Source organism: Girardinichthys multiradiatus, chromosome 19, assembly GCF_021462225.1.
Source record: "Girardinichthys multiradiatus isolate DD_20200921_A chromosome 19, DD_fGirMul_XY1, whole genome shotgun sequence".
Taxonomy (NCBI): Eukaryota; Metazoa; Chordata; class Actinopteri; order Cyprinodontiformes; family Goodeidae; genus Girardinichthys; species Girardinichthys multiradiatus.
The window spans coordinates 27,302,655-27,591,012 of NC_061811.1; the positions used below are offsets into that span (position 1 = coordinate 27,302,655).

Consider the following 288,358-nt stretch of genomic DNA (forward strand, 5'->3'; position numbering starts at 1 on the left):
AGTAAGATGAAGAAGTCCATTCTCTGAGTTTGATTGTGTCTTTTATTTAATGTTTAAAAGGAAACGGAAAAGGAAACGACAGTCATGCTCAAAAGAAGTTATCTCAAAGCTCTAGACAGGAGCAAAAGAGTATACTAAGTAGACATCACAAACTGAAATCAGATGTGCATGACACAAACCAGAAGGGATCCAAGGTAGGCAATTAAAACTGTGCAGAACATCTTCAGTGCCCATCTACAAAGCAACATATCTGTGTGGTGAGGAGTCTGTGGAGCCCAAAGGATACTGGAGGAGAGAAACAGCTTGAATCGGTTCATCATGCTGCTGTCTGACAACTAAAACATCTGCTGCCATACCAGCATACATTGCGAAGGTTTTCTTAACTCAGGTAGAAGAATTTATCATTTACACTTAAAAACTGAGAAGTATTAAGTTTGGTTTGGGGTTATATATTTATTGTTTATGTTTGTTTGTTTATTTATCTAAGAAGCCATGTTACACAAAAAATAATTCAACTAAATGTAGCTTAGTGCAGAACTTACACCGAGACTTAAATAACCATTTAGCTGGATGCGTATCTGTGGTAACCTGACGGGACAACCAGTCAGCTAGCATGTTAATGTATCTGTACTGATAGCTAACAACACAATTACATCCAAACAGACAAATGTAAAGTTTATCTGATTTAAACAAATTTCGTTCAAACAGACATTTAAATATAAACTGTTTTGCTCACCCTTGATGATCATTGAAAAAATCCATTCTTTTCATTTGAGTGAAATTGCCCTAAAAATAAGAATTAAATGCTCATATGGTAATTTAGGCAATAAGGGTTAGACGGTATTCTTGCAAGAACCACCACTGAAGATCTTTTCCGACCTCTCTCATACGATTATCAGCACCATATATGTACATTCCCCACAAAAATGGTCACTAGATCAGCAAACAAATAACCTAATTAATAAAGAAAACAGCCAATCGATGCACATCAAAATATTAGCAGATTACCAAATTTTCTTTACGAACTTACACTATTTTTAGTTTGATGTTATGAGTATTCCAGTAAAAAGGTAGAATACTGGGGGCTGAGGAGGTGGCAAGTGGGCCTTGAGACAGCACAGAAAGAAAGAAAAATGTCTTATTGGCAAAGGTTTTTCCTGATAAAACTACTCTGGCTCTTAAAAGGGAACCACATAATCAAGCTTGTTTTAAAAGCCATCTTTTAATTTTCTCAATTTCTTAATATAATTTTTTTACTTCCTTTTTATTTCCAGTTCTAAACACATTTTTTTATAAACACATACATGCTTTTATTACCTCTAGACTGGCCCACTGCAACTCTCTTTATGCTGGGTTGGACAACGCTACTGTAAGTCATCTGCAGTTGGTTCAAAATGCTGCTGCCCATCTGCTCACGGGCAACAAGCACCGTGAGTACATTATCCACATATTGTCCTCCCTGCACTGGTCTCCTGTATGTTTTAGGATTAATTTTAAAATTTAAATTTTGGTTTTCAAATGTTTTAACGATCTGGCAAGCATGTTCCTAGAAGAAGTTTTAGGTCAGAACTCATGTTGCTTTTAGATCTTACTAGGACTTGTCTTGAGATCTGAGGAGAAAGAACTTTTTCTGTTGCTCCAAAAAACTCTCCTCAAACAATCTTCATCTCTCTGTGAGGTTAGTCAATACAATGAATTATTTTAAGTCTCTTTTAAAAACGTTTTAAGCTGGCATTGAATTCCAATTGAGTACAAATATCATGCTTTTTAATTAACAGTCTCTTAATTTTCTTTTACTTACTGTTTTTAGTTGTTATTTTCTTTTTGTCTGTGTTTTATTATAGGGTTTTGGTTCTCATTGGTCATATTTATGTTTTTTGTTTTATTTTTATTTATGTACAACACTTTGGTCACTTTGGGTGTGTAAAGTTCTCTATAAATAAAGGTTGACTGATTGATTATCAAATGCTTACACCACCTCAGGTGATGTTTTGACGCAGAGGTGCCACAGACCTACTTCAAGCTTTCAGGATGAAAGAGCTCCTCACCCTATCTCAAAGACTGTCCAGCCACCTTATGGAGGAAACTCATTTTATCACTTGTATCCTGGATGTGATACCTTCAGTAATGATCCCTATCTCATGCATAGGTGAAGATTGAAACATATACTAACTAGTAAATTGAGAGCTTTGCTTGCTGGCTGACCTCTTCAGAGGAGACCCCAAACATTTTGTGATCCTTCTTGTGTACAAGACACCAGGATTCTTAAAACTTCCACTTCAGGCAACCTAGTGCCCCTGAAAGTGAAAATGCCAACAAAATCACATAATTTGCAAAAAGCAAATATGACACCCTCAAGTTGCCTTTCACGCTCATCTTCATGACCATGTTAAGATCCTTTGAATGAAAATCACACATGAAATTGATGACAAGCAGCAGCCCCGTTGGAGACCACCTTGCGATAAGGACAAGCTCAACATTTTGCCAAGAATACTTTCACAGCTCATGCTTTGGGTATGTAAAGACAGAATAGCCCTTAAAGCAATCATCCACATCCCATATTATCACAGCAGGTCATATCTTTACCCTCGTTTAGTTGCTGAAGGGGTCATGGGATGTTTGCTGTTGACATCTGTCTTACAGTATCTGATAACAAAAATGCTGTGATAGTTTAGCTTTTAAGCAACACAACTCTTTTCTTTTCTTGTACAGTTGTTTCATTCGGGGATGAGAATAATTCTACTTTTCGATCAAACCAGTAAACTGTAATCTTGCCAAGTCCATCTGCTCTTGAAGGCTCATTTTTTTAACAAATGTTTTTCCTGCACATTATAGATTTTCTAAGCTTCTTTCACTCACAGATTATTGAAATTATATTCATTTACATATTTTCCTGTTCTATTTTTCTGTCTGAGAAAATGATAAAGTAAACTACAAAGCTGTGCAGGAGCTGGCCGACCACCAAGCTATATCTACTCTGTCTTTTTGCTTCCACTGGCAACAGACATACTACTACACCTGAGATTTGTTTTTGATCAAATCAAAATAAGAATCTCAAACAATGTCTCAATGGTTCATTGTTTTATTTAGCCTGGAAAATGCAAGAGATCCTTTTCTGGATACACTGTTGTAATCACATATCAAGAAAAAACACAAAAGAAGACTAAAAGCTAACTCAAACTTCCACCTTGGGAAAGATTAAATGATTAACAAGCTCCTCGTATCCCTTCTTCCACAATCCTGCTGCTCATTATGCATCGTGTCCTAGTATTGGACCTCATCATTTTCTATAATTGCCTCCTCTGGCTGGATTCCCATTTGGCCTATTTTGTACCATTCTGCTGAGAAATTAAGGCATTCCTCTTGCAACCCTGACCTGTCCCAGGACTTGTCACTTGACTGACAGCCCATTAGCAGCCCATTGATTGGTCTAATCTCAAATTGTGTGAGCCAACCTAATTAGGACCAAGTCCCTCCTCTCTGAATGTCAATTGAAACCCTCTGTGGGAACAAAAGTAAGGGGAAATTAGGCCTTTCTAATCCTCTGTTGTTTTCACACATGCAGATTGGTGTAATTTTCAGACACAATATTGAAGAATCTCTGTGGAAGGCTTGTATAATATGCACATATTGATCAGTCATGTCCAAGAGTGGAAATGCAAAAAATCTCACTTGAGTATTATATGTATATTCTGTGTCTTATACTGATTTTTATTCATTAACATCTCCCCTAAGGACTTGATTAAGACTTCACCTCACTCATCTGCAACAAACCACATTGTCTCCTAGGGAGTTGATTGAGCGGACTGACGCCCAAAAAAACAATTAGACACAACTTTGTAATGACACTATTGTTTGTATTGGCCCCTTTCTCTTGAATACACTCTGACTCAGTTTTGTTGTTTATAAGTTTACTTTCTCATACTTTAACCCATACACACAAATGCTAAAGCATACACTGTGATTAGATATGTGCGTGCCCGATTTCCAGGCAATGCCATATGCCTACAGCACTTTTGGAGAGTGTTTAGGCTAATCAGTGCAGCTCTCCACCACAGATGTTCCCTGACTAAAGCTGCTGCTATTAGTCATCTTGCATTCTCCTTGCTATTCATGAAACACAACAATGTATTTCTCCAAAAATGTATCTTGACAGTTTGGACTTTAATGGGTTTGTGAATTTAATCCTGAAAATGGGTCCACTTTTGTGGTCACGGTAGGGGGCTTAGTCTTTCTTTCTCTTTTTTTAGTATCTTGTGTCAAATGCTAATGAAATGTATAACAACCGTTTTTTTTATTGTTATAAAAACTGGTGGGAGTAGAGATATCAGACTCATCCTGATATATTTGCTTTAAAGCAGTGGGAATCAGTACAATTGTATTTTATATGAAAAGTGTGTTCATCCCTGATAAAATGTTAAAAAAGTTTGGATATTCTAGTGGGATTTTCCCAATATGTTCTTAATCGCATATAGCAGGAAAAACAATAGTTGGCACACAGTCTCCGAAAGGTATCAGTCAGGAGAAGACTATAGAAGAAATGATATTCAATAGATCATGAAGAACATGGAGACACTAATCATAAAGTGGAAAAAACAATAGCACAATAGCAACATTGCTAAGGCTTATGAACAGACAAGAAGAATACTGGTCAGGGAGCCTGCAATGAGGTCTACACTAACATAAAAAGAGCAATAGTGCCCTATATTCTTCAATGGAGCTATTTGGGTGTTAACAAAGGAAAACATCCAGGTCTATCTAAATTTTGCAAAAAAGTTTTAAGAAAAACTTGAAGTCCTCTGAAAGCATGTGTGAACATCTGCTATTAAACCAGGCTTGAACTTTTTTTTGGTCATAATTCCAGAAGGTGTGCTTAGTGCAAAAACTACATGGCAAATCATCCAAGGAATGAAGCATAGTGGTGGCAATATCATGGTTTGAGGCTATTTTTTCTTCTCCTGGAACTGAGGCCTTCGTCAAAGTGGAGGGATTAATGAACAGCCCCAAATACAAGAGACTGCTGGCACTAACCCTGCAGAATTCTGCAAGAAAGCTGAAGATGAAGAACAACTTTTTCTTTCATATGATGACTCAAAGCATACATCTAAGACAACAAAAGAATGGCATCACTTGAAGCTAGCCTGCATCCTTCTAAAACTTTGCAAGGAGATCTGAAGAAGGCTTTGCATAGCAGAATATCCTCACAGCCCAATCGATTTGGAGAGTATTTACTAAAAAGGTTCAACAAATCCTGCTAGGTTCCATGCTGATAGACTAAATTAGGTAATATAAACAAATATGCTTGAGAAAAGCTTTAGTTTAAAGGGCTACTTAGGATTCTCTAAAGTGAGGTTATAATACTTCCTTTACCTGTTGTAGGAAGATTTCATATGTTGAAAAATAAATAAATCCTCAGAGTGGTGGAAAGCTGCCAAGGTAGTCAGACGTCCACAGTCTGTTTAAGCTTAACTTGCGCATTTGAAGAAACTCAAGATTAAAATTATTATTTGAACAGGACATCATGATAGCAGATATTAACATTTTACAATTTTCACAAGAGACCTTTGTTAAGTAATGGTGCTGTTTTGTTAAGCCAAAAAACGTCCATGTTTGTATGTGGAGTCAATACAAGTTGAGTCTGCAGCCTGTATCACTCCACCAGATCTGCTCTGACTCATTAGTCTGCTTTAGCTCAGCCAAATATGGAGTAAACTTTTTATTTATTTATTTATTTTTTTTGTCAGATTGCAGTGGTACAACAGCCTCAAAGATGATCTGTTCCTGTGGTTTTCAGGTCCTTCAGTTGTTTCAAAATGATCCTGGAGTACTCACAATCAGCTGATGAGGCTGATTGAGACATTTTACATCTGGATAGCTTTTTTAGCTCTTCACCAGCCTGACAATGTATTTCCTTTTTCAACAAGTTCACAGCATTGTGACATTATACTACAGGTTGAGAAACTATTAGTAAATTCTAAAAGTTTTACAGAACATTACTTCAGAAAATCCAAACTAACCCCATGTGGATGTGCACGCTAATGCAGCCACAACATTTTAACTTTTTATTTTTTCCCCTAAAACAGATTTTTTCATTTGAATTGCGGAGGTTATCTGCCACACTAAAGTAGGAAAAAGATCGGAAATATTTTATCTGAGTCTTGTTTTTTCAAAACCAAATAACTGGCATTTTGAAGGGGCTTGTAGATTTTTTATAACCACTGTACCAGCACTGTCTGTTGGTTTCTGCATATAGAACAAGACTAAGCTTTTTGCATGTGTGCGTGTCTGTGTTTAGAAATGTTTACCCCATCCCCCTGCTCAGTTAGTTTTCAATCGCAAAGTGACATTAAACATTCACCTCCCATGTAAAAAATACATAAAACAAACACAAAAGTGGCCAACACGGCTGCTCATACTGTATTCTCAACCTGAATTGTTAAAAAGCTTTAGTGTGAAATAATTTACCTCATAATTGCATTTCTTTGTTATGCAGTTTGTTCCTGTGTTGCATTATAACCTAGGGTTACATTAATCTATGCTGGTCAAGGTTTTGCAGCTTGAGTGCTGTAAAAATGTCAGCATGAAAACATGGGAGTGTTAACAGCCCAAATTATTACAACAATGCATCAAAGAAAATATGGATTCGCCAACAGGAATACTGAATATATTGATTTCTAATCTTTTTTGTGCTGAGGGACAACAAATAATTCATTGTTGCTCTACCGTTACATTTACAAGGCAAAAAAAAAAAAAAAAAAAGTTTACAATAGAAGCTGCAAAGTTGATGTCCTAATCACGGGTTGGTTGTTGTTTTCTGTGTGGTCTCTGTCCTACTCCTGTCCATCTTGATTGTGGTAATTCACCCTTCCCAGTTTTGTTTTAGAAAAACTTACTAATTGTCTCCTTGTGTCTTAAAACTACCTGACTTACAACTTAACTTCAGCCCCTATTGGAACTTCCTGTTCTTCTGGCTACTTGTTCTGAGAACCAATTAAGTACTTTATTTTATGTTTATTGTAGTTTTAGCTTTATTGTAAATAAAACAATCTGTTCTTGAAGTAGGTAGTGGCAGGTCGGGTTGGATGAGAAATTCTGACCTTCCAGTGATTGTTAATAAATGAATAGGCAGCTGAGATCAATGATAGGTACCAGCGGTGACTTCTCTTGGACTGTGATAAGTTATTCAGCTAGGCTTTTCTACTGATATGATACATGATGACCTCAGAATACTTGTATTTACAGTGGAGGTAAAAACCAATAAAACCTGTAAGGTGGTTTGCCACGTTGCAACCTATCTTGATAATCAGGTATTGAGTGAGAGCCATGCTGGTCCTTTTAAGCAGAGAATAAGTTCACTAGACCTGCCTAAGTGAAGAGCACAGCTGAGCTTCCCATCACTCATGATATCACTATCCAGGACAAAGAGAAAAGGGAGAGAAGGAGGAGGCACAGAAAGAAAACAAACCCACAGCAGGATCATGAGAAATACTCACCTGGGGAACGTACCCCTCCAGCTAGCCACGGCTCCTTAATGAGTAGGTAGGTAACCCAGCTACCTACTGAAAATATGTCTTATATTATAGGTTCTTGAAAGTAGCCACCTTTTGCTTAGATTACTGCTCCGCACACTCTTGGCATTCTGTTGATGAGCTTCAAGAGGTAGCCACTTGAAATGGTTTTCCAACAGTCTTGAAGGAGTTCCCAGAGATGCTTAGCACTTGTTGGCCCTTTTGCCTTCACTCTGCGGTCCAGCTCACCCCAAACCATCTCGATTGGGTTCAGGTCCGGTGACTGTGGAGGCCAGGTCATCTGGCGCAGCACCCCATCACTCTCAAATAGCCCTTACACAGCCTGGAGGTGTGTTTGGGGTCATTGTCCTGTTGAAAAATAAATGATGGTCCAACTAAACGCAAACCGGATGGAATAGCATGCCGCTGCAAGATGCTGTGGTAGACATACTGGTTCAGTATGCTTTCAATTTTGAATAAATCCCCAACAGTGTCACCAGCAAAGCACCCCCACACCATCACACATCCTCCTCCATGCTTCACGGTGGGAACCAGGCATGTAGAGTCCATCCGTTCACCTCTTCTGCGCCGCACAAAGACACGGTGGTTGGAACCAAAGATCTCAAACTTTGACTCATCAGACCAAAGCACAGATTTCCACTGGTTTAATGTCCATTCCTTGTGTTCTTTAGCCCAAACAAGTCTCTTCTGCTTGTTGCCTGTCCTCAGCAGTGGTTTTCTAGCAGCTATTTTACCATGAAGGCCTGATTCACACAGTCTCCTCTTAACAGTTGTTCTAGAGATGTGTCTGCTGCTAGAACTCTGTGTGGCATTGACCTGTTCTCTAATCTGAGCTGCTGTTAACCTGCGATTTCTGAGGCTGGTGACTCGGATGAACTTATCGTCCGCAGCAAAGGTGACTCTTGGTCTTCCTTTCCTTGGGCGGTCCTCATGTGAGCCGGTTTCTTTGTAGCGCTTGATGGTTTTTGCGACTGCACTTAGGGACACTTTCAAAGTTTTCCCAATTGTTCGGACTGACTGACCTTCATTTATTAAAGTAATGATGGCCACTTGTTTTTCTTTACTTAGCTGCTTTTTTCTTGCCATAATACAAGTTCTAACAGTCTATTCAGTAGGACTATCAGCTGTGTGCTGTATCCACCTCTGCACAACACAACTGATGGTCCCAATTCCATTTATGAGGCTTGAAATCCAACTTATTAAACCTGACAGGGCACACCTGTGAAGTGAAAACCATTTCAGGTGACTACCTCTTGAAGCTCATCAGCAGAATACCAAGAGTGTGTGGAGCAGTAATCAAAGCAAAGGGTTGCTGCTTTGAAGAACCTAGAATATAAGACATATTTTCAGTTGTTTCACACCTTTTTGTTCAGTATATAATTCCACATGTGTTAATTCATAGTTTTGATGCCTTCAGTGTGAAGCTACAATAGTCATAGTCATGAAAATAAAGACAACTCTTTGAATGAGAAGGTGTGTCCATACTTTTGGTCTGTACTGTATGTCATCACGTAAACCTAAGATGCCCCAGAGTTTTATAGGCAGTGTCTGATCTTTGGTTTCTTATGATACTTAGGTGATTGGGTTTCATTTGGTTCTCTGTTTTCCCCTATTGTTTATGTTCTCTAAGGTGTTGCCATATTAGTTTTCTCCTTTGTGTTTAGTTTCTAAGTTTATTCTTGTGTTCTGTTCTTTGAACATTTGAAATAATTTCTATTAGATCTCAATAGACCTTTCCCCTTGGTTTGATCGTTTCTTTGTAGTTCAGCTCCATCCATGATAATTAGTCTCCCCCTCCTTATCTTCTGCTGTTTGTCTGGTTATTTGAAAATTGACCTATTGTAGTCACTGGCATCTCTAACATTTACCAATATTTTAGAGATAAATAATCTGTTCAGCATGGTTGAGTGAAGGTCTGAAATCTCTTTTCAGCGGAACATTCCATGGGTATGTTCTTAAAGTTGTGATGAGCAGCGCAACTACAGCATTTAGTTATCAGTCATTTCTTTTGTGTAGTTTGTGACTGGTGTACAAATGGAAAAGGTGTATAAAATCAATATACCCATAAAGATTTATTTGAGCTTTTAGTGTTGTTTTTGTATGAACCTTCAAAAATCCATAACAGTACAACCTGTCATGAGGGTTTCCTCTGCACTGACAGGGAGAATGTTGGCAGTAAATGGAGTGCACATACACTTTCATGCTCACAAGGAGTGCTGCCTGCCATAAACATGCCTGTCACCATACATTTGTGCATGTGCTAACACAATACACCAAAATACATTTCAGAAACAAGCACTAGCACATGCTCGGCACACATATATATGCAGGCTGCTGCTGCTTCTAGATAAGTCTCCCTTCATAGACTGCTGTCTTTATTCAACAGTGTGTCTAAGGAACTTCAGCTCTACAAACACAAGACACACAAAGTCCAAATCCTCACAAAACATTCCCTCTTCTCCAGACTTGTTTGTTTTGTCATGCAGCCTACAAACCTTTCCACCCCCCAATTGTCTTTTATCTTTTTATTTATTTCTTCCCTTCCTTTATTCTCTTTTGTCCCCCTTCTCTTGTGTTTCTCTCTTGCTCCTTGTTAGCGAGCATTGTGCTAAAAGGTGATATTATAGTGCCTTTAGTGCTGTGCCAGGAATACTAACTCACAGCACCCTGGCATTTTAAAAAGCCCGTGTACAACCTGGGCTTGTCCTGCCAGATTACTTAGGATTACACACAGACACACACACATGCGACACACACATGCTTAGGAATAAACTATTTGCCCCCCTCACCTCTACTCAAATTGGCAAGTGTTGTTGGCTCACCCCTCAGCTGAACCCCTGTGTTCTTCAGCAGTCTTTTACCTGTGTAATTGCAGTTTTGACTCAGAAATGAATCATTGATGCGATTTAATAGAGTGGGTCGTGTGTTTTGGTATAAACTGCAAAATTGTCGTCTACCTTGAAGTGGCATAAAAAAATATGAAAGGCAGACTTAGACTGTGGGAGGAAAAGATCAGAGGCAAAATGGATGAAGGGAGAGGCAAAGGAAAGGGGATGCGTTGATAAACCAGAACGGATCATGCGAATAAATGATATGCACAGTTTTTAAATGCTTCCATGAAGGATAATACTGTGGAAGGAAGGCCAGAACAAACAGAGGGCAAGAGGTAGTGGAGCAGGGATCTCACACACCGGAAAACAGAGACTTGCCCCCGCTTAGAAAGATGAAGGGCTACTTTAATTGGGTTTCTGATGCCTGCCTAATCCCATTCTCCATATTAATCCCCCACAATGTACATAATAAAAACAAATACACCCAAAGGAGAAGGCTGGTAATAGGGAAACAGTATTACAGATATAGTATGCGTGTGGGACACCTGTATACTACCTTTGGGGACATACTAAGGACTCGTCCCAGTCATCACTCTCTCTGTTAAACCATCTAAGCACTAGAAGGGCTTTACTGCTACACTTGAGACTCCTAAGAAGCTTTGCCCTCCTGGAATGCATTGTGCTGTTGAATTTCAATTGTACCACTATTATATTGTTGAATGCAGCTTTATGTTGATAGAATGCAACAAGTAGAAACAAGTCACAATGGCCAAAAGTAAAATGAAATTGTTGTGTGCCTATTTTGGATCTGTTTGTTCCAGCTTGGTATAAAATATGTTAAATTGTTCCACTTAAGCTGACCTGTACTTTATAATGCATATGATTTATCTCGCCATGAGCCATTCAAATGTTGTTTTCAACAATTCCTTTAATCAGCAATCGGCAAACATATGTTGATTTTACAATGAAGTAATACTGAGGCTATTCTAAGGACTCAGAGGGGCGTACAAAACTCAAAATCCAGCATGTTCCATTGCTTTCTGAAGTTGAATACCTGGGAACTTTCGCTGTAATACATTTAACCTTCCTGTTATTTGCTTGAGACCCACTTCTTTTTACTAAAGAAACAGCTAGAATAAAATATCTTTGTAAAAAATAAAACTCCCTTTCAAATAGCTTCTTGCATATTTTGTGGTTCTTTTAACTTTGCTTTGAAACAAACTCCTCATTCTAAAGAATAGCTGACAATGCATCAGCCTTTTTTAGTAACAACTTCTACACTGAGGAGTGTTGTTAGCATGACCTGTTAGCATTCAGGCATGGTACATTCACTGAGCACTAAAATGTTACCAGTTTTTGACTGCTTGATACAGTACTGTGCTTCTTAACATATTTTTTCTTATCCAAAGCAAGAACCACATCCCAAACAAAAGCACTGGCTCTGCCAAAGCTATGGTGCCAATTTATTTATTTATAATGATTTATGTAAACCCTTTTTTTCCAGAGTGGAATAACCGTACAGAAACAACTTCAAGAAATAAAAAGAGAAGAAAAAAACTGGGAGCACATGTTTGAATTTATGATGGATTTGGTCTATTTCACACATGATTTGACCACAATGACAAGAAGCATGTTTGGAAGAACCAGTTTAAGTTTAAGCACACTGTACTAAAACTGTACTGACAGGCAAGCAAGATGGTGGCAGCATCTTGCTTAGGGAATGTTTTGCTGCCGGAGGCATTCATTGAAATTTCTGGTGAAGTCAGCAAAAAAGCTAATCAATTGCGCTTCCTCTGCAAATTAATTCAATTTGGAGAGTGTAAAAAGATGATGACCATTTTCGGCAATTCTATGTTAGAATCTGCCATTACATTTGCTCATCACTTCAATCGGCAACCGATCAGTAGGAAACAAAAACAGGATGAAACAAAGTGGCTGGCAAAATTATTGGTACCAAAATGCAGCTTTAACACAAACACAAAAGGTGAAATACATTCTCCACTCACCGTATCACATACTTCATACCATATTTAAGCTCCTACCATCTGTAACGAGATTCAGACAGCTTAAAGCCAAGGACCAACAGATGGAAAAATTATTTCATTACTCAGGCAATTATTCAGATAAAATTAAAATGTGATTGGGATGATTGCTTTGTAATTGTAGTCTGATGGTTTTAACTGATACTTGTGTGGATGTTGTTCCTTGAGTTTCTTTACAGTTTTGGCAACTGTTGTAGAGTGATTTTGTTTTTGTTTATTTTTCACCTGGCTGCAAGGCAAATTTCCCAATGGGAGATTTTCCTAAAATGACACTGACACTCGTACATTGCATAAGTATGGTAGGAAACTTGTGCCATCAGAAACTGAATTTGAATTGCTCAGACTGAATCTGTATTTGTGTAATTTGAAATTAAATGTGTTGGTTTGAAAATGAATTTCACTAAACTGAAACTGAATATAATTGTTTAAAACTAAATTTGTTTGCTTTGAATATTGCTTTGCTTTGTATTGAAAATTCAGTTTGATTACTTTCAAGTCTGAAATTCAATTTCAGTTCCAAAATTCTGTTTTTGTGTCCCACATCCGGGTTCTTAAAGCCACAGATTAATCAAACACAGATTTACTGATTCATTACTGATGTCATTCACTATTGCTGTGTCCAAATTCAGGACTGCACCTTTTGAAGGACGCATTTGTAGGCCGATAACGTCCTAGATAAGAAGACGAATGCTGTCCAATCTCCAAGGTTCCAACAAATGCGTCCTTCTTATCCCCAGATTTGAAGGATGGGTCCAGTGTATCCTCCGTGTCCCACCCTATCCCATGATTCTTTGTGGGTTAAAGTAGATTGTTCAAACGGAAGTAGCAAAGGCCGGAGGAGAGAGAAAAGTTGTGAATAAAATTGGATATATTGCGCATTCTGTGAAACAACTGAACTTTTACAATGTTTTTTGACGAGAATGTAGTTGTTTAAACCTAAAATATCTGATCAGTTTATCAAGATATTGCTTAATTGCACAAATGCGCTGATGCGTTCGTCCGCTGCCCCAGCAGCTGCTCGCTCACCAGCTGTCAGCTGACCGGGTGGTTGAGGTCCGCTAAACCCGAGAGAGCAGCTGACTCCCGGCACATCGTTTTCAAAATCCCGCCAGGTGTCCCCAATGGGTGCAAGTTAAACAGATATAATTCATTCAAATGAAATCTAATATTAATGTTTGGTTTATTTACTATAATAATAATAATTATTATTATTATGCTCTACATATAAACTGATATAAACTTTGTTCCTAAAGTTAATATGTTAGTGTTTAAGTTGTTGAAAGGTTTACAAATAAACAATTGTATTTTATCTAGTGTTAGATTTTTATATCTATGAACACCTTGTAGTTTACAGTAGAGACAGCGGTATTAACCTTCAGGCTCCATTTGTTCGGCTTCACAGCTCTGCGCTTCACGCTAACACAGTTACTAGGCAACAGAAGTTACGGTGAGGGCAAGGAAACGCAGACTGACGTAACACCGGCGGCACACTATGCTAATCTGGCATGTTTAGCTAATAGCTACAGGTAGCATAAGTGTTACTGTTTGACCATCATTTGTTTACATGACGCTTCTTGTAGATGTTCATTTGACTTGGCGATTGACATCCGCCAAGCTCATGTATTCTGCACTGCTCCAGCTCAACATGCCGTAAAGGAAGTTTGACCTGATGTGAAACGTAAATCGATGAATCTGTGTTTCCAACAGGAACATTGCTGCAAACACATCTAAATGTTTGGAATAGATGAAGCAGAATAGCATATTCCCCTCCTTGAACCGCCACCTTAACGTGGTGGAGGGGTTTGAGTGCTCAAATGATCCAAGAGGCTATGTTGTCTGGGGCTTAAATGCCCCTGGTAGGGTCTCCAATGGCAAACAGGCTCTAGGTGACGGGTCAGACAAAGAGCGGTTCAAGAATCCTTCATGAGGACTAATATATTGAGGCACGTGAAGTCGCCCGGTACGGCGGAGCCGGGGTCCCACCCTGGAGCCAGGCCTGGGGTCGGGACTCACCGGAGAGCGCCTGGTGGCCAGGTTGCTCCTCGCAGGACCCGGCCGGGCCAAGTCCGAACGAGAGATGCGAGGCCATCCCCCAGTGGGCCCACCACCTGCAAGGGGAACCGTGAGGGACCGGTGCAAAGAGGATTGGGTGGCGGACCAAGGTGGAAACCTCAGCAGCTTGATCCCCGGATGCTTAGGCTGGCTCTAGGGACGTGGAATGTCACCTCGCTGGGGGGGAAGGAGCCTGAGCTTGTGCGGGAGGTCGAGAGATATTGACTAGAAATAATCGGTCTTCACCTCCACGCACAGCGTGGGCTCTGGAACCCATCTCCTTGAGAGGGGTTGGACTCTCTTCTACTCTGGAGTGGCCCACAGGGAGAGGCGACGAGCTGGTGTGGGTTTGCTTGTTGCCCCCCAGCTCCGCCATCTTGTGTTGGGGTTTACCCCAGTGGATGAGAGGGTCGCATCCCTGCGCCTTCGGGTTGGGGATAGGTCTCTGACTGTCGTTTTGGCCTACGGGCCGAGCAGTAGCGCGGAGTACCTGCCCTTCTTGGTGTCCCTGTTGGGGGTGCTGGATAGTGCCCCTCCCGGGGACTCCATTATTCTGCTGGGGAACTTCAACGCCCACGTGGGAAACGACAGTGACACCTGGAGAGGCGTGATCGGGAGGAATGGCCTCCCTGATCTGAATCCGAGTGTTTTGTTATTGGACTTCTGTGCCAGTCACGGATTGTCCATAATGAACACCATGTTCAAACTTAAGGGTGTCCATCAGTGCACTTGGCACCAGGACACCCTAGGCAGGAGGTCAATGATTGACTTTGTTATTGTATCATCAGACCTTCGGCCGCATGTTTTGGACACTCAGGTGAAGAGAGGGGCTGAGCTCTCCACTGATCACCACCTGGTGGTGAGTTGGATCTGCTGGAGGAGGAGAAAGCCGGACAGACTTGGCAGGCCCAAGCACATAGTGAGGGTTTGGTGGAGCCCTTGGCCAGAGATGAGCCCTCGGCCAGGGATGTGAGCTTTGACCAGATTCCGGGGATTGTTGGAGACATAGAATCCAAGTGGACCATGTTCTCCGCATCTATTGTTGATGCCGCTGCCCGTAGCTGCGGCTGTAAGGTCTGCGGTGCCTGTCGCGGCGGCAATCCCAGAACCTGGTAGTGGCAGTAAAGGATGCTGTCAAGCTGAAGAAGGAGCCCTATCGGCTGTGGTTGGCTTGTGGGACTCCTGAGGTGGCTGACGGGTACCGTGAGGCCAAACGTGCTGTGGCCCAGGCGGTGGCAGAAGGAAAAACTCGGGCCTGGGAGGAGTTCGGTGAGGCCATGGAGAAGGACTACCGGTTGGCCTCGAAGCGATTCTGGCAAACCGTCCGGCGCCTCAGGAGGGGGAAGCAGTGCTTTGCCAACACTGTATACAGTGGGGGTGAGAGGCTGCTGACCTCGACTGAGGACATTATCGGGTGGTGGAAGGAGTACTTCGAGGATCTCCTCAATCCTGTCATCACGCATTCCCTGGTGGAAACAGAGGCTGGGGACTCGGGGTTGGACTCTTTCATCACCCAGGCTGAAGTCACCGAGGTGGTTAAAAAGCTTCGCGGTGGCAAGGCTTCGGGGGTGGATGAGATCCGCCCTGAGTACCTCAAATCTCTGGATGTTGTGGGGCTGTCATTGTTGACATGCCTGTTGTGATTATTAATCTGAGAATATTATTTAATATTTAATATTAATATTTTAATATTTAATCAAATAATATTTCGGTCTGTTAAAGGTTGTCCTGTGAATACCAGCCCAGTAAGGTGATGGTATTAGGACAAAATAGAAAGGTGTGAGACGAGCTCTGACATTATTGAACAGCATAAACTCTGCACATATATGGAATGAATTCACACAATTTCTTAAAATACAAGAATTTGTTAACAAAGATAAGTCAACTCAAAGTCAAACATATTTCAATCAACAAACTCTTTACTATGCTAAAACAATCCAACTAAACTACCAAGCAGAATTAAAGAATAACGAAGACTAATGGGCTATGTAAAATATCAACAAGTGGATTAAAGATGATTGAAAACCATGACCAAAAGAGTGATGCAACATTACCATTCAATGTTTATGTTTGAGAACCAAGGATTATCTTGAAGGATCTGGAAGTGAAGTCAAGTTAGCCTTGGAACTAACTTAAGCAATAATCAGCAAACATTTAGACAACCCTTCACAATGCAAGATCAGATAAAATATTATTTTAATAAAATAATGTTTTAAATAATGATCTGCTGAATAAAACCAACCTTCTGGATGACCATTTCTCAATGGTGTCTAATTAGCTGCCTTTATTTATTTAAATAATATTTTAAGAAATATTATTAAGGGAATATTTTGGAAAAGAGCCAAATCTGTCTGGAGAAATGGGGCTTAATGGTGTTTACTTAGTTATCAAATCTAGTAACTGATGTTCAGGGACTATTATTCACTAGCTTGAAACTAACAACCTTTCTGTTAAATACTCTTTAGTAGCAAGCATGTGTTCTTACCGGTTAGCATTTGAGCTAACAAAGAAGCTAATAGCTTAGCACCAGAATCAACACATACCTTTAAAATACCAGGGTTAATATAAGGGTTAAAATGCATAAGCGCGGACGGCGCGTTAGGATCAATGTTCTGTTTAAAAATCACCCTTTAAATAAAGTTTGTCTTAACTTTAAAAACATAAAAAGAACACAAACCGGCACGTGTGCTGCAAATAGCCTGCTAGCACTGAGGTAGCCAAGTTTCACACAAACAAAACTTCATAAAATGAAAAACGTTTAGATCATTTCATTCTAAATCTGTCTCTGCCCAAAACACTCAACCTCATGAACTGTGGTGAGGAAACGTTCTCCAAGGGAGTGCGAAGTTTGAAGAAGGTATCCACAGTGAACAAAGGGTTAGCTTCCCGCTAACCTCCTCAGCTTCTCACGATCAGAAGGTGCGTTCGCTCTCTGAACAAAAGGGTAAGCTCCGGAGCTGTAGCTGGGCAGCCCGTCCTGTCCGCTGCGGTCTCTGCTGTCTTCCTTCCAGACTGGGAAACAGCGTCTTTGCAGGGGGTTTCTCTCGAACACCGGTTGCTCCTACAGGGCTCGGAGAGACAGTCAAGCAATGCTTGTACCTTAATTACCCCCGTTCATGAATGAAAATACCGGATACACAGACAGTATTTCATTCGTACTTAACTTTGCATATGATCGATGATCATATGACATCCTTGGATCCAGTTGAAGAGTTTATGTCTGTTTGCCAGCAAAGAAACATCAGTGCGCTTTTCTCCCCTATCCGGTCCCTTTGGAAGGCTGTGTGGAAGAGGGCGGATGTAGCAACAGCTGTGCTTTTATTTGGGTAGTGGCGTCACAGGAAGTCTGCAGTTATCCCGTTTCCTGGCTGTGCCAGAAGAAGGTTAATGCACTTTATTTTGAAAGCTCCAGAAAGGTCCATACCGGAGTTTAATGTTGAAATCCATGGCTGTGGGTCCCAACATGCCTCTTCAACATTGCGTTAAAGAGGCATGTTGTGCCTCTGGACTGGCAGACTGGGGTATGTTCCAACTACAGGGGGATCACACTCCTCAGCCTCCCTGGTAAGGCCTTCGCCTGGGTATTGGAGAGGAGAGTCCGGCCAATGTTCGAACCTCGGCTTCAGGAGGAGCAGTGTGGTTTTCGTCCTGGCCGTGGAACACTGGACCAGCTCTATACCCTCTACAGGGTACTCGAGGGTTCATGGGAGTTGAGTTTGCCCAATCAGTTCACATGTGTTTTGTGGACGTGAAGAAAGCATTCGACTGTGTCCCTCGTGATGCCCTGTGGGGGTGCTCCAGGAGTATGGAATCGGGGGCCCTTTATTAGGGGCCATCCGGTCCCTGTACGAGCGGAGCAGGAGTTTGGTCCGCATTGCCGGCACTAAGTCGGACCTGTTCCCGGTGCATGTTGGATTCCAGCAGGGCTGCCCTTTGTCACCGGTCCTGTTCATAACTTTTATGGACAGAATTTCTAGACGCAGCCAAGGGCCGGAGGGGGTCTGGTTTGGGGACCAGTGGATTTCGTACCTCTTCTTTTTGCGGATGACGTGGTCCTGCTGGCCCCCTCTAGCCAAGACCTACAGCATGCGCTGTGGCGGTTCGCAGCCAAGTGTGAAGCGGCTGGGATGAAGATCAGCTCCTTCAAGTCAGAGGCCATGGTACTCGACCGGAAAAGGGTGGCTTGTCCTCTTCAGGTTGGAGGGGAGTTCCTACCTCAGGTGGAGGAGTTCAAGTATCTCGGGGTCTTGTTCACGAGTGAGGGAAGAAGGGAGCGAGAGATCGACAGACGGATCGGTGCGGCTTCCGCAGTAATGGGGGCACTGTGCCGGTCTGTTGTGGTGAAGAGAGAGCTGAGCCGAAAAGCGAAGCTCTCAATTTTTCGTCGGTCTACATTCCTACCCTCACCTATGGCCATGAACTTTGGGTCTTGACCAAAAGAACGAGATCCCAGATACAAGCGGCTGAAATGAGCTTCCTCCGTAGGGTGGCCGGGCACTCCATTAGAGGGTGAGGAGCTCGGCCATCCGGGAGGGGCTCGGAGTAGAGCCGCTGCTCCTCCACATCGAGAGGAGCCAGTTGAGGTGGCTCGGGCATCTATACCGGATGCCTTCTGGACGCCTTCCTCGGGAGCTGTTCCAGGCACATCCCACTGGGAGGAGGCCCAGGGGACGGCCCAGGACATGCTGGAGGGACTATGTCTCTCGGCTGGCATGGGAACACCTTGGGCTCCCCCGGGAGGAGCTGGAGGAGGTGTCTGGAGAGAGGGACATCTGGGTGTTTCTGCTGATTTCACTGCCCCTGCCAACCGGTCCCAGATAAGCGGAAGACGACGAGTACGAGTACGAGAATAGCATATTATTTTTGCCAACGAAATTATATATAAAATGAACAGTCTCAATTCTGCCAAGGAGAGAATTAAACTAAGGTTAAATGTCCAGCCAGAAATATGCCAGAATAATGCTGTTGGTAACAAAAAGTATATGGTTGAGGTGCTGAGGGACGTTTGACCGAATATTAGTGTGAGAGATGCCCTTTGAGGATTAAACAAAACCCACAATAAATTAAACTTGTGCACACAAATTATATTTTTCGAAGTTAATTAAAGATGTGTGGTGTATAACTACCTCACCCTGCCAATGGAGCAAACACATCCTTAAAAGCATCCTTAAAAGTATATATGTATATATATATATATATATATATATATATATATATATATATATTTATATATATATATATATATATATATATATATATATATTTCTTAGAAGGATTGTAGTATCATTTGATTTGTTTTTCTGTGTCTGTATATGTGTTTATTTTCTTTGTAATTGTATTGTAATTGTATGTACAGCGCTTTGAGTGTCTCGTTACTGAAAAGCGCTATATAAATAAACTTACCTTACCTTACCTCAGTACATCTGTCACAGTTTGAAGCCTTATTCAAAAAGAATGTACCTTAATAACAATTTGTCAGTGCCACAGAAAAAAGATGCTCAGAATTGTCTCAGGATTTAGTTAAGTAAATTGTGCCACTTACTGTTCCTGTTATCTGATCCATGAAGATTACTGAGATATTAGATTGCTTTTGTAATCCTGTTTGAGATGTTTGATTTTTGCCTGCCGTGCTTAAAGATCACGTTGTTTCTCTTCCTCTGCATCGGCTCAATAAAGCCTGGAGTTTATTTTTCTTGGTAGTGTTGCCCTTTGGCAAACATGAGGAAATGTTCAATAGCACATAAACATTTACCATCTAAAGTTAAAATGGATTTTAAAAATCCGGCAGGTGATGCTTAAAAGTTGAACTTGTTCAAATAATCAACAAGCTCTTAGAATTTAAACCAATCATGACATTTATGAGCTCCTGTTGTGCAAGGAAAGCATTCTAAAGCAGGTAGCAAAAAACCTACTAAAAGCAGGTATCATAACTGTAATTTCTGCAGTATTAATAAAAACAAACCAAAAAAAGCACAACCATACAGATAGAGCTATGGGATTAAAAGGGGTGTTGGTCATTTCCCTTTTTGTATTTTTGGTGTTTTGGTTGTTTAGTGCCTGAATTTCTTGGATATGAAAAGGAGCCATCTCTTACAGTACACTTTATAACAGCCCCCTCTTGGGGAAACTTTGTTGCTGTTCTTAAAATAATAATTTCCTATAAAATAGGCAGTGTTAGGAATGTTAAATTGGTTGATCAAGGGTCATATTGTCATGTTTTATGAAAATCAGTTAGTGCATACTGGCTTATGAACACGATCAACGGAAGTGATGTGTAATGTAAAATCTTCCAATTCACACAGCAGGGACTTGTATCTTTTGAAAGAGTGAGTGTAAGGTTAGACCTAGGACTGGACATAGTTTGAACATCTTCTATTACTTGTAGGTTGATGATTCTAGGTTGGAAATCCTGAAGTGGCTTATGTAAGAACAATTCAAGCTTTTGAGGAGTAATTGGTTTGTTGTTTCCCTCTTTCTGCTGGTTCCATTTCAAACTGTTGATGTAGAAGATCAAAGATCAGCTTAGGAGGTAAGGATGGATAGGGCCAAGAACAAATAGTGCGGGTGGTGGGGGTGTGTGCGGCACAGGCAGGAAGGTATGGTAAGTATTGATTTGTGTACTTCTCTTACTTCAGATGGTTGTTAATTGAACAGGGCAGCAGGTGCAGAGTGTGCACATCAAGTAGGTAGGTTTGGCATCTCCTTTCCATTAAGGACAGAGAACCAGGTGGGTCAAGTAGCTTGCGGGGAAGCCATGGTGGAAACATGCAGAAGTTTCCAAGAGCCCAAGATCTCTTAAAACCAGAAAGGTACAAGGAGTTGGTCATGAGAAATTTTGACAAGGTTAGATTAAGAGTGCAAGTGGTGCAAAGCACTGATCCTAAATAGTTAGGGAGGTGACCCTCAGGTGTAGTTGCAGTAGAGGAATCAGTCCATTATACAAGATAAGCTGCTGCTTTGCCATTTCCTACTTTTGCTGTTTCAATCTTTTTCTACCCAACCTTTTCGGGCAGACAAAGGGACAGTTTGCCACAGGAGGCTTAGTATGATCAATGAGTGGATTTGCATTCACCTTAGGGCAGATTGGTAGCCACTTTGACATCTAATAACTGAAAATAATTTTCCATAATCAACATACAGCCTACTGAAGGGAAATTAGTTCATGTGAGTATACTATCATCTACCAGTCGGAGGTGGTGTTATTGTGGATTGTCCAGTGATCATAATCCCTTTATGTTTCCTAGTCAAAAGGCCCACACAGGGATCAGAATCACAGATTAAATTAAAGTAACAAATAATTTAACCATTTTATGATTATTTATGTCCATGATTTGTTGAAAAACAGTAATAGTTAATAACCAAGAGAATTAAACTGATATACAGTGGTAGGTGGTATGAAAGAGTTTGCTTACAGATACAAAATGGAAGTAGGTTATGATAAAATGACAATGACTTTAAATAGGGCTGGGTTTAAAGGGGGCACAGAAATGAAAAAAATTACTTAAAACCTTTTTCACCCCATTTCCATGATACTGTTAGGGCTTTTTGAGTATTGTAAAATAGGAGATTAAGGACTCTGAAGAAAGCCAAAAATAACTGTAAGCAATCTCCTGCTGGTAGATGTTGTCAAAGTGACACACCCATATATCCTTATATTACAGTAGCCTGGGGAAATTTACCTTCAGTCATTGGTTGTCAAAGAAGGTTAATAATATCAGGGTACGAACTAATGCATGGTTAGCACAAAAGATCCTGAGCATACAGCTCCTTGGTTTGCCTAAAAAATAGGGTTGAGAAAGAACAAAATCACAAGGAAAGGGTTATGGGTTCAGATGATCCACACCTGAACAAAGGTTTATGTAGTCAGAAAGCTCCTATTTTCATTGGCAAAACTAACTGACTGTATTTTCTGAACATACAGCCATGTGAAAAGGTTAGGATCTCTTATGACAGCCTGTGTGTTTTTGTTAGATATTTGAACTTATAACAATTTTTTTAAACAAAAGAGCATTGGTACTCCACATTTTAAGGAGGTTTGCCTTGTGATTCTGACTGTTGAGTGGGAGTGAACAACATGGTGAGATCAAAAGAGTTGTCTAAGGAGGAGGTGAATAATTAACACAGAGAGAACTAAACTAGACACAAAGGAAACTTCAAACCAAAGGGGAAAGGACTAACACTGAACTAAGAGAATAAAATAAAGTACACAGTGAACAGAACCAAAGAAATAAGTAAGAAGCTAAATCTGGAGAAATTAACCGATATGGCAACACCTTTCTAACAATAATCACACAGTGAAATGAATTGAATATGCCAAGACCTTTACAAACCTTCAAAACACAAACACAGCATCAAAATAAAACCAATACACCAAAGGATCATACATGTAGCAGCTAATGAGTCTGTAAAAGATTTAAAGAGGTCTCAAAATAACTTGAAATCAGCCAATCCACATGATAGTCTAGAAGTGGAGGACATTCAAAATAACTCCCAAAATGCCCAGGTTTGGGCAGGTTTATCCATACAGAAGATCGCAAGATGCTATAAGAAGTCTCCAAACACTCTAAAATGTCCACAGAGGACCTACAGCAAGCTCTTGCCTTGGCTGATATCGAAACGTTTGGTTCTAAAATCAGAGATACAAAAAACCTAAAGGCCAGACTGAAGTTTGCCAGAGAGAATGAGGACAAAGACCAAGACTTATAGAACCTTGTTCTTTACAAAGATAAGTCTAAAACTATTATTTGGACACCAGATTAGATAACATGTTTGTCCTCAATACACAATTCCAGGAAAATGACCTCTTACCAACTGTGAATCACGGAGGTGTAAGTGTCATGGTTTGACAGTGCTATGCTGCAGCAGGACCTAGACAGTTCACCATCATGTAAGTAAAGTTTACCTTTAAAGTAAATTTCACAGACACAAAGTCGCAAAGCACTGTGCAGGAAAATCACACTACATAAAAATACAATACAATCATGACATAAAATCCTGACAGAACAGAACAGGTTTCAATTGGTTTTTAAAAATCTCAACAGAGTCAGCAAAGCAAAGCTGGGTGGCAAACTGTTCCACGGTTTCAGAGCCGCAGTCTGAAAAGCCCCGTACCCCTTGGTTTTTAGCCTTATACGAGGGACATCCAAGGGATTTTGGCCTTGTGACCAAAGGCTACAAGGAGCAGAGTGTTTAGGTAAAAGCTGACACCAAGTTAGGAGCCTGGCTATTAAGAGCCCGGTAGATAAGGAGAAGAATTTTAAAACAAATTCTAAACTCAACTGGGAGCCAATGTAAGGAGCATAAGACTGGGGTCATATGAGAAAATGTACTTGTTTTCGTAAGAAGTCTGGCTGCTAAGTTCTTAATGGTTTGGAGGAGGGAAGTTGAAGATCTGTCCAGACTTAAAAACAGAGCGTTACAATAGTCTAGACGGGATGACACAAATGCATGAATAATGTTTTCTAGATCTGCTCAGGAGACTATGGCACATATTTTAGAGATGTTTTTGAAGGAAAGAAACAAGAACGAGAAATAGATTGGCTGTGTGAATCAAAGCCTAATGAAGTGTCAAATGTAACTCCTATCTGTAAAAGAGCTAAACTGAAACATAACCGGACTCTGCAACAAGAGAATGTTCCAAAACATACCAGTAACTCCACCAAGGGCTGGGTGAGAGTCAAGAAATGGAAAGTCCTGGGTCGAGTCAAAATTCAATTTGAATTGGATTAATTGTCTTGATCTCAGCTAAAAAATTATCTTTGTTGATATCTTTTGTTCATTGAATACGATAAGGGAATTGTTGGTGTTTACCTGTATTTGAATCACTTCCTTTTCTAAAGAAAAATAAATAATATTGGACAATGAAATGTTAATGTTTCTTCTGAAAGAACTGAGTATTTAATGGGGAGTATTTAATTAGAAGCGTATTTCTAAAGAATATACAGCATGTAAATAGTGGACTGCAAACAAGACGTATTGTTTTTGCTTATATTTTAATTCTGTATTGTTTTCTTTGTTAATATGTTTGCTGCTATTTGTGAAAACTGTGTTACACTAATCATAAAAACATAAAAAGAAATATGTGTGTATATCATTTTTGACTTAAACTGAATATAATCAAAAACCCATCTCGACTTTAGTTCTGTATTTGACTGTGACTTTTACATGTAGTGCTTTGGATGACCTAGGAGCAGGACACAAGGCATGGGAAGTTGAAGAAAAATGAAAAGAGTTAAATTAAATTTACTAAGAACAACAGATTCTGCAGGTTCAATGGAGATTGAACAAAAAGTCCAAATGAATCCAAGCAAGAATGTAAAGTAACAAATGAAGGGAGATAAACAGGAAGGGGACAGAAGAACAAGACAGCCTGGATAGACAGACACACCAACAAAGGGAAATTGAAGATATGGGACTACAGTATATTTAACACAATGACACAGATGGCAACATTTACTGTTAAGCATAGAGGCAAGCACAGGAAGTTAAACCAGATGTACCACATTTTGGGAGCACACTTTCAAAAGAAAACTGGAAATGAGTGGTACAAAACCTCATTGCAAATGGGGGGCTTTACAAAACCAAAAGAGTAAATTGAAATGAAACCCAGAGAACTAATACGTCTTTGACAAAGCCTGGATACTTGTAAAATGAAAGCTATGTACCACAACAGTAATATAAGTCTGCTTAAAATTCTAAATACAATTATGATAACTGAAAATGAACCCAGATGAAGTGGTTTGGGCTGTTTTAAAGCAATTACCTGTGTTAATGGCAGAAGTTTCTTTTTTGTAAACAAATATGCAATCTGTTTTATGATTTTTGATAACACCAAGAAGTGCATAATTGTGAAGTGAATGGAAACCTTGCTATTTTTCTTACAAATTAAATTAAAAGTGTATTTCTTCGGCCCCAGTCAATACTTTGTAGAACCTTCTTTCTCTGCAATTACAGCTGTAAGTTTTTGGGGTATGTCTCTGCCATCTTGGGCAACTATGGACTGAAATGTCCATTCTTCATTGTAACATAGCTCAAGCTGTATCAGATTGGATGGGAAGCATCTGTGACATCAACTTTACAGTCCTCCTACAGCTCCTTGGTTGGATTTGGGTACGGCCTTTGACTGAGCCATTCTAACACAAAATATGCTTTGATATAAACTATTTAATTGCAGCTATGGCTTTATGTTTAAGGTTGGTGTCCTGCTGGAGGGTGTACCTCCACCTCTACTATGTATCACTATGGGAATTGTGTGTTCTGGGTAATGTACATTATTAGTTTTCCACCACATAGACTGTCTTGCATTATGGCCAAAAAGAACAAATTTAGTCTTATCTGACTAGTGAACCTTCTTAGTGTTTGCTATGTTGATGACATTGCTTTTAGAAAACTGGACGGCTTTCCATCTACAACGGCTTTCTTCATACCTCTCTCCCATAAAGGCCAAACTTTGTGAAGCACTTGAATAAAGTTGCACTGTTTATAAAATGTTTCACCTGATCATGGAGTCTTTGAAGCTCCTGCAGGGCTATAGTGGGTTTCTTAGCTACTCCTGCTCTCCGTGTCTTTCAATTTAGGTGAATTTTCAAGACTTGTGTAGGTTTGCAGTTGTGCCATACCTTGAATTTTTAGATTATTCAATGGTGTTTTTTTCAAATCCCAACCTTGATTTTGAACTTCTCCACAAACTGTATCACTGATTTGTTTCATGAATTTCTTAGTCTACATGGTGCTGTTTGTTCACTAATGTTCACTAACAAACCTCTAAAGTGTTTACAGAATAGATGTTTTATGCTGAGATTAAATTACATTATATAGGATACTGTTTACTATTTAGATGAGTTCTGGAAATTGGCTGGATTGGACTTTATTTAGGTATAACAGACATTTGAGGTTTTAATGTGACAAATGTGGAAAAATTTAAGAGGACCACATACTTTTGCAAGGAACTGCATGTTTGCATTACTTTACATGTATTCAGTTCTACCCAGTTTTAACGGGTGCCAGATGAAATTAATATTTCTGTTTCTGCAATTGAATGAGGCCTACATTGCTGGTTTTGATCTGTTCTCCATATTTAGCTTGTGAAGCATGAGGAGAAGGACCAAGATGGAGGGAAAACACTTATTTTTTGTTTTTTTTTAGATATATCAACAGCTGAACAGTTTTCATTCCATGTCACCCAGCGGGCTGTGAAATGGCATGTTGATCCCATGTGTGTGTGTGTGTGTGTGTGTGTGTGTGTGTGTGTATGTGTGTGTGTGTGTGTGTGTGTGTGTCTGTGTGCAGGGAATGGGAAAGACAGGAATCCCTTTATCAGGTTGGCCAAATAATTTTTTTTCATGTCAGCCATCATGCTGAAAGAGACCCTACGGTGAATGCTAAACTCAGCGAAAGTGAGGAAACTTTTGAGGAAAAAAATACATTTAAAGTATTGTAAATCAGAAATGGGGAGGAGGAAATGACTGCTAAATGAAGGGAAGAAGAACTTAGTGCTGTCCCTTGCTTTAAGCTAAATTACCATGCGCTGTAGATCTTTTTTATGGCACTGGCGCTGTCCATGGTGCTGAAAAGTCGTGATTACACAAGAGGTAATGTTCTAGCTGGACGGCAAGAAGTGGAAATAAATCTCGAGGCAAAACTGAGATTTCAGCGAACTATTAGTTATGTGGTCGCCAGACTGGCAGGAACATCTTGATGTGAGCCCTGAAGGTGCTTGAAAGTGGCCCATTACTAAGGATAACATATTAGGCTCCTTTATTAAAGAATTAAGCTTCAAATCTTTTCATGTTTCTCTTCTTAAAATACAGTTTGTGATCCCAAAACAGTGGATTTAGGTTGTGTTGAAAGATCTTCTAAGAACCTACTGAGAAAAAAAAAATCTAAATACAAATACAGACAATAATGTCTTATTATGAATTCATGTTTTATTGCAGTAGCAATATCTCACATTGAAAAATTATGAAAACAAATCTTTTATCTGAGTACTGGTGTCACAATTAATGTTACCTACACCTTCTTTGCCAGTGAGACAGCACTCAGTCTCCTCCTAAAACATTTTAAGCTTGGAGTCGTACAGAGACAGGATGTTTGACCATTCCTCTTCCAACAATCTCTAAAGATTGTCTAAAGAGCTTGTTTCTGAAACAATGGGGTCAGTGCCACTTGTGCTTCTTTGGCAGCCATTTAGTGATACTCAGAACAAATGTATTAATTCTAATTAAAACATGATCAAAAATAACTGGTATAGAGCTACAAGCACGAGCAGCCAAAAAGAGTAGTTGTTTATTTTTTTGCATACTGAGTTTTGCTTCAAACAGAAATTTCTCCAAAGATAAGAGCAGAGCGCCATAACAAAACTAAAGCAAACCAAACAGAATCAGGAATATGTGCTGAGGCTACTTATGCTGTGTACCATTTATGTCTGAATTCAGAATTTGGATATGTGAATTACACCAATTCTGTAGTGTTTTCCCACACATACATTTGTGACATTTTTCAATTATTACCATCTACTCAGGTCCCACAGACTGTAATTTCCAATTGCATGGTATGTTTGGTTGTACTAGGGGAAACAGCAGAGAGTTTTTGTATTTTCAACAGACAGCCACAGACTGAGTGTTTTTTTCTATTTCTAATTGAGACATTTTAGAATGATTTTGTAGCTGTAATTGGTAGCAGCGATTGTGGCACCATTATGCTCTCCTTGAATGATTATGAATTTGTCATGAAACATGGTTCAAACCCAAATGTATTCACGAGGGCAGGAGCAGCACGATGATTTGAAGAATTTTAATGAGAATAAAGAAGCAAACTTCCAAAAAAAAAAAAAAAAGCGAGGAGAATGAGACATGGATCATGAACAGAAAAATAGGAGCAACAACTACGGACATAGAAAGAACTGAACAGATAATCCGAACAACCAACAGAGAGCTTTTACGGGTCAAGGAACAGGTGCAGACTATGGAGTAAATGAGGTGGAGCAGGTGAACAGACTACTAATTGCATGTGGCTGAGGCTGAAAGTATGAAACTAACAAACAATGAATGGAGCTAAACTGAGATACAGTGAAACTACAAATCATGAGGGGAAGACAAACAGAGATCTAAGAGAAATAAAGCCAGAAGCACAAAAGGACAGGACACAAGAAAAAACAAGAAAGTTAAACACAAAATAATGAACATAGAAAACACCTAACAAAAAGAGCACAGGAAAATAAACTAAACAAGGTAAGATCTAAAGGATATAAAAAGGAGTGTGATCAGAGTACAAACACAAAAGAAAATCAAAGCCTAAACAACTGTGGTCCGTGACATAATTGTTTTTTAAATTGATATGATTGTAAGGAAAACAGAGCGTCTTGCATTACCAATTAGAAGTTATTAAATATTCCGATTCACCTAAAAACGTTTATTTTTCTACTAGATGCTTCAGTTAGATTTCGTTATTAACGTGATTTTGTTTACTGCCCACTGAACAAATATACTGAAATTAAACTATGTCTGTTTTCTATTTGTGTGTGGGATTATGCTATTTTAAGTATAAAAAAAATATGGTTCAACATTGCAAACATTATATTCTATATTATACCATGATCCACAGACCAATTACCAGGAAATACACCCGACTGCTTGTAATAAATTCAGAGTAAAAACCTGAAAAAGCAGAAGGGAATGTTATTCAACGAATTTTCATTAAAATTCAACAAGAGGCAAGCTCCGTGAGAGGTTAGATTATTGGCGGGCAGGCACATGGACACACACACACATACCCACGCACACAAACTTCACAGCTGGTGTGCCTTCCTCTAGCAGAGACCGACAGAAGCAGGTCGTCCGCTCTAAGCTGCAAACGCTCATCTCTCCTTTCCACCACCTCTTTCACTGTTTGTATGAAAACTTTGAAAGGGTGAGGGGTGAAATGTGAAAGAAAAACGTTTAGAATAACGAAGAAGAAGCAGGACAGAAAAGATCAAGTCCGAGAAAAGCAGTGGAGCCGGGAGAAAGAGGGAGCTATGCCATCTCCCGCCGAGCAGAGCCCAGTCCTCCTCAGTTGCGTGTCGGATCTACAGCATGGTGTCTCTTTCTGGACTCTGGAGCCGCTGCCTCGCCCCGGGGAGAAACCCTCTCATTTTCATCTCTGTCAGAGTGCTTCTGCTTCTCCTTCTCCTGCTAACCCCCTTCTCCTCTGCCGAGACCTGTTTCCCTCACCCGGCACCCTGCCACATCCTGGCGCGGATCGGACACACGGTGCGCCTCGGTGCGCTCCTGCCGACCCGCCAGCCGGCACGGATACAGAACGCGCTCAACCGCGCCCTGGCGAGTATCCGGCACCAGAGCGGCGGGACGGACTCCACCACCGCCTCCTCCCAGCCGGCTCCTCTGTTGCCCTACAACCTGACCCTGGAGATGGTGGTGCGGTCGCCCGCGGGATGGGAGCCGGAGTCGCTTTCCCACAGCGCCTGCCAGGACCTGGTGGTCAGGGGTGTGTCAGCCGTGCTCGCTTTTCCACGCTCCAGGGAGGAGCTGATCCAGGTGGAGTTCCTCTCCTCTTTCCTGGAGATTCCTTTCGTTTCCATCCTGGAGGACACAGAACCCCTGGTGACTAAGGTAAGATCAGATCCAGCAGCATTTTAAATACCACATGGTATTCATGGTTTATTTACTCCTCAATAAACGGAAACTCATTCTTAAATATTTTTTCCCCCATTAAACTTGTGGCTTATAACTGGGTTGACACTCACCAAAGAATCTTCCTGATCCTGTAGCTTGTGGCAGGGATTTTGTTATCTACGCTGTTGCAAAACCAGTCAGATATTCAGGCTAGCAACGAGCAAATTAACAGTTTAAGGGATAGTAATTTTAACAAAGATAATGAGGGTAATTATCCCTGTGCCTAATCTAAAGAATGATTAAAACAATTATGTTAGGAAAGAAAAACAATTTAAATTCTGCAAGTAGATATCAGTCTCAGACTCCAATCTCCACTGTTAAATTCCTTGTTTTAGAAAAGTCTGATGTTCAGATTGATTTTGGTTGAGCAGAGTGGTGGACCTGGAGGCCCACAACATGTTTAAGATCTGATAGATCAGAGTTGGTAAGCACTGAACTCTCATAGCAAATATAACATCATTTTCTTTTGTCCTTAAGTCTGATTGTTTTTGTGAGTGTGAATACAAACGCGGTGTGATCCAGAATAGTTGTTTGTGCATGTTTGAAGATGGTTCGAAGCAACTTTCCGAATGAATTCAACCAGCTGCAATGGTGATAGATAGCTGCTTTGGAGAGGTGTTGCTTCTGCAGCTCATGCTGTTTGTGTAATCAAACATTTCTACTCTGTTTAAATGCATGTGTGGCTCTATTTTTCTATTTTTGCAAAAACGAACTGGGCAATAAAAGCGTGTGTGTGTGTTGCTTCAGTACTCCTAGCACAACCAGTGTTTCCAGCGTTTTCCATCTAAATCCTCTAAAGTGAGCAGCCAACTGCTTCTCTCTGTTGCGTACATATTTGACTGTATGCAAAGACAAAATATGTGTAAGATTAAATAACCTCACACCGGTGGCAGAATCTGAATGAAAAGACAGAAGCTGTCCCCTTTGGCCTTTGACACAACAAACCGTTGGAAGAAGATGCTCTGGTCAGATAAGTCTAAAGATGAACTTTTTTTGATACATGAAAGACACTGTATGTGGCAAAAAACATATCACATCACGCATGGCGAAACACCCACCTTGGTGGTAGCATCATGCTGTGGAGATGCTTTTTTAGGACAGAGAAGCTTGTCAGAGTTGATGTAAAGATGGATATGGCTAAATGCAGGGAATACTGGAAGAAATCCTGTTGGAGGCTGCCAAAGCCTTGAGACTGTGGTGACTGTTGTGTTAGTATTCATTAGAGCAGTAAGAGTAACTTGCCTGCCAGTGTTTCCAGCGATATCCGCCTCAATCCAGCCAAGCAGCCAGCTGCATCTCTTCTGCACACATATTTGAATGTATGTACTCTGGCACTTCCAACTTTCACAGAGGTTCATTTAAGACAAACACACCTTCACAAACAGCTCAAGATAATGTGAAAAGTTAGTCAGACAAAAAAAGGAGGGCACAGTCTGCAGTTTGAAGTTGGATGTTTTCTCTGAGCCATACATTCTTGTCAACGTTATGGCTATTTAATCACAATAGAGCTAACATCAGTGAGAAGACAAACCACTTGACGAAAGGCTTGAAAATGCAAAAAGATAAGCACGCAAGAGAAGGAGGAGAGAGCAGATATGATGAGAGGGTTGCTTCTTGAGCTGTGGGAGGCTAGAAGAACAGAACAGTGCCAGCAGGAAGACACAAGGGAGAAAAACTCCCTTGTGTCTTGATTCCTTAACTTTTTAATATTTTAGCTGTTATTTAAAACATTGTGTTGAAATTGATTTCTGTTTTTGGTCTGCTTGTCAGGTTTAGGGGATAAGTCTTTTTGGTTTTCATCAAATTCCTAAATTCTTTTTTTAGTTGAAGTCTTGAGTTTATTGGTTTATTACAGGACTTCTGTTTAACTTTGTCTGATATAAATATTATGTTTGTGTATTATGCTACAAAAATGGTGGTTGGTGTAAAAAGGCTGTTAATAAATGTGTTACACTAAAAATCTCATCCAGTGGTGTACTTTTTGGTTAAGAAAATGCATACTAAAATGCAAAACCGCAGCTGCATAATGAAGCAAGGGTTTCCATTTTATGATTTAACAAAAAAAGGGGCACTAAATAAAATAACTGCAAATCCTGCTTTATGCTTTTTTGAATAGATAACATTACAAACAGCTCAAGAATTGAGCTGACCAGCTGGTATTAGTAAAAGCCATGGCAGACCAGCAATGTTTGACTACTTTGACTAAAGCCAGTATGGGATTTTATCTGTTTGAAACCCTGACAAAAAAGATGGTTTTATCTGTGTCCTGCTTTGATCCAAAAGTTTCTGGGACAACTTCACTGACTCCCAAGGTGCATGGAGAGGGTCAAAGATCGGGTGAGGTAAAGACTCAAGCGACACTGGAAGTACTGGGAAGCAACTTTATTAACAGACCAATATGTTTCACCTCGTGGCCTTCGTCAAGGTCATAAAAAATCACCAAACAGTATGTTTTGAAATACTAAAGTATATAACAGAAAAATTCAAATAAACCAGTCACATATTCACACATGCATAGACTGACCAATCAGCATTCAAGGGAATGGTGGTTGCCAACTGGTTAAACCAGAGCCCAAATAGGTTCTGAACTGCACTACTTCCAATTTAAAGGAGAAATAATTCCCAAAAGTACTCAGGAAAATGCAGAGAAGTTAAAATTACACATATCAATCACAGTCTAAAGCATATGAATTTCATGCTAAAAACTTTAACTAGATAACAGGAATTTACAGCATTTACACCAATAAGACTGGGTGGCACTGAAATGTTATAGCCTCCCAGTTTATTGTTATTAACATAAATCCAAACTCTCATAACAGCATTTGCTTCCCCGCACTAACAATAAACAACAGGATAATTCCTCATCCCTAATAGGCTGTACTGCAGGCGCATGCATGGTAGGGCCGGTTGGTAGGATTGGAATCATCATAAATTTGTCCGCCTTGCAGTTATTTTTGGCAGATGTTGCAGGTAATGCAACACCTATGCAAGAAACAGCTGGAACTTGAAAAATTATTTTAATTAAATGCATTGACCACACTGTGTGATTTTTATAATTACTTGCCTTGAAATGATTGCTGGAGATCTGCCATACTAGAATCTAACCATTTCAGTCTGCCCTGATCTTCTTCACATACTTCTTCCATCAGAGTTTGCTAAACTCCATGCACTGAACACAAATAAGGCTTAAATACTGTGCCACTGCTGTACACAATACAAATAAGCACTGTTAAAGAAGGAATTTAACTAAAAACAAAAAAATACAAATAAACACACTCAATAGAGCTCTGATCTGTAATCCCATGCCTAATGTGTGCTATGAATCAGAAAAAGGCAGACCCAAGATTAAGCCAGACACAGTACTGAAAGTTTAAAAGGTTTATTCAGCCACAGGAAAACGTCACACAGGTAACACTCCTCACAGCTTCCAGGAATCACTGAGGTAGAAAGAGGGATGAGTGACTTGTAGTCTCTCCAGATTTTGCAGGGATCAAATAAGCCACTAACCTGCTTTTGTCTTGAGTGGAACTTGAAACCCAGAGGGGAAACCTCAGTGGGCGGCAGGCAGTGATCTCCACAGCACAGGTAAAAAGTGACTCCAGGCTGAATAATCCGAGGGCTAGGCTGGCTCAATAATCCAAGGACAGAAACAGGGTCAACGATCGGAACAAGAGGCGTCAGGCAAGGGGCAGGCAGAGGCATAAACCAGATGCAGGAAACACGGTCGACAACCAAAATCCAAATAGTCCGACAGGGAGCAGGCAGAGGCATAAATCCAAAAGGCAAGGCAAGGTCAAGAACAATGATCAGACAGGAAGGAACGCTGGATATCTACTCACACAATGGCTTTAAAAAAATCTGGCACCGTCTGCTTGTCAGAGTCAGTATATATCAGGGAAGACACATGTGTATGGCATTCCACAGATTGCACTACACTGCAGAAGCCACCAGGTGCATCTAATCTGCTGATTGCAGCCAGGGAGACAGGGTAGAGCAGACGTGCCAGAATCACAACAGTACCCCCTCTCTAAGGTCTGGCTCCTGACGGACCACAAGGCTGATCAGGATGGAGACGATGAAACTCACGAATTAGGTCCTTATCAATGATGAACCTCGTAGAAATCCAAGTCCGTTCCTCAGGCCCATAGCCCTCCCAGTCAACCAGGTATTTCATTCCACGTCCTCTTCGCCTGGACCTGAGAATGCGCCGGACCGAGAACACTGGACCACCATCAATGACCCGGGTGGGTGGAGGGAGCCCGGAGGTGGGCCCAAGTCGGGGTTCCACGAAGGGCTTGACCTGAGAAACGTGGAACGTGGGGTGAATCCTCATGGAGTTGGGTAATTTCAGTCGTACAGCGACAGGGTTGATGATCTTGGAGATTGGGAAAGGTCCAACAAATCGGGGTGCCAATTTCCGGGATTCTACCCTTAATGGGATGTCCTTGGCGGAGAGCCAAACTTTCTGCCCCACCTGGTACTTAAGGGCAGGGATCCGTCTCCGATTGGCCGTTCTTGACTGAACCAGTGACATTCTGATCATCGATCTCCTGGCCTTTCTCCATATTCTTTTGCACCTTAGGGCAGCCACTTGGGCGGACGGAACATTAGCTTCTCTCTCCTGAACTGAAAACATGGGTGGCTGGAAACCAAACACAACATGAAAAGGGGACAAACCAGTGGCACTTGATTGCATAGAGTTCATGGCATATTCAACCCAGGGCAAATTTTGTGACCACTTGGTCGGGTCAGACTCACATAAGATACAAAGTTTGGTGTCAGCTTCTTGGTTGGCTCTCTTGGTTTGGACATCAGACTGAGGATGAAACCCTGAGGAAAGACTAACAGAAATTCCCAACAAAGAACAAAACTCCTTCCAGAAACGTGACACAAATTGGGGTCCTCTATCGGAAACAATGTCATTTGGATTTCATGGAGCCTGAAAACTTCTCGGGTCAATATCTCACCCATCTCCTTAGCAGATGGAAGCTTCTCCAACGGCACCAGATGAACCATCTTTGAAAATCTGTCAATTATGGTTAGTAGAACAGAGTGACCATTAGAAACCAGTAGACCTGTCACAAAATCCATCGCAATATGTGACCATGGGCGAGGGGGAATTGGCAAAGGGTGCAACAACCCCACAGGGGGGCGACGCGAAGGCTTAGCTGTACAACATTGAGTGCATTCAGCAACAAAGTCTTTGACATCCTTGACCAGCGATGGCCACCAAAACTGAGTTTGAACTGTCTGAATGGTTCTGTTGATTCCTGGATGACAAACTAAACGAGAGCAATGACAAGACTGCAGTACCTTAGGCACAAGGTGTTCAGGGACAAAACAGTGGTCAGGTGGACATGATGGTGGGATAGGCAGATCTCTAATGGCTTCCTGGACCTCCCTTTCCACCTCCACTCGGGACACAGACAACCTGACGGTTTCAGGAAGGATAAACTCCTCTTCACCCGCAGACTGAGATTCTTCAGGCTCTTGAATCCAGGATAGGGCGTCAGGTTTGCCATTTTTACTCCCTGGCATGTAAGATAGGGAGAAATTAAAACGACCAAAAAACAAAGCCCACCCAGTCTGTCTGGGGTTTAGCCGTTTTGCTGATTTCAGGTACTCCAAGTTCTTATGGTCAGTCCACACCATAAATGGCTCCTTAGTCCCCTCCAGCCAATGTCTCCACTCTGTCAATGCCAACTTGACAGCCAATAACTCTCTGTCTCCCACGTCGAAATTCCACTCAGCCTGTGACAGAGTCCTTGAAAAGAAGGCACACGAGTGAACACAATCATCCTCACCTCTTTGGCTTAATACAGCTCCGACCCCAGTGCTTGTGGCATCCACCTCCACAATAAACTGTCTCTCTGGGTCAGGAGACCGTAACACCGGAGCTGACGTGAAGAGTTCCTTTAACCTATTGAAGGCCTTCTCTGCATCCTTATTCCACACAAATTTCACCTTCGAAGAGGTAAGAGCGTTTAGGGGAGTAGCAACCAGGCTGTAATTTCTAATAAACCTCCTATAGAAGTTTGCGAAGCCCAGAAATCTTTGAAGCTGCTTGCCATCAGTTGGAACAGGCCATTCCAACACGGCCTTAACCTTGGAGGGGTCGACAAGCACTTGATCTGGGGAAATGATGAAGCCCAAAAAGGAAGTGGTAGTTATGTGGAACTCACATTTCTCTGCCTTGACAAACAACTGATTTTGGAGAAGACGCAGGAGAACAGCTCTGACATGTTTTCTGTGGGTTTCCAGATCTTGAGAATAAATCAGTATGTCATCAAGATAAACAAATACAAATTCACCCACCATGTCTCTTAGAACATCATTGACCAATGACTGAAAAACTGCAGGAGCATTAGTAAGTCCAAATGGCATGACCTTGTATTCATAATGGCCCGTAGGCGTGTTGAAAGCCATTTTCCACTCATCTCCTTCTCTGATTCGGACCAGATGATATGCATTCCTTAGATCCAGCTTAGAAAATATCTTGGCTCCTTGGATCTGATCAAAAGCTGTGTTCATGAGTGGTAAGGGATATCTATTTTTAACTGTTATCTCATTAAGGCCTCTATAATCAATGCATGGTCTCAATGAACTATCCTTCTTCCCAACAAAAAAGAAACCAGCACCTGCAGGAGAAGAGGGTTAAATGTGCCCTGCCTTTAATGCCTCATCAACATAACTCTTCATGGCCCTGTGCTCTGGACCAGACAATGAATAGGTTCTGCCTTTAGGGGGTGATGTGCCAGGAAGCAAATTAATAGCACAATCATAAGGTCTATGGGGTGGCAGAGCTGTGGCCTTGATTTTATTAAAAACCTCCTTTAAATCATGGTATTCTTGCGGTACCTTGGATAAATCCGGATAGGTCTTTTCAACCTCATTCTCCACACTGACCTCCGTAGCAGCAGACAAAAGACGGTCAGCGGAACATGACTCAGACCAACCCAGAACTTCTTTTTTCTTCCAGTCAATGTGAGGGTTGTGTTTCTGCAACCAGGAGGCCCCTAGGACTACAGGAAGTTCAGGTGAATTAATGATCATGAAAGTTACTTTTTCTTGATGATTACCTCCAACTGTTAAGGTAATCTCCTCCGTCCTGAGATGTGAATTGTTCATGCTGTGACCATCCAAAGCTAGCACGTTTCTTGTGTCAGCTGACAGAATAAGTTTTATGCCGTTCTTATTTGCAAATGTTTTGTCCATGAATTCAGTATCAGCTCCTGAATCAATAAACACAGCCGCCTGGAGAGACAAAGAAGAGGTTTGAAAATGGGCAGGAAACAAGAAGGAGGAGGCAGATAGTTGACTTCGGCTCAGTAGAGACCTCCCTTCCTCTGCTGAGCCTGTCCTTTTAGTGGACACCTGAGTGCTAAATGTCCCTTCTCTCAACAATAAAAACAGAGCTTGAATCTTCTCCGACGATCTTTCTCTTCAGGGGCAATCTTGGTTCTGCCCAATTGCATGGGCTCACAATTATCATTTTCCTCAGTGAGAGGTGACCGACTCCTTCTCTCATACCGGTGTGCAGAAACCTGAGTTAATGATGAGCGACCCTTCTCATGGCGCTTCTCCTTCCTTCTCTCTGCCAGCCGAATATCAATGTGAGCAGCCAAATCCTCGAGTTGTTTCAGGGAAGAAGGATAGTCACGGGTCGCTTGCTCATCCTTGATGTCTTTGTGTAATCCTTTCATGAATGCATCCATTTGTGCTGCCTCATTCCAATGGCTCTCTGCAGCCAACAAATGAAAGTCAATTATATAGGTCGAGACAGGTTGATCACCCTGTTTGAGGGACAATAATCCTCTTGCGGCCTCACGACTTGGAATGACCGGGTCAAAAACCCGAATGAGTTCCTTGGAAAAAGTTTCATAAAGATTACAAGATGCAGACCTGTTATGCCATTCAGCAGTTCCCGACTGTTTTGCCTTTCCTGCCAGCAGAGATATAACAAACGCCACCTTGGAACGTTCAGTGGGAAAGGATGACGGCTGAAGCTCAAAATGAATTTCACACCGAGTTAGAAAAGCTCGACATTGGTCTGAGTCTCCCGAACATCTCAGGCGGAGAGAGGCGTGGCTCCCTTACCTCTGCTGTTGTCCGTGTTACTTGGGCGTGGTTTCTTTGCGATGGTGGCGGCTCGAAGACAAGATTGCCAGAACGTAATGTGGAAATTATTTCCTCCATGCCGGAACCCAACCAGGAAAGGGTCTCATCAACGTGGGTACGCCACTGTTGTGCTGGAGAGGGGTCCATATTTGGCCGGATTTTTCTGCTATGAATCAGAAAAAGGCGGACCCAAGATTCAGCCAGACACAGTACTGAAAGTTTAAAAGGTTTATTCAGCCACAGGAAAGCGTCACACAGGTAACACTCCTCACAGCTTCCAGGAATCACTGAGGCAGAAAGAGGGATTAGTGACTTGTAGACTCCAGATTTTGCAGGGATCAAAAAAGCCACTAACCTGCTTTTGTCTTGAGTGGAACTTGAAACCCAGAGGGGAAACCTCAGTGGGCGGCAGGCAGTGATCTCCACAGCACAGGTAAGAAGTGAATCCAGGCTTAATAATCCAAGGGCTAGGCTGGCTCAATAATCCAAGGACAGAAACGGGGTCAACGATCGGAACAAGAGGCGTCAGGCAAGGGGCAGGCAGAGGCATAAATCCAAAAGGCAAGGCAAGGTCAAGAACAATGATCAGACAGGAAGGAACGCTGGATATCTACTCACACGATGGCTTTCAAAAATCTGGCACCGTCTGCTTGTCAGAGTCAGTATATATCAGGGAAGACACAGGTGCTTGGCATTCCACAGATTGCACTGCACTGCAGCAGCCACCAGGTGCATCTAATCTGCTGATTGCAGCCAGGGAGACAGGGTAGAGCAGACGTGCCAGAATCATAACAATGTGATGTCATCAGAGGCATATGCTTGTGGAAGCCTGTTTTTGAGAGGGTAGATTTGATCCTATCACTGATTAGACAGCAACAAAACAGCGACACAAATGGAAAAACTGGCCACAGCATCTTGTTCTACAGGTGATAATCCATATCTGAAGAGAATTCAATGTTCAATGTTTTAACATAAAAGTCTGTCTTGAACCTTTAATCTCAAAAAGCCTCTGAAAATTGGTTATTTCAATCCCAAACCAATTCATGTTTTTCAGTTCACTACACAAACATCCACATAATGTAGAGACAATAAAAAAGGCATTGTTTTGGGACCTTAAACTATTGTATATGAACTGCAGTAGGATGGTCAGAGCACCTCCATAGAAAGGGTGCAAGGTGCAGACACAGCAAGGAGGTGGAAAAGGTCCTCAGACACACAAACACGCAAAGGGCAGTGATAAGTGGGTTAGGTCAATGGGGAGGCATATTGTTATCCTGCACGAACAGGGAACAGCACACTGGTTTCACAGTGAAACAGGAGGTATGATTTTAATTAAAAATGCAATTTGCATTGTAGCATTGGTCAGAAGGAGTGCTCCCCAGAGACGGGGTATGAGGGCTGGAGAAAACAGAGGTAAAACAAATGGTTCTGCCAGAGAATGTGTTGGAACTGTCACCAATTGATCCAAACGAGGAGGTGTTTCGTGTTGGTTTATGAAAACAAAATCTATCCTCCTGAGTTTTAACAATTAGGGAGTTTTATGTGACAAAGAGAAGAAAAGAAGGAAAAAAGGAAAGTAATATTGGATACATGGACACAGCGCTCCTCGAATGTGTCCAAACAAAAGTTTTCAAAAAATGTTCAGTATATCTTTTTAAGGAGCTTGTTGCAATAATAACAAACTGACAAATGTCACAGACATTTGAGTCGATTCCTGTTGCTGTCACCACAGGTAATTTCACCTTTTCACCAATTCATACCATTTCAGTTTTGGTTTCATGCCCAACTTCTTCCAGGTACGAAATGGTGCCCTCTTTTGAGTTCATACCTGAAAAATTCATACCTGAATTTACGTGAACGTTACGAGGGACGTTTCACTGCTCTTCTTTCTGTCAAATTTAACATTTGGACTTTTCAAAACACAACTGCGAAATGCATGTGAGTTCAGTCGTTGGAGGGGGTGAAAACAAGCATCAGAACATACTTACAAAGTGGAATATGTTAAAACATTGACATAAAAGCTAATCATTTTGTGAAAATTACATTGTTTTAATGATTACCAACATCTACACTGAACAATACATTAAGATTAATTGCACAGCCTTCATGGAGTGCATCAGTTAATCAGTGCCGTACCAAAAATTCCCAAGTGGATTTATATGAGTGATGAATTCTTTCTTTTTACTAAACAGTTGTACAATAACATATAAAACCACAATAAACTGTATGAAAGTTTGTTGTTGTAATGTGACAAACTCTGACAAAGCTCAAGTGGTTCCTCTGCATGTGCAAGCCACTGTAGAGAGTTGCACACTGATAAAATTAGCTTTGAGCTGAAGTCTTGTGGAAAACAATTTTTTCTTTCATTTGGCCCTTTTTTGTGTCTTGACATGCCAAAAGGATACACATCTTAAAATGTAGCTGTTGCATATGAAAATGTTTTAGATGAAGGTGGAAAAAGGTGGATATAAAACGTAACATTGAAATTTCTATTTAAAGACAGATAGAAAGCTCTGTGACCCATTGTTAATGTGGAGAAATGTAAGTTTTTTACTATAAACCTTTTACGGACAAACAGTGAATTCTGCTCAGTTAGTCTGCCATTACTTGAGACTGTTGCTTTACCTGAGGAAGAAATCAAATACCAAAATAAACCAAATATTGGAAAACTACTTCATACACTAAAAAGACTCACACAGACTCTTGTCCTTAGCGGCCCTTTTAAAACTAATAATGAAAAGAGCTTGGAGCTGTTTGCAAAAGCTCAGACAGCCAGAAATGTTTTGTTTTTGTATGCTGGCAATTATGGTTACTAGTGGAAAAGAAAAAAAAAAGAAAAAACATCAGATTTGCTGAGGTTAAAGCCTCACAAAAACAAAACTGAGAATCGGCCCTGAAGACAAATCACTATCGTAGACCTCACTTAACAAAACTTCCAACTAGCTACTGAAGCACTGGCATCCTTTTTGCATTTTTCTCCCATATCACCACATGAAGTTTTGTTTATCATCAAAATGTTCTTGTGTGTCAAAGGAAATCCCTGCACACTGACCAAACTGAAAAAATAAAGGACAAAGGGACAGAAAGGGAGACGGAGACAGGGCCTGGCTGTCCATCTGCATTGTTCTGTCTCCCCATGCTTTATCAGAAATGGCTTTGGGACTATGTGATGCAACTCGGCAAGGAAGTGCTCATTTCTCCCTAACTACTTAGGATAATTAGTACCACAGTGTGACCCCTGACTGTAAATCTCTCTCGTCCATCTATAGCAAGCATGGAAGGGGCGGAAAGGAGAAGAGTAAGGAGAGGAAATTAAAATGGGCTTCAAATTCCCATTAGGTCCATTATGGGCAAATGTGCCAATGATCTGCTGATTGTAAGTTTTGGTACGTGATTTGAGATTAAATACAGATAACAAATAATAATTCCAATAAGCGGTGTATTTGGTTTTTAGGTTGATTTTATTGGTTTGTTAGTGTGTGTTGAAAATTGTTAAGTAATCCTTAATAAACAGACAGGCAACAAAAGTACTTGAAAATGAACCTCCGCCTTTTTGAAGCCCAACCTCACCAGACAATCCGAGCTTTGCTGATAAAAATTGCAGAAATGATTTTGTGGATCATGATTTCTATTTCGGAAATGTATTAGTGGCTCGAACTGAAGGAAATGGTTTCTGCCGATTCCCAAATGTGATTAGGTGAGAGTGATGGGGTGGCGCAAGTTCATTATTTGTTTGTCTGGAAGCTGTGTTCCTGGGGCTCGGTTCTCCCCTCAAGTTGCTTGTCACGCTGCTGAAATGCACCCTGAAATTTCTTCATAGAGTAAAATATACAGGTCTCTTTTTCAGGGTATTATTTGCACAACAAGGAAAAAGGAATGACTGGAGCTTTTTAACACTGCTAAAATTGCAGCTGTATTGAAATGTTGGTGTTTGCATAATATAAGTCTGTAAATTTTAACTGAGCTCCGGAAACTCATTTTTTTCTTGGAGGTTTTTTATCTTTTTGCTGATTCAGACAATGCTGCTTTTACCCATCTATTATAATAAACAGATGTGTGTTTTTTTCTCTCCTTGTAGTTCAGTTACCCCTTCCTTCTCCATATGAAGCTCCAAATTTGAATACCTCCTCTACAAAACAGAGAAGTATTTTATTTCTGTTTCAGAGATTGCCCTTACGGTGCTTTGCAGAACTATTCATACCCTTTTAACTTTTTCACTTTTTGTTGCTTTACAACCACAAACTTCATTGTGTGTCTTTGGCACTAGTGTACTTGGGATATGTAATAAAGAAATGCACATTAATGCACAATTGCAATGTGGAAGGAAAATATGGTTTTCAATTATTTAAGTATAAGTCTGAAAAAAGTACTATGCATTTTTACCTTAATAATCCTAAATAGCACCACAAACTGCCTTAAGAAGTCATTGAATTAGTAAATACTTATTTGATCTGTAAAGGCATCAGAGGTCTATTGGAGAACATTAGTAAACAAATAGCATCATGAAGACCATGGAACATACCAGATAGGTCAGAGAGTTGAGAAGTGTAAAGCACAGTTTATACAACAATATAAACCTTTAAACGTCTCAATAATCAGTTTTCAATCCCCCATCCAACAAATCAAGAGTATGGTACTAAAGCAAACCTACCAAAACATGGTAGTACACTGAAACTGAACATTACTTAGAGAAGCAGCCAAGAGGCCCATGGTAACTCTGGAGGAGGTGAAGAGATCCACAGCTCAAGTGGGAGAATCTGTTCACAAGAAAACTAACAGTTATCCACAAATCTGTCCATTCTGGAACAGTGGCAAGCAGAAAGCTGTAAGAACGTCTCATTAAAATGTGCCACAAGTCATGTAAGGGAGTTTCTCCGCTACATGCAGAACACTGTGTGTGGTGAAAAAACTACAACTGCACACCATTTCAAACAGACAACCCCTACTGTGAAACACAGTAATGGCAGAATGTTACAGTGGGGAGTCTTTTCTTCCACATTTTAGGAAAGCTGGTCAGGGGATGGATGCAGCAACATACAGGGCATTCCTGGCAAAAAAAAAAAAAAAAACTGTTAGAGGCTGCAGAAGACTGACTTGGAACTTCAGCTTTCAGTATGATAGAGAGCCTAACCAGGGATGTCCAAAGTGAGATGTGTTTTTTTGTGTTTTTGATTTTATAAAAGTTGGACTTTATGTGGCCTGGGGATACTGTGAACTTGATGATTTTGGCCCATGTGGCAAAAACATTTATACACCACGGCCCTAGACATGCATCCAGAGCAACAATGTGATAAAAAAAAATTTCCACTATACCCCACTCAAAGTCCAAAGTTAAATCCAGTTGAGAAATCCACTGAATTTCCATCCAGTCTAACTCAGTTTGAACTATTTTGTACAGAAAAAATGGGCAAAGATTTTGGTTGTACAAACCTGGTAAAGACATATCCATAATGACGTGCAGCTGCAGTGAAAAGTGGTTCTATAGTGTATTAACTCAGGAAGGCTGAATACGAATCCACACAACACTTTTCACATTTATATTTTAAAAAATTCTGAAAGAAATATATACCATTTTCCTTACATTTTACAATAATGTGCTACTTTGTGTTGGTCTATCACATAAAATTCATGAGAATACATAGCAGTTTGTGGTTGTAATGTGTGAAAAACATCAAGGGGTGTGAAACCTTGGCGGGTTGCTGCATACCTCATTCACCCTTCAGTACAAAAGCAAGTTTTGCCTAAAATGTTTTGATTTGACTCTGTAATTCAGTTTATTTTGATGCAAAACTTTTAGAATCGCTCCAAATAAAATCAGTTGCTGAATACTAAAATAACAAATGTATTGATGCCATTATCTCTACAATTCACTTGACACTTATATAGCTATGCAGTGCATAATTTATTAGGTTTTTACCATTTAAAATAACCTTTGGCATTCTTCTGGGTAACTATACTCTCCTCTGCAATCTATCCTTCTGCATCCTTTCATTAAGTCACATCTTCCTTTAAATGGCATACCTCATTCTGCTTAGTAAAATGAAGATTAGTATAGTAAAAAAACCAATTTGTGACTTTGAATGAAATTACCTGTTAATCCAGGGACCCTGCTGAATAATACACATTGTGGCTTGAAGCTAGCCCCAGTCCCACAGCACATACACACGGGTTTTCACAGATGTATCCCTGCACTGATTGTCTACTATGTGTTCACTAAAGGTTATTAAGCCTAATGAGGCTTTACAGGGCCTCACTGCCTTTAGTGTTTTCTTAGGGATGAAGGAGGGATTTGTGCCCCAACCATAGTGGAATAAATGAAAGAGAGAGGGACAAAAGTTGCACCAAGCTTCTGTTGTGGGCAAACTGGCAGTTTGAGACAAGCAGGGCCACTTAATGCAAACAGCTCAAAGCTTTTTCTTTATTAGTGTTGTGATGACAGTTGCGGCACAGTCTTGACTGAGGTAGATTAATTGAGCAATGCAGAAAATAGTGGAGTATGTGTTACCTAAACGGGTATGTGAGTCTGTTTAGCATTTTAGTTAGTGTTCCAATATTTGGCTTATGTTTGGTATTTGTTTTTGCCTCGGGTACAGCAATTGTCTCCAGTAATCCCAAACTAATTTTGTGTTTTGCTGTTGAGCTGGAAAAAAAGTAAATTAAGTACACCAGTGATGGAGATAGAGAGGAAAGGTAAAGAAGGCCTTTTTCTATCAGTTAGAAACATAGATCTGGTATTAAGGCTACTAAAATAAGAATTTTATATTAATGAGGGGCTGATAGAGATTTGAAGGGATAAAGAAATTACCCATTGCATAGTAGAAATGAGTATAAAGGTGGGATTAATAGATAAAGTACCCCAGGAATCAGGTGTAAGGAATTATGGAACGATGGAATGGCATTAAATGTTAACAAAAAAATCTATCAATAACATCTGAAGAATGGAAGAAAGTTTTAAATTAAACTAAAACGTAGCATGGACGCAGACCGAGGTAGAAAAAGCCAGGAAGTTGGAGCAAAGAGTGGGATCAAGAAGGAGGAAATAGACGAACTGAGTGGGAGGCAAAATGGATTGGAGGGATCGAGAGAAGGGTCAGAGACAAAAGCAGGGCTGAAGAAAGGCAGTAGGAAGAAAAGGTTAGTGGTATCAATCTGTTTTTATCCAACAGAGCACAGTGCATTGTAAAGCAGTACATTTTAAACACAACCAGTATTGTTTTCTTAAAATTACTTTTATTCAACCTAAAGTTTGTTTCTGATAAAAAAAATAAAAAAATGAAACACAGACATCTCTCAAATATTATAAAACAACATAAAAGGAGTTTTGCTTTCTTTACATTTATTTAAAATGGCATTTAAAAGATTATTCACACTTCTCAATAATCAATGGAGAAACCTTTGATAGTATCACAGGAATCGAACCCTCTTTATTATTACTTACCGGTTTTCAACATGTTTCCACTGGTATTTTGACGATTCATATTTGGTGATGAGCTCCAAGTATTCATGATTAGAAGGCCTTCATGCCATCACCCTAATAATTTTCTCCATCAACAGATTCATTATCAGATCCAAGTTGGGACACTGGTAGGGCTACTCCAAAACTATATCTTGTTTCCAGTCAGAAGAAGCATGTTGATAAAACTGAAAATGCAACTTAACTGTATTGTAAGCATCATTGTAAAGCTTGGAAAATATATTTGGCTGTTAGGGAAAACCCATATTTCAGATCACATCCACATGTACGGACAACTTCCACTTTATTAGGTTTAGCTGTTCAAGATAAATAGCAAATCAGCCAGTTTGCCACTGGATAGAAAGAAAAAAGAAGAAGAAAGGCACATTTACATTTCGAATGTGCCATGTTTTTGTGCCAAACAGGTTGTTCTGATAATATCAGAAATAGTTGATCTACTGGGATTTTCAGTTCAAGGTGATAGAAAGTTAGCAGTAGCTCAAATAATGACCAAGGTATGACCATCTGTGGGCACGCGACACAAACCTTGAAGTAGATGGGCTACAGCAGCCATACCGGGTAATGCTCCTGTCAGCTAAGAACAGGAAACCGAGGTTAAAATTCACACAGCCTCACCAAAAATGGATAATTACATATTGGAAAAACCTTGTCTGGTCCAGTGAGTCTCGATTTCAGGGGCAACATTAAGATGGTAGGGTCATAATTTGTCATAAACAACATGAAAGTGTCGATCCATTCTGCTGTGTTTCAATGGATCAGGCTGGTAGTCGCAGTCTAATGTGTGGGAAATATTTTACCGGTACATCTGGTTTATTCACTAAGGAACCCTGACAGAACAGCAGTATTTTCAGGTTCTGAGGTCAACCAGTTGGTGGTAATTACAGATATGAAGTAATGAATGAGGGTTGACACAGGCAGCCTCTTCTGTTGAGGAGCTTGATAGCGTTATCTCTAATGTTCTCTGGATCATTAGTTAGTGATTAGCTGGTTCTATCCATAACTGTCTACCAAGCAGCACTTACTAAAAATAAGTGAAGCCATGCTCAAATGCACACACACGCTTTAGCACACAATTTGTTTTTACAATGTGAACCAGCTGTAAATAGTTTGCGTTCAGACTTATTATGATCACAAATACTAAACTTTCTTTCTAAACACTTGAAATTCTGCCCAGTTTAGTGCCATTGACAGCTGAAGACCATCAAGGCATCACATTCATTACAGTGTCCTTGAGCTCCCATAAGCATAGGTCAGAGGTGAAAGACAAGCAGATGGACGAGGCAGACCACAGTCAATATCAGGGAGAGAAGATAGAGAGACGTGCTGATGTTAGATGTTGACACATGACTGCGGGACACGCCTCAGAGAATGACAAGGCGACTGGTTATCTGAATGTCTGCAGAGAAGATGAAAAGATGGAGTAACCATCTGGCAATGTGCAGGGAAATGAAAAAAAAAGGAAAACTGTTAGATAACCAAACTGACTGACAAACAAAAGGATTAAGACAGGTTCACAAGGAAAAAATGACAAAGATTGAGAAGAAAATGGTGAAACAGCAAAGCAAAACAAGTCATCAAGTAAAAAAAGGACAAAAATGTGTCTAAGATGAGTGGAGAAAATGGAACTGCTGCAAACCAAAAAGCCATCACAGACAACTCTAGTTTAAAAACAAGGTAGTTATAGACTGAAGACTGAAACACGGAAAATCCCAAGAAAACTTCTGTTAAATGTACATTCTGAGTTGGCAAGAAAACAGCTATGATTTAGATCCCATCTTGCTAATCTGACTATTCTTTGCTGCTAGATTAAGAACAATTATACAGGTTAAATATATGCTCAAAGAGAATTGACAGCGGTTTACATGCTGAAGAGTATATTAGTAAGCTTGAAGTGACGTGTTTAGATAAAACCAGGGATGCATATCTGTAAGATTTGATATCTGATCAATTTTCTGGGATGGAGGAGCACAAGAAAAAATATTGTTTTTAAATCTAGGGTCTTACAAATGATAAACCTCTGATATTTAAATTTCACCTCAAGTAAAGTCAAATACTTAAAAAAAAATCAGTAGCCTACAAATCTCCCTTAGCATCAATAACTCCGAGTTGCCATTTCTGTCTCACTTTATGAGTCTAACATTGTTGTGGATGAATTTTGAGCCACTCCTCTTTGTAACGTTGCTTCAGTTCATTGATGTTTGTGAGCGTTTGTTCACACAAAGCTCTCCTGAGGTCTTGCCACAGCATTTCTGCCACACAGAGGTCCAGACTTAGTGACACGTTGCAGCTCCTTAATTTTTCCTGCCTTTATGTTAGGTGTTCGGTTAGGTGTTGTAGTTGAAAAATAAGCCCAAAGTATCACACCTCCAAGACTATGATTGACAGATGGTATGAGGTGTTTGTGCTGACTTGCTATGTGTGGTTTTCCCCAACTGTGCATTCTGACTAAACATCTCTACTTTGCTTTGGTCTTATCGGTTAAATCGTTTGTTTAAAAACCACTTTGAAAACACAAATCACACTTCAACAATCTGTTTAAGATAAAAGACCTTTCACTGGTTATGCTTCCAAGCAATTCATTCTTGTTCAGTTAGTTCATATTAAAATGTCATAACCTTTAAAATGTAATATGCTGATTCAGGCCTGTATACTCTGACATGTAGGTCTTGGGTATTTGGAATTTCTCTGATCATTGCATAGTTTGACATTGGGATAGATTTTCTGGGACGTCTTCTCCTAGAATTATTTGCCATCATTTGTAATCTTTAAATCTTTCTCACTCTTTGTTTGGAATTGTCCTAATAACCCATGCATAATTAATTGGCTGCAACAAATGATCCCTAAGGTCATTTATGATGTCTCTCCTCTTTGATACTGAGTAACACACCTCTGTACGCTCCATACCAAAACTGTCAAGATTCCTGCTTTCACAGCAGTAGTTCCTTTTACAGATTATTCATTGATCAAGTGCATTTGATTAACAGTAACTGGTTCCTTCCCTTTTAAATTAAACTGAATAAGAAATTATGTTCTTAGTCCATTTTTATTTAATTTTGAATAACAGTGTGGGGGCTCTTTTGCGTTGTAGAACCCTCAGATAGGATGACAGAAATCAGCAGTTAGGAGGAAGACCATAAGATGAAAAAAAAGGCAACAACAGGCTTCATCAGTTTTCCAGAGCTCTGTTTTTTCATTTAATTTCTTTCATAAAAAATGTGCATCATCAGCTCACCCGTGCTGATTCTGGTACAGGTCTCTTGCATCACAGGTCAGGGAGAAAAATAACTTTGGTACAACCCATCTCAACAAAAAAAAAAAAAAAAAACACTCCTACTCTGCGATCCTGTTTAAATATATTGGGATGCTACCACTCTTCAAATTCAAGGGGGATTTCCCTTAAGCAAAACAGCTACAGAAGCTATCAGAATTGCTCAGAAGTCATTTTAAACACATACACACACACACTTGACTAACAACTTATTTAAATATACAAGTCAAAAAAAAAAAAAAAGAGCAAATCAAAACAAATGCTTCAGTCCATTTCAACCCTCAGCTTCACCCAGTGGTCTGCCCCAATGAGATGGATGATTAGGGAAGTCCCTCCAGGTGAAGTCATTAGACTGCCATCATGTGTGCACTCCATGAAGCTAGCCCTCAGGAAGTGGACCTCAAAGAAAAAAAAGTTAATCATCAAAATAAAACATAACAATACCAACATGCTATTAGTGTTTGTGTGTGCTTCACTTAGTGAGGGGGATGCTTCCCAGCACCCTCACAAACAGAAAATCAAAATGTGAAATCATGTCTGTTTTTGTGCACTTAAGGCTAGATAGAAGTAACTTTAAAACCATGTAAGGACCAAATAATTTTCATTATGCACTCATATATAAAAATCTAGAATTGAAAGAGGGTATAACTTCGCTTTACAATGACTGTTTAGTCCTACTACTTCAACTAGAATTTCAGATATTACACTCACATGGGGTAGATTATTATGAAAATGGGGAATATGTACAGCATTAATGTTGGTTTTAAGGCTCTGACCTCATCACTCCCCACAAGGAAACTCTGAGCTCAACTCAGCAGGGACTGGAGGGTTATTAGAGTGTGCAGGCATGCAGCAAAAGAACGAGTTGAGCACTGACGGCTTAAGTACTCCACTATGATTGAAAGGGTTTGTTCGTTGGATATGCGTTGCTTTGTGGAGAGCATGACATGTAAGAAAAGTAGCAGACCCAAACAGGGCTTTCTGGCTTACAGGTTTAGCTTAAATATTGGAAATGATGTCTTATACATATATTTGTGGAAAGATGTTCCTTCTTTTGATCTTATAGGTGTAGCTGAAAGATTATTTGGGACTGTAGGAAAATGCCATCCGAAGAGGAATAACACTCCAATTCTACACCACAGTGTTAACAAGCATGTGGGAAACAGACATCTTGATGTGCTAATCTTTGCACAATGGTGCCTTGAACTTTATTAACTTCAAAAAGCTTAAAATGTTTCTTCCATAGGGCCTGTTCAAAGTATGAACAGAGAAAAAAAACTGTCTTTGGTGTCTCCTAAAAGACAAATTGCACAACATTTTTGTGCTCTTTAAAAACCCTTCCTCATCCACTACCTGTGGCCCTCATTTACTTGCATTGTGCTGTACACAAGTTTAGCTCATCACTTGTCAATATCTTATTAAGAAATCTAATTACATCAATTATATATTGGATGAACACACCCATTAACTTCAGCAGATGTCAATTATTTGCTGTTTGTTTCTGATGCATATCCACAGATTCTCAAATTCTAGGCTGTTGCCTATCTCCACTGGTCGTTGGGCGAGAGGCGAGGTATATCCTGGATTGTTTGCAGGTCCATCACAGGGAAAGACAGAGACTCAAAGGACACGCAGCCATGCACACACACACACACACACACACACACCCTTACTCCCAAAAGTGTGAATAAATGACGGGGGCAACATGCAAACTCCATGCAGAAAGAGCCCAGCAAACATGTAGAAGTAGGTGCTCTGGTCATACAGGTCCTTCTCAAAATATTAGCATATTGTGATAAGTTCATTATTTTCCATAATGTCATGATGAAAATTTAACATTCATATATTTTAGATTCATTGTACACTAACTGAAATATTTCAGGTCTTTTATTGTCTTAATACGGATGATTTTGGCATACAGCTCATGAAAACCCAAAATTCCTATCTCACAAAAGTAGCATATTTCATCCGACCAAAAAAAGAAAAGTGTTTTTAATACAAAAAACGTCAACCTCCAAATAATCATGTACAGTTATGCACTCAATACTTGGTCGGGAATCATTTTGCAGAAATGACTGCTTCAATGCGGCGTGGCATGGAGGCAATCAGCCTGTGGCACTGCTGAGGTCTTATGGAGGCCCAGGATGCTTCGATAGCGGCCTTTAGCTCATCAGAATCAGAATCAGAATCAGAAAAGCTTTATTGCCAAGTACGTTTTTGGACATACAAGGAATTTGTTTTGGCGTAGTCGGTCATCCAGAGTGTTGGGTCTTGAGTCTCTCAACGTTCTCTTCACAATATCCCACAGATTCTCTATGGGGTTCAGGTCAGGAGAGTTGGCAGGCCAATTGAGCACAGTGATACCATGGTCAGTAAACCATTTACCAGTGGTTTTGGCACTGTGAGCAGGTGCCAGGTCGTGCTGAAAAATGAAATCTTCATCTCCATAAAGCTTTTCAGCAGATGGAAGCATGAAGTGCTCCAAAATTTCCTGATAGCTAGCTGCATTGACCCTGCCCTTGATAAAACACAGTGGACCAACACCAGCAGCTGACACCCCAGACCATCACTGACTGTGGGTACTTGACACTGGACTTGTGGCATTTTGGCATTTCCTTCGCCCCAGTCTTCCTCCAGACTCTGGCACCTTGATTTCCGAATGACATGCAGAATTTGCTTTCATCTGAAAAAAGTACTTTGGACCACTGAGCAACAGTCCAGTGCTGCTTCTCTGTAGCCCAGGTCAGGCGCTTCTGCCGCTGTTTCTGGTTCAAAAGTGGCTTGACCTGGGGAATGCGGCACCTGTAGCCCATTTCCTGCACACCCCTGTGCACGGTGGCTCTGGATGTTTCTACTCCAGACTCAATCCACTGCTTTCGCAGGTCCCCCAAGGTCTGGAATCGGCCCTTCTCCACAATCTTCCTCAGGGTCCGGTCACCTCTTCTCGTTGTGCAGCGTTTTCTGCCACACTTTTTCCTTCCCACAGACTTCCCACTGAGGTGCCTTGATACAGCACTCTGGGAACAGCCTATTCGTTCAGAAATTTCTTTCTGTGTCTTACCCTCTTGCTTGAGGGTGTCAATAGTGGCCTTCTGGACAGCAGTCAGGTCAGCAGTCTTACCCATGATTGGGGTTTTGAGTGATGAACCAGGCTGGGAGTTTTAAAGGCCTCAGGAATCATTTGCAGGTGTTTAGAGTTAACTCGTTGATTCAGATGATTAGGTTCATAGCTCGTTTAGAGACCCTTTTAATGATATGCTAATTTTGTGAGATAGGAATTTTGGGTTTTCATGAGCTGTATGCCAAAATCATCCGTATTAAGACAATAAAAGACCTGAAATATTTCAGTTAGTGTGCAATGAATCTAAAATATATGAATGTTAAATTTTCATCATGACATTATGGAAAATAATTAACTTTATCACAATATGCTAATATTTTGAGAAGGACCTGTATAAGACCAAACATAATAATTCTTACCCAAAATGCAAAACACTGTGTGGAGGATAACTAACACATAGACATCAAGTGGAGAGTATGCACAAACATCATCCAAACCACGAAACATGGTGGTGTCAGCATCATGCTGTGGGAATGCTTTTCCACAGCATTGGACAGTAAAACAGGTCAGAGTTGATGGAAAGACTGATGGTGCTAAATAAAAGCCTATTCTGGAAGAAAACCTGTTAGAGGCTGCAAAAGACATGAAATCACTTCAGAATTATGTGCTGCATAAAATTCTAATAAAATACATTGAAGTTTCTGTAAAAATTGGTATGAACATTTTATAATGCACTGTTATAGATAAAACGGTGGACAGGCAGATTATTAGATTTAAAAAATGTTCTTCTGTAATGTTACCAAGAGGCAGTCGGACAAACAGTAACAAAAAGTGAAACGTTTTGTTAGCTAAGCTGAAAATGTAATTCCATGGCAACTGAGCGATACACACATCGGTGTATTACATTGCACGATGCAGGAACACACACAAACACACACTGTAATCTTGTGTAACCTCAATTTACTTTACAGACTCCTAGCTGTTAATGCTGTTATAAGCACTCACTCATTCTCTCACTCACACTAACCACAAAATTATGTGAAAACACACTTTCACTCAGATCTGACAGCCGCAGCTTTGCCTCAAAACACACACACACACACACACACACACACATGAATAGGAACCAGATTATATCTGGGACCATCCATCAAACACAAGAAGTTGTCATTTGTTAGGGGGATTTCGTGTCTCTCTCCACCTCTCTTCCTGTACTGACCTCAGCATTCGAGCTGCCTCCATAAAGTAGAGCAAAGCGTAATGACAGATAAATTCTGAGTGATGACTCTTTATGCAGGGAAATGTCAAAAAGATCTGATACTCACGTGCACTACATCTAACATATAAATGCTGTTTATGGGATGGATGGAGACGTGCAGACGTGCTACAACTGATGCAGAGACCTGATCACAGGGAGACTCGTTTTGTAGGGAGTAGTGAAACAAATGGTGGGGGGAATGAAGCAAGGAGACTATAAATGAGAGCTTATGACATAAAAAAGAGAAGAGATAAAGAAATAGATCGTGGAAAAAGAAAAGAGATCAATTTTTCTTCTTCCGTGCCCTTCAGAACAGAGGACACATTGTCCTCAAGATTGTGCTAAAGCGGCTTCCATGTAGCACTTATCTCATGCCAAGTCACGCCAGAGAACTGGGCAATATTTCACTCTAATTCAGGTCAGTAGCATTCATATATCTTGTAGCAAGCTCCCATTCACTCAGCACCTTCTTAAGGCAGTAATGAACAACACCATGAAATTATGACTATTTATAACACTTTTTGAGATTCATTTGATGACCAAGATCAAGGCTATTTGGAAGAGGAAACACATATTCAGTTAAAATGTCAATTCGTCTTTAGCAGGAAAATAAATCCCTTTTAATCTGCCTGTTTTTTGCTGTAAACAAATTACTAATTTGAATTTGATTGCTGGTAAATATTAGCTTAGAGGAAAAAAAACTCATGTGTCAAAATGCTGTTTTTGCAGAAGCAGCACATATTAGAGCAGAATCCATAAGTTCAGGACCACCTCAGGCAAGGAAACCATAGAGGTGAAGATTTTTTAATTGAGGAAAATGGAATGGACAGGCAAATTTTTTCCAGGTTCCTGGCTCAATATATATTTCTCTTTCTCTCTCTCTCTCTGTTTATTAAGAGTAGACCAACATAAGGTTTTGCCCAAGGCTTGACTCTTTTTTTTCTCTTTCTTTTTTTTTTTATAGTTATGATGCAAGAGCGTCCTGGCCCCTGAAAAGATCCTTTTCAAACTCAAATGCTTAGCTGAGGGGAAATCTCTCGTAGGCAAAGGGAAAAACATAATTTCAGAAGCAATATGTCAATCTTATTGAGATGCTACTGAAGAAAGAGACTATCTCAGTTGATATGGTCACCACACATGCAGTGAATTCATACATCAAAGCTAATAGCCAGACATTTCTGTAAAATCAATCAAACTCACTAGTCGCCTATAGAACATGTCATATATATATTTTCTATTCATGCTGCAGTGAATCTATATTTAATCCGAATAAAAGCTACCCTCCCAAAAGAATCCCGTGTGCACATCGTGACATCACATAAGGCATAAGACAACTAAGAAGGCCCATTTTTATTGTCTTTATTGTTTTATTTCTCTTTATTTACAGGGTTTGTACACTTTTCTTGTTCAAAAGTGTTTAGTTGTGTGCTAAATGGCTGCAGTACAATGTTTGAGGCTTATGTGAGTACACTTTATGGATTTCAGGTAAATTTATTGACAACAAAACGTATGGAAGACATTTTTGAAGAGGAGCAGGGCCAGGTTCATTATCAACCATCTTCAGTGATTATTTCAAGCATTACGAGTTATTATAAGAGACCCATAGGCCTGGCGTTTCATCAAGATGATTTTCAAGTCCTAATTATCTGCAGTTTCCTGCAGAACTGCAGCCTCACCTGCTACTTTCATCCAAAAATCTCAGAGACAAAAATTATTGCTGCAAAGACCAAGTCTTTGCTGAGATAATGTTTGTGTCCGGGAATGCAAGTTAGTTGGACGTTGCAGAGAAACATGGGGGCCTATTCATACAATTTCTGGGTCTGTTGAACCAGCGTTCCACTGGAGATGTAAACTATGGTTTTAGCAACTATCTCATAGGGGGCAATAATGTACGGGTTTGTGCATTGTATACTAGGAGGAGAGGATAAAGAAATAGAAATGACAATAAAGAATAAAATGGTCTACTACCAGGATATCAATGCATTGTCTTTTTTGTGTTCTTGTGGTTTCTGACAGATATTTCTACTTCTGCTCATGATCTGACTCGCCATTTTCTTCAACAGCTGTGCATTTAGTCATTTTTTAAATGCAAATATTATTAGCCCCTTTTAGATTGCCTGTACAAAGCCCCAGGCTTGTGAGAAGCCCCAGGCTTTGTAATGCATTTCGATGCAATTTACAACACGGGTAATTTCACTATCTCGGGGTTTTACTTTCACTGGTAAGTGGTCCTGGTCTGGAGTAGGTCTTTTAAGCTTTCCCCCGGATTTGTTAAAGGGGTGGAGCTGTGTGCAGCGAGTCTTGGCACCACTAGCTTCAGTAATGGCAGAGGTGCTATACAATTTAATCGTTTTTATACCGTTAATTTGTGACCAAAGTAGTTTTAAGATGTTTTTAAGGAAGAAAGTAGACCCCAAAACTTCATCTGTGCAGTCCGTTTATCCAGAATGAGCCTACATTTAAATGTATTCAGAAGTTTTCGAAGCAGCGGAGCTCTGCTTACAGGCTGGTCTGGCTGCTAAGCTAACCGAGCAGCTGGATGGGGACTAACCGCTGTCTGATCTCGGCTGGCACTCTGGGATTTCCCGCTACCTGTTATTCTTGTGGTGGCTGAAAGTGAATATATAGCGTTTAGTAGGTATGTGATGAATAACCGCAAGTACCAGAAAATAAAAACAGAATATTTTCCCCCACATATTTGTGACATTTCAGTTATCATAGCCATTAATTGTAAACTGTTTCGCCACAGTTCTGTAAGACAAAGGTTTTAATGCAGTGCTGATGAGCAGAGCACTTTCAATTTTCCATGTACATAATGTACATGGAAAATGAACACTTTAGATAAATATTTGCTTCTGATTAGACATTCAAGGTATCAATTCCCTGTAAGTTTGGACTGATTATCAGTTTTCATATTCTAATAAATACATTTTTTTTTTTTATCCTTACGTTGGGTGTGAGTGATTTTATATGTATGCATGAGGGTGGGTGATTGTGACTGTGTGTGCCTGTTTCTTTTCTTTTATTTTTTTTGCGACAGGTTGGGTCTTGAACTGCTCCCTCTCCTGGATCAGCTTCCTCCCCGCCACACCGCCTGCTGGTGGTTGGAGTCTCTGCCCGCTGGTGTACTTGGGGTTCTCGGTGTCCGCGGCCGGGTGCTTTGGTGTGTGCTGGCTCACTCCCGGTGGCTGCTTGCCGGGGCCTGGCCCCCTGGGCTCTGTCGGGCCTCTGCTTGGGGGGTGGTGTGTCCCGGGGTCTTGGGCCTCTGGGTCCATGGCTGGATCTGCTCGGGCATGGACGGCTGCCAGCGGGCCCTGTGGACTCGTCGCTGCAGCTCCCTTGGGCTTCTGCACTGTCGCTGCTGGGTGGTTCCCCTGGGACTCTCCACTGCTCTTCTCTGGGGGGGGTTGCGGTAGTCCCGGCAGTGGTTCTCCTGGGTTTCCTGTGCTTTGGGGGGCCTTTACATGTTTGTGACTCGGATCTCCTCAGTGTCCATCCAGGGACCATGGGGCAGGCCTGTGGGTCCTCACACTCGCTATTGCATATTTTTGTGGAGAAACCTTGTATACAAAAGCGCGTCCACACCCATACTCACAGGTGTTAAGCTTCAGGTGTTGACAGATACACAGATGTGCACCTCTCAATAAGTACATTTTACATTCAGAATTACTGTGTACTATTTTGTAAAAAAAAAAAAAAGAAAAAAAAAACAGCTGCAGGTGTATAAGCGAGCAGGGTGTAATCTTATATTCTCTTTATCCTTCTTTCTCTCCTCCACTCTTTCCTCCTTTTCTCCCCTTTTTCCCCATCTCTCTCTTTTTTGAGCTTCTTTTTTCCTTTTCATTTCAGTCTCTGTGTCCGTAACAATTGAAATATTCCCAAAGAAGTTTATAATAAAGTTTCTTTTATAAATATCAAGCAGAGCTTTAAAGCATTAGCTGTGATGCTCTGCTTGTGAAAGTAAATCTGTTGGGCAATTTCTTGGCACTCAGACAACAATTCTGAGCGCTACTCTGCCGGACAGGACACGGTAAAATAAAAATTAAAAATAATAATAAATACATTTTTTACTAAAACATGTTCTGTAGTTGTCTGATATGAGTTTACCTGATATAATAAAAGAAAAAATACGTGTGTTAATCAGTGTTTAGTAGTTATTGTGAATGAATCATGTAGTTTTAAACCAACAACTGGCATGATACAGGTTGATAAAAAGTTTATGTAAAAAAAAAAATATTTAAACTTTTCCTGCTTATGGATACAGTGCAACTTAAAGAATAATGGAAGGAATGAATGAACTGTATAACGCTACAACTGCTCATCGCCTATTATTTATCAGTTGACACAAACAATTATTTATTAGATTTTAAACGGAGTAAATGAGTAATGCCCTCTGCTGGAATAAAGGTGTTTTGCAGTTTTTTTCACAAGTTCACCACGTGCCATTAGGCTGATTTAGATAAATGGTCCGTGGCAATGGAAAAGGAACATACGAGATTCCCTAGGATTCTTATTATCTGGGTGAAACAAATCCTGGGGCTTTCAGTGAAAAAGGAGCTATTGTCACTGTCAGTATACTTAGAATGGCCATAAAAATCAGAGCTGATTGCAAACATCCCAGAATAGTCCTGAAGGACACTAGTGGGCAAGTAGAGATCACAAATTTTACACCACACGCTCTTTGAGTAGAGCAGCCTGGCAGGTATGACTTCGACCCTATAATGAGCCAAATCCTATCAAAGCTCCACTATGTTAGTACCTGCAATACAGCCTATACCATTTAATGTACTCCAGTCAACCTCAGGGGGAAGAAGTGATAAAAAATCCAATCACTCACCCTCAGATTGAGAAAACTTGGTAAGCTTAAATTGCACAAGTTCAGACTGCATTTAGTACCACTGTAGTGGCAGATTATGCAACTAATTAAGGTGATACATTCAAAATGCAACATTACTCATTTTAAAAGTGGAGAGTATGCACAAAAAGCAAACCAAATGGAAAAATTCAAAGTGTTCTTAAGACCGTTATTGTGAACACTGATTGCTTTAGTTTTGCCATCTAGAGCATCAACAGTATCTATTACAGTTTGGGGGGCATCAGTCAACCTGATGGCTTAAATACAACTGGAATGCTTTAAAATCTATGTCAAAATCTGTCTAAGGTAACTTGTCTGCAATAGTGCTGACTAATTCCAGTTGATAATCTCACCTTTTGTACCTCTGGAGAGCTCATCAACCCAAATACAAACAAAATAGTATTGGCATTTTGTTTTCTATTGTGCTCTTTAAAAAACTTTGTGTTTTGTTAAATCCTGCTACAGAAATGTTTTTTACCATCAGTGGAAAAAATACATTTTGGATAGTATCTTCAAACGATGTTTATTGTTACTTTCATCTCAATGCTTTTCATCTAGTCACTTGGATTTTTTTTTTTACCATTAGTCATGATTCTATAATGTCCATTTTATGCTTTTACAACAGAAAAGAGAAGCAATTATGACATTGCTCTTGGAGTATACAAAAATAGTACATAGGTAGGACTTCATATCACTGACATCCGATGGATATGAATCACAACACATATCAGGGTTATATTAAATGGTCATTATGAAACAGCTTAGTCGAGCCAAGATTACGTAACAAGTTTTAAATGTGTTACTTGCATCCCACAATTTACATGACGGCAAAATGAAAAAGATGATGCTTGGAAATTCAAATGTTATGCATACAACATGTTTTTGTTTTAAAAAGATCTGTGTGAGTCTGTGGACTGATTTGAATGCTTTTTCTCTTTTCTTCTTTTTTGGCGTTTGTTTACCTCCTTCTGGTTTGGCAGAACAAATTGAGGTAATATTATGAGTCAGCAAACCAGTTGTATTGGACCATCCAATCGATGCCAACACTTGTTAACAGTGTTAATTTTCAAAATGGGCCTGTAGTACTATTGCAGAATTTATTGGCAGCCTTGTCAGCTCTTGTTAAAGGGAGCTCTGTTAGTTCCCTTTCCGTTTTGTGTCCTGATTGCTGTTGCCAGTGGTGAGGCTGCAGTGGGGTTCACAGGTTGATGTGATGACACCATGTGATAAAAGGTTGTTATATATAAACGCATGTTTCATCATTTTGATCCGGCACATTGCCATTGTGCATTTCATTGTTTTATTTTATCTTACAATCTTTACAGCAGATTTAAAACACCTAGCGGTAAAAAGGTTATGGATGTTGCAATTTCTTTCCTCTGAGTTCTTTCGAGGTCTATTTGTCTATGCTGACTTTATAGCAGAGTTTGACTTTTGCTGCAAAGCCATTTAGTTTAGAGCTATTTCTTCTTCCCACTTAATGAAAATGGAGGAACCCAAAAATACATACCAAAATCTGTTGACTATTTACACCTACTGCAGTCACAGAGGACCATTAGACTTTATCTTATTTTGTTTCCTGGCCTTTGATTGATGAAAGTCCAATAGTCACCCTGATTTTATGGTGAAAGGTCTTTTCAGACACAGAATATGTAACATTAATGACTCCATCAATCTGTTAAGTTGATGGCGTTCAGTCATTCACACAGGGGCCACTTTTTAACTCCTAATGACTTCATTCATACCCATAACCATGATGAGAAAAGTCACATTACTTGGAGAATATTTGCCACTGCTTTGAGACTTGACACCAATAATAAGATGGGAAATAAGATGGGGAAACTCCTTATACCATTCAAATCAGATTTTTACATACACTATATAACAAGATAAGTACTCTTCTCATTAAGTTCTTCTAAGTGTGACATTTAAATACATTTTCTTAGCATTTGATAGAATTGCCTGTAAACTGTATGAATTCACTCAGACATTTATACGTTTAATACAATAGTTTGCTGAAATTTTGACCTAATCCTCCTGATAGAGCTGGTGAAAATGTCCGGTTTGTAGGTTGACTTGGTCACACACACCTTTTTTGCTCTGCCTACAAATTTTCAATGGGAGTGAGATCAGGGCTTTGTATCTTTTTATGTGGTGTGTATAAACATCTGGTTTCAACTGCTGAGTAGAGTTTTCCTTTTCCCATTCCATGTGTCCAAACAGTTAATGACGTATAACTGTGTATAATTAATACCAGCAACAATAATATTGCTTATAGGTTCAAAGAATCCACAAAATTGTGTGCACTAGAGACGATGCTGAACAATGACAGTGGTAAATTGTAAGATTTAAGAGCTACTACATGGGATTAAAAGTTCAGCCCCAAAATATTCCTAATTTAATAGTTTTAGGTTTAAAATAGTCTTAATTTTACCAACATGTTTCTTCTGAATGAAAGAAACATTGACATTTTGAAGTTGCACAGTCCTGAATCTGTGATAAACATTAGGGCAATGGCAAGGACACCTTCCAACTTAATGACTTGGAGCTCATCAATGAAGATAAATTGTGAAAATGTCACATTCAATAAATTAGAATATTAATAAAAAGTTCATTTATTTTTGTAATTCTAAGTGAAACACATGGATTATTAAACACAAATCAATGTTTTAAAGTTTTTGTTTTTGTTAATTATGATGATTATCTGCTTACAGCTGATGAAAGATCCTCAACTGAATGTAAACAGACATGAAATTCAAAATTACTGAAAAAATCATTGCTACTCTTTTTAACCTGTTTTCGCACAGCAGTGATAGCAGCTTGGTTTGGCAATGCTGTCCTGTGGAAATACCTAATATAACATTGGCTCAGACTACTGAGACATTTTGTGATTTGTTTTATTTTAAAATGGAAAATTTGCTTTTACATTCTGAACATCTGGAAAACTGGAAAACTGCTAAATTCTTCAAACTGAGATTGCTCTGACATATTGATGATGTATTCTGGATGCTAGATACTCGCTACTTAAACTTCCCCACACTGTAGAGGACTAAGAACCAGCTATTTCTTTCAATGGGGTTGAGATGAGTTAATCTTTGGATGATTTGTCAGTGACTGTGTGGTGAGAGGATTCAAATGCAGGGTGAAAGGCTGATCAGTGAAGCAAATAAAAATATGAAATGATGAAAACTTAGACATACAAAACTAAGCCCAAAGTCCAAAATGTAAATCAGCAAGAAACAGACAAAAACCAACAGAGAACCATGGAGGGGTAAAAACACCATAATTTTCTTGCACTGATTTCAGATTACTGAGACTGGAACCAGGTGGAACTATTAAAGGGAAAGAAAGAGTAAAGAAAGCTGACAGAGAAACCAGGGGCTGGGTGACACCTAAGGACAACTGAGGGAATCAGTTGAGGGGAGGAGTTGCTGGACAGAAATACACACACTGGAGGCCTAGAAATGGGACCACTAAAAAATAACTAAGCAGAACACAAGAAGGACAGCAAAAAGGTGATTATGACACTCACAAAAGTAACAGGAAAACAGGAAGTAATTGAAACACAATGTACAAAAGATAAGACACTCCCAAACTATACCAGGAGCCAAGGTCTACAAAGAGAAATGGCAAATAAAGAGTACAGGGCTTTAACTTAGAAATAAAAAACTTTATAACAGAATAATCATAAGGTCCATAACACCATGACAGCACCCACCTCTAAGGGGAAAATTCCAGACATCCTCAAAACTGCAACCAATGATGGAATTGTTGGGGAAATCTCAGAAGGAGGTTCCAGGACAAATTAGTTTAGGTGGATGGCTGACAAAGCACAGCATTGTGGAGGTGGGCTCAACAAAGACGAAGCTGACCATTTCATATATAAATCAGTTCAACCTAAGTTTGAATTAAATATATTTTCAAAAGAGTGAGAAATACAGGATTTTTTTTTTTCATCACAATTTACTAGGCTCAGTATCCTGCTTAAATGGAAAACATGCCTATAGAGTAAGGTTGTTATACATCCCTCGTGTCATACGCTGTAAGAAATGCAGGCCAGATGTAATTCCTTGCTGGTACTTAAAGAATGAGATATTGATCGTGGCACACAGCTTATTTTCCTGCATTACGTAAATCAGATCTTGATTGACAGCTTCCATACCTAGATGTGTCTATCTCATCAACTGCTGATTTCATCAGGCATACCTGCCTTCGCTCTCAAGCCAACCACTGGGCGACCCTGCTTTCAAATTAGCATCTGCTGCGTCTCCATTTATTAACAGTGGACACTTTCCAAAACCTAATAATATTGCTGGAATTTTCTCTATAGTATGCCGGGACCACACAAGCCTAAGTGATTAGTTTTGCGGTGGCAGAAAATGCCTGGAGGTAGATTGTCAGCGGAGAGGCCAGGAGGTCCTGCACAGGAAAGCATTCAGTCCTCTAGCTATTTAATTATAAGGGCGAGGGACCCTTGGGTGCATAGCTTTATTCTCCCACCAAAGTGGCTCGCTAACAAACTCAGCTGAGTGCCTTTGATTGATCTGAAGCCATTTAAGGCAGCCATGAAAAGACAAAGGCAGTGGCAAGAGAGGGAGAAACAGTAAGCGGCATAGAAAATGGAAGGTTGTGAGACGAGGAATACTGTGGCGTGAGGATTAAAGGGGGAAAAAGGTAGAAGGGAAAAGAAAGAGAAAGGAGATGTCAGCGGGGAGGGAAGCACAGAGCCAGGGAGATGGAATGAGGGATGAAGGGGAGCAAGGCATGAATGTATGGCTGGATGGATGAGAAGAGAAGAGAAGAGAAGAGAAGAGAAGAGAAGAGAAGAGAAGAGAAGAGAAGAGAAGAGAAGAGAAGAGAAGAGAAGAGAAGAGAAGAGGATATGGGGGGGTTGTCTTTCCTGGCACAGCATTTTCCTGTACCCACAACTACACACAGTCTCATGTGTGCATTTATACACAAGCTTGCACAAAAACACACTTTGTTAAGCCTCTGTTAGCACTTCCACAGCAGCAAGGGAGCAGAGATATTGATATATTTGCATAAAAGGGCATTATGGTCTAAACCAAAGGATAGTGGCGATAGCTGAACCAGATAAGATAAAGTTTTCATTCTTTCTTTCTATCCTGCCCAAAATCCTGTAACCACACACCAACTCTCCTTTTACTGCTCACACACTTTTTTTGACTCTTGGTAGGAAAAGTGCTCTTTTCCTACATTTTTCCTTCTGCTTCCTGCAAAAATCCTCACCAAACAAACTCATCAATTCTATGTATTTGTTGTGCTGCTAACATTTTTGCCTCTCTGCTCCTTCTCCTCTTATCTGCTTAACGTAACTCCCAGAGTGCAAACTTTTTCAATTACCTCTGCCTCTACCTCAGAGGGTTAGGGGCAAAGGCACTGTTTTGGCAGAATGAAGAGTTTGCAGCGGAGAGAGTAGGAGAGGTGTGGGTGGGCAGGTGGGGGGGTGGAATGGGATGGGATGGGGGTCGGATTGGGAAGGAGGGGGAAGAGAAGTTAAAGGAGAGAAGATTCTGCAGTGACTCTGTTCCAACGAGTCATCTTTCATTTTTATGACTTCAATCAAGTGTCCTTGAAGCCTAAATATACTCCGATCATGCACTCTTATACTGGCTGGAAGGCTGGGAAGACTTTAAAGATAATGCACTGGTCCACTGTGTGCACGGATTTTAATGTCTGCCATTTAGCTGCAAACACTCTTCTGCCTCTGCTCTGCTCTGGCACCAGTACAGAAACCTAAACCATGTACAGTTTTTGTTCACTTTATCATCCTCCCCAGGGTATCTCTCTGTCCAATGCTTTTTATTCTTCACATCATTATTATGGGTTTCTTATACCCACCGTATCTGTCCTTTAACATGAAGCTTCACCAGTTTGTCACTCGCACTGCGATAAAGGTTTGGAATCATTAAGTTTATGTTTTTGTTTATGTATGTATAGGAAGCAGGGTCGTAGTTTAACACTCCTCTCTGCAGCTTCTATACTGCTACCCACCCATTACCCTATAAAGACAGTGTCTCGCCCAAGGCCAAAATTGAATAGATCATGAAAATCTCATAAAAATAAACACAACTCAGACAAAAAATAAAAATAAAACAATTAATCAATAGCTACAACTCTTTTGAATATTTAATCCTTAGTTTTCCTCATCCAAATTGCAAAGCACGAAAAACCACTTCTGTTTGTTGTGTTGTACCGTCCACCAGGCCCTTACTCTCAATTTTTAGATCAGTTTTCAAACCTTTTATCTGATTTAGTGTTAAATACAGATAAGGTTATTATAGTAAGGGATTTTAACATTCATGTTGACACTGAAAGTGATAGCCTAAATATAGCCTTTAATGCTATCTTAGACTCAATTGGCTTTGCTCAAAACATTAACAAACCTACCCACCTTTGTCTTCATTCTCTGGACCTTGTGCTGACATAGGGGATTGAGTGTAAAGACATAACAATATTTTCTCAGAACCCTGTCCTGTCTGACCATTTTTTAATAACCTTTGAGTTTAATTTAACCGAGTACTCCACACCTGAAAGAAAATTTAATTATAGTAGATCATTATCAGACAATGCTGTAACAACCTTTAAAGAATCTGTTCCACTTTTGATTTCCTCATTATCACAGAAAAACACAGTGGAGGTCGATAATTTTGTTTCTTCCCCTTCACAAATTGATTCTCTTGTTCATAGTGTTACTTCATCATTGCGTGGTGCATTAGACAATGCAGCCACCTTGAAAAATAAGGTAATTATTCATAGGATGCTGGCTCCCTGGTTTAATTCAGAGCTGCGTACTTTAAAGCAAAATGTTAGAAAATTGGAGAAAACATGTCGCTCTACACACCTAGAGGATTCCTACTTAATTGTATAAAAAGACACTTCGCCAAGCTAGAACAGCTTATTTCTCATCATTAATAGAAGAGAACAAGAATAATCACAGGTTTCTCTTTAGTACAGTTGTTAAACTTACACAGAGTCATAGCTTTGTTGAGCCATCCATTTCCTTAGCTCTCAGCAGTCATGACTTTATGGGATTCTTCTTAAATAAAATTGATTCTATAAAAAAAAAAAATCTTTGACATACTCCCGAAAATGATTACTTCATCCTCAGCAAGTGAGATAACATTGTAAGTAACTGTAGAACCTGATCTGTGTTTGGATTGTTTTGATCCTGTGGAGCTTCCTGAGTTATCAGAAATATGAGCTTCATCTAAACCTTCGACTTGTATGTTAGACCCAATCCCAACCAAATTATTTAAGAAAGTGTTCCCTCTGATTACCAGCTGCATTTTAGATATGATTAATCTATCTTTAGTAAATGAATATGTACCAAAAGCTTTTAAGGTAGCTGTAAATTAAACCTTTACTTAAGAAACCTTCGCTTGATCGAGATGACTTGAAAAATTATAGACTTATATCCAATCTTCCATTCTTATCTAAAATTCTTGAGAAAATAGTTGCTAATCAAATGTGTGAGCATTTATACAGCAATGACCTGTTTGAAGAGTTTCAGTCAGGCTTCAGAGCTCATCATAGCACTGAAACAGCTCTGGTGAAAGTCACTAATGATATTCTTATGGCCTCAGATAATGGACTTGTGTCTGTACTTGTCCTCTTAGATCTCAGTGCTGCATTTGATACAGTCGATCATAATATTCTCTTAGAAAGGCCGGAATATGCTGTAGGGATCACGGGAACAGCGCTAGGCTGGTTTAAATCTTATTTGTCTGACAGACAATGATACTCAGCTTAACGTATCCATACATCCTGATGAGCCCAACCAGTTAGATAGACTACAAGCATGTCTTGAAGATATAAAAACTTGGATGACTTTAAATTTTCTGCTTCTAAATTCAGACAAGACAGAAGTTGTCATCTTTGGACCGGAGTCTTTAAAAAAGAAACTGCTTAGTCAATCACTTAACCTGGGTAGCATTAAATTGACCTCCGGTAATAAAGTAAAAAACCTTGGTGTTATTTTTGACCAGGACATGTCATTTAAATCCTATATTAAAGAGGTTTCTAGGATTTCCTTCTTTCACCTCTGGAACATTGCCAAAATTAGAAATATCCTATCCAGGAGTGACGCTGAAAAACTAGTCCATGCATTTGTTACTTCAAGGCTGGACTATTGTAATTCTTTACTATCAGGATGTCCACAAAATGCATTTAAAAGCCTTCAGCTGATTCAAAACGCTGCAGCAAGAGTTCTGATGAAAATTAAAAAGAGAGATCATTTTCTCCTATTTTAGCTTCCCTTCATTGGCTCCTTGTTAAATCCAGAATAGAATTTAAAATTCTCCCTTAATGATTTAGCGCCATCATACATCAGAGATCTGATTGTTCCATATGTTCCTAACAGAGCACTTCGTTCTCAGACTGCAGGTTTACCGGTGGTTCCTAGAGTCTCTAGAAGTAGAATGGGAGGCAGATCCTTTAGTTATCAGGTTCCTCTCCTGTGAAACCAGCTCCCAATTTTAGTCCGTGAGGCAGACACCCTGTCTAATTTTAAAGCTAGGCTTAAAACTTTCCTTTTTGATAAAGCTTATAGTTAGAGTGGCTTAGGTATCTCTGAGCTATCTCTGTAGTTATGCTGCTATAGGCTTAGGCTGCTGGAGGACATAATGACCACTTTCACTCTCTTCGCTACATTTTCACACTACTCTCCAATTTTGCATTATTTGCTGTTATTTCAGCTTTTAACTTTATGTTCTCTCTATGTTCTCTTTCTAGAAGTTACATCTGACCTGGCTCTGTATCTACCTGTGACACCTTTCTGGAGGGGGGCATTGTCCCAGCTTTTGCTGGCAACAACTTAATGCTCACCTTCTACCGATGATCTACTTGGCCCTGTCTTTCAGTGTTTAACCCTGTTTCTCTCTCCTAGACATAGCTACTGACTGAGCTTTTACTCTGCTCTCTTTCAGACTCTAACCTTGAAAACAGGCTCAGAGTTTATCTGTCCTTTCTTTCTAGTTGAAACAACTAAAGGAGTTACATCCATTGACATTTACTTTTCCTTCCCATAGAAAGGATTCCTGGATCAGTGCTTCTGTGTTCTTTTTGTGTCTCTGCTCTGTTCTCTCGAACCCCCAGTTGGTCGTGGCGGATGGCCGCTCACACTGAGCCTGGTTCTGCTGGAGGTTTCTTCCTGTTAAAAGGGAGTTTTTCCTCTCCACTGTTGCTACATGCATGCTCAGTATGAGGGATTGCTGCAAAGTCAACACCAGTGACTGTCCACTGTCTCTACATGCTCATCCAGGAGGAGTGACTGCTACAAGCCTCTGACTCGATGCAATCTGCTGGGTTTCCTTAGATAGAAAAACGTTTTATCGAATTTTGAATAAATAACTGAATCTGACTGCAATGTTCAATGGTTAGGATTAATTGGAATGTATGTAGCTGACTTCGTGAAGTGCCTTGAGACAACATGTGTTGTGAATTGGCGCTATATAAATAAACTGAATTGAATTGAATTATGTGTTATGGATGTTTTATCACTGACCTTCTTAAAAATGATGTCTCTCTTGAGCTTGAAAGGCAAGTCATACAGAAGGGTTTTCATTCGTTAAGTCCTTATGGCAAAGATCTGAATTACGAACAACTTAAAGCTAGTTTTACCCTTGAATTGCTAATATTTAGACCTTCGGCACACTTTAAAACAGAATAAAAAATACCGCCGTTTTACTGTGTAACAGTATTATAAAATCAGTTTAAAGAAAAATCGTGTAATGATTATCTAATTCCTTTTATTTTACACAGAACATCAACAACAGTTCTTCCTGCTACTAAACTAATATGTTGGATTGACGATTGTAGTTATGGTAATGTTTTCTATAATACTTATTGATTGGAAATATCTCCTTACAGCACAATTTGTGCTTGTTGTTAGCAAGGGAAAAGAAGAGTACTACTCCTTCTTTCAGCAAAGTTATTCTATGCTCTATACAGTCGAAAAAAACTCCAATCACTTGTGCTCTTTCTCTGCCATCTTAGTGAAAGGACTTTAAACCCTTGGAATGGTATGATGGAAAGGTTCAACAATTAAAAAATGCAGCTTTTTAAAACCTCAGTATACCTTGATATCAGTATCATTATCTTTCCCTTGTATTAAATATTAACTATTAAAAATGTTCAGTGTCAGGTATTTTACTTGGAAATATAATGTTTAAAAATAGTTACATTTCAACCACATTAACTTTGTTTGTTTTAAATAACAAATCCTACCTAAACATTTGGTTGTAAAATTAACTAAAGATGTTGGTATTGTCAACTTTTAGCTATAATTTAAGTATGTATAGTTAAGTGGTTAGGCACTGTGCTAATCCTAAGGCCAGAGTTGTTGACAAGCTGACTTTCTTAACCCTTTAGAAGAAGGTTAAGTCAGTTGTTGGCTCTATATTTTAGCTGTGGATGCCAGAAAAAAGAGCAGTATGTCTGATCCTCTTTATCCACGAAACCTGTTTTCTGTGAAACTGTTATTATTTATCAGTTATACTTTAGGATTTATCAACAAAAAAACAAACATAACAAACATAATGTTATGATTCTGGCACGTCTGCTCTACCCTGTCTCCCTGGCTGCAATCAGCAGATTAGATGCACCTGGTGGCTGCTGCTGTGCAGTGCAATCTGTGGCATGCCATACACCTGTGTCTTCCCTGATATATACCGACACTGGCAAGCAGACGGTGCCAGATTTTTGAAAGCCATTGTGTGAGTAGATATCCAGCGTTCCTTCCTGTCTGATCATTGTTCTTGACCTTGTCTTGCCTTTTGGGTGTATGCTTCTGCCTGCTCCCTGTCGGACTATTTGGATTTTGGTTGTCAACTTTGTTTCCTGCATCTGGTTTATGCCTCTGCCTGCCCCTTGCCTGACGCCTCTTGTTCTGATCGTTGACCCTGTTTCTGTCCTTGGATTATTGAGCCAGCCTAGCCCTCGGATTATTCAGCCTGGAGTCACTTTTTACCTGTGCTGTGGAGATCACTGCCTGCCGCCCACTGAGGTTTCCCCTCTGGGTTTCAAGTTCCACTCAAGACAAAAGCAGGTTAGTGGCTTTTCCGATCCCTGCAAAATCTGGAGAGACTACAAGTCACTCATCCCTCTTTCTACCTCAGTGATTCCTGGAAGCTGTGAGGAGTGTTACCTGTGTGACATTTTCCTGTGGCTGAATAAACCTTTTAAACTTTCAGTACTGTGTGTGGCTTAATCTTGGGTCCGCCTTTTTCTGATTCATAGCAGAAAAATCTGGCCAAAAATGTACCCATCGCCAGCACAACAGTGGCGTACCCACGTTGATTAGACCCTTTCCTGGTTGGATTCCGGCATGGAGGAAATAATTTCCACATTACGTTCTGGCAATCTTGTCTCCGAGCCGCCACAGTCACAAAGAAACCACGCCCAAGTAACACGGACAACAGCAGAGGTAAGGGAGCCACGCCTCTCTCCGCCTGAGATGTTCAGGGGAGACTCAGACCAATGTCGAGCTTTTCTAACTCAGTGTGAAATAAATTTTGAGCTTCAGCCGTCATCCTTTCCCACTGAACGTTCCAAGGTGGCGTTTGTTATATCTCTCCTGGCAGGAAAGGCAAAACAGTGGGGAACTGCTGAATGGCATAACAGGTATGTGTCTTGTGATCTTTATGAAACTTTTTCCAAGGAACTCGTTCGAGTTTTTGACCCGGTCATTCCAAGTCGTGAGGCCGCAAGAGGATTATTGTCCCTCAAACAGGGTGATCAGCCTGTCTCGTCCTATATAATTGACTTTAATTTGTTGGCTGCAGAGAACCGTTGGAATGAGGCAGCACAAATGGATGCATTCATGAAAGGATTAAACGAAGACATCAAGGATGAGCTAGCGACTTGTGACTATCCTTCTTCCCTGAGACAACTCGAGGATTTGGCTGCTCGCATTGATATTCGGCTGGCAGAGAGAAGGAAGGAGAAGCGCCATGAGAAGGGTCGCTCATCATTAACTCAGGTTTCTGTACACCGGTATGAGAGAAGGAGTCGGTCACCTCTCACTGAGGAAAATGATAATTGTGAGCCCATGCAATTGGGCAGAACCAACATTACTCCTGAGGAGAAAGATCGTCAGAGAAGATTCAAGCTGTTTTTATTGTTGAGAGAAGGGACATTTAGCACTCAGGTATCCACTAAAAGGACAGGCTCAGCAGAGGAAGGGAGGTCTCTACTGAGCCGAAATCAACTATCTGCCTCCTCCTTCTTGTTTCCTGCCCATTTTCAAACCTCTTCTTTGTCTCTCCAGGCGGCCGTGTTTATTGATTCAGGAGCAGATACTGAATTCATGGACGAAACATTTGCAAATAAGAACGGCATAAAACTTATTCCGTCAGCTGACACAAGAAGTTCTGGGTTGGTCTGAGTCATGTTCCGCTGACTGTCTTTTGTCTGCTGCTACGGAGGTCAGTGTGGAGAATGAGGTTGAGGACACCTATCCGGATTTATCCAAGTTACCGCAAGAATACCATGATTTAAAGGAGGTTTTTAATAAAATCAAGGCCACAGCTCTGCCACCCCATAGACCTTATGATTGTGCTATTGATTTGCTTCCTGGCACATCACCCCCTAAAGGCAGAACCTATTCGTTGTCTGGTCCAGAGCACAGGGCCATGAAGAGTTATGTTGGTGAGGCATTAAAGGCAGGGCACATTCAACCCTCTTCCTCTCCTGCAGGTGGTGGTTTCTTTTTTGTTGGGAAGAAGGATGGTTCATTGAGACCATGCATTGATTATAGAGGCCTTAATGAGATAACAGTTAAAAATAGATATCCCTTAGCACTCATGAACACAGCTTTTGATCAGATCCAAGGAGTCAAGATATTTTCTAAGCTGGATCTAAGGAATGCATATCATCTGGTCCGAATCAGAGAAGGAGATGAGTGGAAAATGGCTTTCAACACGCCTACGGGCCATTATGAATACAAGGTCATGCCATTTGGACTTACTAACGCTCCTGCAGTTTTTCAGTCATTGGTCAATGACGTTCTAAGAGACATGGTGGGTGAATTTGTATTTGTTTATCTTGATGACATACTGATTTTTTCTCAAGATCTGGAAACCCACATAAAACATGTCAGAGCTGTTCTCCTGCGTCTTCTCCAAAACCAGTTGTTTGTCAAGGCAGATAAATGTGAGTTCCACATAACTACCACTTCCTTTTTGGGCTTCATCATTTCCCCAGATCAAGTGCTTGTCGACCCCTCCAAGGTTAAGGCCGTGTTGGAATGGCCTGTTCCAACTGATGGCAAGCAGCTTCAAAGATTTCTGGGCTTCGCAAACTTCTATAGGAGGTTTATTAGAAATTACAGCCTGGTTGCTACTCCCCTAAACGCTCTTACCTCTTCCAAGGTGAAATTTTTGTGGAATAAGGATGCAGAGAAGGCCTTCAATAGGTTAAAGGAACTCTTCACGTCAGCTCCAGTGTTACGTTCTCCTGACCCAGAGAGACAGTTTATCGTGGAGGTGGATGCTTCAAGCACTGGGGTCGGAGCTGTATTAAGCCAAAGAGGTGAGGATGATCGTGTTCACCCATGTGCCTTCTTTTCAAGGACTCTGTCACAGGCTGAGCGGAATTACGATGTGGGAGACAGAGAGTTATTGGCTGTCAAGTTGGCCTTGACAGAGTGGAGACATTGGCTGGAGGGGACTAAGGAGCTGTTTATGGTGTGGACTGACCATAAGAACTTGGAGTACCTGAAATCAGCAAAACGGCTAAACCCCAGACAGACTGGGTGGGCTTTGTTTTTTGGTCGTTTTAATTTCTCCCTGTCTTACAGGCCAGGGAGTAAAAATGGCAAACCTGACGCCCTATCCTGGATTCAAGAGCCTGAAGAATCTCAGTCTGCGGGTGAAGAGGAGTTTATCCTTCCTGAAACCGTCAGATTGTCTGTGTCCCGAGTGGAGGTGGAAAGGGAGGTCCAGGAAGCCATTAGAGATCTGCCTATCCCACCATCATGTCCACCTGACTGCTGTTTTGTCCCTGAACGTCTTGTGCCTAAGGTACTGGAGTCTTGTCATTGCTCTCGTTTAGTTTGTCATCCAGGAATCAGCAGAACCATTCAGACAGTTCGAACTCAGTTTTGTTGGCCATCGCTGGTCAAGGATGTCAAAGACTTTGTTGCTGAATGCACTCAATGTTGTCAAGCCAAGCCTTCTCGTCGCCCCTCTGCAGGGTTGTTGCACCCTTTGCCAATTCCCCCTCGCCCATGGTCACATATTGCGATGGATTTTATGACAGGTCTACTGGTTTCTAATGGTCACTCTGTACTACTAACCATAATTGACAGATTTTCAAAAATGGTTCATCTGGTGCCCTTGGAGAAGCTTCCATCTGCTAAGGAGATGGGTGAGATATTGACCCGAGAAGTTATCAGGCTCCATGGAATTCCAAATGACATTGTTTCCGATAGAGGACCCCAATTTGTGTCACGTTTCTGGAAGGAGTTTTGTTCTTTGTTGGGAATTTCTGTTAGTCTTTCCTCAGGGTTTCATCCTCAGTCTGATGGCCAAACCGAGAGAGCCAACCAAGAAGCTGAGACCAAACTTTGTATCTTATGTGAGTCTGACCCGACCAAGTGGTCACAAAATTTGCCCTGGGTTCAATACGCCATGAACTCTATGCAATCAAGTGTCACTGGTTTGTCCCCTTTTCATGTTGTGTTTGGTTTCCAGCCACCCATGTTTTCAGTTCAGGAGAGAGAAGCTAATGTTCCGTCCGCCCAAGCGGCTGCCCTAAGGTGCCAAAGAATATGGAGAAAGGCCAGGAGATCGATGATCAGAATGTCACTGGTTCAGTCAAGAACAGCCAACTGGAGATGGATCCCTGCCCCTAAGTACCAGGTGGGGCAGAAAGTTTGGCTCTCCGCCAAGGACCTCCTATTAAGGGTAGAATCCCGGAAATTGGCACCACGATTTGTTGGACCTTTCCCAATCTCCAAGATCATCAACCCTGTCGCTGTACGACTGAAATTACCCAACTCCATGAGGATTCACCCCACGTTCCACGTTTCTCAGGTCAAGCCCTTCGTGGAGCCCCGACTTGGGCCGACCTCCGGGCCCCCTCCACCCACCCGGGTGGTCCAGTGTTCTCGGTCCGGCGCATTCTCAGGTCCAGGCGAAGAGGACGTGGAATGCAATACCTGGTTGACTGGGAGGGCTATGGGCCCGGGGAACGGACTTGGATTCCTTCGAGGTTCATCATTGATAAGGACCTAATTCGTGAGTTTCATCGTCTCCATCCTGATCAGCCTTGTGGTCCGTCAGGAGCCGGACATTAGAGGTGGGGTAGTGTTATGATTCTGGCACGTCTGCTCTACCCTGTCTCCCTGGCTGCAATCAGCAGATTAGATGCACCTGGTGGCTGCTGCAGTGCAGTGCAATCTGTGGCATGCCATACACATGTCTTCCCTGATATATACCGACTCCGACAAGCAGACGGTGCCAGATTTTTGAAAGCCATTGTGTGAGTAGATATCCAGCCTTCCTTCCTGTCTGATCATTGTTCTTGACCTTGTCTTGCCTTTTGGGTTTATGCTTCTGCCTGCTCCCTGTCGGACTATTTGGATTTTGGTTGTCGACTTTGTTTCCTGCATCTGGTTTATGCCTCTGCCTGCCCCTTGCCTGACGCCTCTTGTTCTGATCGTTGACCCTGTTTCTGTCCTTGGATTATTGAGCCAGCCTAGCCCTCGGATTATTCAGCCTGGAGTCACTTCTTACCTGTGCTGTGGAGATCACTGCCTGCCGCCCACTGAGGTTTCCCCTCTGGGTTTCAAGTTCCACTCAAGACAAAAGCAGGTTAGTGGCTTTTTTGATCCCTGCAAAATCTGGAGAGACTACAAGTCACTCATCCCTCTTTCTACCTCAGTGATTCCTGGAAGCTGTGAGGAGTGTTACCTGTGTGACGTTTTCCTGTGGCTGAATAAACCTTTTAAACTTTCAGTACTGTGTCTGGCTGAATCTAGGGTCCGCCTTTTTCTGATTCATAGCACATAATTACAGATCAAGAGATTTTAAACAAGCTTCTATCGTGATTATTTCTAGTTTACTGTGCAGGCATTTTTAGAACTAAAATTGAATTAAAAACATAAAAGTAAAGCCTGTGGTATCTAAACACATTAAAAAGGAGCTTAACTAATTTATCTGAGTAAATTTAGCTAAAATGTGTTTAAACTAATTTCATTACTGTTCTGTTGGAATTGACTTAATTTTTTTTAGATGTCTTTTAGCTGTTAAACCTAAATAGTTTCTACTCAGAAATATTGAATAAATTACACCCAAATAAAAAGTGTACAAATTTACGAACAGACAGCGTGTTTTATCAGTGCAGTGTTACCTGTAATGAATAGAATTCAATGAAATGTTGCATTGTGGACAGCTATGGGAGCTTGTGTGTATGAGTGTGAGAGATTGAGATAAGTGAAGTTGCTGAGGAAGTAACTTTGCCCAGAGAAATCTGGCTTCAGAAAGCCAACTGTCTCCTTCATGTACGTTGCAGCACTGTTACGGAGTTATAGGCGTGTGTAATTCCATCTGTCAGAGTCTACCACACTGGGATGAACTCTTTATATATAGGCATGTGTTTTCAGCAGGTGTCCATCCTGGAGTGCATGCAGCAGCATGACACCCTTTCTTGTCCCATTGACATCCTTCACTTTCTTATTAAGTCCTGCCTTTCCTTGCTTTGTTTTTCCATTTCTCTCTTGTACCTCCCTATTGCCTTATTTATTTTGTTGCCTCTTTTTTATACCCTCCCCACCTTTCCCTGTCGACGCACCTACTTCTTCTCGGTCCATCCATCTCCTCCGCTCCCCACTTTTGTTTTACGTCGTGTGTCCTTTCTTTGCCTCTTATCGCCTTTTTCTACCCTCTATTTTCCTCCTACTCATTTCCCACCTGTATGGGATTGCTGCTCAGAGCCACAGAGCCCAGAACGTGTAATACCCTGACCAGAGTTATTTAGCTGCACAATGACAGGTAGGGAAATGAAATCACCACTCCGCCTTGTGTGTTTTTCGTTTCGTTCCCCTTTACTGTTTCTCTTTCCCATTTATGAGACCCTGCTGCAGGGCTATTTTTAGTCAGCTGCCACCTTCTCGCTGGTTTGTAAAATCCATCTGCCAGACGTTCGCTTAGGCTTAAATTCGCTGTCATGATTGCTGAATAATCATATTATCTAGAGCTCTGTTTTGGTATCATAAAAGCGTCACTGTTACTCTTTTATCCTACATGGTCTATTTTTCTGTCATTTTTTTAGAGAGGTATTTTAGATCAGGTAGTTCTGTTGCATATAATGGCATGAAACTAAAATGCTTTTGCTATTACCTAATAATAAAGTGACCATGACATATTTCTGAGTATATTTTAACCCTCCTCTATGTTAGGTCAGTTTCAGGAAACATCCTTCAAATATATTTTCGAAATTCTTAACCAGGAACACTTTTTTTCTTAAATTATTAAAGGACACATGAATTATTACAGTCTGTATTATATTTACTACTGCACCTGCATATGTGATTTTCGAAGGTTCTTCTCATTCTTTTGGCTTTTCCCTTTCAGAGGTCGCCACAGTGAGTCATTCGTCTCCATTTAACCCTATGGTCTGCATTTTCTTCTCTCACACCAACAATATTCAAGTCCTCTTTCACTCCATCCATAAATCTCCTAATTGGTCTTCCTCTAGGCCTCCCGCCTGGCAGTTCCAACCTCAGCATCCTTCTACAAATGTACTCACTATCCCTTCTCTGTACATGTCCAGACCATCTCATTCTGGCCTCTCTGGCTTTTTCTTCAACACATCTAACATAAGGTGTCCCTCTAATGTACTCATTTCTGATCCTATTCATCTTCGTCACTCCCCAAAAATCATCTCTGCTACTTTTTGCTCTGGCTACTGTCTCTTCCTCAGTGCCACTGTCTTTAAACCTTACATCATTGCTGGTCTCACGACAGTCTTGTACAAATTTTCTTTCATTCTCGCTGATACTCTGATTACATAACACCCCTGACACATTTTTCAACCTGTTCCAACCTGCTTAGATACTTTTCCTCACCTCATTATCACACTCACCGTTGCTCTGGACTGTCGACCCTAAGAACTTTAAATCCTGCAACTTCCTCCACTTATTCTGTCTTGCTCCGGCTAACCTTCATTCCTATACTTTCCAGGGCAAACCTCCATCTCTTTAGATTTTCCTTCACCTATTCCCTGTTCTCACCACAGATTACAATGTAATCTGCCAAAATCATAGTCCTTGGAGATTTCTGTCTAACCTTATTGGTCAACCTGTCCATCACCACAGCAAATAAGAAGGGGCTCAGAGCTGATCCACAATGCAGTCCCACTTCCACCTTGAACTTCCCTGTCACACCTACAGCAAACCTCACCACTGTTGCACACCTTTTATGCACCACTCTTACTTCTCTGCTACTCCAGACGTTCTCATACAATACCACAGCTCCTCTCTCAGCAACCTGTCATATGTTTTATCTTGATCTACAAAAAATACAGTGCAGCTCCTTTTGACCTTCTCTGAACATCTCTATCAACATCCTCAAAGCAAATATTGCATCTGTAGTACTTTTTCTTCGCATGAAACCGTACTGCTGGTCACAAATGCTCACTTCTGACCTTAGACTAGCTTTCACTAATATTTCCCTAATTTCATTGTATGAGTCCTCGATGTTATTCATCTGTAGTTGCCACAGCTCTGCACATCTGGTAGCAGCACACTTCTTCCATTCCTCGGGCACCTTCTCACTCTCTAAGATCTCACTGTACAGCCCAGTCAAAATCTCCACTGCTGTCTCTCCTAAGCACTTACGTACTTGGTTCTCTCTCATTTTCCTCATTCATCAATTTTCTAAAGTACTCTTTCCATCTTCCTATCACACTTGCACCTGTCAGTACATTTCCATCTTGATCCTTAATCACCCAAACCTGCAGGACATCCTTCCCATCTCTGTCTCTCTGCCTCAACCAATATGTATAAATCCTTCTCTCCCTCCTTACTGTCCAGCCTATCATACAATTCACTGTATGGCCTTAGCTACCTCCACCTTCACTTTACATTGCAACTCCCTGTATTCCCGTTGACTCTCTTCAGTCATCACATTGTCCAACTTCTTCTGAGCTGATCTCTTTCTCCATACACACCCCTGTACTTCCTCATTCTACCACCAAGTCTCCTTATCAACTGTCTGTCCAGAAGACATCAAGTACTCTCCTACCTGTCTCCCATAGAGCATTAGCTGTAGTTGTCCAGTTATCTGGAAGCACCTCCTGGCCACCCCGAGCCTGTCTAAACTCCTCTCTGAAAGCCATACAATGTTCTTCATTTTTAGCTTCTATCACTTTGTCCCCTGCCTATATCCTCTTCATCTTCCTCACCATCAGTCATTCTGTCTGACAACACTCTCACCTACCACTACTCTACAGTCACTGAGTTCCTTTAGAGCTCCGACTTCCACTCTTTTAAGTCACCCTGTTTTCCTGCCTCTTCTGGAAGGAAGTGTTCACTATAGCCATTTTCATCCTGTTTGCAAAGTCTACCTACATCTGTCGTTCGTCATTCCTGTTCTGGCTACCAAATCTGCCCATCACTTCCTCATCACCTCTGTTCCCTGCTCCAACATGTCTATTGAAATCTGCCCCAATCACCACTCACTCTGCATCACTTCGTCTAACTCACTTCAGAATTACTCCTTCTGCTCTAACTCACACCGAACCTGTGGGGCAAAACCACTAACAGCATTGAACATCCCACGTTCAGTTTCTAACTTCATATTCCTCCCCATATCTGACACTCTTTACATCTCTAGAACATTCTTAACAAACCCTTCCTCCAAGATAACTTCTACACCATTTATCTTCCCATCCACACCAGGGTAGAACAGCTTAAACCCTGCCCCTAAGCTTCTAACCTTGCTACCTTCCCACTTGGTCTCCTGAACACAGTATATTTACCTTCCTTCTCTGCATCATATCAGCCAATTCTCTTGCTTTTCCTGTCAAAGTCCTGACTTTTAAAGTCCCTACTCTCAGTCCGACACTCTTGCCATTTCTCTCCTCTCTCTGCCAATAAAGACATCTTCCTCATCTTCTTCTTTTTTGCTGAAAGACTGCGACCTAATTTCCACCGGTACCCTGCCAGTCACCAGCACCAATGGCAGTCGTCATAAAACTGGGCATTGCCCGATCTGGTACGGAGATCATGTTTTTGCATGTTAGATGTCAATTCTGGCAATCATGTCTTAGTTTGCAGTTATACTATGCTCTATCCATTCTCAGTTGATGGATTGAACAGTGAGATGCCCAAAAGCTAAAATATTGTTTTATAAACTAACCCTATTTTAAATGTCACTACAACGCTAAATCCTGACCTGTCTGCTGTGTCCCTGGGTCTTCATGAGGTGTTTGTTCACTAATATTCTCTTAAGAAACCTTTGAGACCTTCACAGAACAGCTGAATTTATGCTTAGATTAAATTGCACACAGCAGGGCTCTATTTACTAATCAGGGGATTAGTAAAGACAGTTGGTTTCACTGGATTTCAGGGAATGTCATGTGCTGAACACAGAATATAAACATGTAAAGACCATGCGTCCTTTTCCTTCCACTTCATATTTATATAATACTTTGAGTTTGTTTATCATATAAAAGTCAGATAAAATATATTGACATTTGTGGTGGTGATGTGACAAAATGTGAGTAAGTTAAATGGATATGAATACATTTGCGAGACACTGTCCATAAGTAAAAGAAGAAGGGCACTGTATGAATGAAAAAGCTGCTGTCTGGAACCAGTGGCAGGCATGCCCGCATCTCATGATTGAAATAAATGATCTTTAACAGAATTTAAAGGAAACTTCCAGCTGCGATGTACAATTTATCCCTTAACAATAAGACACATATTTGCCTTCTGCATGGCAAAGCTGTGCAGAAGGCAGATGAGGTTTGTACATTATTTAATAAGCTGAAAACATAAGCAAAGTGATGTTTGGATAACGTCAGGTTTGTATTCATATTCTTTCATATTTTAGTACTCAACACAATTTTAACTGTTTTTGACATTTAATGGGCCGAGACCCACAAACTAGAGCTTAACGTGAACTTTTTTTCCTGACTTGGCCATTATGGCAGCATAGCGCTTTAAAAGGCAACAATGGTGCTTATTGTCAGCTGAGTACTGACATCAAATTTATTACAACACAAGCTATCCTTTTCTCAGTTTGTAAGAGCACAACTTCTGTATACCTCAACTGAAATAAACAGGGATTTCTATCAATTTCAAATGCTCCATGTTGAAGACTACAGTAATAGCAGTCATGTTATTTCTCGGGCTAGGACAGCTGATTTGCAGACTAGTACAGTTCTCTTCTCCTAACATCATATTAGATGCCCATCTGTGCACAGTAAAATGACTTAGAATATAGGACCAAAATACTAAAGAGGAACATTCAATTCAATTCAAAAATACTGTATTAATCCCAAAGGGAAATTAAATGTTATTATAGCTCATATTATGAAGGTTTCTTCAAAGAGCCGTTGTAGATGCTGATGGCTGTGGGCAGGAAGGATCTCCTGTAGCGCTCCGTCTTACAGCAGATCTGAAGAAGCCTCTGACTGAAGACACTCTGTTGTTGTAGGACAGTCTGATGAAGAGGATGCTCAGGGTTCTCCATAATGTTCTTCATTTTATGAAGAATCCATCTTTCCACAATGATCTCCAGAGGTTCCAGAGGAGTCCCCAGAACAGAGCCAGCCTTTTTTATCAGCTTGTTGAGCTTGTTTAAGTCCCTGGCTCTGATGCTGCTTCCCCAGCAGACAATGGCAGAAGAGATCACACTTTCCACAACAGACCTATAGAAGATATGCAGCATCTTGCTGCAAACACCAAAGGACCTAAGCTTCCTCAAGAAGTACAGTCTGCCCTGTCCCTTCTTGTAGATGGCTTCACATGGGACTTCATATGGGACTCAAGAACTCTGTACAAAAATGTGAAATTAATGAAAAAGCATTGCAAAAGTATTCATACCTCTTTAGGTTTTTCACTTGTCACATTACCTCAACATACATCAACAAATTTTATCAGGATTTTATGTGATAGTACAACAGTAGTGCATAATGGTGGAATGGAACAAAACAGGATGCAAGGTATTCAAAATTTGTTACAGTTATAAACCCTAAACGTTTGGCATGAATTTGTGTTCATTCCCCCTGAGTCAGAATTTCGCTACAATTACAGCTTACAGCAGGTTTTTGGGGTGTATCTTTCTTTTAGCTTTGCAGATCTAAACACTACAAATTGTGCCATTTCTTCTTTGCCAGATTGCACATGCTCAGTCAGATTGCATGTGTCGATAATCACCAATTTTCAACTCTTGCCACAGAATAAGAGAATATGCATACTTTTGCAAAGCACTGTACTACCCATTAAATTTTGCCAGAATATTTACCTATTATTATACTTCAGCTGTTTCTGCTCCAAACAACCTGCATCAGACTGCAAAACTCTTTGTGCCTGTCAAAAATCCCCTTTCATACAAAGAGTTCTGGTTGAGAAGTCACAGAATATTTCTTGATCTAACAGAGGATTTAACTGCTGACGGTTTTTTGAGCGTAGTCTGGAGAGTACTTTGTCAGGCATGTTGCATGTTTCTCTTGCCAGTCCCTATTTTTATTTGTAGTGTCAGGCACCCAGCGGTGCAAGTGTGAATAACAGGCGAGTTGGTCACTGTAACTCTTAGGCAGCAAATGGTAACATAGTCTTCAATGTTACCTTCGATGCTTTGTGTCAAAACATAGAAGGAAACACATCTCCAATTACCAGTTGTCGTATTCGATTGAGAACATTTTGCACAGAATCCTATTCTATTGCAGGTGCCGTGTCCCTTTGACATGGATCGATTTGTTCTTGCTCTCATGCAGAAGTATGTGTAGATCCTTAAGGGTCATGGGAGGAAGGTTTGGATTGCTGAAAAACTGTGCTGAGACTAGAGAATTTGCTGACTTTTATGAAAACATAACTAATGTTTGGGCCGGTGTGAAAGTGACAAAATGTGAAGCAGAGGGAACAAAATGAACCTTGTTCATGGTCTCTTATCATCTCCTGGGAAAAATGACTATAGAGTCAAAAAACTATTGATGGAGTTTTTTTGAGGATTTTGGCACAGAGTAGCACTACTTTTTTCATGAAAGTATGCTGTTTCCATCTGCCTGTTTTTTTTTTACCAATCATGTGGGCCCGAGCTGAGGCGACAGATTGGTCCCAGGGAAAGGACAAGCTGCCTGATGTTACGGAATGGAAGACGTGTGAAGTTCTGATCCGTAAATGTCATTTTATCTCTTGGCTATCTTTCAAATTTTATTCTCTCCTTGCCTCTCTAAAGGGTGAAGTTTTACACACAGAAACACACACACACATTCCTCTTACATTTATTCTCTCTTTCCCATATCTGTCAGATACATAATCTGATATTAAGCATATTCCCAAACGTGACACTACCCTTCAGAGCTCTCATTTACCTCTGAGACACGTTCAGCCACCAGCCAAAGACACTTGCTGCTCTCCCACCTTTCTCTTGCACAGTGTCCATCTCATATACGGTGCTACACTTGCCAAAGATATTGATTCCTTCCTCACCTTTTCTGTCTCTCCCATAACCTCCCCCCCAAACACACACACACACGCACATGGGTACAGTACATGTGCAGTCTGACCTACCATTGCCACAAAGGATCTTTTCTCTTAAAGCGGACTCCGAACAAATGTCAGGTAGGGTATTGGAAAGGGGAGATGAAGGAAGACTGAGGGTGGCTTTTGGGAGAGGTTTGGGGATTTACTAAGAGACATACACATCAGACATGAGAAGGATTTCATTTTTGAATGAAATCACGTTATCATAGGAGTTCGGGGTATGTCAGCCGGTGGGAGAAAGCGTAGGAGGAGCTTCTGAGTGACAGAAGAGGGAAAAATGCTCTATATCGCAATAGCTTTCATATTCTGGTCACAAACTGAAAGAGACAGATGCAGACAAATTGGTTGGCATATAAAATCAGCTGAATATTTGATCTATCATTTGATTACATGTATTCAGTGGTGAAAAAAAAATCCAGCATTAAGAAATGTTTCTGTGGAATAGTGAACCTTATGGAACTATTCTTATGTGTGTTTGTGGCACAAAATAATGTGCACCTAATGCACATCACGCAGAGATGGTCTCTGTATATTTTCACCTCAAATCTCCAGCTTGCTGGCTGCACAGATCATCTATAATTACTACTTCACACACTGGAGTTGTAACCACGGGTAATGGAGTTTAAACGAAAATTCAACATGGAAGACTCACCACCCTCGCCACGTCCAATCACTCCTCACTGGCTGCTCCAATTAACGGCAGGTCCGCACTCCTCCTCAGCCAATCATCTCCCAGGGCATCACTTTTAAAGACCCTCTGCATGGAAAACACCACTCTCCTGCTGTGCTTCGACCCTCCTCCACCCCTTCTCCACCATGGGCTCCCAACTCCTTCCATACCAAGGCCTACACCACCACCAGGATCGGATCCCAGGGGGGAAGATGTACCTAATCATAATCCTAAGATGTTTATTCAAACCTATTTCATCCTCAGCGTTCACGTCTCTCTCAGGGGTCCGAGCATTAATAAATTCTTTAACCGTCTTCTTGTTGTTTCTCCTTTATGTGAGTCTTTCCAGGTTGAATTACCCTTACATAACGCAGCTAATATATTTCTTGGCAAGTCAGAGGTGTAACAGTGGTGTGTTGACTTCAACACCCCGTCACATTTTGTAATGGTACAATAACTAAATTGTCGAGTTTTCTGCTTTCTCTTACAAAGTCAAAAACATTTTAGATTTACTTAATCTTAATTTGAGTCCCTAAAATATTGTAAATACACCAGGAGGTTTCATTTTACATGTATTTATGTTTTAAATTTGTATTTTCATTTATTTTTTGCTTTTTTAAATCAACTTTTTTTTCTGTAAGTGCTCAGTGATTTTTAGCTTTGACTGATGAAATCCTGGGTTATTGAGCAGTTTTTAGTGTCAGATTAATTATCAGTATACATCAAGTATGTTTGAAGTCAAGCATAATTTTCAGTTTACTATAATCTATTTGTTAATACATTATCAAGATCTAGATACATTAAAGCAGGTTTATTTGTTAAAAGGGCACATTTGACAATTTACTTTTATTTCTTAATTAATCTCATTGTCAATGTCAAATGTATTTATATAGAACATTTAAAAATAACTGCAGTTGACAAAAGTGCTTCACAATTACAGAAAACAATATTATGTAATAAACAGGTACTGAAAACAAATAAAACACAGACACTAGGTCAGGATTTAAACCCAGTACCTTCTTCTTGCAACGCTACAGTGCTACCAACTGCTCCACTGTGCAGCCTTGTGTGCCTTGTGTGTGATAATGCAATAAAAGATGACTTTATTTAATGAAAAATAGATATATTGATGAGCATTTACTAGAAAGGTTCACATTTGGTGCTCATAAATGTTAAAATATTTTATTTGAATGTGGTTTCAATGGATTAAGTGTCAATTTCATGGTTACTTTGTCTTGCACCCCAACCTAAGCTTCAAAGAAAAGACTTAGATAGAAGAAGCGTATAATCGCACACATAATATGCACTCACACATCCTCATGCATAGTGTACACAGTGTTGGCATAATCTCCCCTGCTTTGGGATGCGGTTGCACACTCAAAGTGCACACTTTTATCTCTGAAGTATCACATTAGACGAAGAATATTTTTCCTTGCAGGACACACACATAAAATGAGACATTTTTTCAATGTTAGCCCAAACATACAGAAATTCACTGTAGATACATTTCCAGATGTTTATTATTTTGTTATTTTACATATTGGGGCAGATGACTTTAAACATTCATTACCTGTGAAAGCCCACAAATATCGACCCAAAAGATTAATATAAAATGTATCTGTCCCCATTTCGTTTACGTGCATTTGCATCGTTGGCGCGTACCTGACACTGAGGAAGAAGCCTATTTGCTATGCAGGAGCATCTCTGACAAGCTGAAGACCTAAAGCTCAGTTAATTAAACACTAAGCATTAATCAAAATGAGATCGTTAATCTCAACACGATTATCTGTTATATTTTGTAAATTATGTGCTCCTTCACACGTATACTGAGAGGAAAGAGGACAAGCGCATGGGATGACCCACACACACACACACACACACACACACACACACACACACACACACACACACACAGATGAGATAATTTCTCTGTGCACAAACATGCGCGTTTGTGTATGAGGGCTGACACGCTGGCTCTCTTTGCTCCATCATGCCCTTTAGAGGTTTCAATCAACATCAATCAGCAGGTGAGACTTGGCTCTTAATATTAATTTAGAATGTAAAACGCATCTGCAGAGCGACAGGAGATTTTCTTCAGATCAGTCAACACTGCTCTCTTTTTATTTACATGATAATTGGGTCAAATGTCACCGTGGAGTCTAACTTTGCTGACCTGTGTGCACCGCACACCCGTGCACACACAAATGGAACAGACTCACTTCCGCTCACTGTAACCAAAAAAAAAAAATCACACAGAGCACAAATGTTTTTCAACTAAAGGGATTAAAATTGTTTTTTTAAAGACTCCCTACTTAGAAATATCTGCGTCATCCAATATTTTTAATGAATCTAAATTAGTGGTGACTTTGTAAAGTGTTAAATTCTGAGCTGGCATTTACCGGACGATTATAGCCTTCTCTCTTTTATAATTTCCTTTCTGCTCTTCAGGTTTGAGGAGCAGAGCCAGAGTTATTATTAGGTTTTATCAAGAGATAAAACATCCCAGTTCAAAGATTTATGAATGGCTTTTTATTTCTTTTTTCTTTTAAGCATGCTGACAAGGAAAGCAGAATTTGTTCAAGTTGTGTGGAAATAAGTGTTGAACAATTCAACGTTTTTCTCAGTAAATATATTTCTAATGGGTCTTTAGATTTAGATTAGGTAGAGATTTTAAAATAATTTTCATTCAACTAAGACTTTTGTTTCTAAGAGGAAATGAGATAGGCATCTCCAAAAACCAATAAAAGCATGTAAAAGAAAAACCATGGTCAAAACAAAATATTTATATTCTCGAAATTAAATTTTATTAAAAAAGGCAAGATGAAAATTATTTATACCCCTCTCAATAATCAACAGAAACTTGTTAATCGGCATTACAGCAGTAACCCGTACTATAATTGCTTGCCATATTTTTACATGTTTCCATTGGTATTTAGACAATTTTACTTTTGGCGATGAGCTCATCTTTACCATCATCCTCTGGCTGGACCACACCAAAACATTAAGAGCCAGTCCAAAGAACCTTTATTTGTGAAATGAAAAGTTTACTTTAAACCTAAATCTTCCTGGGGTATAAAATTGTTGGTCTGAACTGTATGCATACTAAAGTGTAATGATAGATAATAAGTACTGAACAAATGATCCAATTAATTTACAAAAGGTAAAAAATAGTTCAGATCTGTCTTTGTTTTTAGATAACAAACATACCCCCTTTCTGTGCAAATTAATATTGACTGGTCTATTAACAGGTCTCTCATTATAAGTGTTAGGTATTAATTAGTCAACTCAGAGGCAAGAACGATATAGAGTCAGATTTACTTGCAGCAAGGGTAGCTCACACTCTGCAGTGCAGACTACAAAGTGTTGGCACCCCTCTCTCTTTATTTATACATGCTGATTCACACACAGTTCAACAAACATTCAGGGTGTGTGTGTGTGGGGGGGTGTCAGAAAGGTTAGGGTTGATTTTAAACAGAGAGAGTAGGCTAGTACGAGCAGCCCCTAGATGTTGCTGATAAAAGCATAACTCACTCCTCTCCCCATCTCCCTTTCTGTGGCATGTAGGAGGGAAAGGCACTTAGAGCAGATTGAGTGATACAAAAGTTTTCAAACCCTGACAATAAGGTTTTGTAAGAAGCAGGTCATGATGGGTAAAACCAAAGGGATCTCTCAAGATCTTTGCAACGTAAATGTCACAAAACATCCAGATGGCATTAGGCATTTTTTATTAAACTTGTGTTTATATGTTCAAGAGTTCAAGAGAGAATTGTTGAAGATTTTTAGTGGAAGTAACATAATTTCACTGGAAACTGACCAAACCTACAGGAGAGTTAAAAGAGTAATCAGAAGACAGGTAGACATTTTCAATCAAAATAATAGCTAATACAACCACCACAACAGTCTACTGCAGACTCTACTGCAGTAGAAAAAAGCAGGCTGGATCTCATACAAATGTTGTTGGAGGATGTTTGGACAACCCAGTAAATTACTAGGAGAATACAGTATTTTCCGGTCAGAGATGAAAATTTAACTCACTGCACATCACTCAGAAAAGCGCCATACCAACAGTGAAGTTTGGAGGTGGAAGCATCATGGTGCAGGGTACAAGACGGTACTTGCTGACTTTATCGTTACTTGAAGAATGAATTTACTGTAACATTCAAAATAAAAAACTGAAGAAAAGATGAATTTCTCGGGTTGACAATGATCACAAAACTTTGAGTTGGTTTCAAAGAAAGAAAAAAAAGAATGATCTAGACTATCACTCAACTTGAATCCAACCCAACTGAAAATTGGATAGAAATAGCTGACAATCACAGGGCATAGATGAGGACCCAAAACTTTCAAGATTTGAAGACAGTTTCTGTGGAAGACGTCTTGAAGCTGTCGATACCAAAAGAGGCTTTTCCACAAAGTCAGTTGGGAAATTTCAGTAAGTTTGCTTAATACTTATTTCCTGTGTCGTTCAACTTTACTCCACAATTTCAAGGACTGACTAAATTGTTTGGATATCTTTGTAAATGTGGACTACTAAGATTGTTACTGAGATATGGTATAAAATTTATGCCAGTAGTACCAAGAGAAATATATTTAGTGAGATAAATGTTGACGTGCTCAGTAGTTAATTTTATAGTAAGTTCTGACCCTTTGATATCATTGAAGACCATTGTTTAGTCTTACATACACACACCCAGGCCTATCAGCTCACACATAGCTTTAAGACAATAATACAAGAGAGTACGCTCTGCTTCTAGCGACACAGAAGTTGCAGGGTAATCCTTTTATTTTTCTCTGATCTGACAATAGCTGCTTTGTACAGTTGGCCACCCTTGCGCCTTTGTTGATGATGAGTTATTTTCCATAAGTATGAACTGCTCCAATTATACCCCCTGGCTGGAAGCACTAATGGCAGATTAGTGATTAGAGCTTAGTGCAGAGATTTGGCCCATTTATTTGATATTGCAATTAATACTCAATCTGAGGTAACAGACAGATTAGTGTGTCAATTTTCCTGTAGCCCAAAGAGTCCAAAAGACTCCCTTGCACAGACATATTGCCACAACTGAACTTTAAAACACTGTTATGAGCATTTTATTGGAAATTATTGCCAATAAAACTAAAATTTTAACATTTTATAGAATGTCAAAGAGCGCTGGCTAATTTGAATTCAGCCCAAGTTTTTCTAGCGTTTGTTCTTGGTCCTGCACTCAAAGCAACCACAAAAAATTCATGAAAATATATTGGATCTTCCCTGCACAAAGTAAAAAAAAAAGACTCATGACGCTTAATTAGCTAAAATCAATAAGTTCATGATCAAGGCTAAACCAAAGAATGCTTCAAAGCTGAGCACAGACATGAATCAAATATAAACTGATACTTAAATATGCTTGAAAATTGGATTAGGAAAGCAAACAAGTAAATAAACACGACATTGTATGCTTGGTAGTTTGCTTTTTTTTTTATGAAGAACACGAGTCAGTTCAGCACCAAGGGGGCATATAAACTTTTGTAGTAGCTTTGTTGATTCAATACTTTCTTGGAGTTAAAGAGCAAGTTAACGGCAGCTCATTAGATTATATACTGAGGTTGTCCATGTTCTTGAGGTTGCAGAACAAGGCAATCATGATTCTGCAAAGCAGGTGTTTCACTTAGCTCTGCATGCTGTTGTTGCAAGGCAGGTCTCTTTTCATAGATTGTTAGTGCATACCCTTTAAGTATGGTAAGCTCACTCCATTGTTCAGTTAATGCATCAAATGTACTACTGTTATCTTTAATTTTGTGGATGCCAGACTTTTTAAATAAATGCCACAGCTCTATTGGTAATATTTGGAAAAATAAAAAATGTAAGATGTTAAAGAATCAATTTTACTAAACTAGACTCATTATGGATAGATCCCAGAACAAAATGCCTTCATAAAACGCTGGTTTAACTCAAAAGGTATTACATAAGAACTTCCTCAGTGGGTACAAAGGGTTAGTATGAAATTATAAAGAATTTTCCAAAAAAAGGAATACATAAAAAAGAATACTTTACAGCTGGTTCCTTAAGTCCCCACTGAATATTATGCACAAGGGCTTCAGGGTTCCTACCCATTTTTTCATGTCAAAAATCTACACTTTTCACAGATTCTAAATTATATTTTCTAAAGTTAAAATACAAACTCTCCCTATGAATTTCTGACAAATTTGTCTGAAGTGGTCAATATATGGTTGGATGGATGGATGGATACAATAGAAATAGAAAACCGACCATGCAGCCTTTGGTCTATGCCAAATACATCATATTACTCCATTTTGATTATTCAATACTTATCCAAACATAATAAATATTCAAATGAAATTTCCAAATTTCCCACACTTCTTCGGACTGTGGGAACCATACAATATTCATGTATCAAAAATATCAAAAAACCTTTAGATTTTCATATTAGAACATAATCTTCGTGATGTGAATTGGTGCTGCTCAAACAATGTCGAGTAACCTTTTTCTTAAAAACATTTTTATAAATTTCAGACATACATAAATTCACAAAACCATTTTATTTTTAAAGGTTTTTGTGACACTACTGACCTTTATTCGTTAGTAGCTGGACAGAAGGGCAGAGAGAAGACGAGCAGCAAATGGCCCAGGGCCAGCGATCGACCAGGAACAACTGCGTTGAGGACTGTAGCCTCTGCATACGATGCTATCTCCAGCAGTGAATGGGTGAGAGGCAGGAGGTGGGGTACACCCTGGACAGGTCACCAGTCCATCGCAGGGCAATTAGATGGCGCATTAGGTCATATTTATAAGGAAACACAACATTTATCAAAAATATTTTTTTTGTGAGGAATGTGTAGATTTGTGAGATTTAGTAACACAATTGAGGGTACCTATTGCTAAATATAGCCTGATATCTACGCTTAATCAAATAACCACAGCTAAGTGGCTGCAATTAAATCATGGCTGGAGTAGATTAGGCATAAGACATCATCTAATGAAGCCAGCGCCTGTCAGTTGCCAAATGTTATTCATAATAATGACAAAATAAATTGATAAAGCTATTTTGCTGTCTTATGACATATGAAAATGTGCCTAACAGTTAGCTATTTTAAAGCTCTACTTAGAGCTACAGGCTAATTCTTGCATTGTTCAATAAGGATTATTGCAGTCAATTATGAGCAGAAAAGAGTTTGACAGCATTTCTCACTGGCTTTAAGTCCACCCACCCCTACCCTCCCAGGCACTTTTCCTTTGGAGGCCTGTGTCCCTTTGCCATGTGTTGTGTACTTCTGGATCAAAATTACCTTAGAGCTCCCCAGTCAGTCAATTAGCTTTGCCCTTGAAATGTGCATTAGTTATCATGACTGAATCAAACATGATTGGATGCATAAACAATACGTAACTGTCGGGATGATGCTGAAATGTTCTCATGCACTCCCACCCGGGGGGCATTTGTTAATCTGGGTGTTCTGCCTACAAATTAAATCATATCATACAAAGCGATTCCTCATTTTTGTCATACAAAACGAGTGCAAATGCTTTTTTAAAGGTTGTTTAATGTCCACCTAATGAGTCATATTGCTGGCAGCAATAATAACTATTACTCATCTAATTGACGAATATAACATTTAAAAAGCAAATGCAAATTAAAACATCTCTTCTATCTTAAGCAAACAATTTTAACGCTAAAAAGACATGTATTAACATTGCTTCCTAAAAGGGATGATTCCGATACATATGTTTCTTCCACAAACTGACAGTCAGCTATAGACTTTGAAAACAACTTGACTTTATTTATATATAATAAATATACGATAAGAAGACTAACTAATGCAAGTAAGCTTATACTGTAACTTCTCAAAATCTCTCAACAGGATCTAATTTTTAAAAACATGAACTAAATTATGGTCACTATAGAACAATAAAAAAAGCTTTGATTTCCACTACACTCAGACTAGTCAATATCATAGTCAATGTAAATTTATTTATATAGCACATTTAAAACAACAGATGTTTTTGTGCCCAGCCATGGCCCAGCCAGGGGATAAAACATTGACTGAATTGTACACAAGCAAAGAGGCTGGTATGAAACTCATTCATTCATCTTCTATACCGCTTATACCATAGTGGGTCACGGCAGAGCTGGTGCCCATCTCCAGCAGTCTGCGGGCAAGAGGCAAGGTACACCCTGGACAGGTCGCCAATCCATCGCAGGGACACAGAAACATACACGACAAAAAACCATGCACACCTAAGGGCAATTTAGAGAGACCAATTAACAGTCATGTTTTTGGACTGTAGGAGGAAGCCGGAGTACCCGGTAAGAACCCACGCATGCATGGGGAGAACATGCAAAGTCCATGCAGAAAGACCCCTGGCTGGGACTCAAACCCAGGACCTTCTTGCTGCACGGCAACAGTGCTACCAACTGCACCACCATGCAGCCTGTAGGCATGAAACTCTACATCTTTAAATACACGCAAATCCCTACTTTTAGTCCAACCCAGGAAGGAAGCGTCACAGCTGGAATCCCTGTGATGTCATGAAGCCACTAACAAACTCTTCTCCCAGCCACAACTCGTCCTTGTTAAATCGTACCACAGCACAGCACAGCTGACACATTGGGGAGGCAGCATGCAAGAAACCTGAATGTCTTTGTAACTCACTGGTGAGTAAGACTCTACTACTTTGAAGAATCCTTAAGTTCTATGATCCGGTGTCTGTGTACCCGCCGTTCGAAGGACAACACAAGTTGAGTAATGATTACTATTACTGATGGTCCAGCACTTCTATACACATTTATTTTTGCATTAATGGTATTTCAAGCAAATGTAAAGCTTAGAGGGTTGCTAAATAAGCTACTTTCTTTTATAGCTGAAACTGATAATGTAAGCGTCAAGAAAGTTGAATATTTTTTCAATCCATTCATCGTCACCTTGTGAGAGTCCATAGACGTTGCTCTCTGCCATTTTTCTAGTCAATTACTTCATGGGATTCCTAGTTAAAAAGCAAACAAACATGAGTATCAATCTTCAGGTTGGAGGGGAGTTCCTGCCTCAAGTGGAGGAGTTCAAGTATCTCGGGGTCTTGTTCACGAGTGAGGGAAGAATGGAGCGGGAGATCGACCGACGGATCGGTGCGGCTGCCCCAGTAATGGTGGCACTGTGCCACTCCGTTGTGGTGAAGAGAGAGCTGAGCCGAAAAGTGAAGCTCTCGATTTACCGGTCGGTCTACGTTCCTACCCTCACCTATGGCCATGAACTTTGGGTCATGACCGAAAGAACGAGATCCCGTATACAAGCGGCTGAAAAGAGCTTCCTCCATAGGGTTGCCGGGCGCTCCCTTAGCGATAGGGTGAGGAACTCGGCCATCTGGGAGGAGCTCGGCGTAGAGCCGCTGCTCCTCCACATCGAGAGGAGCCAGTTGAGGTGGCTCGGGCATCTATATTGGGTGCCTCCTGGACGCCTTCCTCGGGAGCTGTTCCAGGCACGTCCAACTGGGAGGAGGCCCAGAGGACGGCCCAGGACACGCTGGAGGGACTATGTCTCTCGGCTGGCCTGGGAATGCCTTGGGCTCCCCTCGGAGGAGCTGGAGGAGGTGTCTGGGGAGAGGCATGTCTGGGTGTCTCTGCTTAGTCTGCTGAGGGTGTTTGGGTCTTTGTTTGGGTTCAAGATATTCTTATTTCCAGTTTACGTTTTATCTTGTTTCTGTTTATTATTTTCCAGACTGTGCTTTAGTTATTGTGTTCCAGTTCATGTTCTGTACGTTTATGTTTTCCAGATTAGTTTGAATTTCTGTTTTGCTCCTGCCACATTTTGTTCTCTCCTGTCTGTTTAGCAATCAGCTTCATTTGGCCCACCTGCACTATGTTAATCAGTTTTGTTTTTCACCTTTGTCTTGCCATTCATATACACCCTCATCTTGTTCATTCTTTGTGGAAACATTTTGGATTATGTCACCTTGTTTTCAGTCAGTTCGTGCCAAGCCTGTCCATGCCTGTTTTTCTCATCACCTTCTGAAGTGAGTTTCATTTATTAAATCATTCACTCACCACCCATGCTTCCTGCCCATCTGCATTCCAAGGTCCTCTGCTACACCAAACCTGACAGCTAGGTAGTTTAATTGAATTGTTTCTAACCTAGTCGAGAATTTAACTTAAATATGTTTAACTTGTAGTTGAATTGTTTTTGTTAATAAATTCTTATACTTTTGGAGAGAAGTTGTTGTGAATTCTTTCCATATGTGTACATATTTTGCTTATTTTAGGAATGTAAGTGCTTAGATCACTTTTTCATCTATTATTCTAACTCCAACACCATATCAGGCTGGTATTCATAGGACTATATTTAACAGATCGAAAGTTATTTAATTAAATATTGAATGGACAACAAAGTTGACCAAAGTGCTTTACAATTATGTCAAACAGTATAAATGAATAGGCAACGAACAAATAAAGTAAATAAAACACCAAAATAGCTCTTAGAACTATTAGATTTATCTTGGTCTCAAATTCTGCTTCAGTCAAACACCAACAAAAAAAAAAAACATGGGTTTTCAGCATAAATTTAAAAGTTTCAACACTCTCAGCGAACCCGGATATGAGAGGGTAAACTATTCCAATACTTTTGGAGCAGCTACTGCAAAGGCCCAGTCACCTTTACGCTTCACTTTTCATCATGGAGCATGTAAGAGAAGCTAGTTGGTTGAGCGGAGAGCACTCAGTGGGGTCTACTTTTTTAGAAAATCACAAAAATACTATATGACAGGGACACACCATTTAAGACTTTAAAAGTAGTCAGTAGAACTATAAAATCAACTCAAAAATGGACTGGCAGCCATTGGAGAGAAGCCAGATTTGGAGATATGTGTTCATGTTTTTTAGTTACTGTTCAAAGATGAGCTGCTGCATTCAGGACAATGTGTAGGTGATGACTGATTTAAGCTGACATACAAGGCATTACAATAGCCCAAACCAGTTGATGAAAGCATGAATCACCTTTTAACATCTTTGATTGAGAGATATGGTTTTACTTGAAAGGTGGATTTAACAACTGCAGACATCTGTTTTGCTTAGTTTAAAAGCGCTATCAACAATAAAACCCTGATCCCTAACAGCAAAGTGACTGTAAGGAGCCAAGGGGTTTTATTTTCATTGAAGGTACAGAAACTTAATTTTTGCCAGTTGCTCAGATTGAAAAAACAAGTCCAAACATGATGGGGGTGAAGAGGGATCTGTGTTTTGGACTGAAGCCGATCTCAGAGCAGATATTTTCTCCACAAAAAGAACTTAACTAAACATGTTACAGAGTGTAGGGGATTCAACAACTTGACCAGCATCACAGGGATTTATTGAATTAAAAGCATTAAAATTAACCTGAGGTCTGTGACAACCATTCCCTTTAATCATCAGGAAAAAAAAAAAATCTTTATTTATACACAGTAAATATAAGATAAAGAGACGTATCTACTGCAAGTAAGCTATTAAACTTATAACCTACAGCATGCGCCTTTAGAACTTTGGCCTTCAGCAACAACTAATTGTATTTCTAGAAAAAAAGACCATAGGAAAGTTATCCTCTAAAGGTAAGCTATTAACCTTTCATAACATCTCATTAGAATCCCACTTCAAAATATCATAACTAAACTGAGCTTGTTTTACAATGATAAAACAAACGATTTGACCTCAGTCTGGACTTGCTGTTTGCTTTAGCTTTCTGTAACAATAAGTCCGTATGTATACAAAATTGTGTTCTAAAGGAAGTTTGTACTGCTTTAAAGATATGAATTGCTCCCAACCTCTAAAAGGAATGCCGCATCAGAAAATCTGAACCATCTCTTTAAAGACCAGCACATCTTATTGTGCTTTAACATGCCTCAGTTTCAGCAACCGTTTAAGTATGACTTCCGTGCACACCGTTTTTCTCATTTGTTTGTGTCAGGGTATCTGCCAAATAGCCTTTTAGCATTTTTTACAAAATATTTGCTTGATTCTGGACAACAGATGTTTTAAAAAGCACTCTGTATGCAGATGAACCTTATCTACTGAGATTTGACACCGAGATCAACAGAAACCTGTACTATACTCTTCTCTGTTTTTGTAAGTAATCAAGCTGCCTGCAAGAATATTACTGCGGAAAGAAAAAACGTGACACGTTATTTCTTGAGACAATTTTTTGCGTTCTGTTTTGGAGCTGCAGTGTTAGTGTATGTTCATGCTTTGCAGGCTCTGATGAGAAACATAGTGAAGGGGACATGTAATTATAATGCAGCTGCTTTCAGTCCAAACAGCTAGGATTCAAGGTCATCCAAAATACGATGGTGTGAAAGGTAAAATTCCACCATTCTGGCCTATAGATGCCCAGAGTCTTGTTTGTCTTTGATCAAGGCAATATTTTATGTTGTATAGTTAGCTGGTGAAGGTTAGATGGATGTGACAGCTCCCAGAATATGACTGTGTATAAATGTGAGCATCAACAGTACATTTCTGTAAAAAAACCAAAAAAAAAACCTGCAGGCTCAGCATGTGCTGCAAATCATCCCAGGCTCAATAAAGGTTTAAAAATAGATATAACAATTGTAGCTGTTGCAGGAAAAGAAGAAAAAAAAACATGCACATCTGACTTGAGCTACTGCTGCAGCAGCCACTGCAAGTAATCCCCTCTTAAAAGTTATTCATTAGAACAACATTAGCACAGTTTATTCACACTCTGCTGGCAGACTGAACTAATGACAAGCACAGATGCACAAAATGTATGGGGGCCACCGCCTTATGTTCCTAACAGAAAAGAGTAGCAAGCCCGTTAAAGAAAAATCACCTTTAGTCCAACCATAATTGATCATTTTTGTAAGAGAACAAAAAAATAACATTACTCATGCCCAAACATCAGTCATGGTACACATTTAGGGTAGCTGCACTGTGGCAACATTTTATTTTAATATAGGGGATTGCTTATGCTACGGATATATTTTAATATAGGCAGATGTTCCACAATACACCTCTGTGATATTCACGTAACAGGATTTTTGGTGCAGCATTGCTACTTTAATCTTTTTGTATCTGCATTTTATCCACGTCCTTGTCTCCGCTTTTTCTAACACAGAGCTCATGTCTTTTGAAATTACTTTCTCTGAGCCATTTTCTCCAGCTTTTTGCCAAAAACCAAATCTGACACTCAGAACAAATCAGAAGCCTCTCAGTGATATACCCCTGTGGCGTACAGGGGACCACAGATTGGTTTAGATTAGCTGAGGCAATACAACAATTTTCTAAACAAAGGTATGTAGATGAGTCAGTTTATATACTGCAGGCACAGTTAGGGATAAATAGTGTTCTTCAGGATTATTTTTATCACTGAACCAATTACAATGCTCTCAGTTACACCAAAAAGTCGAATAGTTTGAAACATTCTAAACAAAAGCAGTCATTGTTGTTTGTATTGTATTCTGCTGCTGTTTCATTTATTGATTGTGGCGGACTTTTAGTGTAAAAGTACAAACTATTCAGTTTGGTTCACATCGATACCAAACAAATACATACTTATTTTAGGCTGGTACACATACAGAATGCTTATGTGCAGAACAATTTTAATAACGGCACCCTAACAAAGCAAAGTTTGAGGACTGCTAGCCTCTACTAAAATCTGCTGCTTGGGAACAATACGGTTTCTCAGTAAACAGAAGTTTTATATTAGTGATAATTAATAGAAGATGAGGTACGTAGAATCCTGCTTTGAATTTAATTATTTACTTGAAATATCAAGCCAAATGTTAAAATCACTACTATGAAGATGTATCACATTGTGGTTTGTGGGTGGACCGAAGCGCAGGCAAGAGCTTGGCAGCAGCATTTCAAGCAGTCTTCAGCTTTATTCAAAAGGGTCAAAAAACATAACAAAAACACACTGCAGGTACTGACCAGAGTCTGAATCCAAAAAAACTTACAAATCTGTGACACTGCAGGAACATGGCATGACGAGGGTAGCGAGTGTGAACGAGAGGAACCAGCAAAGGAAAACAAAACAAAACCAACTAATATACAGAACAAGAACAAAGAAAGGTGATCAAGGAACTAAGAACAGGTGTAACGAGGAGGCAGGAAGACAGAGGGAACAGGTGAAAACAATACATAGATTAAAACATGACGAAGGGACTAAAACAATACCAAAACAAAGCTATAAACAAATAACCAAATGAAGCATGAGTGTAAAGAATAAACATGAACCGAGAAACTAGAGGGAACATAAGAAACACCATAACCTAAGAACGAACAAGGAACCCATACAGCAAACCTAACACCACACAGACTGAACTGACAGGAAGGGAAGCAGAGAACATGAGGACTAGGATGTAAATAAACAAAAAGTAAACAATAAGTAAACACAACCTAACCAGAGGGGCTGGTGAAATAAGATAGAGTACAAATAATAATAAGCATAATAATAATAATAATAATAATAGCAAAAATGACAAAGAGAAAACCATATTAAGTCAAAACTAAGAAAGCAACCATAACCAAAGGAGCAATGAACGAGGAGGGTGACAACACTAGGGGGGAAACAAACAATCAGGAGTGAGAGGGAGTAACCAAAACAGCACGACTACCAAAATACTAAATATAAACATAAGTGACTAAACACAAACAAAGTCTAAATCCTGACATATATTATGCTAAAAAGCAAACTCAGCTCTCCATTGACCAGTCCTGAATGTCAGGAGACTTTTTACAGCAGCAGACATGAGGCCATACTCCTGTCTAAAACACCTGTACAGATAAAAGGAATCCATCCACCAATGTTATCATGTTACATGTTTCATTATTTGGATTCCCCTGCTGTCTTTGTTCCTTGTTTATGGTCCTGGACAATTTATATAATTCAATATTTACTTTTCTGTGAAATCATGATACATTTTACTCAAGGTTAAACCATGGCAATCTTATACAGACCCATGCTACCAACAAACATTTTTTAAAATACTTTTTATAGGTACTGTGACAAATATTTAACCTAAAATTACAATTAACTCAACATATAATTTGAGGTTAATGTGAAATATTATCCAATACATGTCCACTTCTTGAGGTGTTTCACCAGTTCTTCGATCTCTTCTTAAAGTAACAACGTTAGCCTTTTATATGCTGCTCGAAGAGGTATTTCTTTTTTTATTTTACATAGTGTCATGCTTAAGAGAAGCCAAAAGATTTACAGAATTTAAGCCAAATGAGGACGGGCATTTGGTCATTTTTTAGTCATCTAAGTCCCTTTGACAAACCACACCACTTGGCAAACCAGGTAGGATCCAGCAAAATCTCATGCTTAAATATGAATAGGAGTACAATCAATAGTATAATGCTCACTTCACTGTCCAGTTGTCACACCTTAAAAATCAGTTAGACATTTTTGTGCATGCTAGTGTATTTTAAGTCTGTATGTAATTTGTCACCCAATATGGAAAAATGTGTGAGTTCTTTTTTGTAGTACTCAGACCTGAAATGGGCAGAGAATGAAGGGGGAAGACATGCAGCACATTTCCCAAGGTCAGGACTCAAACCCGGTATGACTGTGTCAAGGGCTAATAACCTCCGTATATATGGCACATACTTTACTTCTATCACACGTCGCCCCAAAATAGTGACTTTTCGCATGGATCAGTACAATAAGACAACCTGTAATACTTTCCATTTGGCATAATGAGTAACATTATGCCAAAACAGGAAACACAGTGAATAAAATCTTTTTTCAAATTCTTTTCAAAAGTAACAAGTGAACAAATCACTGCTCTACCATGCTCTACATTTTGATAAGACTCAGACAGATGGGAGAAATTTATTGTCTGCTGAATCAAAATCATGTGCAAGACATTAGTGGGCAATGAAAGGGTAACTAATTAAATTGAAATATAGACACAGTTTCATTAACCAACCCTATCAAATATAACATCAAACCATCTTTTGAAATTTAACAGTTGAAGAAAGACTTTGTGTGCATAATTAGAATAGCACCAGACATCTTCTAATTTGTATACTTTTTGAACACAGCTTTAATTTTGGTGATTTATGTTGTGCCAAATATTAACATTGTTGCTCTTGGTTATAAAACATTTAAGGTCAATTGTTTTCTCTGTTTCTTAAGCAGTCGTCTCAAATCCAGGATTGCCAACACCACAGCTGATATTCCTATCCTGGCAAACAAACACAGATGTCTATTTTAGTAGTTTCAGATGGTTCAGACTTTGCACTAACCCTAAGAATCTGTCTAATATAAGTTGGAAGTGTTCTATTCTATGTTTAGCTGAAGCTAGTTTTTCTAGAGTAAAACTACCTGGAAAAACATTGCCATCCATAAACAGACATCTTCAATTTCTAGGCGTCTTTACTGGAGACGAAAAGGAGCTGTCTGCCACTCGTCTCCTCATTCAGTAGGTTGAGACGAAAAGGTAATGTCTGGATGCAATGTGGGGAAAGAAATGGAAAATGTGTAAACTGGAGCCATTTTAAATTGAGTATTATGGTGATTTAACCAAGCACATCAAGGAGATTTAATGCTGGAAGTATGAAAAAGCAGAAGTAAAAGATTGATTGTAAACACATTGTGCTGGCTAGTTATATCCCTGAACCTAGCCATCTATGAACAACGTCACAGAGGGTGCAGTGCTGTCAAAAAGTGTTACGCATTTCTTCAGTTTTTTGTTTCTTTTTTCACACTTAAATATTTCAGATCATCAAACAAATTTCAACAACAAAGATAACCTGACTGAAGGCAAAATGGTGTTTTCCGATGACATGATTACATTAATTAAGGGATCTCTCCCCCTTTTTTTAATTCTGAAATAACTTTGCTTACCCACATTTTGTGGTTGGATTTCACTAGTCACATCCAGGCTTGATTACTGCCTGACTTGTCGAATAAAAAAAACACTTAAATAGAACATAGACAAAATAAAGTGGACTAAAGGATCTCAAAAAAGCAAATATAAAGCAGCACATCATGTTGTGATCTAAATAAATTCATGAACACATAAGAAAAGAACAATTTACCTTTCAGTCTGGAAAGGGCTACAGAGCTATAACTCCAGCAAGAAAAGGAAGAGCCATTGTCCACAAAAGGGGAAAACATGGTAAACAGACATGGGGAACCATCCCAGGAAAGGTTGGCCTTTCAAATCTAATCCAAGACTGCTTCCACAACTCATCCAGGAGGTAACAAATAAGGACATGTCAAAGCGCTGCAGGCCTTACCTGCCTCAGTTAAGTACTGGGACAACAATATCCATGGAAGAGTTCCGAGGCCAAAACCACAGCTGGCCAAAACGAACAAAGACCAGTCTCATATTTCCCAAGCAACATCTTGATGATCCCCAAGATTATGGGAAAGATATTCTGTGACAAAGTGGTACATTTTGGAAGGTGTTTATCCCGTTAGATTTGGCTAATACAGCATTTGAACCTGAAAAGACTCACAATAAGAAACACAAAGATGGCGATTAGAGAAGTTTATTGGCAAATGATTATTTCTTTGGCGCTCAGATCCCGGAGGAAGACACAAATGCTGAGAATATCATGAGCTTGAATGGACATTTTAGGCTTAGGATTAGAGATATCTTGACGCTGATTGGATGGAGGGGAGATGCATGGAGGAGTCATTGGATGGAGCAGGTGTTGAGGGTGAGTCTATCAGTCTGAAGTTTTCATCAAAACTCCATTTCAGAAAAAGAGCATTTTACCTATATCTGTAGTGCTTGCAGAAATTGCAGTAAAAGCATGAATTCTGTTCCCTAGCATAAAAGGCTATAAGAGATTGCTGGACATCAGTTTATTAATTAACACTTGGGTTATGCAGTAGGACAATGATCCAAATCACACCTCCATCCTTGATTGGCTAAAAACTACAATAAAAGGTTTGGATTGGTTTAGTCAAAGTTCAGGCCTAAATCCAAGTGAAATGTTGTGACACTATGTGTTCTATGTTCAAATATCCTTCCAATGTGGCTCAATTGAAACAATTCTGAAGATAAGAGTGGGCCAAAATTACTCCAGAGCATAATTGAATTTAATTAAATTCAATTCAATAATACTTTATTAATTCCAAAGTGAAATTAAAAGCTGTTGTAGCTCATATCATGCAAGTTTCCTCAGAGGGCAGTTGCAGAGTTGCACAATGATCTCCAGAGGTTCCAGAGGAGTCCCCAGAACAGAGCCAGTCTTCTTTATTAGCTTGTTGAAGTTTTTAAGTTCCTGGTTCTGATGCTGCTTCCCCAACAGATGATGGCAGAAGAGATCACACTCTCCACTACAGACTTATAGAAGATATGCAGCATCTTGCTGCAAATACTGAAGGTCCTAATCTTCCTCAAGAAGTGCAGTCTGCTTTGTCCCATCTCGTAGATGGCTTCACAGTTGCATCTACACTAAAGTCTGTTGTCCTGGTGAAGACCGAGGTATTTATACTCCACCACATCCACTTCTTCCCCCATGATGGAAATAGTGTTTGACCTATTCCTGTTTCTCTTAAAATCTTCAATCATATCCTCTTTTTTATTCACGTTGAAGATGAGATGATTGTTTCTACATCATGCCACAAAGCGGTCCACCAGCTCCTTGAACTCAGGGATACTTCTTGTCCATCTCTGATACACCCAACAACTGCAGAATCATCTGAAAATAGAAAAGTTATTGCTTGTTATCATAAATACTTGATGGCACATGTTACCTGCAAAGGATGGCACAATTAGTTATTAAGTCTGGGTAATAAATATTGTTTTACATGAGGCCAGGTTGGCTTGGATAGCTTTTTTTTGCCTTAACAAATCAAATCTTTGTCTCATATTAAATTAATTTGATGATGTAGAACATTTAAGTGTGACACACAAAAAACAAAAACAGGAGAAATCTGTAAGGAAGCAAAATACAGAATGGGCCTTTAACCAAACCACCCAATGGTGGAAGAGTAATGTTACCGGTTTTACAAACGAACAGTAGTTGCAGAACTTCAGGATGTCTGATCAAATCTTTAGGTTTGTATTGTAATTGTATGTACAGCGCTTTGAGTGTCTCGTTGCTGAAAAGCGCTATATAAATAAACTTACCTTACCTTACCTTACCTATTGGGCATGTTTTTGGAGCCACTAACAACTGTGTGCAGGTGTCTGCAGCAGTTTTGTGCTGCTGCAGATTTTAAAATATTCTTGTTGCGTTCCCAGCCCTTAGCCCAAACCTATTTCATGGAATCACATTATGAATTTTGACAACAAACTTTTGTGTCTTTTAAAAATGTCTCCACTTTTGTTTTATACATATTACGAATACCTTATGACAAATAAAATGCTAAAAGAAAACAGAATAATCCAGCACTTGAATAAATCAGTTTTGGTTTAGTATGATTAAGTCAACTGAATTATGATCCATTAAGAAGTAGTTTAAAACAAAATATATTCCATTAAACACCAGCCCAGTATCAGAAAAAACAGATAGCAAAATGGCACAGAATTTCTTGGTATAAAAGGGCTATCACTAAAGAGTATGGTTTATTCTGCACTGACATATCCAAGAATAGAGTTGCTTGTGTGATGACTTCACCCAGTAAGAAAATTACCTTAATTAGGTTACCTTTACATAAAAAGGAGCAATCAATGCACAAAAATGTCAATGACAAATTGTTGGGTAGTACTATTGACTCCTCCTACTAGTGTATGCACAGATAAACTAGAAAATCATGATGCAAGCACATAAGTCAAATGTTTTTATTAGTGACAGCAGAAAAATACAAAATATAAGCAAAATAGGACAGACTCTACTACAATAGATGTGGGGGCACAAGAAACACAGCTTGGAAGGACCATATTAAAAGAGATGGAAGAACACTACTTGCATGGAAAGAGATTCTGGAACAAAAAAAAACACACACAACCTCAGTACATGCTTAACATAAAATAGCAACATGAGACAGTGAGAGAACAGTTATGCTAACTAGATATGCTATTCATTGTCTTCATGAAGGAGGCAACAGCTTAACTCTCGAACATGGTAAATTTGCCACCGATGTGTGGACAAACACTCACTATTATGTATAACGGAATCCAGTAACACAGTTGCCGAGTCAAGACCACTCTTCCTCCCATTGCTCACCAGTTGGTGCCCGTAAATATGGTCCATTTGGGTGGACCACATTGTCTTTAAATCGCTTTTCAGCAATTTAAGCTTCTCACAACATTCTTAACTAATGACACCGCCCCCTACACAATCAGTGACTGACAGCCTTCTGACGTCATGTTTCAACCCAACCATGCTCGCTAGGAACCCCAGCCAAGGAATGTACTACAAGAGCAGCCAAGTAATGGAGTTTAGATGAAAATTCAGAATGAAAGACTCACCTTCACTGCCTCCACCTTCCAATGACCCTTCTGTGTGTCTCCTGGCCTTCCAATCAGCATCCTGTCTGCCTGATTCTCCATCCAATCACCTTCCAATGCCTTGCTTTTAAAGGACCTTCAGCTGTGTTCATCCTCGCTTGTCAGCTGAGCTCATCTACGACTCCGACGCCTCCTCGCACTGTTCGTAACGGACTCTCATAATCCTTCCTCCCCTACCGCTCGTAGGAGCGCTCGCCTTGCCTTGATGGCTCATTTCTTCCTTGTCTCAGCTCTGGGCAAGTGGAAAGCGCATTAAGAACTTCTACACTTCTCCTGCTAAGCGTCGCCGAGGTGGCCCTGCCTCCTCACCAATTCCCGCCGCTGCATCACCCAACCTGGTTTCTCCAGCAGTTTCTCCTTCCATCTACATCCCTCAAATTGACCATCCTACATTTTCCCTGCTTCATTCATCTCGTTCATGGATTCTTTCCAGCGCTCCACGTCATCCCTTACTCACCTGCTCTGTGAATTCGCCGCCATCTCTGCCACTCCAGCACTTCCTCTTTCCCACTCCATCGTCGCTACCTGCTCCTCCGCCCCTACCACCGCTATTCGCCCTTGCTAGCGCCCGGCCTAGCTCATCTCTAGGTGAGATGTATCACTCCACTCTCTCTTCTTTGTCTTTTTCATTCATGTGCTCTTCAAGCGTGCGGTGTTCCCCACCCCTCTTTTCATTCAGGTTGATCATTTACTCTCATGTATTCTACCATCTGGTTCAGGCTCAGCTCTAAATTCTGCGGAGGCAACTCATTAATCTGGTTTCTCTCATTTTACCATCTCCTGAGGATGTCTAAATGTATCGCTTCCTCTGATGGCTTTTCTGCTTCATTTAAATCATCTTGTCCCCGGCTTTCTGTCCAAACTACCGCACCCTGCTGCCGGTCAGACATCTCGGAGTTCCTCCGGTCCTTGGTCCCCAGAAGTTATCACATTCTCTATCTAACCCTGACTCTTAAAGGAATTACTCTCAAACAGCTTCTAACTTTCAGCTCTTTTATTCTAAATTAAGCAGAGGAATGATTACAAAGATCAGCTCTGAGGCTCCTGTCTCGGATCACATCTGGCACTCCAAAGCATTAGATGTGCACTCACCTAGTGTTTATCAGTAGATGACGTGTCACCTTTGCAATGTCTGTCTTGGGCCATTTATCCCCGTATGTGTGTCGATGAGTGTTCTTATTTTTATGGTATGAATGGAAAAAAATCAGCTATGCTTAATATTAATAAAGGTTATCCCTAACATTTCTTAGGATCCTCTACTGGCGCTCACGGCCGTCTCTAAGTATTTCAGAGTTGACAGCTGCTTAGTTTCACCCGAGCATAGAATAATTTAATACCTATCCGTCCCTCATCATCATCCTACATTTCTAACATGGCTGCTCGTTTTTTCATCAGTATCTCAAGTCCTTCTCAGCCTTAGCTGCATCCACCCTCGCTCAATCGAGAGCCTGCTTAGACTGGTGTGTTCTTTCCACTGACAATTTATCATGAAAGCCACCTTCTGATTCCTGCGGCTTAGTCGCCCATCAGAGCGCTCTTTGTTCTTCTCTTCCTTTTTCCAGAACTTCTGCTCAGTCACAAACTGCTGGGGTTTTCGCTCCAGTCTCATTTCAAATTGAAACAGTATCTCCTTCTCTTCCAGCATTGTCGTTCATTCGGCTGACTCATTTTAAGTTTTACAGTCTGAAGCGTCCCGGTTTAAAAGAAGGTCTCTCAGCGGATGGTTCACAATCTTTTGCTTGAAAGAGCCTTGCGTGAGATCTAAGAAAATATGTAAGGCCTCCTTCCTTTCCCAATCTGAATCCCCAGCTTTCTATGAGATCATCTCATCACCATAAGCTGCTGCATCTGGGGCATTTCTGGAAGAAGTGCATCGCCGCATTATCGGATAATCCAGCAGTGGTTGATCCTGTTAGTCAAAGCCGCTATTCCTCTAAGGCATTATACCTTACCTCCGGTGCATCCTGGCAAGTCGTAACTCATAACTTCATCATTCCTGCTCATCATGTTTCAGGTTATTCTATTTAGTTCCTAGGTCTTCTGCCGTCTCTGCCCATCAGCCTACTCCAATTACTCCTCTCAAAGTCGTAAGGTTTGATTGAATCCATCTCTTTAGCCTTGCTAATATCAACCCAAATTCTATTATTTATCAGGTTTTGTTATGATTTGGGGTTGTTTGGTTTTTGGTTTCGGGTTTTTTCTTTATATGTTTTTCACAGTTAAGGTTTTGAATCGTTCTTCTGTTTGTTATTATTATTATTATTATTATTATTAGATTTTGAATCATGCTTCTGTTTATTATTTTTCTAATCATGCTTTAGTTTTTGTTTTGTTCATGTCTTATCAAGTTATATTTTTGTATCTTATGCTTTAATTTCATAGTGTACTAGTTTGTATTCAAGGGTCTCTGTTTTGCTCCAGCCACATTTTATTTTCTCCTGTCAATTAACTTTATTCAGTTCACCTACTCCAAACTAATCTGGCTCCTTTCTTCACCTGGTTCATGTTCTTTATATACACCTCCGTTCTGTTTATTCCTTGCGGAAGCATTTTCAAATCATGCTCAAGTCTTGCTTTCTGGATCATGCTCTTGCCCTGCTGTTCACGCCAAGCATGTCTTGCCAGCCTGCCCATATCAGTTTTGCCTGCCTTGCCTGTCAGTTTATTGTTTTGGTTCCTGCCTCCTAGTGAGTGAGTTTTTTGTTATTAAATATTTTTTCACTTACCATCATGCTGCCTGCTAGTCTGCATTTGGGGGTCCTTCGCTACACAAAACTTGACAGGTTTAGCCTTTTCTACTTTCAAATCCTTTTCCTTTGCATTCCCCCATTTCTCATGCCAGAAGTAGCCCCATGTCTGTATCCTCGTTCCTCAAATATTTTAGGCAGGTCCTAGTTCAATGCGTCATGCCCCCAGCCAGTTTTCCGGCCATTCCCTCAGAATAGGAGCAGCCACTACTGCAGCGACCCAAGGTCTCTCCTCAGCCGCTCTCCAGCAATTGGGTTGTTGGTCTTCTTCATCCTTCTCTTCCTATGTTCGCCCGGATTTCCACTCTGTTCTATGTGCTCAATATTTTCTCAGTTCTCAAGTAACAGCTCCCTTCAATTCCTGGTGGTGGTTGGCCTTTATCCATCATTTGCTTTGTTCAATCTTCATGTTTCCGTTTTGCAGGACTCTTCCTTCAGCACCTGTCAGTTGTGACTAATTTTCTCCCTCACTCTAGCTCACAAAAATGTTCTTCGAAAAGTCCTTTTGTCTTTGTTTAGCCCTTCTTTAATCGGAGGCCAATTTTTCCTTGTTGTCTTAAGCTTCTCATTTGATCACGTCTATTCTTCTTCCTTTCTGCCTTCACGTTCGATTTATCTTCCAACTCCTTAGTAATACAACTGAATTATAACTTTATTTCATATCTTCTTCTGCATTTCCTTCATGGCATTTTCAGCACTCCATAGTCTTCCAAAATTTCTTCATCTCACTTTTTTCCCCTTGTTTATCCAATCCTATTTCCCGTTTCATTTAAACTCCTTCTTCCCTTTAATTACCCTCTCATTTTCTGTTTTTATTCCTTCATTACCCGATCTATCTATTTCTTATGCTCAGCTGAACTGTTAATAGCTTTATTCCATATCTTTATCTGTATATCCTCTGCGGAATATACACATCATCATGCAATGCCCTCACGGCATATCTATCACCTTGCACTGCTCTCTAAGCTTATCATCATGCATTGCCTTCCAGGCATATCTATCATCATGCATTGCCATTAGGCATCATCTGCTTTGCTTCCCTATTATTTTCCTTGCATTATACCCTATTTACAAACTTTTCTCTGCTTTAATTCTTCCAGCGGCTTTCGCTTCTCTCTTCCTTTCTTATTTCATTCTATTTCCTTTAGTACTAAATTAGGCCTTGTCTTGGCCTCAGCCCTTATTTTGGGGGGAAGACATCTCTAAATCTAAACCTTACAAATGTTCATCTTAGCTCATGTCATTCTCAGCATTCATGTCTTCCTCCCAGATGTTTTTTGTGTGTTTTGAGGACATTTTTATTTCAGACCATCACTGTGTTATTTTTAATTTATCTCAAACTGTTTCACAGTTTTTAGGTTGCCGTGAGGTTAGCTCTCGCCTTTTAAATTCCTGAACAGCTGACCATTTTGTTGCGGATTTTAATCCCTTCTTATCTTCTTTTAGTGATGTAGTTTCTCTGACTGATCATTTTAATAAACATTGTCTCTCTATTTTAGACAGTATCTGCCCTGTTAAAATTAGATCATGACCTGTTTTAAACTCCACAATATGTAAATGATAATATCTGCTGTTTAAAGTGTACTTGTAGAAAAATGTAACGTTTGTGGGAGAACACTCATTTACAGATGCATCTTCTGTGCTTAAAGGATATTTTAGTTTATTTTAATAATACAATCAAAGAAGCAATGGCAACCTATTTTTCTAATCTGATTCCTAGGAGCAAAGGTAACTCAAACCTTTTTTAACACCTTCAGAGTTATTACCTCACCTGCTCCACTTTCTGCTCCTATTTTTTGAAATGAGGATTGCCAACTTTTTCTTTCCTATTTCATAGATAAGGTCAGTAAGGTGAGAAATAATATTTCTCCACCTACTCATGGGTTGACAATTCCCTTTCCAGCTCGACCTGTTATTTTAGACCGTTTTCAGCTAGTGTCTTTACCTGAGCTGGTAAAGCTTGTTGGCACCATGAAGGCATCTTCCTGCTCTCTTTAAATATTACCAGCAAGCCTGGTTAAGAGTGTTTTTCAGTGCATTGGTCCTACTGTACTTAACATAGTAAATACTTGTAAGGTATCCATTTGTCTGAAGAATGCTGTCATCCACCCACTTTTAAAAAAGGTTAATTCAGATCCTTCTCTGGTTAGCAGTTACTAACCCATCTGAAAGGTCCCTTTCCTGGCTACGTTTTTAGAGAAGGTTGTGGTCAGGCAGGTAACTACTGTGCTTGACCAGTACAGCTTTATGGACAATTTTCAATTAGGTTTTCATAAATCCCACTCAACTGAAACGGCTCTTCTTAGAGTCTGAAATTATATTTTGATGCAGTGATGCAGGTTCTGTGCTGCTTATGTTAGACTTGACTTTTAAAACTGTTGACCCTCTAACCCTGTTATATAGGCTGACATGTGGGGGTATTTTAGGTTCTGCTTTAAAATGGTTGTTTTCGTACTTGACTGATAGATCAACGCTTTTGGCTGCATCTATTTACAGATCACATTCCTGCCCTGTTCAGTTTGGTGTTCCACAGAGCTTTGTTTTAGGGCCACTGTTGGTTTTGCTTTATCTGCTTTGTGTTGGTCCTATTCAGCCATCTTTTAAGAATATTTCCTATCACTGTAATGCAGATATGTAGTTATTTATTTATTTTATTTCAAATCAGGTGTTGACACTGCAGATTTTGTTAAAAAGCCTGGAGTCAATTAAACGCTGGATGATAGAACGTTTTCTTAAATTAAATGGAGAAAAAACCGAAGTAATAATTTTTGCACCAGAAAAAAATAACTGGAAAGATAAAGCAGATCCTTGAGCCTCTTGGGGTTTTTTTGGCTAAATCTTCGGTTAAAAACTTTGGGATTCCATTTGACTCAGGCTTTACGCTTGAAAATCATGTCAAAGCTATGGTTGGATCCTGTTAATACCATTTCAATTCAATTCAAAAATACTTTATTGATCCCCAAGGGGAAATTAGAATATTTCGAAATATTGCCAAACTTAGCCCGTATTGTTTCTCGTCCTGAGATGGAAATCTTAATTCATACTTTCGTTTCATCTAGATTATTGCAATGCGCTCTACACATGTCTTACAAAAACCTCCCTAGACTGGTTGCAGTCTGTGCAGAATGTTGCTAGGCTCCTGAATAGATCCTCTAAATTGTGTCATGTGACCCCACTGTTAATGCAAATTCACTGGGTCCCAGTTCATTACCAAGTGCATTTCAAGATCCTAGTATTGACTTGAAGAGCGCTGCATGGACAGGCACCAGTGTATATCTATGATCTAACTCATCCCTACACCCCTACTTAGGCCCTGACGTCCTGTGATCAGAACTTGCTCATTGCCCCCCATACAAAAAAAAAGAAGAAAACTAAAAGAGACAGAGCATTTTCTTTTGTGGCTCCAAAACTCTGGAACTCCTTTCCTCTGACTCTGAGATCAACAGACTCAGTGGTTTCCATTAAAGGCCACCTAAAACCTTATTTTTTTTAAATCTGCTTTTGTTTAATTTTACCTTATGTATTTCTTTTTTTTTTTTTGAAAGGTACTATGTACATAAAGTTTTACTTACTTATTAACTGGTTATAATGGAAAACCTAAAGCCGAGTAGGGCCAAACAGAGCCGCGCTGAGTAGGTCCCAGTGGAAAAGAGCCGCAAGTGTTAAGGGAAGTGAAAGCTTAAGCCACATAGCCACACATCAAAAGCACACTGTGTCATGAGGGGCCTTTGGTTCAGGTACAGCAAGATGCTTGGACTGTATTTACTCCAAAAACTACAAGCAAAACTTGACTTTTCACAGTGTTTTGGTCACCAGGGCATTCCAGATTCAGCCAATGCTCAGAGTTACTCTATTCCTTTGCCACATTATTGTTCTACACCATGCCCGGGAATTATTATTTCCTCCTAAAATTAATGGGAAATGGCCCCTTTTTATCCTTACAAAAACCAAATCAAACCTGCAAAACGTCCATATAAAGAAGCAGGAAAGTAGTCAGCACTCCTTCCCTCCTCTATCTGCGATGATGGTAAGGTATAGTCAAAGGTAAAACTTATCTTCCTTTGATTGGCTCCAGCTTTGACATTCTTCAGTAGGTATAGGCAGGAAACAAAAGATGCTAAGTTACTTTAAAAAATACATTAAATGTTACATGCAACATTTATAGCAGAGCAAAAAAAAGTTACACTCAAGCGATTTTAAACAACACTGGGGGGCATGGAGGGGTGTACAATTATCGATGCCTCATAATTGTGCACACAGAGTGCACTTTTTCAAATTCCATAATGATGATTTAAGTCTTGACTAAACTATTCAAAGTCTTTGAATTTTTTTGTTTATTATATTTACAACCACACTAGTCCAACTCAATATAGTGAAAAAAGTATACATGGTTTTCAAAATATTCATACAAACACTCTTACATTTATATTTAGTGTCCTCGAGTGAGTACTTTACAGAACCATCTTTCGCTGCAATTGCAGTTGCAGTTGGAAGTCTATTTCTGGTCTGTTTCTACCAGCTTTTTACATCTAGAGATGGACATTTTGCCAATTCTTGTTAGCAAAATAGTTCAAGCTCAGTTACAGGAGAGAGTCAATGAACACCAATTATAAAGTCTTGTCACAGATTTTCATTTTGGTTTTAGCTCTAGACTTTGACTGGGCCACATGAATATGCTTTGATCTAACCCCTTTTGTTTTAGCTCTGGCTGTATGTGCATCTTCCCATCAATTGCACCAGTAAGAGCAGAGTGTGAAGGTTCAATTAGCAGGGTAAGAGCACAGTTTTGCTCAAAATATTGAAATGCACACAATATTATGGGTGACATACCAGAGTTCAAAAGTGGACAAATTGTTGGTGCACGTCTTGCTGGGGCACCTGTGACCAAGACAGGAAGTCTTTGTGATGTATCAAGAGCCACGGTATCCAGGGTAATGTCAGCATACCACCAAGAAGGACGAACCACATCCAACAGTATTAACTGTGGACGCAAGAGGAAGCTGTCTGAAAAGGATGTTCGGGTGCTAACCCGGTTTGTATCCAAAAAACATAAAACAACGGCTGCCCAAATCATGGCAGAATTAAATGTGCAGCTCAACTCTCCTGTTTCCACCAGAACTGTCCGTCAGGAGCTCCACAGGGTCAATATACACGGCCGGGCTGCTATAGCCAAACCTTTGGTCACTCATGCCAATGCCAAACGTCAGTTTCAATGGTGCAAGGAGCGCAAATCTTGGGCTGTGGACAATGTGAAACATGTATTGTTCTCTGATGAGTCCACCTTTACTGTTTTCCCCACATCCGGGAGAGTTACGGTGTGGAGAAGCCCCAAAGAAGCGTACCACCCAGACTGTTGCATGCCCAGAGTGAAGCTTGGGGTGGATTAGTGATGGTTTGGACTGCCATATCATGGCATTCCCTTGGCCCAATACTTGTGCTAGAAGGGCTCGTCACTGCCAAGGACTACCGAACTATTCTTGAGGACCATGTGCATCCAATGGTTCAAAACTGGTGAAAGATTGGTTTGATGAACATGAAAGTGAAGTTGAACATCTCCCATGGCCTGCACAGTCACCAGATCTAAATATTATTGAGCCACTTTGGGGTGTTTTGGAGGAGCGAGTCAGGAAACATTTTCCTCCACCAGTATCACGTAGTGACCTGGCCACTATCCTGCAAGAAGAATGGCTTAAAATCCCTCTGACCACTGTGCAGGACTTGTATATGTCATTCCCAAGACGAATTGACGCTGTATTGGCCGCAAAAGGAGGCCCTACACCATACTAATAAATTATTGTGGTCTAAAACCAGGTGTTTCAGTTTCATTGTCCAACCCCTGTACAATAATGGAAGAACATACAGTATTCGATAACACTGGTAAATGTCATAACAATATGACTTTGAATAAATTAACAAATAATTAAAAATTGTTGATGTGTATTTGATATAATGAGAACGGAAAAGGGTTTACTTACTTATATCATCTTTGAGCCTGATTCATCTCAGCTCATTTGGTTTGCCATTCAACTGTGATTCCCTGTCACAATTTTTAAGCACTTTTGGCTTGTCAAACAAATTAACCCAGATTCGGACTTCCGTCTGATAGTCTATTGTTCCCCTTCTCTGTCCTGGTCTCTCCTGTTTCCAAATTTCTCCCTCTTCTTTAATTAGCTCCTTTATGCCTACTCTTGCACTTGAAATCGTTTGCTGTTCTCTGTGCATATTCATTTTCTCACTCCCTCATCCTCCATTTCTCCATCTCCCCTTCATCTCTCTTATAAAGATGGATGAAAGGGGGATATCAGGCAGTCTTGGTGGAGATCTCAGCTTATAGGGTGAATCAAGGCAGGTCATTCATTCAGCGTGAGCCCATCAATCCTGGGACCCACACATAAACTCACTTCATGCACACTTCCATGACTCACCACGTGCTCTCTGGCAAACAGACTGCCCCTGAATAACTTCTGTCTCTATGGGTGTGTTATTTCTCTCCTGGGAAGTCTGGCCTGGGTGTTACGTATTCAACAAATGGAGCAAAAGGACCCCTCTCTCTCAAGCAAGCACATACACCCTTACAATATATACTGTATATATACAGGTCCTTCTCAAAAAATTAGCATATTGTGATAAAGTTCATTATTTTCCATAATGTCATGATGAAAATTTTACATTCATATATTTTAGATTCATTGCACACTAACTGAAATATTTCAGGTCTTTTATTGTCTTAATACAGATGATTGTGGCATACAGCTCATGAAAACCCAAAATTCCTATCTCACAAAATTAGTATATTTTATCCGACCAATAAAAGAAAAGTGTTTTTAATACAAAAAACGTCAACCTTCAAATAATCATGTACAGTTATGCACTCAATACTTGGTTGGGAATCCTTTTGCAGAAATGACTGCTTCAATGCAGCGTGGCATGGAGGCAATCAGCCTGTGGCACTGCTGAGGTCTTATGGAGGCCCAGGATGCTTCGATAGCGGCCTTTAGCTCATCCAGAGTGTTGGGTCTTGAGTCTCTCAACGTTCTCTTCACAATATCCCACAGATTCTCTATGGGGTTCAGGTCAGGAGAGTTGGCAGGCCAATTGAGCACAGTGATACCATGGTCAGTAAACCATTTACCAGTGGTTTTGGCACTGTGAGCAGGTGCTAGGTCGTGCTGAAAAATGAAATCTTCATCTCCATAAAGCTTTTCAGCAGATGGAAGCATGAAGTGCTCCAAAATCTCCTGATAGCAAGCTGCATTGACCCTGCCCTTGATAAAACACAGTGGACCAACACCAGCAGCTGACACGGCACCCCAGACCATCACTGACTGTGGGTACTTGACACTGGACTTCTGGCATTTTGGCATTTCCTTCTCCCCAGTCTTCCTCCAGACTCTGGCACCTTGATTTCCGAATGACATGCAGAATTTGCTTTCATCCGAAAAAAGTACTTTGGACCACTGAGCAACAGTCCAGTGCTGCTTCTCTGTAGCCCAGGTCAGGCGCTTCTGCCGCTGTTTCTGGTTCAAAAGTGGCTTGATCTGGGGATTGCGGCACCTGTAGCCCATTTCCTGCACACGCCTGTGCACGGTGGCTCTGGATGTTTCTACTCCAGACTCAGTCCACTGCTCCCGCAGGTCCCCCAAGGTCTGGAATCGGCCCTTCTCCACAATCTTCCTCAGGGTCCGGTCACCTCTTCTCGTTGTGCAGCGTTTTCTGCCACACTTTTTCCTTCCCACAGACTTCCCACTGAGGTGCCTTGATACAGCACTCTGGGAACAGCCTATTCGTTCAGAAATGTCTTTCTGTGTCTTACCCTCTTGCTTGAGAGTGTCAATAGTGGCCTTCTGGACAGCAGTCAGGTCGGCAGTCTTACCCATGATTGGGGTTTTGAGTGATGAACCAGGCTGGGACTTTTAAAGGCCTCAGGAATCTTTTGCAGGTGTTTAGAGTTAACTCGTTGATTCAGATGATTAGGTTCATAGCTCGTTTAGAGACCCTTTTAATGATATGCTAATTTTGTGAGATAGGAATTTTGGGTTTTCATGAGCTGTATGCCAAAATCATCTGTATTAAGACAATAAAAGACCTGAAATATTTCAGTTAGTGTGCAATGAATCTAAAATATATGAATGTTAAATTTTCATCATGACATTATGGAAAATAATGAACTTTATCACAATATGCTAATTTTTTGAGAAGGACCTGTATATCACACATACTGAGATACACACACTGTACTCAAAGCTTTTGGCATCTCATTACTTGGATGTTATACCTTCACCGCTGGGGTTTTGTAAATTAATATGTCCCCCTCTAAAGTTTCTACTCCTCACCTCTGCTCCCGTGGGCTGACTGTTAATAAAATCACACCACTATGCGGCTGCAATCACAGGACTGTTAGCAACACTCCTGTAAGTAAATAATGTCGCCATCTCTTCGATCCAGTTCCCTTGCGAGACAATACCCAATCAAGAGGGCAATCATCTCTTTCGTTGCACTGTCAGAAGACCTAAAACAGCTCAGCTTACCCCCAACATGACGGCATTATTACTCCGAACACTCGACGCCACCTCCAGCAGGTTAGCAACCCAGCCAGCGTGGAAGATAAAACCGGGCCGCATGAAGTGAGACTGAGTTATGAGCCAGAAAATCGTGGTGATGGAAAGCCGGGTTGAGGTGTTAGGAGAGAGGAGCAGCAGCACGTCACCAGGATGTAGTCTGTTTGCATTTCTTTACAGCGGATGGACGAGTCAGAGGAGAAAATACGATTACGGTGGCAATCATAACTCAGATGAGCTGTCTTCTGTACCTCTTTTAACCATTCGGCTCGTGAATCAATCACCATTGCATTTGCCACACTGCTTTATATGGCACAGAGGGCAACACCAAAACGGCAAATTCCCCACCCAGCAGAGAAAACAGCACTGTCTATTAAGCATGGATGACAATCGGTCTCTTTAATAAATAACAGCAGCTATTATGATCATAAATAGCAAGCAGGCCAGAGGCGGTTTATAGAGAGGGGGGATGATACATGAATTCATTCAGCATATTTCTACTGTGGGCTTGTAACTCTGCAAACTGACGGGATCAGAGAGGAGCTCCTGACAAAAGAGGCGCAGATGCAGTGTGCTGAGATGACAGCTCTCACCGATGCTGGCAGTGCACTCAGCACTAACACTAGCTGACTGGAGACCTGCCTAACCAGTCCAGAACCTCACATTCTTCCTGTTACTGATGACATCAGGCCGTTTGCAGGTCTGAGGAGGCTCATTAAATCTCAGCTAAATATAAATGAAATTAAACATTCTGCTCAGGATTACTTAATTTACTCAGACTGGCACAGAGGTATTTACATACTGTGATATGCGCAATGCATTTTAGATGTTCCCACTGGATTGCCATTTGATTAAAGTGTGTAATCGTGTTGCAAAAACTTCTTCATGGATATTGCGCAATGCCCCGAGCACTTGTCGGATCAGTCTGCATTGCCTTTTGTGTCATAATGTTTGTGTACAAGCAGCGTTCAACTGTTTCTCTTTTCTGTAGCAGCCTGAGATGCCTGAGGGGGGGAAATGCTGATGTGCTCTGTGTCTTGATCACTCAAATTAATTTGAAGCTATGCTGAGAACAATATTCCATCAAATGGCTTGTAACTCATTCGCATTTTCAGACAGGCACATCTATAGAAAGCAGTTTCTCTCTTCACTCACATACTTATTTACAAATATGACACAGTTCCTTAGAAAAGTATTCACACCCCCTTTCATATTTTGCCTCCATGTATTTTAGTATTATTTTATGATAGACCAACAGTAGTACATTATTGATATTTTAAGTCCCTCTGAGTAAATATTTTGTAGAACCATCTCTTGCAGCAACTACTGTACAGGAGCAGGTATTTTGGTGTCTCTACCTGGTTTTCATACCTGCAGACTGATTATTTTGTCCATGCTTCTTCGCAGAATATCTCAACATCTATAAAATTTGATGGGCGTAAAAATCAATGAGGACATATTCTCACTGATTCTCATTTAAAATTTGATCCTGGACTCAGAGTATAATGCTGCCACCACATTGTGGGAGTGATGTGTTCCAGAGGATTTTCATGGATAATATTTTGCCTGATAGTATTTTGCACGTAGGCCAAAATGTTCAATTCTGGTTTCACCTATCAATAGTTGTCCCATGAAAAGTTCCTCTTTTTGAGTTGTGGATCTCCACAGCTCTTTCAGATTTACCTCTTGGCTTGATGTTCTTTTGCAAGGCACCGTATCTGTGCACACAAATGTAAGTTTTACTTAACACACCTATGCAAACATGTTCAGCCTGCTATCCTCAGTTTAACAAAGGTAAACCAAATGAGAAAATACTATTTTCTTGTAGTTTGCTCTCTCATACAGATTAACATAAACTCACAGCCCGCAGGAAAGGAGAAGACATGGCCTGTCAGGACTTTTATGGGTTTTCTCACAATTGTCCAGGACCGCCATGGTATTTTTATGATGACACTGTAAAGCCCCCATTTTCCCAACCAGCCACACCAACAGCAAACTAACAAGATCCTTATGTTTAATGGACTCAATACACTTTTACCTCCAGCCATCCTCAAATTGTTCCCAGCTACTGTATTAGCAGCTTGAGCAACAGGAATCCATTTCCTTCTAATCAAACCTAATTCCAAGTGTGTTTTACACTTTGTGCCTGCCGTTTCATGGTCCTCCCCCAAGGGCCATAATCTCGTGCCTACTTTTTCCTCTCCATCACTCCAGTGGAAATTATGGACGGAATTGGATCGAGTCACAGCCAGTAGTATTCAGCCACAACAGTCAGACTGATGTGGCGCTATCTCCATCAAGTGTTAACAGTGAGACAAGACTCAGCACAGCCTAATAATGTGTACATGTCTGTTTATCACTCTCCGAACTAACACCCTGTTATGGCTAGATAACCGCAGTCATTCCTTGTGTTAAGTGGCTGAATGCTTAGCAGTCCTATTGTTTGCATGGATAAGTGAGCATGTGGCAAACTTGTGGAGGCACATAAATGTAACTTAATGAATTTGCGTGCATTGCAGCTTTTATGTGTGTGCACGGATTTCCGCTTACTCCACGTCTGCATTTGTGTCTAGCAGCACCAGCTTCTTTCCCCCCACCAAGTTTAGCTTCCACTCCCTGGCAGCATGGCTGAGTGAGATTAAAGTCACCCATATAACTCTATGTATCAGGAGCCTGGAGGAAATTAGGGGAAAATTAAACAATGCTATTTGGATGTACTTAAACAGCCATGTAGCAAGCCATCTGGTTATCCTTCGCCTGGTCAGCGCTAAAAAGTGCCGCTCCAAATTGCTTCATTAAACATGCAAATACCTGTGACTGGCCTTATTGCTTGGATGTTATTCGGACTTTGAGACAGAAAACTAGGAGAAATTACACACATTCAGCTGGTTCAATTATGTATGAGATAACGCAAGCCTCTGCATGTATTGCACATCTTTAAGAAAATGATTGTGCTCAGCGGGTTAAATGGGACGGCATGAGTTGGATTTAGAGGGTTTTTTTTCATGTGTTCGCATTAGGTCCACGCTTGCAAAAAATTGTATTTGATATTCTGATTACAGTACTCTCAGATCTAATCTCTGGTGTTTGAAATCCATGGTTTGCTCCCTGCTGACAAAATTTGAAAGAGGCAAGCACACTACGACTATTTTTTGTTGGGCTTTTTTCTCATCTTACACACATTGAGATGCAAACCACCACCTTTATACCTTTCATCAAAACGGATATTAAACCACATTATCAAGTTTTCTTTCATCTCGAACATATTTTCACATCTACATGCCAGTTTACTCCCTGCTTCTTCTCCAATCTCCCTCTCCCTTTTTCCTCCCTTATGCTCAGACGCTCACCTGATGACAGTTCTTGTGAAATATTAATGCGCTCAGTAAGGTACTGATATTTGGAGAGCTACACTGACCATGGATTCTGTTTCTAGACAGAACAAAACGGCAAGTAGCCGTTCAGAGAACTCAGGCCGAGGTCCATGCTGCTGCATGCAGCAGCAAGAGCAACAGCCGTCATGCCCTTAGTCTCCCCATCGGCTCCTCACTCAGTGCAAATGAGTCACGACAGAAAGTCAAAGCACAAATTAGGCGACAGGGACACTTTGCAATAAGTCAAAGTGATGCAAGTTAAATAGATCCCTTGCTTGAACATGTGGATCAAGGCCAAAAGGAGACACCTGGTTGTGTCAGAGTTCCAGCTTACATTTTAGCCCTCTTGTCTCCCCCAACTACCTAACACATATGCTGTGTTGTCCCACCTCCTTAATAATTTGTCCAACCTGATTTCTCCAAGCTTTGAAACTGCAGGTGCAGCTGTTTCTTCTGTTTCTTTTTTTTCATTCATCTTTTTTGGCACTAAAGAAGTGTGCAACCAAACGAACATCTTCCAAGTGTTAATACGTTTCTTATGGGGGCCTAAATAAGAAATGAGCTCAGTCTTGGTTCAGGCTACCACCCCCCCAAACCAAGATCTGATTCAATAGTAGTACCTATGTGTGGTGGTTTGTGTGTGTGTGTTGTATGTGTGTTCTTGGTGCATGGATTTCTGCAAACGTGGTTTGTTTGTGGAACTGAAAATCATTGGACCAACGAATCAAGCAGCTGTATGGATTTTAAAAATTTTGTTTTAGAAGAGATGAAGGTTCAGTTCAAGGCCTGTAGTTACCAAATGCATGAGATAAACTTTGGATTGTATTAGAGCTGACCGATGTTACTGTTCTGCTAATAAATCGGCCAACATCTGTATTATTTTTAAAGTATTAACTAAATTTGTTTAGGGGTACAATTTGCTGATTTTAAACAGCCATGTCTTTGGGTGGCTAAAGAAACTAAAAGATATAAATAGAGATAAAGAGAGAATAAATAGACAAATAGAGAATCACAAAAACCATATGGGGTGAATAGTAAATTTGGGATTGTGTATTTAGGGTGATGTGCAGTGTTGGATGAAATGTGTTTCTTTGAACAGCAGGTTTTAAGTCTTGCCTCGGATTGTTCACCTTCCCATCAACTTTGAACAACCTCCCATGTCTCGGCTGAAGGAAAGTATCCCCACAGCATGATGCTGCCACTACGGCATTTGTGTGTTCAGGGTGGTGTGCAGTGTTAACTTTGTGAAGCACATTTCTGATTGCATAAAGGGTTAAAATGTTCAGTTTTGGTTTCATCTGACCAGAGCATATTCGTTCACATGTTTGCTGTTACCCCTGCATTGCTTGTGGCAAACTGCGAGTGGGTCTTCATGTGGCTTTCTTTCAACAACAGCTTTTGCCACTTTTCCATAAAGGCCAGATTTGAGAGTCCCTCACCAGAACTGTCAATCTTTGCATCTCCTGCAGAGTTGGGATATTGTTTTCTAACCTACCGAGATTAATAAAGCTTTTTCATGTTTCTGTGAGTGCTCATGTCTGTATTTTTAAATGAACGGCATTTATTAGGTACATCAGCTGCTGCACATGTGGTTTATTTGAGGATCTGAAACTCATTGGACCAGCACCACAAGCAGCATTATAGATTTTTTTAGGGGAGGTACAGGTTCCGTTCAAGGCTTAAAATTTGCAGATGCAGGAGATAAGCTATGGATTTTTTTATTTTATATCAGAATAATGCTGACACTTTTTTTAGTTGTGACTATCTTTCATCCTTTTTCTAGGTCTTTTTACCCTCATACCTGCATGTGAAGCTTTCCCCTGAGAATAGCTCAAGATAAGACCTTAGAAGCAAAAATACACAGGCACATGCACAATGGAGAGTCTTACAAGCTGCTTACCCATTCTGTTACATTTTTAACCATGCCTCATGTCCTTCAAAAAAGATCAACTCGGGTTTGGATTGACCTATGGAGCAGAATTGGATATGACTAGCCAGATCAAGTCTGTCTGTAGTTTTTCCTGCACACAGAGGTAAACCTGCCCCCCTGCCAAAAATCTCAGATATGCCTCTGTGTTTCAGATAAAACCACCAAACAGCCCGCAAACTGCCACAGACTGTACAGTCACCTTTTATCTTGTCTAGACATTGACATCATAACATCGTTTCCCCTCTATATCCCTGGACTGAAGTTTCACAAAAAAAAAAAAACATTATGAATTTAAATATGCAACAGCAACAAAGCTGGCCCTGACCGGGAGCCAAAGCACAGGCTGTCAAAAAACAAACCGAATTCAGTCCAGCAGCCACCATGGACTTGAAGATCTGTTGTCTTTTTATTCATGCTCCAGTTTACACACACAATCATGCACATGCATGAAATCTGCTGCGTCACAGGAGATAAACACTGATGTTTGCCAGCCTTTTAAAACATGCCGGATTAAGCTGGAATGATGTCTGTCAGGGATTTCACTGCTCTGTGTACAACACTATACTTCTAAAAGCTATGTGTAGGGTTCTGCTATTGTTTGGTTGAAAATGCGTGTCAGTAAAAAGCTTGGGGATTATCGTGGTTTGGTATCAATAATACATTTTATTATTTTGTATCATATTGTACCATTGTGGAGAAAAATCATCGGTGAAAATAATCTTTTGACTTGCACATGGCCAGCTTTGCACATCAAGATACTAAAATGTTTGTCTATTCTTGTTTGCAAAATAGCTCAAGCTCACTGGCCCATTGTATTATATATATGCTCTGATTTAAGCCATGGATTTAGCTTTGGCTCTATGTTTGGGGTCCGTGTCTTTCTAGAAGGTGAATTCGTTGAAAGTTTTCTTCCAGGATTGGTGTGTATTTGGTTCCATCTATATTTCCATCAACTCCGAATATATTCTCTGTCCCTGCTGAAGAAGATTCTCACAGCATGATGCTTCCATTACCATTCAGGGTGATGTGCAATGTTTTTTTCACCATTCCAACGTTTAAAATTGCTCTCATCAGACCATAGAAGGTGCTGTGGTCAGATGTCTGCATATTTGTTGTGTCCCCTAATTTTCTTGTGTCAAACTGCAAACAGGACCTTTTATGACTTTCCTTTTTATCTATGGCTCACTTCCAGCCAATCATTCATAAAGGCTGAGGAGTGTCTAATTAATATTTGTCATTTCAGAAGATTTTCCTACCAGAGCTATGGATTTCTGCAGCTCTTCCAAAGTTATAAATTAGATGGCTTCTTTGCTTGAATAACACTCTCCTTGCACCATGTGTGAGTTTAGATGAACAGCCATGTCTTGATAGTTTTGCAGTTGTGTCATTATCTTTCCATTTTCAGATAATAGACCAACCAATACTCAGATGCTCAAAGCTTGATAGTTTGTTTTTATAATTTCACCTTACCTTAGACTTCCCAATAAGTGTGTTCCTTGGTCCACATAATTTCCTCTAACAATCCTCCAAGTCCTTCAAAAAAATAGCTGTATTTCTAATAGGGTTAAATTACACCTTCAGGTAAAAATCCATGTAAACATTCATACTTGGGGCACATTCTCTAAAATAAGGGTAATTGTGATGCCTATCTTCTGAAAGTCTGGTGCCAGTGTGTAAGGAGGTGAATACAAAATGCTGACTTCAGAAACAACACAAGATTTAGGAGAAAACCAATGGGAAACAAACGATGCTCTTATCTTGCCAATATGACATTAATAAAAGGATCATCAGGTAAAGTAGGTGATTTCTGAAGGCTGTTGTTTACACTGGATTTCATTTAGGGTGCATAGAGGGGGCTGAATACAAATGCACAGCATATATTTTTAGATTTAATTTTTTATTTAGAAAATTTACAACAGTGTATAATTTTTGCTTCCTCTATGTTCTGTTGGTCTACCACATAAAATCCCTGTAAAAAACAAAAAAACAACACATTTTGATGGTATCGTGACAGATGGTGAAAAACTTCACTCTTCTTCCAGTAATGTTAAAAACTCTGTTATTACGCCACAGTATATTATTGAATAATTGAGATATATTCTAATAAAGGGAACAAGAGAATGAAAACGACTGCAGTTGTAATAGCCAATCTGATTGTGCTTTTTGTATCTTTCTCAAACTCCATTTTGGAGCTTGTCAAGTTTGATTGCTTGTAGATTAAATTGAAATTGTTCCTCCTCCACTCCAAAAACAGCAGAGTGCTATCTCATCTAATGGACTAGAACCCTTGGCTCAAGATTATAAATCACCTTATCTCTTAAAAGTCACATCATGGTTCCCAAATCTGCCTCCTCCCTGCACTCTTATTTGTTTTCTTTCCATGCAGCATCATCTGACTACTGTAATGCTGCTGTTGCCTCTTGTTATTGTCCTCACATCTTCACGTTTGAAGTAATTCCACTGTTGTGCTCATTCTGAGTCTATCTGGATAAGAGCTCTGGTTTAATACCAGGTATATAATTGAAATATAAAGGAATCTTTCTAAAAGCCAAGCAGGCTGGTTGTAACTTGGCGGGATAAATAATGAAATAACGCTGGCGTGAAACAGCTGACAGCCATGGGATGTTCCACAGACAAACATTATTACGTTTAATTTAACAATGATGTGTGTACAGCAAGAATCTGTCTTTGACATTCTAACAACCTACATGGTCTGGTTGTTCCTAATTAGGAGTTTTTTTTGTCAATTCTTATTGGTTAATGAATTGTCCTAAAATTTTATTTTTATAAGTATTTTGCTGTGAATCATTGATGTATTCTGACAGATTACACGTTAGAAAACTTGGAATACAGACTTCCACCATATTTCCCCCAGCTGCCTCAAGGCACAGTGTTTATCTTTTATCATCACACATTTCTCTGTTTTCCGAGCCTTTTGACAAAATGGGCATTGTGTTGGTTTAAATCCTGGGAGTAATAGACTGAAGACATTCACACCTGTAGCAACTCCCACTGCTGGCTCTCCAATAATCCACATTCATCAATCAGCTCCCAACATCCAATTCAACTGAACAGATCTTCTCGTCTGCTTCCACGGACCTAGCTCGTTCCCAGAGGATGAATACATGGGCCATATTAATTCTCTAGACTTCAAATATATATTTTAAACTGTCTTCAGGGACTTGAGGACATTCAGTGGAGCGTTGCTTTGTTAGCTTTGTACTCCCCTGGTGGGACATTTCCATTTGAATGACTGCGCCTCACTTGCTGTTGCGCTCAGACGTCTCATCTTCAGCCCCACATTCATGTGGATAAATGTGTGCTTCACAAGTGTTATCTAAGCATGCTCTCCACCTGCATTGGATACTTCCAGATTTAATGAGATAACTGTCTGCTCTTTTTGTCTTGCTCTGTTTGTTCACCTGTATTTATGCACATGTTAGGTTTTCTTTTCAGCAGGGCTGTGAAATTAGTTGGATTCTTTATTTTAATTCAGATTTTTGGCCCCATCTGATCACAAAAACACTGTAATGAACAAACCATTACTATTATCTTCATTTATGTGACGTGGTAGGTGAGGTTGTTGTTGGACCAAAGTGCAGGAAAGAACGAGAAGCAGCATGGTAAACAGATGAATGAATTCAGTCAATGAAAAAGGAAAACACAGGCAGGTCAATAGACATGGATCGGGTAGTAGCAAAGTAGTCTCCATGGAAGATTTCAGGAGGAACCAGTGGAGAACAATGACAAAGAGGGAGTATATGTGCTGACGGGGTGTGGAGAATGGACCAATGAACACAAAACGTTATTCAGAGGGGAATCAAGATCAGCTGGTGGAAGAGAGACTGAGGGTAACTGAGGGAGAGTGACTAATTAACATTGATGAGCATGGAGTGCAGGGAGGTAACAAAAAACATCTAAGTGAACTGATAAAAGTAAATACTGCCAAGGAGGAACCAGATCTTTGAGGAAATACAAACTAAACACAAAACATGGGAATCCAGGAAAGTAACAAAAATCTAAACACCAGAATGAATCTAATAAACTTGAATGAACTTAAATAAAGCAAGAAGATGGCAGTGCAGTGGAAGTAAACAGAACACAAACTCAAAACCACAAACAGAGGCAGATTATGACACTTTGACTTTATAACAATGATACAACATAGATGGAGGAATCCCCTTTATCATTTATATCATCGTGGCATTTGGTAATGTGCAGACATGATATGACAAATCTAGATTTTCTCTAACAAACTAAAAGTGTGTTTCCACTGCAGGAACTTTTCCATGAACCAAGTTTCCTTACATAATGTTCCTCCTCTTTTGTTTACAGAGCAGGAACCTGAACCAAATCAGACAAAGTGTCTGATTCTCTACCCAGAAAACAGTCCTGGTAGGCAGGTGGGACTTTTTGGATGGACCCTGAACTAAAGGTTGGGCTTTGAGATGGTAGAATGCTTAACATTTTTCCCATTGGCTGAATATCCCCAACATTTTCTTCCGTCATCCCCCATTTTACACACATATGTTGGTCATATTTTGAGTCAACTTCAAAATACCGGACAGTGTTTGAGCTTGAGTTTGAGTTTTTTGTTTGCAAATACAACATTTAAAACCAGCCACCCATGCTGAATGTGTTTTACAAGAGTTTGCATTGAAATACATTGATAAAACCCAACATTAGTGGAAAGGCTTAATTGAAGGAAGTTGGGACTTCAACTTTCAGCATCTACACGGAGATGAAAGAGTAACGCTCTCACCAAAGGCTTTCTAAGAGATTTTAAATGCTTAAGTCAAGTGGTTATTCTACAAGACACATCTTACAGGCTTCAAGATCTGTGGATTTTTACAAACTTCTTCTGAGTCAAAATTGGTGAACATTTTTATCTTTTGGGGAGTTGAAAAATGAAACTTCAGTGGTATTTAATGGCAGGTTCGAACAATTATTTGCAACACACCGAACCATATTGCACTCAAATTCAATTATCCTTGGCAGGACACATGGAAAATGAAGTATTTTATTTAATACTTAAAATCAAATTAGTAAAATACTTTTTATTTGCAAATTTTACACCAAGCACAATTTTTGATTTTCTTTTAACTGATTTTAGCTTTAACACTTTTAATTTTCCCCAAATATTGTGTGAGGGTGTCGATTGATGTTGCTCCAAAGACTGCCCTTAGTGCCGGCCCAGGTGTATACAGGTGGTTGGCGTTTGTGATCCCTAGGTAGGGTTGTATTTCTCTTTGCTTTGTTGGGATTTTGGGATGACAGTCTGATGAGCGGTAGGTGATATTCCCTGTTTGACTACGGTCAGGGAAGGGGTGTTGCACTGTGTGACAGCTATGGATTTGGGGTGGAAAGGGCCGACCCATGCGGCCCATAAATGTACATGCCCATCCACACAGTAACCTGTAATGTACATACAAGAAAACATAGTGCAAGAAAGTTAGAATTACCGCAGCCACTTCTGTAGCTTACAGTACAGTTAAGGCCAAAATGATTCTTACCCCTGGCAGATTTAGATGCTTTCACTGAACCAAGAAGTTTGTTTCTGATAAAAAAAAAAAAAAAAAAATATATATATATATATATATATATATATATGTATATATATATATACATTTTTTATATATATATATTTTATATATTATTGATTTTTCCATAGCCTGGTGGCTCTACAGTTCTATCATAATAGGTACTCAGGTGGATGCATTTAAGGCAAATCTTAAACCATCTAAGAAACTTTGCCTTATCACCTTATCAATATGGACACAACCCCCCCATCAACCTTGCCTGGAGCAGTGATAGGATGAAAAATGGATAGAACCCCTCAAAGGAAGTGGGGGGTGGGGGGGCATCTGTGAGCTGCATTCAAGGACAACTGTGTTATCCATTTTGGAACAGTATGAAACAGGCCAGTGTTTTCAGTAAGGTTTGGGAATGCGAGTTCCTGGATGAACTGTGGATGCTACTGTTGTCCTGCCAAGCCCACTGTGATGTTGCAGATTAGATGTGAATCATTGACTCCTTGTTTGAAGCAGCACTTCCCTTTTCATTCGGAGTGAGAGATAATGACCAAATATGACTGTGTGATTGTTTCAGATCTGTGTTGTGGTAAATTGTCACAGAGACCGGGATTGTTTTCCAGTCTCTGGTGTTTATAAAAGCTGTTTAATGTTTTTATATGTTATTTAGCCCTAAGGTGTTTTGCGATATCTATTAATCTCTCTTTTGATCTATTTCTCTTTATACCCTAACTCTCTTCTCTGCGTTTTGTGCCCTGCTTTTTTGTCCTGTTATCTTTTACACTTACAATTCCCTATTATGTGTTAATCTTTTCCTGTTTAAATGTTGCTACAATTCTTTTCCTGTTTTACAGAATCGGTATCACCTGCAAATGTCGGCCCGTGTGCCTCCGTCAACCCTGGGAAGCTTGCTGCTGGCAGTCCTGCAGAGTGGAGATGGGGGCAGGGACAGAGGGAATCGAGGAGAAGACAGGTGGGGAGGAGCAGCTGTGATTTGCCCTGGATGGGACGAAGGCGGAGATGGCTTGCTGACTCACCTGCAGAGGCACAGTGGTCCTGCTTGGCATTTGTGGGACATCATCAACCTGACTCGCATCACAGGGGATAGAGATATAAGGGGGGAGGCCGGTGAGGATCGGAGGGAGGATCAAATGGAAGAAGAGGCTTTGAACATCATCTCTTCCAGTTTCCTGCGCTCCCCCTCGCCGATCTCCTCCGTGCTCCTCATGGGATCTGACCCGGAGTGTCTCTCATCTGTCCTGCGGGCCGCTCAGCGTCTTGCACCATCACTTCCAGCACTGCAGTGGATCATGGGATATCCTTTGTCCCCTGATTCACTTCACACTCTGGGAGGTCCCCTCGGACTGTTGGCCTACGGGGAGGTCGGCCGCAAGCCGATAAGCTTCTACATACGGGATGCCTTGCAGCTGATTGGTCGAGCGGTGACTGCAGCCACCATGGTGCAGCCGGAGTTAGCACTAGTTCAGAACTTGGTAAACTGTTACGACAAACCAAACAAGCATGAAATACCATCGTCTGGACAATATCTTTCCAGGTATGAACACATGAGTATGCATACATAATTAAACATGTCGTTCCTACCAAAAGTGTTTAAAGTTGTTGAATTCTTTCAGTTTGTCACATTAAAATCACAAACCTAAATTGTTATTTTATGGGATAGACCAACATGAAGGAGCCAGCATGTGAAATAAATGGGAAAGTACATGTGATTTTCAAAATATTGTACAAATGAAAATCTGATTAGGTTGGTGTGCCTTTAGCCCCCATGGGTCAAAACAATCTCGAACTACCATTCACTCCAGTTACAGCTGCAGGTCTTTTGAGGCATGCCTGATGTGAAACATGTACTATTCTTAATTCTTCTTCTTTACAAACAGCATGGGCAGATTGGATGGAGAATTGTGAACAGTAATCTAAAATTCATAGATTATAAAATGGATTTTAGTTTGGTCTTTTACTGGGCCATTTTAAAACACAAGCATGTTTTAAACCATTCCTTTCTAGCTCTGGTTTTATGTTTAGGGTTATGTTCCTGCTCCACCCCAGTCTCCAGTGTTCAGGATTGCCTTGTATTTACTCCACTCATTGTATTACCAACTCTGTTCAGTTTCCATGTTGTTACTGAAGAAAATCATCCTGACAGCATGAAGCTGCCAACCACAGTTTTTCACATGGAGATGGTGTGTTCAGAGTTAGTTTTCTAACACGCATAGTGTTTTACGTTTAAAAAGTTTACTTTTCAAAAAATAAAATTTTTGTCTGAACTGGCCAAAGCATCTTCTTCCTCATGTTTGCTGTGCCCCCTACATGGCTAATAGCCAACTGCAAGCAACACTTCCACAAAGGCTAGCTTTGTAGAGTGCACAACTAATTGTTGTAGTGTGAAAAGGTTCTTCCAAATGAGTTTTGAATCTCTGCAGCTCCCATGTTCCCTAGTTACTATGATAGTCTTGGCTGTGTCTCTCTTTCCCTGAATTTTAGTTCTGGTAGATTTGAAGTTGTGTTCCACTCTTTCCATTTTTCAGATGAAAATAGAACAGTGCTCTACGAGATCTTTAGACCTTGGGTGCTAAAATTGTTTCTCCTGCATGCTGTTTACTGGGTCCATTTATTTTCAAAGCAGCTCTGATCAACTTCCTGACTTTTTTAAAGAATAGAATCCCCAGAGTATAATGCTGCCACCCCCATGTATTACTGTGGGGATGGGTATATATATATAGGTAAAAAGGTTCAGGTTTGGTCTCAGCTGATCAAATGTTTGTTGTGTTCACTACAGGGCTTGTGGCAAACTGCAAACAGGAGTTTGTATGGCTATTCCCCTTGCTACTCTTCTATAAAGATCAGATTTTTGGAGTGCATGGCTAATAGTTGTCCTGTCAACAGATGCTCCCACCTGAGCTGTGGATTTCTGCAGCTCCTCCATAGTTAACATAGACCTGCTGCAGCTTCTGTGATTAATGCTGGTTTTGCATTTCTTGATAGGTTTGCAATTGAGCCATACTCTTTCCATTTTCAGAAGATGGATTGAGTAGTGCTGTGTGAGATGTTCAAAACTGAAGATGATGCGTTATAACCTAACCTTGATTTAAACATCTCCTCAACTTTTTGTGTGATTGTCTGCAGTGTGTCCACCTTAGGAAAGTGTCCCTTAGATGAGTCACGTGCATTTTATGGTCCTTAGCACACAGACCAAAGTGCATTTTCATCTACAGGTGACAGAATCAGAGGAAGTTTTACAGTTTGCATCCAAATGAGGTTGTTTCCATCATTTTCTGAAGTGTGTCACGTTATTGCACGTAAGGCTAAATGTGATTTTGTTTTATCACTTGGGTTGAAACCATATAAGCTCAAACTCATGAAAAAACATCAGGTGTGATGCTCCATAAATTAAATAAAACTGAATAGAGTTATATTTCAGTGTATTTAGCTGAGTTTTAGTTCTCTGTAGTTTTTTATTTTGATTGAAAAGGTTTTGTGTAGCTACCGTGCATTTTCACGGCAAGTCAAACATTTTCGTGGATTCCTGGACACTTTTACGTAACATTCATTTTTGTACATGCAGAATTGTGTGCGAAACATGGCGCCACAAGGTTTTTGTGCGTAAGTACGCTCCTATGGGGGAAATTTACTGCCAAAAATCAAGAGCACATATTTTCAATTTGAGAGCAGGATTTCATTCAAACTTAGTAATGCTTGCACTCAAAACTTCTGCTTTCTTTCAAATAAACTCTGTTCTCTCTCAAATGTTTGTTTCTGCACTCTGATCTAATGCTTTTTGCATAGATAATTTCTCCTCCTGCTTGTATCATCCTACATGCGCACAAACTGGCTCTCTGCTCAGATCAAAACTGCGTTCTCAAGATTCTTCCCTGCTCACAAATTCTTTTTGCTTGTTTCCTTCTACTGACTGTGCCTGTGTTGCTACAATTGATGACTGAGAACAAATTGCATTTGGATCAGCAATTCCTGCAGAATTTGATGCCTCATCAGAGTCTGTAACAATGGTAGAAAGTATAACATTATAGTTATTTTATTGTGAAGCACTTAAATTATGGAAAATGAAGAATAACCATTTATTTATAAAATGTATAATTCAGATATCATAAATAGCTACCCCAATAAGTAAAAAGAAAGTGTTTAATTTAACCCAACAAGGCCCAAACCCTTAAAATGTAAGGTTAGCTTTGTAAACATTTTACTGAAGATATTATTATAACAGTGATATTGTAAATCATTAACGTTATCTTTGATATATTAGATGAATTAAGTGACATTTACAATGCAATTCTAAAATATTTCTTTCACTGAAAAGATGTGTTTGATTGTCATATTTTATTTTAATGTTTATGTTGATAGAAACGGACGTACATATTTAACTACTGAATGTTTAAAATCACTTACTTCAGGATAGTTTGAATTATTCATTGTCATTGTACTTTGCTGGGTTGAGCTATCCAGTGAAGTAGATTGACCTATTTCACAAAATTGCGACGTGCACCGGATGCATAGAAACACTTACTTCCAGATTTTGCTCCATATGACCTGTGTCAGGGAAGAAGCAACAATGGTACGCTCAGTAGAAGGAAACAAGCGCACCCTAACTAAGCCTGTGACCTAGCAGTTGCACAGTGTCATTCTATTGGCTGCTATGGTTGCTAGGAGATGGTATGACTTGGAAGCTCAGTTTTGATCTGAGCAGAGAGCGAGTTTGCGCACATGGACGATGAAGCAAGCAGGAGGAGAAATTATCTATGCAAGAAGCATTAGATCAGAGTGCAGAAACAAACCTTTGAGACAGAACAGAGTATATTTGAAAGAAAGCAGAAGTTTTGAGTGCAAGCATTACTAGTTTTGAATGCAAGCAGAATGAAATCCTGCTGTCAAATTGAAAATATGTGCTCTTGATTTTAGGGAGTAAATTTCCCTCATACGCGTCGTACACGAGGCCCCAGAACTGCCCGGTTCTGAGGAAGTGAAAAACCACAGAGAAGCTTCATAGATGCAGTGAAGGATGCAGAAGATTTGGTGAGACAGAGAAAGATGCTGAGATGAGGGAGATGATCAGCTGCAGAAAACCCCAAAAGACAGCAGCTCACAGAAGAAATTTGGAAATGCATGTTTATAAATATTACCTCCTGAATATTCATAATTTCATATGTTGACATGTATTCTTTTTCTGTTACATTTTCATTTATAAAGGTGCTCCTTTAATTAAAAACGAGACCAATATCTCCACTTTTTCTTTATGAAATGTAGGAGGGACTTTCTTCTGCTCATACAAAGCAACTAAGTAATTTTTTCTTAAAGTAAAAATTTTAACAAGGTACTTTTTACTTTTATTTGAATAACATTTTACACTGGTAACAGTACTTTTACTTAGTACATTAGTTTTGTACTCTTTCCACCTCTGAAAGCCAGATGTACTAAAGATGCTGGAGAGTAAAATGATTATAGACAGTGTTGCAAAAAAGAGTACGCTGCTGCAGAGGTGATTCATACAGTGAACGATGTATGTGTACAAATACAGCAGCTTTCCAGGTTTTCTATCCTCTATTCTGTCAGGTTTAAGTTGTTAAGTTTGGAAGTTATTTTGTTGAAAGGCAATAAACTATGTGGCTTTGTTATAGTTTACCCCATAGGCTAAATATGAATACATATATTGTTGCTATAAATTCTATAAAAATCATCACATTAGCACTGTAACTATGGGTGTATATATATTTATAGACTTATAAGTTTCATTAAAAATTCAAACCAGCAGTTGAAAGTGGGTCAGTCTGTCAGGAGCTCCCGGGCCCCTTTTTCTCCCCAGTCCGCCCCTGCATGCTACAAGAATGTGAATGTTAAATTAGCATCTTTAAACATTTACAATGATACCTTCTGAAAAATATTATGATATGCATTTTTCAAAAATAGAGCCTGGTAATTATGAACACTATTATTCAACTTATTAAACTTTTTAAACTAAACTGTCATTCATGGATGATTTCTGTTCTGATTAGGAGTTCAGTTTATATAAATGTCACTCTTTTTTATTTAATGGTTCATGTGGGATAACTAAATTACATCCTCATAAATGTGTTTATTTATAAAATTATTCAAAGATTACAGCCCTGGCCCCCAGGAAGGTAAAGGCCAAAATAGGGCTTGCATCAGTCAGAATAAGCCTACATGTAGAAGAGTCATTGGAGAAACAAGGAATCTATATACTATATTTCAAACTGGAGCTCACATTTGCAAATCTGAGAACCCTACAGGTGTTACACCTCTTGCATGTATGTTAAGAAATATGGCTTCAGCTTTTAACAGCAGATGTAAACTTCAGTGACATAGATGGTCAACTCCCAACCTTAACAGGAATTGGTCTCTGGGAGACATTTCTCTTTTAAGTTGATGATTGTAGTGTAAATATAGGTAGTCAGTCAGTTATTTCCTACCACTTCTTCCATAGTGGGTCGCGGAGAAGCTGGTGCCTATCTCCAGCAGTCTATGGGCAAGAGGCAGGGTACACCCTGGACAGGTCGCCAATCCATCGCAGAGCAACACAGAGACATACAGGACAAACAACCAACCACACACTCATTCACACCTAAAGGCAATTTAGAGAGACCAATTAACCTAACCGTCATGTTTTTGGACTGTGGGAGGAAGCTGGAGTACCCGGAGGTAACCCATGCATGCACGGGGAGGACATGCAAACTATGCAGAAAGTCCCCCGGCCGGGAGTCTAACCCAGGACCTTCTCGCTGCAAGGCAACAGTGCTACCAACTGCGCCACCGAGCAGCCACTGTATTAAATAAACAAAGGAAAAATATTGAGTTCAAGAAAAAAATATATGATTTGAAAATTAAATCAAAATTTAAATAAAAATAGAGAATTAGAATAGATATATGTATATATATATATATATATATATATATATATATATATATATATATCTGATAAATTGATTAATGATTGAATATATCACTTATTTTTATTATTGTGTTGCATTTAATGATGCACTAAAGTATATTTCTATCTACTTTTATGCCCAGTGATTATTTTATTGAGTTATTTATTTATGTATTTATTTTTAATTATGGCAGGATTGGTCCTCCATACTTTAGGAGTATCAGAGGAAAGGGGGCTAAATGCAACCCACACATTTCAGATTCACCACACCCTATAATTTGCATACGTTGTTTGTTTCGACTTAAGATGTTGATACTGCTGTGATAAGTAGCATCTGCATAGACAAATACTCTAGTATGCATATTATTTCATATTTGAAAAAAAATAGTATGGTAATTAGTTGTGGCACCTAGTTGGCAATTGTTTCAATAACAGATGTTTTAGGCCGGTACTTTGAAAGTAGAGATTAGTTGAAACAGTCAATTGCCTCAAACGCTCAAAGTCAATTGCTTTTTTATCAAATGAATCATCCTGCTGTGATAGAAAGCATAGCTGAAAAAAAATCTTCTCTCGAGAAAATAGTTTTTACATATTCTTCTAAATTCAGTTTTCTACTAAAGACTAATTCCTGCCACCTGCCATGACCTGCACTTTGTAGTTTTGTTACAGTAAAATTCAGCAGGGTGAAAGATGCATATGTTTCTCCAGCCATTTAATATCTTCCCCTCAGATGATGTAGGACTTGCAGTAGTTCTTGTCATGCCTAGCTTGATCCTTAAATGTGCTTCCTAACTCTTGCAGCCAGCAAGCTACTGTTTCTGGTGTAAAATTATTACTACTGGGAGTCTAAAACTGCGAGACATAGTCCCACAAGTGAGCAGTTATACAATCACCTTACAACACATTGATCACACTGACAAACTACAATTAAATTTAGCTGGTCCAACTACAAGGTGTCTGTGAGCTCATTAGCTTTCTGAGTGACACTTTGGCTTTTTTGTGGTAAATTCCAGGCTCTGTTCATGGGTCTCCACGCTCTGGCTGTTGCCCTTGTCTGTCCTCTGCACAATAGGGCTGCTAATTTCTTACCAGCGCTCTCATACCACAGGTGGGGAGTAGGTCTGTGTGACATATAGATTCACAGACTGATACCAAAGGGTTTTGTGTGTTTGGCCGTGCTGTTACTATCACCTCAATCCCTGCAGCTTTTAAAAACGCCTCTGGCAGCTTTCACAAATCTGTCAAGGTGCTCTCTGTGATATAGGGACACGCAGAGAGCAAAAAAGTCCCCATTAAATAATAATGTTTTCACTTGAAGTAGAAAAATATAATCCCCATATTTGGACACAAACACACTGACACACTTTAGAAACCCAGTTAAGCCCTATGTAGCTGATACTGTGTGAATTGCTGAACTCTTCTTCTGTAAATTTCCCCCAAACTGAAACACTTTTGCCCTGTCAGTTGACACGGATATTCCTCAAATGGCACAATGGATAAAAAAGCAAGTATCCAACATCTGTTGGTCATAAGGTGTCGCTGAGAGAAGGATTTGCGGTAGGAGCTGGGCCTACAAGAGATACTGAGCACATGTGGTGGCTCCCAGCAGAGAGTAATCTACAACAACAGCATTATTACCAACTGGATTCTCTCTGCTCTTTCCCTCTGCAGTGCCAGGGTGCAAAAACTATTGGCCACTCAGTGCCCAAGACAAAAAATTTAAGTTGCACCAAAGGAAGGAATGCAATCATGACTTTTTTGTGTGTCAAAAGAACATGAAGTTTAGAGAGAATCTTTAGCCAGCACCGCTTTAGCAGTGCTATTGATCTTCTTCTTTTGAAATTTGATGTTGTTAATGTTGATGTTATCACCACCTGCTGACACAGCATAGACAGATTTATTCAAAGACAGAAAAAAATATTTTTAAAACATAGCCGGAGTAGTGCTGGAAAGGTCTAAGTCCTGTGTTTTGTCAAACAGGCTTGACTTACAATTGTCAGCATATATTTGTCTAGCTGTTTGCATTTGTCTTTTATTTATCCATAATAGTATACTTATTTTATTTATTTATACATTTCATTTAACACAACCAGCGGTGCAGCTTTCTGACTCTGCATTGTATGGATTATCACTGTGCCTAAGATTTACCTATTTGCAATGAAAGGATAAACAAGATCACTGAGTAAAAATCAAAGTTAACTGGTGTCGTGTTCAGGTTGTGGGGTGGTGTCTTCTAATGGATCTTATGCTTTTAACATTCACCCTATTAATGTCCAATCTAAGGATTAATCTTTAAGCTGTAAAATCTAGTTTAAAAATGGGATTTTGCTTTATAATCCAATTCCCAGGATAAAACTGTTCTAATCAAATCTTAATTCCAACACATTTCAGTTATCATAACAGGCTAAACAATGATTTTTGCCACTGTAAATATTGTACTTGCCAAACCTCAGTGTGCTGTAAACAGATTAGATTGATCATCTACTAAAAGAAATGTTGCCAAGCGAGCACTGCACTTGTCTCATTTGTAGTCTTATTGTTCTTTAAAGAGTAAAGAACTCAGTAATGGTTTAGTCACTTCAAACTTCATCAGGACACTAGGGAAAGTCACAATCATTCTGGTAGGTCAATTAGGACATAGTCTAAAGATTTTCAGATTGGCCTGTTTATAATGGTGCCACATTCAATATAGTGCCAGTGACCTTTATTCTGGCATGAAAGAGACTGCTAAAAGGGATTGTACTATCACACTATGTAAACCCGTGAAGTTACACTCAGTGCTCTCCCTCCACACTGCCTGATTCTTATCCGTCTCCTCCAACAGCCAGACATGGTATTGCTCGGTAGAATGCTAACAAAGCTGGAGGAAGTGAGAGACTTCCACGTGGAAAAGGCAATTAACAGCTCAATGCGTCAAGGGAAGGAGCGGGAAACTCAAGGAGGGAGAGACAGGACGTCTAGAGATATGAACAGGCGAGGAAGGCACGAGGAAAGTTAGGAAAAGCAAATTGTTTTAGTTTCAAACCAAAAACTGTGGTGCAATGAAGATAAAGCCAAAGTATTGATGTTCATTTTGTCTTTTCCAAATCTTCAAACATGAAAGATCTTTAAAAACATTACAGAAAAACAAGAACTTCTTCGAAGACGAGCAGATAGATGAAAGATAAAGGAAGTGGGAAGCAGCTAAAGGTAAAATCGAAATAAAGTCAAAGAAAAGCTTGTGAGGAAAAAGGATGTGGGGGAGGAGAAAAGGGAGGGAAACAGATAGAAGGCTATTGTTATCAGAGTGAGATCTGCCAGTCAGTTCCATCTCACTCAACACAGCTGCCACACTGATTCCATCTCCACAGAGGAGATTAAAACCGTCGAAACAAGCAAGTCTTGTATCATCTCCACTCAGAAAAAGACAGAGAGAGTAAACTTCCCTCCAAACTTAAAGAGATAGAGTGATAAGAGGCCAAGGCACATGCCTGCGACTCTCTTATGGAGTCATCACTTACCGGCTGCTCTGCTGACATTCAGGCTGGCTGGCAAAACTGGGACCAGGTGTTAGTGAGAGCAAGCCATCCCTCTCTGACACTGCGGGCAGACTCATCAAACTGCTTTGACATCCACAATCATTCTTTAAATTCTGCTTCTGGCCTGGTTCAAAGATCCAACCTGCTGAAACCATAACGAAAAGGTAGTATTGCTTGAGAATGTTTCACTGTTCCCTGTCCAGGGTAAACCCCGCCTCTCGCCCGTAGACTGCTGGAGATAGGCACCAGCTCCCCCGTGACCCACTATGGAATAAGCGGTAGAAAATGACTGACTGACTGTTTCACTTTTCACACCTCGACTCTTTGGCCATCTCCGTATTGCTGCACAGTCCTATCCAAACTTGTCACAAAGTGTGAGAAAGTGGGTTTGTAGTGTCCTACCAAGATAAGAGACGTAAAGTTAGGCTTAATTTATTTATTTATTTTTCTATTTTTGGCCTGCAGAACCCATTAGAGTATGAGTCTAGAGTGGGTTGGCTTGATGAATCTGCTGTCTGTTCGATATGATGATTCAGCTGCACTATTACCATGAGCGATTTCATCTTAAGGCAAGGCTAGCTCTTCCACTTTATGGTCAAAGAGGCAGAGAGAGCTGCTGATGAAAAAACACAAGTTAATGTGGAATGGGACGGGGGCATCTTTAATCAGGTTCATTAGATATATGTGGACTCTGACGTAAATTCTAATGTAATGTCGGGCAATGAACAAATTCACGAGCAGGAACACACACAAGCTCTTAAAATTTGGCTTAGAGAAGAGATTAATGACCCACATGATCAGTTTAGTCTAGTCGTTGTCCTTTGCATGCACTGCATTTATGAACCACAACTCAAACACCCATCTCCCATTAGCAGGAAGCAAAACTTACCATTTCAAGACTTGACCATGACATCCACAGCATAGTTCAGTGCACGCACAAAATGCAGTGAACCCTACTTATTTTAACATTTGCACAACCATTCCTTTGATTTGCAATCTCCTTACAATCCCCCACTAATTAGTTTAAACCTTGCATGCATCTCTGAGAATTCACTTGTCAGCAACCTCTTGATCAAATGCTAAGACATGAACTAACAATTACTGTGCAGCTTAAGAGAGGAAAGGGAACATATATGTATGAATGGGATCACTCTCCCCAATATATTGCACAGTAAAGACCAGTGCAGGGCCACCAGACGAGTGAGATGAATATCAATGACTGTTTGGATGGACTGGCAGATAGAAGGAGACCCTCATTTCACTGCATTAACTTTTAATTATGACCGTCTGGGAGATTCAATTACCCATTTGAGACCAGACCTGCTAGGGCTCTGCAACCAGACTGTTCCCATCTGTGCCAGGTTTATAAACTTTAGCTTTTTTATAAAGTGGACTGGTGCTTATTTCAGAGTATATTTCCACATTTTTAAGGTGCAAAATTTCCTTTGCTGTCTCTGGCTAAATATTTTTATTTCCTTCTTTTGAGGTTTCTGTCCAACATTTCCTTCACTGGTTCCACTGGACTGATTCAAGTGGATGCTTATGTTTCTCGAGTCCTCTCCTCACAACTGTTTCACGTATGGAGTCTCAAAAGAGGAGCGCTGGGTCAGCCAGCTTGGGTTACTGTAGGACAGTGGACCCGTGGTCGACTAGAGCTTGAGGGGGGCATTTTGGGACTGTTGGGAGGGCTTGGAAACAGCCAGGGGCAAGGCCTTGGAGCTGGCGTTAGAGGAGGGGATGGCCAGGGGGACAGCTATTTTGGAGGACGCTGGAGGCCAGGACTTTCCGTAGAGGGACACCGCCTACGTGTGGTGACGCTGGTTGAACATCCATTTGTCTTCACACGAGAGGTGGATGAAGACGGTTTGTGTCCAGCTGGTCAGCTCTGTCTGGACCCTAAAACCAACCGGTCCGACATAATCAACGGCCTCTTCAACCAACTTCATAACCCCAACTCTACATTGATGGACTGGGAAGGAATTGGTGGGTTTGTTTTTTATATTACTTACAAATATCAGTGTGTTGCACAATTCCAATGAAACAAATAGTAATAAAGAATAAAATAAATAATATAATTGAACTCAAAGCAAACTGTGGCATTACAGAATAATTAAAAATTTCTCTAAATTTCACAGTTCTCTTCATTAATGCATTTAATCTTTGAGGCTAAAGTAATTTCATGGTGTCATCAAAAACATATCACATCTGATAAAGTTTTAGACTAGTAAGGCAAGCTTCAAAACCCACAGAGTCCACATCATATCTGTAAACAACTATGGATGTCATGCTAAGATCAACATGTAAATACAACTTTTCCAACATTATGCCAAAAATGCCTTTCCACATGATTGTCTTTGGGTTTGGACTCATGGTGACATCTGGGCCCAACCTGAACAAGTTGGCAGTATGCCGTTTTTAATTAACTGAGATTGCAAAAACTCTTTGCCAAAGAAATCAAGATGGCAAAAAGTATAGTTTGCATTGCCAGCTGTCTGTTTTTTATACATATTTTAAGGGGTTTATTATGTTTTAACGTTTTTCTAGCCCTAATTTTAATAAATGCAGCCCCAGCCAGTGTGCCAGTCATTAAAATGTCCAAGCTGAAATCTCCTTTGATGATCCATCAGCAAATTTCTTGAATCAGTGTTGTATATAGTTTCCCAGTGGTGCAACCACTGCACTTACAAAGCATGCATATGAATGTCTGAATGGTTTGACATCATCGTCACTTCTTTCTTTTCTCTTAGACTTACCAGGGGACCTGAGAAAATGCTGCTATGGATACTGCATTGACTTATTGGAGAAACTGGCAGAGGACATGGGATTTACCTTTGACCTTTACATTGTGGGAGATGGAAAGTATGGTGCATTGAGCGGGGCAGGGCGCTGGACCGGCCTTGTGGGGGACCTCCTGAATGGAACAGCTGACATGGCTGTCACCTCTTTCTCCATCAACTCTGCCAGGAGCAGAGTCATAGATTTCACGTCTCCCTTTTACTCCACCAGTCTGGGCATTCTGGTATCATTGCTTAAAATCGCCACTATTTTGTTAATTTTAAGTTAATTTTCATTTATTGGCACCCCTGGTGAAGATTTGTCTAAAGTCTTAACATAAATTCACATTGAATTATAATATTACAGTATGCAGTATTTTTAGAAAGTACATTTAGTCAATGGGAATACATTTATTTTATGAAAAAGAAACAGAACCATAGCATTACAGATCCACCACTGTACTTAACAGTGGCCCGGAGCTGCTTTTCCACATTTTCATTCTTTCTTTTACACCAAAGCTACTTGGTCTTTGCTTTTTCCTGAAAAGCTACATTTTAGTCTCATGTGTAAATGTTTCCAGTTAAAGTCCCGGTAAAGTTTTGCAATATGTTTACATTTGTGATGGTAGGACAGAATAGGCATGCAATTGGCACATGGAAAGCATCTAATGGTTGTTATGGAGACCTGATGACTCCAAGATACCACTCTTTACTTCCAATATCTAACATTAAGATTTTGAGGTTTTTCGCAACACTTACCAGCCTGCTCCCCTGTGTGTTGTAGTAAAAGTCCTCCTCCAATCTGATAACCACTGGGTAAAGGGAATGGGCCTTTATCTTATGTCATCTGTACACCACAGAAAAACAGAAAGTCATATATTTCTAATTCAAAGAAACTTTGATCAATTAAAAAAGTTAATTCTTAGTTAAAATGCTTTAGTTAGATTTATTATAACAGGGCTTGTTAGAAATACCAGTAATGCGCCCACCAATGGTTTTGGTAAAACATTTGTTTTTCAACATGTGTTATTTTCCTCCACTATATAAATGTAGTCAGTATAGAGATTGGATTTGTGAGATTATGCTACTGCAGTTAAAAATTAATTTATGTGATGGCTTCTTACACATATTTACCATGGGTGCCAGCAAATTTGTCAATGTTTACATGAGGTATGGCTTAAAAAAAAACGTCTAAATCCCTAATAAAGCCTTCAGAATCTTTCTCTGTCACTACCACTGTTTCAGTAAGACCTAACACTATGCAACTTTTTAAATCTTCTATATATTTCAGTCTTATTCCTGGTCTGCTGGCATGAGACAAATCATTTATTTGGCAATAATTAGTTTGTTAAAAGTTCAAAAGGAGTTACAGTAGCTTAAGCAACGGCACAACTACATAGGAAAATAAGTACTTAATTATGGATAAAAGACATTCTTCCCTTAAACAAATTGCACGCAGAATAAGCAGTTAATTTAGTTTGCTTAAAACGTATTATAATAATTTGAATGGTGATTATGATTATTTTCTGGAAATAAAGAGTAAGATATTCAGTCATTCATGTTGTTTTTTTTTTAAATCATTCAGGTTCGTAGCCGGGACACAGCAGCGCCCATTGGAGCCTTCATGTGGCCACTCCACTGGTCCATGTGGGTGGGCATTTTCGTTACGCTGCATCTCACAGCGCTCTTCCTCACCTTGTACGAGTGGAACAGCCCCTTCGGCATGACGCCCCATGGCAGGAACCGGCTACGCGTCTTCTCCTACTCGTCAGCCCTCAATCTTTGCTACGCAATACTGTTTGGACGCACTGTCGCCACCAAGGTAAAGAGGCTCTCCTCTCTGTGGCAAGTAGGCGACATGTAGAGTGTGTCTGAAAATAGAAATTAGCAATGGAAGTTGGGGAGGGGAAGGGAAAGGATGTGCATTATGAGAATGAGAACAAAAACAGTGAGGAGTAAGTCATGGGAAAAATCATAGGGAAAATGATACAGATGACCATAACAGAGAAAAGATTAATAGAGAGTGGTTAAGAGGGTAGGCAGTGATGAAGTAGAGTGATACAGGGAGGGTAATGCACGTACAGAGAGAAAAGGGAAAGGGTTAGTGCACCGACAGATACGAAGAGACTTTTTGGAGAGAATGATTGGGATAGATGAAAGTGGTAAAAGATTTAACGGTTAGAGGTTAACTCCTGAAAGTAGTCAGACACAAAATTTAAAAAAAACGAAAGCAGGGGGAGGAGGGCTGCTTAAGGGCTGCAAAGGTTATCGAACAGGTGGTAATTGGCAGGCTGAGAGATCTTAGGACAGAGTTAAATAGGTAATTGTGGATATGAGAAATGTAACTGTTTGGGGATGATGTTCAATACAATTCAATTCAAAATACTTTATTAATCCCAAAGGGACATTAAATGTTGTTATAGCTCATATTATGAAGGTTTCCTCAAAGAGCCGTTGTAGATGCTGATGGCTGTGGGCAGGAAGGATCTCCTGTAGAGAGGGTGATTAACAGTGTAAACAGAGTAAACAGCTATTGAACTCATCAATGCGTCTCTCAACAATTATATTTCTAATGCCACTATTGGGAGGAATTCACATCAGATATTAGTAAAAACCCAAGTAATGCACACATATAAAGAAATTAAAAAAACTAGACCATACATTATTTGTAAAGACGTGGAATGACACTGTAAAATAAGTATTAAACATAGTTACAGAAATGTCTTCAATACTTAGTAGAAAAGGCTGTGGCTGTATACCAACCGAATAGGTTTCAGGGTCTTCACCTATGCAGATAGATGTTTAAATATTTCCATAGATTTGTAGTTTCACATAAGTTGCGAGCTTGACTGTCCAATTCTAGCAGTTTTATTTTCTTTCTCTGAAACTAACTGAGAGTTTCTCTGGCTGTGTCTGGGATTATAATGTTGCGGAAAAATCCATCCACTCTCATTATATCTTCTTACTACTCTCTCTACTTCTCCTTCCTTTAATTATATGAAATCTGCCGGTATATTATTAAGAAAAACATTATGCTCATAATAATATATAGTGTCATTCCTCTGTTCAAACATGGTGTTTGCAGTGACATCTGCAAAGTTACATTTCAGTCTTCTGACCAAACTATGTTCTCCAAGTGTTTTACTGGATTTTCCAAATATTCTAAAGTAAACTTTAAAGCAACTTCAAATTTTTTTTTCTTCAGAAGCGGAGTCTTGTGCTGTGAGAATTTCTTGTGTCCATTGCACTTGAGTTTATTGTTTATAATTTTCATGGAATGTTGATTCTAGGTTTTTCTGAAGCTCTCAACAAGTTTCCTTTGTTTGTGTTGTGGTTACTACTACCTAACCTGAGACAGAGTCACATAACCAAGACCAAGAAAATACCAAGTCATTGAGGCAGCCCTGATAAAGACCAAGACAAAATCAATGCAATTATTTTTATTTATTTTTTAATTAATATATTTAAAGAAATATAATTGCTGTAATCCATCCACTGTATTATAGTTGCTGCTGAAAACATTTGAAGAAAATCAGTTGGTTCTTACTAACTGGTTGCAGTTAGTATGAAATGAGAAACCGTTTTATTTACCATCAATCGGGACAACCCCAATGATAATAACTGGCACTGATAGGTGGTAGTATTGCTCTGTACAAACAAACCTTTTTGAAGCTAAAAAAAAGTTAATTGGGCTTATCTTGAAAACAGTTTACTGTACACACACTGAATGCATTAAGTGTATGTACGAATTTTCAGCGAGATCCAGAACTAGGCTGTGCTATAAGTAGGACAAATTTTGATAGCCAAAACAGCAAATAGATCTTTCTGAAATTTGGTGGTTATCTTCTGGATATTTACATGAGACTATGCTATCAATATGTTACTAATTGGCCAAAGTGGGCATGGCTTATGTGCACAAATGTAAGTCAGAGCTTTCATTTTTGAACAGTTTCCAAAAATCACCTGTGGCACCTAGAGAGCTAAGACTCTTAGGATATATTCTTTACATATACTCTGAAAGTTAGTACTTTAACTTAGGTTCTATCTCAAAGCACATTTCTACTTTTCACGAAGTTTGTTATTTTGACTAGCAGCTATAAAAGTGCCCCAAGGGGGGGTCAGGCCAGGGCTGGACTTGCTGGGTTGGGCGTGGAACTTGTAAATGGTTGCTTGCAGTTCTAGTTTTTTCTTGTCTTTCATTTGTCTTTTTGCAGGTCTTACTTGTGTTCAGTACGGTGGCCCAGATGGTTCAGTGAAATACAAACTCCACAACACAACAAAATCTGTTACACAACAACAAAAGCCACAATGGAAGTAATAATAAAACTGAATAAAACATGAAAATAAATTAAAAGAAAGTAATCATAAGTAAATGAGAGACAACAGCATCTGGGACCTGGTCATTAGACTCACAGGACCACTGCAAGCATTATTACTTTCGTTGTGGCTTTTTCTGTGACTTTTGTTGTTGTGTTGTTTTGCATGTTGTGTTGTGGCTTTTGTTGTTGAGTTGTGGATTTTGTTGTTTCTTTGTGGCTTTTGTTGTTGTGTTGGAGTTGTTACCAACATTTGGCATAAATTTCATGTTGATTGCTACATTAGGGATATATTTACAAAGGGAATCTTTAAGATGTTCAATGCTTATTTTCCTAGTTGAACAAAGAAAAAGAAACTCTGAGCAGAACTATAATGCTCTAATTGAGAAATGTGTCAGTTACAAAATCTGCAGTGGATGGTGAAACAATCTAGTTTCCTGCATATTGTTTCTATGTTATTTATTTGACATAAATATGTAAAGATATTAAATGTGCCTTTGCAATAACAGCATTCCTGTGGGACGTGTCAGATTTGACAGATTGTGTCACACCCACAATCGCATTGGCGCATGCCTCCAACCACAAAGCAGATGAGTGACGACTCCGTCCTCCTTACATCCTTTGTTTTAGCCTTCCAAAATCCATCACTATAACTTGTGCTTGTGCTCTTGAAATTGTCAAGAAGCAAATGTCATTTCCTAAAATTATGCCAGTCCTCTTGTTGAGTGTACAGCTCATCATAAAGTGTTTTAAAATGTACAATTACATGTTGTCCCTAAAGGAAGCTGCTCAGAATAACTAAGGTGGACGAGTGATTCAAAGGACTGTCACATAACTGAAAGGTCACATGTTTGATCTTTGCAGTAACTAATGTGTCAGTTAACAGTTGTGTTCATTAGCAGCCTTAGGACCTGTTAGAATGTCCTTCAACAACTCTGGGTGCTGAGCCAAACTGTGATGTTTTTTCAGACTACGGAAGAGGGCAGGGCAAGTAAATCGATCGCTAACTGTTATTGTGATGTTAGGCTTTGATATTTGATTTAATCCATTCAGACATCCATTAGCTATCCCCAATTTGTTTTGGAGTGGGTTATGGGGAGCTGGAGACCAGCCCAGCAAAACGCAGAGTATACTCAAGAGTATTTGTCCGGTGTATTATAGTGCTAACACAAACAGACAACTATCAATGCCTACACTAAATGAATAGTAGAAAAAGTTGACTGATTGTTTTAGATCGCATCAAAACAAACCAAAGGCTACAGAGCCAGGAAGTGGAATTGACTTATATTACTAACAGTAGCTGCTATTTTCCAAGACCAAAGAACATCATAAATAAGGTCTATGGCTTACAGAAGTGGCCAGGAGGGGAGAAACACAATAACGGAATTTACCAAAGTCACCATAGTATGACTTATTTTAATGACACTGTCTCCACATGCTTGCTTAGGTGGAAGGATTGCGGCACATTCAGTGACTTAATATTAGCAGGGGTTCCTTAGAAAGATGACTTTTATAAAGCAAATTTGACTCTACTGTTTTATAACTATTGTTGAAGTGGACTGTGGAATACATGTAGTTGAACTGAATCTGTCTTCACATTCACATTGTATTGATGTGATTTGTCCTGTTTATCTTGAAAAGGACCTTGAGTTGATATTTGTTGTCAATTGGTGTTTTATCACCAGGCTGAATTGACTTCAATTAAATTAAAAGGGATCATTTTGGAACCAGCAGTTAGTTAGCCCCTGCAACTTTTCAGAAAGCTAAAAGTTGTAATTGTGAAGTTTAAAAATATTTATTTATTTATAGCTGCTGTTTGTTTAGTTATGTTTTGTATTTTTTTTTATAAGTTTTGTTAATTTTTTATAAGTTTTCTTGATTGTACTCCCTTTTTGTACCTACAGTACTGTGCAAAAGTTTTAGGCAGGTGTAAAAAAAATGCTGTAAACGAAGAATGATTTCAAAAATATAAATGATGAATGTTTATTTTTATCAATTTACCAAATGCTAAGTGAGCGAACGCAAAAATACAGCAAAAGTGATTAAGAACTATCGTCAGTTCTTACTGGAAGACTTACTGGAAGTGATGGTATGGCTCCCACAGAGCCCTGATCTCAACATCATGGAGTGTGTCTGGGATTAAATGAAGAGACAGAAGGATGTGAGAAAGCCTCCATCCACAGAAGATCTGTGGTTAGTTCTCCAAGATGTTTAGAACAACCTACCAGCCGAGTGAGTTCCTTTGAAGACTTTGTGCAAGTGTACCTAGAAGAACTGATGCTGTTTTGAAGGCAAAGGGTGGTCACACCAAATATTATTCATTCACTGCATTTTGTTGATTGATGAAAATAAATGATTAATGCTTCCATTTTTGAAAGCATTCTTTGTTTACGGCATTTTTTCACACCTACCTAAAACCTTTGCACAGTACTGTATGTATTGCCATTTTCATCCCAACTTATTTCTATTTTGTACCTGTAAGCAAATACCTCATACTGTTGAGTATAACTTTGTTTTATGATAGAAATTGCACTTGTATAGTGCTTATATAGTCGAACGACCACATAAAGCACTTCACACTGCAGTTATACACGCATTTGCAACAACAGCTGCCCTGGGGGGAACTGACAAAACTAAGGCTGCCATACCATCTGCTCCACCAAGCCCTCTGACCACCATCAACAGGCAAGGCGAGTGAAGTGTCTTGCCCGAGGACATGACTGAGATGAGGGTTCAAACCGGCAACCCACCAGTTACAGGTCGAACCCCTACTACGGCTGCCACCATAGTCCCTGATAGTATTGACATAAATTATGGAGACAACTGTTAATCAAATGTCTAAATCTTATTATTTCATTTGTTGCATTATTTCTTTAAAGATTCTATTTTACATCCTATTCATGTCGTTTGACAGATGTTTTTTTTGTTTTTTGTTTTTTAAGGTATGAAACAATTAAAACTGCAAAAGTATGAAATGATAAAGATGTGAAATGACCTTCTGTTTTTTTCTGAAGTGTTTTTTGATTGGTCCTTTTAAGATTGCAACATCTAGTTGATCAAAATACATTTCCTATTTTATTGTGATATGCACTCAAAGTGATGTCTAAAATATTTTTGATGTATTTCTGGAATTGCAATTCTTTTTTAAGTTGACTGGTTCAACACATGGGGAGTTGGTCTTTTTCCCAGTCACCAATCTTTTCTTACCTGACTTTTTTCCCTCAGGCTAGGGACATTTCATTCTCACTTTGACAAATTAATATTTAAACATTTTTTGCAGAATCTCTTCATACCCTGCTGTAACTAAATGTGGTTTATGAATCCAAAAAATAATAATATTGACCAGCATGAGGTTGTTAATAGCTATTTTTGGTTTAATCAGGAGCTATAATCCGTTGTATTGTCAGTCAGAAAGACAATCAATGAAAGCGTATAGTTTACAATCTTCAGAAAATAATATGCAATTAAAATCAAGTCATTGGGATTTTAAAATTTTTGTTATTAACAATGTTCATATTACAATTAAATACTTAGCTACCAGGAGAAATAAAATGAAAGGTAATGGTTAAGTACATGGGTACACATTGGTTGTTAAATGGAAGTAGGTTTGGATCAGAATGAAGTTACAAGTTACAGTTGAATTACCTGTTTCTTTGTAACTTAATGATTTTATGTTTAGAGTTTGTTTTTCTTTACTAATCTTATAGCTTGTCTTCTAAAGAACTGCATATTTATCTTTGGTGTTGGGTTTTTTACATGTGTGAACCTAAATCCTTTTTGGAGAACTACTTGTTTATTTAGTAAAGACTTTAGCAATCATGGATAATACGCTGGTTATCCTTTCATTTACAAGAAGCACAAAGCTGTGTAATATTTATTTATCAGCATCGTGAAAACAGGCTGTGGATCTTCTCAGAGTTCAGGTTCACATTTACAGTGCTTTTCTGCTTTGATGGTACGGTTTGAGCAACCCCACTAGAAAAAAAAATGTGTGTCGGCACAAAATCATTTAATCCTGAAGCTCTTTTTTCTTCTCCGGAAAGCAAAAACATACTTGTAAAGACAAACAAATATGTAGGCTAAGCTCTCAAACTGATGGTGTTAGAATGAATTAGGTGTCTATTTTGAATCCTGCCTGATGAGCTTTTTACTTAACAATACTTTATTATTTTTTTTTGGTGTTCATCAGCTGTGATGAAGCTGACGGTTTGCATTTGGCTCATTATTAAAATATGTTTGTATTCAGTAAATTAAAACAAGTTTCAGAAGATTTGTGCCTCATGTTCGTTCAGAAAGGACACAATTTACAGAACAGCGCTTAGTTGGCAATTTAAAGCCACTTTTATTTTATTTTTTTTTACCATTATAGAGCTATAGAAGACCATCTACACTATCCTAAGGATGGCATTTCTCCCCAGAAATGTTAACGGGAAACTTGCTCATAATAGGAAGTCTCACTTTATTCCCTTTTCAGTAAACCAACTAATTATGCTGAGTGTTCATCATCCTCTCCACACTGTTGTGGAAGCGGGTTATAACCTTGTTTGTATAATTCATGTCCCATTAATCTCCTGCCTTTAAAACACTTGAAGTGAATTCATTTTCCTTATTTGGTTCAGTAATTAAATGCTTACATTTTACAGGTGGTGGATTCCCCTAAGCAGGCAATTTAATGGAAATGTATGTCTGATGTACTGCAACAAATACATTTACAGTTTATTCTTTGATCTCATTCTGCTTTAGCTGAATTATTGGTAAGATCATTTGGGGTTTTTGAGGGGGAAACAACAGGGGTTACATAAAGGTTTTATTTAAAAAAGGCAAAAAGACAGTTTTTTAAACATTATTAACTCCCTTTGTTTCTGTTCAAGCTGCGACATTTAAACTTTTTAGATCTGTTTAATTATTCATTCATCATCCATCTCCTCTCTACAGACTCCTAAATGCTGGACGGGACGCTTCTTGATGAACCTTTGGGCTATTTTCTGTTTACTTGTGTTGTCCAGCTACACTGCCAACCTGGCTGCAGTAATGGTTGGAGAGAAAACCTTCGAACAGGTTTCAGGAATTCACGACGACAAGGTAAGATGATGTGCAAGGATGTAAACTTGTATCTAAAATGACTTCAAGATATAACACACATACATCTACAGTGGGAAAGTGTTTATATTACTTGTACTGTTGCCAACTTGGCTTCAACAACATATTTGAATGTATTATATGTTGATTTTATGTGACAGATCAACACAAATTATGTATTATTGTGAATTGGAAGGAAAATACTCGTGCTCGTACTCGTCGTCTTCCGCTTATCCGGGACCGGGTCGCGGGGGAAGCAGACTCAGCAGACTCAGCAGAGACACCCAGACGTCCCTCTCCCCAGACACCTCCTCCAGCTCCTCTGGGGGGAGCACAAGGCGTTCCCAGGCCAGCGGAGAGACATAGTCCCTCCAGGGCCGTCCCCTGGGTCTCCTCCCGGTGGGACGTGCCTGGAACAACTCCTGAGGAAGGCGTCCAGGAGGCATCCAGTATAGCTGCTCGAGCCACCTCAATTGGCTCCTCTCGATGTGGGAGAGCCGCCGCTCTACTCCGAGCCCCTCCCGGATGGCCGAGCTCCTCACCCTACCTCTAAGGGAGTGCCCGGCCACCCTACGGAGGAAGCTCATTTCAGCCACTTGTATCCAGGATCTCGTTCTTTCGGTCATAACTCAAAGTTCACGGCCATAGGTGAGGGTAGGAACGTAGACCGACCGGTAAATCGTGAGCTTCGCTTTTCGGCTCAGCTCTCTCTTCACCACAATGGACTAGCACAGTGCCCCCATTACTGCGGCAGCCGCACCGATCCGTCTGTCAATCTCCCGCTCCATTCTTCCCTCACTCGTGAACAAGACCCTGAGATACTTGAACTCCTCCACTTGAGTCAGGAACTCCCCTCCAACCTGAAGAGGACAAGCCACCCTTTTCCGGTCGAATACCATGTCCTATGACTTGGAGGAGCTGATCTTCATCCCAGCCGCTTCACACTCGGCTGCGAACTGCCCCAGTGCATGCTGTAGGTCTTGGCTAGAGGGGGCCAGCAGGACCATGTCATCTGCAAAAAGAAGAGACAAAATCCACTGGTCCCCAAACCAGACCCCCTCCGGCCCTTGCCTGCATCTAGAAATCCTGTCCATAAAAGTTATGAGCAGGACCGGTGACAAAGGGCAGCCCTGCCGGAGTCCAACATGCACCGGGAACAGGTCCAGCTCAGTGCCGGCAATGCGGACCAAACTCCTGCTCTGCTCGTACAGGGACCGGATGGCCCTAATGAAGGGCCCACGATTCAATACTCCTGGAGCACCCCCCACAGGGCATCATGAGGGACACAGTCGAATGCTTTCTCCAGGTCCACAAAACACATGTGAACCGATTGGGCAAACTCCCATGAATCCTCGAGTACCCTGTAGAGGGTATAGAGCTGGTCCAGTGTTCCACGGCCAGGACAAAAACCACACTGCTCCTCCTGAAGCCGAGGTTCGACTATCGGAAGGAAAATAATACATGTTTTTTGTTATTCTTACAAATAACACAATTGCATGTGCATGCAATCAGTCCCTTTCACTTGGATACCTCTAAAAAAATCCAGTGCACTCATTTGCCTTCAGAAGTCCCCAGTTACTAAATATCAGTATAAACACAGATGTTATACGAGATTTTGTTAGAGTACATTAGTTACAAACAGTATCATAAAGACTAAGGTACATACCAGGCAGGGCAGGGAAATGATGTGGAGACATTTAAAGCAGAGTTAGGTTAGAAAATGATATTCCAAGTTAGAACATCTCACGCTCATCCAATCCGTCATCCGAACATTGAAAGAGAACATCAAAATTGCAAACTTTCCAAGATATGGCAGTCCACCTAAACTGACAGAGCAAGCAAGGAAGGTAATAATCAGAGAAGCAGTCAAGAGGCCTCTCTGGAGGAGCTGCAGAAATCCGCGGCTCAGGTGGGAGAATAGGACAACTATTAGTTGTGCTCTCCACGTATCTGGCCTTCATGGAAGAGTGACAAGAAGAAAGCCATAGTTGAAAGAAAGCCATAAGAAGTCTCAATTGCAGTTTGTGACAAGTCATGCAGGAGAAACAGCACAAATGTGTGGAAGAAGGTGCTCTGATCAGACAAAATTATATATGTAGTGGAAAACTAACACTGAACACCACTGTGAACACATTATCCCCATAGTAAAGGATTACCGTGGTTGCATCATGATGTGGACATGCTTCTCTGCAAATCTGGTCAGCGTTGATTGGAAGATCTGTGGGGCTTAATACAGAGAAACCCTGAAACTAAGCCTATTAGAGGCTGCAACAAACTTGTGGCTGGGGTGGACATTCATTAATCTTCCTAAAGGATCCCTAAACAAAAAGCAATAGCTACAATGAAATGGTTTAGATCAAAGCTTATTTTTATGTCATAATGGCTCAGTCAAGGTCAAGACCAAAATTTAACCAGGAATCTGTTGCAAGTCTTGAAATCGCTGTTCATAAAAAACTCTTTTCTCAAACTGAGCTTGAGCTGTTTTGCAAAAACACTCTGCAAGCTCTACTCCTCAAGCATTGATTCAGTGGAGCTGACCATATGTTCAACATATATTTCTGATTTGTTTGGTAAGATATGTTGCAAACCATGTGTTATTTCCCTTTCACTTCACAGCTATGTACTGCCTTGTTTTGATTTGATAAAATCCCAATAAAAAGGTGGTAGTTGTAGACAAAGTGTGAAAAAGGTATCAATACCTTTGTTAGGCACTTGTACGCATCAGCCACACAATAAATCATTTTTAAGCAAAGAGCAAAACAATTTGTCAGGGATTACTGATCCTCTACCTTTGTCACATCCCCAGCTGCACCATCCCTCTATGGGCTTCCGATTTGGGACGGTGAGGGAGAGCAGTGCTGAGGATTACATGAAGAAGAGCTTCCCAGAGATGCACGACTACATGAGACGCTTTAACCAGCCCACAACCCCAGAGGGTGTGCACATGCTAAAGTAAGACAAAAACATGTTCTTTTATATAAATGAGCTGTTGCCTGAAGTGTTACCCAATCCAACACAAACCATCCGGTGGTACATCTGTTGATCCTACTCCTTCACATCTGTCAGAGGCATTTTTTTACAGAGCATCGTTTATACTTATGTCAGAATCTGCATGTGCAGTTATATTATATCATAAAGGGTCATTTTGAATTTTAAAAGGTATAGGCGAAGGTTACATGTGTTTTTGGAAGTTTTGCAAAATGTCAGATTTTTTGCCATTTTTCCACCCGAAGTAATGTTCCCTCTAATCCATTTTTCAATGTTTTCTTATTAAAGAGAACACGCTACTTTGCAATTGCACCTGTCAAAGATACAAATGAACACCCGTTGATGTATGTATTTGCACTCTGCATTAACATGACCTTTTTTTTAATTCAAACCCATTTCAGATAAAGGTATAACTGAGGTAAAGGTAGACATAAATTGCTTTGACAAAATGTTTGCGATGTAGAGGGAAAGTAGTTTTCTTATTCATAATGAGTTTTGGAAAATAGGAATGAATACAAGTCAAGGCCAGACTGATGTAATTATTGCTGAGAAGGAATGGTTCAGTAAGATGTTGAATGGGGACAGAAAGCAGATGAAAGCAAGAAGGCAAGGCATGTTTATTTTTAAAGTATAAGTAATCCACAAGGGCTGCAGAAGAGATTCGTATACAGCATTAAAAAACATAAAACAGACAAAACACCATGTACTAAAATCAAGCATTTTCAGGGAAGCTGAAGGGGAAAGGTTTATGTACCTGCAGATCCCTCTTCTGTAGGGGCCAGCTGAAATATGTAGCGAGATGACCCCCAGCATCTAAATATATTCACACTGGTAGGTCGGTTGAAATTTATTTTGTGGATGCTGAGAGAAAGCTGGAGTACCTGTGGAAAACCCACATGTGCACAAGGAGGACATTCACATTCTAAACTTAAAGGGCCACAGCTGGAATTCGACCCCATGACTTTCCTGCTGTAACACACTGCTAAGCACCACTAAGCTTCCAGATTTCTATTGATAAATACACATTTCTTTAAAGGAGATACACTCATTGGCCACTTTCATTGGTATGCCTTTTCAATCAGCAAATCGCATGGCAGTACCCTAATCCATCAAGGCCTATTTGCTGAAGTTCAAACCCAGCATCGGAACAGGAAATAAAGGGGATTTAAGTGACCTTGAATGTTAAACGGTATATTTTTAGAAAATGCTGTTCTAACAGGATAATTTCCAGTAAACATAATGCCCAACCTTCTCTTTGGATTTACAAAAATGGCCAAAAAAAAAACAAACAATATCCATTGAGTGGCAGTTTTGTGGATAAAATTATTTCTAGATGTCAGAGGTCAGAGAAGAATGGGCAGGCTGGTTCAAGATGACCAAAAGTCACCAGTAGCTCAAATAAAACCAAGGTATGCAAAAATCGCACAACAGGAGGAGACTGTCCCAAGTCTCCTCCTGTTTGGTAAAAACATAAAACTGGAGCTGCAGTTCGCACAGACTCACAAAAATCTAACAATACCAAGTTTTTTTTTTCTTTTGTATCAAATCTTTTTTATAACTTAGATACAAAACATTATTACAAGGCACACAAATAAAGTACAGTTTAAAAGAAAATAGGGAACATTCCATCAAAACAACATAGCACTAAGAAAAAAAGGAAAGAAAAGAAAATACTACAAGAGAACTAGGCTTCTTCTGGCAGCATAATGCACCATGGCACAAGCAAAAATCATCTCATTCTGGTTTCTTGAACATGATGAGTTTACTGTACTCCATTGGTCACCATAGTCACCAGATCTCAATCCTATAAGAGCACCTTTGGAATGTGGTGGAACAGGAGATTCATATCATGGATTTTCAGCCAATAACTGCAGCAACTGTGAGAGGTCAATATTAACCAAAATGTTCGAGGAAAGTTTCTTACACATTTTTGAATGTAAACCAAAAAGAATTAAGGCAGTTCTGAAGGAAAAGGGGTCCAACTCGATACCAGCATAGTCGACCTAATTAATTGGCATGTAAGTTTGTAATATGCCCTTCTTTGAAGTTAAAACATCTGTTTATATGAAATGTGAACGAGCACTAGTCTTGGAACAACTAGCACTCTCACACTCTGGCCCAAACTAAATAGAAAACATCTCCAGCAAATAGGCTTCAGAGCTTTCCTAACTCCTGTGCTGTCGGTTTCTACTCCCAAAGCAAGTAAAAACAACACACCAATTTGTGCTCTGGGAACAACACAAAATGGTGCTTCCTTGGCACCAACTCTTCATTGGGCCAGAGAAAAGAGCCGAGGATGGGCCAATTGAGAGTAGAAACCATTGTGTGTTCTGAGCAATGTCAGTTTAATCAAATTTTGTTTAATTTTTGGCCAGGAAAATAAAAGCACTAAGCATTTACATTAATAAAGAATCAGTTTAGTAATCATCTTTTAACGTCCTTTTGTTTGCTTTCACTTTACCTATCACTTGTGAAGTGCTGGTCAAAGCGCTGCATATAGCTTCTTATGCTATCCCTCTTTTTAGCTGGATTTATAAACACTGTTCATGGCTCATTTTATAAACACCATTAGGTCTTTTGAAAATGCCAGATGGTCTTTACCTGGTATTTTCTTGCTTCAAATGCCAAGTCTAATTTCTGTTTGCAGTTGTGTTTATAAATACTGCTAAACAAAAGTGATATAACATTTTAATCATTGTTGTAATGAGTATTAACTAACCATTTCTGTACTTTAAAATAGCATTTATTAATTATACTGGTGTTCTCAATACATTTCATTGTCCTCCGAGCTGGATTTACCCTCGGGGAGCTACTGAGGGAGTCATAGGAGCGTGATCGCCCAGGCAATATGTGCTATGGAAACTTGGGGTATACTTAGGGCATTTTGGGGGGTTGCTGACAGTTATTTTTGTTAGCTATCAATTTTTATATTGTCAGCACGAGAACGGTCCTGTTTGTGGTGTTCATGGACAGGATGTCAAGGAATAGTCAGTTGAGGGGGTCTGGTTTTGGAACGTCATGGTCTTCACTTTGCTTTTTGCAGATGATGTAGTTCTGTTGGTTCAGTGTGTTCTGGAGCAGTTCACAGTCAAGTGTGAAGAGGCCAAACTAAGAGCCAGCTCCTCTAAATTTTGGGCTAGGATTTTAAAGTGAAAAGTCAACTGCCTCTTACCAATCAGGGGTCCATCTTTGCATCATGAGGAGAAGTTTAAGTATTGTTGTCTATTGTTCTCACCTATAGTCAGGACAGATTAAATAATAAGAAAACAACACCCTGGACGGTCTTCAAAAGTAAGCTTCTTCTTTCCTCTGATCCTGAGACCTCAATTAGTCAACCTCAGATACGTGCAAAGAAATAGATGGATGAATATTAGTACATCTGTTTAAAGAAATAAGAGAAATCATAGCTAAATTTAGATATGCAATGATCAAAGTAAAGTGGCTGGGGTTTGACCTGACAGTACCTATTTTAGCCAATTGCAATTTCTCCTTAAGAACTGCAAAATAATCAGATAGTTACTTATATCAAAATATAACTCTATTGAAAATATATTTTCAATAGAGAAGACATAAACCCTTACCTTAACTCTGAGATTCCCAACATGCTAACATATCTGAATTCAGCACGTTCAATGACAGACAGAGTTTGAAAGCCCAAAAAGATAAAATAGAGCACATTTGTGCTGTTACATTTAACCTTTCTGTTATCTGTTGATACTCTTGCTCTCACACAGCCTTAATGAAGAACAGCTACCATGTCATGATTTGTTTCCTTTTCAAATACATCAGATAAATATGAAATGTGTCCCTGAAATGAACGTTTTGTTATTTTATGTCATGGCACAGAGGTGACAACCTGTTTGTGAAAAACCTGGCATTTTCTTGGTCTAGCCATAAAAGTGTTGGTAAAAAAAATACATAACCCTTTTAAAATATATATGCTTTTAATAAAATGCAATTTTAGGTAAATGTTCCCGATGTTTAATTGTACCTGAACTTACTTTGGCATCAGGTCATTATGCATTTAACCTGAACAAAAATAAACAGCCACATAACCTCTGCACAATCTTTACTCTGATCATGTTCTGGTTATGATGCTGATTTTGAACATGTAGACAGTTATTTTAAGCTCACTGTATTTGTGCTTTACAGCAACACATCTAGTACATCTGTTATTTCTGTAACCTAGTAAGGCGGTTGATGTGCTGGTTTCTGAGTTGTTTTGCCAATTTCTTCAAAAGTAGGCTTTAGCTGATTATTGTGACAGTAAATAAGGATGAAAGTGACAATACTGAAATCCTTCAAAGCATTCAATGTTATTAAACCTATAGATCAGTGAATAAATCTTCTTAATTTTTTTAATAAACTTTATCGCAAGTTAGGTTGCGAACACTCTCAAGGTTTCATAACTTATTCAGTAACATCTGTCAGAGCTGCCTTCAAAAGCTTCACAGAAAACTAGTGGAATGAACACAGAAAGCAAGAGTTTAAAAAGTAAGTTTGGACCGGCTACATACAATACTGAAGACAGACGGTGCTATAACCGTACATAGACTTGTCAGAGGCACTGCCTGCTCCTTAAAGTACCAGCAGAGATGCTGAGATGGAGCATGTGCTGAGTTTGTGATACCAGTGGGAAGATACAAAGCGCTTGTTCAGAGAAAGAGGATGAGGAAGGCGTTGTTTGTTTGCGTGCGAGGCAAAGTTGAATTGTAAGACACAGCAGTGCATAGAGTTGTTGAAATGTAAAATACTGTGTTGGCAGAACTACTGACCCCAATACTGCTCTCAAATCTTAGAGAAAAGAAATCCCAAGCCTTCCTTGGCTACTTATGTGGTTTTACACATATGTAGACGCTCAAAAAGTAACTTCCATACACTCCACCTATGCAAAGGCTTAAAAAAAAAATTCTGTCTTTTGTGCATTTGCATATATGCACATGCTCAACCACGGGCCCACTCCATTCTTATTCCAAGGCCACGTATCGGGTAAATTCTCTTTAGGATCTACAAGTTGTCTGTATTATTTCTGCTCCCTGTGCCTTATATTTGACAAGTCTAGACAGAGAAATAATAGACTTTCCATCTTTGCCAGGAAGGCAAAGACTTTGTAAAGTCAACCTTTTGTTTCAAGGCTTATCACCTGAATAACAAGTTCCTGGATATTTGATTAGGCGGGTCTATTTTTTTCCTAATTGATAGTAACAATATGTGTAATCTGTATGTATCCATCTCACTGTAGAATTTCTGTGTGTTTGGACTTTTGATGAATAAGTGAATGTTTTCATCTTATACACTGCCTGGCCCAAAAAAAGTAGCCACCAAAAAAAAAAGGTCACACACTCTAATATTTTGTTGGGCCGCCTTTAGCTTTGATTACGGCACGCATTCTTTGTAGCATTGTTTCGGTAAGCTTCTGCAATGTCACAAGATTTATTTCCACCCAGTGTTGAATAAATGTTTCACCAAGATCTTGCATTGATGATGGTAGAAACTGACCGCTGCACAAAGCCTTCTCCAGCACATCCCAAAGATTCTCAATGGGGTTAAGGTCTGGACTCTGTGGCGACCAATCCATGTGTGAGAATGTCTCGTGCTCCCTGAACCACTCTTTCACAATTCAACCTTGATGAATCCTGGCATTGTCATCTTGGAATATGCCCGTGCCCTCAGGGAAGAACAAATCCATTGATGGAATAACCTGGACATTCAGTATATTCAGGTAGTCAGCTGACCTCATTCTTTGAACACATACTGTTGCTGAACCCAGACCTGACTACCTGCAGCAACCCCAGATCATAGCACTGCCCCCACAGGCTTGTACAGTAGGCACTAGGCATGATGGGTGCATCACTTCACCTGCCTCTCTTCTTAACCTGATGCACTCATCACTCTGGAACAGGGGAAATCTGGACTCATTAGTCCATACGACCTTGCAAAGCTCCAGAGTCCAATCTTTATGCTCCCTAGCAAATTAAAGCCTTTTTTCTGGTTAGCTTCACTGATTAGTGGTTTTCTTAAGGCTACACAGCTGTTCAGTCCCAATCCCTTGAGTTCCCTTCACATTGTGCATGTAGAAATGCTCTTACTTTCACTATTAAACATAGCCTGGAGTTCTGCTATTGTTTTTCTTCGATTTGATTTCACCAAATCTTTAAGTGATCGCAGCATACGATCATTCAGGATTTTTTTCCGACCACATTTCTTCCTCAAAGATGATGGGTCCCCACTATCCTTCCAGTTTTTAATAATGCGTTGGACAGTTCTTAACCCAATTTTGGTAGTTTCTGCAATCTCCTTAGATGTTTTTTCTGCTTGATGCATGCCAATGATTTGACCCTTCTGAAACAGACTGACATCTTTTCCATCACCATGCGATGTGTCTTTTGACATGGTTGTTTAAGAAATGAGAAGCAACTCATTGCACCGGTTGTTGTCAGCTGAAACATAATCACCAATGCAGTAATTATCCAATGGGAGGCTCGTACCTATTTGTTTATTTCAATCCAAGTGGCAACTTTGGCAAGCATATTTTTCACAGTCTGAGCGTTGTGCATCCTGAGACTTAAACACAGCCGGGAGTGGTCAGCAGCACAGGGATGGTCTGTAATGAAGGGTCAATTAGGGTCAATTGGATCAATATCGCTGGAGCAGCAGAGTCTTCTGTAGAGTATATAATGCCTTATCAGTCTGTTGCAGAGCTTGTTGGTTTGGGTAATGATGTATGTGTTTACAAAGTGCACTGGAGCACAGTTAATCTAATCCTCCCTATAAAAGAGGAGCTAACATGACAGCCTCATATTCGGGATTGTGGGAATCAGAGGTGTAGAAAACTTAATCTGGCATACTTTCCTATATATGTTTTTTACAGATTAGTGGTCTTCAATTAATCCTTTGCTGTCTCTCTCCTTCTCTTCTTCTTCTTCTTCTTCTTCTTCTTCTTCTTCTTCTTCTTCTTCTTCTTCTTATGTTTGTGGGTTGGTGGTGAAGGACAGATCCTCCGGCCCTGGATGCATTCATCATGGATAAAGCCCTGCTTGACTTTGAGGTCTCCATCGATGCAGAGTGCAAGCTGCTCACAGTGGGGAAGCCTTTTGCCATTGAAGGTACACACGCCGGCAGACTCACACACTTGTTTATATGACTTGAGGAATTTTTATTAACTTGCAGTCATGCCCCCCTGGTGAGTATTATGTAAAATCTTTTTTTTCTGGCCCACTCTTGATCTTATAACATTTTTTTTCATTTGGTATTTTAGTAGGATGGCTTACTTTAAAAACAACAACATGTCAACTACATTTTTTATCCTAATAAGGGACAAAAAACTTATGGGGCTTAATATGGAATAATTAACTGTGTGGACACCAGTTTTTTTGTCCACATTACTCCACATCAGCCTATGATCAGAAAATGTCTTTTGTGACTACAATATCTCCCATAATATGATGAAGAAACAAGGTGGACTTATTATACAACAAACAACTTCAGTGATTATTCAAAACAAGAATCAGAAGCACAAATTTCAATTAATAATGGATATTCTCTAATCGGCACAGGGTAACATTTATACATACAGCCTATCAAAAACTGGAAGATGTGAGAGTTTCACATCAACATGGACTTAGATATTACTGACAAAGAAAGAAGTGCCTGCTCAAAAATCAACATTTTCAAGCTTGAACAAAATGAGCAGCTGCCTACATGAACAAAGAATGTTTGAATGATTGAAAGGGAGACTTTCAAACCCTACATCAACTTCCAAGCATGGCCATGCTTGGAAGTTGGTACTGTGTGTCATTTTGCTGGTGTATATTGCTGCCTGTGATACTGATGTTTTAGCTCAAAGGTGAAGTAATAATGAGGATGAAAAACTACCTCCAAATTCCTCAACTTTACCTCAAATCAATAGCTAGTCCAATGAAGCTTGGGAACAGACTGGTGTCCCAGTTGGACAATGATCCCAAACACACATCAGAAGTTGTTTTGGACTGGATAAATCAGGCTGGTAGGAAGCTTCTGGAATGGCCCAATCTCAGCCTTAAAGAAAGTTCTAGGAGTATGCCTAAAAAGTCATCATTTGACAATGATTTTGAATGAACTCTATTAACTGTGGTAAGAAGACTTAGCCTAATATCCAGCAACAGTATTGCCAGAATCTTGTTGATTTCTAAAAAAGGGGTGTGGTTGAGGTGCAATTTTCTAAGGCACATTTATGTAAATATTAGAAGGGATATATGTATATTTTTAACCTGTTTGAGTAATTTTTAACCTGCTTTGATTAGAGAACAACCACAATAAATTCAAACATGTTCATATAATATTTAATTAATTCATTGAAACTGTTTCTTGCAAGGTCAGTACATCTCAAAAACAGTGAAATCACCTTATTAAAAGCCTAAGTTTATGTAATCTTCTCACCAGCACTGTAAAGATGGCATAGCTGTATCCAGATGGTAAAGGATAGATATATCTCATACTGATGAACACATTAATTTTAAGAAAGATCAGTTTTATGCAGTGGACTCACACAAAGATCAAGATCAAATGCTGTAGTTAGCAACATGACTGACAGTATAACAAGTGAGTGAGCTTATAATGCCCCAGGGTACTCAGCTATCTATTATTAATAAGACAATGTTAGGCAAGAAGACTTTGGACTTAATGATCACAAGTTCAACTAACAGCAAACTAGCCATGAGAGCCATAAACAAATCCATAGCCAGACAGTAAACACCTAATGACCCACACAGGGGTTTATTGTATGAAAGTTATTCCACAGCACTGTATGCATGCGTGGATTAATGCATGTGTCTGTGTGTGAATATGTGTATGTTTTATCAAGTTTTGTGCTTGTGTGTGTTCTAGTGCCATTCTTGACAAAAACTGTTTCCCATTGAGACTTTCGGGAGGGGGGGGGGCTTTTTTTCAGTTATATTTGACAATCACAATGGGAACCCTGGCATGAATGGAAAAAAAAGACCCTCAAATACTATACAACCAAGACGCTTCCAACGAGCATTTAATACAGCTGCCAAACTTATGAGTGGAGCAATGAAAGCACTACTTTCTCACTTCTTGTTTTCATCCATTTAAAGCTTCTCACTACAAATTTTGCAATAAGCAAGAAAGACTACATTAAAGCTTTTTTTTATATAAGGTGTTTTTGTACTGCAGAAGGCTTTTTCGGGAACAAAGGTCATTTTCTGGGGCCATTCAATTATAAATGTGGTTCTTACAACAGGAACTAAGGCCAAATTAGATTAGCAAGATATTAAGTTACCCCAGAAAGTCAGCCTGGTAGAGAGGTAGTAGGTTTGAATCTACTGTGGTGGAAGGTTACTAACATTTTTGTTTGAAAATCCTCAAAATTATATTTCTGCCATCTTTCAGTTTAAACCTCTCGATAGTTTGTACAACATCGAAACCCAGTCACTAATGTTACAGTGTTGAACACTGCTTCCATTCAAATACAATATTAAAATCCGCTAAACCTATGTTTGACTGTCAGTATGATGATATTTTTCTGAAATGCCAGATGTGACAGAACACAAGGACACAAGGTTTATCTCTGTCCTATGTTTTAGGATAACAACTCTCATTGTGGTTTACCGGAGTTCCAGAGCCTTACGAATGACCTTTTAAGCTTTTTCTTCTGAGAGATGTCAGTGACTTTGTTTCTAATCTGTTCGTCAATATCTTTAGATTGGGGCACGGTGTACTGGTTTTTGACATTTTATAGCCTACTTCATGTGTCAGACAGGCTCTATTTAGGATCCATTTTTTAAACTTCATGTCTGGCAGTAATCAGACATTGGGGCTACTGAGCTCAGCATTCTAAGATAACATGATTCCTCCAAGTTAATTTATAATTTATTTAGGGAAGCAATTATGTTTTTCCACAAGATGAGGTTGGTTTAGAATACTTTTTCCCTTAATAAACAAAAACATCATTCACAGTGGCTTGTATTAACACCGCACCCCACCTATGCATATTTCATGTTTTGTTGAAACAGAACGTGCCCACAACTTTGAAGATGTAATATTGTTTTATGGTGAAGCAAACAACAAATAGGACAAAATAATTTAAAACTTCAGTGTGCATAACCGTTCATCCCTCTACAAACTCACCAGTTGAATTGAGGTCTGGATTTTGACTACACCATTCCAACACATTTAAATGTTTCTCCTTAAACTGTGTTGCTTTAGCAAAATGCTTTGGGTCATTGTCTCGTTTGAAAGTGAACCTCAAATCACAAGCAGACTGGCAGGCTTTGCTCAAGAATATTCTGTATTTAGCACCATCCACCATGTTTCACTGTGGGGATGGTGTTCTTGGGGTGATGGGATGTGTTGGGTTTGCGTCAGACATAGCGTTTTCCTTGGTGGCTGAAAAGTTTAATTTAGTCTTATCTGACCAGAGCACTTATTTGGGGAGTTGCCCACATGCCTTTTGGCAAACTCAAAATGTGCCTTCTTAGTTTTAGCACTGAGTAATGGCTTTTTTCTTGTTATTCTTCAATAAACCCAGATCTATAGGATGTACAATTATTGTGGTCCTGTGGACAGATACTCCGGTCTCTGCAGTGGAACTCTGCAACTCCTTCAGGGTTACCTTTCGCCTGTGTGCTGCCTCTCTGATTAATGCCCTCCTTGCCCAGTCTTTGGGTTTTGGTGGGTGGCCCTCTCTTGGCAGGTGTTTTGTGGTACCATGTGCTTTCCATTCAAAGATGATGGATTTAATGGTGCTCCAAATGAACATCAAAGATTTGGATAATTTATTATAATCTCACCCTGACTTGTACTTCTCAACAACTTTGTCCCTGAGTTGTTTGGAGAGCTCCTAGGTCTTCATGGTGTAATGCCTCTTGGTTAGTGGTGTTGCAGCATTTGGAGCCTTTCAGAAAAGGAATGTTTCTACTGACAGATTATGTGACATGTAGACTGCACACAGGTGGACTTCATTTCACTAGTGTGACCTTTGAAGGTAATTGGTTGCACCAGAACTTTTTAAGATCTTCATAGCAAAGGGGGTGCATACATATACACATGCCAATTTTCAGGTTTTTTAACATTCTTTTTTTTTTTATATATATATATTTTATTTTTTTTTCTGATTTCACCTTACCAACTTAGACTATTTTTTGCAGATCCATCACGTAAAATAATAAAAAACTAATAAAATAAAGATGAAAAAATATTTAGATTATTGCACAGCGGTGGCGCAGGGGTAAAGTGCCTGACCTATGTACGGAGGCAACAGTCCTCAATGCAGCTGTCTGTCAGGTCTGAGTCCTGGCCCATTGACATTTGCTGCATGTCTTCCCCTGTCTCTCTGGCCCATTTCCTGTCAGTAAACTTTCAAAATGAAGGCAACTAGTGCCACAAAAAAAAAACGTTTCTATTACAGGTTGGAATGTAACAAAATTGATAACAAACCAGGGGGGTGAATAATTTTGCAAGGCACTGTACTCAGGTTATCTTTGTCTGGTACTAAAATTTATTGATGAACGGAAAAAGAAAGTGTGACAAAAACGCAAAAACTGAAGGAATCTGTCAGGGGGCAATTTTTTACAACACTTTATAATTGGGTCCGTGTAGTACAGATCAAACACGCCTATATTTGAATTTACAGACAAAATCTTGGAAAATTGACATGAAATCTCAATCACTCCTTCCCTCAGTCAGTCATCAAGATTTGATTTTGTGCTTAGTTACAAATATTAAACTTAAAACAATGAATCATGTTTTGACACATGAGTTCTTCCCTTTGTAATGTCATTAAAGGGTTGATGTGATTTAGAGTGGGTAAGCTGTTTAGCTTTAATATTCTCATCAGCAGAGATATGTACACATATGTAGACCAGTGAATTATATAACGTTAAGAAATAAAAGGCTGCTGATGACCTGCCAAAAGAGATTATGTCCTCACTCTAATAAAGTCAGCCTCTCTCTTTCACTCTGTTAAATGAAAAGCTATTATTCAGAGTTTTACATTATTCTAGTCACATGCCATTTGCACTTATATGCCTTGTGAAGGTGACTTTGACCTGAAATTTCAGCTCACAGAACAAATTTATGAAATATATCAAACCGTTAACTTTTAACCCCACTCAGCTCAGTCACTTGAAGGTTCCTGCAGGGATGGAGTGAGCGTACCTTGAGCATGTTTGTGTTTGTGTCAGCCTTCACATCGCTAAGACATGCAGATACTACTAGTAAGGATGTCACGTGGGAGCAAACACTAACTTTGTTGCTCTTTCTCTGTCAGTCAGAGCGTAGCCTCAGAAAGACCCCACTCCCACATTCTCTTACTAGGTGTACAACTCCTGTTCACTGGAGAATATCTACTCCTTTCTTCACTGCACACCACAAAGTGAGTTGAGAAGCACTGCCGTTGGGAAAGCAGGTCTCATTGGTATGTAGAATGGGTCAGTGTGATGACTGCTTGATTCATATTCTGTGTGAAAAAGCAGGCTAAAAGAATATGCTGGGGGGCATCAGTGGTTATTTACCCTTATAGTCTGAGTGAGGAGGATGGGAGTGAATACCTCAATAAATCTTAAAGGTGTTAGAAGAATGAGCAGGAAATGACCCAGACAGGAAATGGGAAAACACAAGGAGGAAAGGAGGAAGAAAGAGAGAGCAGCACATGAAATGGAAGAAGGTGGCAGAAAGAACAACAAAGGCTGACTGAGGTGGGAGTCGGGCATGAGAAGGAGATAGAGGGCTTTCATTTGCCCACTGCCAGTTTGTGCCTTTCTGCACAGCGAGTGATAAAAGAGCCAGCCAACAGAGTCCCCTAATCAAGACAAACCTTTACCCCAAGCAGATGGACTAAGGCAGGGGGAGAAGAAGGAAAGAGAGGGAAAAGCAGGAGGAAACGAAAGAGAGGAAGTGTTATTTGGTCCATCAGAGGAAGGATTTAAAAAGTGGTTTGTGGTCAGGAGATACAGAAAGGCAGAAGAATTGGGATTGTGCAATTGCTGCACGCAATGTGCTCTGCTGAAATCTTCTGGCTGCTTAACTAGAGAGATGCGGGGGTGTCGGTGTGTGTCTGTTTCCACTGAGTGCTGTTGGGAGATGTTTACGACAGCCTAGACACACCCCATTAATAATATTGCCACTGAACACGGACCTGCTCGCTGCTGCTGCTGTGTATGTGTGAAAGGGATGTGTGTGTGGTGTTTGTGACTCTGTCTTCTTCTTCTTATGTGCATAAGCGCCCCATTCAAGTTCAGTCAAGCAGGACGGAGTATATCTGAAGATCAAAATAAGGATGGCAAAGGATTTGGTTACCAGGGCTAAAGCTGTCATTGGTTGGGCAGCTAACGTTTGACAGTGGCGATACACAGCCACCTTTATCTGTTTCTGTGGCTGAAATTTCAGAGAGTCTAATAAAAAGGGAAAACTGCTAATTTTAAAACACATACATTAAAAATGTATTAAATATTCTGATTACAGGTTCATTTATAATTAGCTTTGGCCAATTATCAAATATGGTGGTCTTATTTTATGTCCAAATCAAGTCTCTAATGACTGAAAAACGTTTTTTTTTTCACAAGTACATGTCAACTAATCTGTCTATACCATTGCATTGCTATAGGTTAGAAATTTAAATGTACTTCAATAGTACCATGCACTATTTGTCTGTTGGCCCAGATCAGCAAATTAGCATTTATCTTATTATCTTGTAATCTTTCAATATTTAATTCAACATGCAAAATGAAACGATTTTCTGTGATTAGTCCATCCATTCATTGTCTATACCTACTGGGGACTGGTGCCTATCTCCAGCGGTCATTGGGCGAGAGGTTATTCAGTTATTCACAGGACAACACAGAGACACACAGGACAAACAACCATGCACGCACACAATCAGAAGGGCAATTTAGATAGACCAATTAATCTAAGGTTTTTGATAGAGGTAGCAAGCTGGAGTACCCGGAGAGAACCCATGCATGCACAGGGAGAACATCACTCATCAGAATATTTAACTACTTTTCTTTGTGGATTCAGATTTAGGAGTAGACGTAGGGGCAATCAAACAAGTTTTAAAAGTGAGGAAGCACATTTGTGTTTTTACTCCTCCACCTTTCACTATTTCTATGATTTTTATCATGCACTCACTGGGTTTCTTTAAGCATAGTTATAATACAAATAGGACTGGATGAAAATAGCTATCATTACCATTATCAATACTAATTTATTCACACATTTTAACTATGTCTTGGTAAAACTATAGTTGCTGAAAGCCTTCTTTCTCAAAATGTTATTTTAGTTTTTCTGGAGTGAGTAATTTGTAGCATTTCCCTGCTTTCCTGTCACTGGTTTTAAGATCTTGGATGAAAAGTCAGCCACATGAAGGTCACACACAATACACTGCAGTCAACCATGGCATTAAAACTGACAAGTAAAGTGAATTACATCCATTATTGTGTTACAATTGCTCCTGTCAAAGATTGGGAAGATTTCAGGTTTCAAGTTAACAGGCAGGTCTTTGGGAATGATTGAATAAAGGCTAGGTGGGGGGGTTGGCGGGTGCTAAAGCATGAGGATTTAAACAATTTTGGGAAGGCATAAACCTTGCTGGGTTGATGACTAAGTGAGGACATCTAAAATAGACAGTCTTGAAAAGCCGGACATGTATCCAGAGGTCTGTACTTCACAAAAGCAGTCCAAAACATTTCACAGTTGAACAGGGTTATGGGTGTCACGACAACTACTGAATATATCTGCATAGCTGCAGATCATTTTGGCTTCCATGTGCAGGGAATGTATATTTACTAAGCACAGAACTAAACCGTGAAGCAGTATGATGAGGTAGAATCATATCTGTTTTTTAAAATGTTCATTTGTAAAACAGATGGAAGGAGGATGCATTGTGAGCCAAACTCTACCCAGTGTTAGCAAGGCTCTGACATTCCCCTGGATGACATTTTGACACACAGAAACACCTACCTCTTTCTGCAGAATTAGTGCACCCAGCCTTACTGCAAAAATGGTCCAAACATTGCTGTCAGCCAGATGCTAATGTTAGCTGGAAGTTCATGTTACTATTATACTAAGTGATAATGCATGAACAGATATCTTGTAATTAAATTTGTGCTTGGCGTCTCAACCATGCAGTGGTACATTCATAAGCCGAATAGAGAGAATTTCTTTCCTCTGTCCAAACTGTAAATATTGTTAAATACGTAATATACGCTGTGTCATGTAGTTCCTAATCTGAGCGGCAGCAATCACTCAAATTGGTTGGAAATGGCTGTACTTAGAACTTGTGTAGCTGATTTCTGTGGATAATGTTGCATTTAACATACGAATTACAGCTGCGGTCATCAGCATGCTGTACACTCTGATCATTTTCATCCTAAATTATGATGCTCATGAACCAAAATATGTTTGACTCTAAAGCGGGTGAGACTTATCACAGACTCGATGTGTATGCCTCTCAAAATAGCAATACTGTGCAGGTGTTCTGTTTCTGTTTTATGCTAAAGACATAATTTAGAGTATCCACTACATAATTATGAAACACTGTTCCATTTGAGCAGCTTCTAAAATGCATCAGCAGCTGTCTGCTATTATCCCCTTTAGTCAAAGCCATACTTAGCACTCACTGTATGGATGGACAGTAAATAAAGTAGTGAAAATTTTCAATACAGCCCATTAATGGACATATAGAAACAAGTTATTGTGTAATAGTGTTTTGTATGAATTTTCACCACTGAATAGGTAGACTAAGCACAATTATTTGTGACCATTTAGTACATAAAATAACCATGGCTGTGTTTTTTTAATATGTTTTTAAATGGGACATTGTTTGCTCATAATGGGTCACGGTTTGGAGAAATACAAAAAAAATCTAATTTAGGTTATTGTTAACCCATTTTGTCTCAAACATGGACTACTCCAGCTCTGGGTTGAGTTAAACAACAAGGTTTAGTTATGGGGTAGACAGAGCAAACTGGGTGAGATTTCAACCCAAAAATCAGTTAATGTGATTAGATTAATGTGCAACATTTAAACTATGAATGAGTGAGTTGAAAAGAATAATCCGTGACGGGGAAGAATAAGCAGGGAACATTTGAGTTAAGAATGATAAACAATTTTTACTTATTGTTTAATTGTGCACAGAAAATTATCAGAACAAATAACAATAAAAAAGACAGCAACCTTATACCGTCTTGTAAAACTTAGAAGGAAAAACAACTGAACTTGGATAAAAGAACAATTGACTCATATAGCACTGCATAAAATATTAATGTTCTTTTTTTTTCATTTTACCTATTTTATTTATACAGGTAAATCTCACTGAGACAAGACCACTTGTTATAAATATGCATACAAAACTACAACATGTTAAACATACTATAATCATTACAATTCATACCGTGAATTACCTTACAAAATACAACAGAAAATGAAATGAGACACTAGCAAGAAAACATTAAGAACAGGATTAGTCACCCAATGATGATTTCTCCATTGTCCTTTGGTTCTCTTGAGGTAATCTTTCTTCAGAACGAGGTACGTTAGTAACATATTTAAGGAGTTGTCATAACAAATTATTTGATTTAAAAGCATTAAACGACCTCCTAAATGATACCAAGATTATCTGTTTAGGTTAAAAATCAAGTTACAGCATTTAAATATCTAAAATCCTACGGTAACTTAACTATGGTAACACACGCTTGGCACCATCTAATCCAAATAAGTTTATCTTGGTCTCATCAGACCACAGGACACGGCAATCCAGCCTGCTTGTCTTCAGCAAACTGCAGGCTTTCTTGTGCATCATCTTCAAAAGAGGCTTCCTTCTTGGATGACAGCCATGCAGACCAATTTGATGCAGTGTGAGGTACTGAGCACTGACAGGGTGACTTCTCACCCATTCAACCTCTGCATCAATGCCTGCAGCACTCATACGTTTGTGCTGCAGCTCACTTTCAGGGTGTTGGCCATGAGTTGCCATGTTGAACTTCCAGTGACCAGTATGAGACAGTGTGACAGCAATAACACAAAATTTACCACACCTGCTCCCCATTCACACTTGACACTTTGTAACACTAACGAGTCACATGACACCGGGGAAGGAAATTGGCTAATTGGGCACAATTTTACATATACACTTTGGTGGGTACTCACTTTTGTTGCCAGCGGTTTAGACATTAATGTCTAAGTTTTGAGGTATTTAGAGAAGATGGCAAATGTGTACTGTTATACAAGCTGTTAACTGACGTCTTTACATTGTTTCTTCAGTGTCATCCCATGACATTATATGATAAAATATTAACAAAAATGTGAGAAGGGGACTCACCATAGCATAGTATGAGATTAGGTAATTTGCACCGATTTGTAGTAGTGGACAAGAAATCTGTTGCAATCTGGCATATCTGGTAAATAAATTACATTTGCTCTATGTTAAATTTGTAGTAAGCCCTTTAACTTTCAGTGGAGTCTTCCCATGTCATTAAATGCAAGACAAATGTGCAGTATGTGTGTTAAAGAATTGCCAAAAAATAATAGTTATTTAAATAAATCTAGAATTAAAGCAATTAAACATTTGGATGTTGTGCATTAGCCTACATTTGAATGTAGGCTAATGCACAACATATTCTGTTGTGCATTAGCCTACAGGTTTTTTTTACTATTTCATTGAGGGATTTTAAATAAAGTCTAAAGTGAACCATCACATCTGTTTAAGTTGCTGTGTGGGAATTTTAGTGACAACTTTAGGGCTTTAGGCTTTAGATGAAGTAAGCCAATGTCTGGGGGACACAATCAAAACAAATGACAAGTGGCTGCCCACTTGCATTTCACTGTCTGACTGAGTGCTCCACAAAAATGCAGATGGAGACTGGCTGATGACAGGAAAAAGCCGTCTCTCGGTTGAAAGTAAAAGAAAAGACAAGGGAGACATACAGAGACAGATGAGTGGACCCGGGAGAGGACCTGAGAAATGTGAAGTAGAATGGATTGAAGCAGAAAGTGAACAAAAGCAGAGGGATGACAGAGATGAGGGGAACACGACCAGTGGCAATAGCAAGAGAGAAACGACCTCAGAGTGGGAAGGAGCAATAATGAAATGATTGCAGAAAGAGGAAAGACGAAACAGAGATAAAAAACGGGAACAGAAGGAAGAAGAGCGTAGACAGTCTTTGTCATGTAGGAAGTACAGTGTGATAGTTGCTTGAACCTTTGCTACTTTCCTCTATCCGTTCACAACCCCCATCAGGCTCACACACCTTGACAGTCCCATAGTACACACACACATACACACACACACACACACACACACACACACACACACAAACACACCAACCAACAAACAGCTGCCAAGCCCGACAACCCCGCAAAGCTAAAAGAAAAGAAAAGTTGGCTCGACCGCATCTTTGACTGCAGTACAGATGGAATGAAACAAACAACCCCAGGGGAGCCTGTAATTCTCAGAGTCCTTTGATTGAAAGCTAAGGAACAGATACCTATTTCATTTTGTACTTGCAGAAATGCATGGTGTGATACAAATCAGAGGCAGTTTCAGTAAGTCTGTGAAGGGCAGAGTCATATTTCTTTTCAGATTACAAAGTCATTCATGAAAATGTCACAATAGAAATTAAAGCCATATATTAAAGTAACAAAGAGTTGTGACAAAGTACTTTAATCTCTTAATTAAAAACATTATAGTTATATAACTTTAAAGCTCTGAGTGCGGTATATTTTATTGCTGTTACTGCTCTGGTAACTCCACAGACTGCTGTATTTTCAGCTTTATACAGAGAAATAGGAAAGATGTAAAAGCGTCTACAAACCAAGCGGATTTAATGAGCTGTTGTTGTGATTTAATTTACTTACTGCCTTGGCACATTTTTTTAAGATATACTGTATTATAAACATATCTTATAAAATGTTCCCCTGGCTAATCATAAATTAAATACTTTTTAGATTTTTTTGTAGATTTAATACAAACACAATTTAAAATGTACCATTTTGTAAAAGAGCAAATTCATATATTTAACTTAATGTTTTGTTTAACCATGTTTGGCTGAAAATTATTTTCTTTAGGATGATCCAACAACCTGAGCACATCACTTCCTTTGGCAAAGTTGTTTAAGCTCCAACAACTTGGTGTTATGATTCTGGCACGTCTGCTCTACCCTGTCTCCCTGGCTGCTATCAGCAGATTAGATGCACCTGGTGGCTGCTGCAGTGCAGTGCAATCTGTGGAATGCCAAGCACCTGTGTCTTCCCTGATATATACTGACTCTGACAAGCAGACGGTGCCAGATTTTTTTAAAGCCATTGTGTGAGTAGATATCCAGCATTCCTTCCTGTCTGATCATTGTTCTTGACCTTGCCTTGCCTTTTGGATTTATGCCTCTGCCTGCTCCCTGTTGGACTATTTGGATTTTGGTTGTCGACCTTGTTTCCTGCATCTGGTTTATGCCTCTGCCTGCCCCTTGCCTGATGCCTCTTGTTCCGATCGTTGACCCTGTTTCTGCCCTCGGATTATTCAGCCTGGAGTCACTTTTTACCTGTGCTGTGGAGATCACTGCCTGCCGCCCACTGAGGTTTCCCCTCTGGGTTTCAAGTTCCACTCAAGACAAAAGCAGGTTAGTGGCTTTTCTGATCCCTGCAAAATCTGGAGAGACTACAAGTCACCAATCCCTCTTTCTGCCTCAGTGATTCCTGGAAGCTGTGAGGAGTGTTACCTGTGTGACGTTTTCTTGTGGCTGAATAAACCTTTTAAACTTTCAGCACTGTCTGGCTGAATCTTGGGTCTGCCTTTTTCTGATTCATAGCACTTGGATTAAGTTAAAATACCTTTTCATGGTTTCCTAGGTGGTATGGTGTAAATCTTTAACCTATAAACATTTTAAACATTTACCAAAACGTTTTCACTCAATTTTTACATATTTTAATCATTTTTCCATCCACTAAGGTACATTTGTATATTTATTTGGTTCATTCATTTACAATTTAAAAAGAACATGACACATGTTGATGTAAATAACAGTTTTCAATGAAAAGGAGTAGTTTGAAGAAAAAAGTCTTGTATTCCTCTTCTCTTAAAAGTCAATTCACTTTACCATGAGCAGCTAAGCATCAATCAACCATAAATATAGATACATCTTTAAACACAAAGTTACCAGTGTGTGTGTGTGTATGTATATATATTTTGATACAGCTCTCTACTGAATCAATATACTTCGCTATAGCTTGATAGAATACTACATTTTATTTTCTTAAAAATAAAAATTGATCTACACTCTTTGGTCTCTTCAGATTGTTCCACAGATTTATTCCATAAACAGAAATACAATGTTAAATTTGTTTAGTTCTGACTTAAGGTTTTGTTTTTTTTTTTATCTCTGATCCACTCAAATTCTAAATGCTATCTCTTTTAATCGTTTTTGCAAATGTGCTGATAATATACTGTTAAGTATTTTTAAACATTGCTAGCAGAATATAATAGTCCACCAAAATTTTATTAAATTTAAGTAACAATGGATTTGTTGGATCTCTGTAGCATTTTCTGTTTATAATTCTAACAGCTCTTTTTTGCAAAAGACAAATAGAATTTGTACATATTTTACAGGCATTCCCCCAAACTTCTACACAAATAAGGAATTATCAGTGGATTGTATAATATCAACAATGCTTCGTCATTTAATGAGTCTTTTACTGTATATAATGCAATTTTCTTTAAGTTTAATTTTAAATTATTGATGTGTGGCTTCCCTTTTATGTTTTCAACAAGAGTAACACCCAGGAATTTGATTTCTCTCACACGCTTAATCACAACCCCATCAATATCAATCAACAAATCTGTAGGAAGCACTCTATTGCTAAATATCATGTAATTTGTTTTTTCAACATTGATTGATAATTTATTTACATTCAACCATGTTTTTATACTAATCAAATCCTTTTTAACTACATCCAACACATTTGTTAAATTTTCACCAGAATAGAAAAAAGTGGTGTCATCTGCAAAGAGAATACTTTGAAGATGTCTATGTACGTGAACTAGATCATTGACATATAAAAAGTTTTGGTCCAATAAGTGACCCCTGGGGTACTCCACAGTTTATATAATGTAAGTCAGATCTGACATTGCTTATTTTTACAAACTGTTTACTGTTCTCTAAATAACCATATTCACTTAACTTTTCAAGCAGTATATTGTGATCAATGGAATCAAAAGCTTTTTTTAACTCTACAAATATATTTACACAATAATGCTTCTTGTCTATTCCGGCAGATATTTCATTAAGCATATCCATCAAAGTCTTTTAATTGGAATGATTTCTATGAAACCCATATTGATTACTACATAAAATGTTATGTTTCTTGATAAATGTATCTAATCTGGCAACAAATAATTTCTCTAAAATTTTTGAAAACTGAAGAAGTAAAGATATAGGTCGATAATTTGAAGAAAAAAAAAATGTTTGTCACTATTTTTATAAAGTGGAATATATTTTCAGGAAATCTCCCAGTAGAAAAGGATAAATTACAAATATATGTGAATGGGTCAATTACCAAGTGAATTATTGATATCACTAATATCATATCCATATCTAAATTATCAGTTGATCCCTTATTTGTAAATGACAGTATAAATTATTTCTTCTTTTTCTATTTTGGAAAGAAATATGCTGTTGAGATTATTTGTAATAACTTTTGTTTTGGGGATGTTTGCTGCAAGGCTTGGACCTTTGCTATTTCAAAAACAAATAAAAACATTGCCCTAAATTGAAACTTCCATCACCACATAGCCCTTTCTGCAAGAAAATTTATTAGGGATGTATTGTTTTTTTTTTTTGTTTTTTTTTGTTCCTGATACCATTCAGAAATATTTAAGATTAGTTATTGAAATCATTATCTGATAATGGATTAAAGTTGATCAAATCAATATCTATACTGCCAAATTTTGTCCCAATGGGATTTTCTGCAGGGATGAATATGCGACTCCAACACGGAATTAGCTAGGTTGAGAAAGCAACAATAATGTTCTGAAACCACTTTACCTAAATGCTGCTTAGTTTTATAATTTTTTTTCTAAAGATATTTTTGTCCCATTAAGCTACAGTCTTCAATAATCTCATGTCCTGCTCCTGCTGAAGATATTTCTATGTGGAGCAGTTTGCAGAAGTGCTAGGCTAGGAGGTTCAGTCTCTGTGTCCTTTTGATAATTCTGCATGTAAGGTATTTCACTGAGACTATAGTTAATTGTCTGAATGCAGAATTTACAGAAAATGTTGTTCTTCTGCTTTATAGAATTAGTGTTCTGATTTGATTGTTGCAATTTTTTATGGTTAGTGTTTCAGCTGCTATCTATGCAGCCCTCCCTTGCACTGAAGATATCTGAGATCAGCACGTAGAGCCGGCCACATACACAAAGTGGAAGCTGAAGCAGCTGCTAGTTACTGTCAAAATCTTTGCAAATGATAAAAAAGGTTAGATATTTAGATCAACAGAATAATTTGCCCAGTGGCTGACATAAAATTACAGACAGTGCACTGAAAACAGTGATCAGGAGCTTAGTCAAGTCAGGGACCCCACTGCAGATCTTTTAAAAATGTCTTGATCAGAATATTAGTCTGGTTTTATTTCCAAATGTTGTGTGGAGTATTTCAGTCTTTTTATTCAGGTTCTCTATTTTTTCCACCCTTAGTCTGGGAGAAATTCACTTGTGTTTTGATATATTTCGACCAGGCACTCATGTTCATTTTTGTGAGGAATGGCTTGCATGTAATCATTCTACCATAAAGTTAGTTCACTGTTTGCTGATGGCACTGAGGCTTTTGTTGCTGTAATGTTCCTGCTCAGCCTCAGCTGAAAATGCGCTACAAAAACATCCACATCTTCAAAAAGTAATACCGATTTAAACTTTTTGTCGGAAACCATGAGATAGCAGCATATTCCCCATCTGTTGTTTTGTATGTGGCAGTGTCTATGTCACTTAAGAATATTGTATATATTTGTAAATAACAACAAGAAGGATTTCTTTTAAGAATTTGTGTCGCTAGTGGCCATTATTCATGCTGTTTCAGACATGGAATGAGCAAAGAGAGGAAGAGAGACATGCAACAAGGTTGCTAAGATGGGCAATTGATCCCCAGACACCTTCATCAAGGACCAGTAGAATCTGCACATGGGGCACATACTTCCATCCCTACCTCAAGAATTTTTTTCATGCTAACCATAATGAAATCAAGGTAGAAATGTCAGGAGTTATAAGCGCAAAAGGGGAAGAACTGTGAAAAACATGCCATGGGTGTAACATGGCCAACTGTCTTTGTCATCATTTAGCACCTAAGCTGATGAAGGGAGATGGTGATGATCATTGATATATTATTACTGGATTAAACATCACTTTACCTCACGACACACCATTGCTATGCATTGAGTCAGGACAGCTGCAGAAGCAAAAGCGTCTTCAGAAGTACACAAAACTCTTTTCTATTTAAAGGCCAATAAAGTTCTATAGTATGAGTAGAAAACCATATTGCTTTAACAGTCACACACAGGCATGCCCTAAAAAGTAGTACTGTGTTTAAAATACTAAAACAAAACATTTTACCTGGTTAAACAAGGATTAAATACAATAATATAATACGGATTTCAATATTCATATGCAGTCATTTATTAGAGGAGTTTATGAAGGGTACACAGAATCTGAATTCCTGGACATTTTAGCATTAAACAAATATTTTATTATTTTATCTATGTGCATTCTGAGCCAAGTGCCTCGACAAGAAAGTTCATTATGGGTCCATAATGACAATAAAGATTCTTGATTCTTGATATTTATATCCAGATCATGTCCGTTAACCATATTCTAAAATTTGTAATATCCTTTGTAAAAATGTAATATTTGTTTTATTAAGTTTGTTTTGGCCCCCTTAGGTTCCTCAAAGTGGAACTAACCTCCTCATTAAGCTAGTTCTGCTGGATAGGCTATGCTAGCATTTTCACTCTTCATCACTAGTGTTTATGTCTTACATGCTCCTTTACAAACAAATATTAATTTACAGCCTTTTGCTGCTTTGTCGGCCAGTGCCTTCTTAATTTTTATCCTCTCCCTCTCTGCTCCTCTTTGGATGTCTCTGCATGTCTCTGCGCTGCTGGACAGACAGCCTCAGAAAAAGCTAGGAGGCGTACGGGAAGTCTTCAGCGAGTCAGATTCCCAAGTGAGCCACACAACTGGCATGGAGTGTTTATTTAAAAAAATCAAGTGCAACACAAACTAAGCCTTTGGTCCTGCCCCTTGGCGATAGCTGAGCGGGCCAGGCCTGCAGCCAGGCCACTGGGATATGTCCCTCTGCTCCCGATAGCCAGTCCGCCCATGGGCCTAGGTGACAGGAGTCACATGAAACCTCTTTTAATATATCAGTTTAGAAATTCCAGCATCAAGGGCAGAAACCAACAAACTGAGATACAATAATCACAACTATGCAGTTTGAGCTGTTAGAAATCAATTGACAGCTTGCCGAATTTTATACCACAGTAGGTATACTTGTCAAAACTATAATGCACAGTTCCCACATTGCTTATTGATATATTTTTAGTGAGAGAACATATTTCTACATATCACAACATCTGCAATTTAATTTGAGCCATATTTTAGAAAAATCGGATAAGAAAAAAGGGCACTATAACCATCTTTGTGACAGATGTACATTCATTCCACATCAGGATAGCATGGATTTGTTGACATGGTTCAATGCATAGCAATGGTGTCTGCATGCACACGTCTCTATCTATAGCAGCTAAAATGCGATGTCCAATCCAGTAATATATACCAATGGTGATTATGCAACACAGTGCATTAACCTGTATATTTTTGTTAGCTTAGTAACCACTGACTGCAGCAGCCAACAACATGGAGCAACAGTTCTGGAAAAGGGCAACTAAGGTTTCTAAGTTGCAGATTTTATTATTCACCTTGAAATCAAAAAGAACAATCCCCATTTCACAAAGTGATGGCACTTTGGCAGGACATATATCATTATGCTTCAGTAGATGTTAAATAGTTCAAACTAGGGCTGCATGATATTAGGAAAACATGCAATAATATGGGTGAAAGTTGCCATAACATTAGGATTTTGCATATAAAAGTATACAGTATTGCTGTCTTTCTGCTTTGCGTTGAGTAGTCTAGTCAGCTACTAAAGCCTTTTATGCTGCATTAAACAACAGGTGCTGCAGAGAGCCTGAATGCATGGTATTTATGGTGCAGCCCTAGTTAAAATCCAAAAAAGGGATGAAAGTAGAGGACACTGTCATCAGCCAGTGCAGTGATGGGTTATCATGACGAGACTTAATAGAGAATGGTGGACAGACAATGCTGACCGAGCAGTCGCACTAATTTCTCAGGAAGCTTTTCAGGCCTTCTGAAACTTAGGCGTTGGGAGATATGTGGGTGCAGCTCCCCTCACAGGTGCTGCGGCCCAGACCCCGACCCCTGCTCCAACCTCCCTACCCATCCAGAGAGGGGGCAACGTACAAAAGAGGGGCCTACTTGGTCCAAACAGGCCCGCCAACCAGAGTCGCCCCAGGATAAAACAGTCCCAACTACCCCATGAATTCTGATCTCAACCCCATGAGCCCCCAACCCCCCATGAACCCCAACATGAATCTCCCCACAGGGCCACCCCCAACCAGGGCAAAAATACTAAACACATGCCCCCGAACCCAAATGTCATGAGTGCCCTCCCCACCGGGGCACACTCCCAGAGATAAGCCCCACCCCTGAAAAGCCAATGAAGACACATCCACACAGCACAAGCTCTACACACTGCCGCTCTCCAAGCACCCCCGCCGCATCCTGCCCTCCACCACGTAGCGCACCACGATGGCAAATCAAGGGCCCCGCGGAAACCCACCCCAGCCTCTGCCCACAAGCGCAACAAAGCAGATACCACCAAGTACCATACTCACAATGGACCCCACCCCATATGCTGCAACCCCTCCACGCCACCCTTCAGCCCGCCTGCGTGTCATGTAAATGTTATAAGTGAGTGTGTCTAAGACAGCTGGTTTAAAAGTATAAGAATGTACAGTATTTTTAGGCTGATTCTTTGTACAATTTATAATGTTCAAAACAGATTCAGGAGGTTTTCTTTTCCTGAAAACACAAAAATTGACTTTGTACTAATAACTTAAACAACAGAAAAAACAACAAATCAACAAAAAAAATTATAGCTCGATAAAATGCATTTGAAAAGCCAGCAACGAAAGTCTAAATGGATGAGATCTATCCACATTGGTTAAGCCGGAATCAGACTGATGACTGAGGGTCGAGTATTGCGCACGGAAATTAGTATCAGGAATAACATTTGCTTTCTAATAAAATTGAAAAATTTTGGATGCTTCACTGAGTTCTAACAAAAAGACAATGAGGACAGTTTTTTTCACCTCTCACATAAATGAATGCTGACATCTATTTGTTTGTCTCTAGATATCAGTGGGGGGTCACACAGGAAATGAAATACCCCTTGCTAATATTTCTGTCTTTTGTTCCATTTCTTTCAATGATCATTCTTTCAAAGAAAAAAAAATCATTCTCCAGATTAGTGCTTTAGATTGGTTTACTTTCAAACTGTGAAACACTTGCCAGGTATTAGCAAGGGGTGGATCAGACATTATCTATGTAAAAGAATATGACTAAATAGGTGATCGTAACCCCCCTAGGGACACCTCCACACGACATTTTTCTGGTGGATTTTCCTTTAAGATATACACAAGTACACTTCATTAGGAACATCAGTTTGTTTGTTTGTTGATACAAATTGTGAATAAGCCAATGACGTGGCTGCAACTTAATGCAGTAAGGCATCTGAACATGGTGAAGACAACTTACTGAGGTTCAAACTGGGCATCAGAAAGTGGAAAGATTGCATGTTTGTTAGTGCTGGTCTCAGTAGTTCAGAAATTGTTTATCAAATGGGATTTGCACATCACCACCAACTTTCAGGTTTATAGAGAATGGTACAAAAAAAATAGAAAATATTTAAGACTGGCAGTTGTGTTGGAAAAACCGCCTTGTAGATGTCAGAGGTCTAAGGAGAATGAGCGAAGTGGTTCGAGATGATGGAAAGGCAATGGTAGCTCAAATTCACTCATTACAATCAAGGTTCTGTCATATTCAATAAATTAGAATATGCGTCCCAGTGAGGCTTGTTGGTCAGACTAAAAGTACCCTTTGAAAATAACTCCCTTTAAGCAGCTATTCATTAAATCCACATTTCTGTATTACAAATGCTTTTTATTGTAATGAAGAAATGTTCTTATCTTAAATGCGTTAGCTGTAAGTTAAAAATCATCATAATTAATAGAAATAAAGGCTTGAAGAAATCAGTCTGAGGGTAACTAATCTACATGAATCCCACTTAGTGAATTAAATTACTTTCATAAATGAACTTTTCAATAATATTCTTATTTATTGAATATTAATGAATGGAGAATTCCATCTCTGGATGTCCAACTCATTGAACTTTAAAGCAGATGGGCTGCAGCAGCAGAAGACCAGGTGGCTAGGAACAGGAAATTGAAGCAAATAGCAAAGGCTCGCCAAAATTGGATAGTAACAGATTAGCCTGGTTTTATACCTCTGGTAGGGCTGAAATATTGCAAATACAGTTCAGGTTGGTGGTGGTGGTGTAGTAATGTTAGTAACATTTTCTTGGCACATTGAGTACCAAGTGAACATTGTTAAAAATGCTTCCGTCTACTTGGGTATTGGTACTAACCCTGTCTATCCCCAAACTGGTTTACTGAACAGGACATTGAGTTTGATGTACTCCAATGCCCTCCACAGTCACCAAATCTTTATTCAATAGCACAGCTATAGGGCTTTAGGGTGTAGTGGAACAGAAAAACAAATATGCAGCATCTGTGTGATGCTGTCATGCCATTGTGGATCAAAATCTCTGAGTAATTCAACACTTTGTTGAATCTATGCTGTGAAGAATTAAGACAGTACTGAAGGCAAAATGGGGTTTAACCAGGTACTAGTAGGGTGGACTCAGCAAAGTGGCTGGTTAGTGTAAAACAAAACTCCTGGTTATAACAAGCAATACATATTGTGTTTGCATTGCCTATGCACTGCATTTGGGCAGAAAACATGGTTGATTCTGATTCAAAGTGAAGAATGCAAACTGAAGTTGCATTTTTCCAGAGGGCATCTGCCCTTTGTCTATCTCTGAATGGCTAACTGTTTATGAACAAGAAAACACAAAGTTTGCATGGCCCCTTCCTCAGGCACAGCTAAAATTCCTGTATTGAGGGAACATGTATTTACATCCATGTCTGTCTTCTTTCAGGCTATGGCATAGGCCTTCCCCAGGGCTCTCCTCTGACCCGTAATGTGTCAGAGTTTGTGAGTCGCTACAAGTCTGACGGCTTCATGGATATGCTACATGACAAATGGTATAAGGTTGTGCCCTGCGGAAAGAGAGTCTTTGCAGTCACCGAGGTAAGTCATCAGTGGGAGTGTTCACATGGTGAACGTGTATTGCGTACAAAGCAAACCCTTCTGCCGCTGTACTTCTATAAATGAGTCTCCCTTTGGGATGCAGACGAGATTGACTGCCAGCTAAAGCACACATGCACAAAGACATACAGATGAAGCAGTAAAATTGCAAAAACTCAGGTCTATTCACTTACCTTAACCAGACTTTCTAGCACAAACCGAGTGTCGACACTTATTTCATCTTTCTTGTGTGTGATTGAGGAGAACATAAAGTTCTCTGCGCCCCCTTCTCCTTTCACTATTTTTTTAAAGCGTGAACATCCCTAGACACTGCACACTGTCTGTATCTCATATTTGCAACTAGAGAAGCAATCCAACTCCCTTTGGCCATCTTTTTTTTTTAAATCCTACTTCAAAGTTGAAATATGGTAACAAAATGCAATTACGCAACCTTAACTTCAACCCGCACCAGAAACTTATTAGTCCTCATCCAATTTAAAGCCTGCAGAGCTGGCTAGTCTGAAACAAAGTGAGCATTAGTGCAAACTTGGCCTCCTGGATCAGGAGCAAAGGGAGGTCATTGTAGATGTTGATGAATTTGTCAAGTCAGCATGGGGCTAATTGCCATCAGAGGCAGCACAGAAAAGAGTTGGGTGGGAGAAACGTGATTAGAGGCCCCTGGAGGAGTTTCCCACTGGCTCCACCATTTTCTCCGATGAATGTGTCATAAGATGGACTTTGCTTGAGTAAAGGGTTGTAGGAGAACAGAAAGGAAACAATGTGCTTTTTATTTAACCATGTTCCCCTTTTACCATCTCTCTACTGTTTCTTTTTATTACTCTCACTTGATCCTCCCCCTTTCTTCCCTCCTCTGTCTTCCCTCTCCTCCCCCAGCATGTTTTTTTACACTTTATTGCTACTCTTATGGGCTTTCACATCCAAAGTACAATGACAGAATATTAATTGCATACTTACATGCAGTGGCCTTAATGGTAATTATTTTAAGAATAAATAAGGAATTTCTGCGTAATAATCTGTCGGTTTCCAGCTCCACCAATTTCTGACACTCCCCCGTCTTCCCTGTCTCCTCTGTCTTTGTCAGACTCTACAGATGGGGATCCAGCATTTTTCTGGTCTGTTTGTGTTGCTGTGCATGGGTGTCGGTGGAGCTCTGCTGACCTTGGCAGGTGAACACACCTTCTATCACCTGGTGGTCCCCCGCCTCCGGCGCTCAAACACCCTGCAGTACTGGCTGCACACCAGCCAGGTGGGAGAACACATGCGCTGCTATGCATGCACGCTCCCTCTGTCACATCTTGCACACACCAAAGCAAATATACTGCAAAGATGTGCAGAGACTGCATGTAATCCTTATATTAGTCTCTGGTGTTCATGCACTCCAGCTGCTCATGCTGCAAAGTTCCTACCTGCAACACTTGCAGATAACCTGCGCCCTCTGCTGTTGCAAACTTTTAATAACACTTACTTTGAGACCATTATAGCTACAATTTGATTATTTATCATTAAGGAAAGATATAGTGTGACCTTTTTATGTTATGTTAATTACATTAGTTAATGAAAAAACTTGTTGATTACCTAATTATGTTTTAATGGTGCCTATAAATTAAAAAGTTAATTTAAACTTCTTAAATTAAGCATATTTCCGATAAGCAATTTTGTATGCTCTGGATAATGACCTCCCTGTTAAACATCTGAGCCCCTTGTCAGTAAAGTTGTTTTCATTTGATATTAATAACAAGACTCCAGACTTTAATATGACATAGCCTATATGAGAATTTGTGTTTTGCAACTGCATTGAAATAACAAATGAACAATGCAGAATGTAAAGGTCATATGAAGTTTTTCTTTTTATGCAACTCTAGTCATTACCAAATGAGAGCCCTGTGGCAGTTTTTGGAGTGAATAATGGAACCAGCAGTCTGATTATTAAGACTGTTTGCATTTGTTTGCTACGTTTTTCTAAAAGGGCACCAACTTTAATGTGATCCTTGTAAGATCGTATTAAAGTATTGTAAGGAAAGGTTTATCTGCAATAGCTATACAGTTTTGGTCAGAGATTTACATAAACCTATAATTGCCATGAATGTCATTATTTATATGATTTATTCAATTCAACATAAAATTTTAGTGATTTGTAAATGATCAATTTTTAAGGTGCACAAGTTTGAATTCATCGTGGGATTTTAGTTAATTGTACCTTAGCAAGTTGCCCCTTGACCACACGTTTTTCTGTAGCCATTAACAAGAGCCTGGAATATTTCTGGCTGGATATTCAACCACTCTTCGTATTGGAAAGGGTAGAGCTCATTTGAAGGGCTAGTTTCATGCCAGGTACCCAACTTTTCATCATAGTTCCCAAATTTTTAATATGGCTGAGTTAGGGGCACTTACAAAAGCCAACTGTTAGTCTAAATTATCAACCAGTTTTGATGTTTTTTCTCCAGAAGGCATTTGGCTATTTCATGTAGGCAACTGCAAATTTTAGTTTAGCTTAAAGATGTCGATTTGGTAGTAGACGTAAGTACTTCTTTTTTGGTCTTCACTTCTTCTTGTTTTTATAAATAATTGAAATTGTTTGTTGTTTTATTTGTTTATTCTAAAAAAGAATGGTTCAAATAAATCAATAAAAGCAAATAAGTATCTGTGATATTCTGACCAGAACCTGGAAAATAACGAATGGCCACGTTATATCTTCCACAGTGTGTAGTTCAACTAACATGGACACTTCAATCGAAATGGATTTACTAGTGCCTTAAACTGTCTCGAAATGCGAAGCATAAAAATATGCATTTTCCTGTAATTTAGAGGGTCTCCTCTGTTCTGAGACAAGCTGTTACAAATACCCTGTGAAACTAGGCGGAATATTAACACAGCTTTCCTAATTTGTTCTAGGTCAGATGAAGTCATAACAAATTTCTTATTACTAATCATTGTGTCTGCTTACAGAAAATCCACAGAGCGCTCAATACTACATATGAGGATGTCGGGAAGGAGCTGACCGGCCTTGACCAAAAGTAATGAGCTCACTGACATTTTGTTCCATGTTTGCCCTCTGTTCATGACCACTTGTTCTGAAAATATTCTGCTAAAAGCAGCCTAAACACTTTAGGGAGTGTTCATAATTCACCACAGATATAAATGTGCAAACACACATTATTGTAGCTGTGATATTGTGTGTTTTCAGTAGTTTGCATCTTTTATTAAGGACAGTATTTGCATTCATGTTATGATTTGGAGTTGTTTGGTTTTTGGTTTCGGGTTTTTTCTTTATATGTTTTTCACGATTAAGGTTTTGAATCGTTCTTCTGTTTATTATTATTATTATTATTATTATTATTATTATTATTATTATTATTGAATCATCCTTCTGGTCATGCTTTAGTTTTGTCGTCTTGTTCATGTTTTGGATCTGGTTATGCTATTGTTTCATGTTTTTCTAGTTTCTGTTAGTTTGTGTCAAGAGTGTGTCTTTTGCTCCAGCCACGTTTTGTTCTCCTGTCAATTAACTTTATTCAGTTCACCTGCTCCAAGCTAATCTGGCTCCTTTCTTCACCTGGTTCACATTCCATATATACACCTCTGTTCTGTTTATTCCTTGCGGAAACATTTTTCAAATTATGCTCAAGTCTTGCTTTCAGATCATGCTCATGTCTTGTTCGGATCATGCCATGCCTGTCTTGCCTGCCCGTTTATTGTTTTGTTCCTGCCTCTTCTTGTGAGAGAGTTTTTGTTAATTAAAGTTTCTTCACTTACCGTCATGCTGCCTGCTCCTCTGCATTCTGGGGTCCTCCATTGCTCAAGTCCTAACAGAATGTTTCCGCAAGGAATAAACAGAACGGATGTGTATATATGGAACGTGAACCAGGTGAAGAAAGGAGCCAGATTAGTTTGGAGCAGGTGAACTGAATAAAGTTAATTGACAGGAGAACAAAACGTGGCTGGAGCAAAAGACACACTCTTGACACAAACTAACAGAAACTAGAAAAACATGAAACAATAGCATAACCAGATCCAAAACATGAACAAGACGACAAAACTAAAGCATGACCAGAAGGATGATTCAAAAATAATAATAATAATAATAATAATAATAAACAGAAGAACAATTCAAAACCTTAACTGTGAAAAACATATAAAGAAAAAACCCGAAACTAAAAACCAAACAACCCCAAATCATAACAATTCAGGCCTTTATTCTGATACTCATGAATAAAAACTTGTGTGACTAATTAACTTCAGGGGTTGAGGTATTGGTAAAAATAAATACAGCTGTTCTAGTTTATATTATAAAACCACATCTTTAACCATGATCATGTCATGGATAACTGTTTAATGGAAAGGCAAAACTGCAAGCCAGCCAAAAGAGGGCCGTCCCCCTAGAGGAAAGCTTTAATCATAGATGCAGCCAAGAGGCCCATGGTAACTCTGGAGAAGCTGCAGATATCCACAGCTCATGTGGGATAATCTCTTAACAGGACAACTATCAGTTGTGGACTGTAAAATTTGGCCTTTATGGAAGAGATGCAAGAAGAATACCACTGTTGATGGAAAGACATACCATTTTCCATATAAAGTTTGCCACAAGGCATGTGGGGTCTTGACAACAACCCTAAATATAGAGCTTTTATACAATGGCCCAGTCAAAGTCCAGAACTTAATCAAATCAAGAATCTATGGCTAGACTTGAAAACTAGTGTTCACATATGCTCTCTATCCAGTCATACTGAGCTTGAGCTTTTTTGCAAAGAAGAATTGAGAAAAATGAATATCTGTAGAGTCGCATAGCTGGTAGAGACATATACCAAAAGACTTTCACCTGTTATTTCAGATAAAGAGTTATAAGGAAAAACTTATCAAGGTTCTGCATATACTTTGCACTGCCAAAAACTGCATGTCACAAGACTGAGACAGACCAAAGACGCTTGGATTATGACTCATATAAAAATGAATTGCTTCCTTAAATATGTAGGGAATGTTATCCTTGTACTGTTGTACTTCATCTGTCACTGGAAACATGCTGTAATGTTTCTCTCTTATTCCAGACCCTCATCTTGTATCTCAGAAAACTGCACCTTACACAGGAAACAGCATCAGCCTCCTCCACCGTCACCACCCACATCCCTCCCTGCTTCCACTACAGCTGGTGAAACTGGAAGCTCCTCACCGTCTCATGAAACCAAGGAGAAACGTGTTCACTTTGACCTGGACACACTTCACAGCTACCGCCTGCGCACACATACAGCATCGGTGCGTGGCAGGCCGGGCATGGTCGGCCGTCCTGGTCTTGGTCTGGGAGGGTTTGGGTTCGGCAGCCTGGGCAGTTTTACCTCTCCTCCTCAGATTAATCTCCACGTCAACGGGGGCCCAGTATCGACCCTAGCATCCACGGGTTTGGTGCTCTCTCCCCTGGGAAATAGGGCTACCCAGACTAGCTTGTGGGAGGGGGAACTCCAGGATCTTCAGATGAAGATCGAAACCTACCGCAACCAGCTGAGAGAGGCTCTGGCTCGAAGAGCTGAGATCCAGACCAGCCTGGAGAGAGAGAGAAGCGGACTACTACGCAGGGACACCAGTCTGGAGAGGGAAAGAGACAGGCAGAGGGTACAGACTATTACCACAGACAGAAGTAGTTGCGCTCAGTCCAAACTCCCTGAAAGAGACAGGACCAGCCAGCTGCAAACCCTGAACAATCAGCAGACAGGGAGACCTAACCAGACAGCTGCAGCTGGTACTGTGGGGCTTGGAAGAAGCAGCCAGTTAAACACAGTGAACAGTTTGGACAGAGGAAGGGCCACTCAATCACGCCCCGGTGTTACTGTGACAGGAGAAAGGACTGTCCAATCACGCACTTCTACTAGTTTGGAGCGAAGTCAAGTCAACCAACAAGATGCTGGGAACATAACAGTCCAAACAAGGAACGCTTCTAGCCTGGACAGACAAAAGGCCAATGTATCAAACACTCTGAACACTTTGGAGAGGACAAAAGCCAACCAGTCAAGTGTAAGCAGTGGAACCTGATCGGTTCTCTGAAGCCTTTTGGTGTGTAGAAATTAATAGAAAACCAGTCAGGTGGTGCTCTCATAGCCGTGGGAAGATTTCACCCTTTTGCCATTTGGGACCTTAGAAGCTCTGGTCTTTTCCTACCTGAACTTTTCAGGTAGGAAAAGCTCTCTGGCACAGTATGTTTCATACTAACCCTGTGTCAGTTCATACCTGACCCCCGTTTTTTTCTGTTTTTGCTTTTTTGTCATATCATGTCAAATTTTAATAAAATGATAACCTAAGTAAGTACAATCAGCAGTTTTGAGTTTTCAAACAATTAATTAATGTATTAAGGGAAAAAACTATCTGAACTAATCTAGTCCTATGTGAAAATATACTGCACTCATCCGTTCAAGAGGTCACAAAAGAACCCAGAACAATTTCTAAAGCACTGCAGGCCTCACTTCCTTCTGTTAACTTTAGTGTTCATGATTAGTAGAAAAGAGACTAGGCACAGAACAGCAAGTCCAACTGAATAAAAACAAAATAAAGAAACAAAATGAAGATTTTGGAGCAGCCTAGTCAAAGTCTAGATTTCAATCCAATTATGATGCTTCAGCATGACCTCAATCAGGCCACTCTTGTGCAAAATGGCCAGATTGTGGCAAAATTAAAACAATTCTGCAAGGAACATCTGACCAAAATTCCTCCACAGCAATGCAAAAGACTTACTGCCAGGTTTCACAAACGCACTATACCAGCCATTGCTGCCAGTGGTGGCACAGATAAGGCCAACTAGGTTTTCATAACTTTTTTTCCCTTAATAAATGAAATCAAAATTTGTCATCTGTTGCCCTGTGATAGATTGCCGTCCTCTCCAGGGCGAACTCAGCCTTTCACCCAACGACTGAGGAGAAAAGCAGAGAAATTTGTATGGTGGCAAATATTGTTTTAAAGCACTGTACCTAACAAGAAAATAAACACACAATGATCTAAGTAGATAGGTATAAAATGAAAGTGAGAAGTGACAAAATGGCTATGCATGGATATGAAATGGGGGTACAAATTGGCAAGGGGGGTGAAATCAACCAGAGTCCGTTGGAGTTCATTGGTTTTGTAGGTGAGGATAAAGATGGCAGAAAGCAGGAAATGTTTTGTCACAATTTAATTTATAGCAATAGATCTGCTTTTCACTGACTAATTTCCAGTCTCAAAACTGAAGCTTAAGTTATGATGAAACTTCTACATTTACCCTGCAATAACAATAAGTAGTATAGGCCAACAATAATTGTAATGATGTCTTAAACCCCTAAATCAGAAAGATTAAAATGGGTGGAAGGAAAAACAAGCGAACTTTCTGTGGCAATTCATATCAAGATTGATTAACCACAACTGATTAAAAAACAGATGGGCTCTGGCAAGTACATAGATAATCATTGGCAAGAGGGCGGAAAATCAGTTTTAATCCAATATAAAAGAAGACTAACTAAATTTAAAATTTGAAGTAGAATTAAATGCAAATGCAAAACAACAACCGTATACAGGAATTTGCCAAAACGATGGAAAAAAGAAGAAACTATAAAGGTGGAGTAGCACAGACTGAAAATACTTGAAATCATGAAATTAAATTGACTCGAGCTGTATCTGTCTTGATATTATGTTCTGTCCTTCGGCCACCAAGTCAGAATATGTTTTTCATTTTTTTTTCACTTTGTTAAATGTAATTGTCTTTCTGGTCCTGTTGGGTAATGGAAATATATGATAATGGAAAATACTTTACTTTATTTGTTTCCTTTTTTGTAGTTGTTATTGAACCATCATTCAATGCCTTGCTTCCTCTTCTCTCTTGCTCTCTCTTTTTATGCCTTTATTCTTTAATGAATTAATATCAGAGAACACACAAAGGTCAAGTTTCTACACATGCAAGAAGTACAGATGTTATTTGGGCCTGTGTATGTATCATATCAAAAAGTAGAATGCTGTGTAAATTATAAATATAAACTGTATTGGAGAAAAGACAAACAACAACCAAAACACAATCCACTCTAAAATCTGCTGGGTTGATCTCAGTCCAATTTGTGTCATTAGTCAAATATGGACCAATCCAGAGCAGGAATCTTTTAACACAACAGGGTATGAATTTGACTCAGCATACAGGATAATGGTTTAAAGTGACTAATGTATAACATTAAGGGCTTGGGTTAAAAAAAAAAAAAAAAAACGATAGTATTGCAAAGCAATTAATATCTGGATTTCAACTAATCTTTATTTTTTTTTTTTATTCTGCAACAAAAATGAACAGATTAAACAAAGACAATATTATCATGTTGATTAAAACCTTTCCTGAAAAACAACTGAATTGGAATTACAAAATATTGATTTTTATACAAATTCTTTGGTCAAAATGTGACTGCTGGACATAGCTCGCACTGGCTTTCGCAACTGAACAGGTAAAGTTAACTCTAGTAAACAAACCCATTCTCTAGGATGGGCTAAAGTTATTACAACCCGCTGACACATTGGTCAACCTTATTATAAAGCATCTGGCTTGAAAAAAATATTTCACTTTTGCTTTAATTTTAAAATATCTCATAGCCATATTAGCATAGTCTTATTTGCAACTGCCTGGCTAAATATTTAAACATAAAAGCAATAAAGACCTTTAACACAATTGTAATTGCTAAACAGTAGCCAAACTGCTCAAATAATCGATAATATCCCTTAGGATAAATAAAAATAAACTGGAATTGTAACATGACCACTATTTCTGTCTATACAGTTAGATACTGTTAAATGGCTTTTAAACCTTTAAACCATTGTGTATGAAATCTTGCACACTGAGTGCAAGATTTGGAAAATTTTCCTATTTTCAAGCATGGACAGTAGTAAAATGCACTGTTTCAAAAGAAAATTCTCTCCCAGTGCTTAACATATTTTGCAGTTTTATTTAAGAACAGGATATAATGCTTTGCACAGCAAACCAGCTCTGTTTGGAAAGATAATTGTGCAATACAATGTAAAGGCTGAAAGCAAATTTATAACTAAAGGAAAAAATTTTACTTAAGCAAAATTTTCTGCTGTAAAATCCACCGAGGACCCTCCGCTTTGTTCCCGTGGTTCGGCACATCACAGATTTGGTTATCTTAGTTTTTTATACACATTAAGTTTTATCATCTTCCTTTTCCCCGTGTGTCCTGTGATAACCCCAATCTTATGAAGGTGCAATATTAAATTACTGCAGAATCCCTTTAATTAAAACCCTTCCCTGAATCTGGTTTTTCAGGGTCCGACAGTTTGCAAAGACCAAGTACTCTATTTGCATTATGGAACAAATCATTTGTGTGTCAACAAAGGGGGACTCCAGAAAAGTGAGAATTGGAACACAACCATTTCTTGTTTTGTGCGCTCTTCTTTTTGGAATGTTTGTCTTCTTTTTTTGGTTGACTCTCATGCAGGTAGCCATTTGCCCACTAGAGGGAGACGCATCCCTGCTTCCCGCGGCTATAGACACCGGAAAGTTTTAAGAGAGATATTTTAACAAAATAATTTTATCAAAATAAATGAATCAATTTAAGTGGTTTAGGCATAAAGAAATAATGGCATGTAAAAGGTACATTTTTAAATGTTGTTCTCCTACAGAAGTGAATGGTTTTACAAAGTCTCTCCAGCATCTAACAATGCAGTTATACTTATTATATTGAGATTCTCAATATTACTGGTCTCTGAGAAGATTTCAGATCAGTTGCAGATATCTGAAAAAAGAACATACTGATATCACCTTGACTTTTTTTGTTTTATTTGGTGATACTAACGTACATTTCAACATCTCAACGTTTGCTGTGGTGTGAAGTGGTTGTGTTCACATGCCATGGTGTCTTAAAGGACGTGAAATATTTTAGAACCTTTGTCGAAGAAAAGCTTGTGATACTGGATATTTAAAGAGATACTTTTAAATTATCACTTATAGAAGTTATATCATCATATTATTACATTTTATGCATAAATGGACATTTTCATGTTTTGAAATAAACATTTATATTCTAATTTACTTGTAGTATGTCATTTTTAAAGTAGGGATTTGTTTAAAGGAGATGTGTAACCATCTATTAGTAATAAACCTGAAAAACCATCAACTAATTAGGGTCTTATGCTAAAAATAATCTCTTTATCAGGGATGATAATAGTGACGAAACTATAAATTAATTTTTAATTCTTACACTCTAACAACTTTATACTTTGCATAAAATTAACCATTGTTTTTGTTTTTTTCTGCCGATCCTGGGTTAAAACTCCAAATGAAATTACTTGTTATATCATGAACAGCTAAAACAGAAAACTTAATAAATTTAAATTCTTATCTTGTCCATATTGACATTCAGAGCAATTCTTTTGTAGTTGACAAGGCTAGCACTAGCTTGCGCCAACGAGGCTACTTTATAGGTATCTGTTTAGTTAATGTTCAGTTAGAACTACCAAATTTCTTTCCCAACAGCATTAAACTACCATAAGGGTCAAGGAAAGATCCCAGCAGCCTTTTTTTGTACGGAGAAACATGCTTTTAATTTTGTGAATAGAGAAAGACATATAGAAATACAGGCTCATTCTGTTTCTATATTTAAATAACTCCTCTGTTTTAAATCAGCATTGGCCAATAATATTGGTCCACATGCTGCTCCAGGCTGCAGACTCCTGATTTAGAAAATTGTAGCTGATATTGATGTCTTTTGTCAGCAAACTGCCAAAACTTAAATGTCCTAGAGACCTTTAGTTATGTTTCTTCATAATTTTGTAACATGCAGGGTCAAATTCTCTAGTTTGTGAGGTCATATAGTACAGACCAAAAGTTTGGACACACCTTCTCATTCAAAGAGTTTTCTTTATTTTCATGACTATGAATATTGTAGCTTCACACTGAAGGCATCAAAACTATGAATTAACAAGTGTGTAATTATATACTGAACAAAAAAGTGTGAAACAACTGAAAATATGTCTTATATTCTAGGTTCTTCAAAGTAGCCACCTTTTGCTTTGATTACTGCTCCGCACACTCTTGGCATTCTGTTGATGAGCTTCAAGAGGTAGTAATCTGAAATGGTTTTACAACAGTCTTGAAGGAGTTCCCAGAGATGCTTAGCACTTGTTGGCCCTTTTGCCTTCACTCTGCGGTCCAGCTCATCCCAAACCATCTTGATTGGGTTCAGGTCCGGTGACTGTGGAGGCCAGGTCATCTGGCGCAGCACCCCATCACTCTCCTTCTTGGTAAAATAGCCCTTACACAGCCTGGAGGTGTGTTTGGGGTCATTGTCCTGTTGAAAAATAAATGATGGTCCAACTAAACGCAAACCGGATGTAATAGCATGCCGCTGCAAGATGCTGTGGTAGCCTTGCTGGTTCAGTATGCCTTCAATTTTGAATAAATCCCTTGTGTTCTTTAGCCCAAACAAGTCTCTTCTGCTTGTTGCCTGTCCTCAGCAGTGGTTTCCTAGCAGCTATTTTACCATGAAGGCCTGATTCACACAGTCTCCTCTTAACAGTTGTTCTAGAGATGTGTCTGCTGCTAGAACTCTGTGTGACATTGACCTGTTCTCTAATCTGAGCTGTTGTTAACCTGCGATTTCTGAGGCTGGTGACTCGGATGAACTTATCGTCCGCAGCAGAGGTGACTCTTGGTCTTCCTTTCCTGGGGCGGTCCTCATGTGAGCCAGTATCTTTGTAGCGCTTCATGGTTTTCACGACTGCACTTGGGGACACTTTCAAAGTTTTCTCAATTGTTCGGACTGACTGACCTTCATTTCTTAAAGTAATGATGGCCACTCGTTTTTCTTTGCTTAGCTGCTTTTTTCTTACCATAATACAAATTCTAACAGTCTATTCAGTAGGACTATCAACTGTGTACTGTATCCACCTCCTGCACAACACAACTGATGGTCCCAATCCCATTTATAAGGCTTGAAATCCCCCTTTTTAAACCTGACAGGGTACACCTGTGAAGTGAAAACCATTTCAGCTGACTACCTCTTGAAGCTCATCAACAGAATGCCAAGAGTGTGCGGAGCAGTAATCAAAGCAAAAGGTGGCTACTTTGAAGAACCTAGAATATAAGACATATTTTCTGTTGTTTCACACGTTTTTGTTCAGTATATAATTCCACATGTGTTAATTCATAGTTCTGATGCCTTCAGTGTGAAGCTACAATATTCATAGTCATGAAAATAAAGAAAACTCTTTGAATGAGAAGGTGTGTCCAAACATTTGGTCTGTACTGTAAGTCTTATTATGGCAAAGTGTAACAACTGAAGTGGTAATCACCTTGTCAAATAATGGCTGGAGTCCCTGGGGCTAATTCATAAACTGCTCTAAATAATTTGTTTTTGTGTGATGACGGCTTTTAACCACACAGTGGCACTTGAGTCCATCACATTGACTCAAGTTAAGACTGTCTAATGGTGTTCCCTGCAGGGAATGACTTTGCACTAAAGACACCAATTTCTGCTTCCAATAGAAAAGATTATGTTGGTTACAGTTTACAGATTATTTTCTTGGTTTTTTTTCTGTATTATCCTTAATGGTCAAAAACACTTCAACTGCCAGATTTCTCTCAAACAGATATAACAGCATATGCTGTGATTTAGAACCAGATATACAAGAGACAGAAGTAGTATGACTTGGTACTGGCACATAATTTAAAATATTCACACAGTAATAAAACCAATCAATCCTCTGTATTTGCACATAGTTTCTCGAGACTGTGATACAACAAACAATCCAGGTGTGTTGAAAGCCTTTCGGGACACACTGAATAGTGAGAAATCAATCAGAATCCAGTCACCAATGGAGAACCAATGGAGATTTCAACTGGATGGATAAATGCATTGCAATACAAGGATAAGGCTAACCAAGATACTTTCATGTAACAAGTGTATGAATCAGAGCTAATTTTTGACCATTGACGAATAAAATGAGCAGTATTGACTATCCATTACGTTTGCAAATGGCAGTACAATTCTGACCATATTGTTCTGGGAGGGCATGTAGCATGTAATATTTCGGCATAGTGTCACCCTGCACAAGTCCACTTACTTTGCGTGGAAGGAACACAAGTGGAATAGTTTCAGGGTTGTTATTACTGATTGGAAGACAAGGCTAGCCTGTCCCATGTACAAACCAATACAGGAAATGCTTACAAAATCCATGTTAATTCTGATTATTAGGGTTGCAAAATTCCGTGAATTTTAAAGTCCTCAAATTTTCCAGGTGAATTAACAAGAATTTATGAGAATAAACAAGAAAAACCTGGAGTTTAAAGCATTGGAGGTTGGCTATCAAACATACTTGGGCAAAATATATTTATTTTTTGAGCAGTTATGAATATTTAAATGCTTTTCCTCAATATAATATATTTCTCCATTGAAGCACTGGGCTATCTGTAGAAGTATTGAGGCCATGTCTTGTACTTGCATTGTGCATTTTTCCATCTCACACACACACATGTTTTCTAGAACCTTGAACTTCTAAGGCTCTATCTTTGAGCCCAGAGAACATGAATACAGAAGCCACACATTTTAGCCCATGGACTTTATAAGGTGAAGATGTATGGCATTACTGTTTACCCTAAAAATATCACATGGATTTTTGCCTATGACAAAAATTTTATATATTATTAATAATAACAGAATTATTAATAATAACAGAATAGGTAATGCATTTTCCAGTCAGAGTAACTGACTGTAAAGGGTAATTAGATGAAAAAATCAATGGAATAATGTTCACAAAGGCTTCCAGAATATTTCTGCTTTTTACACTGCTTTACTTTTTCTTGGCCCTTCTCAGACTAGCCATTAGCTTCAGCCTAATGGCATGATCCAATCTGAATTTATACCAAATGAGGACACCAACACGCAGTTATCTACTGCAGGTAAGGCATTCATTTCTTGCAGAATCAGAATCACAATCAACTTTATTGCCAAGTTCGTATATACAAACAAGGAATTTGACTCCGGTACATTTTGCTCTCTGGGTTTTCCTTTTCTTTTTTTATGCGTTATAAGATATATTTATGCATATATCTTTATGTCCTTAAATACATATATACAAATATACACATATACAAAGGTGCATTTGCAACTTCAGTGTGCAGTTGTTTGGTACTCTATCAAATGTTAATCAGAGAAATAGCCTGGGGGAAGAAACAGTCTCTGTGGCGGCTGGTTTTAGTAAACAGCGCCTTGTAGTGACAGCCTAAAGGTAAATGATGGGGAGACGTTATCAAGTCCTCTAGCTTTCTTTGTTTTCATGCGCTGAAAGAGCCTATTTACATCTTCCTCAGAGATCTTTAGTGCAGGCAGAGGATCTGAAGGTACGGGGTTGGTTGTTTTATGGGAAGAATTTGTTCCTGAATGGGATGTGGAGGAGATGGTTTGGGGTGTGAATGGCTTCCTGTCATGTCTGCAGTAGAAGCCATTCAGACGGTTCGCCAGGTGAGGACTCTGTTCAGGATGGGTGGGAGGGCTCCTATAGGCAGTCAGGTTTCTCAGACCAGTCCATACAGCCGAAGCATCACCAGAAGAAAGGCTGTTTTTGAACTTCTCACTGTAGCTTCTCTTGGCTGCTTTGATCTCCCTTGTTAGTCTGTTCCTGGCCTGCTTGTACTGCACCCAATCTCCACTGCTGTGAGCTTCTTCCTTATCTCTGTGCAGATTCCTGAGATGTGGAGTAAACCATGGCTCGTTATTCCCAAAGGTGCAGAATGTCTTGGTCTGCACACACATGTCCTCACAGAAACTGATGTATGATGTCACCACATCAGTTAGTTGGTTTAAGTCAGTGGCTGAGGTTTCAAAAACAGTCCAGTCTGTGCATTCAAAGCAGGCCTGTAGCATCTGCTTTTATTCCTCAGTCCACTTCTTAATAGTGTACCAGGGGTTTGGAAGCTCTTAATTTCTGCCTGTAGGTTGGGATGAGGTGGATAAGAGAATGATCCGAAGATCCCAGAGCAGCCCTGGTAACAGCATGATATGAGTCCTTTAAAGCTGTGTAACAATGGTCCAGTGTGTTTTTGTCTCTGGTGAGACACTTAATATACTGTCTGTATTTGGGGAGTTCTTTGGAGAGGTTTGCTCTGTTAAAATCTCCCAGTATTATGATGAAAGAGTCCATGTATTTTTTTCTCCACGTCTGTAATCAGCTCAGCAAGATATTTTTCGGCAGCAGAAGTGCAGCCATGCGGTGGAAAATATGAGCCAATTATTATAAACGAGGAAAACTCTCTCGGTGAATAAAGATTATAACCTTTTAACAGACCTTCAGTTTACTCCAAACTATTCATTTAAGAGTTTAAGTCAGAATAGAAGTTGCACAGACCTACGTACAGTCAATAGCAATAGTCTCCATTTTGTTCAAGTAAGATGTTTTGACCACATGTGTGAACAGTATTTTAATTTTAATCAAACAAAAAAAATCGCCAATGCACAAGTCCTGCAGCGGTCAATTAGCATTCAAGCAGGGCAAATGACATAAAGTGCTGATATTTAGTAGCTCTGTAATTAGAAACATGCATTTTTAGTCATGTATTGTGAAATTTATATTGAGAAGATTGAGTTGTCTGCAAAAAAAACAACCTTTGAGTCACTTCCACTGTACATTCCTCTCTCTTTGTCTTTATAGTGCTTTATACAAAGGTAAACAGCAATCAGGCACGGTGAGTGATGAGTTTATTAGCTCCTACCAGCTGTGACCACCCCTAGGGTATTATTGGATGGGTAGCTGTATCTTTACGAGCACAGGATTGTGGAGATGGGGGCTCTAAACAGGCCAGGGGGAAAAGGAAGGTGGGGAACAGGAGGGGCTGAGGGGAGGGAATCACAGACGCTGGAGCGCCCTGTGAGTACCAGAAGAGCTCCTGGCAACTAGAGACAGGACTGACACTATAAATGGGGCTCCCCTGTTCTCTCACCATGGAGCAGTCACACAATGGCAAGTGACAGAGGGTGAGAAAGGAGAGGAGGGATTGGGTTATGCAGATATCGAAATGGGTATAAAGCTTCTGAAGGCTGGACAGCAGACAAATTCCTGCTCCACACCTTAGCAAGCTTTTCTGCCAAGATATAGTGCCTTTTAAAAGTCTTCATCTCTTCACCTTGTCTGGCATTTTGTGATATTGCAACCACAAACTTCAGTGTATTATAATGGGATTTATCAGATAGCTGTAATCAAATAGAGCATACGTGTAAAATTTAAGTAAAATAATACAAGTTTTTTAAAGGTTTGAACATATACAAATCTGAAAGGTGTGGCAAATATTTAGATTCATCCTTATGTGTTTTTACTACACATGTGTATGTTAGCCAAACAGTTTTGGTCTCATCTGACCACAGCGTCTTTCTGCACGTTTGTTGTGTCTTCTGTATGTGCTCTCTTTCAGACTCTAACCTTGAAAACTGGCTCAGAGTTTATATGTTCTTTCTTTCTAGGTGAAACGACTAAAGGAGCTCCATCCACTAACATTTAGTTACACTGAGCCTGGTTCTGCTGGAGGTTTCTTCCTGTTAAAAGGGAGTTTTTCCTCTCCTCTGTCGCTACATGCATGCTCAGTATGAGGGATTGCTGCAAAGTCAACGCCAGTGACTGTCCACTGTCTCTACAAGCTCATCCAGGAGGAGTGAATGCTGCAAATCTTTGACTGGATGCAATCTGCTGGGTTTCCTTAAACAGAAAAACGTTTTATCCAATTTGAATAAATAGCTAACTTTGACTGCACTGTTCAATGGTTAGGATTAATTGGAATGTATGTACCTGACTGTTGTGAAGTGCCTTGAGACGACATGTGTTGTGAATTGGCGCTATATAAATAAACTGAATTGAAACTGCAAGACTTCCTTTTGCTTTCTTTTAGCAATGCCTTTCTACTTCCAATCTTTAATGGAGGCAATATTTGTTGAGCTAATAGTTGTCCTGTCAACAGATTCTCCCACCTGAGCTGCGGATCTCTACAGCTGCTTTTTGTCCTGTGAGTTAGGTGGGTGGCCATATCTAGTTAGGTTTGCTGTTGTGTCATGCTCTTACCATTTTTAGATGATGGATTGAATTGTGATATACTTAGAGGTGGGTATATTGTTTTATAACCTAACCATGTTAACACTTATCCACAACTTTATAGAAAACAACTTTGCTCCATTTCTTCGAAGATTAAATTGCACAAAGATGGACCCCATTTAGAAATTTGGTGATTTCTGAAGGCACTTGGCTGCAAAAGATATTATTCAGTTTAGTATCTAGGTAAAGGGAGCTGATTTTTATTTGTTAAAATGTATTAGTCATTTCTGCACGTTGTGTTGCTCTGCCACATAGAATCAAAATGAAATACAATTAACTTTGAGGTATTGGGTGTTAATACGTTTGCAATACACTGTATTAACATATGGGACTCAAGTGTCCCTGAACGTGTCACAGCATTCACAGTTATTGACAAATATTGTGGGAAAACTGCTGGGAATAACGGGGAAACATTGTCTCCAACGGATATGTTTAAGCTCAGCTTTTAAAGCCGCATTAAGAATTGATCATAGTGGGAGGAGAGGTTATAGATCTCTCACAGAGAGCATCTTCTGAAAGCACAAAAACTGCGCACGCCAACAATTTTACACGCGCTGGCTCGTGTGCACGTGCAAACGAGCCCTTTGATGTTAATTACCGCAGCGTCATTTGTACACGACGAGTCACAGTGGGTTGTGTTTGTGGGGAATATTGGATTCCGGGATGATCTAAACGCACCACCGTGGTCAACTTCCCGCCACACCCTTCAGAGTAAACAAAGGCTGACACAGGTGAACCTTCATCTGCGGGTGACTGCTGTTTAACATTATGGGTCGTTTAGCTGGGGTGGGATTTAAATAATGGAGTGACAAGCGAGCTTTTCCTCGCATATGCAGAGTTTATCTCCAAACACACGCCCACCTACCCTCTCTATTTACGCACATACGCGTAGGCTCCTCATGTACACAGTCGCAGAGGCATGCGCACATGAGGTGCACATTCCAAAATCAACCCCTTTGTCTCGGTCGCCCCTGAAACAGGAATTTGGCATGGAAGCGTGCTTGTATGGACCAGACTGTCTCCTCCCCCAACCATAAGCGCACACACAACTCTCTCTCCGCCCTTAGTAACCCCCCACCAACAACTCACACACACTCACACACCTCCTAAACCCCTTTGTGTGTGTTTATGTGTGCATGCTGAGAGACCTAGTGACGGATGGTGAGCTTATAAATCCTCATTTTTATTATCACATATATTTTAAGACAACATGGATACATTTTATTCATTAGCAACAGATTATGTTGGGTGTATGTGAACCTGCAGGTGAAAATAAAGAGGACCGGGTGGGCGCATGTGAATCTCATTTCTCCATAGCCAGGACCCAGATAGCAAAAGGAGCCTGTTACCAGCAAGTGCGGCAAAATTGGACTTTTCCACCATCAGCATCCCTCCTCTCGTCGCCTCATCCCTGCTCCTCCTGTGGCAGATCCCCCTACACCCCCAGCCCTCTCCCCTCTGTCTCCTTCTTCCGTGAATATCCCAGAATAGCCTCGCACCCCTTATCCCAGTGGAGTATTTGGAATTTCGGGGTGACTCGAGGGAAGTTGGAAGATGGATTAACAGGGACGGCGCAACGGCAAAACTGGAGCAGCACGCGCGACCACGCCGGGGGGGAAGGGGGCGAAGGGACTCGGTGAATTCACGGAGCCCCCGTGACAGAGGTGAGTACAGCCTTCTGTCCCCTCCGCATGCATTGCATAGGGAGGCTGCCTTTCTCCTCCCCAGCGCAAGGAGGTGAGAGGCGGACAATCAGCACATGGCTTTCACGTTTCTGTAACTGATGATCTAAGGCAGTCTGCTTGTTTCTGTTGGTGGAGGCGTAGCTGTGAAATGCTTCAATTTAAATAATGATTGATAAAAATAAAAAAAATCAGCAGAAACCAAAGCAAATTAAACATATGTATTACTCTAAAAGGATGCGATCATCATGACACTTCTGCATCTTCCCTATATATCAGGATTAAAATTAATAAGCATGATGGTTCAGCAATTGTCTCCACATTATGTGAATTAAGTTGGGTGTTCCCTCCTCCACATAACTCATGTAAGGCCCTTTTAGGGTCTCTGTAAGATTTTAGGTGCAATTCAAATGTATCCTATCCTTAAACTTTCACACAATCTGCTACATTACAAGCACAAATATCAGTGTATTTTATTGAGGCTGTCTGCACAATTGTGAACCAGAAAGAAAAGGATAACATTTTAGCATATTCTTGGCAGCAAAATAAAGCATTCCATGCAGCTCTGGCTCTATATTTAGGGCCCCTGCCATGCTGGAAGGTGAACCACCGCCCCAGTCTCCAATCATTTGCAGCCTCTAATAGTTTTTCTTTTCTTCCCCAGATTTGCCTGCATTAAACTCCATGCCAAGGATAGACATATTTTCAGCGTGATACTGCCACCACCATTTTTATTGTATGTTCAGTGTGATGTGCATTGCTTGCAATCCACCACATGTAGGCTCACACGTGTATTTTGGGTTCATCAGACCACATATCTGCTGCATAGCTTTTCACAAACTGCCAATGGACTTTCTTTTGTGGCATTCTTTTACTCTTACCTTAAAGCCAGATTTGTGGAGTGGACAACCTAATATTTCTCCCAACCTGAACAGATTCTCCCACCTGAGCTACAAATAGCTGCTGGCCCTCCAGGACTATCTCTGCATGATTTTTTTCTTGTGCAACCTGTTAGTTTAGGTAGATAGCAATGTCTTGGAAGGGTTTACATGCAGTTTTGGATGATGGATTGAACAGTGTTCTATAAGATGTCCAAAGATGATGTTTTATACCCTAATCCTGCTTTAAACCTCACCAAAACCTCATCCTTGAGCTGTCTGCTGTGTTCCTTGGTCTTCATGATGCTGCTTGTTCTCTAAGGATTTCTAACAAGTCAACTAATCTATTAACAAATATATTAATACATTAAATCAATTCACAGATAGCCCAAGCATTGTGCATCAAAGAAATAACAGCTTAGATGCTACACTGGTTATTAAAAGCAAACCCATTCAACTGCTGAAAAGAGCAAAATGACTGAGATAGTTTTGTGAAACAGCAACCGTTGGATGTCTTGGTGCAATTGCTGTATGTTAAATAAATAACAGGATCCCATGTACATCATAGAACTAAGAATAACACCAAGCAAATAAATTGGGCATAGTGGGACTTACATGAATACTTTTATTGTGATGAAATTCACAAAATGTCATTATTAGGTTAGAATACAACAGAATATCAAATCACAACATTTTATTGTCATTTATGTCTATTACTAATGGCATACAACAAAATGAGACAGTGTTTCTTTAGGATCCTGAACATTTCAGTGTGAAAAAATACGGAAATAGTCAAAAGCACAAATCAGATACAAATTCACCATGTTACCAGTTACAAGATCAAAGCTCTGTAGCAGTCTAGTGATTGTGCATTCGATGCATGATAGCAGCAGTTCATAAAGTTTATAGAGATGGTGTGTGGAGTCTTGTGTTGATGTTCCTGCAAATCTCAGGATCTCAGAAATGGATCCAGGATAGAAGGCCGGGACAATACAGTGACCCCTTCAGCTCCCCTCATTAACTTGTGCTGGGAACCTGTTTTTTTACCATAATGCACCAGGTTACCTTCTCTTCTCCAGTCCCTTTGTTGTTTGACTACATCCCTGTTCACTGATTTATTACTCCCATGAAGGAGTCATACTACTATAGTCTCATCTAACAGTTCTCATGTGTGGATGCAGAGTCATATAAACTGTAAATAATATAGTAATTTGAATATTATAGTACAATGCAATATATATATATATATATATATATATAGTTCAAAAACAGAAAAAAAACCCTGCAATTGATAACTGCTCTGTCTGTTAATAGTTTTGCTTAGTTTCCTCCAACACCATTCTCAGCTTGTTACATTTAAAGTCACAAAAAAGACAGATCCTCAATTTTTAGATGTTATTTCCAAAATCTATTGAAATAGTAACGTTGGTTCAAAGAATGGAGTCTGGAGGGCTTGAACAGTATTTTCCCTTCATTGATGTTCTCCAGTGAAAGTGGGGGAGAACACTTTGTGACATGCTGGTTAAAGATCTTTCATTGGTGGTCAGTTTAGTTTAGATCTAATGATTTTGGTGGCCATTTCATGTGATTAATATAATTTTCATGCTAATGAAAACATTTACCGACCCGAAGGACAGGAATATTTATCTCAGAGGTCACCACTCCCATTGGGAAATAAATGCTTCATCAAAGCATAAAGGTGATAACTGAAAACAACTTTGTATTGATTTGTAATAGCACATGCACATCCCTCAAGGGGATCCAATCCATCTCCCACAAGACCCTAAAAGTGCACCTGATCTGTTATTTGTCACACATCTGTAGCAAAAGGCCATAATAAAAAAAAAACTAATGGCTTAAAAACAGCCCAATTTGGTTTTTTGTTTGCTGTTGTTGTTGTTTTTTGCCAGCCATGTCCTGGGTTAAATAACTGCTGATCCAGCTATGAGTTGTTTTAGCCTGATGGGGTTGGATTATAAATTTTATCCAGCATACCAGGTGTTAGATTTAAAAGATGGGTCAAAGTGGCTGAGACAACCAAAGAGTGGGTTGAAAGAAATAACCTATAACCTGAAATACAAACAAGTTATATTTGGGTTGAATAAATCTAAAAATTAGCTGGTTAAGAAAAACAGCTGACAACTTAACTATATCTAATAATGTTTTTATCTAAAAGAGCAATAAAATAACGGTTTGAAAGCTGAAATCTGGTGGTTCTTTTTTAGATATTGCCATGAAATGTCATTTTAGCCGGTAATAGAGATGTCAGGTAATTGACTTGTTTTTGATGTTCATTCAGTTAAAAGGTCACTTTTATTAAAGTAGGATAGACTCATTGCACCATGATGTCACAAGAATCAGAATCAGAATCAGAAAAGCTTTATTGCCAAGTACGTTTTTGGACATACAAGGAATTTGTTTTGGCGTAGTCGGTGCAATACAGTACAAATTAAACAGTATAAACATATCTACAATATAATATAAATATATGTGCACAGTTTTAAGTGAGTGAGAGTAAATATAGAGCAGTATAAGATGCAAGAGCAATACAACAGTGCAGGTGATCATTGTGCAAGTAAAGCAGTGCAAGTAAAGCAGGAGTCCAAGCTGAGCGTTAATGTAACACATAGAGTTACAGGTTACAGGTGTCCTGTCAGCAAAAAAAGGGGGGGTGTGGGGGAAAGGGAGAGTGTCAGGGTGGTTTCCGGGCTTTGTTAACCAGGCTGGTGGCAGATGGGAAAAAACTGTTCTTGTGGCGTGAGGTTTTGGTCCGGATGGACCGCAGCCTCCTGCCAGAGGGGAGAGTCTCAAAGAGTCTGTGACCGGGGTGGGAGGGATCAGCCAGAATCTTCCCTGCCCGCTTCAGGGTCCTGGAGGTGTACAGTTCCTGGAGCGACAGTAGACTGCAGCCAATCACCTTCTCAGCAGACCGAATGACACGCTGCAGCCTGCCCTTATCCTTGGCTGTAGCAGCGGCGTACCAGATGGTGATGGAGGAGGTGAGGATGGACTCAATGATGGCTGTGTAGAAGTGCACCATCATAGTCTTTGGCAGGTTGAATTTCTTCAGCTGCCGCAGGAAGAACATCCTCTGCTGGGCTTTCTTGATGAGGGAGCTGATGTTTGGCTCCCACTTGAGATCCTGGGAGATGATGGTTCCCAGGAAGCGGAAAGATTCCACAGTGTCAATTGTGGAGTCACAGAGGGTGATGGGGGCAGGTGGGGCTGGGTTCTGCCTGAAGTTCACAACCATCTCCACTGTCTTTAGAGCATTGAGCTCAAGGTTGTTCTGGCTGCACCAGTCCAACAGATGGTCCACCTCCCATCTGTACGCAGACTCATCACCATCAGAGATGAGTCCGATCAGGGTGGTGTCGTCCGCAAACTTCAGAAGCTTGACAGACTGGTGACTGGAGGTGCAGCTGTTGGTGTACAGGGAGAAGAGCAGAGGAGAGAGAACACAGCCTTGGGGGGAACCGGTGCTGATGGTCAGGGAGTCAGAGACGTGCTTCCCCAGCCTCACGCGCTGCTTCCTGTCAGACAGGAAGTCAGTGATCCACCTGCAGGTGGAGTCGGGCACACTCAGCTGGGAGAGCTTCTCCTGTAGCAGAACTGGGACGATGGTGTTGAAGGCAGAGCTGAAATCCACAAACAGGATCCTGGCATAGGTTCCTGTGGAGTCCAGGTGCCGGAGGATGAAGTGAAGGGCTAGGTTGACTGCATCATCTACAGACCTGTTGGCTCTGTAGGCAAACTGCAGGGGGTCCAGGAGGGGGTCGGTGATGTCTTTTAGGTGTGAGAGCACAAGGCGCTCAAAGGACTTCATCACCACAGAGGTCAGGGCGACGGGTCTGAAGTCATTAAGCCCTGTGGTCCTTGGCTTCTTGGGAACAGGGACGATGGTGGAGGACTTGAAGCAGGCTGGCACATGACATGTCTCCAGTGAGGTGTTAAAAATGTCTGTGAAGACTGGAGACAGCTGATCAGCGCAGTGCTTCAGGCTGGCTGGTGAGACAGAATCCGGACCAGCAGCTTTCCGGGGGTTCTGTCTCCTGAAGAGTTGACGTCCCTCTCCTGGATGGAAAGAGCCGTCCTCGGCGTGGGTAGGGGGCTGGTGGGGGGGAACTTCAGGGTGGGGGTTGGAGGTGCCAAGGCCCCTCTTGAGGTTGGAGAGATGGGGGTGGTGGATTGTGGCTGCAGCTGTTGGGGGGCGTCGTGGGGGATGGTTGCAGGACTGTCCCTTTGTCTTTCAAAGCGGCAGTAGAACTCGTTCAGGTCGTTGGCGAGGCGTCGGTCGTTGATGGAGTGGGGGGCTTTCGGCTTGTAGTTGGTGATTTGCTTGAGCCCTTTCCAGACAGACGCAGAGTCGTTGGCTGAGAACTGGTTTTGGAGCTTCTCAGAGTACAGTCGTTTGGCCTCTTTCACTGCCTTGCCAAACTTGTACTTTGCCTCTCTGTATATGTCTTTGTCCCCACTCCTGAAGGCCTCTTCCTTATCCAGTCTTAACCTTCTGAGTTTAGCTGTGAACCAGGGTTTGTCGTTGTTGTAACTCACCCTGGTGTATGATGGTACACAGCTGTCCTCACAGAAGCTGATGTAGGAAGTCACAGCCTCTGTGTACTCGTCCAGACTGTTGGTAGTAGTCCTGAACACATCCCAGTCTGTACAGCCTAAACACGCCTGGAGATTCTCCACAGCCTCACTGCTCCACTTCCTTGTCGTCCTCACAACAGGTTTGCAGAGCTTTAGTTTCTGCCTGTATGCAGGAATCAGGTGGACCATGATGTGGTCGGATTGGCCCAGTGCAGCACGTGGGACGGCGTGATAAGCGTCTCTGATGGTGGTGTAACAGTGATCCAGAATGTTGTCCTCTCTGGTCGGACATTTTATAAACTGTCTATATTTGGGGAGTTCGTGGGTCAGATTACCTTTGTTAAAGTCGCCAACGACGATAACTAAGGAGTCCGGGTTGGTCCGCTCCACACTCAGTATCTGGTCGGCGAGCATGCGCTGTGCGACCTGCACGTTAGCTTGCAGGTCGCACCAGCTCCATCCCTTATTTTTCTTCTAGTTGGCAAGAGAGGCCCGCTGCTGTATTAAAGCAGAGCACAAAACTCATGGAAAATCTGAGAAGTTGATGTGAAAGGTCCAAATTCCAAAATGCTGTGGTCCGTCTAAAGAAAGAAAAACAACTAGATTGGTATAAACCGATTCAGTAAAGAGAGATCAGTGAATAAATGTAGATTTTGTTTATAACCCTGCTTCTTCTCGTTTTTCCCAAACTTTACACATCTGTCCGCCTGCTGCTTTTATCTGATTTTTTTTTTTTTTTTGAGGGGGGGAGGTATCTAAAAAGAATTCAAAGAATATCAGTATTTTAGCTTAAAACTGCTTTATTAATTACTGCCAGTGCCTCCAACATGGCTGCACATCTTTATTTTAGGACTTTGATGACATCAGTAAAAGAAAAAAAAACACTAAATAGCAGCAGCTCTTATTCTGTAATTTTCATGAGAACCAAACAGGAGCTTACATCCACATCCAGTCCACCCACTACAGCTGCTCCCGTAAGCCCCTGATCAGAGCGCATGGTGCTGTATGGAAAATATTCCTCCTTAAAACAAAGACTTTCTGCTTACATTCTTTTTCAGCATTTAACATTTTAGTCAAATTGTGAGATTTTGATTAAAAACTCTTTTTGAAGTAGAACTGAAAAACTTCATAAAAAAGTGGTTTCCTGTTTTGGTCAAACAAAGCTAAGAATCTATGATGGAGACAACATTTATTGGCTGTTGGCAGTGATAGCATCTTTAGCATGGCCACTCATTTTTATATACCGCTTATACCATAGTGGGTCACGGGGAAGCTAGTGCCTCCAGCTGTCTATGGGCGGGGTACACCCCGGACAGATCGCCAGTCCATTGCAGGGCAGCACACAAACAACCGTGCACACACTCAAAGGCAATTTAGAGACCAATTAATCTAACAGGCATGTCTTTGGACTGTGGGAGGAAGCCAGAGTACCCTGTCAGAACCCACACATGCACGGGGAAAACATGCAAACTCTATGCAGAAAAACCCCTGGCCAGGCAATGGCATCTCCATGTAATGTCTAGATTGTAAATATTCCTGCTTTGCCCTAAACTCTCTCAACATGCTGCCAATATTTCCAAATCCTTTAGACTTAATGAAAGTTTGAGTGTAGAGGTTAAAAAATCCAATAACACAAAAACATTTCTGCAATCCAAATAGTCTTTATGTTGCTTCTTGTTGCTCTCTTTAGAGCTCTGGGATTTTCTCCTTATTTATTATTACTGTAACAATTTGAAATAACTTTCACAGCTCTAAATGTTTGCATGAAGCATGTGTCTTTATTTAGTATTTTCTCTCTAGAACATCTTTGAAGAAGGTAATGCGGCGCTGTGGAGTGTTCGCTCCGCAGCGGCTGGCAGTCCTCTGACAGGAGGCCTTTATAACACACCACGTCCGTCTGCTTGACGCCTAAATACGAATCTGCCAATTCTAAAACATATTTATGTTGATACATTTAAAACATTTGTTTGTTGGCAGTGTTTGAAATTACTAGTTTAGTGTGCAACAACTGCTCAGCTGACAGATTAAATGGCTAGAAGAAAATCAGTCAAAATGCGACATCCATCAAAACAAGATCATGCTGTCTAGTTTGGTAACCTCAGCCTAATATCCGATCCAACAAAGGTATCAGGTCTGTTACTGATGCTGGATCGCATTGGCCCCTTCTCTGCTAAACAGATGTGAAGCGTCTAACCATTTTCAGTTTGTGAATCTCTTGTCCTGAAGCTATTTAAACAGGCTGTCCTGTGGCTCAAGACATTTTTATCAGGTTATTCTTAATTTTGGAAACCCTTTAAGTGTCTATGTAGCTTCTTTAACATTATGGTGCGTACTGCATCTTGTACTCTTTGTTTTGCCAGACTCATTAACACAGTTTTTTAGATACCACCGCCTTACTTACCTCATTCACACATGGACAGGCGCAATGCACACAGACTACTTACAGTATAGACTTATCCAAACACTTTCCTAATGTTTGCAAGCATGAGTGTACAGCAGCTCAGGCTACACAGACTGCAGCCACTTACTCGTGATGTATCCCAGAGGACGCAGGCTGGCGTGATAGATAAATGACCCCCTTTCTCTGGGCCTGGAGTGTGTGTGTGTGTGTGTGTGTGTGTGTGAAATGTGAGTTAGGATGAGGTTTAAATGCTGACTGGAGTAGGTTACTGAGACCAAGTGACTGTGAGAGTGAGACCCCAGGCCTCGGCGTTTTGCTAAGCTGTTTTCAGCCAAACTGGAATCTCTTCCATCACAGCATGCTCCCTGTTTTTAAATCAAGTCCCTTTTCTTCTTTTCTCTGACCTCTAAATGTGAAAAAAATTTACACACATACACACACTTTAGTTTTTTTTTTTTTTGTTTTTTTTTTTTTATCATACTTCTCTTTGATGTGTACTTATCTCGGTCCTGTTCTTCCTCTCTTCTCCAACACATTTCCAGGGGTCATGGAAATTAGATTGTAGAAGTCTTTGATTCTCTGTGCATCACGGTGCCTCAGGGTCAGGATCTCTTATCTTCCAAAGAAGCAGTGATGGAAACAGAAAACTAAAGGATAGTGGCTAAAGCCTCTTTAGGTGTACAGAGAGAGTTGAAGAATAACAAACATGGAAAGGTGTTAATGATGAATAAAGGTAGAAAAAGCAAAAGAATTAGTGAGTAAAGTAGAAATAGACAACTGATAAAAAAGTGTAGAAAGATCACAGATAACTGTAGAGCCTCACATGAAGGTAAAAATATATAGGTTCTTATTAAAATCTCAGGCAAATATTTGTCCAACCTGTTTTAATCTAACCTAAAATCACTTTATAACCCAATTTGTATCATAACCCTTCGCTTAAATGCATTCAAAATGTTCTACACTGTTTTAAATTGATCAGAAGTTCTTACAACGCCTTGTAAAAGTATTCATCCTTCCACATTTTATCAATTAACACCACAAGCTTTATGTAGTTTGGATTTTATGAATAAAACAATGCCCAACTGTGGAAGGAACATAATAAATGTTTTTATTTTTTTCAAATTTAAATGATAACTGTGGCGTGCATTTAGCACCTTCCCCTCCAATACCCATTAAAGAAAATGTGTGATCACTTGCCTTCAAAGGCAAGTAATTAATAAATTGTGAATAATTCGCAATTATGTAATGCTTTGTTTTGGTTTAGTACATAAAATCCCAATAAAATACATTTAACCTTTTGGTTGTTACGTGTGGAAAGGTTCTAGAGGGATGAATACTATTTCATGGCACTACATATAAAAAAGTTAAACTGACCCAAAATATTAGTCCCCAGACATGTTAGGCATGGCTAATGTTATGAGAGAAAGGTTAAACAGGAAGAGAACTAACATTGAGAAGGAAAACAGGTCAGGCAGAAAGTGTTGTCAAAATTTAAGTTTCAGTTTATTTATTTATATAGCGCCAATTCACAACACATGTTGTCTCAAGGCACTTCACAAAAGTCAGGTACATACATTCCAATTAATCTTAACCATTGAACAGTGCAGTCAGATTCAGTTATTTATTCAAATTGGATAAAACGTTTTTCTATCTAAGGAAACCCAGCAGATTGCATCGAGTCACAGACTTGTAGCATTCACTCCTCCTGGATGAGCATCTAGAGACAGTGGACAGTCACTGGCGTTGACTTTTCAGCAATCCCTCATACTGAGCATGCATGTAGCAACAGTGGAGAGGAAAAACTCCCTTTTAACAGGAAGAAACCTCCAGCAGAACCAGGCTCAGTGTGAGCGGCCATCCGCCACGACCGACTGGGGGTTAGAGAGAGCAGAGCAGAGACACACAAAGAATACAGAAGCACTGATCCAGGAGTACTCTCTATAGGAAGTAAAAGTAAATGTTAGTGGATATAGCTCCTTTAGTCGTTTCATCTAGAAAGAAAGAACAGATAAACTCTGAGCCAGTTTTCAAGGATAGAGTCTGAAAGAGAGCGCATATAATTAGTTACAGTAAAAGCTCAGTCAATTGCTATATCTAGGAGAGAGAAAGGGTTAAACACTAAAAGACAGGGCCATGTGGATCATCTGTAGAAGGTGAGCATTAAGTTGTTGCCAGCAGAAGCTTGGACGATGCCCCTCTCCAGAAAGATGTCACAGGTAGACACAGAGTCAGGCCAGGTGTAGCTTCTAGGAAGAGAAAAGACAGAGAACATAAAGTTAAAAACTGAAATAGCAAATAATGCAAAATTGGAGAGTAGTGTGAGAATGTAGTGAAGAGGGTGAAAGTGGTTATTATGTCCTCCAGCAGCCTAAGCCTATAGAGGCATAACTACAGAGATAGTTTCAGCTTCAGTTTATTTATTTATATAGTGCTTATTTACAACAATGTCGTCTCAAAGCACCCCACAAAGGGTCCGGAACGGCGCGGGGCCGCCGGGGAGGCAAGACCAAACCACCGAGTGCCAGAGCCTGGCCACTCCAGAACGGGCCACGTGTAGGGGCACTAAGTAAAATAATAAACTGATAAAGTTTGTCAATCTAGAGCCCACTGATGGCCATTGTTATACTAAAAACCACAAGGATCGGGATACCTCTCTCTGTCTGACTGATTATAACCATTGGAAAAGAGAGGGGGTCATACAGGTTGTATAAATGGAAAGTGTGTTTGCACCTCAACCATAACTGAGCCGGTTAAGGCTAAACCTGACTCCCCCTTACTTCATCCAACAGGGAGGGAGAAAGGCGGAGGTAAAAATAAGGAAGATAGCCTGAGCCACTCTAACTATAAGCTTTATAAAAAAGGAAAGTTTTAAGCCTAGCCTTAAAAGTAGACAGGATGTCTGCCTCACGGACTAAAGCTGGGAGCTTGTTCCACAGGAGAGGAGCCTGATAACTAAAGGATCTGCCTCCCATTCTACTTCTAGAGACTCTAGGAACCACCAGTAAACCTGCAGTCTGAGAACGAAGTGCTCTGTTAGGAACATATGGAACAATCAGATCTTTGATGTATGATGGAGCTAGATCAATAAGGGCTTTATTTGTGAGGAGGAGAATTTTAAATTCTATTCTGGATTTAACAGGGAGCCAATGAAGGGAAGCTAAAATAGGAGAAATATGATCTATCTTTTTAATTTTCATCAGAACTCTTGCTGCAGCATTTTGAAACAGCTGAAGGCTTTTAACTGCATTTTGTGGACATCCTGATAGTAAAGAATTACAATAGTCCAGCCTGTTCTGGAGGTGAAAGAAGGAAATCCTAGAAACCTGTTTAATTTGGGATTTACATTACATGTCCTGGTCAAAAATAACACCAAGGTTTTTTACTTTATTATCGGAGGTCAATTTAATGCCACCCAGGTTAAGTGATTTACTAAGCAGTTTCTTTTTTAAAGACTCCGGTCCAAAGACGATAACTTCTGTCTTGTCTGAATTTAGAAGCAAAACATTTAAAGTCATCCAAGTTTTTATGTCTTCAAGACATGCTTGTAGTCTATCTAACTGGTTGGGCTCATCAGGATTCATGGATAGGTAAAGCTGAGTATCATCAGCGTAACAGTGAAAATGTATCCTATGCAGCCTGATAATTTGACCTATTGGAAGCATATATATAGTAAAGAGAATTGGCCCAAGTACTGAACCCTGTGGTACTCCACAATTAGCCCTGGAGTTTAAAGATGATTTATCATGAACAAACTGGAATCTGTCAGACAAATAAGATTTAAACCAGCCTAGCGCTGTTCCCCTGATCCCTACAGCATATTCCAGCCTTTCTAAAAGAATATTGTGATCGACTGTATCAAATGCAGCACTGAGATCTAAGAGGACAAGTACAGACACAAGTCCATCATTATAAAATGAAATCAGATAAGAAGAAATCAAGTGAAATGAATGTGGAGCAGATGGTATATACAGGTCCTTCTCAAAATATTAGCATATTGTGATAAAGTTCATTATTTTCCATAATGTCATGATGAAAATTTAACATTCATATATTTTAGATTCATTGCACACTAACTGAAATATTTCAGGTCTTTTATTGTCTTAATACAGATGATTTTGGCATACAGCTCATGAAAACCCAAAATTCCTATCTCACAAAATTAGCATATTTCATCCAACCAATAAAAGAAAAATGTTTTTAATACAAAAAACGTCAACCTTCAAATAATCATGTACAGTTATGCACTCAATACTTGGTCGGGAATCCTTTGGCAGAAATTACTGCTTCAATGCGGCGTGGCATGGAGGCAATCAGCCTGTGGCACTGCTGAGGTCTTATGGAGGCCCAGGATGCTTCGATAGCGGCCTTTAGCTCATCCAGAGTGTTGGGTCTTGAGTCTCTCAACGTTCTCTTCACAATATCCCACAGATTCTCTATGGGGTTCAGGTCAGGAGAGTTGGCAGGCCAATTGAGCACAGTGATACCATGGTCAGTAAACCATTTACCAGTGGTTTTGGCACTGTGAGCAGGTGCCAGGTCGTGCTGAAAAATGAAATCTTCATCTCCATAAAGCTTTTCAGCAGATGGAAGCATGAAGTGCTCCAAAATCTCCTGATAGCTAGCTGCATTGACCCTGCCGTTGATAAAACACAGTGGACCAACACCAGCAGCTGACACGGCACCCCAGACCATCACTGACTGTGGGTACTTGACACTGGACTTCTGGCATTTTGGCATTTCCTTCTCCCCAGTCTTCCTCCAGACTCTGGCACCTTGATTTCTGAATGACATGCAGAATTTGCTTTCATCCGAAAAAAGTACTTTGGACCACTGAGCAACAGTCCAGTGCTGCTTCTCTGTAGCCCAGGTCTGGGGAATGCGGCACCTGTAGCCCATTTCCTGCACACACCTGTGCACGGTGGCTCTGGATGTTTCTACTCCAGACTCAGTCCACTGCTTCCTCAGGTCCCCCAAGGTCTGGAATCGGCCCTTCTCCACAATCTTCCTCAGGGTCCGGTCACCTCTTCTCGTTGTGCAGCGTTTACTGCCACACTTTTTCCTTCCCACAGACTTCCCACTGAGGTGCCTTGATACAGCACTCTGGGAACAGCCTATTCGTACAGAAATTTCTTTCTGTGTCTTACCCTCTTGCTTGAGGGTGTCAATAGTGGCCTTCTGGACAGCAGTCAGGTCGGCAGTCTTACCCATGATTGGGGTTTTGAGTGATGAACCAGGCTGGGAGTTTTAAAGGCCTCAGGAATCTTTTGCAGGTGTTTAGAGTTAACTCGTTGATTCAGATGATTAGGTTCATAGCTCGTTTAGAGACCCTTTTAATAATATGCTAATTTTGTGAGATAGGAATTTTGGGTTTTCATGAGCTGGATGCCAAAATCATCCGTATTAAGACAATAAAAGACCTGAAATATTTCAGTTAGTGTGCAATGAATCTAAAATATATGAATGTTAAATTTTCATCATGACATTATGGAAAATAATGAACTTTATCACAATATGCTAATATTTTGAGAAGGACCAGTATATATAGCCTGGTAGCCAGTTTTCATTGATTGCACATTGCACCAGTAAGAGCAGAGTGTGAAGGTTCAATTAGCAGGGTAGGAGCACAGTTTTGCTCAAAATATTGAAATGCACACAACATTATGGGTGACATACCAGAGTTCAAAAGAGGACAAATTGTTGGTGCACATCTTGCTGGCGCATCTGTGACCAAGACAGCAAGTCTTTGTGATGTATCAAGAGCCACGGTATCCAGGGTAATGTCAGCATACCACCAAGAAGGACAAACCACATCCAACAGGATTAACTGTGGACGCAAGAGGAAGCTGTCTGAAAGGGATGTTCGGGTGCTAACCCGGATTGTATCCAAAAAACATAAAACCACGGCTGCCCAAATCAAGGCAGAATTAAATGTGCAACTCAACTCTCCTGTTTCCACCAGAACTGTCCGTCGGGAGCTCCACAGGGTCAATATACACGGCCGGGCTGCTATAGCCAAAACTTTGGTCACTCATGCCAATGCCAAACGTCGGTTTCAATGGTGCAAGGACCGCAAATCTTGGGCTGTGGACAATGTAAAACATGTATTGTTCTCTGATGAGTCCACCTTTACTGTTTTCTCCACATCCGGGAGAGTTACGGTGTGGAGAAGCCCCAAAGAAGCGTCACCGCCAAGGACTACCGAACCATTCTTGAGGACCATGTGCATCCAATGGTTCAAACATTGTATCCTGAAGGCGGTGCCGTGTATCAGGATGACAATGCACCAATACACACAGCAAGACTGGTGAAAGATTGGTTTGATGAACATGAAAGTGAAGTTGAACATCTCCCATGGCCTGCACAGTCATCAGATCTAAATATTATTGAGCCACTTTGGGGTGTTATGGAGGAGCGAGTCAGGAAACGTTTTCCTCCACCAGTATCACGTAGTGACCTGGCCACTATCCTGCAAGATGAATGGCTTAAAATCCCTCTGACCACTGTGCAGGACTTGTATATGTCATTCCCAAGACGAATTGTCCACTATCCTGCAGTCTATGGGCAAGAGGCAGGGTGCACCCTGGACAGGTCACCAGTCCATCGCAGGGCAACACACAAACAACCATGCACACACTCATTCATACACCTATATATATATATATATATATATATATACAGGGATTGGACAATGAAACTGAAACACCTGGTTTTAGACCACAATAATTTATTAGTATGGTGTAGGACCTCCTTTTGCGGCCAATACAGCGTCAATTCGTCTTGGGAATGACATATACAAGTCCTGCACAGTGGTCAGAGGGATTTTAAGCCATTCTTCTTGCAGGATAGTGGCCAGGTCACTACGTGATCCTTGTGGAGGAAAACGTTTCCTGACTCGCTCCTCCAAAACACCCCAAAGTGGCTCAATAATATTTAGATCTGGTGACTGTGCAGGCTATGGGAGATGTTCAACTTCCCTTTCATGTTCATCAAACCAATCTTTCACCAGTCTTGCTGTGTGTATTGGTGCATTGTCATCCTGATACACGGCACCGCCTTCAGGATACAATGTTTGAACCATTGGATGCACATGGTCCTCAAGAATGGTTCGGTAGTCCTTGGCAGTGACGCGCCCATCTAGCACAAGTATTGGGCCAAGGGAATGCCATGATATGGCAGCCCAAACCATCACTGATCCATCCCCATGCTTCACTCTGGGCATGCAACAGTCTGGGTGGTATGCTTCTTTGGGGGACTCATCAGAGAACAATACATGTTTCACATTGTCCACAGCCCAAGATTTGCGCTCCTTGCACCATTGAAACCGACGTTTGGCATTGGTATGAGTGACCAAAGGTTTGGCTATAGCAGCCCGGCCGTGTATATTGACCCTGTGGAGCTCCCGACGGACAGTTCTGGTGGAAACAGGAGAGTTGAGGTGCACATTTAATTCTGCCGTGATTTTGGCAGCCGTGGTTTTATATTTTTTGGATACAATTCGTGTTAGAACCCGAACATCCCTTTCAGACAGCTTCCTCTTGCGTCCACATTTAATCCTGTTGGATGTGGTTCGTCCTTCTTGGTGGTATGCTGACATTACCCTGGATACCGTGGCTCTTAATACATCACAAAGACTTGCTGTCTTGGTCACAGATGCGCCAGCAAGACGTGCACCAACAATTTGTCCTCTTTTGAACTCTGGTATGTCACCCTTAATGTTGTGTGCATTTCAATATTTTGAGCAAAACTGTGCTCTTACCCTGCTAATTGAACCTTCACACTCTGCTCTTACTGGTGCAATGTGCAATCAATGAAGACTGGCTACCAGACTGGTTCAATTTAGCCATGAAACCTCCCACACTAAAATGACAGGTGTTTCAGGTCATGTATTTTTATTGCAATAACAGTATTAGATCATGTGAATAATGAAGATTAGACACAGGAAGTTCATAAACTAGACACCCAGTTGATGACATCATGGCTGTGTAAGCTTCCGATTGGTAACCTAGCAACAATATTTTAATTAATTGGTGGCACTGGTGTGGAATATATTTTAAGGCAACACCTCAAAGACACTGCTTTCTTGTTTGACATCATGGAAAAAAAAATAAGTCAAGATATTGGGAAGGGAAATGTCAACCTCCTAGTTCATCTTTGGGTACGATTTCTAGATAGCTGAAGATGCCACATTCATCTGCTCTGATATTTATATGCAAGTATAAACACCATGGGAATGTCCAGTTATTATACTATTTAGGAGGTGGACATGTGTTCCAGAGGTGAAGGTATTTTGGGGTAAAATGTGCATTATCAACCCAGAGACAAAAGCCTTCTTAAGATGTTGGATGAAGCTCACAAGAGCTTGTCATTATCCACACTGAAATGAGCCATACACTGACATGGGCTGAAAGGCCGCTCAGATAGTAAGAAGCCATCTCACCAGAAGCAACAAAAAGCTGAATTGCATTTGCAAATGAACTCGGGGACCTTAACCTTTGGAGACATGTCCTGTGGTGTGATGAAACTAACAGGGAAGGCCATAACGACCAGTAGTACGAAAAAAAAAAAAAGAAGGAAACTTACAAGCCTGAGAGCACCTTCCCAACTGTGAAGTAGGGGGGTGACAGCATCATGTCATGTGTGTCACAAAATATATGCACGTTATGGGGAAATGTTGTATCAACATCTCTGTACATTAACTAGGACACCTTTTGGACACAAACTGGTCTTAATGTACAACGACTTGCAACATACCACCAAATTAGTTACAAAGAGGCTTAAGGACAGCAAAGTCAATGTTTTGGAGTTTGGAGTTTGGAATAGCCAATGAGGAACACGGTTAAAACTAACCAAGGATAAATACTTGTTGGAATTCAATGCTTTTTGCCTACATTTAACAGAATATATCAACAGAAATATCATCACAGCCTCTGAAAGGCTCTGTGTTCCAATGTAGTTATAGTTGGATGAGGTTATTAGCAAACTGTCAGGTTTAAACAATCTACAATACTTATAACATCACAAAAAGAAGAGAAAGACAAAGAATTAGTTATTTCACTCGCTGCGAGGAGAACAGGACAAAGATGTGTTTTTCACTTACAAATCTCCGCCGTTCTGAAAACCATCTGTCCGACCCTCTCTTTTTATTATCTTTTCGGGCGTCCCTAATTACAAAGAACGTTACTCTCTTAGGATGGGAATAACAGCTGCATTGTAAACAGGTCATAAACACCATTATCTTTTAACAACACACTTCCACAGTCTCCTCCAATCTTAGGATCAGTGTGTTGTCCGTTCAGCACAATCAGCCTTCATCTTTTATGACCTCCTCAACTGCGGACTGCTTCCTCCTCAGCTTCACTTTATGACCTTTGCCTGCAGACAAACTCATCACATTCTTTACTCACACAAACATCATGAAAGGTTATAAAAATCAAATAGTCAAGTTAAAGAATAGGAGAAAATATAAGATAAATCTATATTAAATTATTCCAACACAAACGTAACAGATTATAGCAGGTTTTTTCATTAAATGTGCAGGTGTCTTTCTAAATGTCTTTTAAAATGTTTAAAGCTCTTCGTTACTACTCAACCCCATAATTAAATTCACAAAATATGTCACCTTCTTAAAACTAATGCATTTCAATTAGTATTGTAGGAAACTCTTAAGTCATTGCCTGCCTTTGAAGCCATTCTAAACCCATTTGTCACTTTAAAGTTAGACCCTGGAGGAACTTTGGACATATTTTTGACATTTACAGAAAATTCAGATTATTAAAAAATAACTCAAAGTTCTTTGGACATTCAATTTGATATCTGTTTGCAATGTTATCCCAACAGGCTGCGACTGGTCCCACCCCAAGATGACATCTCCCAAAACCAAAGCCAAGAAGAAACCACCCAAAGACAGCATGACTCTGCTGCCATGTTTTTATTTTGTTGAGGTACAGATAGATTGAGAATATTAAAGAATCACTGTTGAAATGTAATAGTTCTACCATATTCATTAAAATGGTCACTTCTACATATTTTTGGCCAAATAATGTCAACACTTATTCAATATCTTATCTTCATATTTCTTATGCATTTTAGAGCTTGTATATTACATGTGTATGTGTGTGACATGTACTTGTTAAAATGAAACATTAGATAACTTGCTCTACACCAGTAAAATAAATTAAATGCTTGTCACTCTTTGCTTTGTGCTTGGCTTTGTATTACGTGTTGGGAATTAACATGTGCTTCGCCCCCTTCCTCTCCAGCTCCCCATTGTCCTGTCCTCCTTGGTGTCCCTGTACTTCTTGGAGTTGACAGATGTCCTTTCTCCGGCAATGGTGGGCTTCCGTTGCTATGACCGCGACCTTTCCATGCCCTACGTAGAGACGGGAGATGAGCTAATCCCTCTGTTGATGCTGCTGAGTTTGGCGTTTGCCGGTCCAGCGGCTTCTGTAAGTTCATCTCCCTACTTTCACAACTCACTGCCCCTGCTGAAGAAAAGCAGTCTCCCAGCATGATGCTGCCACTACTGTGTTTCACCATAAATGATGTATTTAGGTTGTAGAGTTACTTTTTTGCCACACATAGCATTTTGCTTGACATTTGCATTTTGATTTATTTTGTTTTGTTTTGGATTGGATTGCCCTTTATAAAAGGGTTTAACTGTACCGTTTAATTTAAATCCGAACTTTCCCCTTTACACATGCATGACATATAACTTATAATAAATTATAACTTCGAATTAATTTATAGTCAGTTTCTCAGGCACCTATGTATAAACCACATTGAGCTTTGGTTTATGTTTTCTTTTGAATTGCAGCTGCAGCATTAAAACAGCAATCTAAGTAAGCTAATGTGCTTTTTGACCAGATATTCCTGGTGGACATGTGCCTAGAAGACATTCAATCGATTCCTGCTGTACAAATGTTGCTTAATTGAAAACACTCCTCCAACACACATCACAGCGATAAAGACTGAATAATACAGAAATTACACAAACAGGCAAATGCAAATGGACAGCAAATTCTGTGTGCCCTCTCGAATGCAGTATCAAAGTTTAGATTGATAAATAAACACCTACATTTCCCATACACATTATCAGTCATTCCATGCCCCTCAAATCGATAGACACAGAAACACTCATCAGAATCCATCAGCAGTAAAGAAACAAACAGCACTCATTCATCACTCTGATTGGTAGTGTTCAATAGCACCTTGCCGCTGCTTTCACTGCTTTCACCCCACTGTACCGTCCCACAGTAGATCAAAATCACAGACATCTCTACCTGGCATTAATAGCACTTTAACACTTTTACCTCTTTGCGTTTATTGTATGCTAGTCTTCCTATCTTGCTCTCTCTGCAAAATGTAATCTCAAACAGTTAAAAAACCTATGTGACAGCACTTTTTTCCCTTCTCTCTTTTGGTGGCTGTAGATTATGTTGGGGGAGGCGGTGATGTACTGCATGCAGTCCAAACTGAAGACCTGCCCCAAGTTGGAGGGCAGCATAAACGCCGGAGGTTGCAGCTTCAACTCCTTCCTGCGCAGGACCGTGCGCTTTGTTGGTACATCCAGCCACCAGGCTTGTTTAGAAGTTACAAACAAGAATTGGGTGAACATTTTTGAATTTATTAGGAGTTTTCTTTCATCCACAAAGTTAAAAATTATGCATACAGGCTGAACTTTTTACACAAACTTCCACTAATTCTCAGGTAAATGTGACTTGAGTGAGTTGAACATCAATTTATTGCAGCCATCAACAAGCTTTAGGTATAATTCTGGCAGGATATTTGGTCACTGTTATTATCAGAAGCTAATTTTAGTTGCTTGGTTTAAACTTTCTGCCAGTTCACCTTTAACAAAATGTAATTTTACATGTGCATAAATAACAGTAATAATGTCATTCACCAAAACTGATTGTCAATGCATTCGCAACCTGGCTTTGCCAGCTTATTTTAATTTATTATATGTTTTCCTGTTCTATTTTTTTCACATAAAAATCTAGTTTATGTCACCTCCTTCTCTCCACTCCTTTCAGCATGTGAATATTGTGTATTACTAAATATTGCAATTAGCAAAATAAGCAAAAAAGTATTTAAAAAAATAGCATCTTCCAGTTAAACATTTGCTGGAGGCTTTGTGGTCTCATGGTTGCTCTTGAAATACTAACTAATTTTCCTTTTATCAAAGTGTGACTGTTTAGGTCAGGTGGTTGAAACCTGGATACAATTGGGTTATGCTTGTCAAAACTGGTTTTGGAAGAGGTAAAGCAGGCCAAGATTAAGCTTCTGCAATGTCCCTGACCTCAACTCTATAAACACTTTGTGGGCTATGATTGATGGTCAAATCCATGCAAGGAAGCCAACCAATTTAAAGGAAACCATTCAAGAAAAGTGGTGAAATAATGGGCCAAAATTATGCAATAAGTTTGTTGATGGCAACAGAAGACATGTTGTGGTGTAAATGGCTAAAGGGCATTTAAACTAATATTGTTGGCAGTTTATGTTGCCTGTAGGTATAATGTTTACCTGTATTAGATTAAAGAAAATTCACAATAAATTTCAACTTGTGCACCAGTTTCTTATTTTTAAAACTCTAAGATTTTAATGCATATTTCAGGCTAAGCCTTTTTGATAAATTGAAAATTCTACTGTGATCCAAAATTCCCTGTGTGAGTCCCAACTTTATTTCACTTTTCAAAGCAAAGAAAAAAGGTAATTACAGACATTAAATGAAGGGTGATATAAAATAAAACTGAGTTAAGAAGCTGAGGTAATGAAATACCCGAGGCAAACTTTTAGCTTTGAAGTCAAAAGAGTAATTAATTCACGTTCCCACATGTTCTGTGTGTACATGTGTCTGTGTGTGTGTGTAAAAGCTAACAAATGCATAAGATTGACAGCTCATGGTGTCACTTCAGGTTGTTGCAAATACACAGAAGTTTTTCTACTGCAGCACGTGTCTCAGAAATGAACAGCTTTGCACGAGGAAGGCATCAGGCGTCTTTTCGTTTATTTACCAAAGCTGCAGTCACCTTTGTCACCTCTTTCCTCTCCCTGTCTCTCCCTCAGGTGTTCATGTGTTTGGTCTCCTAGCAACAGCCCTGGTGACAGATGTCATCCAGTTGGCTACCGGTTACCACGCGCCTTTCTTCCTTACCGTGTGCCAGCCCAATTACACGGCTCCGGGAGTGTCATGTGACAACAACGCCTACATCACACAGGACATCTGCATGGGGAAAGACCAATATGCAATCATGTCAGCAAGGTAAAATGAGAGTGGCTGAATTTAAAATGTGCATGTATTTATTTAGCACAGAATCTTATTTATATAATATTAAATGTGTTTATTTATTATTTTTACACATCTTGCAGGTATGCCACTGGCATTGAGTAATCAAGGATCATTTGCAGTTTTTTTGGGGGGGGTTATATGATATTTAAAGCAAAAAATATAAAATTGAAGCATTCTTTGTTAGCTGAGAAATTGCATATAATGGTGTTATAGAGATATGTTGGATTTAGGTTTTACAGTTTTTGAAGATGCTCTTTAGAGGTACAACTCACATGCAGGGGATCAGACAAACAAGGTCCAGCGAGTCGGTATGAAAGGCACATTATATCCGTACACAGAAATGATCACAGCTTAGTAGCACTGATACAGGGATAATCCTTGTAACTGTATTACAAGTGTGAGGGGTTCTATTCCTGAGGGGAGTTATTAAAACATTTAAATCGGTAGTTTTTTATATAGTATGCCATCATTTTTTTTTTATTATTATTATTTTGTGTAGCCAGGCAAAGTGGGACAAGGCAAACAATATTGAGAGGTAGAAGAACAAATGTACTGACCTGTTTAAAAATCATCTTTATGAGCCACATTATCTGAGATTTAGGGTTTATGATTATTAATTTTAAAAAAGCAGCATTGATGTCACCTTAACCAGATTAATTTCCACTAAAGTACTTCTAGGTACTACGTTTGAGTTAAATAAAACTCAAAACCAAGGGTATTTATTAGAGAGGTACATAGGCTGTAGTCTCATGTATAGAACCTTGAACAACTTTCATGGTTTCAGCATTTTTCACACGCAAAACTCTGAAAGGTGTGGTGTGCATTTAAAGTAACCCTCAACTATAGCTGTAGGTCTTTTGATGCATGTCTCTACCAGCAGCATTAAAAATTGAAATTTCTGCCCGTTATTTGTTGCAACATTGTTCAATCTTGCAGGCACAGAAGTTGAATTTAGTACTGGTCTTTGACATTTTAACACATGAATAATGTTCAATCTATACCTTGTTCATTGTTGTTCTGAAAAAAAAAAAAAAAAACATTAGTTCTTCCAGGATTGCCCTGTGTTTTGCCTCATCCATCTTTCTATAAACTCTGACTAGCTTCTCTGCCCCTGCTGAAGACAGCAGCCCACAGCATGATTTTGGTTTCATCTGACCACTTTCAATGGCTTCCTGCTGGAGACTCGTCAATAAAGGACAAAATTGTGGAGTGCACAACTAATAGCTGGTCTGTCAACAGATTATCTCACCTGAGCTGCTAATATCTGCAGCTCCTTTAGAGTTACCTTTATCTTTTGGCTGCTTGCCTGATTAATGCTCTCCTTGGTCTGTCAAATGCTTCAGTAGGTTTGTATCTCATACTCTTTTCATTTCTTGACAATTAAAAAGCTCCATAACATATCTAAGGCTTGGGATATTGTAACTTAACCCTGATTTAATTTCCTGAAACTTTAACCCTGAGATGTCTGGTGTGTTCCACGGTCTTCATGATGAGGCCTTCACAAAACAGTTGTATTTATACTGAGATTAAATGTCACATTGGTGGAGTCTATTTATTAATTGGGTGACTTTTGAAGGCAGCCAGTTGTACTTGATTTTATTTAGGGTATAAAAGAAAAAGGGGCTTAATACAAATGCAAACCACACTTGTCAGGTTTTTATTTGTAAAATAATGTTAAAAACCCTGAATCATTTTCCTTCCACTGTTACATTAGCATTGTTTGAGGCAGACCCAGAGTGCAGATTATGGCAAGGGAGCCGCATGATGAGTTGAGAAGAGTTTAATGGTGAAGGTGAACAGGCCTTGCAGGCAGGCTGGCAGACTACTGAGTACAAAAACCATCTTCAGAGACCCGGTCCATAGGCAAAGCAGAAAACTGGTAACTCACTTATGAAAAACGTAGGACAGGTACAGGGTAGTAGCAGGGCAGCTTACAGGAGGAACCAGTGGAGAACAATGAGAACCAGCAAGCTTATAAACTGAGGGAAGAAGAGTGTGGACCAATGAGACAGGGAGGCAGGTAATCAATGGAAAAATGTAACAGGTGTGGACCAGGCTTCAGAGGGACTGAGGGGAATGTGAATAATTAGGACTAATGAAGCAGAGGAAAACAGTGACATGAGGAACTGGACAGAAAGAGAAAGAAACTAGACAAAGTAGCAAAACCAAGTGAAAAACAGATCTATAGGAAATGTAAAACACATGAAATACAAGAATCTAAGAAGTAACCACTAACAGAAATACCCTAATGACATGGATGAACAAAAAGACACCTGACCTAGAAAAGTAAATAAACACAATCACCAAATGTCAGATCATGACATCCACTTCCCAGTAATACACTACTTCGTGTTTGTCACATACATTTTCAGGAAAATATGTACATTGAAACTTATGTTTAAACATTGCAACATGTAAAAAAAAAAGTTGTAAAACAGGAATTTCTTTTCTCTGCCTTTATTTCTTCACTGCACTAATATTCCTGCTCTCTTCCAATAGGAAAACCTTTCCATCCCAGCACGCTACGCTGTCTGGCTTTGCAGCTGTATATATCTCTGTAAGAACTTGTTTTGCTTCAATTTACTATGATGGTATTTGCATGATCTGTCTGTAGATGGATGTTTAATTGTAACCCTGGAAAATAGCAAGGTAAGTCTGTTTAGATTTATATTTTATTGCTAAATCAATAGTAATACATTGCAACTCTACAAGGCACAACCACAAATGTATTATTTCCTTGTCTGTTCAGTCATTTCTTGACATAACACTCATAAATGTTGACTTTTAATTCTATGAAATGCTTTTGCAAATTAATTTTTTTTCCCTAAATATGAAAAGTGTTCAAGTCTGTTAATTTATACACAAGAACATTTAGAGATGCACTGATTATAGATTTTATGGCCAATTACTGATCATAGATTTTGTGACTTGCCAAGAGCTATAAATAATAACGTTTTTTTTTTTTACTTTGTGGATAAATTGAAGCTTTAACCATCTAAAAAATATTTCATTGTAAATTTTCATAGTAAAGTTTATGTAAAACATCTTAGACACAGACCTGTCTATCTTCATCACTAGAAAGCAATACAGTACACTTAGGGATCTATATATTAAACTAAGCTAAAAACAATTACATCATACATCATTTACTCCTTTATATGACAGAGAAGAGCTTACTATCTTTTTTTCTTTTTTATACACCTCAATATGTAGATGTGTGCCATATAAATTCAAGATACTGTAATGTTTTCTGCAAGATCCCCTCAGCGTAAGAGACAGCCATGTTCAACTTCATATTTAAGAGAAAAAATCTCAGATATTATTGTCAGGTGTTGGATTGTTAATAGTGTCATTAAGCAGCCATTCTGTCAAGAACGATCATTAAATATTTATATAAGCATGTGTGAGAGATAATGTCACACATTTCGCTATTATTTCAAAACAGACAGAATGATGACAGAATTTATATTTTACAGTATGTTATATAAACAAATAGTGCAATTAGCATGGTTAGTGTTACTGTGAACATCAGCCTCTGTGTGTACCACCTTTAGTGTAAGTAGAGCCCTGCCTTAACAGTGAGGTTTTCAAAAGATACACAACATTTTCAAACTCAACATGTTCCCTGACAGATGCAATTAGATTCTTCAAAAGGATAAAACAGAGCAATCTTGCTGTAATAAATTTAGCTTCCTTTTATTAGTTGAAGTTTTAAATGCAGTGGTCTGAAGGATCTGCCAGGATGCCTCTGTAGAAAATACATTTTCTTTCCTAGAAGTTATGTATTTTGTGGTTCCTTTGACTTCATTTTTAACCCCTCTCTGATGCTTAAAATATCTAATCAGGTCTTGTTTCACACCGAAGATTGTTGTTAGTGCAATCTGGTTAGCGCTTAGGTGTGGAGCATTCACTAATCAGAAAAAAAGTTGGATTTTATGTTTTCCAACTGACTGATCAGGATCAGTAACAGTCATGTACAGGTCCTTCTAAAAATATTAGCATATTGTGATAAAGTTCATTATTTTCCATAATGTAATGATGAAAATTTAACAGTCATATATTTTAGATTCATTGCACACTAACTGAAATATTTCAGGTCTTTTATTGTCTTAATACGGATGATTTTGGCATACAGCTCATGAAAACCCAAAATTCCTATCTCACAAAATTAGCATATCATTAAAAGGGTCTCTAAACGAGCTATGAACCTAATCATCTGAATCAACGAGTTAACTCTAAACACCTGCAAAAGATTCCTGAGGCCTTTAAAACTCCCAGCCTGGTTCCTCACTCAAAACACCAATCATGGGTAAGACTGCCGACCTGACTGCTGTCCAGAAGGCCACTATTGACACCCTCAAGCAAGAGGGTAAGGCACAGAAAGAAATTTCTGAACGAATAGGCTGTTCCCAGAGTGCTGTATCAAGGCACCTCAGTGGGAAGTCTGTGGGAAGGAAAAAGTGTGGCAGAAAACGCTGCACAACGAGAATAAGTGACCGGACCCTGAGGAAGATTGTGGAGAAGGGCCGATTCCAGACCTTGGGGGACCTGCGGAAGCAGTGGACTGAGTCTGGAGTAGAAACATCCAGAGCCACCGTGCACAGGCGTGTGCAGGAAATGGGCTACAGGTGTCGCATTCCCCAGGTCATGCCACTTTTGAACCAGAAACAGCAGCAGAAGCGCCTGACCTGGGCCACAGAGAAGCAGCACTGGACTGTTGCTCAGTGGTCCAAAGTACTTTTTTCGGATGAAAGCAAATTCTGCATGTCATTCGGAAATCAAGGTGTCAGAGTCTGGAGGAAGACTGGGGAGAAGGAAATGCCAGAAGTCCAGTGTCAAGTACCCACAGTCAGTGATGGTCTGGGGTGCCGTGTCAGCTGTTGGTGTTGGTCCACTGTGTTTTATCAAGGGCAGGGTCAATGCAGCTAGCTATCAGGAGATTTTGGAGCACTTCATGCTTCCATCTGCTGAAAAGCTTTATGGAGATGAAGATTTCATTATTCAGCATGACCTGGCACCTGCTCAACGTGCCAAAACCACTGGTAAATGGTTTACTGACCATGGTATCACTGTGCTCAATTGGCCTGCCAACTCTCCTGACCTGAACCCCATAGAGAATCTGTGAGATATTGTGAAGAGAACATTGAGAGACTCAAGACCCAACACTCTGGATGAGCTAAAGGCCGCTATCGAAGCATCCTGGGCCTCCATAAGACCTCAGCAGTGCCACAGGCTGATTGCCTCCATGCCACACCGCATTGAAGCAGTCATTTCTGCCAAAGGATTCCCGACCAAGTATTGAGTGCATAACTGTACATGATTATTTGAAGGTTGACGTTTTTTGTATTAAAAACACTTTTCTTTTATTGGTCGGATGAAATATGCTAATTTTGTGAGATAGGAATTTTGGGTTTTCATGAGCTGTATGCCAAAATCATCCGTATTAAGACAATAAAAAACCTGAAATATTTCAGTTAGTGTGCAATGAATCTAAAATATATGAATGTTAAATTTTCATCATTACATTATGGAAAATAATGAACTTTATCACAGTATGCTAATATTTTGAGAAGGACCTGTATACAACTGCTGCATCACTGGGTCCTGTATGTCCTCATTAAAACTCACCAAAGAGGCTCCGACTGACATCTCTGGCAGAACAGAAATAAGGAGGAAAAGACTTGTTTGAGGTGTCAGAGCTACAGCAGGTTATCTAATATGTGCACACATATGTATTTTTCATTCTTCTATGATTATTATGTATTTATTAATTTGATCAATTCTTAAAAAAGCTTTTCTACCAAACTATGAGATAATAAACTAATGATGGGCGAAGAGAAATATTTCCCCACTCACCCCGTGAGTTGAGTAAATCTACATGGAATGTAGGTGAATTTTCTCATTGCTGACATTCCCTTATGCTTTCGAAAGAACAGGATTTTTTTTCCTGCTCAGTAGCCCATGAACTGCCTTGTTAAAAAGGTTATTTTTTAGCAAAGCCTGCCATTCTGTCACTCAGCTGTCTTCTATTTTATGCACTCAGAATACAGTGGGGTTGCTGGGAATCCAGAGAAAAATGTATTCTTGGCTTTTTTTCTTCCTTTCTTGCTCGCTCATCAACTCTGTTGCTGTCAAAACGTCCAACGGGTCAACTGTGTGCACGCTATTTGTTTTCCTACTAATTAAACCCTACCAGAACGCAAAATATAAATATTTTTAATAAGTCATGTTTCAATGATTATTTACACCCTATAGGCTTTTTCATATTTTCTCGCAGTACAACCACAAATTTTATGTGATAAACCAACCCAACTCAGCCCCCTGAGGCAATACTTGGTAGAACTACCTGTTGTCATTATTATAGTTGTAATCTCATTAGAGGTATATCTGTCCTAGCTTGGTACATCTTGAGGCTGAAAGATTTGCCCTTTTTTTTTTGCAGAATAGTCCAGGCAAACTGAATGGAGGTTGTCTGTGAATATAATTTTTTTTTTTGGTCTTGCTACAGATTCTGACTTGAATTTAGGTCTGAACGTTGACTAGGACATTCGAGCACATGAACATACTTTGATCTAAACCATCCAATTACAACTCTGGCTGTGTGTTTAAGTCTTTTCAGCTTCTAACAGGTTTTCTGCCAGGTTTGCCCTATACAGTGCCTTGCGAAAGTACTCGGCACCCTTGAACTGGTCAACCTCTTACCACATTTCAGGCTTCAAACATAAAGATATAAAATTTAAATTTTTTGTGAAGAATCAACAAGTGGGACACAATCGTGAAGTGGAATGAAATTTATTGGATGTGTCAAACATTTTTAACAAATAAAAAACTCATAAGTGGGGCATGCAATTTTATTCGGCCCCTTTACTTTCAGTGCAGCAAAGTCACTCCAGAAGTTCAGTGAGGATCTCTGAATGATCCAATGTTGTCCCAAATGACTGATGATGATAAATAGAATCCACCTGTGTGTAATCAAGTCTCCGTATAAATGCTCATGCTCTGTGATAGTCTCAGGGTTCTGTTCAAAGCGCAGAGAGCATCACGAAGACCAAGGAACAAACCAGGCAGGTCCGAGATACTGTTGTGGAGAAGTTTAAAGCCAGATTTGGATACAAAATGATTTCCCAAGCTTTAAACATCCCAATGAGCACTGTGCAAGCAATCATATTGAAATGGAAGGAGTATCAGACCACTGCAAATCTACCAAGACCCGGCCGTCCCTCTAAACTTTCATCTCGAACAAGGAGAAGACTGATCAGAGATGCAGCCAAAAGGCCCATGATCACTCTGGATGAACTGCAGAGATCTACAGCTGAGGTGGGAGAGTCTGTCCATAGGACAACAATCAGTCGTACACTGCACAAATCTGGCCTTTATGGAAGAGTGGCAAGAAGAAAGCCATTTCTCAAAGATATCCATAAAAAGTCTTATTTAAAGTTTGCCACACCCCACCTGGGAGACACACCAAACACGTGGAAGAAGGTGCTCTGGTCAGATGAAACCAAAATCGAACTGTTTGGCCACAATGCAAAACGATATGTTTGGCATAAAAGCAACACAGCTCATCACCCTGAACACACCATCCCCACTGTCAAACATGGTGGTGGCAGCATCATGCTTTGGGCCTGCTTTTCGTCAGCAGGGACAGGGAAGATGGTCAAAATTGATGGGAAGATGGATGGGACCAAATACAGGACCATTCTGGAAGAAAACCTGTTGGAGTCTGCAAGAGACCTGAGACTGGGACGGAGATTTATCTTCCAACAAGACAATGATCCAAAACATAAAGCCAAACCTACAATGGAATGGTTCACAAATAAACGTATCCAGGTGTTGGAATGGCCAAGTCAAAGTCCAGACCTGAATCCAATCGAGAATCTATGGAAAGAGCTGAAGACTGCTGTTCAAGAACGCTCTCCATTCAACCTCACTGAGCTCGAGCTGTTTTGCAAGGAAGAATTGGCAAGAATTTCAGTCTCTCGATGTGCAAAACTGATAGAGACAAACCCCAAGCGACTTGCAGCTGTAATTGCAGCAAAGGGTGGCGCTACAAAGTATTAATGCAAGGGGGCCAAATAATATTGCACGCCCCACTTTTCAGTTTTTTATTTGTTAAACAAGTTTGACACATCCAATAAATTTCATTCCACTTCACTATTGTGTCCCACTTGTTGTTGATTCTTCAAAAAAATAAGACTTTTATATCTTTATGTTTTGAAGGCTGAAATGTGGCAAGAGGTTGATCAGTTCAAAGGGGCCGAGTACTTTCGCAAGGCACTGTATTTAACTCCATCCATCTTCCCATCAGTTCTCACCAGCCTACCTGTCCCTGCTGAAGAAAAGCATCCCCATTGCATGATGCTGCCACCACTATGTTTCACTGTGAGAATGGTGTGTTCAGGATTGTGTGCAGTTTTAGGTTTCTGCCAACAATGGGTTGTGCATTAGACCAGAGCACCTTCTTCAATTTGTTTGGTCTCCTCTACAAAGCTTGTTGCAAACTGCTTACAGGACTTTGTTTTGCTTTCTTTTAGCAATGCCTTTCTATTAACATTTATACATACCACTTTTGACTCATAGTTGTCTTGTCAACAGATTCTCCCACCTGAGCTGTGTATCCGTGTAGCTCCTCTAGAGTTACAATGGGGCCTCTTAGCTGCTTCTCTATTTTATGCTCTTCTTGCCCAGCCAGTATACAGTTTAGGTGGATGGCCGTGTCTTGGTAGGTTTGAAATTTTGCCGTACTTTACTTTCAGATGATGTAATGAACAGTTGTCTCTGAAATGCTAAAAGTTTGGCATATTGATTTATTACCAAACCCTGTTGTAAATTTGCCCACAACTTTCTCCATGACCTTGCTGTTGCGTTTCTTGGTCTTCGTAATGGCATTTGTTCACTAGTGTTCTTTAACAAACCTTTGAGATTAAATTACGCACAAATGGACCCTGATAACCTTATTTTATAAGGGGGTATCAGAGTAAAGGGGGCTAAACACAAATGCATGGCACATTTTTTAGGTTTTTATTGATAAAACATTGAAAACCATGCATCCTTTTCCTTTCACTTCACATTTATGTGCTACTTTGGGTTGGTCTATCACAGGAAATCCTGATAAAAACATTTGAGTCTAACCTGAAAAAAATTGGCTGTGTATGAATGTTTTTGCAAAGCACTGTACTTGTGCCTCACTGCCCTTTGTTCTTCCTCCTTGTCTCCACATGTCGAAGCTGTCTGTCTTTTACCAATCTGTGCATGTCTCTCCCCACAGATGTACTTCAATGCCAGCATCAACAGCACGACTAAGCTGCTGAAGCCCCTGCTGGTGTTTGCTTTCTGCATGGCTGCAGGCCTCGCTGGCCTGACTCAGATAACGCAGCACCGCAGCCACCCGATAGATGTCTATGTGGGGTACCTCATAGGAACCGGCATCGGAGTCTATCTGGTTAGTTGAGAGAAGAGCACCTGGGACCGTGAATAACACACATGCAGGGTGGTTCCTGCGGTGCTGGAGATAAAATATAGTCAAATGAAAGCAGTCATCAATCATTTCGATCATTTCAGTGCGGTTACCCCTTTCATTATATTCCAAAGTAAAGAGTTGTGAATTTATGTTTTAGCTTGTTTTCATGTATTTAGGAATTTGTTTCATCTTTAAAGTGTATTTGACAGCCAGCATGCAGAATGGTGTGAGTGACACATGATTTGATGTGTCCTTATTAATGCGATTTGTTGAATTGTCATATTGTTTTCTTGTAACAATATCCCAGCATGTGTGTCCCACTTCCACTCTCCCTGTGTGGCTTTCATACTTTTTTCTCTCAGGTTTTTTTAACATGCTATGTATAGCTTTTTCTATTAAGGAGGGAAAGCGGGAGAGAATAAATAATCCGATAAAGATTCCCTGAATAATTTCACACTTCATTTTAAGAAACTTGTCATTACCAATTTCCACGCTTCTCCTCTCTTTCTCTAGTCTCTCACTTTTTAAAAGGAAGAGCGATTTCTGCTGTGTAAAGAGTGAAAAAGGGGAAACAGAGTGAATCACATTGACCTTAGGCATATTAAAAATAAGGAGAGACAGTTATCCATGTACACTCTCCCCACTAATAGAAAAACTTCCAAAAAGATTAAAGAAAAATCCTTCCACGATCTTTATTTACCACTTAGAGTGCTTCAGTCTCATAATTTCTTTCTCCTTCCTGTATCCATCTCTATCTGTTAGGCTGTGTACGCTGTGGGAAATTTTAAAGCATCAGAAGAAGATTCTCCCTCTTTGCGGCTGGCTTCGCAAAGAGGGAGGGATCACAAGGATGGACTTAGAGTGTTGAGCCAGCGGGGCCATGATTCCCTCTACAGGAAGACTCCCAGGGCGTCTGAGAGCAGGGAGGAGCTGGGGGCCGGGTTGGGGTCTGGTGCCCGCAGCAAGGTGAGGAGGGAGAAGGCGTCCCTGGCCTCCTTGAAACGAGCCAGCGCTGATGTGGAGCTCCTGGCAACACGCGGTCCCATGGGCAAGGAGACCATGGTAACCTTCAGCAACACCTTACCCAGAGTCGCAAATGGCAACAGCCCAATCTCTCCCTCTGATGAGCCAATCATCACACAGCGCCACATGACCTTCCACGTGCCCTTTGATTCTCAGAGATCTCGGCAGCTGGTGTCAGAGTGGAAGCAGCGCTCGCTGGAGCTCCGCAGCCAGAGCTCGAGAGATGAAGATGAAGGAGAGGATGAGAGGGACAGAGGAGGAGAAAGAGGAGCGGCTGCAGGGGAAGGAGAAAACATGGGGATGCCTTCATCTCTTTATCCCACAGTTCAGGCCAGCAACACCACCGCCACACCAGCTACAGCTAGGATGGCTGTGGCACCCCCACTGGTTCACATCCCAGAGGAGGCCTTGCGGCCGCCTCCTGTTTCCCCCAAGAGTGCCAAAACAAGGGCCAAATGGTTGTCGCTTACAGAGGGAGGAGGTGTGAAAGAGCCTGGACCAGGACCGATCGCGGTGTCGACTCCACGAGTTCCCAACACACAGCCCAGCCAGCCTCCAAGCCAGCAAAGAGTCACTCAGGTGAGGAAGACGTTAGTAAACTATTTTTGTGCATCTTTGATTATTTTCAAAAAGCATGCATCCAGTTTTGGCAAATACAGATATTTCACATGCCTTAAATTGTTACACATTTTGTCACATTATAACTATAAACTTAAATGTATTTTATTTGGATTTTATGTGTAAGAGTGGAATCCTGGAAGAAAACCTGTTAGAGTCTGCAAGACCTGATGTCGGGGATGAAGTTCATCTTCCTGCAGGACGACTTATACAACGAAAGCCAAAAAAGCCAAAGCTACAATAGGATAGTGTAGATGAAAGTATATTCATTTGTTACAATGGCCCAGTCATTTGCATTATTAGGGTTCATTTGCAAAAGATTTTGAAAGTCGTTGATCATTTTCCATTTCACAGTTATGTGCTACTGTTGGTCTACCATACGAAATCCATAGAATGTTGTGGAACTTTTTCAAGGTACTGTATAGTTTGATCAGGAGTTGTGTTTTTGCAGCTGCCAAATATGGTACAAACTAAATAACTAAATGCACTTAGTCAATAATCAAAGCAAAACACTGGAGGAAACAATTTTCCTAATCAGGTTTCTCTTCATTATTCTGTTATTAGGACTCAGATATTAAAAACTTTGATTGAAGATGTTGCCGTCATCTTTTAATATTTCTTGACTGCTGCTCTTTTCTGCAGGTCATAGCCATGTCAAAGCAGCAGGGTTATGGAGGAACCACTTCATCGACCAAGACATCAGAGGGCGGCTCCTCCTCAGGTGGTGGCTCCAACTGCTCCGAGTCACCGTACTACCGCATCCCATCTGATCGAGACAGCTGCACCGGGAGCAACCCGGGGAGCATCGCCGGCAGCGGGAGCATCGTCACCATCGACGCGCACGCCCCCCACCACCCGGTGGTGCGCGTGTCAGCCAGCAACGGCAAGCCATGGGAGTGGAGGAACACCATCAGTGGTAACATGGTAACCGCCGACCCATCAGGCGACAAGCATCGAGTAGCGCTGCAGCGGCAGGACAATGTTTGCCACTACCGGGATTACCGGACACTGCCAGTAAAAACAGACTCGCTTGGCTCTTCCATCACCAGCGGGAGTGTGGAGGTGGGGCCAGAGCTGCCCCCGCCACCCCTTCCCACTGCCTCCTCCCCTCTGCCTCCTCCACCTCAGCTGTCATCCTCCCCACTTCCACCACCACCACCCCCTCACTCATCCCCTTCCCCATTACCTCGCCCTCCACACTCAAGCTGTACTCCCATGCCTCCACCTCCTCCTCATTCTAGCTCCCCTCATATGCCCCCACCCCCTCACCCATCTTCCTCCCAAATGCCCCCACCTCCTCACCCGTCCTCCTTACAAATGCCCCCACCTCCTCACCATTCTTCCTCACAAATGCACCCCCCCCCTCCCCCTTCATCAAACCAGATGCCTCCACCTCCTCAACCATCTTCCTCTCCACTGCCTCCTCCCCCTCTACCTTCCTCCTCCATGCCTCTGCCCCCTCACCCATCCCACTCCAGCATGCTTCCCCCTCCCCCCCACCCTGACCTGCTGATGGACAGCCACGGCCAGGCCCTGTCTCGCTCCTCCACCCTGCCTCGCCGGCCGTCTGTGTCTTCTCGCAGCCACGCCGAGCAAGAGCACTACTACAAGGCCATGCAAAACGAAAGGATGCTGTAGTTAAGGAGAGATGGAAAAGACAAAATCTCAATATTAGAGATTGTACTTGAAATAACAACTAAAAGAGACAGAAAAACAAACTAGGCTGCAACAGGTCAGTAGGGATTTCCGACTTCTGAACACTGAGAAAAAGCTTTTGAGCGACTGAAGGGGCTGAGGACTATTGGGAGGTCTTGCAGCTTATAAAACTCTGCAGGGTAGCTGTTTTTCTCTTCTACTGCATATCCTGCCATAGCGCCAACCAAGACTGAGACAAGTAAAGAGAATGAAGGGAAGCAAGATGGGGAGGTAAAAATGAAACCCGTGCTTTGCCTCAGGTTTTTTAGCTTCTTCTGAGTTTCTTTAAGGACATGTTTAAAGAAGGAGCTGAAGAGACAGCAGCTGAAAAAGAGATATCACACTGAATAGTGTGGGATTTGCTAAATCAAATACCCCAAGAGAGGAGACTGAGAAAATAACCACAGGCAATGCTTGCTCATCTTAAACCAGAGCTTCCATTTGAGGTTTCCTATGATCTATTTTATCCAGCTGAAACACTCTTGTTTTAATGCACCATACAGTAGAGAACAAGACAAATTTTATTGCAGGTTTAAGAGTATTAGCCACAGCTCACAAAGGCATGAAAATCTTTAGCCATCTAAATGAAGAAACCAAATGTAGGCTTTGTGTTTTTGATGCCAAGCAGATGCATCGGTATCCACCAGAGATGGTCAACTTAGGAAGGCGAGGTGAGTATAAGTAGGACCATGCACTGCTGGGCAACCCTTATACAGACGTCACTGAATGGATTGTCGATGTGAACATTAGAGGCAGTGAAATGGAAAGAGAATTGCTTCTAAAATGAAGACTCCGGCCAGACCACGCAGCACAAAGGACCATGCTCATAGTGTGAATTTTCTGTGAATAAAGCCCAATCTTAAAACCATGGTTTAAGATCGAAGCTGCAACATGGCTTGGAAATAAGCATTTGTTTATGAATCCATGCTAGCATTCGCTTCCCAACTGCATCCTGTTGATGGCATGTTGCCCAGCCGATGAAGCAAACCCTCCCATCCAGCATAGATGGGGGTTTGCATCGCTCTAACTTCACAGATCAACACTGATATATTTTTCAGAGCAATTTCTGTGTTGTCTGTTTGTGAAATATGTTTTATATGCATCCATGTCATTGTAAAGAACAGGATTTATCCAGGGGAGCTCAGATCTGTTCATTCACAACTTTATTAAAGCTAGACCATCTGTTCCCAATTGCTATTTACCTTTTGTGGGTCATGAGACATTGTCACTCTTTCTGGCAAATAATTGTTCCATCACTTCTATTTTTGACAAGAAACGCATTTTTTGTTCAAATGCAGAAGCATAAAAATTTGAACAATTCCTGACAAAGTTTGATGGTGCCTGTCACTTGTTGCATACTGCTGAATATCGTTTTACGTTGCTTGTTAAGTCCTTCCGTTTGAATAATTACACTTTAAAGAAATGCCTAACACAGATCAGCATTGCTATTTTCCTTAAGGAATTTTGAACCAACTTTCTTAGTGATCTAAAGCAACAAAGAGCAGATAAATGGTTATTTTGAGCTTTCTTTTGAAGATTTAACATGATATAACTTTGTCACTAGTTGAAGTGAATTTTAGAACAAGATTTATCAAGTTGTATTTTGATGAGTTGATTCATTTTGCAGCACAAATTCAATCATTCTTGCTTCACTGGCTTAGTTACCTTGGTAATCTACTTAGTCTACTGACAAATTGAGGCTATGACTATGAGCAGTTTGTGTTAGCTTTATTTTAAAGTATAAATAAATAATTTTTGTATTGCTCGTTTAAGCCCATTGAGAATTTGAATCGTCTTTTAGTTGCAATTTCACGTTTAAAAGGAGAACTCTTAGATTTGGTCTCCCTGGTTGCCATTGTGATTTCCTGCCTTTTATGGGCAGCAGCACTTCACTTTCTCACAAAGAGACAGGCAAAATCATACATGATACCAGAGTCCAAACAGATGCGCGCTGTATGAAAACCATAGGTGGTTAAGAAATGTTTTTTAAATTTTAAGACGCAGCAAGGTCTGGAGCTCATTTAGGTGATTGTCATGATTCTTCTTTATTTTTTTGTAGAAGCTATACCGATGTAAATATGCCTGACAAAACCAGATTTAACAAGAAGAATCTCTCTTAAATAACAATAGTCAATGGGGAAAACCCTGTGACCTGTCAGCACTCTGGAGAAAAAACTGTAATTCCTATAGCAAAGGCAGACTCATTGTCTGAAAGTAGACAAAATTTAATAATTAGAATTTCACAAAGTAAGAGAGATTACGTACCCAAAACATCTAATTTAAATTATAAAAAAAACATAGATTTTAAAAAGACATCTTCACTTCTGAAAAGACAACTTACTTGTTTAGAATTCTAAAATTAAACATTGTCTCTAAGTGGAGAAGCCTCAAACATGGGAGAGTTTTGATCATTTTTCTTGATCCCTCTCCATTCATGGCTGTGGCAGGCACAGCAAGCAAATACTGGACAACCCCGTGCTACACTGATTTAACTGCTCAGATTGCTAGGCACAATAGTTATTTAGATTAAAAACTAGGATAACTAAAATAACCAGTTATATTATATATTTCCTGAAAATATTCAAAATATTTTAAGTTTCAACATTTTTCAAACCTGATGCAACATGACCATGATGTTAGGCCTTCAAAGCACACACACATTTATAATTTAAAATATGTGCATTAAGATCTAAACAAAATTTAGAGTAAAAGCTAAATATTTAGCTCACCAATTATTTATTTTTTGTTCATGTGTTTTTTTTTAAATAAAAAAACAATCTTTTGTGTTCCTGACAACCCTTTAGTTTTAGCCATTACGTCTTGCAATGTACTGAATTACAAGGAAAAATAAAGTGAATATTTATAAGGATTACATTGTTGCTCACACAAACTAAAGAGTCTAATTGTGTCATTGTAGGGAATGGGAAATTATTTACGGTAATTTATTCAGTCAGTTGCATAATAAACATACAGTTTGAACAAATACAACGCCCTCCACAGTTATTTGCATCCTTGGTAAAGATGTGTTACAAGCCTTAAAAACATTCAGTTTTCAGATTCAAATCCTAAGTTTAAATCACATGTATTTTTTTTTTAGAATTGTTCCAACTGTAGATTTACATATGTTTAGACAAGTAGTTATTATCCTCTAGACTTTCCCTAACTTTTGTGGATCATTGCATATACGCCTTATTTGAATGTCTTGTTCTCCCCCTTACCAATTTTAAGGAGCGGTTAAGAGAACTGGGTCTCTGTGGCATATCATATTTCTATTTTAGAGGAACGGGAATTCCTGGATATGTAATAAAATGGCCCTGGACATTCTTATCAACTCCCAAAAGAACAGTAGGAAATAAAAAAAGGATTTAGTAACATTTATTTTAAAGGAATTTTTGGGTGCCAATTATTGTGGCACTGGTAATTTTGTTCCACCCCACCCCCACTGAATAAATGTGCTCGAAGTAAATGTTGGCATTTTCTAAACTTTTGCTTGTGAGATTATGCTACTGCAATAAAAGATTCATTATTTTAAGGCATATCTGTACCACGGAGTGCCAGTAAATATGACAGCTGGTGTGTATGCCTATAAGAAGGAAAGATACCCCCTACACACCATTTTGTGTATTTATAGCTTGTATAGAGTTATTCAGATTTTTGTTTTCTGCCAGAAGATATTCCATCTAATCACATGTGGTTCATTTTGGCCTTAATATGTTTGTACCTTTTTAAAACACAGACTCAACCACAGGTGAAATTGCTGTCCACCTGTGCACCCCAATACCTCTGAGATGCATAGGCTGGTTTTGTAAAGTTGTTCTAGGACAAGGTTCTGTTAAATGGAACAAGTTGTGATTTTTAGAGGTGCTTCTCAGACGAGGAGCTGGTAGATAAAGTTGCCCGTCACATTGTGCTGCATGTGTGTAAGAGTGTGTTTTTTTAACATTAGTACTTAAACCTTTATGAAAGAATAATCATCTGGTAAATATGCTACAGCTTAGTCCCCATTTTCACTGTAAAATATTTGAAATTATCTAACATTATTGATACTGTTATTATTTAACAGTCCTCCTTCATGGACTAATGCTTTTTATCTGTGGTGCTGTGTAAAATTGATAATATTGTTGAATAAAAAGAATTGTCTGTTTAACTGAGGTTACATCTTGTGGTGCTTGAAAACAATGTGTGGAGTGTATATGGCAGGGCTCAAATTAGTGAGTGAGGTCGATGCCGCAGCAGCGTTTACCGCCAATCTAATGAAAAGGATCTTCCCCATTGATTCTTAGGCTAATAGAACTTTCTTCCTCATTTTGCACTCACACACACACACAAATGTGAGCATCTAGGTGGATATGTAGCACATTTGCAGTGCAGCATTTGTTTGTTCTGCGCAGTCTAGTGTCAAGTTTCTGGAATTACTTTTTCTACATTGTGGGTCAGTCCTAAAGGAATTGCCCAGAAAGAAACATCACCAGAGGTCTTCAGAAATAAATTTTCAGAAAATGAAAAAGATCCCCAGAAGAACATCATTTGTTTGGATTTTATGATAGATCAACAAATGCAGTGTAAATGGCTTAGAGGATGGAAAATGACACATGGTTCCAAAGTTTTAAGTCAAAGGTAAAGGAACTTCACCTTTAACTTACCAGTTTTGCACATCTGTAGAGACTAAAATCTTTAGCTCATTGTCAGTCAGTCAGTCATTTTCTATACCGCTTATTCCATAGTGGGTCGCAGGGAAGCTGGTGCCTATCACCAGCAGTCTATGGGCGGGAGGCTGGGTACACCCTGGACAGATGTTTCGCTCACTGCTCTCTGCACAATAGCTCAAGCTTATCAAATAGTTGGAGAGCATCTGTGAACAGAAATTTTCAAGCATTGTCAGAAATTCTCAATTGGTTTAGGGTCTGGACTATCAAACACATGAAAATCTTTGATTTGTATAAGATTTGTAGCTCGGGCTGTAGGTTTAGGATTCATAATCCTTTTGTTTTGCAGCCAATAACCAGTCTATTTATTGCTCTGTTTTAAGGTCCATCTATCTTCAAATCAGCTCTAAACCAGCTTTCCTGTCTCTTCTGAATAAAAAGGGATCCTCAGTGCATCATTCCGCCAACAGATTCTCCCTGCTGAGCTGTGAATCTCAGCAGCTCCTCCAGAGTTACCCTGTGCCTTTTGGCTACATCTCTGATTAATGCTCTCCTTGCCCGGCCTGTCAGTTTAGGTGGACGGCCATGTCTTGGTAGGTCTGCAGTTGTGCCGTACTTTCAATTTTCAGATGAGGGCTTGAGTAGTGCTTTGTGAAGTGTTAAAAGCTTGGTTTTAAAATCTAACCCTTCTTTAAAGGTCTTAATAACGTCCTCCCTGACCTGTTCTGAGTTCCTTGGACATCATGATGTGTTTACTAATGTTCTCCAACAAACCTTGGAGACCTTCACAGAACAGCTGCATTTATGCTGAGAATAAATTACAAACAAGGGATTGGGTGATAAAAGCAGACAATTGATTGCTCTGGGATTTATTTAGGGGTACCATAGTAAACAGGGCTGAATACAACTGCAGCTCACAGTTTGTGTTAGTGAATCACAGAAAATCCCAACAACTAGATTGAAGGCTTGGATACCTTTGCAGGGCACTGTGTGTAGACTAGGCTTCCATGCAAATATGTGTCAGTTTATCTCTGAATGTGTCTGTCTTTGCTCATATGCATATTTGTGTGTGCCCAGCACTGTGGAGCAATGAGCTGTGTGATAAGAGGTAGTGGAGGGGGGGCAGATGGTGTACCAAGGCCTGAGGACAGTCAGTCTGTCCATGACGCGCGATCAGCAAGCTAGCAACTCCTCTTACTGCTACCCCTACCACCCGTCTTCCTCCCATCTTTCATTGGTGGCCCAGAAACTGCTCCACAAGTGTACATGAATATATGACAGCAGGAGGCAACACAACAGAAAATGGAGACAGAGCCATGTGTCTATTTTTGTGTTTGAGTGTCTTCCTTCAACACTTATACGCTTATCTGTGGGTCCATGTGTGTGTGTGTGTGTGTGTGTGTGTGTGTTCCTGTCTTGGCATCACAGTGAGAACCATTTTCCCAATTTCACCATCAAATTGAGGACCGTTTGTACCAAAGTGAGGACATTTTGCTGGTCCTCACGACCTATTTTGCTAACGGTTAGGTTTAGGACTAAGGTGTGAATTGACTTTAGGTTAAGGTTAGGGTTAGGTAAGCACTGGTAATGGTTCGGTTTAGGGTTAGTAATCTTAGGGAATAGAAAGGGTTGAAAATGACTGAAAATTGATGGAAGTCAATGGGAGTCAACACATGGTCCTCACTACATATAGTAAAACAAGAGTGTGTGTGTGTGTGTGTCTCTGAGCAGCAGTCGAGGCCAAGCAGCTTACAGCCTTTTCAGTACTGATTCACCACAGCAGAAATGACACAAAAGCCTTTTGTGTCCTGCTCTTCTGTCATCCTGCACACTTTGACACTATCATTCTCCCATCTGTCACTACATCCAGCTTCCTTTCAACCTTTACAGATGGAGGAAGTGGATTTTGTTCTACACACCTTTAATTTGAACTCAAACAGCTCTCGGTCTTTGGAAAGACTGGATGCTCCTGGATCATAAAAATAATTTATTTTGTCAGTTTAGTCAATAGTGTTTCTTAAACCTAAAAAATTAAAGTGCACAGAATTCAACAGGGAATGTAGCATCTGTTTACTTTGATGGTTTAATCTGGATCTAGGTTCTCAATTTTGGAAAATTTCATAATCACATCTATTTTGGTCAATTACAATTATTTAACACAATCAGTCATTGAGCTTAACAGCAGTTTACATTTATTTCACTTAAAGATCAAAATAGGAGTATGTTTGCAAAGTGGAATGTGGCAAAGTGATATACATTTTTTTATTCAATTACATTGTTTTGTGATCATTTGGATCAAATGAAATTACAGTTGAAATGTGATCAGCTGCACAGCCTGATCTGCCCATTAAAGAGTTCGTTTTGTCTGACTTTATTGCCAAAATAGTTAAAAAGTTATTTATTTAAGAATAAAGAAAATAATTACATTAATCATCAATAGGAAATGAACTTCAATATTCTCCAAAAAATTCAGTGATGTTGCTTTTTTCAGTAAATATTAACCAAAACAAACAAACCCTCCAGTAAATTTATAAAATAACAAGTAAACTGATCCATATGAAAAAATAACTTAATTGTAAACAAAACACAAATTATTTCCATGTTGACCAACAGCAACAAACCTGCTCTTACAATATTATGTGAGTAACATCATGCTGACTGTTTGTAGTTCAGGCTCAAAGCACAGAGACTTGCCGTGTACACATCGCATCCTGTAACAATCCAGGCTCAATGATTATATTAACAAGCACAAAAAAACTTTTACATCAAGCATACATTAGTTCCTCTATTAGCGTTGACTCATCATTCTTTGTGTAAGGTTAAATGTTGGATGTTGTTGCCTCCCTACTTTAGCTTTCAGCACAAAATTTGTCCTAACTCATTTTTTTTTCTGTTAGATCACCTTGTAATGTGTGCAATTAAAATAAATTATATTGAATTTTTCTCTGTTTTCTATGCTAGAAATTAATACATCTAACTTAAACTGATTCCAGAAATGTGTGACACTTTACAAAATACATAGGATCATCGGACTAAAAATGGATTTTGTTTAAAACAGCCAATTTGCATCTTATGAATTTATATGCGGAAAAAAAATAAATTAATAACTCCTTTTTTGGCCTAATAGTTTAAAACTAACTTTAACACTGAAGCATTGCATTTGTAAAGTATTAATTAAACCTAAATAATAAAAACAAAAAACACCAGCATATATTTTTTCTCTCTTTATGTTGTCCCTGTGTTGTTTTATTTATTTGTTTTTAAAGAAAAAACCCCTCCATTATGACTTCAGTGAAGACATCACAGTTGCTCTCCGTCTTAAAGCATTTTGCGCTGGGTTCATCACCCAACATTATGTCCAAACATTAATGGACGCTCTGGCAAGTCAAGCATGCAGGTATAAAACAACATAGATTTAGTGCCCTTGTTGTAGCAACAGGAGGAAATATTGGCAAATGGCAGCGAGCTGGATCGCACACTTGACACGGTTCCATTATTGCACGCCTGGCTCTTTTCCTTTGTAACACATTTTCTGTTTGGTGTGAGATATGAAGTTTTTTTTTCAACTCAAAGGGGATGGTGTAGAAAAGAAGTCAAGAATCATTGGTGTGTAAAACCAAGTTAAGTCCAAAGTCTTTTATGATTTCATCAAGTTGCGTCTAAAGACAAAACAATTTGTGACTTGAGTCTGATTCGATTCAAAGTCACATGACCGAGTCCAAATCTCCATTGTTTACTTCTAAAGACTTCACACAACCCCAACATAAAAAATGTATTCTGCAAATCAAACTGAGTCTCACAGATTCCCTCAAACCCATGTTAGAAACCCTAATGTTTGTCAGTCCAACAGCCTCGGACATTGTGGAAAGCTGTGCCAAAAATCTAAACAAGGTTTAATGTGTCAGTCAGGCGACTCTACCCACCACAGCTTGAGGCTCAGACTGAGGTTCCAGGAGGTTGGAACTCTGAGTCTCTGGCTGTATTTTCAACTTGGTTCTACACATCTTTTCAGAAGAAGAAAGTCATTTTTCAAATCAATATTTCATTAATGTTTATGTGACCAAACAGCAACACAAATGCCAAAATGCAGAGAAATATTACATTCACAACTGAATGTTAAGAGAAACAGGTCCCCCACTAGTCTTTATATTTTAGAACATATTCTTTTTAATCCAGAGGCTATCTGTTTGAAAGGTGAAAAAGGTCCTACCAGGCTGCAAAGGACAGTCACGGCCCAGTTGGGAGTCTGACATTTTTATAGCAGGCTGCAACTGCTTCTTTCTAGCAACTTAATTCCCAACCCTGCAGATTTTAGTTATGTGGAGTGACTACAAGTCACTACAGAGGACAGCTATTCAACAGCCATTTCCTTGTATGTGACTGGATATTGATAGTATACTTTCATTTAAGCCGCTTTATTAGATTCTGGTGTGTCACTTCATACACTGCCACCTACTGGGAAGCTAGCGTAAGATCCAAAAAAAATGTTTTTTAAAATTACACAAAGTAAAGTTTCAAGTACAAATCAAGGCTCTGGAGTTTGGGGAAGGAGTGGAGAGGCACAAAATCCACATTGCTTAAATCCAGTGTGGGGCTTCCACAGTCAGTGAGGATTTGGGGTGCCATGTGCTTTGCTGGTGTTAATCCACTGTGCTTCCTGATGTCTACAGTTAACACAGCCATCTAGCAGGAAATGTTTGAGCACTTCATGCTTCTTTCTGCTGACATTTGTTTAAAATAACCTTTATTGATCTTATGAATTGTCAAGTTTTCTGAGACACAAAACTTTGTTTTATGTTGAGGGATTGCAATTAATTATCTGTCAATTAAAGTCAATATCATGCATTACTGGCAAAACTGAAATTTTGTCCATTACTGTAACTATATTATTCTTAAAAAAAATACTTCAACTGTCAAGTTGTGGTTTTTGGAGGAGGACCCAAATAGGCAGGCGCAAAACGGTGAATAGAAATAATTTAATTAAAGGCGAAAACTTGCAGGCAGGCATGAGGTGAGTGAAACATGGAGCGAAGGTAAAAACAAGCATGACTAGGAGCCGTTATGGCATGGAATCAAGCAGTCATGAGTAGGTGTGGCATGGCATGACTGCTCGTAAGAAGAAAACGGAACAGAAGGGTTATAAAGAGAATGGCACAGGTGAAAACAAGGAGACTGATTGGTATGAAGCAGGTGGACTGAATGAAGCCGAATATGGAGACAAAATATGTCAGGAACTGAACAGAGAAACAATGACATCAAAAGATAAATCTAAAAGTAACAGAACTAAAATGCACCATAATCAGAACAAAGTAAGAACCTAAAAGAATCAACTAAAGCACCACCTGGAAAACACAAATATTCATGATCAGAGGCAAGACTCTAAACAGTAGTCTATGTTTCTGCATTTAAAATAGTTTTGCCATTTCAGTTTTTTTCGCAATCAGACATTTATTCATATATTTATATGAATCTGCAAAAACAATTAATATCTTAATCTTTACTTAAGATAACTGGAACATGTAGAGAGAATAGTTTATTAAACTGAATATTGGAAAATGGTCCATTATGTGGTTACTTCATTATTTTACAGCATTCACTCAGTATTTTTTGCCACATGCATATTTCAAAAAACAAGTTTGTGAAAGACTGAGAAGTACATTAAAATGGATTAGATTTTTTTCATGCGTAAAGATCACCAAGGAAATCTGGAGTGGGGTGATATTTCTTGCATTAAAAGGGAAAGGCAGGGAAGCATATAATCAATTTTGGCACAAACTTTTTATGCAACATATAATACACAGATGGAGGCAAATAGAAAGCATAATTTTACCCATAATTTGGTTCTTTTATGGTTTTCAATATTTGACCAAAGAGTCATCTGAATCACTGCTGATGTACTAAATGTCATTGTTCGTGTAATTGCTTTGACCCATATGCAGAGAGACACTCAGGAGGCAGGAGAAAAGTTTAACAAGTTTATTTTAGGAGAATATTGGAACCGGGACTGGAAACTGCAGACTGTACAGAAGAGACGCAGGGGGCAAGTGATCTTAAATGTTGTTTAGGAAACAGATGGAAAATGATCTTAAGCTTTGGCTTACTGTGGATGGAGGTGAGTTTGATGAGAGAGGATGATGTGGAGCCTGAGAGAGCAGTGAAACTGATGATGAATCTGGTGAGGTTTTCAAAAGTTGAAAGTGGATAGTTATCAGGTGGAGGGTGAGCAGGGTTCGCTTGGAGGAAGATAGAGGCTTGGAGCTGTCAGCTAGTACTTGATCCAAGTAGATTACTTGGGAGCCAGAAAACTTGACTTTGGCAGGATGCAAAGCAGGGACCTGGAACCTGGGCTGAGAATTGCAGGAGCTTTGAGGCTTGGACCTTAAGTCACCTAGGAAGGAGCACAAGAAAGGGTAAGAACACTGCAAGCTTCAGCAAAACTATGGTCTTTAAGGTTTGGCCCGATGAAGTTACCACAAAGGGAAACACTCAGGCACTGGAGTGCTGACAGCTCCACTTTCTTATACTCCTCCAGATGACTGCAGATGAGAAACACCTGCTACCCTCCACACCTGGGAATCCTGGCGGCATCTAGTGGTGAGTAAGTGTAAGCAGTAGGCAAAAAACATAAAAACTCCCAGACTCCGACACTAAATGTAATTAATATAACGATCACATGGATTAGCTCAAAACTAGACACACCCCTGTCAGATTTAGCTTTAAAATAATCTCTCAATTTTACCAAAATGTTTCTCACTGGAAGGGAGCTATAGTCCTGACTTGAATCTAAGACTGGGGTGATGGAAAGGAAGCCTTGGAACCAGATAAATCATCCAAATACTGGTAAGCAATGTTAAGAAGGTTTTGATTGCTGTAACACAATACACATTTTCCATTGATTATTGAGAAGAGTACAAATAATTTTCAACATGCCACTTTTTAAATAAAATGTAAATAGAAACTCATAAATTATTTGTTTTAAAGTTATACACCTTTTATCCCCTTTTGAGAGATGCCTGTTTCAATTCCTGTAGCAAACTTCTTGGATGAATGAAAAGAATTTCAAATCTAAATCTTCCAGGGGTATAAATAATGTATAAATTTAGAATTACCTGTATGTGTCAGGGTTTGTGGTTGGTTGAAACCAGGATGCAGACAGACGCCTGGATGCCACACAGTCTTAGACATCTCCTTTTAATCAAAGATAAATAAATGAATTTCACAAGGACACGGAGCCAGAGACACAGGAAGGTAACAGGAGGAACCAACGGGGAATAAGTGAAACCGGTAAGCTTTTATACAGAGGGAAGTGAGTAGTGAGACAATGGGAAGGAGAAGCAGGTAATCAGGGTGAGTGATCAGGTATGGTGATCGGGTGTAGGGAACTGAGGGAATTAGGTTACTATGGCTACGGGGAAAACTGAGATACGGAAACATGAGGAAAGACTAAGCTAAACAAGGAAAACATGTTTGAAGGGAAACACTAACTGGGCAAAGCAGGGAACAAGAAACTAAACATAAGCTAAAATAAATAGTAACTCTAGAAGGAACTAAATCTAAAGACATGGAAACAACTAAACTAAACAAGCACAAGAATACTAAACGAGAAACTAAAACTAAATAAAACCAAAGAGGGAAAATAACCACAAAGAACAAACAAAACAGAACTAAACTTAATAACTTGGGGAAAAATAGATCTAAAGTAAACACACAAGCACACGGATCTAAACATATATTAACTAGTAAAAAGTAAACTACTAATCAAAGGAACCGGGAAAACATCTAACGGCAAAGTAAACAAAAACAAAGACCAAAATGGCATATCCTGACAGGATGACATTTAATGCATAAATTAAAAGGAAATCTTCCTTTGCCTATCATTAATTATCAAGTAAAGAAAATGGGACACCAAATGTGGCATGGGCAGAATAAGGGAAAAACCTCGGAGTTAAGTCAATTTCCAGTTCACTCACACACAGTGTGATACACGGTTCTCCTGGCTTGGAATTACATCCCCTGTTCTTCTTAGTTTCTTCAGATTATTCTTCATTTAAAATATCAAAAAAGCATGTTTCATTTTAGTGTTTAGATCCACAATCTGACCCCTTACAGGCTCTAGGCACAACAAATCCCCACTGATGCTAAGCTTTTGGAGAAGTGACTTAAAATTGGTTCGTAATTAGAGAGGTGGTTGAGCTACCTCTCCCATTACAGCTACAAAATTGTCTCTCTCCCACCTCGGGCAGATTTAAAGAAAAAGAAAATCCTAAAAAGCTGACTTTGCAAAGCAAAAAGCTTTGATGTGACAGCTTGACGAAACATTCCACAGGGATGAGAATGCAAAGTCTTTCATTTTGTCACTCTAATTAAACCCGATGTGCTTGTTTGGTCTCCTCATGCTTCTCTCTGAGAATTGCGGAGATAACGATGGATTAGATGGAAACAATGTTCTACTGTAGCCTCAGATGCAATAACAAAACTCATAAACTCACTTCATAAACATGAGAAAAAATACAAATGTGAGAAAAATGTATTTCTTATTCTTTTTGTTGATTTTATGGAAGTAGAGAAGAAAGAGGGGTGCAATGATGCAGAGTATTTAAGCATGAACAAACTGATGTGTGTTGTTGCTTTACATGCATGAGTAAGACTGTACAGTACATGACTTCAATGCCCCGCAGGCCCAGGAATGGGTACCAACACACTGACACAGTTATTAGACCAAACTAATCGGGACTATGTGTGTCTGCATGCGAGGTTTGGACAGTATATGTACTGTATGTTGTAGCACATGTCTGTGACTGTCTGATGCAGCAACAGAATGTGTGTTCGTTGTGATTTCACCTCTGTGCCATCTCAAATGTGGGTCAAATAAAACTGTAAAGACATAGAATATGGCATTTGCTAAAGTGTATATCTTTCATAATACAGAGAACAATTATAACAAGTCAACATACTTCATTAACTTTCTTTAACATGTGTCATCACAAATTCATTAATGCCCTCCATCCAAGGAGACTCTGGTAGACAGTAAGTTTATTGGGGAAGCTCTTGGCAGAGGATCATGCACTCTTACTGTCTGACCCAGTTTCAATCCTCACAATTTCATAGGGTGATGGGTACAATGTAAAAAAAGCACACGAACACAAACACACAAAATCTTTCCCCACATCTGCACAGGCATGCTTGTATGTTCTGTATTTTGACAAATCTAAAAAATAATCCAGCATGAAATTAAAAGAACAAGGCTTCATCGTTAATCCTGTCTAAATCAGTCAGTCTGGGAGCACTGATTTAATGACTAAATTAGAGCGGTGTGCCACCACACTCAGGCCTGTGATTAACCCCATTTTGTGATGGCTGCAAGCAGAGAAGCAGAAACATTAGCTATGTTGAATGTATCTATAGTTGTGTCTGTTTATTTTGTGCTTCCTAACCCTTCTTGCCATCACCCTCTGTTTATTCATAATGACAGGAGTTGTAGGCGATGATCAGAGGCCAAAGATGAATCACAAAATTCAGTGTGTAACAGAAACCACTGAGCTTCAAATCTCAGGAGAGGAAAAAAAGAGAGGTAAATAAACAGAGAAAATGAGCAGAACACAAACCAAGTGTAGAAAGCAATCAACCTTTATTTATAGATGTCAGGTTCTGCCATTTTTGGGTCCTGGTTTGTGTTTTGTTCTGTGGGGTTTTTTGTTAGTATGTATTCCTGAATTCTGGTCTGTGCTTTGTCGGCAATCATTAGTTGTTCAGGTTTGTTTACTTTGGATGTCAGTGTTTCTGTTCCTTTGGTTTTATAGTTATGTTTATTTGTTCCTTGTGTTTCCCTTTGTTCTACCGTTCCTTTTCTCTGTTCCCTAGTAGTTCTTCCCAGCCTTATTCTTAGTGTAGTTCCCCCCATGTTAGTCTCTAGTGTTTTAGTTCTTCTGACTGATTATAGCTTTCAGTTATTTGTTTGTCGCTATATGTAGTTCCTCTTATTGTTTTAGTTTTAGTTGGTATGTATTCTAAGTCTTCGCTTCCTCTACTTCCTCCCAGTTAGTTCAGTATTTGTTGTGGTTTGTTTTCTCTTCCTTGCTCTCCCTTATTCTGTTAGTATTTGTTATCCTTAGTTCCTAGTTACCCTTTTGTTTCCTTATAGCTTTATTGCTCTCGTGTCCCTGCATTTCCTAGTTCATGTCACCATAGTAACCATTGATTCCCTCAGTCTCCACAGCCAGTTCCCACATCTGTTTCTACTTCTCCTCTTATTACCCTAGCTTTTCCCTCATTGGTCCACTCTCCTTCTCTCCCCGCTTAAATACCTGGTTCTGCTATTATTCTTCGCTGGTTCCTCCCGTTCACAACCCCTGTTTAAGTTCTGTTGATGCTACGTTTCCCCTGAGAGAATTAATGTAAGTTTTGGCTCAACTCATGTATGTTTTTGGGGAAACTTGTTGTACAGCTTTTTGAAAACCTTTTGATTAAACGAAGTTGCTCTCATCATGCTGCTGCCCAGTTCTTGTCTGCATTTTGGTCCTATCCAACCACAGACTTTGACAATAGAGCTCTTTACACACACAAAATGACCAAAGTGTTTTACAGGTCCATAAATTAAAAAGACACAAACTTCTGCAATAAAATAAACAGACAAAAAAACTGTAAAAACAATAAGTAAAAGAAAAGAAAATGCTAATAATCAAATACAGCCTGATATTTCTGTTCAACTTGAATTAAAAGCCAACTTAAAAAATTGATTTTTAAAAGGGACTTAAAACCATTCAAGATATTGGCCAACCTATATATTAAGAGGAAGAATGTTGAGTTTGGGAGCAACAATAGGGTCACAAGATGAGTCCTAGAAACATCTAAGAGCAACAAGAGTTCTGACCTCATATTTCTTGTAGGAACTTGCTTGTACAAAGCTCTGTTAAAATGGAGGTGCCAGAAACAAAATTGAAATCTTAAAATCAATGCTACAGGCAAATAGTGCAGAGAGAACAATGGGAAGGGGTAATGCGGGGTGTCAAAATAAGGTGAGATCTTTCCATGTAATCCATGCAACATTTAGTAACTGCTCACAGTTAACGCCATAAAAGTTACAATAAATATCCTTATATTCTTATGTGTAATCCATGCAATAATTATTAAAACACACAGTTGAAGCAGTGGAGAGTGAAACAAGCATGTTCTCATATTCTGTAGCTGAGAGACTGGAAAGGCCTGTGTGGAGCCACGTATTATCTGCCACATGTTATCTGTCTTATCTTTTGCAAAAATATAAACAAGTATATCCAAAGAAATGATGTATGATGATTTTACATTCTTTCACATGTATTAAATGAAATTAGTAATCTTTGATTAACAAGTTAAAAGATGTATGATTGAAATGTGGTTAAGAACTGAGAATTAGAGGAAAAACATTAAGGTTTGACATTCTCAATCAGCTATATATGAAAGAAATATAACTTTAATCATTTGTAAAGCATGAATAAAAAGAATGAAGTGATGGTTATGCAACTGTGTTTTAAAGTAAATGCTGAAAGCTGAAGAATGGACTGTGTAATACTGTGTAAAGTTTAAAACTGAGCAGATTAGGGAAAGAACTGTAGGATGACTAGGAGTGACGAGAGCCAGCTGCATGCTGACAGCAACGGGAGGAACGGAGGATGCGACTACAGACAAGCGTGGCTATTATTGGCATCTCCAAGACTGAGAAACAGTATCAGTAGGTCACAGTGACCATGACTAAAGTATTGAGCAATAATCAAGAAGCTGAGCAGAATAGGTTGCGCAATAACTGAGAAGCCTAACAAGGACCTGACCGGTGAAGGCATCAAGCACCATAAAAGCAATGCTGAAGGAGGGAACGGGGTTGTTTCCTCGCAGAAGACCAGTGAACAAGATCGGACGGAGAAAATAAGCTTGGATGGAAAAGGAACAGAGACACAACCCAACTGATCGACTGCATTAAAAAGAGGATCAACCCGTGGGCCCAGAAAGGACTGTGCCTCAAAATTAAGAATCTGATTTCATCTAAAGCCTTTTTATCCAGACAACAGAAGTGAACTTGATCGGCGAACAGCTGATTGCTCTAAGTTTCAGGCTTCAGGAAGTCCTGAATCAACTTCATTTATGTCTCCGGGTTTCCTTCAACTCTTCAGCCTCTGGAAACTACTGTCTTCTGAGACATATAACAACAAAGATCCTGTTTAACCATCGAAGCCTGGAGCATCAGTGCCTGCCACTTAAAGGAAGTAATCTGAAGATTAAGTCGTATTCCCTTCAAGAAACCACTCGTTACCAGAAGAATCTTCTCCATCAGGTGCATGGATGAGCCTCCGTCTTCAAAGCCTCTCCAAACTCACTAGTTTCAGCATCAGGGAAAGACAGGTTGAGTTGATTGATTCATTTCCGTTATTGAAATTATTTTGTGTTGCCGAATTTAAGCTGTTACTGACCCCTGCTAAAGCGTTACTAATTAAAGAAAGCATATAAAATTCTAGTTAAATCGTGGACATTCAATTATTTGAGTCACCGTATTGTTGGTTTTACATTGGTGGTAAAAAGTCTTGTTGCCTGGTTCTAAGATATTTTAGGAGGTTTTTATAGGTCGCCTTAGCCAAGTTTGTTAAAACAGCGCTCTTGGGGTTCGTGCTGAGCCACTAAAATTAACCTAGCCCATATACCAAGAGCCAGTTGTAAAATTAGGGAATGAGCAGCCGTGAACAAAAGTGACTGTTGAAAGTGTGGATGACTGCGATAGGCTACTCAGTCGTCCAGACCTCCAGTTGAAGAAGGGTGAGACTTTTGTATGAAGGCTGTCAGAGGCTAGGCGAGTCATTTCCCGACACCAGTTTAAACAGAACTTTCATTAAACCCGCTTAGTAAGACCTTTCAGGTTTGGGGAAGTCCGGACCCGTTGGATGGAGAGCTGGTTTGAGCAATCCCTTTAGACATGGGGTTTGAGCAATCCCTTTAGACATGGGGAAGTTAGACAAGGGAGGGGTTAGCTCATCGGACAACGAAAGGGGACAAGCTCTCCTCGCTGTCATTGCTTGTTATCCATGAGCAGGCAGGCAGCAGCGTTTTGGACCATCTGCAAACAGTGTAGAAGAGAGTTGCAGTAAAATGTCTGTCAGACAGTTAGGAACTGAGCCCTTAACACCAATAGACTGGTCAAGATGTGATACTATAGCAACCTGGTCCAACCTGTCAAAATTAGCAATCAAATTAAGCAAAATTAAAACAGCAGAATATCCCAAGTCTGCAGTTAAAAGCAGACATTAAAAAAAGTGCTGTTTTTGTACTGTGACATGATTTAAAACCAAACTAAAATTTTTCAGTGATCCTATGCAACTGTGGATGCTCCTAAAGTTGGAAATAATCCACCTTCTCTGAAATTGTAGAAAAAAAAGGCAACTTAGACCTAAGGTTTGATAAAGCATTAGGATCCAAGTTGCTCTTGTAAAAAGAGGTTGGACAGCAGCATGTTTAAAAGTTGGGACACAGCCTAAGAAAAGAGAGGTGTTGATTAAATTAACAATGTGAGGACCCACAGCACTGAAGACCTTTTTTAGTGGTCTTGGAGGAATACTGTCGCCTGGACAAAAAGAAGGCTTTAGCTTCCTGACTAACTATAACAACACACTTTATCACTAAAAGAACTTTAAAAACACTTCACAAAGTCAAAGAGAAGGACCCAGATAAGATTAATCATAGAGATTCAGGACAGATTTTGGTGAGTGAAAACGAGCTCAAGACTTGTCGCTGATATTAGACACAAACTTAGAAATAAACTAAGTTTTAGTCTCACGTGTGATCATTGAGGAGGAAAAATAGTGCCTTCCAAAAGTATTATCTGTTCAATCTTTTTTACATTTTTCACGTTGCAGCCACAAATTTCAGTGTATTACTGGAATTTGATGTGACAGACAAACACAAAGTCAGAGAATGAAGAAAAACGATACGCTGTTTCAGTGGTGGTTTCTGATACAGGTCACATGGGCAGTTGCCCAGGGCAGCATAGAAAGAGGAGCACACAAGCACCAGGCAAAAAATTTAATTTTCAGTTGTACCTTGAACATGTTTTTCCATTGTTTTCATGCATGTGCAGTCAAGAACTGGCACCTGCTTCTTGCTGCAGAGAACAGGGAGACTATTTTACTAGCTTTGTGTGGGACTACACTGCATTTTATCCCATACTAGAATTATAATGATTTCCTGCATTTTTGATTGGTTGGGGTTGGCACAAGGAAAGGCTTATCCAGGTCTCCATTCATGAAAGAGCTACTACTAGATGGGGATCAAAATATATTAAAAATTGAAATCTTAAAGGTGTGGTGTGTGTTTGCATTCAGGATTCATTATGTGGTATAGAACCACTATCATCGTCTTTTGATCCACATATCAATGAGCTATATCAACAGACAGAAATTTCCGCCCATTATTCTTGGCAAAATAGCTCAAGCTTAGTCAGATTGGATTGAAACCATCTGTGAACATCTAGTTCCAGGGCTTGCTAGATGTGTAGGATCTCAGCTCCTCTCCTCCTGGTTGGTTCTGGCAGCTCATTATCAGCAGCTGCAGCTCATCTCCTGATGAGCTCACTGGTCTTCTTAAGGCAGCTGCTGGAACAGGTTTTTGTTGGAACATAACCTCAGTTATGTGGACTGCCTGTCTGCCTACCTGCCCGGCTACCTACCTACAGGTCCTTCTCAAAATATTAGCATATTGTGATAAAGTTCATTATTTTCCATAATGTCATAATGAAAATTTAACATTTATATATTTTAGATTCGTTGCACACTAACTGAAATATTTCAGGTCTTTTATTGTCTTAATACGGATGATTTTGGCATACAGCTCATGAAAACCCAAAATTCCTATCTCACAAAATTAGCATATTTCATCCGACCAATAAAAGAACAGTGTTTTTAATACAAAAAATGTCAACCTTCAAATAATCATGTACAGTTATGCACTCAATACTTGGTCGGGAATCCTTTGGCAGAAATGACTGCTTCAATGTGGCGTGGCATGGAGGCAATCAGCCTGTGGCACTGCTGAGGTCTTATGGAGGCCCAGGATGCTTCGATAGCGGCCTTTAGCTCATCCAGAGTGTTGGGTCTTGAGTCTCTCAACGTTCTCTTCACAATATCCCACAGATTCTCTATGGGGTTCAGGTCAGGAGAGTTGGCAGGCCAATTGAGCACAGTGATACCATGGTCAGTAAACCATTTACCAGTGGTTTTGGCACTGTGAGCAGGTGCCAGGTCGTGCTGAATAATGAAATCTTCATCATCTTCATAAAGCTTTTCAGCAGATGGAAGCATGAAGTGCTCCAAAATCTCCTGATAGCTAGCTGCATTGACCCTGCCCTTGATAAAACACAGTGGACCAACACCAGCAGCTGACATGGCACCCCAGACCATCACTGACTGTGGGTACTTGACACTGGACTTCTGGCATTTCCTTCTCCCCAGTCTTCCTCCAGACTCTGGCATCTTGATTTCCGAATGACATGCAGAATTTGCTTTCATCCGAAAAAAGTACTTTGGACCACTGAGCAACAGTCCAGTGCTGCTTCTCTGTTGCCCAGGTCAGGCGCTTCTGCTGCTGGTTCTGGTTCAAAAGTGGCTTGACCTGGGGAATGCAGCATCTGTAGCCCATTTCCTGCACACGCCTGTGCACGGTGGCTCTGGATGTTTCTACTCCAGACTCAGTCCACTGCTTCCGCAGGTCCTCCAAGGTCTGGAATCGGGCCTTCTCCACAATCTTCCTCAGGGTCCGGTCACCTCTTCTCGTTGTGCAGCGTTTTCTGCCACACTTTTTCCTTCCCACAGACTTCCCACTGAGGTGCCTTGATACAGCACTCTGGGAACAGCCTATTCGTTCAGAAATTTCTTTCTGTGTCTTACCCTCTTGCTTGAGGGTGTCAATAGTGGCCTTCTGGACAGCAGTCAGGTCGGCAGTCTTACCCATGATTGGGGTTTTGAGTGATGAACCAGGCTGGGAGTTTTAAAGGCCTCAGGAATCTTTTGCAGGTGTTTAGAGTTAACTCGTTGATTCAGATGATTAGGTTCATAGCTCGTTTAGAGAGCCTTTTAATGATATGCTAATTTTGTGAGATAGGAATTTTGGGTTTTCATGAGCTGTATGCCAAAATCATCCGTATTAAGACAATAAAAGACCTGAAATATTTCAGTTAGTGTGCAATGAATCTAAAATATATGACTGTTAAATTTTCATCATTACATTATGGAAAATAATGAACTTTATCACAATATGCTAATATTTTGAGAAGGACCTGTACCTGCCTGTCTACCTGTCTTCCTGCACCTTGTAAATACTCACCTGAGGACTGCACTGTAAATATACTCACCATCAGCACTCTCACCTTGGATTCCGTCCTCCTCCCCTGGTTCCTGGACAACACCGACCTATTATCCTGGGCAAGCCTACACTAAGAATAAACTTCACTTACCGTCTACATCCTGTGTTTTGAGTTTGTTTTCATCCTCTGGTTTGTTCTACTTCGATTACCTTAGTGATTCATGATAAGATGTGACAATATCTTGTACACTGGGTGACAGCTAAAGTGAAAATATTCAAAGAGAGCCAAACAGCATAGAACACCCCTGGCAGAGGCAGAAAGAAAATATTTGTAAAACCCTGGAAAGAAATATTCAGCATATCCCATCTCATCAGCTGGATGTTCCTTCACACCCATAGTATAAATTAATTTTCTAATCGTACTGCAAACTCAAACAGCTTTGCACAGCAATTTACATTCACCTCACTGCAATTATGAACATCCACACATTCAAACACTGATCTGGAGACTTGTAGTTAACTTGGATCTCAGTGTCCTGCCCAATGACACTTTGAAATGTGGTGGGGAATGCTGAAATCTAACTCACAACTTTCCAATTGCTAGGCAACTACTCTTCCTACTTCAGTTATTCATGCGTACCAAGAGGTCGAATATGGAACAAAGCTCCTTCAGCCAGATTACTGTGAAAGGAAACACAAAAGGGAACATCAGTAGCAAATAGCGGTGTTCATACTTTTTGCCACAGAGGCCAAAATTTCAAAAGTTCAGATACAATTTTACTTGCATTTTATTTAATTTGTACCTTCTCTCAACACTGAACTAAACACACAATATTTTAATAAAATGAATATAGTAGTAAGACTTTTGTAGAAAATGGGTCTATGAATCATTGTAGGTCCAAACCATAAGAGTTTTGTACATTTGTCTTATTTTTTTTTAAAGGCATACAATGTCCTTGTTGTTATTTTGGTTGGTTATTTTCTACTTTCTTTGTTCAGACTTTTTTGTGTAGGTGTCCAATCTCAGCAACATGAACATGTTTCGGGTCATACTTTCTTCAAAAACACAAATTTTATTCAGCCAAGTGTTTTGAATGGATGCATTCAATCTGCTATTGAGTAAAACATCCCTGAATGTTGGTGGTCCTATTTACAATCAAATCAAAACAAAATAAAATAAAAAACAACTTTGTTTTACCTCACATTTTCCATTTTAAGAAGATTTTAATTTGTCTTGCATCTGTATTTGAAAGGGAAAAATTTGACCGTGTTGGCGGGGCAAATTCTTGGACTGTGGTTGAAGGCCGCTCACAGTAGCAAATATGTACCACAATCATAGATGAATTTACAAATGAATAAAATTTTAAGTGTCTTGTTGCAGTGTATGTCTAAAGATTTCCAAACACATTTTCAGCAATTTATTGTCTGTCACAGCAATAAAGGTGTTTTTGATTCACATCTCTGTACTGATTCAGATTGAACTTGTTTAAAATGTGGTAATAATCAAGAGCCATTTCAAAGGATTTTAAGAAATCTTCATAGTTTAGGTCAGAAACCCTCATACTTTAGCATTGTGCTAAGTTAATATGACAAAATTTTTGTGATTATAACATTTTATTGCAATAAAACTTCTTGAACAACTCGCTTTTTGTGTTGATTTTATTTAGGACTCCATTCTCAATTACAAGCTGCGTGAATAAAGACCAGATGATCACAGTCTTGACATTAAATTCAGAGATCCTTTAACTAATTACAGTTTTGACATATTATGTCTCATAAAAGAGAGTCCATTGTACCTGGAGATGACTTTAAGTAAACAGAATGTTTCATGAAAACACCAGCAGTACTTTAATGTTATATCATATAAACTATTATGCTGATCTATATTTTGGATTTTATTAACATAGATACACATTTTGAGGTTAAAGCCTTCACAGACTGAGCAGCTGTGAAAAGAAACTATTATTATCTTGTAGTCCCAGATAGTTTCTCTTCCAGGTACCAACTGGGCCAGACTGTGCCTAACTAGCTCGGAGAGGTACTGCCGCATGCAACAAAGGTTAACGGGCTAGGACTTTAACCTGGGACACGCTGCATCCGGAACTAACACCCCCGTCCAAGGATCGGGCGGGCTACAGCTGCGCCCCATAACTATGTATGTTTGAATTAAGAGCAGTATGCTTGTACTCGTATGAATTTTATTTGCACTCAGAAAGACCACAAATATTTTCAAGTTGGACAAGATATTTATATATTCGTTATATTGTATACTGTCTTCCCATGTCTGCTAAAGTTAAGTCACCTTTAACTCACATACCCTTGCTAAAACAAAAAACAAAAAAGGTGTTTTCCAACAAATCTGCAACATTGCTGAATGCTCATAACACAGCTTTTACTGATTCATATACCTGACAATCTTGCACGAGATATTATATTATTAAAATGTCACGATATCTCTCACCAAAGTCTGTCCTGCAAAGCCTATTCCAGAAGAACATTGCTGCAGACTTTCAGCACCACTCTAGGTCCCTACAATCTGCAAGCACCCTTGAGAAAAGAAAGGAAAAATGGAGATTCTGTTTTCTTTCTTTTAGTTTAAAATGACTTTATGAGAGGAGATAAAAGAGCTGTCATACCACCGAGGCTTCAAGCTGAGCCCAGAACTGGATCAGTGGCTTCACCACAGCACTCGCGGTATCCACAACAGGCACCGATTAACACATTGTTACATCTGATGCCAGCCTGATCCAGCACCATGAAAGGGGGTTTCTTCCTGACTGCACATATGTGAGTTCAAGAAAAAAAAGACAGCATCTAAACACAAACACGCTGTCTGGATCCATGTGTGGGGACAGATGATTGGACAGGGACTGTAGGTGTGTAACTTCTGAAACCGCCTGTTAATCTGGTGGGGAAAAACACATCCTCTCACAGTCACAGATTTTCATGGCATGACCCTCATTATCCTGCTGAAGATTCAGCAACAGACTGGTTTGCATCTGTGTGCAAGTCTGGTATGTTGGTAGCTTTCTGTTGCCTTGGAGAAAAAAAAAAGTGATGACGTGAAAAAAAGGGAAAATGTCAGAATTGTAGGCAGCTCAACAAGCAAAATAGAGTCAATGAAAAAACATATTAATTTACTTCTACAGTAAATCTTTTCAGTTAGCCATACAGTGACTTGAGAAGCTATTCAAACCCCCCTTGATTTTATGTGATAGACCAACCCAGTTGTCAAGTCATAAGAAAAACAATACCAGGTTTTTAAAACTTTTTACAAATAAAAATCTGATGATAATCAATACTAGTACCTAGTACCTACCTTTTACTCTGATACCCCTAAATAAACTCCATTATAATTGTTTGCCCTCTGGAGAGACTTAATTAAGGAATTCAGTACACCTTTGTATAATTAAATTTTCAGCATAAATCCAACTGTTCTGTGAAGGCCTTGATTGGATGTTGAAGAACATTTGTGAATAAACAGTTTTATGAAGACCAAAGAACACAGCAGACAGATCAGATCAAGTTTTGGACAAGTTTGAAGCAGGGTTATAAACAATATCCCAAGCTTTGATGATCTCACCGAGCACTACGCAATCTATCATCAGAAAACAGAAAAAGTACGGCACAACTGCAACCCTACCATAACTTGAACATTTACCTCGACCAACAGGCTGGGAGAGGAGAACAACAATCAGAGAAGCAGCCAAGAAGCCCAACAGTACACATCACCTGAAAAACACACTGTAATTCGTGGTGGTGGCAGCATCATGGTGTGGGGTTTGCTTTTCTTTAGCAGAGACGGGGTAGTTGGTCTAAGCTGAAGAACGATGGAAGTAAATGCAGGGAAGAAAAAATGTTAGAGGCTACAAAAGGTAAATCAGAGCAAAAACATCCAGGGATTTTTCCCCAAAAGCAGACATTAGTGCATTCATTTATTAAAGTTGGCAGGTAACTGGAAAGAAAGAGTGATCCATATCCCATTCCTGCCCTTTAGAATAGACTCATGTTTTTCAACATATGACCCAACAATTTAGGAAACTCTATGCCTTTCAGTTAAGAAGAAAATTGTGTGAGTCCCTTTTAATACATTTACAACAAAATTTCAGGCTACTTTTTTTTAATAGTCTATTGTGTGTTCAGTTTATTATTGAGCAGTAAAACTAAACATTTTACAGTAAATTCATTTTTGCATTTTTTATTTTGTAAAATTTGGATTTTTGAGGAATGTGAGTACTTTAAACTTGACACTTTTAGCCTGTGTGGAAAAATGTGTGGCAACCACTGGTTTAGACCAAAGAATATATTATTTGTGAGTGTCCCAGTAAACATGTAGACATAAATCTAATTGAGAAACTGTGGCACTGATGCTCTGATGGCACCTTCGATCTCTACATGCACAAAGCTCCAAGACACATACTCCAATAGACTTTTAGCTCTTATTAAGGTAAAAAGATGGTCATACAAAGTATTGACATACATTGCTTTCCTTTCGCTTCAAAATAATGTGCTGCTTTGCATTGGACTGTTACAATAAAAAAAACATTGACGTTTGTGGATGTAATGTGGTAAAATTAGGAAAAATCTTGGGGTTAGGAATGTTTTCGCAGTCTTGCACTGTATCAAATAGATCATTAAATGCCAGAGCAATGGAAGAAAAAAAAGGCTCCAGCTCCTACAAACACCCACATACACTGGCACAAGAGCGCAGGAGAATTCAAAACAATCTACAGTAGCCCACAGAGGCATGACTGGCATTTACAAAAGGGACAGGGATGGAGTTATGGAGATACAGAAATGAAAAGCAAAAAGACAAAAAGATAGAACCTAAAATAAATGAATGATTCGAAAATGTTTGGCCAAGTGCATGGAGGATGAATACCACCACCCACCCAGGAGCCTCAATCTGCCTTTTAGCCACCTCCCTCAGAATTTCAGTATTTCTTATCCATTCACTTACTCAACAAACCCAACCCCCATCCTCAACTGTGGATTTTCCACCGCCTTCTCCAAATTCCACTCAGTTGTTTTCAGTTCGGGAAATATTTATGCCGGAGATGTTTATTCAGGACCAAGGTTCTGAGAGGGAGATAAGAAACCAAGTGCTGAGCTGGCCTCCAGGGCTCCAAGTCACAAACACACCATCACATGATGTAAACACACACCGCAAAGCGTTGGCTGCATGAACACACAAGCTTGTTTGTCTAGATTTATGCGTAACAACATTTGCAGGACTGCTTTTGGTATCCGATTGCAGACAAACATAGCCTATTATTGTTTTCAAATTTCGAGAGAAATAGCTGCATCCTTGTTTCTATTAAGAAGAAACAAAACAAAAAAAACATTTTGGGGGGAATTTTTAGCACCTAAACATGGTGACCTTCATCTGTCATCAGTGTTTATCATGATGTCAAGAGAGACATGCACATGCACATTATCAGAAGGCTCTGCCTCATTCAAAGCCTCCTCCCACATGCAGTTGTGTTATTTCCACACACATTAAATTGCTTGAGGGGAGAGAAAGATGGATGTGAGAGAAGTGAGCAACAGAGAGTAAGGCTCATATTTTTCTCTTTCACAATGATTTCATTCTTCGTATTCTCCCTCGCTATCTCTCACCTACTTTCACATTTTTCCAGGTTTCCTGGAAAAACAACAATCTGATCCCTCTTTAAAGCTCACATCTATCCTAAAATATAACAGAAATTCATAGTTGAGGTTGATCTTCAATTTGATATTCCGTGTTGCCATAGTATTCATACCCCTTTTTTTGTTTTGACTAACTACACAAACTTCACTATAATCTATTGCGATTTTATGTGATAAACAAACACAAACTCAGAAATTATTAATTGGGAGGACAATAATATAATTCGAACCTAAGAGGGTTAGGGTTAAAGTGGGTTAAGATTAAAGTGTGGTGTGCATTTTTGCAAAAACCCCTTACTCTAACATCCCTAGATAAAATTCAGTTCCAACAAATGCCTTTAGAAGCTAATTGATAATTAGAGTCCACCTGTGTGTAATTTAATCTCAGCATTATTCCAACTGTTCTGTGAAGGTCTCAGAGGATTGGTAGAGAACTTTAGTGAACAAACAGCATCATGAAGACTAAGGAATTAAGCAGACAGGTCAGGGACAAAGTTATGGAGAAGTTTAAAACAGTGTTAGGTTATGAAACAATATCCCAAAATGAACATCTAACGGAGCACTGTTCCCTCAGTCATCTGAACGTAAACAAATCGTGCCATATATTTATATGGCACGATTGCCAACCTACCAAGGTATGGCCATCCACCTAAACTAACAGGCCAGGTAAGGAGAGCATCAATCAGAGAAGCAGCTAAGAGGCCTATACCTTCTGAGGAGCTACAGAGATCTGCAGCTCAGGTGGGAGTATAACAAGCCATGCTTGTTGAAAGAAGTCGCATTAAAAGTTTGCCAGAAGACATGTAGGGAATAGGGAAATGAGGAAGGAGATGCTCTGATTAGACTGACCCGCGTCAGCTGTGGAGATGCTATTCTTCAGCATGGACAACGGAGCTGGTCAGACTTTATTGGAAATGGATTGAGTTAAATACACAGAAATCCTGGTGGAAAACGTGTTTCCGGCTGTAAAGGTGATGGTTCACCTTTCAAAAAGACGACAATAAATATACAACAACGGAGTAATTCAGATCAAACCATATTAATATTTTAGAATGGCCCAATCAAAGTACAGACCTAATTCTAACTGAGAAACTATATCATAACATGAAAAGTGATGTTCTTTACAGAACTTGAGCTGCAAAAGTAGATGAGAACAAACTTTGCTTTTCACCTTGGCAGAGCCCTTAAAGTGGCAGGGCCTCCCTCAGATCTAACAGTAAAGAATCACTGAAAATGCTGTCATAACACAGAATTAAAAAAGTCATAATGTGGCAAAGGTTTTGAAAAATATAAAAAAGACCTCAAAAGGCACCACAAGGAAGCTTCAAAGAGAAGTGAGGATTAATGATTTATGAAAAGTACCACTCAAAAGATTCATGATGAACCAGGCAAAGGACAGTGGCAAAAAAGGACAGTGACAAAAAAATGTTCTTCTTAAAATCAAAAATGACAGAACTTTTTATGTATGATAAAGCCCCTGATTAAAAAGCCCTCAAAGTCAAAAGGAAAACTTTGAATGAGTTTCCGAAAGGAAATTATTCAACAACGCTTTAAAAGATTAAATGTGGCTTCAAAATAAGAGTTTTTAACATGCCTTCGGAACTTCAGATGTCATATTTTTAAACTTATTAAAATAAAAACAACTGGGAAAACAATGGTGTCGGTGTTGGGTGGATTGGGTGTTTGCGATTAATTATTTCATGTCCATTTGATAAATGGAGGTGGTGGGAATTTGTAGGTGAAATAAATGTCTTAATATTGTTAAACATGAAAATCAGAAGAACAAATAAAAAGCACAAAAAGAAAATTTGGGAAAGAATATAATAATAATAATAATAATACATTAATTTCATCTTTTGTTTTTAAGCTATCTTGTAACTGCTAAGGCAAACAGAATGGTGGGTCTAGTTGCCTCACCATGTCTGACAGATTTGCAGGATATATGAATTATGAATTCAAAGGGGCCAACAGCTGCCAAGCATCTGGGATAACTGGATATGAGACTTTTAGATCACTGTGGAGGATATTTGGCCCATTCTTCTTTGCAGAATTGTTTTAATTCAACCAGAGGTGGACTTGCTTGAGGGATTCAGATCATTATTCTGCTGCATAACCCAAGTACACTTGAACTTAAGGTCACAAACTGATGGCCAACATTCTCCATATGGATTTTCTGGGAGGAAGCAGCATTTATGGTTCAATCAAACACAGCAGACCATGTCCTGAAGCAGCAAAACAGCTCCAGACCATCACGCTTCACCATATTTGATGGCTAGTATGATGTTCTTTTTCTAAAATCTTGTATGAGCTTTTTGTGTCATGTAAAAAAATACACACTTTCCAAAAACGTCCACTTTTTTCTAATCCATCCATTCATCCATCCATTGACTACTGAACTGGTGCCTATCTCCACCGTCTTTGAGAGAGAGGCGGGGTACACCATGGACAAGTCAGCAGTCCATCACAGTTTCGTCTAATCAACCCACATAATATTTTCCCCAAAGTCTTGGGGATTATAAAGATATTTTGGAAAGAATTTGACAGGTGTTGTGTTTTCTTTTAATAGTAGTGGTTTTTGCCCTGGAATTCTCCAATGGCTGGTATTTTTGCCCAATCTTCTTGTAATTGTTGAATCGTGAGGCTTGCAGTGATGTTCTGGGTACTTTTCTAACCTCCTGGATGAGTTGTTGATGCGGTCTTGAAGACAAGTTTGGTTGGCTGGTCCCAGGAAGGTATACGGCTGTTCCATCTTCACTCTATTTTTGGATGATGTCTCACCGTGGTTCACTGGAGTCCTAAATAATATTTCTACATAGGACTACCAAGGTTCTTTATAGGTTTATTCTTCTTAAAGAAAACTATCATTTGACACAGCCTTGACTGAGGACATCTTTGTCTGATACTAGAAGTTATTTGATGAAACTGAGATCAAATTCATTTCAACCCTTTTCACTGAGGCAAGTGGAGCCTGCAGTGCTTTAAACTTTCTCTGCTATTGAGGTTAAAGTTTCACAGCCAGCTTTCTAATTTCTGGCTAACTCAGACTGAGACACTTTGCATGAGGAAACCTGGTGTGACCATGATAACTATTTGGATCTCTACCGCCACCTGCTGTATGTTTGATGCGGGCGCAACATGTTTTGGATAACATCAGGGTGCAGATGTGAGAATAATTATAGTCAGCTGGTAATATTTAGGACACAGTGATGTGACGTCAGCGAAAAAACAGCTAATAACATGATTGGAAGGGGTTCAACTTAAAATCTCAGCCCTGAGCTGGAAAATCCTCACACACGAAGCATTGTGTTATTTATTTGGCAGAAAGAGTGCCTATATGAAGAGTCTTGGCACTGAGCCTTTCTGCCACTAGATGGGGAGGTGGGACATGAAAACAGGGAGGAATGGCGCCTTCTCCACATGCAAGGATGACTTGATTTGATCCCTAGGTTTTGATGCATGGTATGAAGCGGCCCTGAAGCAAACACCATTGTATCCTTGTGTCATATGATAAGGGCTGAATGAAAGCCATCAACAGTCTTCGTTAGGAGAGGAGGAACCATATCTCAATCAACGTGCGCGGCTAAGGTCCCCTTTATCTCCATACGGCAGGGAGGCGTATCCTTTCCCCCTCTGCGCTCCCCTTCACGTACCACTCGCACTGTGCCTCCCCTCTCTCTCTCTCTCTCTCTATCTCTCTCTCTCTCTCTCTCTCTCTCTCTCTCTCTCTCTCTCTCGGCTGAAGCTAAACCACAACCTGCTCCAGACGACGCCCTATCGCCCATGACATTCCCGAGTCCACCGCGCGCCTGTTTTGCACGAGACGAAGCCGTCGGGTTCACATTATAACGTCAGGCTGCGCGCGCGAGCTGCCAGCGGCGTCACCTCGGAGATAACAAGAAAAATAAAGGTGGAGGAGGAGAGAGGGGGGTGTTTGGGTATTCTTAAAAAATAAATAAATAATAAAAACCCCTAGTTTGGAAGACGTCTGCAGCGGGAAGGAAAAGGGATCTGCAACTGAGTAAGTGCTAGTTTTTTTTTTCAACCTTTTTCCCCCGTGGGTGACCTGTTTTCGATGGTGTGTGTGGCAGCATCCGTGGGACAGGCTGGGATGACATAGCGGAGGAAGGTGGATGGAAGGCTGAAAATACAAAACATTGGCGGTCTATGTGTGTGTGGCCTTCTGTGCGTGGACATCGCTGAACTAATTGAAGGTTTATCCCAAGAGAGGCTGCATCCTTCAAGGATGAATAACACCACTATCAGAAGCAGATTTAAGGAGGATTTAGGTGTAACATTATAGCGTGTTTTGCTGCATGTCTTGGACGCATAGAAGACTAGACAGGTGTAGCAGGAAGGCATGTTTACACAAATGCGTTTGATGATCCATCATGTAGTATCGATCCATTTGTACGAGGAAAGAGAAGCCTTTCTGGGTGTCTGATGGTAAATTTCCCCGTGGCGCCAGCCGTGTATTGCCGTCACGGCGCGGATGAAAGATGCGGACTGGTTGCAGGCTGGATGAGGGAAGAGAGAGCAGGGGGAGTAGAGGGGTATCTCTGTGCGTGTGTTTTGATGTGATGTGAGCATTCCGCTCCAACATGGCGCACTCCCACATGAGCTGATAAAACCCTGGTCATTACATACTCCTGTCCGGAATCTCCACTCTGCAGCAGAACAGGGAGTTATGATGCTGAACATCTTCAATATGCTCAGGCTGCCTCCTCCATCCTCTCTGAACTGCACGTAGACTCATGTCTGTGTGTCATTTCCTGTCACTGTACTGAACAATGTCCCACCCATTAATTTTACTCTGTTCTTGGTAACTGTGTTTGATCTCATCAGGTAGAAGACAAACCAGACAAAGCAGGAGTTTTTTTGTTGGTTCCTTAACCATTGTTTCTCCCCTGGAGTTCTGTTTGTTGTGGACTAGCTCTTTGTTGACAAATCCATCATTGCATTGTGTCCGTACACACAACACACCCAGAGCACCTCTAGGTCCTGGTCATGCTCTACTCTACTTTTTAATAAGTAATGAGAAGGAGCCTGTTTGTGTCCTAATAATACCAGGGAGATGTCAACTTCACTTCGCTTCTATGGCAGTTTCCCATGATGTTACTTTAACACAAGATCTGTTGCAGCGTGATTTTTGACATATAGTTCACAAATAAAATTAAACCACCTTTCACTGCAGCTACAACTTCAAGTGCTCCAATCAGCTTTGTATATCGAGAGACTGAGATTTATGCCTGTTCTTTGCAAAAAAAAAAAAAGGCTCAAGTTCAGTCAGATTTGAATGGAGCCCATCTGTGGACCTCTGTTTACAAGGCTTGCCACTGATTCTCAATTGGATTTAGGTCTGCATGTTTACACATAAATTTGGTTTCATCTAAACCATTCCATTGTACCTTTGGTTGTATGTTTAAGGTCATTGTCCAGCTGGTAGGTGAACCTCTGCTCTGGCCTCAAGTCTTTTGCAGTCTCTAACAGGTTTTCTTCCAGGTTTGCCCTGCATTCTTCTCCATCCATCTTTTCACCAAAGACAACTAGCTTGCCTGTCCATGCTGAAGCTGAGCAGCACAGCATAATGTTGCACCATGGTTTGGTTTGTTGAGATTAATGTGCAGTGTTTTACATGTAGGACAAAAAGTTATTGGTTTGTCTTACATGTTCTTCCTCACGTTTGCTGTGTCCCCCAACTTTAAATATGGACTTCCTATGGCTTTTCTTCAACAGTGGCATTCTTCTTGCCGCTCTTCCATAAAGGAAAGAGTGGATGAGTAACTCTGTCTAGACTTTTCCACAACTTTATTTCTGGTCTGTCTGCTGTGTTTCTTGGTCCTCATGACACTGTTTGTTCACTAATGTTCTCTAACAAACCACTGAGACCTACATAGAACAGATTGATTTACAGCGCGTTTTCATTACACACTTGTAGACTGGATTCATTATGTTAGAGACAACTGACAGGCAGCTGGTTGTGCTGGATTTTATTTAGGGATATGAGAGTAAGGCAGGCTGCATATGTAATCAGTCTAATGATTTGTATTTGTTTATTTTTTAGTTTTTTTAAATCATGCATCCATTTCCTTCAACTTCACAATTATGCACAACTGTGTTGGTGTATTAATTAAAATCCCAACAAAATGCATAGAAGTTTGTGGTTCTAATGTGAAAAAATAGAGAAAGTTCTTGAGGTACAAATACCCTTCCAAAGCACTGCACATCAAATAAATATGTGACAAATAATACATTTTATTAACATTTTAACACATTTCCAACATCTGTGCAATGCAAGCTAACTACTGTGCTGCTGTAGTCAAATCCCACCATGCAGAGTAACTGAACTGGGCCTGTTTCCACTCCTGTTTGTTGTCTGTTGTGTCATTTATTGCAGGAGCCAGACACATTAGGTCGCCCAAAATGCATCGGCCAGTCTGCGTCTGAGCTTAAGGGGGGCCTCCATATCCGTTGGGCTGCTCTGTGTTTTGTCAGCAACTCACATTGGAGCTGACAGCACTTGTCTTGTTCACCCAATCATCATCTGGCGTCATGACTGTGGGCAGCCACATTTCTGTCTCCATGTGCAGCTTTGTGTTTGTGAGTTTTAGGCAGTAGGCAGCAAGTTTGAAATAATAGGTCAAATACGTATGGATTGTGTGTGTTTTTATGTGTCTAACTTGTGTGCTGATGGTTTCCTCCTGACCTGGCGGGCATGGTAATTGGATGGATATGTTTCCATCAGTTTAGATTTGGGAAATGGGCTGGGAATTGGAAGGTCACTTGCTCATATGTATGGGCTGTCAGAGGAAAAAAAAACAAGGTGTGATGTGAGGGACTGCTCCAAGCTAAGTACAGCTAAAGGGTCTTTCTGCAAACTGTATCTGCAGGAATAGCCGTTTTCATTTTGATGGATTATATTCTCAGCACACAAGATGCTTAACTTTAGTGGCATAAATGTCTTCCTGAATTCTTGTGTGTGATATAAATCCTTTGCACCTACAAATTAACACTTTTTCGGTCTGTACGAGCTACACCTTGACACCTTCTCAACCACTCTTTGGTAGACTGTTAATTTTAAGTCAACATACACTCACCTGCCACTTTATTAGGTATCTATCTAATGGCTCTTTAACACAACTGGCTTATTAACCTATTACATAGCAGCAACTCAGTTAATTTAAGCATCTAGATGTGGTTAAGCTAGAGGAAAGAGGCGTGTCTTTGAATTTGGTGTGGTTGTTGGTGCCAGATGAGCTGGTCTGTGTACAACAAAAACTGCTTATCTGCTGGGAGTTTCACCACCTCTTGGGTTTACAGAAAAGGGTTCGGAAAAGAGAAAATAACCAGTGAAAAAATGCTTTGTTCATGTCAAAGGTGATTTGACATGATAGAATAGGAACATTTCAACACGTTAGACCTTGAAACTTATCTGCTACAGCAGTAGATGACCATACCTACAACTCCTTTCAGCTGAGAACAGAAAACTGAGGCTACAACTCACACAGGTTTATCAATATGGGAGAATAACAGATGGGTGGTTGTGGGTCACTTGGTACCAAGTGAATGTTTAAATGTCACAACCCACCTGAGCATTATTAATCACCATTTCCATCCGTTTATGGGCCCCATGTACTCATCTTCTGATGGCTACTTCCATCAGGATAATGCATCAAGTCACACAGCTAAAACTATCTCAGTCTGGTTTCTTGAACATGACAATAAGCTCATTGTTACTTCAAGGGGCTCCACAGTCACCAGATCTCCATCCAATAGAGCACCATTTGGATGTGGTGGAACAGGAAATGTATTTCATCGATGTGCAGGCAAGAAACCTACAGCAACAGATTGGTGCTATCATGTCAATTTGGAGTAAAGTCTCTGAGGAATGTCCAACCTGGTACCATCTAACCCCAAAAATGCATTTTACTAATTGGGTTGATTGTGCATGGCGTTAGCTGCTGAAATGGCTACTTTGCTGGAGTGCAGAAGACTACCTGCAGATGGACCAGTTCTAAAACTAAATCAGCAGACTGAAAGAATGGCATATATAATGCAGCCCTTAAAGATCTTTTTTTGCTGAAGCTTGCACAGCGAGCATTCAAAGTGATAAGGAGTAACATCTGAGCTGTTGTACAGATGTGAGACATTAATAGATAATGCTCTGCACTCCACCTTGCCTTCTCTGCCTCCACGTAATTGTACTCACTTCCTAACAATGTATTTCCTGCTTTTCTCCTGGATAGTCACTTTTTTGTCATGACGGATAAGGCTGAAGGGGATTTGTTCTTTTTCACTCTCTTCCCTACAGATCATCTGTCTTCTCATTAACTGTCATTTTAAGCCTCTAAGTCAATTTAATCTCTGAGGAAAACATCCTTGGCTCAGAGTGTTCGTGCGTATTGTGTTCATACTTGTGTGCTTGGGAGAAAGAGAAACCCTTGTGTCCGCTGGTCAAACCACGCGCACACCCACATGCTCATATGACGATCAGCACAGTGGCTGCAAAGATTATTTCAAAAGCACTTTTGATAAGTGGCAAGCAGGGATCAAACATATTTTTATACTGCAAAGGACCTGAACTTAAAAATAAGACTGTGAATAGAAATTAAACCTCTTGTATTTCCTTGTAATTGTTTTTTTTTAATCCCAGAAGAGATTTGCTTGGGAGATATGAGACAAACAAGTTCACTATAAACAATTGCAAGCTGTTAGAGTTTTAAGTAGGGATTGGGAGCTTGCCATAAGGGAAGGCATATTAGACTCAATAGTTCCTGCGTTAACTTAGAGATGAGATGCTACTCCAATAAAAGTAAGTAAGTCCATTGTCTCCCGGATGTATAAAAGTTGCTGACTGACCTGAGAGGCAGAAAGCAAGTACTAGGATGTAGGAAATGGCTTACTATGAAAATTAGCTGTCTTCAAGGATAAAAGCTTTGGTGTCAGCAGGTAATGTTGCTTCTAAAGCTCTTACAATGTTTGTTGCCCCGAGACAAGGTGAAATTCAATTATTTAAAACTATTATCCTGTTCCTTACTCATTCACAACCTCTCCCTAAAATCTTGAGATACTGGCAGACTTTTTTGGCTCTTCTGATTTTTATATGCAGCGGAGATCAAAATTGTGTGATTTTCAGCTTGACGAGAAAATCAAAATGCAGTCTTTTTTTCTGATATACCATACTTAAGGTCTCCCAGGTTGCACTAACAACATTCCTCAATGTGGAGGTTGTTACTGAGGATGTCTCGGCCAGCTATTTTCAGCATCAGTAAAGCTGTGTTTAAAAACTGAGACAGAGGAAGCACAAATGCTGACATTTTGCTCTGTTTAAAAGAAAACTATTTATTACTGAGGCAAGTCAGTAGTTCTTTAATGGCACTACATCAGACAGCTAGACAGGCTGGTGCTGATCACTTCTTTCCTTTGCCATGCTGGACCTTTGCAATTCATTGTTTCATACCCATTTTATTCAGAAACAAAAAATAACTGTCTGCAGTTGGATGTCAATTTGTACCCAGCTTGGGGACTTTTCATCGAATTAGAAAAGGAGTTTTTATATTCTTTTACGTTGTAGCTTTAAAGAGAAATCAGAATTGGCTAAAATCAGTCGACTGGTCAGAAATTCTCAAAAACACCAGACACATAGAAATCAGCCACAGATCTCTGATCAGTGCATCTCTACTAAACAAATGGTCATGTCAAATACTTTTAATTTGCTATCAGGGGGCGCTCCTCATTTCCATGAGCCGTTTCCATGCTTTCAATCAAGAGTGAGATAAAAACGTCTTTATGAGAAAGCTCTCTAAAGGTTTTTCTCCCTTTCAATCTCAACAACCCCAAGGTGTCCATGCACTTTGTCACATGTACAGTGCAAGTCAGTGTGTGGATTAAAGAACATCTGCAATATATTCAAACTTGGCAATAAAATAGTACAAATGCAGCTGTTGAAGCTCAAAATGAACATGACATTTATGCCACTGATGAGTTAATTAAAATTTGAACCAGAATTGAATTAGTGACAACAACAATGCCACATACTATTTATTATAACTTTATAGCGTGGCTGTAATTAAAACACTGATATCAATGACAAGTCACAAGAGCTGTTATCCCCAGACACTGGATATGTGAGAATTAACAAGCAAGAACCGCAACTGAGCTGTTTCGTACCGTTAAGGGTTTATGTTGCAGAAGGCATGTAGTTTGATAATGGTGGGGTGGAATGATGTAAGTCATGACAAAAAACAGCAGAATCAGTTTTATAGGGGTTTGAATCAGAACCTCCAAGAAGCAGAGCCAAGTGGTTGGTGTTTCTTGGGTTTCTCTTTACATAAGTAATGGCCTACTTATGTAAAGACAACTCATTTTATTGTAATAAAACATCCAATAAAATTAGTTTTGCATTTATTATATTGATAAAACTTCCCAATTTTGTTAATTACGAGTAATTTTAAAATGACAATTTTGGCCTAAATGGTGAGATATTTGGACACCACTGCCCTAAATGTTAGGGCAGTCTGCTGTCATGGCCAGGACTCCTTTGCAAAAGAGATTCTGTATCACAGTAGGATTATTTCTGGTGAGAGTTAAATTTTAAGAAATTAAAGATTTTTACTAAGCTCAAAGCAGGGTTGCATCAAAGGACCCGTTACTAGATGTCTTTACAGACTGAAAACAATAAGAGTTTTTAGTTTTGATACAGGATGAACAAGAAAGGATGTGAAATCTTATAGTACAGGTCCTTCTCAAAAAATTAGCATATTGTGATAAAGATCATTATTTTCCATAATGTCATGATGAAAATTTAACATTCATATATTTTAGATTCATTGCACATTAACTGAAATATTTCAGGTCTTTTATTGTCTTAATACGGATGATTTTGGCATACAGCTCATGAAAACCCAAAATTCCTATCTCACAAAATTAGCATATCATTAAAAGGGTCTCTAAACGAGCTATGAACCTAATCATCTGAATCAACGAGTTAACTCTAAACACCTGCAAAAGATTCCTGAGGCCTTTAAAACTCCCAGCCTGGTTCATCATTCAAAACCCCAATCATGGGTAAGACTGCCAACCTGACTGCTGTCCAGAAGGCCACTATTGACACCCTCAAGCAAGAGGGTAAGACACAGAAAGAAATTTCTGAACGAATAGGCTGTTCCCAGAGTGCTGTATCAAGGCACCTCAGTGGGAAGTCTGTGTGAAGGAAAAAGTGTGGCAGAAAACGCTGCACAACGAGAAGAGGTGACCGGACCCTGAGGAAGATTGTGGAGAAGGGCCGATTCCAGACCTTGGGGGACCTGCGGAAGCAGTGGACTGAGTCTGGAGTAGAAACATCCAGAACCACCGTGCACAGGCGTGTGCAGGAAATGGGCTACAGGTGCCGCATTCCCCAGACCTAGGCTACAGAGAAGCAGCACTGGACTGTTGCTCAGTGGTCCAAAGTACTTTTTTCGGATGAAAGCAAATTTTGCATGTCATTCGGAAATCAAGATGCCAGAGTCTGGAGGAAGACTGGGGAGAAGGAAATGCCAGAAGTCCAGTGTCAAGTACCCACAGTCAGTGATGGTCTGGGGTGCCGTGTCAGCTGCTGGTGTTGGTCCACTGTGTTTTATCAAGGACAGGGTCAATGCAGCTAGCTATCAGGAGATTTTGGAGCACTTCATGCTTCCATCTGCTGAAAAGCTTTATGGAGACGAAGATTTCATTTTTCAGCACGACCTGGCACCTGCTCACAGTGCCAAAACCACTGGTAAATTGTTTACTGACCATGGTATCACTGTGCTCAATTGGCCTGCCAACTCTCCTGACCTGAACCCCATAGAGAATCTGTGGGATATTGTGAAGAGAACGTTGAGAGACTCAAGACCCAACACTCTGGATGAGCTAAAGGCCGCTATCGAAGCATCCTGGGCCTCCATAAGACCTCAGCAGTGCCACAGGCTGATTGCCTCCATGCCACGCCGCATTGAAGCAGTCATTTCTGCAAAAGGATTCCCGACCAAGTATTGAGTGCATAACTGTACATGATTATTTGAAGGTTGACGTTTTTTGTATTAAAAACACTTTTCTTTTATTGGTCGGATGAAATATGCTAATTTTGTGAGATAGGAATTTTGGGTTTTCATGAGCTGTATGCCACAATCATCCATATTAAGACAATAAAAGACCTGAAATATTTCAGTTAGTGTGCAATGAATCTAAAATATATGAATGTTAAATTTTCATCATTACATTATGGAAAATAATGAACTTTATCACAATATGCTATTTTTTTCAGAAGGACCTGTATTTGACCTGCCAATCACTGGTTGACCAGTTTTGATCACTTACCATTGAATGGTGCATTCAGCGTGTATTAGGTTTGAAATGGTGCGTAGCTGGTTTAAATTAGTTGTTACATCCATCTTCTTCAAAATATTTCCTGAGTTAATAATACAAACATTGATTTCTTTTACTTTTATTAACTCAAAGAATTCTGCATGCAAATAACTAGTTATGTTAAACAACCTGTGTCTCTTGATAATATGTTCCACTCCCAAGTCCACACTGAAATAAATCTTCAGACTGGTGTAGATCAGGGACAAAGCTTTGCTTTATTCTCTAGAAATAAATGTAACAAAGAGCCATTCCTTAAATGTAAAGGGCCCGTTTGCAGTGTTGTAACAACATAAGCTTGGGCCAGAGGGGAGTGAACAAGCTAGACCTTTAATCACATGTTAAAAAGATCCATGTTGAATTTTTTTCTACGTTGCCAGAGTGATGAGTCCAGCCTCAGCAATAAATCTCCAAAAAGGTCACAAGTTTAGTTGTTTTTAAGTTAAAACATCTTAAATTTCTGCCGTGGAAGAGTTGAGTTGAGAAACATTCTTTCCATTTTTAAAACTGGATCCAAAATAATGTGTGCAAGAGTCTCAAATGTAGATACAACAGGGTGTCAATGTTGCCTTACCTATGGTGGTATATAAATCCTGTGAGCAATGGGAGGCTAACAGATAATCAGTTTTAGCAAACTTTTGCTTTTTAAAACAACTGAAAATGTTCGCATCTGCTGGACACAGGGATGTAGTATTTTTCTGATCTCAACCATCTCCACTTATCACAAGACCCTGAAGTTTGTCCCTGTTTTCTTGGCTGAACAATTTTAGTGAGAAGAATTCCTGGAAAAGATCTGGAAAACCACAGAAACGGGCCATCTTGTTTTTGTGTCATGCCTTTACAGTTTAGGTACACATTGTGGTTGATCTGGTTGCCTTGTAGTGTCAAAGGCAGATTTGCTCTACAAGAGGGTGAAATTAGGCGTTCCCGGTTGCTCAGTTGACTTTATTTAATTAATGATATGAGAGATTATGTCTCATTCAGGCAGCAGACTGGACAAGCCACAACAATTATAAAGAGTCAGACGGGGAAGAACACAACAGGTACAGAGACAACTGTAACAAACAAAACAAAACTGGAATAAAAGATGTAATCGTTTTACTACTTGATACTGAAAATAATGGCAAGACAACAAAATTAAAAGGTAAAAGAGGAATACAAATAACAAGACACTAAGAACAAACTGTTTGCTATGCATATATTGTGTGTGTGTGTGTGTGTGTGTGTGTGTGTGTGTGTGTGTGTGTGTGTGTGTGTGTGTGTGTGTGCACGTGTGTGTGTGTGTGTGTGTGTGTGTGTGTGTTTGTGTGTTTAAATCTAAATCAGCACAGAGGTGTAGGAAAAAGCTGTGTGAATAAGCCACACCAAAACCAAACCAAGTCAGGAAGCAGCCTCTCACATTTACGGTCACAGACATAACCTGCAGCAGTGCAAGGGACACTGACCAGAGGCGCCATAGACAACGGAGTGGGCAGACCCTGCTGGTCCCTATGGGCCTATCCCACGACACCCCACCGCTCCGCATGCACAATTCCCCCACCTCCATGTCGATGGCCAAAAAAAGGGCCCACAACCATTCTAAAGCCAGCAGACTGCCGTCCACCCCTGTCACAGCTGGCTCCTGGGGCAACGCAGACCCTCTCCAGCAATACTTGTACCATTTTCAATATCACTTCAGAAAAGAATACTCCACTCTTGGTGGATGTGGACTTATAGGTTAACCAAGAGTGGGGTATTCTTTACTCTCAACAGTTCACTCTAAGTCTAATAGTGAACTGTTAATTCACAGCTGGCAGAGCAATATAGGTGTAAGCCTCAGCTTGCATATCTTTTCTGTAAAATATGGATGTTCAACTGAAATAAATTACAAACTTGAATTGTAAAAGTGTAGTAGTTTTAATATCTCGATGCCTTAATAAAATGCTAGAAAGATGTGAACTTTGCAAAGCATTTCTTTTGATTTCCCAAGAAATTAGTGCAAGTCATTTTGATGCAACAAAATACCAGGAGCCATATTGCAATCTAAAGCTGGCAATTTAATGTTGCAAAATAAGACATTAGAAATGCTTCTTGGCCCTCTTGATCCCACCACCCCTCATCACCACCCCGTCCTGCATTTCTCAATTAGCTCACGGTTTGCCATTTGTCCTCACATATGTGCATGTGAAACAGAGCTTAATTTGTGATTTCGACATGGATGTCACACAGGGCAGTCCTCTTCTGTCTTCTGTAATGACAGGGTTGTTATTTACTGCTGACCTGAAAGGGGGAAACAAGTTTTACTCTTTGACCCTAGAAAACTAACATGTGACCTCAGCGGACTTCCTTCAGTTTTTATTGGCACCGTGCTGTTTACGTTTGGCACAGTTTGTGTTGTGCCTCAGATAGGAGGCTGCAGAGTGTGGATGTATGATGGTGAGGAGGTCGCGGTGTGTGTGAGTGTGTGTTTGGTCAGAGACAAGAGCTTGGTTGGAGCAAAAAGGCGCAGATGTTGTTGTTCATGTCCTCTTTTAGCCCGAAGGAAGGAAGTCAAAGACATGAACAGTAGAGAGGAAAAAAAGTGCCACTTCAACATTGAGTGTGAAGTGATTTGAAATTAGCCTTCTCATTCAGAGTATCTGAGCTTTTTAAATCCAGGCCTGGATTATTAAACTCAGATTTTAAAAGCAATATCTGTCCTGAATTGTTTTCATTTTAAAGTTCTCCCTTATTCAAGCTGCTGCACAGCGGTCTGGTGCTTGAGAGCCTATTAAAAGGTTCTTGTTGTTATAAATTTGATCGCAAACAAATACACCTTCGCTGCTTAGAAGAAACAAATTAATTTATGTAAAGTGTTTATAGGAGTTTGTGTTCCAACGTGTCATGTACAGTACAGACCAAAAGTTTGGACACACCTTCTCATTCAAAGAGTTTTCATTATTTTCATGACTATGAATATTGTAGCTTCACACTGAAGACATCAAAACTATGAATTAACACACGTGGAATTAAAAAAAAGTGTGAAACAACTGAAAATATGTCCTATATTCTGGGTTCTTCAAAGTAGCCACCTTTTGCTTTGATTACTGCTCCGCACACTCTTGGCATTCTGTTGATGAGCTTCAAGAGGTAGTCACCTGAAATGGTTTTCCAACAGTCTTGAAGGAGTTCCCAGAGATGCTTAGCACTTGTTGGCCCTTTTGCCTTCACTCTGCGGTCCAGCTCACCCCAAACCATCTCGATTGGGTTCAGGTCCGGTGACTGTGGAGGCCAGGTCATCTGGCGCAGCACCCCATCACTCCTCCTTGGTCAAATAGCCCTTACACAGCCTGGAGGTGTGTTGGGGGTCATTGTCCTGTTGAAAAATAAATGATGGTCCAACTAAATGCAAACCAGATGGAATAGCATGCCGCTGCAAGATGCTGTGGTAGCCATGCTGGTTCAGTATGCCTTCAATTTTGAATAAATCCCCAACAGTGTCACCAGCAAAGCACCCCCACGCCATCACACCTCCTCCTCCATGTTTCACGGTAGGAACCAGGCATGTAGAGTCCATCCGTTCACCTCTTCTGCGCCGCACAAAGACACGGTGGTTGGAACCAAAGATCTCAAACTTGGACTCATCAGACCAAAGCACAGATTTCCACTGGTCTAATGTCCATTCCTTGTGTTCTTTAGCCCAAACAAGTCTCTTCTGCTTGTTGCCTGTCCTCAGCAGTGGTTTCCTAGCAGCTATTTTACCATGAAGGCCTGATTCACACAGTCTCCTCTTAACAGTTGTTCTAGAGATGTGTCTGCTGCTAGAACTCTGTGTGACATTGACCTGTTCTCTAATCTGGGCTGCTGTTAACCTGCGATTTCTGAGGCTGGTGACTCGGATGAACTTATCGTCCGCACCAGAGGTGACTCTTGGTCTTCCTTTCCTGGGGCGGTCCTCATGTGAGCCAGTTTCTTTGTAGCGCTTGATGGTTTTTGCGACTGCACTTGGGGACACTTTCAAAGTTTTCCCAATTGTTCGGACTGACTGACCTTCATTTCTTAAAGTAATGATGGCCACTCGTTTTTCTTTACTTAGCTGCTTTTTTCTTGCCATAATACAAATTCTAACAGTCTATTCAGTAGGACTATCAGCTGTGTACTGTATCCACCTCCTGGACAACACAACTGATGGTCCCAACTCCATTTATAAGGCTTGAAATCCCACTTATTAAACCTGACATGGCACACCTGTGAAGTGAAAACCATTTCAGGTGACTACCTCTTGAAGCTCATCAACAGAATGCCAAGAGTGTGTGGAGCAGTTAATCAAAGTGTTACGGCTTGAGCAATGGACGAACCCAGAATGCAGACTAGCAGGCAGCATGATGTTAAATGGAAAAATATTTAAATATTTAATAACAAAAAAACCTCACAGGAGGTGACGGCAAAAACAGACATGGGCAGGCTTGGCAAGACAGGCTTCGTGTGAACAGCAGGACATGAGCATGAAAATGAAAAATGTTTCCGCGCCGACTAACTGAACAAGGTGTGTTGAAATGGAGCATGATACAGGTGGAACACAAAACTGATTAACATGGTGCAGGTGAACAGAATAAACTTAATTGACAGAACAAAACGTGACTGGAGCAAAACATGGCTTGAACAGAACGCAAATCCAAGGAAACAAACTAATAGAAACATAACTAGAAAAACATGAAACGAAAGCATAACCAGATCCAAAAACTTAACTTGACCGCACATGAACTAGAAGACAAAAACTAAAGCATGACTAGGAAAATAATAAACAGAGACATGATTAAAGACTGGAGCAGTGAAAAACATAAGGAAAAAACCAGAAACTAAAAACCAAACAACCCCAAATCATAACACAAAGCAAAAGGTGGCTACTTTGAAGAACCTAGAATATAAGACATATTTTCAGTTGTTTCACACTTTTTTGTTCAGTATATAATTACACATGTGTTAATTCATAGTTTTGATGCCTTCAGTGTGAAGCTACAATATTCATAGTCATGAAAATAAAAACAACTCTTTGAATGAGAAGGTGTGTCCAAACTTTTGGTCTGTACTGTATGTGGGACATTAAATGCTATTTTCTTTTTCATTTGTTGCAGGTCTTTTCTGTAAAAGGAAGCTGCGCCTTGACAAGAGCTTGGGTGTGGAAAAACAAATGATTGAACTATATTGCACATTTCTAATTGGTTTGTCATTAATCGATAGATAAATAAAATATGTAGCTATTTAGCTTAATGTTCTCTCCATTCATGCTGGAGTAAATCCTCCTGTATCTTCAGGCCTTTATTTCTGATAATTATGCAGATTTTTCTGCCTTCAGCTAATGAAAACATGACACGTAGCAGTATGATATTACAGAACAATTAAACATTTTTAGCGCAAAAAAGTGGTCTTAATAAAATGTATGCTGAATACCTGCTTAAAGGTTATTTTCCAAAGGTACTTAATCTGGCAAATGAGCCTCATCAGATTGAATATGACTTTATATGTTTTGTGCCGCCTGTCCTCTGTCAACTAACTTATTTGGACAATTTAGAGAAGTGTACGCTCTTTTTTTTATGGGGAGCTGACAAATATGAACACAAATATTTTGTGTTTTCCCTGGATTCCTCCATCAGGCCTAACACATGCATGTTTGGTGAATTGCGATTGTAAATTTGCCTAAGGTGTGAGTGTGTCTGTGGATGATTGTGGGTCTTGTTTGTCTCTGTGTTGGTCCTGTGATGACCTGCCTTTAGCCCAGTGTATGCTGAGATTGACTCCAATTCCCCTACAACCCTGAACAGGATTGAATGGGGATGGAAAATGGATGGAACGCGAATTAGAGATGCACATTACATCATCTTTGACATCAGTATCGGCCGATGTTAGTCATTTTGTAACATATCGGTATTGGTCTGATAGCTAAAACTGGGCCGATATTGCTAACCCATATTTATCACCATCTTGTTGCAGTTTGTGTATGTGTTTCAGATTGGCCATGTGGCATTTGTTTGGGCATTTGACACTGATTCAGTGCAGGACTATAGGGTGTGTAACTGAAACAGCGAAGCAATGCCAACGCTGTGGTCGTTTTCTTCACAGTGTCGAAAGGGTAGTGAGATATAGATTTAGATATATATCTATATCTATGTCTCACTACCCTTAGTGATATGTTTGTGATATACACTCACCGGCCACTTTATTAGGTACACCTGTCCTACTGCTCATTAACGCAAATTTCTAATCAACCAATCACATGGTACCAACTCAATGCATTTAGGCATGTAGACATGGTCAAGACGATCTGCTGCAGTTCAAACCGAGCATCAGAACGGGGAAGAATGGTGATTTAAGTGACTTTGAATGTGGCATGGTTGTTGGTGCCAGACGAGCTGGTCTGAATATTTCAGAAACTGCTGATCTAGTGGGATTTTCACGCACTACCATCTCTAGGGTTTACAGAGAATAGTCAGAAAAAGAGAAAATATCCAGTGAGCGGCAGTTCTGTGGGCGCAAATGTCTTGTTGATGCCAGAGATCAGAGGTGAATGGCCAGACTGGTTTGAGCTGATAGAAAGGCAACAGTAACTCAAATAAGCACTTCTTACAACCAAGGCATGCAGAAGAGCATCTCTGAACACACAACACGTCGAACCTTGAGGTGGATGGACAACAGCAGCAGAAGACCACACAGGGTGCCACTCCTGTCACCTAAGAACAGGAAACTGAGGCTACAATTCACACAGTCTCACCAAAATTGGACAATAGAAGATTGGAAAAATGTTGCCTGGTCTGATGAGTCTCGATTTCTACTGCGACATTCAGATGGTAGGGTCAGAATTTGGCATCAACAACATGAAAGCATGGATCCATCCTGCCTTGTATCAACGGTTCAGGCTGGTGGTGGTGGTGTAATGGTGTGAGGGATATTTTTTTGACACACTTTGGGCCCCTTAGTATCAATTGAGCATCGTGTCAACACCACAGTCTACCTGAGTATTGTTGCTGACCATGTCCATCCCTTTATGACCACAGTGTCCCCATCTTCTGATGGTTACTTCCAGAAGGGTAACGCGCCATGTCATAAAGCACGAATCATCTCAGACTGGTTTCTTGAACATGACAATGAGTTCACTGTACTCAAATGGCCTCCACAGTCACCAGATCTCAGTCCAATAGAGCACATTTGGGATGTGGTGGAATGGGAGATTCGCATCATGGATGTGCAGCCGACAAATCTGCAGCATCTGTGTGATGCTATCATGTCAATATGGACCAAACTCTCTGAGGAATGTTTCCAGTACCTTGTTGAATCTATGCCACAAAGGATTAAGGCAGTTCTGAAGGCAAAAGGGGTCCAACCCGGCAGATGTCCAACAATGTGATTGGTCTTATGTTAGTAGAACACGTACTTGCTGACCTGTTAAACTCTGTGTCAAGACTGTGTCATGTTAATAATTAATACCATGCTTCTGAACCAACGTCTCTTTTCATATTGGCAAATGGCTTTAATAACCAGCTTTATTTTACAAAAGTAGATGACTATGCTTAAAAACAAGATGTTTCTGTCACAGGAAATAATAGATATAAGTTATAAACTGTGTAGGAAATTAAATCAGTTGTAGGCAGAACTACAGCTAATGTGTTTTGGTGCACTCTGCCAGTTCATGGTAGAAAACATTGTATCTGTAAAGTGTAACCCTTGTTTGACTTCAGGCCTGCATAATCTCCCCAAACAATGATGGGCAGCTTGCATTATGATTTATGTAGCTTAATAGGCACTAAGTTGATTTCTTTGAGGGAATTCAGTGCAATTATACAGTGTATAAGTGTATGCTGGAGCCAGAGGATTATGAGTAAAATGTGGTTAGAAAACATGACACAGCACTCTACAGCCAGTTAATGTGTTCTTGGAAATGCTACGGCAGCAGTGCAGACAACAGAAAGCAAGGATGACTGAGTCTTACTGGCTTAGGCTGCTTTACACCTGCCTTGTTATGCTGCCAAAACATCATATATATTAACCCCATTGTTTGTAAGTGTGGATGTTTAGATCACATCTGTTTCCTGCATTTTCTTGAGTGACATTTTTGATCTGTTACATTTATCTCTTTCAATATTGTACCCTGTCGGTAAATGACTTCCTGCCTCCATCATTGCCTTCCTTTTACTCTCACAAATGTAATTACTCTCCTAACTAAGGCACAAAGCTTTTCCCTCTGTGTCCATACTATAGTTTAGTTAAAAGGCAGCAGGACATGAGCCTGCAATGTTCCATCAAAATCAACCAAGTTCTACTAAATGTTTTTAAAATTTCTCACATCAATTATGGAGCTTGGACAAGCGCTACTGAAACTTCAGTTTTGTTTTAATAAAGTGAAAAGATCAACATAAATCAGGCCATGATCACCCTACAAATGAGTTTGTGTACAATGATTTGCACTAAATTGACACTTTTTTGATAACCTTGCTTACTTGTTTGTTAGTACAAATGGCAAATCAGCTAATCACATGACAGCAGCTCGATGAATTCAGGCATGGTGAAGAAAGCGTATTGAAGTTCAAATTCAAAACGGGCACTGAAATGGGTAAAAAGGGGATTGAAGTTACTCTGAATGTGGCATTGTTATTGATGCCAGATGGGTGTGTCAAAGTACATCATAAACTGCTGATCTACTGGTATTTGTACATATAACTGTCTCTTTGCTATGCATAAAATGTTTGGAGAAAAAAAAAAATCCTGTGAGCAACAGTTGTCGACAGAAAACCCTTGTTAATGTTAGAGGTCATGTGAGAATGGGCTTACAGGTACAAGAGGACAGAAAGGTAAGAGTAGCTAAACACTGTTTACAACCAAGACATGTAGAGTATCATTTCTGAACATGCAACATGTCAAACCTTCAAGCAGATGGGCCACAACTGGAGAAAACTGCACTTTATTGGACAGTAACAGATTAGAAAAGCATTGTCTGGTCAGACAAAGCTCATATTCAACTGTACCAATTAGGTGGTATCCGCAGAATTTGGTAAAAGCATAATGAAAGCATGGATCCATATTGCCTTGTGTCGACAGTTTGGACTGATGGTGGCAGTGTAATGGTGTGGGGATAGGTTCTGGGCACACTTAGGACCTCCTACTAATGGTACTGATTAGGGTTTCACAATATGTATCACAATATGTACAAATGCATCATTATTGCAATATCACTGTACGCAATATGCATAATGCAAAGAACAGCCTGCAATAGTTGTTAATGTAGCATGTACCCCAGCTCCTTATGCCTGTAAGATATTTGCTGACACTTCCTGTTTTATGGAGCATAATTGTTTTTGAAGGTAAAGCTGTGGTAAAGTGGTCAAGTCATTAATAAACTACAGCTATGTTGTTTTAATGCCAAAATAACACAAATGGGCCAAAAGCCACATTTACATTAGGCGGTTACAGTAAATTATATTTTTTCCAGGATAGACCACTTATTATCTAGGTAATAATGAATAACAATTCTATGAAAATGAACAAATGAAAGTCAGACATTGCTTTTCAAACATGCTTCAACAGAATTATTTTTAAAAATTAACTCATGAAACAGGCCTGGACAAAAAGTATGGTACCCTTAACTTAATATTTTGTTGCGCAACCTTTTGAGGCAATCACTGCAAACAGACGATTCCTATAACTGCTAATGAGACTTCTCCACCTCTCGGCAGGTATTCTGGCCCACTCCTCATGAGCAAACTGCTCCAGTTGTCTCAGGTTTGAAGGGTGCCTTTTTCAGACGGCATGTTTCAGCTCCTTCCAAAATTGCTCAATAGGATTTAGGTCAGGGCTCATAGAAGGCCACTTCAGAATAGTCCAATGTTTTCCTCTTAGCCATTCTTGGGTGTTTTTAGCTTTGTGTTTTGGGTCAATCCCTTGATAGTCTTGAGATTTCATTATACCTTCACAGATTCAAGACACCCTGTGCCAGATGCAGCAAAGCAGCCCCAGAACATAACAGAGCCTCCTCCATGTTTCACAGTAGGGACAGTGTTCTTTTCTTCATATGCTTCATTTTTCCATCTGCGATCATAGAGCTGAAGTGCCTTGTCAAAAAGTTAAATTTTTGTCTCATCTGTCCATAGGACATTCTCCCGGAAGCTGTGTGGTTTGTTAACATGTAGTTTGGCAAATTCCAGTCTGGCTTTTTTATGATTTGTTATCAACAATGGTCTCCTTGGTCGTCTCCCATTAAGTCCACTTTGCCTCAAACAACATTGGATGGTGCGATCTGACACTGATGTTCCTTGAGCTTGAAGTTCACCTTTAATCTCTTTAGAAGTTTTTCTGGGCTCTTTTGTTACCGTTCGTATTATCCGTCTCTTTGTTTTGTCATCAATTTTCCTCCTGTGGCCACATCCAGGGAGGTTGGCTACAGTCCCATGGAGCTTAAATTTTCGAATAATATGTGCAACTGTAATCACAGAAACATGAAGCTGCTTGGAGATGGTCTTATAACCTTTACCTTTAACATGCTTGTCTATAATCTTCTTTCTAATATCCTGAGACAACTCTTTCCTTCGCTTCCTCTGGTCCATGTTGAGTGTGGTACACGCCATGTCACCAAACAGCACAGTGACTACCTGTAGCCCTATATATAGGCCCACTGACTGATTACAAGAATGTAGACACCTGTGATGCTAATTAATGGACACACCCTGACTTAACATGTCCCTTTGGTCACGTTATTTTCAGGGGTACCATCATTTTTGTCCAGGCCTGTTTCATGAGTTAATTTTTACAAATATTTCTGTTGAAGCATGTTTGAAAAGCAATGTCTGACTTTTGTTTGTTCATTTTCCTAGAATTTTTATTCATTATTACCTTTGTCAGGTTCAAATTATTTCTGTGAGCATTGTAGGTTTTTCTTTCATTAACCGAGGAGTACCAACAATTTTGTCCACGTGTGTAAATAAAACTCAAATCACCTCAAACTGGTTTCTTCCAAATGGCCCCTCCATATTTAACAACAACATATGAAGACTCCTGAAATTCTTCTCACAGGTTTTTGGTTTTTGTGTGCCACTGCAAGATCATCAGTAATACCTTGGGTTGCATGTTGTTTGAAATTGAACGCTTCCAAATCTGATTCCTTGTTTTGATTCCAGTTCCTTTTGAATTTAGATTCCAATTCTTTTAAGAGGCAGGGACAAATAAGTTTATATGGTTTAAATAAGTTAAATAACCAGAGTTTTTTTCTGGATGAAATAGTCTGAGCCTCTCTATGAATTTTACTTTTTTAAGTTTTTACTTTTTAAACAACTTTAAAATGTATTTCTCACAGGGTTATTTTCAACCAGTATATAAATATCAAACTTATTAACTTGAATGTAAATGTTAGGAACTCTCTTTACACAGGAGAACACTTTCACAAGAGGGCTTTATTCCTGAAAACCTCATTAAACACATTTACACTTATTCAGTGTCTGATGCTGCAGGTATTTACACATGTTACTGAGCTCCCACTGATGGGCCAACCTGCAGAATATCAAACAAAGAAAATAACAACTTGTACAACACTGTCCAGATTATCAGCAGGTACAGTATAAAATCAGAAACAGTTCTTGTTGAGGAAAATGAACATCTGCCTTCTCAGGCAATATGCATGAGCATTCTGGACAGATGGTGTATCCTGCAGTGGAGAACACACGTTTGTGGGTGTAGAAGAAGCTTGAACGCATAAATATGAGAAAGCAAGATGACAGCAAAGGATAAGTCTTTCATCGATTCCAGCACCATTCAACAGAGTCCACAGACATAATGTAGTACAATATTGCATAGTCTGGTCAACTGCCTGGCTAAAGTTAGCAATTTCAGGTTGTTTGTCTATGAAAAAATACATCGGCTAATGTTTTTTACATTTAATATAACCCACTATTTTAGGTTGAGTATAACTTGATAGCTGCCTCAATATTGCTATAAGGTGTATTTTATTGTTTTACTTAGTTTTAATTAGTTGATTCTGACTGCAGTGAGGAGCTAGGCTGAGTTTTAGAGCTGGAAGAAGCTGGAGGATGCCGGTGTAACACCGGCGCAGTACGTATAAGATGGGGCACTATTTCTTCTACACCATGAATCTGAAGATGTTTAATCATGTTGGTTGTGCACTCTCCTTTGTATGGTATTATTCTATTGCACGTGTACTGACCCTACTGGCAATTTCTTTTATTAAAGTTAAGCCACACTTTCAATCACCGCCGCACACTGTTCATGGTAGCGTGCACACTTTCTGTAGATTCGTCTTCACTGGTGCTTGGCGGCTTTTTCTTCCGGTCAGCGGACTAGATATTGAAACTAGGAATCGAAATTTAAAAATACAAACAATTCTGGGATTATCGGAATGTTAGTCCCGGTTTCAATCAATTCTCGAGACTCAATGCCCAGCCATAGTAAAACCTTTCTGGAGATTATTGGAACGTCACACAGTTGCCTTCAGAATGAATTATAAGTAGCTGAAATTGACAGTGTAACACACCTCTAACACCTTTAACTATAAGCTGTCCATGAGTTTTTTTGTGATGCTTGTTTATTCACTCATTTATAGCAACTATTCATTGACAATATCATAAGCACAGTCATATTCAGCTGAACGGTGTATAATTAAAATCAATACGGTCATCTAGCATTCTTAATGGTTAAGGAAATTACAATAATGAGCTGTGAATGTTAGCATCCGCCGGCTGCATGGCACCAGTTAAAAATCAATAATAGTCCAGGTTGATCAATTTAGTGTGCAGCTTCTGTGCGCTAGTTTACAGCATGGAAAAATTACTACAGCAACTAAAGATGTGAATGCAATTTCAAACAGGACTTCAGTGCAACAGATGCATTATGAAGGGACAGATGTAGGCAATGGGAAGACATTTTGCTTGCAGGCTGTGTTTCTGACAACTACAAATGAGCCTATTTATTATTTCAGGAGCAGTCTTTTTTTCCATGGGGAGAAATAGTCTGCACTTTAAAGCATTGCATGAAAATTTTCAAAATGTTTTTCCGTTAGCAAGGGGGGATGCGAAACGTTCTCCATGGATGAGATTGACCTTAGTTTTTATAATGACAGGAGTTTTTTTTTAATTAAATCATCTTTATTGGTCATTGCACATGTACATTACAGCAAAATTTGTCCTCTGCATTTAACCCATCCCTTATAGGGAGCAGTGGGCTGCCATTGTGCGGCGCCCGGGGAGCATTCTGGGGCTAAGGGTCTTGCTCAGGGACCCAGAGTGGCAATCTACGAACCCGGCCCCTTGTGTCCCCTCCAGAATGCAAACCTCTCTCTATGCAGAGTATTTCCACATGCCTTTCTCACATGCCCTTTCATGCCTCCAGATTTCGCTTGATTGGCTTGACAGGTCAAACTTAGAAAGAAAAAAAAAAGTATAATATGTCTGTGTTTATGTGTGTGCTTGAGGGGTTGATCAGATGATAGCGGTTCATTTTTTTTCCAAAGCATCTCCATGTGATGGTGATGTAGTGTGATGGGAAAGCATTCTGTTTGTTGAGATCACTCATATGATTGCTGTGCAGGAGTGTGAAGGGTGGTAACCCACATGTTTGAGACCGTCAGATTCCTGGAGGTTCAGTGGATTTCCCCGTTTACAGCAGGGCTGTTGACACTGTGTTTTTAGCCCTTGTAATAAGCTCCATGAGGGGTTAGTGGGGTAACGATGCCAGCTAATTCACACTGTGACAGTGGGATATTGCCACTCAACAGGAACAGTGACACCACTTCAACACATGCTATGCACTGAAACATGTTGGGTTAGGTGGTTAAAGTCATGCAGAGTTGTTCTGTTGTTGCTCATTTGAAAGAAGAGAGAAGACATAAAGCTCCTATTACTCCTATTACTGAAAATGTTGCTTTTTTTTGCAAAAACCATCACCGATCTGTGCAAAAAGCTTTCATTTACACAACTCAAAATAGTTTTGCCATTTTTTTTTTCCCAAGCAAGAGAGACTCCAGACAGAGTGGGAGAACTTAATATCTTGTCCTGAAGTTGCATCTATTGATAATTTGACACCAAGTCATTAAATTAGACTTGTTACCCATCCTCATCACTGGGCTACATTGATTTTCACATTTAAGTCCCGCTGTATAGTGTCCAGAGGTTGTTTATACCAATATCAACTCTACATGGGTGTATTTTGATGGCACAAATTTAATCCAAAACATCTCTATTCATTTAACAATACTTTTCAGCTATTTATGAAAACATGAGTATATGAAACCTAAGGTTATTCAGCTGTATGTGCATTTGCTTTAAACATCAACTTATGATAAATGTAAGTTTTCAATAATTTTTTATCTTTGTTCTTGAATACAAATAGAAGACGTTTCAGAAATTGTATTTTGTGCTGTTAACATTTACATTTTAAAATAGTTCAGGCTGTATTTCATTTAGAATAAAATCTTAAAGGTTTAAATGTATTCCATTCATAAAAGTAACTGTAATACTAAAGGTAATAGGCTCAGGCTCCGCTTATGCTCACAAAAACAAAACTTATCTGGGTTTTAACTGAAGAAATGTCAATGGATATTTTTGGCAGATACCAAATCTCATGTTTAGAGGGTTAAATATAGGCATGCTTTGCATACATTCCACTCACAGTGTCCCATTCAGCAGACACACCTCTTGGCGAGAGAGAGACTGTGGCTTCAGTAGCTAATATTTGATAAAATGGTCTGATTGTATCTTCTCTTTCTCACACAGGTTTGGTTGGTTAATACTCTTTTATTGCTTCTTATCTAGAGATGCACGGATCAGAGCTTTATTGCTGGGTTTCCAATATTCCGTTTTGTGTAACTTTGACCTTCTGATACCCATTTTGGCATATTTGAATTTCTCTCTAAGAGCTGTAATTCACAGCATTCAAAATAGTTTGTCTAGTCTTACTGTGGAGAAAGTTTATTAATTTTAGGAAAAGAGGCGGTGTCACACTGTGTAAGAGAGAGAAGTCTGCCAGAGTAAAACAGGGTTTTACAGTCTTTAGAAATGATGCAATATGATTACAGAACTGACATTTTTAACAGTCTTTACATTTTTTTTTATTAGCAATTAGCAAGTCTAGCATTAGTAACTGTAAACATCAATCTCTTTATGTGTTCCCAGTGGAGAACTTAGACCTTTTTTTCCCATCTGCCACCAGCCTGGTTAACAAAGCCCGGAAACCACCCTGACACTCTCCCTTCCCCCCCCCCCTTTTTTTTTGCTGACAGGACACCTGTAACCTGTAACTCTATGCGTTACATTAGCGCTCAGCATGGACTCCTGCTTTACTTGCACAATGATCACCTGCACTGTTGTATTGCTCTTGCATCTTATACTGCTCTATATTTACTCTCACTCACTTAAAACTGTGCACATATATTTATATTATATTGTAGATATGTTTATACTGTTTAATTTGTACTGTATTGCACCGACTACGCCAAAACAACTTCCTTGTATGTCCAAAAACGTACTTGGCAATAAAGCTTTTCTGATTCTGATTCTGATTTACCTTAACTTACAGATATCCAAAGGGCTCCCAAAATTCACAAATTCAGCATGTCCCATAACAGTTATTAAGCAAGCTCAAAATGAGAAAATGGATCAACTTTGCTGTAAGTTAATGTTCAAATGCTATCTTTGTTTAAAACTAGCAGTCTGAATAAACAGATGACAAAGAGAAAATACAGACTCGTTTTTAACTGTTCCTTACACCTTTTGCCATTTCCAGATACCTCCTTTTTTTATTAAAAATAGATAACTTTGAATGTTCTTAATTCATTAATTTAAACCCTGAAATAAAAAGATACACCAATAAGCTTTTTGTTTTTCAGATTTCTGATTTCCAGTTTTTGTAAACCTTTGACCTGCAGATACCGATTTCTGACAATTCCCTTCTTTTTATATGAACAATAATATCAGAAGAAAAAAGAGCAGTATTGAAAGTATTTTTCTAGTCTTCCTGCCACGAGTGGTCATTAATTTTTTATATAAGGATATCAAGCAATATTATGCTGCATGTGAGCAAGCCCAGTAAAACATTTTTTAAAACATAAACAAAATAATTAGCGCTGATATTTTTAAACCGTTTTTGCCTATTTGTGAGTAATGTGGTTAGCATAAGTAACTATAAATGTTAGTCTTGTGTGTATTCTCAGTGGAGAATTTAGACCTTTACCGTAATGCCGAGGTTTAGAGCAGCTAGCAATACTATAAGAACTGCCTCTCTGTGTATTCCTTAGAAAATGTGGATCCTTACTCTTAACTCTGAGATCTGCCAACATTTCTAAATCCAGTATGTTCCATCATAGAGAGAGGATAAAACCTGAAAAGGATAAAACAGAGACCTTGCCTTACTCCGTTAAGCCTTGCTGTTATCCACTGGAAGTCTTGCTCTCTCTCACCCTCTTGCAGCCTTGGTTAAGCTGCAGATATGTCTCAACATGTATAAAATACAGTTTCCCTTTAAATAATATTTTGCATCTTTGTGCTTCTTCTTACCTAATTTTTTAAACGCCTTACCTATATTTTTTAAAACTAATATAGTATTCTTTAAGTATTTTTCTCTCAGTTACAACATCCAGAGAGAAGCGTGCTGATGCATGCCTTGTTGGCGTGTAGCTAAGGGTGTGTTCAGCTACCGAAAAAAAGGTACCTGTCCGATCATCTAATTATCTGCTAGGTCCAGTCCATTTGAAAATTGTCCAATTTCCCTCACCAGTCAGTTTCTATTTGTATCTCCTCTTGGCATGGAGTGAACGTAAGTATCAAAAATATACAATGTGTTTAAAAAGTTAAAGTTGCAAAACGACTAACTTATACTGCCAAACATTTTCTATGGTTTAAAATGCTGTTAATGTGATGCCCGAGAAAGCATTGAGTAACACAAGACATTCACCCTTAGGAGTGTTAATAATTGCTTCTTTTCTATTTGAAATATAAGCAGGTAGATAATGGTTTACATTTGTATCTGAAATGTTGACGGTAATACCTTAAAAATTGTGTTTTTACTCAAAGTTATTATACAGTGTAAACGTTGTAGTGGTTTGTGGCTGGTCTAAATCCCCGGTCTCATTATCTTGGGCATGTTGTTAGTATTTGAAAGCCTTCTCACGAAGGAAGCATCACATTTAATAACCATTACAGAAGTTTAATCTGTTATACCAGTTAATATCATATTGCCATTTAGCAGAGACTTATAATGACCATTGCTATATCTCAGTGACCCATCTCAGTAGAATAACAGTCACAGTCATTCTGCTCTGGCTCTAAATCTTGCTTCCGTTCGTCCTCCATCTTGGATCTCTGGTCTGGAACCCATTAAAGCTGGACTCTCCAGCAGCACTATGATTCCAAATTAGCATTGCCTACCCTGTCTCACCCTGACAGGAAAGAGACACTGCCTTAGTGCCAAATAGACAGATATTTCTCTTCAGTCACTAGGAAGTTGTTGAGAAGTAAAGGTTTGT

At 39.7% G+C, this 288,358-nt stretch overlaps 3 protein-coding genes and 1 long non-coding RNA gene across 7 annotated transcripts in view; 3 read left to right on the forward strand and 1 right to left on the reverse strand.

Annotated features, from left to right (window-relative positions):
• The first annotated feature begins 29,125 nt into the window (after nt 1–29,125).
• On the forward strand, nt 29,126–186,943 carry LOC124884897 (glutamate receptor ionotropic, NMDA 3B-like). Its single transcript, XM_047392935.1, has 12 exons — nt 29,126–30,062; nt 125,950–126,650; nt 137,016–137,512; nt 138,277–138,548; nt 139,889–140,125; nt 147,555–147,701; nt 150,505–150,650; nt 157,677–157,792; nt 179,018–179,169; nt 180,269–180,433; nt 182,134–182,201; nt 184,230–186,943. Exons 1-12 carry the CDS (start codon nt 29,526–29,528, stop codon nt 185,203–185,205), a joined length of 4,014 nt encoding a protein of 1,337 aa, XP_047248891.1. The 5' UTR covers nt 29,126–29,525; the 3' UTR covers nt 185,206–186,943.
• A 10,341-nt stretch (nt 186,944–197,284) lies between these two features.
• Nucleotides 197,285–236,045, forward strand: plppr3a (phospholipid phosphatase related 3a). Of its 3 annotated transcripts, none has more exons than XM_047346058.1 (10): nt 197,285–197,421; nt 197,578–197,924; nt 215,652–215,755; nt 216,074–216,259; nt 217,244–217,373; nt 218,880–219,075; nt 221,602–221,659; nt 228,371–228,544; nt 229,325–230,164; nt 230,846–236,045. In XM_047346058.1, the coding sequence occupies exons 3-10, from the start codon at nt 215,675–215,677 to the stop codon at nt 231,839–231,841; spliced, it is 2,661 nt and encodes an 886-aa protein (XP_047202014.1). In that variant the 5' UTR covers nt 197,285–197,421; nt 197,578–197,924; nt 215,652–215,674; the 3' UTR covers nt 231,842–236,045. The 3 variants fall into 3 exon arrangements, with proteins under 3 accessions (XP_047202014.1, XP_047202013.1, XP_047202012.1); XM_047346057.1 differs by having other exon boundaries at nt 197,355–197,421; nt 197,527–197,924; XM_047346056.1 differs by having other exon boundaries at nt 197,381–197,924.
• A 6,464-nt stretch (nt 236,046–242,509) lies between these two features.
• Nucleotides 242,510–253,678, reverse strand: LOC124855941. Of its 2 annotated transcripts, XR_007035192.1 has the most exons (4): nt 253,499–253,678; nt 243,654–243,732; nt 242,646–243,132; nt 242,510–242,562 (listed from the first exon to the last, which is right to left on the reverse strand). It is a non-coding gene; the product is annotated as an uncharacterized LOC124855941 (long non-coding RNA). The 2 variants fall into 2 exon arrangements; XR_007035191.1 differs by lacking the exon at nt 253,499–253,678 and having other exon boundaries at nt 243,654–244,007.
• Nucleotides 253,679–262,230: 8,552 nt separating this feature from the next.
• The window catches only part of palm1b (paralemmin 1b), a 39,227-nt gene continuing 13,099 nt past the window's right edge, over nt 262,231–288,358 (forward strand). The window contains exon 1 of the mRNA XM_047392992.1: nt 262,231–262,525. The gene's annotated coding sequence lies outside the window, so the exon portion shown is untranslated. The remainder of the gene's footprint in view (nt 262,526–288,358) is intronic.

What these genes read in the sequence shown, in the direction of transcription:
- LOC124884897 (XM_047392935.1), top strand. Translation starts at nt 29,526, where the DNA reads ATGGTGTCTCTTTCTGGACTCTGGAGCCGCTGCCTCGCCCCGGGGAGA. An exon ending in GAGTCTTTGCAGTCACCGAG is followed by an intron (nt 179,170 to 180,268) that starts GTAAGTCATCAG and finishes TGTCTTTGTCAG; the next exon opens with ACTCTACAGATGGGGATCCA. An exon ending in ACTGGCTGCACACCAGCCAG is followed by an intron (nt 180,434 to 182,133) that starts GTGGGAGAACAC and finishes GTCTGCTTACAG; the next exon opens with AAAATCCACAGAGCGCTCAA.
- plppr3a (XM_047346058.1), top strand. Translation starts at nt 215,675, where the DNA reads ATGACATCTCCCAAAACCAAAGCCAAGAAGAAACCACCCAAAGACAGC. An exon ending in CATGTTTTTATTTTGTTGAG is followed by an intron (nt 215,756 to 216,073) that starts GTACAGATAGAT and finishes CTTCCTCTCCAG; the next exon opens with CTCCCCATTGTCCTGTCCTC. An exon ending in CCGGCATCGGAGTCTATCTG is followed by an intron (nt 228,545 to 229,324) that starts GTTAGTTGAGAG and finishes TCTATCTGTTAG; the next exon opens with GCTGTGTACGCTGTGGGAAA.